This window comes from Ursus arctos, unplaced genomic scaffold (genome assembly GCF_023065955.2).
Source record: "Ursus arctos isolate Adak ecotype North America unplaced genomic scaffold, UrsArc2.0 scaffold_7, whole genome shotgun sequence".
Classification (NCBI taxonomy): Eukaryota; Metazoa; Chordata; class Mammalia; order Carnivora; family Ursidae; genus Ursus; species Ursus arctos.
In genome coordinates this window covers 53,950,664-54,187,655 of record NW_026623089.1, presented here as the reverse complement: position 1 = coordinate 54,187,655, position 236,992 = coordinate 53,950,664, and the positions used below count along the sequence as shown (strand labels likewise).

Sequence of the window (236,992 nt, the reverse complement as noted above, 5' to 3'; positions counted from 1 at the left end):
ACAAAGCTATTTGGACTGATAACTCCAAATATAATGTAAATGACATAAGAATCCAATTTGTTGATTTAGGGAAGTAAAAAAAGTAACTATATCATTTCAAAAGGTGAGCAAGGTTTTGCTTTCTGCTAGTATGTCAGAAGTTTAAAAGCTTTTGCTTTACAATGGGATGCTAGGAATTAGTAACAATATAGTATCGAGACTACTTACTGCAAACCTAAGGGATTTCGTTCTCAGGTTCCTAAAAATAAAGTCAGTTTCAGTCTAATAGTTATGAAACTGAATTATAAGATCATTGAGAGAAACAAACACCAACTGGCACCCATGCCTGCTTGGCAATGTCAGGCTTCAGAGTAAAGTAAAAATATTATAAACGAAGTTTCAGCAAAATAATTTTATTTTCTAACACATGGTAAACATATACATCCAACATGCACTATTCTCACACTTTTATTCACAAATGACTTCCGAATTACAACCACTTTTTTACTGAAACATGTACTAACAGTTATCTTAGTTGAGATATGAAAAATGCTCTTAGATGCGTAACATTCTGAGTATATTGGTGGCAGCAGAATTTGCTTTAGTTAGATTAGATCTAGGAATTTAAAGCTTTGGAAAGCTACTACTTTTGCATCTAATACTCCAGATGAACAGGATGCAGCAATATATCAGCTTGTACTCCACAAAAGATTCATTAGTTTTTCTGGTGATGGAACCACTTATCCACTGCATTCAGAGAAAAGAAAACCAAATTAGAATTTCTATTAAGAATCAAAATTTAAAATAAAAAAAGAATCAAAACACACCCAAAATATAATGAAGAATACCACCCTTGCTTTAGTATATCCTACCATAGATTACCTTCAAACAAACTTGCACCTCAAGTTTCACTACAGCAAAAACAGGTAATTTATCACAGTGTGTGCTTTCGGGCTTTCTCACTCTCGATCCTCATCAATAAACATGTGATTCTCACCAGAAGAACCTTACAGAGAATTCTAAACGTAAAGGGGGAGAAAGCTGTTTTCTGGGTGAGGCAGCTGGTGGCTCTGATCCAGAGCCCCACTTGCTCCAACATCCACGAGGCATCTACCCGGAACCCGGAGGAGAGCAGTGGGTCACGGTCTGGAAACTGCTGTGATGGGGGCTGGCATGAAGGGTGGCATTACAGCCATCTTTCTTCCCCCATACATTCCGGAACTCTAAAAATGTTTCTTCTTCCCTTCCTTCTCTTTCTCTGTGGATGTACTGTGTAAGATATATCTAGATAGATATAATTTTCCCACACATGCACACAATGTTTAGTGTAATTTTACTAGAATACAGATCTTACCATCTGTTGGTACTGTGCAGGCAGATTCGCATGGTGGTGGTAACTAAAATAAAATAATAATATGTATTAGTCTGATTGCAGAAAAAAAATAAGCTAAAAAAGTATACCAACACAAAAATGAAAAAGAATCTGAACAGAAGATAACTGCCCCAATTTTTAGGTTCTAAAAATAATTTATAATATATAGGAACGAGGCAAGGTTCACTCTACTGCCGAAAAACAAACTCAGGCCCCTTAGCTTTGATTGCACACAGGAGAATAAATAAAAAGAAATGTTGCTTGAAATAACTGATGGGTGCATATACAATGAATTTATATATACACAAATATACATAGAAAGTAGGCAGAGTGTTCTCATCGAAAAGTTAACGACTGTAAACCAATAGTTTTTCCCTTCCAATTTTTCTTATTCACCTCAACTTTGTCAGTATTCACACATAAAGATAAATCTAAATGTACTGGCTTCATTGTTCAATTATTCTTTTTCCTTGTACTACACCCTACGTACAAGGCAGTAAAAAGTCAAACTTCATTTTCTTCTCCTTATTTAATATAGCAAATGAGAATAATTTAAGATTATTCAGTCTTTTGGTTAATCCAAATCAAGTAATTAAAAATAATACAAAGCCAAAATTATTTCTTTCACGAAGAGTTTACTACCTCTCAAGAATGTCTTTTCCAGGGTTATGAACCACGCCTGCACGGTGCCTGAACCTTGACTACTTTCTTAGTCCTTGCTTATAACCAAGTCAAGTAAGATCCTATGAATTCTTTTGGAAAAAGGGCTTATGACGGGTACACAGGATTTGGGTCAGTCGGTACCTTCTGGAATCATTTTGATGGTTATAACTGTACTATTTTCCCATTTAGAGTTGACTAGGACCCTTCTCAGCTTCTCCCTTCAGTCAAATGTCCACTTGTGTGCAATACTGGTTTGTAAGTTCAGGACCTCACACAATAATGTGCATACAGGAGGAACGCCAATATTTGTTGAAAGAAGTACTTTCCCTCCCCGTTAGCAACAGATTTTTTTAGCTACCACGTATGTTCTTTTCCAAGGAAAACGTTTACGTACAGCATCCACAATAGCTTTGGCAGCATCAGGATCACACTTGAAGGGGCTCTCAGACACTGTAGTATTCATGCTATTAAACAAAAGTACTCATGAGTTGCAGTAACAAAACTTGTCTCTTAAGAGTTAAAAAACAACAGACAGAGATGGCAGATGGTAGAGATGGTAGGCCAGATGAGATTCAAGTTTGGTTTACTTGACTCTTAAGTTTATTCAAGTTATAGGATACAAAATCAATACATACGAAAATTTGTTGCATTTTCCATACACTAGTAATAAACTATCAGAAAGAGAAATTAAAGAAAACGATAACATTTCAGTTACATCAAAAAGAATAAAATACCTAGGACTGCATTTTTTTAAAGTAATCTCCATGTCTAATGTGGGATTCAAATTCAGGACCCCCGAGCCGCTTGCTCTACCGACTGAGCCAGCCAGGCACCCCGATTTAGCCAAGGAGGTGGGAAAGCTGAGTACACTGAAACCTGGAAGACGCTAATAAATGGCAACACAGGCCATGCTCATGGGCTGGAAGAATTAACACGGTCAAAATATGCATACTACCCAAAGCAATCCACAGATTCAATGCAATTCCTATCAAAATTCAGTGGCATTTTTCACAGAAACAGGACAAATGATCCTAAAATTTGGGTGGAGCCACAAAAGACCCCAAAGAGCCAAAAGGATTTTGCGAAATAAGAGCAAAGGTGGAGGCATCACACTCCCTGATTTCACACCACAGTAATCAGAATAGTATGGTACTGGCATAAAAACAGATACACAGATCAAAGGAACAGAACAGAGAGCCCAGACATAAAACCCATTCATATAAGGTCAATTAATTTACGATAAAGGAGCCAAGAATATACAATGAGAAAAGGACAGTCTCTTCAATAAACGGTGTTGGAAAAACTGGACAGCCACATGCAAAAGAATGAAACTGGACCACTAGCTTACATCACACACAAATATTAAATCAAAATAGGTGAGACTTGAATGTAAGACCTGAAACCATAAAACTCCTAGAAGAAAACATAGGCAGTAAGCTCCTTGCTATCAGTTTGGGGATAAATTTTTGAATTTATCCAAAAGGCAAAGGCAAAAGCAAAAATAAACAAGTAGGACATCAAATTAAAAAGCTTCCCAACAAAGGGAACCATCAACAAAATGAAAAGGCAACCTACTAAATGGGAGAAAATATTTGCAAAGCATGTATCTGATAAGCGGTTAAGATCTAAAATATATAAAGAACTCACACAACTCAACAGCAAACAATTGATTAAAAAATGGGTAAGAGGATTAGATAGGAAATTTTCTTTTTTTTTTTTTTAAAGATTTTATTTATTCATTTGACACAGAGAGAGAGAGAGACAGCCAGCGAGAGAGGGAACACAAGCAGGGGGAGTGGGAGAGGAAGAAGCAGGCTCCCAGCAGAGGAGCCTGATGTGGGGCTCGATCCCATAACGCCGGGATCACGCCCTGAGCCGAAGGCAGACGCTTAACGACTGAGCCACCCAGGCGCCCCTAGATAGGAAATTCTCCAAAGAAGACATACAGATGACCAACAGATACACAAAAAGGTGCTCAACATCACTCATCATCAGGCAAATGAAAATCAAAACCACAATGAGATGTCACCTCACACCTGTTAGAATGCCTATTATCAACAAGGTAAGAAATAACAAATGCTGGTGAAGCATCTGAGATCAATAGTCCTGGAGGGAACAACACTTGGTTCTTGAAGAAGGATTTCTGGAAAATACTCATAAACTGTGTCCAAACCTTTTAGAAAGTCCATGTGCTTTGATAGAGAAGTTCTACCTCTCAGAATTCAAACATACTTAAACAATGATCCATAAATGTTCAACATATACCATCTCACCATTGATAAGAATGAAAAGCTGGAAGTAACCAAAATGTCCAGCAATGGGGATGATTAAACATGGTGTATCTAGGAGGTAGGATATTACACGGAGATAGAATGTTACATAATATTATAAAAATACTTTTAATGATATGGGAAATATTTATAGTGTTAAATGTTTAAAAAATCATAAAACATGGGGTGCCTGGGTGGCTCAGTCAGTTGAGCATCTGCCTTCAGCTTAGGTCATGATCTCAGGGTCCTGGGATCGAGTCCCTCATCCAGCTCTGTGCTCAGCGAGGAGCCTGCTTCTCCCCCTCCCTCTGCCTGCCACTCCCCCTGCTTGTGCGCTCGCGCGCGCTCTATCAAATAAATAAAAATCTTTTTAAAAAGTTAATTAAAAAAATTAAAATCATAAAACAAAGTATGCATGCAATATAATCCCAATTATGTTTTGAAGTATTACACACACACAAGGACTATTAAAAAAAAACCACTCTAGGGGCGCCTGGGTGGCACAGCAGTTAAGCGTCTGCCTTCGGCTCAGGACGTGATCCCGGCGTTCTGGGATCGAGCCCCACATCAGGCTCCTCCGCTATGAGCCTGCTTCTTCCTCTCCCACTCCCCCTGCTTGTGTTCCCTCTCTCGCTGGCTGTCTCTATCTCTGTCAAATAAATAAATAAATCTTTAAAAAAAAAAAAAAACCACTCTAAATGTTAATAGGAACATCTATGGAAAAACTGATAAGGGAGGCTTTTTTAAAATACAGGTTTTCTTTTTGTTTATCCATAGTTCAAATTTTCCTATATATTAATTATTATAGTACTAGTATAACATGGGCATGATCAGTAATCGTCTACTAAAATGAAAAAGGAAATACCGGCAGTTCTCTGTTACTTAACACGCATTAAGGTCATTGCTATAGATATAAGATACCACTAAAATTGAGACCTTAAAAGCAATGTCTTATGATTGTATATTTTCACACAAATGTGTAACAGCTCACTTTTCCCTCCGTTTGTGAACGACAGTGTTTTCACTTTACAGGACATTGTCCTGACTCACAGAACAGAAGATCCCTGAGATTTATTTTTATACATTAGGATTTTCTCATACTCAGAAAAAAAACCTCGCTGCCCAGATAACTTTTGACATTTAAAAAAAATGAATATAATACATATATATATAGTGAGAAAATTCAAAAAGTCCTAAAATGAAAGCCTTCCTCTCCTCTCCAGATGGTTGTCTTCAAAGGCAATTATAATTTATAGTTCTTGTTTCCCCCCAGAAAAAAAATTTAGATATAAATACATAGATGCTGGTATAGGTGTGGGTGGGTGTGGGGGGGGAGGTGTTTATCCTACATAAATAGGACCATATTAAATATAATACTAGGAACTTTGCTTTTCTCCCTTAATATATTTTGGAGATCATTCCATATCAATCTATCAATCTATCAATCTATCTATCTATCTATCTATCTATCTATCTATTCTTTTAATGTGCCATATACTGTTCTAGTATATAGATGTACTTAACCATTACATTGGTTTTCTAACATTTTGCTATTATAAACGACATTACAATGAACATCCTTATACGTGGATCCTGCTGAACTATGGATATATCCCTAGCAGTGGTAGTGTGAAGAAATACACGCAGTTTCAACGTCTGGACTGGATCCTGTCACACTGCGCGCCACAAAGGGGTAGCCACTTATATGCTCAGCAGTTACGTATGTATGTTCCTGGCATCCCTAGCTATCATCTGATTTTTTTTTTAATTTTTGCAAATGTAATGGACGACATCCTCTTGCTGAATTGCATTTTAAATTATGAGTGAGACTGTGCACCTTCTTCTGTGCAAACTTCCTTCTCCTAGCTTTTTTCTCCATCTATTGAGTGGTTAGTCTTTTTCTTACCGACCTGAATAACCTATTTATATATTAAAGAATTTAGCGCTTCGTTGCATTTTGTTTAAAAAAAAAATGGGAAAAATTGTCTCCTGATTCATAAAAATATCAAAAGGAGACCTTTCTTGTATGGATTTTGAGTTTGTGCTCTGTTTAGAAAGGCCTTCCCTGCTATAATCTAATAAAGAAATTCACTTAGAGGCGCCTGGGTGGCTCAGTCAGTTAAGCGGCCACTTTCGGCTCAGGTTATGGTCTCAGGGTCTTGGGATAGAGCGCCGTGTCGGTCTTTCCTGCTCAACAGAGAGTCTGCTTCTCCCACTGCCCCTCCCCCTGCCCATGCTCTCTTTCAAATAAATAAAATCTTAAAAAAAGAAAAAGAAAAAAAGAAAGAAGTTCACTTATACTTTTTCTAGAATTTTCACATCAAAATTTATGTGTCTGGCATTAAATATTGATGGAAGACAGGGCTGTAAACTCAAACACCAACAGACTGTACCCAATTAACATAAGGGTGTAGAGAAGCTAAATGTAAGAAAATGGGCTGAGCTGCTTCTGAGGGGCGCTCCAGGAGCACCTGCCTGGTCACAGCACCTCTCAAAAACAAAACGAAACAGCCAGAACATGGTGGTGGTTGCCAGTGCACATCTCTGGGATAAGGAGTATATGGAGCAAGGTGGGGATCTAGCCTGCTTTCTTCCGAAACAGCCAGTGGGTCCAAAACCATTCATCTGTAATACTTTGTTATAAACTAATACATCGTCGGGTCTACACAACTCTAAAAGGACTTGAGTGATTTGACTTTCTTCTTCACTATCAAACTTTCAGGAAAACATGACAAAATAATTAACACTCCACCCCGCTACCACTACGCTCATTTTTTTTTCCAGAATTTTCCTGGCTATTTTCACATGCAATTTTTTTCCGATGAAACTGAATGCTATTTATGAACACAGTTTACTTTTCTTTTTAACATATTTTATATTCCTCAACAGTCTTAAAGTTTTCTTCTTCTGGGTCCTGCAGATGTCTTGTTTATACCTTGGTGTTTGGGGTTTTTGTTTTGTTTTGTTTTTAAGATTTATTATTTATTTATTTGACAGAGAGACAGCCAGCAAGAGAGGCAACACAAGCAGGGGGAGTGGGAGAGGAAGAAGCAGGCTTCCCAGTGGCATAGGGAGCCCGAATTGGGGCTCGATCCCAGAACCCTGGGATCACTCCCTGAGCCAAAGGCAGACGCTTAACGACTGAGCCACCCAGGCGCCCCTGGTTTTTTTTTTTCTTTTTAAATACTATATTCTATATGGGCCCTTTTCCTCCATTATTGCTTCTGTTATCAGATGTATAGAAAGGTATCAATATACACATATATTCATTTTGTAGTTGGTCACCTTGCTAAATTCTTTATTTTTCCTCGGGTTTTCTGGGTACAAAATCATATCATCTGTGACAATTTGCTCTTCCTTTTCCAACATTTCTGCACCAAAATACATCTTTTCCCTTATATACTTCATTGACTACTATTTCAAAAACAACGTTAGTTAAGTGGTGATAGAGGGCATTCTCTTGTAAATCTTTAAATATTCAAGAGGAAGTAAATGATCCTGAGCATGGTCAGGCAAGACAGACTTGGAGGTGAGTCCTAACTCTGAGACACTTACCGTGGGGTGACTTCGTTAAGTTTAACTTCCCTGCATCTCTCTCTCTTTTTTAAAAAAGATTTATTTATTTATTTTAGAAAGAGAGAGTGTGTACACAAGCAGGGGGAGGGGCAGAAGGAGAGGGAGAGAATCTCAAGCCGGCTCCGACTCCCTGCTGAGTGCAGAGCCTGGTGCGGGGCTTGATCTCACCACCCCCAGATCGTGACCTGGGCAGAAATCCAGAGTTGGTCGTTTAACCGACTGAGCCACCCAGGCAACCCTCCTGCATCTCTGTTACATGCCTGGCAAATATTTAACTGCTCAATAAATATTAACTATTATTTTTAGCAGTAATAAATTTTGTGTGCATGGTAGATACGGGTTTAGCTGCAATGCATCTTCTGTATTTATATGAGAGAAAAACTTGCACTCAAAATTATTTTACTCACTATATTCTGAGCACCCCGATGTTAGGAAGTCTTTCCAGTGACCCTCACAAAGTTCTGGTCTCACTGTCTCCTTTATAGTTTTAGTTTGTACTTGTTCAGAGAGTATCTTATGAGTACTTTTCAGTTGCTTATATAACTACCTTCCCACTCCCTTTAGCACTGACTGACAAAACCACTTCTCTCTTTTCTAAGGGAATGTAATGATACAGTGTGCTTACGTCATTAAAACCTTTGGAGCAAGCTGGTTTGCTTTTGTGTTAAACATGCAGAGAAGAGTTACTGCTTACCAACTGATTCCCTTCCCATCAGTTTTCTTCGTCACTAATGCTCTCCAATGGTCATGAGTGCTTTTAATAATATCAATTGCAAAATCCTAGAATTTGAAGAGATATGCATTACAATGACAGATAAGTGGTCTTTCCTTAGTATCAACATTTTCCCAAAGACTGATAACTTTCTTTTCTGAATTCACTTCCTTGGGTCAAAAACAGAAGAGAACATTGAAATGAATAAATCAGTATCAAGGCTGTCTCACTTATGTCTTTAAACATTTGTTTTATGACTGTATAGTCTTTAAGTGATAACAATAGAGTTAAATCAAAAAACAAACAAAAACAATATAGTTAAATTAGTCTTTGTAACAAACAGGCTTAAAGCTACACTCCTAAATGACGCATTACCTTATCTTTAAATTCTGCATTGAAAGCAAACTGGTTCTCTGGTTTTCCATCAGGAACCTTGTACCTTCTAAACCAGTCCACAGTAGCTTCCAGGTAGCCAGGTTTCAGCCGCTTGACATCATTAATATCTAAGAAAAGAATAAGCAGATTGTAAGATGCGTATGTAATTCATGCAAAAAATCTCAAGTAGTACTTTCAGAGAGCTATGGGATAGACATCAAAAAAGTAAAAGATAACAGAGCTAACCACCTTGCTGAAAAGAGAGCAAATACACATGAAACGGAAATCATATATAACTTTAAGTATTAAGGCAACAATCAATACAATAATAATTTCTATTAGAGGAGAGGAGGGAGAAATGACTGGGGGCTACATAATTAAAGAACTAGTTTGGCAAGGTTAGGTAACTTCTGTGAGAAGGGCAGGAGATACTAAAAAAGACAGCCTGAGGCTATATTCAGAAGTACACACCCCAACTCCCAGACGGATTAAATCCATCCATGGGTGACATATTAAATGAGACTAGACTTCTGGCTCTGCAGGACAGGCATTCTATATGACAGTGCTCTAGTTCGGACAACAGCAAAGTGTCCTGTTTAAAAAACTTTTCAGGACACCTGGGTGGTTCAGTCAGCTAAGTGTCTGGCCCCTCCCTTTTTTTAAAGATTTTTTTATTTAATAGAGGGAGAGAGCACAAGCAGGGGGAGTGGCAGGTAGAGAGAGAGGGAGAAGCAGGCTCCCTGTTAAGCAGAGAGCCCAATGTGGGGCTCAAACCCCGGACCCTGGGATCATGACCTGAGCTGAGGGCAGACACCCAACCGACTGAGCCACCCAGGTGCCCCGAGTGTCTGACTCTTGATTTCAGCTCAGATCAGGTTCTCAGGGTAATGCGACCCAGCGCCCCCCCCCCCAGGGCTCTGCGTTCTGCATGGAGTCTGCTTAAGATTCTCTCTCTCCCTCTACCCCTCCCCTCACTTGCACTGGCTGTCATGTGCCCTCTCTCAAAATAAATACATACATAAAGTCTTTCTTTAAAATTTGTTTAAAAAATAAAAATTTTAAAAACTTTTCAAGGTGTCTGTATAGCCATCAACAATGCCTAGCCTCAATGTCCTCAAGGTCAACTTTAAATGACCAAACTGCTGTTCAATGCAAGCAAACAGAAGAAACAAGTGCTAAAAAAAAAAAAAAATCAAGAAAAGTATTATTGGAAGGAGAAGTACATTCAACAACATAAGCACATTTAAATTTTATAAAATAACTTTCCTCAAGTCCAATCTATATACTGTGTAGTATAATCTGTATTTCATAAAATAATGTTGCTTGAGTTCAATGTATAATCTGTGTAGATAATGAATATCATGCATTGTTATCGTACCACCAAAGTATAGAAAGTTTACAAAGTGAACCGGGAAATGTATAAACACTGATAAATTTCAAGGAACTTACAAATAACACAAAACGTGTCACCTGATGCTGAAATGTGAAAATCCAGAAATCTGAAATGCAAGCGTGGGCATTTTCCAACACCAATAACCTACTCTCCAGGTCTCCAGGTACAACAGCAACTGGGTGTCCAATTCAATCCAACTCTGACAACATGTACGTGGAGCCAGCATCAGTTCCCACAAGTGAAAGGGCTCAGTCCCACAAGACTGACCCCACTTCAGACACCAATGGCCTCAAGAACTCACACAACTCCCTCCTCAGGTTTAATTTGCTAGAACGACTCCCAGAACTCAGGAAAACCTTTTTTTATGTTTAGTGGCTTATTATAAAGGATACAACTCAGAACAGCCAAACGGAAGACGCACAGGGCAGGTGTGGGGGGAGGGAGGGTGCGGAGCTTCCCGGCACTCTCAGGGTGGGTGCGGCATCTTCTCAGCACCCCCCACATGTTCACCAACCCAGAAGTGCTCCAATGTCATCATTCCAGAGTTTGAGAGATCTCAATCTCCAGTCTCCCCTCTGGGTCCCAGAGGCCAGTGGGTGGGGCTGAAAATTCCTACCCTCTAATCACTTTGTCTTTGGTGACCAGCCCCAGTCTGAGGCCAGCTAGCAGCCCTACCCAAGTCACCCCATTAGCATAAACTCAGGTTTGAAGAAAAGGGCTCATGATGAATAACAAAAAAATACACTGGAAACACTCAGGAAATTCCAGGAAGTTTTTCGCCAGGAACCAGAGATAAAGATCGAATATATTTTTGCATTATACCACAGCCTGGAAAACTACAGCAGCTCATCCCCGCTCTGACTGTGAACCCGACCTTGAAAGGTATGCTGGATCCAGACTGGGGACCCTCAACACCAGACCCAGAACCCAGTCAGCTTTCGTTGCTCATCTTGCACGCTGTGTGCACAAAGACAAAGCCAGGGGTCTGCGAGACTGCAGAGTGGTCTGCCTCCTAACACACATCGAGATCCTACCAAAGACAGCACACATTCTGTGCTGTTCCCTCTTGGGTTTGACTTTCCTCATCAGCCAGCCAGTACTGGTGTTGTAGCGTACATGGAACCCCAAGGCTCACGTTCACCGCTTCCCATAAAGTGACAAGGCAATCTGGCTATCGCGGGCCCCACAATGAAAAAGAGGATCAATGCGTCCAACCTGGTTGCTTTAGTGGGTAAGCAGTCCTCTTCCATGGCTCTGTGTGGATCTCTCCAAAAGTTGTGGCTAGTCTAGAGTTCTCTCCATCTAGAAACCTCAGTAACGAATGGCAGATAGACACTGTCTTGGGCTGTCATTGTGGGGAAGCTGCATACTACTTGCACCATGGGGCCAGCCACCCAGAGAAAGTTTTCAGGGTTCTAATACCCTCTACTGCAGGGAAATGATACCCTAGCAAAATGCCGCTGACATAATGACAGGTGTGTCTCCCCTAGCTGCGGCCAGAGCATGCCACTTAGTGCCTGTGCTCCTGTGTACGGAGCACATGTGAAAATGGACACACTGATTACGAGAATCACTGTCAAAGAGTAAATAAATGGAATGAATGCATTCTCACTGTACAAAATTTTAACAATACAGAACTATCTGAAACAAAAGTCAGTCTCTCTTTATCATTCTCTCTTTCTGACTCTGACTCTTCTTCTGCTATCACATCTCCTTCTGACTACAGCTGAGAAAAGTTCTCTGCTTTCAAGGACTCATGGGATTAAATGGGGCCCATCTGGATAATCCAGGATACTCACCCCATCTCAAGGACCTAACCTTAATCACATCCGAAAGTCCATCTGCCACGTAAAGTAACCTATTCAGAGTTTCTGGGGATTAGGAGGTAGACAACTTTGGAAGGGCTGCGGCATTATTCTGCTACTATAAAATTCTACAGGTTTTGACAAATGCATAGTATCATATATCCACCATTACAGTGTCACCATTTGTGGTGAGAAGACTGTCCCCAGAGATGTCCACATCCTAATTCTCAGAACCTATGAATATGTCATGTTAACATGGGAAGAAGGAACGAAGATTGCAGGTGGAATAAGGTTGCTAATCAGCTGATCTTGAAACTGGAAGATAATCCTGGTTATCTGGCTGGGCCTACTCTTAACGGTCTTTATGTGGAAGAGGAAAGCGGAGAGTCAGGGACGAAGACGTGATAAAGACTTGCCTTGCAACTGCTGGCTTTTAAGAGGGGACATGAATCAAGGAATGTGGGCAGCCTTTAGAAGCTAGAAAATGCAAGGAAAAATATTTTTCCTTAGAGCCTCCAGAAGGAACACAATTCTGCTGACACCTTGATTTTAGTCCAGTAAGACCCATTTCAGACAGGCAAGAGACGACCAATTCAATAACTAAAATGGATTCGATCATTTACTAGAGTCAAGATTAATATAAAAACAGTCATGATAACAAGAAAGACAGTTACAAGGCATAAACATTTTTCAAAAAGGACTCAGACAATCAAATTATAGCACTAACCCACACATTTATGGCCAATTGATTCTCAGTAAGAATGCTAACACAATTCAATGGGGGAAGGAAGAGTCTTTTCAACAAATGGTGCTGGGACAACAGATGTCCATATCCAAAAGAATGATGCTGGTCTTCCACTTCATACCGTATACAAAAATTAACATAAAACCGATCAAGGGCCTAAATGTGAGAGCTAAATTTATAAAACTCTTAAAAAGAAACATAAGTGTAAACATTTGTGACCTTGGACCACAGGTAATGGTTTCTTAGATATGACACCAAAAGTATAAGAAACATTCATAAGAAAAATTCATAAATTAGACTACACAAAAATGGAAAGCTTGAGTGCTTTCATTAAGAAAATTAAAGGACAATCTACAAAATGGAAGGAAATACAGGTAAATCATATATCTCATGAAGGTCTAGTACCCAAAATACAGAAAGAACTCTTACAACCCAACAATAAAACCTACGACTGGAATGGCTACAATGAAAAAAAAGGTAACAAGTGGGCAAGTAAGTAGAGAAATTGGAACACTAATGGCTGGTGGCAGGACTGTAAAATGGTGCAGCTGCTTTGGAAAATAGTTTGGCCATTCCTGAAAAGGTTAAACATGAAAGTCCCCACATGACTCAGCAACGCCACTCCTCGGTATCTGTATCCGAGAGGATTAAAAACATATGCCCACATAAAAACTTGCTCAGGAATGTTCGTAGCAGCAGCATTATTTCTAATAGCCCAAAACAACCCAAATGTCTATCAACTGATGAATGAATAAACAAAATGTGGCCCAGATCCATGCAATGGACAGAATTCAGCCATGGAAGGACGGGGTGCTGATACATGCTGCAACATGGATGCACCTAGCAGGCATGAGGCTAAGTGAAAGAAGCCAGACCCAAAAAGCCGCATGTATATGACATTCCACGTGTATGAAACACCAGGATAGGGATATCCACGGAGACAGACAGTACATTAGTGGTTGCCAGGGCCTGAGAAGAGCAGGGAGTAGGGAGGGACCGCTTAGAGGCAGAGTTTTCCTTTGGAGTGATGAAATGTCCTGAAATTAGACGGTGGTGATGGTCACGCAACCTTGTGAATGTACTAAATGCCACCAAACTATACACTTTAAAACTGTTAAAACGGTGAATTTTGTGTTAAGTGAATTATACCACCAAGAAAAGGGGGAGGGGGGAGAAGTACTGATACGTGTTATGATGTAAATGAGCCTTGAAAACATGACGTTACGTGAAAGAAGCCAGACAGACACATTATCATACGATCTCACTTGTGCGAAATGTTCGGAACAGGCAAGTCCATAAAGACACACAATAGATTCGTGGTTGCCAGGGACAGCGGGAAATGGGAACGGGGAGTGACTGCTAATGGATATGGGGCTTCCTCTCAGGGTGGGGAACCTGGTCTAGAATTAGATAGCGGAGCCAGCTGCACAACGGAGTGAATATACGAGGAATCATAGAATTGTACGCTTTAAAACAGCAAATTTTATGGTATGCAGATTATATCTCAATAAAAAATATTTTTAAATAAATAAATAGAGCAAGTAAATGCTAATATGTATGGAAGGAAAAGAGAAAATAGTAAACACAAGCTACCAGTTTTTTCTTTCCTGGATTGAAGGAGAAAGTTTAGTTAATTACTAAGTGAATTACTGAGAAGTTCCCTATGTGAAGTAACAATGCTTTGTCAAATGTTTTGCTTCTACATTCTTTAACAGTTTGAGGGCATGGGCTTATTCCTTACTGCTTACTGAAGGCAATTCTGTCATTATAGGTTAAGTTTGGTGGTGCATAAGATTTACACAGACTTCAGATCTTCAGATTTCCTTACCATTGTAATTGGCTGCATCGGGATCATCCACATTAATGGCAATGACTTTCCAGTCGGTTTCCCCTTCATCGATCATAGCCAGTATGCCCAGAACTTTCACCCTAATTATTTCACCTCTGGCACATACCTGAGAGTCAATAACCACAGTTAGGACAAAACTACAGAATGAACCTTTGGAGAAGTTTTACTTGGTGGATAAGAGGAAATACGGAAGACGTCAAGTTTCTGCAAACTTACCTTAAGATTGTTCCTTTAACCAATTTTTAAAAAGCTAAACAAGCAAATCCCTGTCAGTCCTATCAAAATTGAAAATAGGCACCCTTATTACTTATAGGCCCTAAGAAAAGCAGTAGCATGGTCAGGATAATTCATATTTTTTGAACTGTCACTGATTGTGCCAAAGAATAAATCCTCCATAATGTTTCAAATTCATACTTAAATGTGTTTTCTTGAAATAAGTCGGTCAGAGAAGACAAATACCATATGATCTCACTCATGTGGAATTCAAAAAGAAAACAGATGAACATATGGGAAGGGGGGAAAGAAAAAAAGGAGAGAGGGAAACAAACCATAAGAGACTTTTAGCGATAGAGAACAAACTGAAGGTTGCTGGAGGGAGGTGGGTGGGAGGGATGGGTGAGATGGGTGATGGGTATTAAGGAGGGCACTTGTTATGATGACCACCAGGTGTTGTATATAAGTGATGAATCACTGACTTCTACTCCCAAAACCAATATTGCACTATATGTTAACTAACTAGAATTTAAATAATAAATAAATAAATGTGCTTTCTTTGCTTTTTATTTTATAGAAATGACTGAAATAGGCAAATCATACAATATGACTTAACTTTATGAGTTAAAAACATGAATGACAGCTTTGTTTTCAGTTAACTATTTCCCTGACCTGAGAAAGATCATAAAGAAATATAACTATAGTCATAATCTTAGAGCAGCCCTACTTGATAAAGAAATTCTGACCATGATAAAGAAATTCCAGCTCATGAGGTTATCTTGCATGGGCCAGCTCACTGACCAGTCCCGAATCATTAGGCAGGGTTTGCCCTTCACTGAGATGAAATTTGCCTCTGGGTACACTTCACCTCCTGACTCGTCACCTGCCTTCCGAAGACTTCTCCCGCATGTACGTACAGTCACGCACTTTTCTAGACTAGGTTGCAATGCACAAATTATAACATACAAATGCTCAGATGAACTAGACACTTTTAATTTATCAAAGAGACATCATTATTTCACTAATATAGTTTATTCACAACATTTTTTAAAGGATGAACTTTGTGTACCTCATGACTATCATCTTGACACTACAGAAAAATATTTCAGATTCCATTACCTTACTTCCAATTTCACATACATCAATGGGGTCATTGTCACCACAACAGCCAGTGTGTTTGTCATTGTGTCCTGGGTCTTCCCAAGTCTAAAAGATAATAAATAATAAGGCTGCGAGTATATCACTCCTACACATGCTACTGACAAAGTGGATCGCGTTTGACATTAAAAAGTCACATCCCGGGGCGCCTGGGTGGCTCAGGCGTTAAGCGTCTGCCTTCGGCTCAGGGCGTGATCCCGGAGTCCTGGGATCGAGCCCCACATCAGGCTCCTCCGCTGAGAGCCTGCTTCTTCCTCTCCACTCCCCCTGCTTATGTTCCCTCTCTAGCTGGCTGTCTGTCTCTCTGTCAAATAAATAAATAAAGTCTTGAAAAAAAAAAAAGTCACATCCCATGAGTCTTTCTGCAAAAATATGAATCTTCAGCTATTTTCTTCTCATTTTTAAGAAATTCTTTATTCACATCTAAGAATCTTCACTAGACACAATAATTGTAATTAAATGCTAGGGCTCTATTATGCTAAATACGCTATGCTACATACGCTAAACTGACTTTAAGCTTTAAAACAGAGAACGATCTTTTTTCTTTTTTAAGTTTATTTATTTATTTATTTTTAGTAATCTCTACACCCAACATGGGGGCTCAAACTTCCGACCCTGAGATCAAGAGTCATATGTGCTACTAACTGAGCCAGCCCGGCGCCCAGTATGATCCTGTATAAGACAAGAACGAACCACCTAACAGCAGAGACAACATGCAGACACAAACACAAAACCAAATATTCACCTAAAAAAATACATTAGAAGTAAAGTGTGCTTGATGGACTCTTCATGCTCACTATTTTCTACTAACCAGATTTTCCTTAGAATAAATTTCCAGAACAGAAGTTAGTAGACAACAGTACTAAAGCGGAAATGAGATGTTCTGGTGGCAAGAGTGTCATCACTGACCAGGAGCCAAGACCGAAAAGTTCAATCAGGATTTTCTGGAGCTTCCTTCCAATTGCTGCCTTTCTTTCCTGAGCCTTGTAGGGCATCCCACAAAGGGACGGCGGGCCTGTGCTCGATGGCAGCTTGAAAAGGTTGCTATTGTTCTAGTTCTTTGCTCCCGCAACTGAGAACTTACCTCTCAGATTTGTTTGCCTGCTCCGCTGGAGTAAAGGCAAAAACAGAAAAGTGAAGAGGCCTAAAGGAAGACCGGATCCAACAAAGCCAAATCCAACCTCCAGAACAAGACTCTCAGCAGTGTTCTCCCAAACGGATACTATTTTGAGGCTAACTACTAACTCAACTGACTGGGAAGTGGAGTGCCGTAACTAAGGCGGACAACGACTCTGGATTAGCTAGCAAGCTAGGAGTGTGAGCTACGTGCTGGTACCGCACGGACTGTTTCACAGTAGGGTCCACTTAACAGACGTAACGGTTCAGAAAAACAAACCATTTATCAACAGGAAAAAAGCAAGACTGAATATTTCATGTAAAAATCAGAAGTACCACAGGCATTAGCCTGCTAAACCCGAATTAAATAGCCACATTTACTCATGACAGACACGATTCCAGTGACTCCTCATTTGAATATTAAGTAAGAACCTGCTATACACACTGGCATGGAGTGGGGATAAACTGGTCAACAGTGCGGATATCCTCCCTCCTCAAAGTGTTGGCTCGTTAGGAAAACAGAACCCCATTTACTACTTTACCACAAAAAGATTGGCACTAAGAAGAAATGAGGACTCTCGACATAAAATCTTACATGTGTTAGGTTCAACAGCCGTAAGGGCGAAGTGCTAGTAATATCTTGGGGAGACAGGTCCCGGGAAGGCAGAAAGGCAAGTTAGGTGAGCTAGCGAATGGCAGACTTGGGATGTGGTGCCAAAAATCAGTGCTTTCAACCGCTAGGCTAGGCAGGCTCTCGTAAGAGGTGTGCCACTCATTCTGCAAAAAAACTATGTGAACGGTTTATAACCAGTCCATACAGAAAAATAAAGATGTCAGAAAAGAACCAACTTTCAGATGTGAATTTAAACATTGTAAATATTCATCTTTCAGTTTATCTTGAAAATAAGTTGTTCAAGGAAGTATTAAAATAATTACTCTTATGTTGTTAAAATCTACTAGAGCAAAAACTTTCTGCACGTTTAAATCTTTTTCACTAACGGCAGTAGGTTAATTGTTTATAAGCTAAAAAGTACATTTTGAGAAATCACACAGAGACATACCTGGGGGATGGCCCCATAGTTCCAGATGTACCCTTTATAAGGGAACAAATTTGCAACGTAACGGAGTTTTCCTTTTTTCACATCTTGTTTAATTGGGTTTAAAGGGTCCTTTGTAGCTATCTGAAATAAAAAATTTCAAATCATTGCATATTTGGATATAAAATACTATTCAAATAAGAATCTGAGGAAATGAATTATGGAATGCACATCCCCTAATTCCACCTTAATGACTTACTTTACCTCTATCATTTTTATGATTTGATATAAAAGTTTTTCCATAATCAGCCTTTATTTTTTTATTAATATTTTTTTTCATAATCAGCCTTTAAATAGAAAACTTATTTGAGATATATAGAAGGGAAAAAACACAAACCAAAAAAAACATTTACTTAAGTGAAAACTAAAATTACCTGGAATAAATCCTAATATTTGATAAATGTCTTAAGGTTTTTAGTAAAAGGGCACAATAAATACTATCCAACTTAATCTTTCCTTTAAAACATTCAAAATTATTCAAATATTTGAGTATATAATATATGCAAAATGTGGGTACTCTCAAAAAGCTTAATTGAGTGGTATAAAATGTGTAATATATCCTCAACAAAAAGCCAAGCCTATCAGGTATCATCAGAAAGAAATTAATAAAATGCCAACAGAAATTTCAATAAAATCACAGGTGTCTGGGCTAACTAAAGAAAGCCTGCTGACTCTGTGGAAGAGTCAATGATGGACTTGAGAAGACAGGAGGAAAAGGTAGTCCTAGGCTTCCAGAATGCCAGAATCAAAGGTGTGGGGAAGGAAAGTCTGCTGCATATTTGCAAACAGTAAATGGTTGAGTTGGAGTCCAAGTGGGAGATTGGCAGGCCACAGGAGATCCAACTGGAAAATGGACTGGGACTAGCAAGAAGAAAACCTTCGACTTCAGTCGTTGAATCCTTGAGCAAATCAGTGTGGCTAGGTCACAATTAATATCCTAAGTCTGATTATCAACGCAAGGGGAAACGTACCTCCATTTTTGCATTAGACCAGCGCGGCACTTCAACTACCATGTGGAACACATTCTGAAAAAAAAAAAAAAAACACCACAGAATGTAGATGGTCACAGGAGCTAATTCGTTCTCTTACCTCGGCAAGCGTGCCCTAGTTCTTCCAAAGTTAAATTGTTCATTACATTGGACCTTTGAAGTCAATGGACTTTCAATAAAATTCATCAAAAAATCAGATCGACTAATGAATGAAGAGATAAAGCAAATATGCAAATTAACTGTAGACTCAAGGTGGTGCGTGTGTGCTCGTCCGTGGTGTAATTCTTTCAACTTTTTTGTATGTTTCAGTAAAAGTAATTGGTTTTTCATAATAAAATGTTGGGAGGTGGGTAACAATGTCCCTATAAAGAAAGGAAACCGTTTTTAAACATAGCAGAACTTCTCCTATCTCTGAGGAAGGCCATCTTCAAAGCCATCACCTCCAAAGGCTACTCACTTCCTTCGGTGACACTGCAATTGCTCACGATGTTTCTGGAAACTCTGACTTCAGAGGCAATTTGTAAGACAAACCCCAAGTCCATTTAATTACTTTGTCAGACTTTAGTTTTAGCCTCATATAAAATCAAACAGCTTGATTACCCACATCATTCTTCCAATTTGGCTGTTTTTAAAAAATCAAGTACTCAGGAAGACCAGAAGTTTGATACTGAAGAGCACGTAAGTTCCAAAAATATTTTAACCCATGGCAGTTCTACTGTAATTAGTTTACAGCCTTAAACCAAGCTCGAAATGGTCAGAAAATTATTTTCACCAAGGAATAAAACTTTAAATGCAGTTTTTCAGTTTATAGCCTCTGCAAAAGGCATACATGAAGCCAAATCTGCAATTATTCTTTCATAAAATGTATATTTTTAAAAGTGGATTTCAAATGAAAATAACTTAGGGGCGCCTGGGTGGCACAGCGGTTAAGCGTCTGCCTTAGGCTCAGGGCGTGATCCCGGCGTTCTGGGATCGAGCCCCACATCAGGCTCCTCCGCTATGAGCCTGCTTCTTCCTCTCCCACTCCCCCTGCTTGTGTTCCCTCTCTCGCTGGCTGTCTCTATCTCTGTCAAATAAATAAATAAAATCTTTTAAAAAAAAATCACTTAGTTACACACTTCTTAGGACTACTTCTCTGCTACGTTGCATCACAAAACAGGGACTGAGGGGCGCCTGGGTGGCTCAGTTGATTAAGCGTCTGCCTTTGGCTCAGGTCATGATCTCAGGGTCTTGGCGAGCCCTGCTGAGCAGGGAGCCCACTTCTTCCTCTTCCTCTCCCTCTGCCTCTCCCCTTGCTCATGCTCACTCGCGTGTGCGTGCGCGCGTGCTCTCTCAAATCAATCAATAAAATCTCTTTAAATAAAAATAGGGACTGATATGTTCCAAGGGAGTAAGTCAAAGGTTTCAAGCCAAAAATTACCCTGCTGTTCCTTTTAACCAAACATAAAGGCTACAGGGTTCACAGTCTAAAACTTCTGTCGCTTATTTAAGCTCATGGTCAAACCCAGGGACACTAAAGCGTTTCACAAGTTTCTGCTCCAAACCTCTTAACACCTACTTGATATATAACATAAAACCCACAAAAAAATGGGTTTTAAGCCAGTAAGTGCTTAATTCCTATAAAGTAATAACTGTGTGGTTTAGAAAAACCACCATGAACATTGTTCATGGGTAGACCCAATCTTTGATTAAATTTCATTCTACCCACTATATGTTTGCAAGAACTACGTCTATCTTGTACCACTCCTCAGGCATTGAAATGGAAGATCTCTGTGTTTACAAACAAGTCAGACCTCTCAGCAGCAATATCTGAAAGGCTCACTAGATGGAGCTGTTACCACGTGAAAGAGGAACTGAGAAGCAAAAACCAAGGAGATTGGTTAATGTTTTTAAAGAACACATTACCGAATGAATAAATTACCTCAAGGGAAAAAAGTGGCAAATAGAGCTAAAATATACGAATTTGAAATCTGGTAACTATATTGAACATTTTAATAGAGTTAAATGATAAACACGTATAGATCCTCAAAAATCACATTACCTGATATTACAAACCTACATAACTATAATGGGAAGCAAGCAAGCAAAGAAAGAAAAGAAAGAATGAACCAACACTACAGGAAAGAAAACATCTTTCTGAAAATGGTAAGATAACTCTACTGCAAACAGAAGAACTCCAAAAGCCTGAAGATTTGGTGCTTTTTAGAAATTACCTAGAAAAAAGGAGTATCCTGTAAAGAGCCTCAGAGCCGATTCATTTTCTTTCAACAAATAATGACTCATTGAGCGCCACTGTTCTGTTACTTTTCCAGGCACTGAAGATTAGTGGTGAACAGAATAAAAGCTCTTTTAACTCCCTAAAAGTTGGATCTCCAAATCAGGTTGTTTCTGTGTGGAGTCCTCAGGCTGGGGACAGCTGGGGGGCGGTCCACAAACCTGAGTGAGGGATCTTGTCTGTAAAATGAATGTTTAGCACATTTTAAAGTGTTTTAAGTGTTTGGAGATGCCGTAGTAATTCCTGTGTCTTTTTTAAAGCATTGCTTTAAGCAAAGAGCTTAGCTTTTAATCATTTGTCTCTCCAATTATTATCACAACAGGTGTTATTTAAGTATTTTGATATAAAACGGGGGCTCCATTCTTTAGCAGGAACTACTACTACGAAAGAACAGTTTATGTCTCCTAGACAGCATGGCTACAATTCAGCGAGGTGTTCAGGTGAACACTGATCCTTAGGATTTTCTGGGCAATAAAAGAAATCCAACCAATTATTCCATTGCCGGAAACACTTTCACTGTGAAATTATGCATTCTAATCGGAACTCCTGCGCACTGCTGGTAGAAATGTAAAATGGTACAGCCACTGTGGAAAACAGCAGTTCCCCCCAAAATTAGGATTACCAGACGATCCAGCAATTCCACTTCTGGATATGTACCCAAAAGAACTGAAAGCAGGGTCTTAAAGAGGTACACCCATGTCATAGCAGCATTATTCACAATACCTAAAATGTAGAAGCAACCCAAAATGGGAAGAACATTCTGACACACGCCATAACGTGGATGAACACTTAAAAATGTGCTAAATGCTCATTTTATAGACAAGATCCCTCACCCAGGTTTGTGGACACCTGCGCCCCCCCCCCCCCCCCCCCCCCGTCCCCAGCCTGAGGCCACCACACAGAAACAACCCGACTTTGGAGATCCAACTTTTAGGGAGTTAAAAGAGCTTTTAATCCGTTCACCGCTAGTCTTGAGGATGATAAGTGAAATAAGTTAGTCACAAAAGGACAAATACCATACGATCCCCCTTACATGAGGTATCTAAAGAAGTCAAATTCAGAGAGACAGGAAGTAGAAGGGTTAAAAAAAAAAAAAAAAAGTAGAAGGGTAGCTCCCAGGGGGTGGGGAGGGTCGGGGAGTTAGTGTTCAATGGGCGTAGAGTTTCAGTGTTGCCAGCCAAAGAGAGTTCTGGAGATGAAGGGTGGCGATGGTTGCACAATGTGAGTGTACTCAGCACACTGCATCATACACTGAACGATGCTTACGATGGTCAATCTCACGTTTATGTTTATGGGGCTTTTACAATTAACAATTGGAAAAAATTATGTATTCTTACACTTCCAATGTTTATGCATTTAAAATACTGAGACAAGATTTTAGTAAATTTAGTACCACCTGGTTACAAATTCATGCCTTTTTTTCTCTAATCCCAACTGGTTTCAACTACTCAATCCTGGATCTGTGGTCTTATTATCCCCATTGTTAGGGCTTCTCAGAACTCCACTTCTACTATGCTCTGATTCTAAATCCCTGCTCTGGCACCAAGCGCTCAGCTCCTTATTTATAGTTTCAGAGAAAGGAAGGAAGAGGTTAGTACCCCCAGTATGATGATTTTGACAAGCCTGTAGGAGGCAAAGGAAAGGCAAACTGTAGCTTTAGCTCTGACTTCCCAAAGTCAGAGACATAACCGTCAATCTTACTTCCCAGGTTTATAATCATTTCATCAATAAGAATGTGAATGTTATACGTGTCCAGACTCTAAGGAGATTAGAAACTTAAGGCTAAAATTAATTGCATCACTCCATTAAATCAAAAATATTTTTTTAAGATTTTATTTATGTATTAGAACGAGAGAGTGTACAAGTTGGAGGGGCAGAGAGAGAAGGAGAAGCAGACTCCCTCCTTAGCAGGGAGCCTGATGTGGGGCTTGATCCCAGGACCCTGAGATCATGACCTGAGCTGACGGCAGACACTTAACCGACTGAGCCACCCAGGCGCCCCTAAATCAAAAGGATTTTAAATAAAAGTATTTTAGGAATAGAAGAAATGTAACCTATATCTTGATTAGTCTTTTCATTTCATTGATTAAACAGGAATATTACAGTAGTATGGTGATAATAAGTTTTATCTCCAAACTGGTTAGTTTTCTTGTGGGTCAAATTAGTAGTCTAATAAGTTGTTTACTAATGAACAGGCTATAGCGATTTGGTAGGCTATTATTACTAATGCAGTTAAGTATGTATATATAGGGAACATGCCCTTCATTTAATTATATCCCATCGCTGCATCTGGGAGACCTTTGAACACCTCATGACTTATGATCTGTTTCCAGCACTGGATCTGAAGCCTACCGAACACGACACGCTATACTGCAAAATTATGTAAGTGGCTTAAATTAGCATTTTCAAGTTGACCCATCATTTGTTTCTCTGCATAACTTCAGAAATCAAATAAATGCCAGACACAGGAGGAAATACAAAATCACTCTCTGATTCCATCATCCTTCCTTTTATTTTTCTGTTTTGTAATAAAATTTGCAGAAAAACACTGGTGGTAGAGAGGATTTTTTTCTAAATATATCTAGAGATTAGACATCAAGCAAGACGCTAATAAAAAAGGGCAGCTTGCCTTTTTTTTTCTTTTAAACCTCTAGAATAGTTTTAGAGTATAAAATCCCTATCAAAAAGCTCACATAATTAATAAGGAAATGTTCCAACCCCCATAAAGGTGCTTTTGAAGAAGTGTACCAGATTTCATCATTTCTAAGGATATTATACCTGATTAAGTGCTCACCAAGTAACAATGGGTCTTAACCCTTAGTTTTAGGTTTTGGCTTCAAAGTCGATTTTTTGATTACAGGATATACTCTAAGCTATTAAACGTAAATGGATTCCTCCTTGTGCACTGTTGGTGGGAATATACATTAGTGCAGCCATTATGGAAAACTGTATGGTGGTTCCTCAAAACCCTAAAAATACAACTACCATGTGATCCAGCAATCCCATTTCTGGGTGTATATCCAAAAGAAATTCAATCATAATCTTGAAGAGCACTCCCATGTTCACTGCATTATTCACAACAGCCAAGACACAGAAACAAATTAAGTGTCCATCAACGGATATGGCATATATACATAAATGTATGTACACACACGCACACACGTGCGTGCACAAGCACAAATATTATTCAGCCTTAAAAAAGAAGGAAATCCTGCCACTTGTGACTACATGGATGAACGCGGAGGACATCATGCTGAGGGAAATAGATCAGTCAGAGAAGGACAGATTCTGTCTGATCTCACTTATAAGGGGAATCTAAAAAAGTCAAACTCATAAAAACAGAGTAGAATGGTGGTTGCCAGGGGCTACAGGAAAAGGGATTTGAAATGCTGACTGAAGGGTGCAAACTTTCCATTATAAGATGATTAAGTTCGGGAGATCTAACGTACAGCATGGTTTAATGAAATTTGCTGAAAGATTAGATCTTAAGGATTCTTGACATACATACACACAAAAAGTAAATATGTCAAGTGATGAAGAGGTCAATTTGCTTGATTGGGGGGAATCATTTCACAATGTACACATATATCAAAACCTCACATTGTAGACATTAAATACACGATTATTTGTCAATCCCACCTCAGTGAAGTTGAAAAAAATTTTTTAAATATTTTAAAAAGAAAAAGTAAATGGATTCCTAATTATTTCATTGACAAATGATAAAAGTCTATTTGAGGGGCACCTGGGTGGCTCAGCTGGTTCAGCATCTGCCCTAAGCTCAGGTCATGATCTCAGGGTCCTGGGATCGAGTCCTAAGTCGGGCTTCCTGCTCAACAGGGAATCTGCTTCTCTCTCTCACTCTGCCCCTCCTCCCTGCTCATTCTCTCTCTCTCACTCTCACATACTCTCTCTCTCAAATAAATAAAATCTTTTTTAAAAAGTCGATTTGAGAAGGTGACAGAAAGAAATATGATAAAGTTCACACTGTATATGCCTCCTATTCATTTAGAATTGTAACTTAACAAAAGAAGATATGGTTTATATCAACCAAAAAAATTTGCTCAGTAATTGTGTTAAGAGTCCAGGGGAGATGGTTAACCTATTAGAATTTGAAACCCAACAAACACCTTTCAGGAATACTCATTTAGGTTTCCAATTACACAGATTTCCTACTCATATCAGTTCCAACAAACTCTGCCATATGTACCTATAGAAAGTAATAAAACTTAATTGATGTGTCTGGGGCGCCTGGGAGGCTCAGTCCATTAAGCATCTGCCTTCGGCTCAGGTCATGGTTCTAGGGTCCTGGGATCAAGCCCCACATCAGGCTCAGGCTCCTTGCTTAGCAGGGAGCCTGCTTCTCTCTCTCTCTCTCTCTCTGCCTGCCACTCAACCTCTTAAAAATAAAATCTTAAAAAAAAAAAAACCTTAATTGATGTGTCATAACTAAGAATAAGCTCTTTATCCACCTCCACTCAGAAGAGCTTTAAGAGAACTAAATTTTAAAAACAGATATTATAACCATAATCTGTTTACTTTCTTCTCTTTATAAAATCAAGCAAAAGACTGCATTTCCAGCTGTCAAACTTTTCTATGATTTTCAATAACAATTTTGACCACAGAAACTTTCCCAAGAAAAATGCACATTTACACCAAATCGTAGTATTATAGAGTTCACAGAACCTCAGAAACCCATCCAGGCCGCTTCAGGGCCTGGGGGTCACCAAGAATCCCTGGAGTAGAAGACTTTAGAGCCCTTCCAAAGAAAGAAAGTTCTTATGCATTTCAATTCTAAGCTTAAATAAATAAATAAAGCCTTTTCTTCTGCATTATCAAAGAGATACTCAATGGTAGAAAATTTGGAAAATATAAAAGCCTAAAGTAAAATCTACCCCACATACATAATCATTCAAGGAAGTATAGCACAATGGTTAAGACCACAGGTTTCTGGGGCGCCTGGGTGGCACAGTCGTTGAGCGTCTGCCTTTGGCTCAGGGCATGATCCCCGGCATTCTGGGATCGAGCCCCACATCAGGCTCCTCCACTGGGAGCCTGCTTCTTCCTCTCCCACTCTCCCTGCTTGTGTTCCCTCTCTCGCTGGCTGTCTCTGTCAAATAAATAAATAAAATCTTTAAAAAAAAAAAAAAAAAGACCACAGGTTTCTGAGGGGTGCCTGGGTGGCTCAGTCGGTCAAACTGTCTGCCTTGGGGTCAGGTCAGGATCCAGGGCTCCCTGCTCAGCAGGGAACCTGCTTCTCTCTTGCCCTCTGCCCCCCTTCCCCCACCGCATGCTTTCTCTCTCTCAAATAAATAAATAAATACATAACGCCACAGTTTCTGAGCCAGAATGCCTTGGTTTCAAGCCTGCCACTGCCACTCGTGAATTCTAGTTGCTGATCCTGGAAAATGGGGCTAATGAAAGAACCCAGCTCAGAGAAGGCCATGATGGCTAAATGATGTAATCCGCACAAGGGCTTTAGCATAGCACCTAAGGTACAGGAAGCATTCAACAAACAGTCACAATACATAATATTTTTAAAGATTTATTCATTTATTTGAGAGAAAGAGAGAACGTGCTGGTGTGCTCATGAGGGGGTAGAGGGAACAGGAGACAAGCCGACTGGGCGAGGCTCAATCCCAAGACCCTGAGATCATGACTGGAGCCGAAATCGAGTTAGATGCTCAGCCAACCAAGCCACCCAGGCGCCCCAGGAACAACATTTTTTGAACTTTTTTTTCAAATCTTTTTTTTTTTTAAGATTTTATTTATTTATTTGAGAAAGAGCGAGAGAGAGAGCACAAGCAGAGTGAGGGGCAGAGGGCCCGATGCGGGGGCTCGATCCCAGGACTCCGGGATCATGACCTGAGCTGAAGGCAGACGCTTAACCAGCTGAGCCACCCAGACGCCTCGACAATGATCTCAAATGAGGCTTCATTAATAGGCTATGTCCACAGAATCATGGGACATCAGTGCAGAATGTAATCTAAAAACACCCATCAAGATTAACACTGTTCAGGGGTGAAGGAACCACTCAATATCGTAAAGCCAGTTAGTGGTAAAAGCAGGAGTAAAATCGAGATACCTTACTCCTGATTCAGTGATTTTTACTCTATAAAATAGAGCTCTGAAAGACTAAAGAAATAACCAGTCATTGTGCTCAATATCATCATCCTATTTGTCTGGTTATTGTTTATGGAGACTATCCTATAAAGCCAGACATTGTGGCTGTATGTTATATGCATATTTAATCATCCATCCCAACTGCTTTTTTTTGACAAAGTTGACAGACCATAGAGTTATGGTTAAAATATCTGTTTTCAAAATTTAGTCACCTGCAAGCTCATCTGGGGGCGCCTGCAAGCTCATCTGGGGGCGCGGGGACAGGAGTTTATTGTCAGTTATGACATGCCGGTTAAGTTTAATTGTCATCAGTTTTCATCTGTTCCCAGATCCAGCTTTGGTTTAGAAAACATGAAACCAAAAGATAAACAAAACAAAACAAAAATCCAGAAAACCCATTCCATATACATACAAAGTTGGGGAAGAAAACTGTTTAAATTATTAATTCAGCAACATTTTTAAAAATTCCATTTAAGGAACTGTCTATAAAAAGAAAATTCAAACCAAAACAAACCCTGTAAGGAAGTGAGTAATCGAAAAAGCATCCACTTGAGTATATCCCCTCTAAAGATTTCAGGTACCCTGAGATAGTATCTCTAAAAAGTTAAAAATGATACATGACTGCAGGTGTCCGGCTGGCTCAGTCAGTAGAGCACTCGACTCTTGATCTCGGGGTTGTGAGTTCAAGCCCCATGTTGGGTGTAGAGATTGCTTAAAAATAAAATCTTTTTTTTTTTTTTAAGATTATATTTGACAGAGAGACAGCGTGAAAGGGAAAAAAACCAGGGGAAAGTGCCCCAAAAATAAATCTTTAAAAAAGAAAAAAAAAAAAAAAAAGAGGGCTCCTGGGTGGCTCAGTCATTCAGCGTCTGGCTTCAGCGGCTCAGGTCATGATCCCGGGGTCCTGGAATCGAGCCGCATGTTGGGCTCCCTGCTCAGCGGAGAGCCTGCTGCTCCCTCTCCCTCTCCCTCTGACACACCCCCTTGCTTGTGTTCCCTCTCACGCTGTCTCTCTGTCAAATAAATAAATTAAATCTTAAAAAAAAGAAAAAGAAAAAACAAGAATGATACACAACTGCAAAACATATTCTGTTAAATTTCTGAAGCATCAACCTATTTGATTATAAGCTTGACTTTTTTTTTTTTAGAAGAGGAAAAAAGAAACATAGTTCCATATTTATATATCCTCCCAACAGTCACCTGGAAAACAAACAGAGCCTATATTGTGAGACCAAGTATTTAACAAAGTTTAAGATATAGAACAGAAAAATACCAAACTCCTAAATGTAAATATCAGGTCATGATATTTAAGCACTTTAAGATTTAGATAAAGCTTAATCTAGTCAGTGTTTCACACTGCTTATACTATGTTCTGGATTTTACAAATTTCTCTTATCTCAGAAGTTTTATGTCAGAAGATACTCTGAGCTACAGGTATTTTTTTATGTGACCCAAAATAGACCTAGAGCAAATGACAAAACCCATCGAGTCCTTGCCTTTGTCTTCTCCTTTCACTCAATGGACTTGGAAATAAGCCAAGCAGAGTGTTTCAGTCACAAGGATTCCCCGAACTGGCTGATCACCTGGGAGCATATATACCAAATCGAAAGCTGACCCACACTGAGAAGTCCTGACATGGAGCAGAATATAAACCTTGGGGCATTTTTCCTTAGTAAAACTGACAGAGTTGTGTGAAAGGTCCATTCCCTCATCATCACCCCTCAAATCACTGACCATATTAGAGATAAAGTCTACAGCCACACACATAAAGATGTATTTACATAAACTTAATCACTCTGGAACTTTTCAAAAAAGAAAATCATATTCTTCTCTAACCAATGGAATTAATCAGATCTTTTATTTAGGCTATAATCCAAATAATTTCTGTGTACCACACCCTTTTTTGTGTTTTGTATAAACTTCCTTAAAAACAAAACAAAACAACTCTTTCCTGCTTCTCGGACAGGAATCTGAAGTGCTGAGGTTCACTGAGGTCTGGACCACTGGCGAAACCCAGAGTTGTTGCAACAGCCTATGTTTTTGCGACAGCCCGGGGTAGTACAAAGCCTGAGTCTTCACTTGAGTAATCCCAGATTATCGCCGCGACCAGTCCCACCAAGACTTCAAGGAGTCGAAGAATAATCTGAGTGAAGATGTTTTACGCAGCACCAAAATGTAGTCTCCGTTTCCTATTTTGGAAAACTAGGCACCACAACTGCTAGAAGCATCTGATCGTTGGCTAGAATATTGTCCAGTTACTTATAGCTATGGTTTGAATGTTCGTGTTCCCCCAAAATTCATTTGTTGAAAGCCTAACCCTCCATGGTGACTGTATAGTAGGTGGGGCCTTTGGGAAGTGTTTAAGACGTGAGGTTGGAACCCTCATGAATGGGGTTAGTGCTTTATAAAAGAGGCTCCAGAGAGATCCCTAGCCCCTTCTGCCACATAAGTACATACTACAAGTCCATGACCAGAAGAGGGCCCTCGCCCAACCATTTTCACACCCTGACCTGAGACATCCAGGCTCCAGAACTGTGAGCAATAAATTTCTGCTGTTGATAAGCTATCCAGTCTTTAGTATTTTGTTACAGCAGCCCAAACGGACTAAGACACAAACACACAAAAACACCCAGCTGATGTCAAAAAAATATTTTTCTTTCTTAGCACATTTGTATGTCAAGTGACCATCAATAAACTTTCAGTCATCATTTTATATCACTTAACTACTCAAAATAGTGAGAGGTCACTATAAAGTACTTCAAGACATATATATATATATATATTAATTATACACCAAACAGATAATCAAGCCAACCAAATGATGCCAATTCAAGAGGCAGAAAGAATCCTGCAGTTCATATCAACTCCCAGGGAATCAGATGTAACAAATTAGTTTCTGAATAAATACAACTTTGAGAATCCCACAGGAAAACACATGCCAATTAGAGGTCCCTCCTGTCACTGTGGCACATAATTGGCCTCTGGCTATTTGCTGCACTGTCTCCAGTCGAAGCCCAGCTCAGGCAGGCTGCTCCGAAGAAACATGTGAGTTTGGTCTGACCTAGACCCAAACGGAAACCCTGAAGTCTTGGAGGGGCTGGGACACCTCCCCACCAGACACACCTGACAGGAGCACAAGCCAGGGCAGCTTAGGATGGAGTCCATCAAAATAAGTAGGAAAAGAAAAGGAAACATTTAATAAAATAACACCACCACAACAAAAAACCACAACAGCCCGCCCCTCCAACTTCCCACTCAGGCTCTGGATGCTGCTGCCAGTTCTCTCCTCTCTCCTCTACTGGAGGTGTGCGGCTTCTGGGATCCCAGGCTCTCTGCGGGGGTCTGGGTTGCAGTTGGTTCTGCTACGTGTGGGAGGGCCGGGGTCTCCGGGAGGACCAGCAGCAGAGGCCTTCCGCTACAGTGAGGGCCGGACAGTCAGTGGCCCACCCTCTAGGGTGTGGGGGCCGTGCTCCGCAGGGACCCCCAGGTCTGCACGGTTTACTCTAAACTCCATCATCATGAGGTGATTTAAAAAAATCTCTACACCTAATGTGGGGCTCTAACTTAAACCTGAGATTAAGAGTCACATGCTCCACAGACTGAGCCAGCTGGGTGCCCCAAAAAGAATTTTTAAAGGTATAAAAAAGTCCTTGTGTTGGTTCCTAAATACAAAACTTCTATTGGGAAGGTGGCTAAAACAAGCTATGAGTTGAAAAAATAATAACTATTAAAATCTGTACAAATAATGCATGTTCTTTGTAAAAAGGTTAGGAAGTATAAAAAGGCAAAAATGAAAATAAAAACAGAGTCACTAGGGGCGCCTGGGTGGCACAGAGGTTAAGCGTCTGCCTTCGGCTCAGGGCGTGATCCCGGCGTTACGGGATCGAGCCCCACATCAGGCTCCTCCGCTAGGAGCCTGCTTCTTCCTCTCCCACTACCCCTGCTTGTGTTCCCTCTCTCGCTGGCTGTCTCTATCTCTGTCAAATAAATAAATAAATAATCTTAAAAAAAAAAAAAAAAAAAAAACAAACAAAAAACAGAGTCACTAACAATTCTACTTCCAAAGGATCACAAAGACTTTGGAATATATAGTTGTAGACATTTTTTTCCTAGCAGAGTAAGATTCTTACCAATTTGTGGTAAATTTGTGAGGTTTCTTCAGCTCCTGGTGTGCATAGGAACAGACCTCTCTTTTTAAAAGTCTGTAGACCTGGGGTGTCTGGTGGCTCAGTTGGTTAAGTGTCCAACTCTTGATTTTGGCCCAGGTCATGATCTCAGGGTGGTGAGATGGAGCCCCTCATTGGGCTCTGCGCTGGGCGTGGAGCCTCCTTAAGATTCTTTCTCCTCCTCTGCCTCCTCCCACCCTCTCCTGCCTGTGCACCCACTCTCTCTCTCTCTCTCTCAAGGAAAAAAAAAGTCTGTAGACTTAACCTTTATTAACACTACGTGCACCTTAACTGTACCGATACATTAAAAGTACTGAATTTCCCTGTAGTCAGTGAATACTCTAGTTTATTTTTGCTGTTTAATAAATAACCCACAACCCAAATTTTGTGCTGGCTACCTGGTTAATTTTAAAACCACTTATGAAGTACTAAGATTTTAGTTCCAAGTACACAGACAGAAGAGACCAATATGATTCCTTTCTTTAAACCAAGGCAGCTTTATTATTAATTTTTAAAGACTCATTTATTTAGTGAGAGAGAGAGAAAGAGAATCCGGAAGCAGGGTCTCTGCTAAATGCAGAGCCTGAGGCAGGGCTCGATCCCAAGACTCTGAGATCATGACCTGAGCAGAAACCAAGAGCCGGCCGCCTAACCAACTGCGCCACCCAGGCGCCCCTAAACCAAGACAGCTTTAAAACATCTGCATCTGTTCCTCTACTCCTTCCCCAATTTATAGTTACCTCTTTAGTCGAAGAATCTGGATTTAAGACTGACTTCTTATTTAGTCAATGTACCTTTAACTTACAGCACAATGAAGCATTTTAAGCACTTATTAAGATATACAAGAAAATCCATGTGGAACTAAGTGATCTGAGTAAAGAGACTACATTTAAATGAGGACATCTTACCTTATCAGCATAAATTGGAACATCATGAAATGGAGATATATATTGTCCTTTTTCATTTTCTGCAAAACGAATTAGAAAAAGTTATTACTAATTTTTTTGTTAACTGTACTTCCAGACGCATTAAGTACACATTTTTAAAAACATTTAATTTTGGGGGGTGATTTTAGCTTTACAATAACATTGGAAAGAAAGGTAGAAATTTCCCACATCCACCCCCCTGCTCCCACACTTGCAGAGCTTCCCCCCATTATCAACATCATTCACCAGAATAGTGACAAAGAAATTTTTTATTCCCACACCAGAAAAACTGGTTGTATACTTTACCTTGCTGACCCCTCCAAGATTGGGTTAAGTTTTCATCCTCTGCTTTCCTTCGGTGTCTAACAGATACTAACCTCTACAATGAGGGCAGGGGCTGTCTTACATCATTTTGTACCCCCAGAGTCTAGCAGTGCCTGGTATATAAAAGGGGGTCAAGCTGGTTTGGACCGATCTTACATCAGTTAACAGTTTACAGAACTAATGAAATAGTTGGGCTCAGGGAGAGGGGAGGGGCCAACTTGCTGAATTATAAAACCCTGTTGTCTTAAGTAACGTTCCCGGAAGACAGAGCCATCTTAGGTTATATTTCTTAAGGATAATCAAGTTGCAACAACACTTTCACAGGTAATTTCTATATTCTAGAGACCTAATTACCATATCCAAAAAGTAATTTCAAAACTTCCTTACTATTCTTTAAGAAACGTAAGGGTCAATTGATACTACATCCCTTCGCATTTAAAAACCAAGGTGGGGAGGGCCAGGGTGGCGCAGTCGTTAAGCATCTGCCTTCGGCTCAGGGCGTGATCCCAGCGTTCTGGGATCGGCCCCACATCAGGCTCCTCTGCTAGGAGCCTGCTTCTTCCTCTCCCACTCCCCCTGCTTGTGTTCCCTCTCTCGCTGGCTGTCTCTCTCTGTCAAATAAATAAATAAAATCCTTAAAACAAACAAACAAAAAAAAAAACCAAGGTGGAATAGCAAAGACTGAGCAGTGACCATCCCCTGTCCCACTATGATCCCTTCAGAGTCACCTGTGACTTTGTAATCCTATCTACTATCAGATTTGTTTTTTAAGATTTTATCTATCCATTTGAGAGAGAGCAGGGGAAGCTGCAGGCAGAGGGAGAGGGAGAAGCAGGCTCCCCACAGAGCAGGGAACCCAATGTGGCTTGATCCCAGGACCCCCGGGATCACGACAGGAGCAGAAGGCAGACACTTAACCAACTGAGCTACCCAGGCGCCCCTCCACTATCAGTTTTAAAGAGACTGGCAAATGTTAACATTACAGGGGCAAAAAATCCTCTACTAAGGACGGGTGCTAAGAAATCTATGATTTAAAAAAAAAACCTTAAAATTATGTAATTACATAGTTGTTTCTAATTATTGGTATTTCTCAAGTTCCAGACAGTTTTATCTAATAAAAAGTTACTTTAGCCAGTGCCAAAGTCAAAAAGAGTGGCTATGGTCTTCCATAGTGGCCATCAAACACCACCATTACATAACCTAAGTAAAAACTGCTGTTTGAATACTGCTTGAAGACAATTCCCCAATCATCCCTCCACCTTCGAACTCTAGGGTCACCTCTCTAAATCCCTCCTTCAGAGAAATTCTGGAGCCAACACCAAATCCAGGAAAAATAGTTTAGTGAATTATTCGTCAAACGTTCCCACAATGCCCTTATTTAACTCCTTATTTAAATTAAATAAAATGGGGAGTCCCATCCTTCCTCGATTTTACCTTCCTGGTAATCTTCATCTACACGGGTAAACTTGAGTTCACTTTCTTTCTCCTCCCACAGCAGGTTACTTATTGCTGGGATCCGTGTTCATTCTCTTCGTATTCCCTTTCGTCCCCTCTATCCCGCTCTTTCCTGCCCTTCACACACCACACGCAAAGCCTTTGCTCCACCTGCCCGTTTCCTTCCGAGTAAACTGTTCTTTACAGTTAAAATAAGAAACGACTTCGGTGACACATTTTCAAACGCCTCCGTGGTCTCCAATAATCTATTCCTAGTGGCTTTGGGGAGGGGGTGGGTAGAGATAAAGATAAACCCGAGGTTTTCCTCCACCTGCAAGACAAAAAAGGTCGTGCGCCAGGGAAAGCGGAGCTCAGCCAGCCATCGGCGTGCTGGGCTCTAAGCGCAGCTCCAGGCGCGGACCTAGGGTGCGTCCCCCTCAGAAGCCGATTCCCTGCCCAAGGGCAAAAACTTGGCGCTTTCTCACTCGTGCTTCCCAGACTGACGTCACCTGTTTGACTTGAAGGGAACAGCTTTCCGTTTCACTAGGCGCCTTCCCAGCATCTGTGCTACCGGGGACACCGCGGCGGGAAGGGCAGGAGCGCTACCCTGGGGATGGGTTAGGTCCTCCACTGACGGCTCCTGATCCCGGCCTCAGTTTCCCCGTCTGCAGAACGCGGGGTTGGATTTGACCCTCAGCTTGGTGCCCACAAGCTGAGCTACACTTCAGGAATTAAGGTCCTTAGGGAGTCATCCACCCCGCCCCAGTTCCTCCAAATCAAGCAATCCTCTTACGAGGATTAGTTTACCCCCGGCCACCCTTCTAGGGTGACTCGGTGGTTTCCTTTTCCATCAGAAGGTGCCCGCCCGAGCAGGACACCTGCAGAACTAGCCCGGCCCGGCGTCGGGTCCCATCGCGCGTGTGAAAGAGAAACGCCGAGCCCCGCCGTCCGGCCTGCGAGCGCGACGTGTGAAACGGGAGGGCCCCGGGGAGCCCGAGGAACCCGGCCCGCGCCCGGGACGATGGGCGGAGCGCGGGCCGCAGGCGGCCGGGCAGAAGGCGAAGCGAGGCCGGGGAATGAATGGGCTGGAGGACGGGGAGGGGCCATGGGCCGCCGACACTCACTGAGGAAGACTCGGTACTCGAGGGTGAAGGGCGCGGCGCGCTCCTCGCTGCTGAAGCCGCTCATGGTGCCGATGACTAGCCGGGGCCGCCGCCGCCACAGAGCCACTAGCCCGCACGCGGCTCCGACTGACAAGGAGAAACCTCCGCGCCTGCGCACCGCGGAGACTGGCGCGGCAAGCGGGGCGGGGAACGGCTTTAAGTGGCCACCCCGCCCCCGCCCGGCCCACCGCGCGCAGGCGCACTCCGCCCGGCCCGCGCGTCCTCTCGCCCCAGCCCCTCCTTCCCGGCCCCGCCTCGCGGGACAGCCGCCTGGCTCCCAGGCTGGGCCACGTGGCTGGCGGAGAGCTGTGGCGCGCCGTGTGTTCTGCTACCGCCCCGAGTGCTGTGGGACGCTGACAGAGGACAGTGAAGGCGCAAGTTCTCAGCTTGCACCAGCCAGGAATTGACCGGCGAGCTGTCCTCCACCGTGCACACAGGGAACTCTCACACCCACTTCCACCCCCCCACCCCCGCCCCGAGTAATTCCTTGTCTCAAAAGGAGTTCCGAAGTCACCTGCTTCACCAGGCGGACCCTACCTTTGATCTTAAAGGTGTGCATTTTTAAGCGAATTTGAGGCAAATTACTGAACCCCCCCCAACAATGGCTACCAGGTAAGTAAGCAGCTCTACCACTTTCTAGTGTAGGACAGCGGGCAAATCGCTGCTAACCTTTCTGACTCAGTTTCTCATCTTGCGAAATGGCGATAGTAATAGTAACTGTTATGGGTTGCTGGGACGATTAACTGAGTTGATACATGTCAAGAGTCGGAGGAAGAGCCTGGCTCGTTGTAAACACTATGGAAGTATGACTTGTTATTTCTACCCTCCCCAGTGAAGGAGGATTCAATGTGCCCCCCTCCTTGCTCAACCCACCCCGGGTCCCCAGGGACTTTTCAGTTGTAAGCATTGGGAAGGTACAGGCATGCATTCAGAGTCCCCTGAGCACATTCTCTCAGGCATAAGTTCCTTGGAGCTTGTTTTTCAACTGCTGTTTTATTGAGTCAGGACAGACCCCAAAAGCTAAAGTCTGATTGAGGCTGTGGTCAGTTAATTGCATCAGTTACTTCCCCAATCCTGTATGTATGTATGTATGTATGTGTGTGTGTGTATGTGTGTGTGCGTGTGTGTATATATATATATATATATATATATATATATTTTTTTTTTTTTTTTTTAAGCGTATTTCAGGGGCCTTGGAGTGACTCAGTCAGTTAAGTGTCTGCCTTCAGCTCACATCATGATACACCAGGGTCCTGGAATCCAGCTCAGCGGGGATTCTGCTTCTCCCTCTCTGCCCTTACCCCTGGCTCTTGCTCTCTCTCTCTTGCTCTCTCTCATAAATAAATAAAACCTTAAAAAAAATTAAGTGTATTTCAAAATCCAAATTATAAATTAGGAACTGATTATTCACTAATTTGATTACATAATAATGAATATTTCAAAGAATGCCTACTTTGATGGGCTGCATTCCCTTAAAAGGTCTTGTTTTTCTCAGGCATTAAAGATAATGTGAATTTTTTTCAAGATTTATTTATTTTTGAGAGAGTGAGAAAGAGAGGGGTGGGGGGCAGAGGGAGAGAGAAAATCCTCAAGCAGAATTCCCACTAAGTGCAGACCCCAACACAGGGCTGGATCCCAGGACCATGAGATCATGACCTGAGCTAAAATCAAAAGTTAGACGCTTAACTAACTGAGCCACCCAGGCGCCCCAAAGATAATATGCTTTAAAGATATTTTAATTTAAACTTTTTTATTTCAAAGTCTACTATGGAAAATGAGATGATCCCTGTATTAAAGGAAAACTTAGTAAGATAATTACCTAATGAGTTAGATAGAAAGAATATTCCTGTCTTGTCTCCATCCAGACTCCCATTAATTTTCAGAAGGCCATGACCCATTGACCTTCTGAACAGTACACCACACGATTTTACTGCGTTGGAACACAGGGCAGGCAAAAAAAGAGTCAAGCAGGAATTTAGTCAGAAATACAATGTATTACTGGACGTTAAGGGAATCTCTGCAGAGTGAACACTAAGTAGGATTAAGTTCAGGGAGTTTCTTAAGGGGATGCTCTTTGGATTGAGTTGCTCTATCAGTTTTCTGCCTTTGAGCACAGGAACTAGCCTTTTGGAAAAACCCAGAATCTTGTCTGTGGCTGACTTACGAACAGATGGAAATGATGCAATTGTGTACTACGGACACTTTCCCTTTTGCCTCCTGCCAGCTCAGAGCAAGATAACAAAGTTTTGTCGACCTCTGGACTTGCACGCCAACTTTTATTTCATCGAGTTTGTTAGGAAAGCCAGTTAGTATCCACTCCAATAAAATGCCACGCCCTGGCTTTGCCGGGCTATAAGTCAGTGCTTTGGAACTTACCCTTGCAGGCAGTGGTGGTGAGATCCGTAGGCTCAAGTGGGTGTTGTTCTGTTTCTCATGTCTCCCTGGGGCCTAGCGCAGTACTGTGCTAGATGTTTAATGAGTTTCTGCTGGGCTAATGGATAGAGGAATTAATGAAAAGGAGGTGGACAATACCTTCTTAAGTATAGTAGTTTGACAAAGGATAAACCCAGCTACTGCCAAACATTATCTTTCTTGCTCTGTAACAACTCCGGTGGCACTTCTTTTCAGTCCATATCCTGTCCTCTTTGCTGTGGTTGGCCCTGGTGGGTGCCTCCAGTTTTCTGATGGTCTCTCTCCTTTGGCTTCTGACCGCATTCTCTTCTGACATTTCTGCTACTTCTCTGGCCGCTCATTTCTCATTCTCCCCCTTAGCTTTGTCTTCATCTCTTCATCTTAATCAGCATTGTCTTTCTTACTTCTTCTGTTCTCTGTCTCTAGAGGTACCCTCTCCCTAGATTATCTCATGTATACATTTGGTGTCAACTACCACCTACAGCTCCTGTAACAAGAAAACTTTCATATCTACAACACTTATTGTGGTCATTATCTCTGCTAGATGGTAGGGATGTAGCATTTAGAAAGACATGGTCTTGGGGCGCCTGGGTGGCTCAGTCGGTTAAGCATCTGCCTTCGGCTCAGGTCATGATCCCCGAGTCCCAGGATCAAGGGCTCCCTGCTCAGCAGGGAGTCAGCTTCTCCTTTTGCCCCTCACTCCGCTTATGTTCTCTCTCTCTCACTCTCTCTGTCTCTCTCTCATATAAATAAATAAAATCTTAAAAAAGAAGAAGAAGAAAAAAGAAAGACATGGTTTTGGCCCTCAAAGAAGTTATAGTCCAAAAGGAAGGCAGACTTCAGCAAATAATTACAATAAATTCGGATCAGTAGAGTGATAGAGTAAGTACAGGGCATTGCATTATGGGACCAGAGAGCTCCTTCAAGGAAGTGAGCCTTAACCTATGACCGGAAGGCAGAGAAGAGGTTAATAAGATGAAGAGGAGAAGGCAGAAGCCAGAAAGGGATTATTAAGAGAAGAGACCAGAGAAGTAGGTCAGGGTTAATTGGTGGAGGGCCTTGGAAGGCATAATGTGGGATCTGAACTTTTCCCTAAAAGCAATGGGCAACTTAAGAGTTTTTAGCAGGAAAGGGACACAGTCAGAATTGCTTTAGAAAGTGGCTCTGTTAGCAGCTTAGAGCCTGGATTAAAGTTTGTTTTTTGTTTTTGTTTTTAAGATTTTTATTTATTTATTTGACAGAGTTAGAGACAGCCGGCGAGAGAGGGAACACAAGCAGGGGGAGTGAGAGAGGAAGAAGCAGGCTCCCAGCAAAGGAGCCTGATGTGGGGCTCGATCCCAGACCACCGGGATCACGCCCTGAGCCGAAGGCAGCGCCCAACGACTGAGCCACCCAGGCGTCCCTGGATTAAAGTTTTAACGAGACTAGAGGCAGGAGACCCAGGAGGAGGCTGCTATAGTGGCCGAGGTTAAAGATGCTGATCGGGCCCTGGATGTGGGTGGCAAAAGAGAAGAGCAATGATGGAGCCATGTTTATGGTAGAATCAATGGAACTGGTCATCAGTCGGATGGAGTGGAAGACGAGGGACTGATTGCTTGAAAAAGGAAGGAAATTCTGACACATGCTACAGCATGGATGAACCTTGAAGACAGTATGCTCAGTGAAATAAGTCAGTCACAAAAGGACAAATACCGTGTAATTCCACTTGCATAAAATACCTAGAGTAGTCAAATTCACAGACACGGAAAGTAGAATGGTGGTTGCCAGGGCCTGGGGGAAAGAGGGAAGGGCGAGATATTGTTTAATGGTTATGGAGTTTCAGTTTGGGAAGAGAAAAAGGTCTTGAGGTGAATGCTAGTGATGGTTGCACAACAGTGTGAATGTACTTATTGCCACTGACTGTACACTTAACCATGGTGACAGTGGGCATGGGGTAGCTGGGTGATGGGCATCAAGGAGGGCACACGATGGGATGAGCACTACTGCTGAATTACTGAACGCTACATCTGAAATTAATGATGTACTATATGTTGGCTAATTGAATTTAAATTTTAAAAATTTTTAAACGGTGACAATGGTTAAAAAAATATACAATCAAATGTATCTTTCTTTTTTTAAAAAGCACACAAAGTTTGAGACATCGGTGATCAGTAGTTACTCCAAAATTTATACATAGGATGATATATCAGCTAGAGTCCGACTGGACCAAAACTACTCAAAACGTTTAAACCAGAGGGACTTTAACACAGAGAGTCGGTCAATAAGTAATAGAAGAGCTGAGGAGCCAAATACAGATTAGCAACAGCAGGAATTCTAGAGGGACAGAAGGGAGGGTGGGGCAGCGTCACCCAAAGGGAGGAGCTCAGGGCCCACGGTCAGGAACTGGAAGCCCAGTGGGCCTGCCTGTCTGGGGCTAGAGTTGCTGCTGGAGATGCTGCCTGGGGAAGGGAGGGGAGCCGTATTCTTTCCCTTCCTTACACCCTCCAGTCTCCTGCCGGTGTTCCCCATTGGTTGGGCCCTGATGGAAGCCAACTGTGACAGTCAGTTTTGACTAGTTACGCTGCTGTAATAAACAATATAAAAAATCTCGGTTGCTTGCAAGAATGAACATTTATTTCTCGTTCACGGTTCACGGTGGTGCTATGAGTCACCTGTGGCTCTGCCCCATATGCCTTCTCAGTTGCAGACTGAGGCTGAAGTCGCATCCCTCAGCCTCCCCTAACAAGACCAAGCAGAGGGGGGGACATTGGCCAAACCACACAGTGGCTCTTAAGCTTTTGCTTAGAAATGGCGTATGTCCCTTCCACTCACAGTCAATTAACTAAAGCAGGTCATATGACCTTGCCTGATGCCAACGGGTTATGGCAATATATTCCTCCTGTAGCAGACAATGCAAACGGGTAACCATGTTGAGGGCTGTATAATTCTCCTACAGGAAGAGAAGCAAATAAATAGTAAAAATAATATTCTCTTATCACAGTCTACCTTCTGGTCATAAACACTCGTTTCTCTCCTTTTTGCATGAAAAATATACTCTTCCTACAAAGAGTGACACCCAAAAGTTTCAACCAATCGTGACTCGAGAGCCAAAGTTTAATATGATAGTCTCTGCATTATGTCCAGATATGGCTCCTCTTGATCCAGAGACTAATGAACTTAAAGACAAACACATGTTTTCTACTGCCCCCCACATCTATACCTAATATGAGATGGTTGAACAAAGACAGAATAAACATTGAATAAACACTTCTATTCATCGAAAGGAAGAATGAGAGACTCACAACCATCACTGGTTCTTAGAATTCCCAAATCCTGCTGGGTATAGGAAACATTCTTTGATTAAGCTCCAGGTCGGGTCCCTGGGAGTAGCCCATGTTCTTCCTAACTTGTGGCTGATTGGGGGCTGAGCAACTTTCTCACCTTCCCTCCTGTGCACAGAAATTTGGGAGCCCAAATGTTGGTCTCCAGCAATCACACCTTTAACCCAAGCTGATGTGTCTTGGCTGGGCACCTCTTTTTACATGTTGAGTAGCATTTGACCCACTTCTAGTCAGCTCTGTGTGCCCATTACCACACCTATAATTCTTTTCCAGACATACCTCTCTCTCTAGGTATCACTGCCAAGGGAACTTGAACTTACCAAGCCTCCATTGGAGAGCCAAGCTCTTAAGTCGATTTTCCCTGGGTCACTTTATCCAGCAAAAGACTCACAGCATTCTGCAACTTGCACCGATTATTCTATTAGTCAGCTTTTTCTAGTTAATGTTGTATTAGCAGACAGTCCTCCCTCCCTCGAAATCTCACTACATTCATTTCTTTCTCAGATTACATGTCCGGGCTACAGATTGGCTTTGACTCTGCCCCACATTCTGTTATTCTAGGATCCTGATGGAGGGAACAGCTCTTATCTTGGTCTGATGGTAGAGGAAGAAGAGAAACAGCTGAACCACACTGTGGTTCCTAAACCTTCTGGTGGGAGTTGATATTGAACTTCTGTTCATTTTCCATTGGCCAAAGTACGTCATGTAGCCAGGCCCGATGTTAAGGGGACAGAGAAGTATATTTATCTGCAAGGAGGCATTATAATGCACTTGGTAATAAAGGGTTCTATACTCCTATTCCAGGGAAGAGAGTGAATAATTGGGAACAATAATATAATCTTGTATCCCTCTGACACACGAGTTTGGGAAACCTAATCTACAGGGATTTACTGTCCTCCCCCCCCCACACAACAAATACAGCAGAGCAGGGGAAGAGAGCAAAGAATGGATGGATATGACAGCAGGGCCTTAGGACAGCAAGAGAGCTGGATGAAGAGGCAGCTTGAAGTTACAGTGGCATAGTCCATTCATTATATAAGACAGAGGGGGGGAAAAATCCAGAATTGTCAGTAGCACATAATGGAGAAAATCTTACAGAGATTCTGGGCGGTGAGGAGAGACAAAAGTCCAGGTTGAGAAGTCCAGTGAGTGGTTAGATAGGAGGCCTGGAACTGAGAAGAGAAAGGAAGGTTGGCTGAAGTCATTGATTTGGGTAATTGAAGCCAGAGGAGAAGAGGATGAGACCATGAGGAATCTTAATATTCCAGGAATGGGTGGCAGAGGAAGTGCCAAGAAAGGGCCAAAGAAGGCATGGCAGAGAGGTAGGAGGTAAACAAGGAAGTATGGTGTTTTGGAAGAGAGAAAAAGGGGAGGGGTTTAAGAAGAAGGGGATGATCAAGCCTTACAGATAGCCGCCTTCTAGACTGTTCAGTGGCTGGCGCATGAGCATGTCACATTCACCAAGTCCAAAAATGTTTTCTCTTGAGATAGACTAAGTTGACAGCGCCTTGACTGCCCAGCCGCCCTTCCCAGAACATCCTCGTGGGCCTCTCCTGGTTCATCTCTGCAGCGGTCGCTGGTAGTTGCCCAGCTGACACCTCCTCACCCTCCTTTCTCCTTCCCAGCAGGACTGTGTTGTTCAGACACGCATCTACCCACCCCTGTGTGGCCATGTGTTTCGGGAAATGCGGTGCCATCCAGCCCCAGGGGAGAGTCTAATTAAGTTTATCACAGTGGTTCTGTTCCCCTTGCCAATGACTAGTTTGGTTGTATATATGTGACACAGTGCTGTCAATGCTGTCTAAGAGGAGGTGTATTGGAGTCTTCTGGCAAAGGTTCTCTTGCTTCTATGGGAGATACTCTTCTTGCTTTTTTTTTTTAATATTTTATTTATTCATTTGAGTCAGAGAGATACAGAGAGAGAAAGCATGAGCAGGGGGAGAGGCAGAGGGAGAGGGAGAAGCAGGCTCCCAGCTGAGCCAGGAGCCCGATGTGGGGCTCGATCCCAGCACTCTGGGATCGTGACCTGAGCCGAAGGCAGACGCTTAACCATCTGAGCCACTCAGGCGCCCCTACTCTTCTTCCTGTACACGTTGTCATGGAATTTGCCAAGCACAGCTGTCTTACAGTCTGGAGGGGACAGAGGCTGCAGGTAATACCGATATACCCAAAATCAAGATGCCAAGGGAAAAAATCTTGAGTCTTGATGTCACCGAGCTGCTGACTTAATTAAAACTGGGCCTTTTCTGTCTCAGGTCTCTTTATAAAAAGATAATGAATTGACCTTACTAATAGTCAATGCACTATGTAAGATAATAAATTGACTTTGTCGTTGTATAAAAACCAGTTGGATTCACAGTATTATGTTTCTTGCAGCTGAAAGATATTCTAATGGATACAACTTCCCATTAATCTGTCACTCCCTCCCCCAGATGAATTAGATTGGAGATTAACTCTAGTTCCAGGGATGGGCCTTGATCTGTCTAAATCAATCATTGTAATCTTATCCCCTTTACCTGTTCTGGAACCCCATCAAAGAACACGGAATTCAGAACACGGCGTTCTCCTAGCCACAGGGATTGGTTCAGGAATGGGCACCTGACATAATATGAGCCAATATAAGTTTCCTGCTTCCTTCTGAGAATTTGTTCTCTTAGGAGAAAGTCATGGGAAGAGATATTCCTTCTCTCTCTCTCTCTCAATGTAAATAAGAAAGCGGGAACTGATCGCTGATAGCTGCATTCCGCACCATGAGAGAAGCCAGCCTGAGGACCGAGTTCACACTGTGGAGGGCAAAGCAGAGGAACAGAGACCGTGTGGTCCTTGGTGACATCGCTGAGCTTCTGGATCAACCGATTGTCTGCACTTAACTATTTTGCAAACCTTCCATTTAAGCCAGTTACTGGCAACTAAAAGTATCCTAGAATGATGGCCCATCCTCTCACATCCTAGCAGTTACCCAATAATACTGCGCTGCTCTCTCAAACATCCCGTGAACTTGCTGTCTCTTCTCCGTTCCTACTGCCTTAGCCAATCCCGGGATATCCACCTGGGTTCCCCCAAATACCTCCTCCCTCTCTGGGCTCCAGCTCCAGCTCCCTCCAAGTCGCTCTCTAGCCACTGCCAGTATGAGCTTTAACAGATGAAGATCTGAGGGTATCACTTCGTGCTTCGAGCCCTCCTCTCTACCTGGCTGTCTCTAATTCAGTCTTAAGACTTATTTCAAGCCTCTTATGGGAATTCTTTTCTGACACTCCTCAGGCTGTTCCATTGCTTCTTTGGCCAACCATGATATTCACTTGTAAAAAGTCATACACCGCAGGACAGCTGTCTTTTCTAGCTCTGCCTACCGGACTGTGAAAGGCCCACGTTCCCAAATCAGCAGACACTAGGTTTGTCGAGCATACACATGACCAGAGTTAAGTTTTCTCTAAACTTGTCACATATGCCTAAAAGTAGGGAGCTAACCGAGTAAGAAACTTGCTGACGTGTCAAGAACACTGGATTGCAACCCACAGAGCCTGAAGCTTTGCGTTCATTTCCCCCCACTTGCAAGATGGGGGGGGGGGGCTCAAGGAAATTCCTGGGCCTCTATGCAACTTCGTTTCCCATCCGTAAAATGGGAATACTGCAGTTCTGTCGGTGGTAACACAGCCTACCGTCTCCCTTTTTTGGGGGGATGGCTATTTGCCCAGAAACTTTTTTTTTTTTTTAAAGATTTTATTTATTTATTCGACAGAGATAGAGACAGCCAGCTAGAGACAGCCAGCGAGAGAGGGAACACAAGCAGGAGCAGGAGAGAGAGAAGCAGGCTCATAGCAGAAGAGCCTGATGTGGGGCTCGATCCCGTAACGCCAGGACCACGCCCTGAGCCGAAGGCAGACGCTTTAACGGCTGTGCCACCCAGGCGCCCCCTGCCCAGAAACTTTTCATTCACAGGAAAGATGCAAAAGAGGGAAAGCTACTGATGCGATGGAAAGCAGAAAGTAAACACTCAACACTTTCATAATGCGTGTCCTGTCCATAATTGATAGCATAGGAGACTGAATCATTTTCCCAGGACGTGGACTAGAGGAGAATGAAGGGGTGATTTTGATCATCAGAGGTGGCTTCCAAGGACCTCCAGACAGCACTGTGAATGAAAAAATGTGTTATGTAAAATACTCTTCCTCGGGAGTGGTCAAAACACGGAAATATAGGTTGCCCTGTCGCTAAAACAGCTTGGCTTTGGCTGTTCTCACCTCCCCGCGGAGAGGAAGACAGAGCGGGGCAGGGAGTGATTACTCCTCAAACAGAGAGTGATTTAACACCACCCCTGGCTATGTGACAGATAAACCAATTTGCCCAAATCACTAAGCTTGGGTTTTTCCACCCACATGAATTTGGTTGCTTGCACATGACAACAGCAGCATTTGTCGGTGACGGGGATCCACAGGCCTGGGCATCGCAGCTCGCAAGGGAACACAAACAACTCAAGGCAAGACTCTATAGCCAGTTGGGCAGCTTTGGCCCCATCACGGACTGCAAGGCACGGGAGGCAAAGGATGATTGCTTTCAGCCCGTGGAGACTTGATGTGGGACTGGATCAAACCAAGTTTTCCCCGTTTAATTAAACTGCTGGTTCGCCTTCCATCTCAAAGTTTTGGAAGCCACTGAATGTGATGGAAATGTGGTCTTCCAGCCAAAACAGCAGTTCCTGGAGCCTGTGGCTGGCTGGTTTTATTTTTGGATTAAAGGGCACCTCTGTCAAGCCTCTTTGTTTTATTCCAAACCTCGATTTCCCAAATATAGGAAGGAGAATCCACGGCAGCTTGGGAGAGTTGCAAAACCTGTGCTTTCTGGCCAGAGGGAGCACGATGCGAGTCCCAGCTTCACCACCATCTAGTTATGTGACCTTCAGCAAGTTCCTTACCTTCTCCGAGACTTGGGTTTTCCATCTGTAATATGGGAATAGTAATAAATACTTGCTGATTTCATCACGTCACCCGTTCAACAGACATTTACTGAGTGCCTCCTGTGTACCAGGCAATGTCCTGGATCTGAGTCTACAAAGGTGAGTGAAACAGACATACCTCCTGTCCTCATGGAACTTACGGTCTGTTGGGAGAAATAAATCACAGGCAAAAGCACTTAGTACCGTGCCTGGCTTGTAACAGTTTTCAGTTGACCAGAAATGTAGTTCTTGCAATTTAGTACCATTCGATATGCATTAATTCCTTTTTCATTGATCCGTTTCCTGTCTCAGGGGCTTTGCAAATGATATTCTCTCTATCTGCCTTCTTCTTTCCTCAGCCATCCACATGGCTTTCTCTCTCCTTTTATTCACAGCTGTACACAAGCGTCACCTCCCCAGAGGGGCCATTCCTAATCCCCTATTCAAATAGCGCTCCTCCTCTCACATGTTCGATCTACTTATCTTGCTTTAAACCCATTCTTGATGGGTTTCAAAATCATCTGTTATGGGGAGGCCTGGGCGGCCTAGTTGGGTAGGCACCCAACTCTTGATTTCAGCTCAGGTCATGATTTCAAGGTTGTGAGATCAAACCCCCACATTGGGCTCCACAGTGGGCTCCACAGTGGGCTCCACAGTGGGCGTGGAGCTGCTTAAGTTTCTCTCTCTCTCTCTCTCTCTCCCTCTCCCCCTGCCGCTCCCCCCTCTCAAAAATGATAATCTATCAGTGATAAATTCCTCTTAGATTTGGGGCAAATTTTTGTACTGAAGTCTCTACGATATAATTCCATTTTTAAAAGATAGGCGGATCTGGAAACATTTTACAATGAATGGCCAATAAGCCTATGAAAAGATGCCCAGCATCACTAGTCATCAGGGATGTTTTTTCAAGACAAGTACTACTAAGCTTTGGCAAGAACATCTGAACACTCGTCCACCGCTGATGGGAGTGCAAAATGGCGCAGCAAGTTTGGACAATACTTTGGCGGTTTTTTACATGGTTAAACTGCACACTCACCATACAACCCGGCAAACCCTCACCGAGGCATTTCCCCAAGAGAACTGAAAACATATACACTATAAGGACTCGTCGATGAATTCCTTTATAGCGGCATTATTCATAATTCGTAAGTTCATACTTGAATAACAACCCAAATGTCTATCAACTGATGAACAGAGAAATAAAATGTGATTTAGCTACACAAGGAAGCCTACTCAGCAATAAAAAGGAACAAAGGACCCATACATACTACGACACAGATGCATCTCAAGGACATCACGCTAAGCGGAAGAAACCAGACTAAAAAAGCTACACGCTGGATGGTTCCATGTACATGACATTTTGAAATCGGATAACTGGTTATCTGGGGCCAGGAGTGAGGGAGAGGGTTGACTGCAGTACGGCACAAGGGAATTTTGGGGATATGCTGGAAATAGCTTCGGTGTGGTGGTGCTTACACAACTGTACACACAGCTAAAACTCATCAAAGCGTATAACTCAGATAGGTGAGCTCTGTTGTATGGGAATTATGCCTTAATAAAGCTGTTGTAAAGTTTTAAAACATATGGATAGCAAATGACTTTATGCCTATCTCTTGTGATGGGATTTGGGTGCTTTTTATTTTCTTCTCATTGCTTATCTAAATGTTGTAAAATTTCCACAATGACTGTGGAGTGTTTGTGTCAAGAGAGAAAAAACCAACAATAAAATGCCATAAACATAAATAATCGGGTTATTCCACAAGGAACCTATTGTCGATTCAACATTGTTTGCTTGTAATGAAGCCCATTTGGGTGACCTCCTTCTCATCTGTCTCTTCAGTGGCACTTCCCAGGGGTGAGCTGAGGAAACGGATGCAAAAAGGTACAGAGCTTAATAGCAATGCTTTGTCCGCCCAGCTCTCGGTTTGGCTCTCCCCTGGATTTCTGGATGAATACACAGTAGACTAATGATAGGGGGCTCTCGTCCTCCTTTGCCAGCTCCGCCCTCCATTCCAACCCAAATCAACTCATACGTCTTCTAGGCCCCAAGAGAAGGTCCTCAGCATAGAGCTGGGCAGATTGTGGTTTGTGGGGTCCAGGCCGGGTGCCCACCTCCAGCTCACGTTGGTCTGTTGAATGCTACATGGCCTTGGTGAAGTCGAGAGGCCATTCATCAGTGGAGACCCGCGCTGGGAATGACCGCTCGTGCTGCACATGGCAGGATGGGACAGAGTCCTTCCAAGAGTCCGCGGGGGTGGGGGTGCTCAGTGTCAACAGGTCTCTGGCCCTTTTCGCCCATCACACATCCAATTCGTCTTCAGACTTCCGCCTGTGAAAGGGCAGTCACCTTAGGAGACCCGACCAGCCCGTAAGCGACGACGGCTTATCAGGTGAAGGGTGCGTTGCTTGCTGTGTGCCTTGGGATAGCTGGACCTGGCTCCCGACACGGTCCAGGTATTGGGACAGAGGACTCCAGTGAGGATAATAAAGCTATAGTTATAAAAATACCTTCATAACATATCATCCCATGGAGGGAACACGTAATTTCCTACCCACTCTGGTGAAGAAGTGAAGCCCGGCGGAAGCTCAGAACAGTGGGGTGGGCACAGGGAAGTGAGACGAATCACAGCTTTCCTTGACCTCTGCTTTGTCACCCACCAGTGCTGAGCTGGGAGAGATCCTGAGTTTCTAACCTGGGGTCTCTGTCCTTAGGGTCACACAGGCATTATTTTCAGGAACTACTTCCCGTGTCTTAGAAGTCCACACCTTATTCGCACTTATCAACATGAGGTGCGACCCAGATGTCCACCGATGGATGAAGGGCTAAACCACACGTGGCGTTTACGTACAATGTGATACTACTCAGCCTTAAATAAAAGGAAATTCTGCCTATGCTATAATACAGATGAACGGTGAAGACGTTCTGCTCAGTGAAATAAGTCAGACACCAAAAGACAAACACTGTGTGATTCCACTTGCCTGAGGGACCTAGAGTAGTCAAGTTCATTGACACAGAAAGTACAATGGTGGTTACCAGAAGCCTGGAGGAAAGGGGAGTTAGTGTTCAATGGGTACACGGTTGCAGTGTGGGATGTTAACAAAAAATTCTGGAAATCTACAGGGGTGATAGTTACACACCAGTGTGAATGCATTTAGGGCCACTGAACTGTATGCTTGGAAATGCTAACAACGCTAAGTTTTATGTTGTGTAGATTTTAAAACATGCACAAAAAAACAAACATCCTACACATACCCGCAAGGCCTCCCCACTTCGTGAAAGCATAAAGTCATGCTTGTTACCATTCAGATCGAATCTCTAAATGGGCAGGCATAGCCTTTGATTGATTTTTAAAAAGAAAAATAACAGCAAAATATATGAATTATGGCCTAGTACAGTTTTTTTGGCAGGCCCACTCTTTCAAAGCATGGCATCTTTCGGGGGAAATAAAACAAAGGGGCCTTGGTGGAAAGGTTGGCTGGGGTGAGCACTCTGGTCTCCCCCTGCTATAAAGGCTGTGATTTTGTGGTTGGGGAGGCCATGCAAAAGGAGAAACACAGGCCAGAGGAGAGACCAGGCAGTGTCTCCAGACAGATCCCACCCGGCCACAGGGACGAGCATTGGGGTTTGAGATGGCCCTTTCTCTGGCCAATTTTTAGAGCCTGGAGACAGAGTTCTTCACAATAAGCAGCCCGGAACTCTCTGGCCTATGTTACACTTAACACAGAACACCAGAAATGGGCCCCATAGGTGCACTAGCTAATGACGGACAGGATGGCCTACCCTCTCCAGAGACCCATCACCCCCAGACACCAGGACGGGGTGCGGTCATGGTGGCTCTCAGGGGCCGGCTCAGCACATGGGTTATGCATATTGTGCACGGAACAGCTCAGTCTGGATATTACAAGAGTAGACACAAGAGACTCCCATTTCCCAGACTGACAGCCTGAAGGGATCCTAGCTCCATGAGTGTCCTGGTTCACTGTCAGGCAGAAAACCTTTGTAGGAACTTCGGTTTTCCTCCCCATTATGCCCAATCCACTTCTCTGAGGGGCAGGATGCCGTGGGGGAAGAAGCCATCAGAAGACAAATTCTAATCCAAATCCTGCCACTCTGTGGCCTGTGACCTTGGCCCCTCGCAACCTCGGTTACTCTGTTTGTAGAATGGCAACAACAACCTCGTTCGCATGGATCCAAAGAGACACTGTCTGGGGACATGCTCGGAGAACATACTGTACAACCGCTCTGGAAGTTTCGTCTGCTTCTACGTCCAGTACTTAGAGTGGAGCAAAACAGGATTAAGTCATTGTGTGTTCATTAGAGAAACCATCAAGCCTCAGAGCTGTTTGTCTGGCCTGAGCAAATATTCGTTTGCTATGCACGAATATTCTAGCAACATTATATTTTCTATAGGGGCTGGGGGAGGGGGGAAATGTGAGTGAACTTCAGGTATCGGAACCATGCAGGGATCACTGAGGCACTCCCATGTCCTCCCAACTCGCCAAGAGAAGCCGCATTTCTTCAAGGTGATGCAGGCGAACTGGGTGATAGGGCCTCCTGGTCACCACCCCTTTTCAGAGGACAGGAGCAATCTGTACCTCTGTAGGACCTCCAGAAGGCCCCAAGGGCACCTGAGCTCTGATTGACATACCGCCCTTCCAAGCCCTGGGGGAGCAGCGGAGCTGGGCCTTGGGAAGGCTTTGTGCGGGCAGCTCCAGTGAGCTGATGGATTTCCAGAGGCGGAAAGCAGTACTGTGCTTTCCCTCCCTCCTGTCCGTGAGTACATAAGCGGAGGCCTCCACGTGTCCTGACAGCTGCCTCTGGCCTTATAAGTTCTCACGGGGGGGGGGGGGGGGGGGTGATGATGGCAGTGGGCCCTATGAGGAGAGGAGGGAGGACCGCGCCCCCTCCTTCTTCCTCAGGGCTCCCACCCAAAGGGCAAAACTCAGAGTGTCTGCAGCGGACACTCCATGTGTGGCTGCTGAGATGTGATGTCCCGTTGTAGGACTCTGGAAAGGAGAGAATGGCCCAGAACATGTCTTGGAGCAAACCTACAGGGAGTTGGGAGGAGGGGCACACGGTGTTCTCCCAGGAGAGGGTGACACCGAGGTGCCTGGGTAACACAGAAGGGACCCCAGGACACGAACACAAAGCACCCAATGGACAGGACAACTTTGCCTGTTGCTCCTCCCCAGCGGCGTCATTAGGATTTGCCCATTTTGGTGTGCTCCACCGCAACGGGCCCTTCTGGAGATGGCTGGTGAGGTCCCTCCAGGCACTGACGTCAGGCTCCCCCCGAGCGATTTCCAGCTGAGAGTGCAGGCTAGCCACACCTCCTCTCCGGGCCTCAGTTTCCCATCTGTACAAGGGGGAACAAGAAGACCTACTCCCAAAGCGTTGTGAGGATTCAGCCAGAGGGTGTGTGCACTCTTGGCCACACAAGGAAGGGTTTGGCGGAAAGTGGGCTCCTTCCGCCCCTGGGAGAGGGAAGGCCGCAGAGCGGGTACCTCACGCAGCTGCCACCGCCCTGCAGGGCAGAGGGAGGCACGTGACACCGCCCTCTCCCACCACACCTGGCTGCTAGCCTGTCCAGGCGTCCCACGGCCGTCCCATCGGGGCCCCCCGGGTCGAGGGCCGGCCCTCCCCCTACCACTCAGATATCCCACGCGGGTATGGTGAGGGGCAGCTGGCCACAGCCAGGACCCTCCCCGGCCAAGCCGTGGTGGGCCACGCGGGCACCGCGCAGCGGGAGGCGACCGGCCCGGGGCGCCCCGATGCTCTGGCCGGACTCGGAGGGCAGGCCCGAGTCGCTGGGCTGCACCTCCACGGAGACCGGGGCGCGCAGGAGCCGGCCGGGCGGCTCGGAGTAGGCCTCCCTGGGGCCGGCCCACGGCGGCGGGCAGAGCTGCGCGCGGAAGGCGGCCTGGAAGCCGCGGCGGAAGTTCTCGTTGAAGTAGCCGTAGATGATGGGGTTGGCGCTGCTGTTGAAGAAGGCCAGCCAGTGCGCGAAGGGGAAGGCGTACACGGTGACCAGCCGCAGCTGCGGCTCGCTGAGCTGGCCGTAGTCGGTGAGCAGCAGCAGCGCCCAGAGCGGCAGCCAGGACAGCGTGAAGACCAGCGCCACCATGACCAGCATGTGCACCACCCGGGCCCTGCGCCGGGCCCCCGGGCGGCCTTCTGGCGCCGCCGCCTCCCCGCCGGCGCGCGCGGGCCCCGAGGCCTTGCAGAGCTTGCGGGCGATGCGCGCGTACATGAGCACGATGAGCGCCAGGGGCGCCAGGTAGATGTGCGAGAAGAGCACGGTGGTGTAGACCCTGCGCATGCCCTTCTCGGGCCAGGCCTCCCAGCACGAGTAGAGCGGGTAGGAGCGGTTGCGGGCGTCCACCATGAAGTGGTGCTCGTCGCGCGTGACGGTCAGCGTGACGGCCGAGGGGCACATGATGAGCAGGGCCAGCGCCCAGATGACCGCGATGGTGACCAGCGCCTTGCGCGGCGTCAGCTTCTCGCGGAAAGGGTGCACGATGCAGCGGAACCTGCGGCCGGGGAGGAAAGGCCAGCGGGCTCGGGACCGGCGCCAGGGGTCCCTGTCCCCGGGGAGGGGCGCTACCGCGGGCGGGAGCTGCCGGGCTGTGGCCACGGTGGGCAGCCTCCAAGAGCCGCCCAGGCGGTTTCGGGGCTTTCGCAAGCAAATTGGTTCTCGCCTGCGAGGGAGTCAGTAGGGGAGGAACAAAGGCAAACCCAGGAGGGGGAAGGCAGCGCGGGCAGCGTGGGAATCAGTCCTGTCTGCACACTTCGGGGGCGTAGGCCGATTGGCGGGCAGCTAGCGAAAGGGTCAGTCTGCACATCCTGCCCTTGAGAAGGCTGATCGGGTAGGTGTATCAAAGAACATTTTTAGCCGTTTAGGGATTCTCCAGAAAACCCTGGGAGTTCAGGTGTGGACTCTACAGGACCGGCCGTCCCTGTGTCATCTTGGCCAGCATCCTTGCCTGCCTCCCACGCTCTGGGGAAGAGTGCCCAGATGAACCCTTAGTGGGAGAGCTCACTGAGGTGGACGAGGGGAGGAGGACCTATCACAAGCATTCCGGTCACTTTTAGTGTTTGCAAAGCTTCCTTGGCCCCTGGCTCCCTTCCCTTAGCAGACTCATGCTTATCAGAGAATCTGATGGAATCTGAGGCTGAAAGAGACCAGAATTAGCTTGAGGTAGGGTGGAGATGGGGAGCTAGTAAGGCCTGGGCTGCCAGGGAACAGCAAGGAGGTGGGGGGAGGGTAGGAAGGGGGCAATGATGGAGCAGGGCCACGCTCTGTCCCCACCCCCCACTCCCACCCTGAAACTGACTTTCTTTGCTCAGACTCATGGATGGCAGGATTCGTACTGCTCAGGAAACAAGGCCCTCAAGCTCTCACAGGATCTAGGAATCCCTAGTAAACCTTCACAGGACCTGCCTCCAGGCCTCTAGACAAAGGTGGTGGTGTTCTCTGCAGGTCCCCCAAGTGTAGAGGGCAGCCAGCCCCACAGCCCTCCCCTTGATGGCTCACGATGCAGCCCCAGCCTTCTGGTCAGCACAACAGTGGGGACGGCGGCTCTTCCTAGTGCCAGGCCCCTGTCCGCCAAGGATAACCCAGCCAGGAACCCTCTTACCTTTCCACAGCAATGGCCACCAGTGTGAACACGGAAGCCGACACGGACATGCCCTGCACCAAGCCGCTCATCTTGCACGTGGCGTTGTCAAAGGGCCACCCTGCAATGACCATCACAGAATGAGTGCCTCATGCATAAAGAGCCGGAGACCTTGGGCCATTTCAGCCAGTCCCCTCTGTGCTCAGATCTTTCCTCCATGTCCTGCTAGGTGGTCATCCTCTGCTTACACACTTCCAGAAATGACGAACTGACCAGTCTATACCACTGTGGTCAGTTCTCACCATTAGAGAGACAGTCTTTATATTGACCAAGGATTTCTCTCCAGGAGCTTTGTATCCAGCCAGACCTGCCTGGCTTTCTGCTCCCATAGCCCTGCCTCAAGTTCTAGGCCAGCAGTTCTCAACCCTGGCCACTCACTAGAATCACTGGAGGCCTTTGAAAAGACCCAGTGCCCAGACCCATGCCAGACGAATTACAATCAGCATCTCTGGGGGTGGGGCAGACATCAGTACTTTTCAGATCTACCCAGGGGATCTGAGTGGCAGCCAGAGTTGAGAACCACTGGGACAGAGCGAGCCTGACTCCCAGGTGGGGGAGACACAAGCAAGTCTAGCCCCTCAGGTGTCTCGCTCTGATTCCCAGGCTTCTGCTCTGTCCAGAGACCGGGGCCCCACTTGGCCTCAGGACTGGTAGCGGGATCTACATCTTGGTTCTTTGAGGCCATGTGTTGGTCTCTGCCTGGTATCACTGCCCCTCTAGGTCTGGGGGTCCTACCTGTTCTCGTCTGTTGTGCCTGGCTACAGGAGGCTGGGGCCCCCTTCCCCAGCAGCCACCCCCAGTTACCTTTCTGCCTGCACACTTACTGAGTGCCAGGCACTGTCTCATCCCATCCTCCCAACAACCCCAGTGTGATCTCCTTTTCACAGATGAGAAAGCTGAGGGGAGATGAATTGGTCTCCAGTCTCTTGGCCCCTAAATCACTATGGGTAAGTGTAAGAGTTTGGTGTGGGTGCTGGGGAGTTTAAACATCACAGAAAGCCAACAGCACCATGGAAAGCAGCCTGATTCTGTTTTGGAAAGCTGGGTATGTGCAAATTCCCTGATTCGGCAAGTCCTCTCCCAAGTTCATATCCCAGAGACATTCCCCCATAGTCCAATTGTTTCTAGCGCTGGAGAGCGGGAGGCAGTGGTGGGCTGGTAAATCAGCTCTTACACAAAAACAAAAACTAAACTAAACTAAAACAAGCTCTAACTTATAGCATTTGCCAAGTCCAGTATCTCCCCGCATGGCCAAGTTCCTGCTACCACCATGACGTCACCGACACCGGCAGCCTGGCTCTAGCACGCCACTGAGTAGAGGCCACCTGGGTGTCCATCCCCGGGAGACCAGAGGGTAAAATGTGGCCGATGCACCCCGTGGAGCACAGCAGGCAGCACCTACCCCAGGGGCAGGGGAGATGGGCGCAGGGCAACGTAAATAGAAGCCTTAGTGACAAAGGTCGGGAAAAGAATGAGTTCTGTAACACAAAACCATCCAAACAAATTAACAATAGATCCACAGGAATAACCAGGAAAATCCCGACCCAGAGAACTGACAAGGGAGTGGTTGGGGGGGTGACGGTGTTCTTTATCTTGATTGTGGTGGGAGCCCCGGGACCATGTATGTTCCTCAACACCCGTGGAACTGTACGCTAAAAAAGGAGGATTTTTGTGCATGTTACCTTGTACCTGGACAAAAATGTTTAAATATAAAACGTGCACACATATGCAATGCACATTTTGTAAGCAGGCATACAAGTAAAAAAGACACATGTTCTGTTTGGTAGAATGTTTGCCTATAGGGCAGGGAGGGGAAGCTGTAAAGAGGTAGGGCCACAGGAGGGAAGGAATAAAAAATAAATGAGGGTCTTCGCAACAGAGTGAAGTCACATAGCACCAGGAGCAGTAGATGTAAATAATTCAACCCTCTGCACCTTCATTCCAAAAAAAAAAAAAGAAGAAGAAGAAGAAAAAGAAGAAGAGAAAAGAAAAGAAAAAAGGAAAGAATAGCTGTACGAAGGTTTATTCTGTTGCAGAAGATTCTGTTAAAAACAACCTAGATACCATCAGAAAGAGACTGGCTAAATAAATTCTAGTACATCCATACAACGGAAGTCTGAGCAGTTGCAAAAAGAACGAAAAACTCTTCTATTTGTTAATATGGAATAATTCCATGTAAATTAATTTTAAGGAATCCTGCTTACAATATACATGCTATATTTTTAAGCCGAAAAAAAAGTAAAGATACAGAACCGACTGCTTGGGAAGTCACTATGTCCGTAATTTGCTTGTTCTTGCCTAAAAATACATTTGGAAAGAGACACAAGAAATTGGCAATACTGATTTCCTCCCAGGGGAGAAGCTGGGAGGCCAGACGACTGGGATGGAAGGGACATTTTTCTCTGGAAACCTTTTGGTAGTTTTTGACTGCTGAACCATGTAAACGTGTTATTCCAACAATTTTTTAAATTTAGGCACGTGGAAAGAGCTGGCAGACACCACCTTAACCAACCAGGGACTTCGCCATATCATCGTTAACTGGTGCATGTGTATGTGCGTGCCTACAGGTGTGTGCACTTCTGCGTGTGTGCGCGTGCATGCATAGGTGTGGGTCTAGGTGTGCTGGGAAGGGGAAGGATGAGCAGTTCATGCTCAGCAATCCTGGTGGAACCTGAGATCCAGCTGTGACTGAAGGTCTCACCAGGCAGAGCCAGTGCCGCCGAGGGAAAGCTGATGCCCTGGCCCTACTTCCTGGGTCCTGAAACCTATAGAAACACAGGCTGTGACTCCCCTGCCCCAAAGTCAGGTAAGTCACTCCCACTGGAGCTGTCCAGGCTCTGCAGCCAAGCACCTGGTGCTTGGAGCTCGGAGCCTGCAAGCTCAGACCTCCAGGCATCTCCACAGCTCTGGAAACCAGTCCTTCCCCAACTACAGTCTCAGGGGCTGTGCAAGCTTATTCTGGAAACAAGAAAGACAAAGCACATGGGAAAGAGTAGTGTGATCCTTCCAACAGTTACAGTACGAACAGGCAGGAATTTGGAGGTCAAGTGGTCTAGTTCTGCTTGAATCCCTTCTACCAAGTCAGTGCTAAATGGCCAGCCAGTCCCTACTTAGACACTCTCAGTGACAGGGAGCTCACTACCTGTAGGACAGACCTCTCTTTGGTTGGAGAACAACTCAAATAAGGGGATTATTAGGTCCATGTTCAGAGGAGACATGTGAGTTCTAGCTCTGCCCAGGGGAGCTACCCAGGAGAGTAAGACTGAATGGTGTGTTTAGAAATACGGGTGTGAGGACACGGGACTTGACACTCAGCTGTGTAACTGCAGACCCGTCCCTCATCACTCTGAGCATCAGTTTCCCCACCCCCCAAAACCAGGGTAATAATAACAACGCATAATTCATTGGATTGTTGTGAGGATTAGTTAACGCAGGAAGAATAAGTCATCCGATGCCTGGAGCGAAGAGAATAATTAATTCATTGTATCTATTATTTCTGACTCCCTCTGCCTCCATTGCCTCCACTCACCAGTGATGAGGTTGTCCACGAGAGTCGTGGGCATGCAGAAGATGCCCACCAGCAGGTCGCTGACGGCCAGGTTGAGGATGAACATGTTGGTGACGGTGCGCATGTGCCGGTTCCTGAGCACAATGAAGCAGACCAGCGCGTTGCCCACCATGCAGAGGAGGAAGATGAGCACGTAGGCCACGATGAACATGGCTGCCACTGCTGAGGAGTGCTGGTAGTAGGAGGAGAAGGTGAGGTTTACCGCTGGGGTGGCCTTGGCATGACTCGCATTCAGGCTTGGGGGCCAGCTGCTGTTAGGAGGCTGGGAGGGCTCCCCTAGAAGCAAAGGAGCATACAGGTCAGGATCCCAGACAAAGAAGAGATGACTGACTTCTTGCCACTGGTGAGACCCTACTGTGCTCCAAATCCTAGCACCCCGATCATATGCTCAACCTCAGTGGCAACTGGATGCACTTTCAACCCCCCGCACCCAAACCCCGATCTCATACCTTCACCTCGTCTCATCCAGAACTCATTTACAATGTTGGCTCACTTTCAACCCCCCGCACCCAAACCCCGATCTCATACCTTCTTCACCTCGTCTCATCCAGAACTCACTTCCCAATGTTGGCTCTTCTCCATGTCCATATGGCCCACCCCCCCCCCCCCGCCCCATCTGGGCTCCATCCTTCTTAGCCCTGCTGTGTGCCCCAGAGGCTGACCTCTAAGGACTACATCGGCCAGGTTCCCTTGCCCTCTAGTTTCTGACCAGGTTCAGCCAATGGAAAGCACTGAAGGAGATTGAAGGACTGGAAAAGACAGATGTCACAGTATTCATCTCCCGACTCCCTCCCTGCCTGGCCCAGTTCTGCCTGTGGGGCTGTCTTTATGGATACAGCTCCTGTTAGGTGACATTATTCCACGAGTCTAGCTCTTTGGGGGCCGGAGTGACACTGTGTTCTTTCTCCCCTTGCACTAACAGCTTCCTGGGATTGCCAGTCCCGGTGCTTGTGCAGCCCTTGCTGGTTCTCACCCTCCCCTCTCCTCTGTAAAGTCCCTCTGTTCAACTCTTCAGATAAATTCTTTCTGAGTGCACCACCTGTTTTCTCCTGGGACCCTGACTATTACACCCTCAAAATCTTTGTTGTCCCTCCTCATCTCCACAGAACTTTAGCTGGGAAAGACAAGAAGGCAATAGAGGAAGGGACAATGGGAGAGGATTCTGAACCACGGTAAAGGGCAAAGGCACACATTAAATTCACCAGAAGACCATCCAAAGCCAAGGCTACCAGGCGTCCATCACTGTCTCCCACCATGTTAACAGCTGCTTCATTTGCACAGCATTTAACAAAGCACTCGCTTATGCATTATTTTATCTAACCCTCCAATTACCCCCTGGGGTAAACATGTTAGGTATGAGCCCCATTTGAAATGGGAGAACTGGGATCAGATGACATTCTCCAGGTGGCTCGGGAGTGTGCAGCAGAGGTGGTCCTGCGCTGGCGTCTCTGAGTCAGATCCAGGCTTCAGGGTGCGCTTCCCCCCGCCACCTGTGGGAAGGAGCAGTTCCCTGTCCAACCACAGCTCCTCTGGGAAGCCATTAGTTGTGGTGACTCATGATGTTGTCTCATAAATTCTCCCCTTGCCTTCCTCTGGGACTGAATGTGGCCTGTTCCGGGGGATGAAGAATCTTTGGGGAGTCTTCTGTCACATCCAGAGCTCAGCCACTAGCCTGGAGACCCACCGGAGGCTTGGGATCTGGAGGCTAGGGACGCTCTGGGGCCAGGGAGCTGGCATGACCGGGGCTGGGGGCCCAGCAGGAGCAGCGGCGGCACCCGGGGCAGGCGGAGGGCGTGGCGTGCTGGCAGAGGTGGAGACGCAGCCAGCCTCTGAGGCACAGTGAGAGGAGGAGGTGACAGCCCCCTGCTTAGGCGCTCCCGGGTGTCCAGTTGCCCCCAGACATCTTTATGTCACTATGGAAGGTGTCAGACATGCACGAGAGAACAGTATCGTGAACATACACAAGAGTATACGGCTTCATGAACTACCGCGAGAAAAGTATAAAGACCTCCTGTGCACGATCAGCCTAAGGCTAATCGGGTTTCACCCATACCCCGCCTCTCTTTGGAATAGCACGTCACTTCCGTTCATCCATAAACATTTCGGTTCGTAACGCTAGAAGATAGGACTATAAAACCCGCCTACAACCACGGTATCAGTATTACACCTAACAACATTGACAGTTATGTCTAATATTATCAATTACCCAGCTTCCTGCATTCGAATTCCCTGATCACTAGATACTTTTTTTAAAGGTTCTTTGTTGATTTCTTTATAGTAATCTCTGTACCCAAAGTGGGGCTCGAACTCATGAGCCTGAAATCAAGAGTCCCATGCTCTTCCGATGGAGCTGATCCTATTAGCTGTTCACCAACGTTTTGGGCAGCAGCCACTAAGACATTGCCTAGACCCCTAGTTGTCTTCCAAATACCATCCAAACTCTGCCCTCAGCTGCCCAAACTCTCTGTGCTCTGATTCCTGCTGCCATCTCTGACCTCACCACCTGCCACATGCCCGTGTGCCCGTTCCACTCTGAACACCTTGCGCTGGCTCCTACACGCTCCTGCTTTCTCCAACCCCAAGGATTTTACCCCTTTCTATTGCTCCTGTCTCCTCCTCCCCTTTAGCCCTCAGCTTAGACGAGGCTGTCTTCTCAGAGAAGCCTGACCTGGTCGCTCTATTTCAAGGAGCTGCACTCCTATTTATTCTCTCTCATGCATCTTCTTTCTTTCTCTCCATCTGTCAATATTTTCTTTGTTTTCAGGTTGGTTGGGTTTTCTTCCCCAACCTTGAAAGGCAGGCCCTGGAGACCAGTTGGCACCCGAATCCCCAGTGTCTCATCAGTGCCTGCCCATAGTCAATGGTCCAGTAAATGGTTGGTGGATGGATAAATAGTTGCGTGAAGGGAAGAAGGAAGGAAAGGTGGATTCTGACCCCAGGTGACAGGGTATTGCTGGTGTCGGAAGGCCTTCACGGGCTTCTCTGGAAGGAATCCTACCCCAGGGTCTGTTGGGAGCCTCCCTGGGGAGCTCACCCCTCCTGAGCCCCAGATCAGCTCGGAATCAGTCCCCATGACTCAAAGAAATCTGTGGGTCTGCGTGGGTAGAAGAAATTGCCACAACCTGCCGGGCCAGACTCCAGTCTGTCTGTCCTTGCCCTTCACTCAGCCTCGGAGAACTGCTTAGTGAGCTCATATTCTGCAGTCTGTCCTGAGAAGTGCCCATGAGGGACCCTGCCCATCTCTAGACCCTCCGCTGGGCTGGGCGTCTGTCCCCACCCTCAGGGCCAGTTCCAGAATTGCAGAATGATTGTGTCTGGGGAGGATTCCTGGCAACTCCCCTGGGTTGGGGTGAGATGAGTTGGGAGCAGGCAGGCTCCCACCCCAGCTGAGCCATACCAGCAGCCACAGACCTCATTAACACCCCGGACTTGTCCTTTCTGGACAAGTGCCCTTGTGGATACATTAAAGCCTGTGAAAATCTTATCCACTGAACCCAATTAAGTCATTCCCCTACTCCAAGAGCTTCCTGGAGGTCTCAGATATAACCATGGTTGCCTCCAAGGCATCCTGATGATCTGAGAGAGCAAGCAAGCCCTGGACCACGGAAAGCCCAGGGTCAGAGAGAAGACGGGGATCCACTGGTTCTCAGTGTGTGGTCCTGGCCAGCAGCATCAGCATTACGAACTTGTTAGAAATGCACATTCTCAGGCCTCACCTCTGATCTAGGGAACCTGAAACCCAGCTGTTTTAACATATCCTGCAGGTGATTCTGATGGCACACTCCAGTTTGAGAACCACAGGTTTAAAGGGCTTGGGCCAAAGGCTCTGGAAATAGCAGACACACACAGACTGGGAAGTCCCAGCCCTCCTTCCTGCCTCCTTCTTGGTGACTTCAGGCAACAGACTGAATGAACATCTCTGTCCCCTCAAAGTTCACAAATTGAAACCTAATTCCCAATGGGATGGTAGTTGGAGATGGGGCCTTGGGGGCGAGATTAGATCCCACTGGTGAGCTGTCATGAATGGAATTAGTGCCTTTATGAAAGAGACCCCAGTGAGCTCCCTTGTCCCTTCCATGTGTGGGGACACAGCGGAAAGAGGGCTGCGTGTGAACCAGGAAGGGGGGCCTCACCAGACATCAAAGCTGCGCCTTGATCTTAGACCTCCCAGCCTCCAGAACTGTGAGAAATGGGTTTCTGTTGTTTCTAAGCCCCCACTCCATGATGTTTTGTTACAGCTGCCCCAAGGGACTGAAACACCGCCTCCCCTCTGTGGGAACTCAGCGTTCTCATTTTGCAAGTGGAAACACGCAGTTCCTGGCTAGGACCTAGCATAAGGCACATCTCCTCTCTGGAGACCAGACTTGTCACTGGTAAGATGGGGAGAAGCTCACACGGACCCAAAGGAGGTGGGGGAGAGCCAAGGAGATAATGGGTGAGAGGACCTGGGTGCACCATGCGCATTAGCTCCTAACCAACGGTACTGACAGTGTTAACTACACAACGGGGTGAGGAGGAGATCTTCATGTTGCTCTTGGTCCGGGCCTCCCCCAAAGCCTGAAAGATGTGTGAGAGAGAAAACAACACCAAAAGGAGCGCCCTGAGCACAGAATCAGGCTGGGTGTTTGTTTCCCTGAGTTCACAGCAATTCCTACTAATAAGGTCGTCGTTATCGCCACCTGCTGGTCCGTCCTCGTACCACAGGGAGCTTCGCCCCCGACTAGAGCCGTGGGGCTCCCCATTCAACAGCCACCTCCTGAGAGCCTCCTGGGGCAACGTGACCGAGGCAGAGAGGCGCTAGGGCCCTGCTGAAGGACACAACACAAAACAGCACAAATGGCTGATAAACACAGAAGACAAAAAGTTTAAGTTCGTAATTCATTTGTGATCAAAGAAATGCAATTTTAAAGAACAACCTTTTCATCCATTAGATTGGCAGAGAAGAAAAGTGCTCAGCGATGGCCAGGGTGTGGCTGTGCACTGGGGGGATGGGGGGAGGCACAAAGCAGCTCAACCTTCACAACTGGGGCGCATCCATCCAGCACCCTGGCAAGGGACCTACTCCAGGATTCCGCCATTCCACTTCCAGGGACTTATCCTAGGGGACAAAAGATCTAATGTGTGGGGGGAAATACAGACCATGGGTTGTAATAGTTACAAAACACAAAATAGTATATATTATACAAAATATATATAATATATTTATGTATAATATAAAATATTATATAATATATACAAAATAGTATATATTATAAATCTGCATTTTATATAAAAGGGTATGTATGTGTGTGTGAACAAATGAAAAAAAAATAGTACTTATCCACAGGGATGTTTCAAGTGATTTTTGTTTTTCTGTTCACTAACTTGCATTTTGACTTTTCTAATCAAAAGGAAGCTCTGGTAAATGTGATTTTAAACTGACTACATCAGGGGTTCTGAACTCAGCCTCAAATCAAAATCACCTGGCTTTTAACAATACAGAACTCCCTCCAAATGAATCAGAATCTCTGGGGGTCCAGGCACTGGTATTTTTCTTAAAAGCTCCCCTGGGGATTTCCAAGTGTAGCAGATTGGAGAACCACTGAATTTCCAAGTCCCCGCCTTCAAGGCGTTGACAGTGCCTCACGTTGTGGGAGTCTCCAAACTCTTTGAGACTCTGATGCATTTGAACTCATTTCACAGATGCTTTCCTGGAGCTTTGTCCCGATATACCAAGAAATGATCCCTGTCCAGGTAGAATTCTGTCTTTGAAAGCTCCAGATCCTCTTTCAAAAAGTGCACTTGGTTATTGACACACTTTCAAGGGAATGGCGGGCATGTGGGGTTGTGGCTCCCCTTGCACCCGTTACCCCTTGTGGCCTTGGGCGTAAGCCCTCTCTGTGGGCCCTTTACGGTCAGTCAGGAGTCTGCCCTGGCCCCTGCCCCAAAGACAGCCAATCAGACCTCTTCCGCTTTGGATTTGATCCTGGGTTTCGATAACACAACTTTTCCTTCCGTTGGACAACCTGCCCGTACTCTTCCAATAAATTCCCATTGTTGGTGAAGTTAGCCAGAAACAGTTTCTGTTGCTTGTAGCCTGTTGTCTTGCTAATACAAGGGGATCAAAGTTGGTCATCCTTGGGCCTCCTTGGAATCTGTGGGGTCCAGGTTCAAAACCCCAGGGACAGTTGGAAGGGGTACAGATGGTTAGGGATAGAGCCCCAAGATTCCTGCTCCCCAGATTAGATACCAGCCCTCCTTGTGCTTCCTCTAACAGGCCACGTGACCTTCCAGGGAGTCTTTGCTGGTGCTCACAGGAAAGGACACTGAGCTAGGAGTCAGAAAACATGGCCTTGAGAGTTGGCCCAGTGGTGGTCACTCCAAAACTTGCATAGAAGAGGGGCTGGTGGGGGGTAACTTGGTTTGAAGGAAAAGTTTAGCTTAGGAACTTGTTTTAAAGTTGCTTTTGCAGTTTTTACAGGGAGGTATATTTAGTTTGGGGTTGTTTGGGGACTGCTGAAGGGGAGCTCAGTCCTGCATGCCACCCCTCGGGATTCCTCTGTGAACTGGGGGGGGGGGTTCCCCTTCACCTCCCTGTGTTCTCCTTGGCTTTCAAAGGATGGCCTGGGCTTCCTGCATCTCCCCACCTCATGGGGTTGTTACCAGCTCAATAAGATATCAGAGTAGATTATAAAGGGTTTCATAGACCTAAGGGCTGTGTCTTGACTATATTAGCTCTCTGCCAGGCAGCTGCAGGGGACCGAGGGGTGACAGTGAGATTCTAGTTCATCTGGGTTTGTCCCCAGGGAAACCAGCCTGGGCAAGCCCTGTGTTGGGGCCACACAGGTGAGTGAAAGGTGGGCGTGCAGGGAGGTCACTGCTGAGGAGGGAGTCTTCCTGAGACCTGCGACCTCGCTTCTCTCCTTCCTGGCAGCGGAGCTAAACCCCACCACGTCCCAGGCACCCACCACAGTAACACAGATCTTGCAAGCCGGCCTGTCGTTGGTGAGCAGGAGTAGGTGGGCCTCCCGAGAGCCCTTCGGGTTGGCAAAGGCCAAGGCCTGCTCGTGCAGCAGCCAATGGAGCCAAACTTGCCTCTTCCTGCACTTTCCCTTCTACTCCGAGCCTCGTTCATTTCTCCTCACTTCCTCCTGGAGCTCTCCAGTTTTCTCTGTTTGACTCATCAAAACCTGGATTCAGGAAAGAAGGTTCTGATGCAAAATTGTTTACCTCTCAGTAAAAAATGAAGTTACTGAGCTTCTCTTTACTTGCATCGTAAGCCTATACTCTCAGCACATTTAGGGGAATTCCAGACCTTAGAAAAATAAGGGTAGGGGCACCTGGGTGGCTCTGTCGTTAAGCGTCTGCCTTTGTTTCCGGTCATGATCCTAGCCTTCTGGGATCGAGCGGCATTGGGCTCCCTGCTCCACTGGGAGCCTGCTTCTCCCTCTCCCACTCCTCCTGCTTGTGTTCCCTCTCTCGCTGCCCCTCTCTCTGTCAAATAAACAAATAAATAAATAAATAAATAAATAAATAAATAAATAAATAAAATCTTTAAAAAAAAAGAAAGAAAAAAGAAAGAAAGAAAGAAAAAGAAGGGTAGAAGAGGGCGCCTGGGTGGCTCAGTTGGTTAAGTGTCTGCCTTCAGCTCAGGTCTTGGTCCCGGGTCCTGGGATCAAGCCCCACATGCTTCTCCCTCTCCTTCTGCCTCTCCCCCTGCTTGTGCTCACCTGCTCTCTCTCTCTCTCTGTCAAATAAATAAATAAATAAATAAATAAATAAATAAATAAATAAAATCTTTTAAAAATTAAAAAAAAAAAAGAAGAAGCGTAGAAGAGATTTAAGGGGAGAGCAGAACGGGAAGGACTTCCCCTCTCCTCCTCTAGGTAAGGCCAAGCCCATGCACAGGCGCATCCTTTCTGGGTTTGGTGACGGCTTCCTCAGTGTCTGCCTGTAGCACTGGTCACATTCAGTTTCCCGATTCAGCTATGTATAAAAATGTTTGTTCTTCCACTAAGCTGGAAATGCCTTAGGGGCAGAAACTATGACTCTTTCATCTCAGAACAATCCTCACTATCTGTCACAGGGCATAGAACATGCAGACAATTAAAAATGGTGGCAATTAATATAGGTCCTGAGGCTATGAATTTTCCTCTAGGCACTGCTTTAGCTGTATTCCATAAGTTCTGATATATACTGTTTTCATTATTGTTGAAATACTTTTTACACAGGGGCACCTGAGTGGCTTAGTCAATTGAGCATCTGACTTTGGCTCAGGTCATGATCTTAAGGTCCTAGGACGAGTCCTGCATTGGGCTCCCTGCTCATCGGAAAGTCTGCTTGTCCCTCTCCCCCTACTTGTGCTCTCTCTCAAGCAAATAAATAAAATCTTAAAAAAATAAAAGGAAATACTTTTTATTCAACACCAGGCTATCTCTGACAAGGAAAGGAGAATTCTGTATTTCACAGATAGGAAATCAAAGCTCAAGAGCAGAGATATGCTCTTAGAACACAGGAGATCCTTGGCTCCAGGATTCAGAGTTCATCAAGTAAGCCAGGTGACATAGTCTGAGTTTGAGCCCCTGCTCTTGTTCTGCCACCTCCAATCATTTTCTCATCCTCTCTTGGTACCATCAGACCATCTATTAAGATATCCAGTGTCCCTTTGCAGCAACTGGGGATCTTTGATTTGAGGGGTCCCTGCCTTCCTGAGGCTCCAGCTGCAAAGCTGACACCATGAATACCTCATGGGTCATCTGAAACCTTTCCCGAAGAAGCAGGCACACAGTGGCCAGAGGCAGAGCCAAGCTCTTGGGCTCAACAGAGAAGTAATGGAAGTGAATGCCTAACTTCTTTGGGACCCATTCTTCCCCCACCTAATACTTCCCAACCAGGCATCACCTCCTAGAGCCTCAGCATCCCCATCCCAAGCTCCTTATGGACTCTCTCCCCCCATTCCTAGCACGATCTTCTTTCAGGAAAGATTCTGATGAATTTGTTCACACAAATGAGGAAATGACTCATAACAGCTTAAAGTGCAGTGTCTCTTTTTTGTGTTTGCATTTCAAAGGGAGTCAAACCTTAAATCAGAAAGAAAAACAAAGCTCCAATGGTGTAATTTCAGTTATTAAAGGGAGAGTAGCAAAAGGTTTTGAGAAGGAGAGACTGAATTGAATTCTTTTCTATTTGTATCTTCAGTAAATCTGGTAGACATGAGCTGTGTTGTCAGTTCCACCCTCTGGGCCTTAGTTTCCTCGTTTCTAAAACTAGGGTTGAGCACCTGCTTATCCAGACCTCTTCTGGCTCTAATAACCCGGGTTTTTGCAGTGGAGCGGAAATACTTACTCACGCAATGATTGGAACAGAAATACTTACTGTAACTATTGCCTCCACTCACTGATAGAAGCAGGACAGACTGCCCTCAGACAGATAGATCATGGGTCCAGTGAGAACCAGACATGCACCTACCTGGCCTCTGCTTCCCCAGCAGCAGCTGAGACCCCTCCCACTCCCCACTCCTCATAAGATGGGAAGGCGCAGACGGTCCTCAGGACATAGCTGGATAGCTGGACTGCATGTCGGCTGCAGCCGTAAGTGTCCCAGAATCTGGGTTGTTTGTACAGAAGGCAGCAGACCTGCTTTAGTTCAAGCCAGGGCGAGCTGCATCTCCTAAGCCCAATCTTATCATCTGTTAAATGGGGGTGATGCTATCTCCCTGCCCACTGCCCCCTCTGGATGAGCAGCTCCAAGGCGGTGAAGTGCTTTGCAAAAAATGACAGGGCACAATGTCTCTGGCAGCATTTCCAGGGGCACGGAAAAGCAGGACCCACCCGGACCTCCAAGATGCTTCTGTGTCCTGCACTGGAGGGAAGGCAGCTGGCTTGCTCCTCTCCTTCTCCTCTCTCCGGCGACCTTCCTCCCCTGCCTGGGCCGCTGCCCCCTGGCACACCCTCCTCCAGGCAGTGCGAGCCTACATCTTCCCAGCCTCTGGGCCTCCCTCAGCCACAGAGCTCCCGGGCCAGGCAGCAGCTAGGGGGGCTGCCAGGGGCTCCAAGGGAGCCACTAGACTGGGGTGGGGCTGGAAGTGGGGGTGGTATTCAGATGTACTAGATCTGATTTGCTGTGCTCTGCTGACTTACAGCCCGGCGCACCGCGGCCCAGGCCAGTGGGAAGTCTGATGGGGTTTCTGCCTGGCTGGCCCCAGCAAGTCTGCAGGAGGCTCAGCAGAATGCAGCGTCCGTCTGCACGTACTCGGAGAAGGCTTTTGGCCCCCAGAGATCCCTCCAGGCCATATTTTTGGTCCAGCCACCCAAGAATTCCCCATAGAAGCCAGGCCATATTTTTGGTCCAGCCACCCAAGAATTCCCCCTAGAGGCCCCTGCCAGCCCCCCTTGTCCAAGCTGGATAATGAGATCTGGTGAGGAGATAGCTTCCAGGCCAACTCTGAGTGCTAGAAAGTTCTTCCTGACGACTGAGTTGCATCGTCTTAGTGTAACTTGCCCCCACCTGTCCTAGTTCTGCTCCCTGGAGCCACAGAGAACAACAGTGAGCCCCTGGCCCCAGGATCGTCCCCTTCTCCCCAACTTTGTACCCCCGGAACAACCAGGGGCTCTTCAGCGAAAGGGGTTCCAGGTTCACCTCACCGTCAGTCTGCTTTCACCCACCCACAAATTTATCTCAGGAATACGAGCCAGAGCTCCCTCGTTGTAAATGTAGGCAATTGACTGGACCGAAATTAAGGACTTCACGTTCCACTTACATTTACATTTCATTTTCTTGGTTTGGATCTGAACGTTGAGATAGCGTCAAATCTTGAATCTGTGGCCATGTGGGTGTTGTGGCTCTTATCCAGACACTTAATAAGTGTCCCTTTGATTTTCCCTCTACATTACTCAGCATCAGGTCAAGGCCCGAGCCCGAGGGACCTTTACGTTGCACTGTAGCCTCTAAGGAAAGCCCTGTTGTCAGTCCTCCAGCCCCTTCCCACATCTTTCCATCACTTTCCAGGGCTTTCACAAAAGAGCTTTGCTGTGCCCTGCTGAAATCCTGCAATTCGTCTCTGTTCCTGTCAGAAACCCAGTCTGAAAGAGGAAATCTGGTGAGTTTGGTCCAGTTTGCTTTTAGTGAACACTGTTACTGGGTCCTCACAAGCCCCAGTTCATTCCTGCGCTGTTTTTCTTCCTCTCCCACCCCACTCTCTTGACCTCCACTTTCAGGCATCAAACTCCCTGGACCCGAGCCCTTGTCTTAGGGTGCGCTTTCAGAACTGGGAATCCACACGAAGATGTCTCTTTGCATGTATTTTACAAATATATCCAATAATAAGTCTATGTAATTTTACATAAAGGGGATCATACTACACATGTGTTCTAAAACCGGCTTTTAAAAAATGACTCACAGTAGGCAGGGAACATAGTTTCATGCCCGTGAATAAAATCCTAAACGCAGTTCTCGCTGTCTACACAGTATGCCACTGCAGATGTGTTTCATCGTTTAATTCACTTCATTAGGGACATCTCGATGGTTTCCAGCTTTGCACTGACCGGAAAATGCTCATGCACATCTCTTTGCAAGTGTGCAGGATGGCATCGTTTGAAAAAATTCCGAGGTGTTCGATGGCTTTATTGTCTCCTAGGTGTTCACTACGTGTTTGATAATTTATTCTGGAATCTTAATAGAGGCCAATATGAATCTTACCAGCTTAGAGATTTTTTGCTTTTTTAAATCTATCTTTACTTCCTTTTTGAAAATCAGGACATTTGCCCATCTTTAGTTTTCTGGTTTCCCTTCATTCTTTGTCATTTCCTTCAAGGCAGTGATTACATCTGCTGGGCCTCCCCATCCTTGGGATGTCATTTGTCTGGGCTTCGATGCCTTCTCCCCATCACCTATCTTGGGTTTCAATTTCCTCCTTAAGCTCTTAATTCCATCATTTGGAGTAAAACTGCCCGTGCCCTGCTCTGCCTGCCCTCCCTTGTGTGTTAAGATTATACCTCTTACTTAGACTTTGAAAGCGCTTTGCCCTGTCTTTGTTAATTTCCCCTGGCTTCTGTGCACTCGGGCTTTGGTGTTTTGCGAACACTATTCCTACAGATCCTGCCAGTCTTCCAGATTCATCTTGGGTTATGCCTTCCTCATCACATCTCTGCATGCGTGCACTTTTCAAACCCGGCAAGTGCAGCCACTCAGGGGTTCTGTGAAACTCTCTTTTCGTTCTTGCCAGCAGTGTTTGCAATTACTTCCTTGGAATTTCAGGGTTTTATTATCTCCTGAAGCAGCCTCTCTTACCGGCATGGATTTGCTCAAACATCTTGTCTTCTTTTACCCTCACAGCTACCCTGTGAAGCCAGCTAAATGTAAATTTCTCCATACAACAGATGGGTAACCAGTGGCATAGAGAGGTTTTGACATCACCCCCAAAGACACCCAACAAGCTAGTGGACCAGCCCTCAGTCTTCCAGTTTCTTAGCCTAAATATGGTTTCCCTTGCCCACCTCAGCTGAGTTGGGGGTCTGGACTGCCCACCCCCTTGGTAACACTGGAGCAAGCAGTCTTATGCCTGGGACTTACACCTTAGAGTCCCAAAGGTCCATAAATCCACCTTTCCCCCAGGGAGAAAAATTCTCTGTGCGTGGAAGAAATCTTGTCTGGAATTCCATCTACCCCAGTACTCCCACTCCCAGCAGGCCAAGTCGGTGGGTGACAATTCCACTGAAGCCAGTAGCTTAGCTCACCTGGTTTCAAATTCTCCTCTGTCCAGGCAGGAGGCGGGCTGCGATTCACACAGGGCCATAGAGGCACCTGTCTCTCCATCTCTCTGTCTCTGTCTCTGACGCACACGCATACACCACACACAGCACGGAGCACTCTAAGTCTTTCTCCCTCTCTCAGGGTCTCTCTCTGTCTCTGTCACACACACACACACATTGTCACAGTGTCTGGCTCTGGACAGCCCTCAGTGATCAGGTACCCCAGCCCCTTTGCTCTCCCTTGGCTCACTGCTCCTGAGTCAGGACCTGACCCACTCCAACGCCCAGCCCACCCTCAGCCCCAGCTCCGGGCTCACTCACCCTCCATGCTGCCCACTCCCGCCGGCTCTGAGGAGGGCACAGCGGGCCCCTCCGCCCTGGCAGGAGGTGGGGGTCTCCGGGTTTTGGGTTGGTCTCCCGCGCCCCTACCTCTGCGCTGTAGGGATCGAGTCCCGGGCCCGGCGGAAGCGGGCGGGGGGCGTGGGCCCCCAGGGCCCGGCCCTTCGCGGGGTCTCGCTCCCCCTCGGGGCCCAGAGCCAGCCCCGCGGCGGCAGGGCTCCCGCGCAGTGCCGCCGCCTGCCCGGCTCTGCGGCGGGCCGCCCGCTGCCCCGCGCCTCCCCGGGCCGGAGCGAGGGAGGGGGCTCGCGCGGCGCCGTCGCCATGGCAACCGGCACGCCTGTGCCCTCCGCAGCGCCCCCTGCCCGCCGCGCCCCGGGCCCTCCTCCCTGATGCGCCTCTTTCCGCAGGGGCCGAGCGCCCCTCCAAAGTAGGGGACACACCCCACTGCCCATTGCAGCCCTGGCAGCGATGTCCACTAACTCTGCACCTCTCTCCTCGTGCCCCACGTCCCAGCCCCTGTCCCCGCTCCTCCTCCACGCCCCACCCCAGCCTGACCCCCCAGCCACCCACCCCGGTGTCCAGGACCCCGGGACCCTCCTGAGAAGGGAATAAGAGGCAGCTGTGAATACACAGGAGCGCCAAAGGGGGCAAGAGGCGGCCCCCCATCAGCTCTGAGCTCCGCGAGGGGAGTGGGGACACTGTCCCCTCAAAGACCACTGACTTTGGAAGCAGTGGAGCCAGGCGTTCAGCGCTTTTCCCCTTGGACAAGTTTCTCAGACTGCACCTAAGTCTCAATTTTCGCGTTTGTAAAATGGTTTCCAGGCGAGTCAATGGGATGCCGAAGCTTCTGCCCGCGCACAGTGGATGCTCTCCAAACGGCCCCTTGAGCTGGACGGGAGGCCGCCCCCTCCCGCTATTCTAGCCCCAGTCAAGCCCCCAACAACCACCACCGTAGTCTTTTGTCACATGAATGAAGATCCTAGTTTCCAGGCAGATGAAAGAGAGTGATTGGCCCGTTCCTTCCTTTATTGGGGGGTGCGGTTTACATCCAGAGTCCTGAGGAAAAGATTGGGCTCCAGCTTCTTCCTGGTCTCCCTCCAGCTCCTCCTCTGCCCTGAGTGGAATGGCCGGCAGTCTCCGAGCTGGGAGACCTTCGAGGCCGCAGAGTCTAACCCCGCCCTGCGCAGGGCTCTGGATCCTGATGCCCAGCGGTGGGTACTTCTGCCTCACATCACCGTCTCTTTGCCCAGGAGAGCCCAGGGAGAGCAGAGGGAGGGAGCGCTCCCTGTCCAGTCCGCCCTTCTGCAGGCCAAACATCTGATTTTGTTTGGGCTTTTTTCTTCCTGTGGCTTGCCTCAGAGTTATCTATAAAACCGGACTGATAACAGTATATCTCGAAAGGAGGGACTGTGTACCGCCCTGGGAACAGCGCCTCGCCCGTAGTAAGCACTCCGTAAATCTTGGTTATGCCTATCATTACTATCTTGAGTCCACCTTCCTATGGAAGGACTCACAGTTCTTAGGGTCCCTCTGTCAGGACTGTGACAGGTGACATCAAGCGCCCTCACCAAGGCAGAGTTCAGGACACTGCTGTAAAATCCGAATAGCCCAGCACTGCCCTTTATTGCAGGTGTGACTTTCGGAAAGTTATATAACCTCTATGTGCCTCAGCTTCCCCGATCTACAAAATCGGGACAATAGTACCCACCGTAAAGTCACGCACTACAACAGTGCCTGGCACACAGTAGGTGCTCAATACACATGAGCTGTGTGTATTCGGGCACTAGGCACTGAATAATTCAATCTCGATTTTTCACTTTTCCCCCCACTTTCTTCCCCTTTTCCCTGACTTTCACCTCTCCTTAGGAGCCTCATCATTCTCAGCCATGAACTCAGGCTTGTGGCCAAGTCCCCCCACCCCTCCTCTTTGTTATTTGAGTAGTTCTGGGTCACAAAGTCTCTTTTTCTTCCCTCTGCTTCCTGCTCTGCAGACTTCTTCCTTCCATCTCTACACAGTGCCCAAGATACGAACACGCCCAGGCACCCCACAGAACACACTCTGTGGGTCTAGCCTCTGCAATGCACAGAGGGCAGTGCCATGGATAGAAAGACCTGCCTGTGAATTCTCCCTCCACCATTTATCACTGTGGGACCCAGGTGATAAGCCCTCTGACCTCATTTTCCCCATCTGTACAATGGGTTTCACAATCCTCCTCTCAAGGCTGCTGTGAAGATTAAACGTCAAGTGCCCATAATACAGTGCCCTTCCTTATCCCCAAAACTAGGGGTAGAGGCCAGATAGACTGGGTAAGATCTTTCTAAGCAGATAAAAAAAAAATGCCTCCCTTCACTCCCCTCCTTGCCCCAAAGGGGCTCCCAGGAAACCAGAGGCACCTCAATGCTCTATTTTAGATGGTGCCTTCCTCCCAGGCTCACCTGACCGCAGGGCTGGGGTATTCCCAACCCTGAAATACGGATCCAGAGCCCTTCAGATAAGCAACACACCTTTCCTCCTCTTTTTCAGGTGAAGCCACTGCATTACCCAGTGCCTGACCCAACACTGCACAGCTGGACAGTGGCAAAAAGAGGAGGAACACTCTTCTAGACTTCTTGGGCATTGGCCCTGCTGCCCCCAGCCCAGCCTGCCCTCAAGGTTCTTGGCCCTCCCCTCTGGGAGCATCTGAGAAACTATGGGTATAGTCATCCGGTCGTGAGGAGGCCCACCCCCTCCTTGACCTTCAGGGCTTCCGACTCTGCCCATCCTGGCCGAGCTCTTGGCCTAGCCCCTCACCCTCAGGGGAGCTGCTCTCCATCCCAACTGGCCTCCATCGGCTGTGGCCTAGGGAGTCTTTTCACAGAAAGCCCTGCTATCGTGGAAACTGATTCCATCTGAAAATTGCAGCTGGGAACCAGGAGGCGGCTTAAGGGCAGTGGGATTGCGAAGATCCTTGACAGGAGAGCCTTCTGTGCTGAAGCATCGATGTGGACACCTGCCGGGAGCAGGGTCCAAAGGGAGCAGGGGAGGAGGTAGACCGGGATCTTCTTAGAACTGAGCTTTCTGGAGGGCAGTGAGGGAAGTCAAAAGGGACAACCGCATGACTGAAGGACTGCCTTTCTCCTGGAGGTTTAACGTCCTGGTCACAGGCCTTCGGTGGGTGTGGCAGGAATGCACTTGAACTCCTTCTCTTCTCAGCCAGGTCAGAGGTGTGTTTGGAGATGCCTGAGAGAGTTGGTAAGAGCCTGAGAGAGTTGGTAGGAGCCTGAGGGAGGGTTGGCATGAAGCCACGGAGTGCCCTGTGGGGAACCTCCCCCATGGTGGGAAAGCCAAGCACCTCTGATGGGAGACCCAGTCCCTCTCTTGGCAGCTGGAAATGGAAATGCACTTGGGCCTGTGAAGCAAGGAAGTCCACTGGCAATTCATCACTTTGAAAAGGCTCAAATCCACAGGGACGGGGACGGGGAAGGGGCCTCAGCCTGGTGGCATTATGCGGTCCCCGGGAAGCAGAGCCGGCACACTGCTGGCGTTTTCAGCATCTATTCGGTGGCAGTGGAGGGAGTTGGGGGAGGAGGGACTGTCCCCCGGAAGGGTGAGGCCAGGGGAGCTGCAGAGAGGCTGGGGTCTGGACTGAGGTGGGGGCCCTTTCGGGGAACCAGGAGGTGCCCCTCCCTCTCCCCAGTCAGCCTCCGAGGAGCACTTCCTTCAGAATGCTTTCAAATGCTTATTAGTGAGCTCTCCCCAAGGAAGGAGGCCAGAGCTGTTATCTGCATTCATAAATGACACGGGCTCAAAGGACTGACTCACTTCCTGGGCACAGCCCGGGCAACAAAGCCATGGAGGAGAGGCCAGCCGGGAGCACTAAGCGGAAGAGCTCCCAAATGCCGGGACCCTGCGAGGGCCCCAGAAAGAACCCAGGGCAGGAGCCAGGAAACCCGCCCATTTGTCTGGGCTCTGCTATCTGCTCCCTGCCCGTTCTTGGGCAAGTCACTCCATGTGCCCTTTGGAACACTCTTTCTGGAACTCAAGTGTTTCCACCTATAACATAGGAGAGGTTTGGGCTGGAAGAACTTTCTTACTCCGACAGTGTATCTTGTCCTTGGAGAAGCCAGGGTAAGAAGTGCCTTCTGGAGGAGGGGCTGGGCAGCACCCCGGGAACCCCCGCTCCCTGGCCAGGGTCCTGCACCCTGGGCAGTGGTGCTGTAGACTTCTGGATCAAAGTGGGGTTCGGGTGAGGCTCCCCAGTGTTAGGAATGCGTGTTTGGGGAAGGTGGGCCTCCTCCAGGTTAGGGGGGGCTCTGTGAACCATTTCCCGCGGCCCTGGACCCCAATTCTAAGAAACATGGACTCTGCTCAAAGGGCCTGGGTTTGGAGGCCAGTTGTGCCCTGTGACCTCGGCCAGGTTCCCGGTCTACTCCAGTCCTCGGTTCCTCATCTAGAAAATGTAGATAGGAGCAGTAGTTAGCTCAGACGCTGCCCTGGGGATTAAGTGAGAGAAGAAATGGGAAGCACTTGGCATAGTCACAGACACGTGGTAAGCTGCTAGTGTACATTTTTATTTCACTTTCACCTCCTTTGTTCCTTTTTCGTCCCCTCCTTTCCTTTTAGCAGCAGAATTTCTTTCCTTTTCCTCAAGCTTTCCTTTAACAGAAACGCAGAGCTGGTAATCTGCTTGGTCCCGGGAAGATTCATGTCTCCCAGGGGAATCTGTTATTGGGAAATCTTATCCAAACCTAGCGATGAGGCCAAGACGGTTAAGTGCACGCTTGAAGCGCTGGTTAACAGGCTGGCCCCTGAGAATGTACCGCTGTGGTTTTGTCGTTGCCACCAATCACGGCATAGACTCTGAGAAGTTACGAGTGAGCGTGTGGATTGTGTCCAGCGGGAAGGAGCGTCAGCCCCAAAGTGACTATTCATTGAAGTGTAGGACGTTGACTGTGTGTCCTATGCAGCAGCAAGCAGATCCCCGCGTCTCTTTTTAAAGAGCCACATAAACCCCAGTTCCTCGAACGCTCTGGGACCCAGCTTTACCATCCCCCTGATTCCCTCATGAATTAGTAAAATCGAATAAAATCTTCGATACGTGTTCATCCCATAGTAAAATGCATGTTTTTAGCTTCTGAAAATTACACTTTGGCACCGCCTACCACTGGGACTTGGAGAAAGCGAGATGGGGTCTCAGTCGTCGAAAGCCCTGCTCCCAAACTTCAACGTGCCCGCAGATCACGTGGAGGGCTTGTTAAAATGTGATTCTGACTCGGCAGTTCCGGGGAGGGACCGAGCCTCTGCAGTTCCAACACATCGCCTGGTGCTGGTGATGCTGCCTGCCCGAGGACCACACTAGTGGCCAGGGCCCGGGCAAGCTCTCAGCTTTGTCTCGAGGGGACCCCCTTCGCCATCCTGGCAGGGCTTGGCATAAGATCATGGGGAGAGCCTAACCGAAAGCAGTGGTCTCATACTGGTGGGATTTCAGGCACAGGGGCAGGCTGGTGAGGGTACCTGGTCTCTTGGCTTGTGCGTACTAGCTACCGGCCACTCCACTTAGGAAAAACCCCAGCCATGGTCCCCATGACTTGTGAGGGATGGGAAGACCAGAGTAGGGAAGATGTCCTACTGCTTGGCAGTCCTTGGGAAGCAGACTTCCTTGGTGAGATGCAAAGGCCCTGAGGCACAAGCAACCTGGAGTATTAGAGGAACAGCAGAAGCCAGTGTGCCTGGAGTGCAGTGAAGGAGCCAGACGCAAAACGAGCAGTGATGAAGGGAAGAAAACACCAGGCTCGAAGACCATTGTAAGGACTTGGCTGTTATGTTGAAGTGCCATGGAGAACCCCTGCAGAACTTGGGCAGATGAGTGACTTAGGATTTGAAAGAAACTTCTGGGGGCGCCCGGATGGCACCGTCAGTTAAGTGTCCAACTCTTGGTCTCAGCTCAGGTGGTGATCTCAGGGTTCTGAGATCGAGCCCCATGTGTGGGTCCAGGCTCAGCACGGAGTCTGCTTGGGATTCTCTCTCCCTCTCCGTCTGCCCCTCCCACTCATGCTTTCTCTAAGATAAATAAAGAAATCTTTTAAAACATTAAAATTAAAAAAATAAAATAGAAGACCCCTGTGGGTGCAGTGCAGGAGAGAAACAGAGACTCTTCGAGGGGCAGAGGTGTGAGGCTTGGGAACCTCTAGTCTCTCTGTGTGGTCCAGAGACCCAGCACCAAGCCTCGCACAACCCCAGGGGCCCATTCACATTGCTCTCTAGGTGCCTGGTGCCACTAGCTAGAGTCCGTGGCGGGCGACACCCACGGGGCAGGGCCCTGCGGCAGCCCTGCAATGTCCAGCCTTGAAGACACCCTACTTGAAGCGCTTCCAGTCTCCCGGAGAGAGGGTGCCAGGCCCCTTGGCTGCAAGAACTCGGATGTACGCACAGTGCATCACGAGCCCCGGCTGGCCCCGAGCCAGAACTTCGAGATCCCCGAACCGTGAAGGCGGGTTAGTGGGGGTCTTCCCATGCTGTGGGAGTCAGTCTTCCACCAGCGGCCAGATGGGCCCCAGAGCTGCGTGACGAGCAGCGCAGCCCTGCCCGGGTCCACGTGAGGTTCTCGGCCGTGAGGGCCGGGCTCGCACGAGGCGGCTGTGCCCGGATGCAAGAGGAAGCTCCCGCGTGTGCGAGGTGCGTGTGATGCTGCTCCCTGAGGGCTACTCACCTGCACCGACTGTCCCGAACCCCGCTGACGTTGGGAAGGAAGGCAGGGGTGGCGCCCATTTCACAGATGAGGAGAGTAAGGCGCAGAGAGAACTCTTCCCAGGATGATGATGGGAGGAGAAGCGTGTGAGCTGTAGAAAGCCATCGTTTCTCCCGTCCGAGCTAGCCTCCCAGTTCATTTTTTTTTAAAGATTTTATTTATTTATTTTGACAGAGAGAGACAGCCAGCGAGAGAGGGAACACAGCAGGGGGAGTGGGAAAGGAAGAAGCAGTCTCCTAGCAGAGAAGCCTGATGTGGGACTCGATCCCAGAACACTGGGATCACACCCTGAGCCGAAGGCAGATGCTTAATGACTGAGCCACCCAGGTGCCCCTGGCCTCCCAGTTCAAACCCCAGCTCTGCTCCTTCCCAGGCCCTTGCTAACCCCCTAACTAAGCCGTTTCCTCCTTGGCACAGCGGGCACCAAGATGGGCACTGTTAAGCGTAACTGAGAAACACGCACATGCCCGCCCAGTGCTCACAACAGCAGGGGCTCAATGAATGTTCTTGCCCAGACCTGAGGCAGCCGGGCTCGTGGCCCTTTTCTGAGGGAGGGGTCCGGCCCACCTGGGGCTGAGATGCAGGTCCCTAGTATGGTCTGGCTGCTCCTGGGCCCTGCCCTTCCCGGCCTTGGCATCTCCCCTGGGGCTTCGGTCAGACGTTCTGGGGCAGACCCTTCCAGGAACCGCTCTCCACACCAGGGCTGGCTTTCTGAGAAGCAATAGGCATGTTTCATGTAAAAGGTGCCTCCAGCGCAGGGCTCTAGGGTCCGACATGGTATTTTGGAGAGACTGAGAATCAGTACCCTCCATGTGTGGTGATGGATGTTACCAGACTTCTGGTGGTGCTCCTTCCACAACATCCACGTAGACTGAATCGGTATCTTGTACACTAGGAAGACTTGAGGCTAATATAAAGTCATATGTCAGTTATATCTCAGTCATACTTAGAAAATCTCTTGAGTCCCACACAGCTTACTGTCCCCATTCTAAGACTTGGTCATATCCCCCCTTCTTCAACATAATGGTGCGTTTCCAGGAAACTCCTGCCCAAGAAGGGGAAGTGGTAAATAACTGTATTGTTCAGTCTGGGGCTTCCTGAATCATTTAAAGGAACAACCCACTCAATTCTTTAGTAAATAGCATCAAAAGAGAGTTTACATCTTAAGACTCGGTGATTTCCTTGCCTCAAAATGCCCCCTTGCTGAGTCTGCCCATCCTAAACCAGACCATACCCCTCACCCAGTCTCAGCCGAGACTCCGTCCTCCGCCGCATTGAAAGCCCACCTGAAACTCCGAAATCTTTTTTTTTTTTTTTAAAGATTTTATTTATTTATTTGACAGAGACAGAGACAGCCAGCGAGAGAGGGAACACAAGCAGGTGGAGTGGGAGAGGAAGAAGCAGGCTCATAGCTGAGGAGCCTGATGTGGGGCTCGATCCCATAACGCCGGGATCACGCCCTGAGCCGAAGGCAGACGCTTAACCGCTGTGCCACCCAGGCGCCCCTGAAACTCCGAAATCTTAACTACCATGGCTTCTGTCTTCCCACGGGGACACACTAGTCAGACTCTCTCAAGGCACAGCTTCCTTTGCAGTGAGGAGTCATGAGCTTTGTCTAATCAATGGGCCAATCAGGTGCTAGTTTTGGTGAGCCAGGGTTTGACCAGGAGAAACGGAGTCCGGGGCGCCGGGGTGGCTCAGTCGGTTGAGCGTCTGCCTTCGGCTCAGGTCATGATCCCGGGGTCCTGGGATCGAGTCCGGCATCAGGCTCCCTGCTCAGTGCTTTTCCCTCTGCCTCCCCCGCCCCTGCCACCCCCCTGGCACTCTCTCTCAAATGGGGGAGTCCTCTGTCTGAGCTTTGGGGTGAGGGTGGGCAGCCTGTGTCCAGGCTCATCCACAAGGGACAGTTACAGCAGGGTCCCAGAATACAGAAATAGGGATCAAGTGTTCCAGAAAGGCCCTCAGGGATCTTCTGGTGCGGCCTCCTTATCGACAGGAAAGGGCCTAGAGAGGGAACGGGATCTGGAACGGGATCTGTCCAACTCCGCACCAGCTGGGGTTGTCACAGGACTAAATGAGTTACGATCGGCCGCGTGGCATGCTTGGACACTGCCTGGTACCCACCTCCCTCGCTGTTTGTTACACAAGAATAATGGGGTGCGTGGCCTGAACCTCAAGGCAAACTCAGCTGGCCTTTCAGATTTAGAAAACAAAACCTGACTTGAGCTCTGAGCTCTAAGTTGAGCAGGCAGCAGCACCCCCGCCCGGGAAGCTTCCTGGAACAGAGTGCCGGCCCCACCCCGCGTCGGATTCTGGAGATCGGGGCTGGGGCCGAGAATCTGCACGTCTAGCCAGCTCCCTAGGTGGGCTGGTCCAGCGACCTCTCTCTGAGAAGCACAGACCCTGAGGAACCAACTGCTGAGGGTGTAATTTCTCGCATCGGTAAGGGAGAAACGGGGATGGCAGGTGCCTTCATCCTTTCCCAGGTCTGTGATCCCCCCAGGCTGGGGTCTGGCTGCCCAGCAACAGCAGGGTTCTAGGCCATGCATCACCTCTACCTGGCCGCCTCGGCACCCACTTGTGAATATTCTGAATATCACCGTGGGCTGGTATCTTTTGAAGAGCAAGCTTTCAAAAAGAGGGGCAGCCCCTTGGGTCTGACATGCAGGCTATGGGAGGTCCGAGCAGATAGAACGAGCCAGCACCAAGCAGGCGGATGAAACCAAGGCGTTCTTTATTGCAAACCGAAGCTGAGGGCTCGTTTACACTGTGGGCTCTGATCTGGGGTCTTCTCTCACAGCTCAAGCTTTCCCACACAGGCAAGGGCAAACTCTCCAACCAGAGTAGAAAACAACTTCCAGAAGCAACCCCTTCGAAGGGCCCGATGTGAGGACCTGGGAAGCAGGGGCTGGGTATGCAGAGGGTAACCAGGAAGGCAGCGTCCAGAGGGCCAGGCAGACCCAACCCTCATCTCCTGTGACTTCAGGTCACTCCCTTCGCTGCAAGAGTCACGCAAATTCTGAAAAGATCTAAGAGGCCCGGGGTGTCCCAGGGCTGGCTTAGGGCTGAGGGTGAGCACAGGCTCAGAGACCTGGAGTAGCAGGGGGAGGGCTGAGAACCACCATCCTCCACTCCAAGGATAACCTCAGGGTCACCCCTCAACCCTGGCTTCTCAAACAGTAAAGTGCTTCTAGGAATCACCTGGGGATCTTGTTGAAATGCGGGGTCTGATTCTGGGGGTCTGGGGTGGGGCCTGGGATTCTGCATTTCGAACAAGTTCCCACGGATGCCAGTGCTGCCGGTCCACAGACCACACTTTGAGTTGCACGGCTCTGGCCATACAGTGCCTTTGTGCCTATCAGAAAAGTGCACTTCTTCTTTGACTCTGGGACATAGGGTGGGTGGGGCCAGGCCAGCCTGCACTGGGCCACAGTTCCCACTTGTCCACAGCTGAGCCCTGTAGCCCCGAAGATCCATCCGGACCTCCTTGCCCTGTAAACCCCTTTCCCAGAGCTTGGTGAATCAGGCCTTATGACACGAGCAGAGTAAACAGAGCATCTCTCGGGACACTGAGCACTCAGAGATGGGCCAATAATGGTCCAACCTGTCAGTCCTTGCCAGGAGACAGGGGGCCGGGGTGGGGGGCGCCCAGGGCTGGGGAGGGGAGAAGGAACACAGCATTCTGAGAATGAGGGTCTGGGCTGGGAGAAGCTTAACCCTGGGAGTGGAGGAGTGGCTACTGGTACATGGTTGTAGGGTTGGGTGGCCTGGCCTGTCCCACGTCCTGGGGTCTCAGGTATCTCCCACAGACCAAGACAAAGGTCCAGGTCAGGTGGGCTCTGGGCTCTGAGTCTGCTTGCTCCACAGATGAGAAGGTAGGAGGCGGATACCTGGGGGATCAAGAGGTCAGGGGTTCTCCACACCACAGATATTATCAGAAAGCAAGAGCCCCAGGCCCTTTCCTGGTAGGAAACCAGTTGTCCCTGTTTGCCAGGTACTGTCCCAGTGGGAGCACAGCAGTCCCATGTCCCGGGAAACCCCTCAGTCCCAGCCCTATGGCCCGGCCACATCCTGGACTCCAGGTGGAGGGCCCAGAAATGACTAGGCCATCAGGGCTTTGGGTGGAGGCTTGGGAGCTGGCCAGCCACAAATCCAAGGTCCAAAGTGCCTTCTGCCCACAGGTGGACCAATGATGAGGCAGCCAGGCTGCTGCCAGCGGGAGACCATGGTGGTAGCCAGTTACCTCGTACCAGAGCCACAGGCCGGGCTGGCTTTGCTTCTCTTGGGCCACCTCTCCTGCAGCTCAGCGGGCGATGCCAGGCACGCCTGGTCTGTCCTGAGGAAGGACCACTCGGAACTTCCTTCCCTGCTGGTGTCTTCATCAAGAGAAGGACCGAGCCAGCCTGATTTGCTCCTGTGGTTTCCTGGCCTGATGGTCCTTGGGCTCCTATATAGACGTTCTCAGCCCCGGCGAGAGCACAGGGCCACACTCTCTCCACAGCTTTCCCACGATGCCTGGTTCAGGCTCCCGCCGATCCAGAGAGACCCACAGGGCTGAGGAGGCGGTCCCCATAGAGGGCCTCACGCGGGTCAGTCCTCAGGAAGCACTAAACAGATGGAGGTTGTCTTCTCTTCCTCTCAGGGCAGCGGCTGGCTCTCAGTACCAGAAACAAGGCCTGTAACCCACAGCGGCCCAGAAAGTGCTCAGCGACGGCCATCTGTGGGCTCAGAAGGTGCCTGATGTTTTGAAGGTAACTTGAAGTCATGTGTTGCCCAAAAAGCCTCCAAGGAGCTCAAAGGAGGCAGAGGCCCCCCACCACTGCCTCTCCTCCCAGATAACAAGGCTCGGAGAGGGAGGGGGTCTGCCCGAAGGGGCGCAGAAGCTGAATGCCCAGCGTCCAGGCCCCAGCCCCGCCTCCCCTCCCCGTCGGGGCATCCCAGGGCCCACTAGTGCTCTAAGCTATCTATCCTGGACCGGCTGCGCCCCCTCCCACCACATGCTCTTTGGCCCACCCGCCCCCAGCCCCCCAGGCTTGGCCTCCCGTGGCCTGTGGGACTCCCTCCCCTCACGGTGCCGGCCCAGGTGGCCTCTGTCCCTTGCTGGGCGGGCGCGAGGAGGGAGGCCTAAGGTGGGGGGGCCCGTGCGCCCTCAGGAGACGTGAGCATGTCAAACTTGATGAGCGGCGGGGCAATGACGCGCACCTCAGCACTCAGGGGGTTGAAGCGGAGGTTGACGCTGCGTAAGGCGGGCATGGCGGCCAGCTTCTCCACGGGCACGTCTGTTGAGGAGAGAGGACAGGCTGGGGGCGGGGCAAGCGGGCAGAGGACAGGGAACAGGAGGATGCTGATACCGCTCTCCATCCCCCACTGCAGGGGGCCCACCACACCATTACAACCCCATTCAGGGAAGCACCCCTAAATACGGTTAGCTTTGTCATGTATCCCAGCACAGTCACTCCTGGGTAGAACTGGGACAAGGGAAAACAGATGCCCAAACGAGGACTGGGGCACAAATGTCCCCAGCAGCCCAGTATCCCGCCACGGGTAAGCGGTTACATCCAAACAGCAGAAGAGTATTCAGCAGGGAAAAGGAACGAAGCATGGGTACATGCCCTGAATCTCGAACACACGATGCTGCCCAAAAGCAGCGGACAACAGAAGTTAACAGAGCATACGATTCCATTTATAGGAAAGGTCCAGAATGTGCAGCTCCATGCACACAGAGAGTAGACGAGTGGTTGCCAGGGGCTGGGGGAACGGGTGCAGGGTCTCCTTTAGGGTGACGAAAGTACTCTGGGGCTCGGTGAAGCCACGGCAGCAGAACACTGTGAGTGCACTGACTGCCACTCAGCTGTAGGCTTTCACACTCTGCAGCGCCTCACCCCAAACTTTGGATCACTAGGTCGTCGGATCAAGTCCCCGCAGGCCACGTGACCAGCTGTGAGCCTAAAGCAAGTCACTCGCCTTCATCGTACATCAGGCTATGCCTCGCAGGACGGCTTGAGGATAACGGGAGAGGACATGCGCTCCCCAGACTACTCAGCAGACATCAGATATGACCACCAAAGGGAACAGAGCCCCAGGGAAGTGAAGTCCCTTGCTTAAGGCCCCAAACTCATAAGTAGTTGAGCCCAGGTTGGAATCCAAGTTGTCTAAAAAGACAGCAGGGGTGCACGGAGGAAGGGGCCGGGCTGGACGCAGAGGTGGGGGCTGAGCTAGGAACTGAAGGGTAGACGGGATTTGAATGAGGGGAGGGGGCATTTGTGGCTGGAGGGAAGTGGGGGCAAAAGAGTGGGGCTAGGATGCTGGAGTGAGAGCTGGGAGCAGCGGGGGGACTGGAAGTTTCCATAGATGGCATCTAGAATGCGTTGTCCTGGCCTGGATCCCGAGGGCACAGCCCTGCAGGCCATTTGGAACACCAAAGCCTATAGGACCTCTCAGCCCAGGGAGCCAGGCCCTCCCATCGGGGCCCAGGGAGACCTGTGGGGACAGTGCTTCTGTTCCCCACTTTGGACCACCCTGTGCGGGAGTCTCTTCTCAGGAGGGTGCATGTTGTGGTGTAGAGAATGTTCCAGGCCAGCTGGGTTCACACCCTGGTTCTCCCATTTTCTAGCTGTGTATCCTTGGGCAAACTGATCCAACTTTCTGGGACTCAGTTTCGTCATCTGTGAAATGGGGGAAATCACACCACCTATCCAATAGGGTTGTTGTAAGGCTCAGAGAGTTAATACAAGGCCCTAAGAACAGTGGCTGGACACACAGCAGGCAGCCAACAACCAGGAGCCAAGGCCCCGACACACAAGCCCAGGGCTGAGCTGCCCTCAATGCAAACACCCCCTCCGCCTCGCTCTAACTCTGCGAGCAGCCCACACACCATGGGACCTCCCACCCCAGCCGAGGACAGGGCCAGGGCCTCCCCCCTGAGTCCTGCACAGCCTTGGGCCATCAGTAATGGCAAGAACCAGAGTCCATGTATTTGGGTGCCTTGCAGTGGGCTGATGGAAGGTTTTCTGTTTTTGTGGTTGTTTTGTTTTTCATTTTAGACCACTTCGGCATGTTATACGCATCTTCTTTTACGCATATTTTTAACTTAGGTAAATGGTACTGTGTTATAGATTTCATTCTGTTTCTGCGGTTTTTTAAATTAAGCATCATTTTTCGGAGATATGCAAAATGCCTCAAGTGCAGGTAAATGTACAAATAGGTACACACTCCCGTGACCTCCGCGCAGAGCAGGCTAGGACCTGTTTCAAGCATTCCCACAGGGCTCTCTTGGGCCTCTTTCCAGCTCACCCCCCTCTGAGCTTTCTCACCACTGATTCACTTGTCTGTCCCTGACCTCAATCCAAGCGGAAGCTGGCAGTATCTGTCGCTTTAGCCCTTCAGTGTAACAATTTTTTACTTGGGGGACATTTTAAATATGATTTTCTCATGTTACTCTTTTACTTGGAAATAATTTCTTACGTATAAAAAGTTGCAAAGGTAGAAACAGCAGAGAGAACACCACAGAACCTCTCACCAGGATTCACCGGTTGTTAACCTTTTACCCTATTTGTTTTAGCATTTGTGCCTGGGTCTTCTCTGCACCCCCACCCCCGCCCCGGGGCACACGCACAATTTCTTTCTGAACTATCTGAGGGTAATGTACATAGAGCATGGCCCTTTATCCCTACCTCATTTGTATTTCCTAGGAATAAAGACCTTCTCTGCCGTAACCACAGCTACTGACTTCCTGAAGTTTACATTGATAGAAGCCCTGTCTGACATATGGCCTGTATTTCAGTTATCTCGGGTGGCCTAATCATGCCCTTTCGAGCACACCCCCCTCTCCCCCAAGTACAGGGTCCAGGGTGGGGGCAGGTCTTGTCCTGTCTCTTTGTGCTCCTTTCATTTGTCTTTTGTGACATGACATTTTGGGAGAATATCAGGACCCCCATCTCTGTCTTTTTAATAAAGAGGCCCATGTTTTAGAGCACCTGGCTGGCTCAGTTGGTACAGCAGGTGACCCATGATCTCAGGGTTGTGAGTTCAAGCCCCAAGCTGGGTGTTGGAGCCTACTTAAAAAAAAAATTGTAAAAAAAGAAAAAGAATCCCACGTTTTGTGGTCGTCTGGTGCTTCCTCATGGTGAGACTGGGATTACGGGTCCTCAGCTGAAAGAGGTGGTGGGGTCTTGGGCTATCACACTGGAGGCACACGGTACCCGTCCACCTGTCCCTCATCCTTGACGTTAACTGTCATCACCGAGTCTGGGCGTGACTTGATTTCTCCACTGTGTAATTACTGCTTTGTTTATTTCCTCCCTTGCAGTCTGTGGGGACACACTTTAAGAGTGCGCAAATCTCCTGCTCCTTGTCAAAATTAAAATCCATCGCCCCTAGATATAACACCTGCTGATTCTTGCTTGATCTGATCTTTACAATGGCTGCAACTGACTTTCCAACTCCAGCAGCCCCTCGGCATTTTGGCAAGAGCCTTCCCTTCTCTCCCATGGATCTGTTTAGCATCAACATGGACTCCTGTATTTCTAGCGGTCTACAGTTCCTTGCTGAATTTCATCATTTTGGTGCTCAAACTGCCCCAGATTTGGCCAGTGGGAGGCCCTCTGATCTGGCTCCAGAGTCCTGTGACAAGCTGCCCCCCCTTAGAGGCACTTCCTGACTTTGCAGTAAGGCTCATCTTGAGGCTTTGCTGCTCCAGCCCTGGCATCAGCCATCAGGAAGTCCTCTTCCTCTCCATGGGAAGGGAATCTGTGCCCAATACTCACGGTGCTGGTGACCAAACCGTGTTTTACAAGCCACCCATGAGACCCTGTGTACATCTGATCTGTCTGTTCTTGACTGCTGCCCAGAACACCATCCTGCGTCCTCACCACACTCTAGCTCTCTACTCTGCCAGCGATGGACAGTGAGGTGGCCTCTTCAGGGTTGGTGTGGGAACGTCTTTGGATGGATGCCTGGCAGCAGGACTGATTGCTTTGTCAAAGGATATGTCTGTATACACATGTGTATACCTCATTGCTCTCTAGAAACCGTGCTCAGTCTCTGAGGGGCTCCAGCCACCCTGCCGTCGTCCCAAGACGTTCAAATGAGGTTGCCCGGGCCTGCCCGCCCCAACCTCCAGGCTGAGGGGCCCCTGACCTCCAGCAAGCATTCTGTGAGTTCTTCCCTTCCCATCCCCAGGGGCTGCAGGCTCTGCCCACCCCGAGCTCCGCTGTCCACCCTTTGGAAAGCCCCACAACGGAATCCTCTGAAGACATCTATTCTCCTCCCTTCTGAACTTGGTAACTGGGACACAGCTACGCCCTAGCTCTTCCGGGAGAAGGGAAGGGGAGGCCACAGGCTGAGGAAAGTTCCTCACAGGTGCCTGTCCCTCAAGTGTATAAAGCGCTTCCATATCTGTTCCCTTCCAGAGACATGGGGCAGAGCACCACAGGTGCTCCTCAACCCACTTTACAGATGAGGACACTGATGCTCAGGGGCTGTCTGCTCATTCATAGCGACCTCCCTCGCTGGCCGTGGGAGGGGAGAAAGCAACCCAAAGGCCTTCAACTTGCATCAGTAAGCGACTCAGTTCCCCCCCAGGCTGTCAAGTGCAAGATGCCCCCAGCAAAGTGGGAGTTTGCAGCCATTCAGGATCTCTACTGGTGGGTTGGTGGTTTTTTGTTTAACTAATGAGTGTTGAGTGCTTGGTGACTTAAGCTCTTTAGGTTAAGTTTCTCGATCCTCCCAACAGCCCTATAGCTGAGTACCATCTTCTCCCCATTTTACAGATGAGGACAATTGTGGAGAGGTTAGGTAACTTGGCCATGGTCACACAGGTGGAAAGTGCTGGAGCCAGGATATGAAGCCGGGCCAGCTGGATTGAGTCTGTGCTCTTCATGCCACCTCCCACCTGGCCCTCCAGCCTGGCATCCCATGCCCCCAGCCCTCCGCCAGCTAGGAAAACCCCCCACAGATTCCCTTAGTTCACAGGAAACAGAAAAACAGTCTTCCTGCAGGGCTTCCTGGGACCCAGCCGGAGTGTGTGGCTTTCTGACCCGGGGAACTCAGGTCTCTGGACCACCCAGCCAGGAACAGCTCCTGGCCACAGTCCAGGGATGCCCCCTCTGAGGGGAAGCCAGCAGCACAGAACCTCAGAGCTCTCTAAAGCTCCCATGGCAGGCACAGCATCTTTGCTGACCTGCCCTGAGAGAAAGGGTTTCCTGGAGATTTCTCAGATTCATTCTAGAATCTTCCATGCCTCTTTGTTCGGCTCTGTGTCACAATGCAGAATAAACCTGTCCCTTCTTCCAGGATAAAATTTCTGAAACTTGTAGCCCAAAACATTCTTTGAGTGAACGCCCTCCCCCCACCCAGATCCTTTACTTCCTGTGATATGTTGGGCGGGTGGGGTAGAGGTAGGTGGTGGTTAAGATGCTGAGCAGAGTTTTGCGATCAGAAAGGTAAGACTAGCTTTTCCACTGCCTGAGCGTTGCCCCAGGCGGGATCTCTGACTCTCCGCTTTCCCGCTGGGGAAATGCAGGGAGACCGCGGATGCGAGGGGATGGCCTTACGCAGTACGCCCGCGCAGTGCTCCGGGGCTGCTGGGCAGCCGGCGTCGGGCCCCTGGCGCCTTCTCACCTGGCTGGAACCTGCACTAAGTACCACAGCTGAGCACCATCCCCATCCCCAAGAACATGCCCCACGGCTTTGGAGCACGCAGGAGCCAGCCCCGGAGCTCGGCCCGCTGGGCCAGCAGTGGGTCGGCGCACCCCAGGGGATGGCCTGGTTGGAAGACCCTGCACCGGGCGAGGTGTGAGCCCCAGACTTCCCGGGTAAGTGCCACAGCTCCCTGAGCCCCCCACTGATGTAGAGAACAAAGGCAGAAGGAAATGTAGATAAAACTAAATGTCCATATAACCGGCAGCCCATTGACAAGTACTTGAGGCGGGCGGAGTATGAGTTCCTCCAGGAACTCCCAATGGTCTTAATGTTAATGCCTTGCTAGAGGGTATGACAAAAGCAAGGCCTCAGGTTTCCTGAGTCTTCTTTAGCATATGAAAATCCTTTTGAAACTTCCCTTATCTTTACCCCAACCCCCCCCCCAAGTATATCATCTGTGGCTTCTCAGAATCCCGGGGCAGTAGCTCCTTCTGCCCACAGGGTTTGTGCCCGTCCTTCAATAAAACCACCTTTTTGCACCAAAGACCTCTCAAGAATTCTTTCCTGGCCGGCAGCTCTGGACCTCCCCAACCTCACCAACATTCCAAAATGACATCACTCACCACCACTCAGAAAAGGTCAGAAGCCCTGGAATCTGGCCTCCACTGAGAGGACCAACCTGAACCTCCCTCGAGGTACTCCTGTTCATGGGCTGCTGCAGATTATGGCAGAGGGACCATCAGAGCTGGGAGGAAGTTGGAAACTGAGGCACAGTGCGAGGAAGCAACTTTTACCCAGATCGCCAGCCCCTAGGTGGTGGCCAGGCTGAGGCTGACACGGAGGCCTGCTCAGAACGCAGGGGAAGCACACGCAGGAGTCCCGGGGCTGGACCAGGCGGCCAAATCCCCTCCCAGGAGCTCGCCCTCCCTTGGCACTTTGGGGGAGCAGGCTCAGAGCTCACTGAGCCCCCAGCTCTGTGTTAGCAAGGGGCCTAGTCCCTGGCCTTGCGCCCCCCCCCGCCACCCCGTGGCAGAGGAAACTGAGGAGCTCCTGAAGGCCAGGGCTCTTCCGTGTGCCTGAATCCCTGGGACGGCGGCTGGGGCTGCTCATTACCCGGCCGCCGACAGGCAGGAGCCTACGTGTGAAGGCGGCAGTGGGAGGGACCCAGAGCCCCAGGCAGACAGGGAGGGCATGGAGGCTGAAGTAGAGAAGGAAGCAAAGACAAGGATTTCCCGGAACATGGGGCTTGGCTTGGACTTACTCCTGGGAGGGGAGGAACAGCAAGATGAAAGACCCCAGTTGCCACCCACCCAGTGCTTTCCCCTGAGCTCATTTGTATGCCGCTGTCCTGTCCACCCCGCCACTCAGTGGGAGGGGTGTGGCGGGAGGGGGGGCTGAAGGGGCTGCCCACCTGGTGAGCTGGGCCCCCATTTCCCCTACCCCATGGCCAGGAAGAAAAGGGCTACTTACTTGGAAGCCTTACCTTCTTTGCTAATTGGCAGCGGCTTGGTAATGGTCGTGACCACCAACACAGCCAGCAATGGGGGCGGGGGGGGGGAGGTCCGACACCATACTCCCTGCCCCTGATCACCCAGATAAGAAAACCCCTTTGCGCTGGGCTTTTAAGAGCTAAAGACATTTCATGAGGTCCTGTAACCCGCACGTGACGCAGAAGGACATCGAGGCCCGGGGAGGCTGTGCACCCTGCGCAAACGGGCCCAGCAAAGGAGGCTGCTGGGTTCTCACAATAACCCATTTTGCGGGTAAGGAAACTGAGGCTGCCGTTCCTGGTGCTGACAAAGATTCTCTAACTCTACTCCGGCTCCCCTGAATTTTTCAATTAAAATGAAAAGCCTGATGTTCCTGCTTCTGTGTTCGACGCTCACGGTCTAGTTTAGAATCCTGCTAAATTGGTTTAGCCAGAACCCTCCACCCTTGATACCTGATCAGATTCTTGATCCTCCTCCATCGCCCCAGGCGATGTCTGCTCATCGGGCCTCCTGCTGCAAGAAGCCTGTGAAGTAGGTTCAGCCTCACTCACCCCTGATACCTCCTTTGTCATTTCCACCCGCTGCCCCCACCCTGCTCCTGGGCGGTAAGTTGCCGTGTGCCCATGCTGTATTTGGGATTGAGTCGGCTTCTGCACAGAGGTCCCTTCTCCCTGATCACATGGAGGTCCCTTCTTCCTGATCGCAACAGTCCTAAATAAAATCTGCCTTTCTGCTTTTCACCACCGTCCAGCTCTGGTTTTTCTTTGACATGGCCCAGGGTTACCAAGATAGTTAAGTGGTGAAGGCAGGAGCATTCCCGATCCCAAAGTCCAGGTGCTTTGCCCCCCAACATTGAGGGGCAAAGTCAAGGCCAGAACTGGTCTCCATCCACCTGTCTCTCAGCCGCGGGAAGGAAATCACGACAGGCAGGTTTCACTGAGCAACTCACCAAGGGCTGGACCCCAGACTGAGGGTGACATAACCTCAACTGTCAATACCGCTTCAACTCAGGGTGGGGGCTGAGGCTCGGAGCTGCTAAGTCGCCCCATCTCCTCACCTGACACTGAGGACCACTGGTTCTGCCTCAGTTTCTCCAGAGGGAGACAGATTAGGACGTTTCTCTCTCTGGACTCCTGACTCCCCCGCATCCCTGACCCAGGGAGGCCAGGGGCCTACAGAGTGGCTGGTGCTCATGAGAGCAGGAGGCGGGGGGGTCTTCCTGTGACACCCCTGCCCTAGGTCAGCTGGATGTGACACGAAGACCAGGTATGGCCCCATGGAGCAACTCCCCACAACTCCAGACCTAGAGACAGCAGTGCTGCCCTGGTTCCCAGCTGTCGTTTCCAAATCGACCACCGGGCCGGCCTCTCCAGGGTCTGCAGAGCTCTCCGTACCACTGTGCCACAGACAGGCTTCTCGGGTGCAGAGCTGGGAGTGGGTGCAGCTCCTTGCCCTGACGGAACTGCTCAAGTCACGGAAGCAGCTCCAAGGAAGGAGCAATGGGACCAGACTGTCAAAACCAGCAGAGTCAACGAACTGGAGCAGCCAAGCCAGCAAGAGACAAGCCCAAGAGGCCAACGACAAGCTTCTGGATAAGGCTTAAAGAAGAAAACTTACACTCACGGCGTCCTAATGAGAGAAAGAGAGAGAGAGAGATGGCTAGAGGGTGTAGGAGGATATGAAATGCTCCGCACTTTGTGGATGGGGAAACTGAGGCTGCACAGGTTACATAAGCTTCCCAAGGCCACAAGACACATCAGCAACATGGAGGTAACAGAAGCCAGTCTCGGGACTTCGGCACACGTGGAGCAGAAGAAGGCCTCAATTCTCCCTTCTCCTGTGGGCCATGCCCCAGTTAGCACTGGGCAACGTTCTGTTCCCCCTCCTATTCCGGCTCCAAGGCCACCTCCTCTGTCGCTCCCTGTGGTCCCCAACAAACTCCCATAACACTGTATACCACACACGCATCATGCATCGTGTTCTGTGACCAGTGAATGTGCTCGCTCACCCTGTAAATGCAATGCCTGGCACAGTGCCCACGGGGTGCTCAATAACTGTATCGGATGGATGGATGGATGGACAGATGAATATTTTGCCTCCTAAACTAGGCCATAAACTCCTTCAGGCTTGGGACCACGTTGGGCTCCGCCATCATCACCACTTGCTTCAGTGACTCTAACCACAGCACATTCCAGAGCTGGGGCCCTTCCGCTGGCCTGACCTACTGTGTGCACACCTGCCAGTCAGGACCAGGCGTCTGTGGACCCAGGCTGTGATGGCTCGGAGGCCCGTTAGCAGCAGTCATCCCAATTCAGAAAATGAGCAAAACCCCAGTCACCTAGGTCCCACCATCTAGAACCAGTCACGGGTAGTGTGTTGGTACACGGCCTTCCCGACTTACTACTACACGTGTGTAGGCACATCCAGATTTCAAAAAAGGCCTCCTAGACCCCATGCCATGCTTTTCTTGATGATGGAAACCTTTTCAGGTTGCAAGTCAGCGACACTTTTATGACTGCACGGAGCCCATGGTGTGCAGAGGGACACTTAGGTTGTTTCCAGTTATCACTATTACAGATAATGAGAGGCGGAGTCCACAAGGCTTTCTGGGGTTCCTTCATCTCTCAGCCTGTGACTGCAGAATGTAGGATGGGAAGTTCTAGAATCCTTTTAAGAAGCCAGAGTCCTGTTCCTCTGACTTTCCCAGGGCCCCAAGCGCCTGGTGGTGATGGCAAGAAACTTCCACAGTGAGGCCTAAAGCCACACAGACGCCCACGGTAGAGAAGAAGGCCCCCGACCTGGCCTGAACACCACAAACGCAACAGGGGTGGGGCTCGGTGCACTGCCTCTTCCTGCCGCCGGAGACCCCATGCCCTGCCTGACCCTCCTTCCACGGCAGACAGCCATCCCGACTCTTGCCTCTGTCTCTGGAAGCTTAAAGTAATCAATAACAGCAGAATCCGAGCGGGCAGTATTTAGAGGAAATTACTTCCCCGAGGTCGGCTTGACCTTACCTCACCAATCATTAGCATTACTGCCTGGCAAACTTGTTTCGTGCCGGTGGGACCTGCTAGAAACAGGACGATAAAAATGACCACCCCAGAGGGAGCCGCCCAGCCCAGAACACAGCCGAGACCAGCCCTCTGATTTCCGCTTTGGGTGCGGCTGAGCCCCGTGACTTCTGAGGTCCCTTTTGGAATTAGGGTCCGAGGCTCCCCAGCCTGGTGGCCCAGGGCGTAAGTTGTCCGCCTTCTCAGGCAGCTTAGAGACCAACCATGGCGCCCACACCTGCCGCGCGCTGGGGTGCACTAGAGAGCCTACACATGGCTGCCTGTCTCACCTCTGACCGGGACTGACAGCTCTGGCCAGAATTCCTGGTTTTGCAGGACTCTGGGGAGTGAGGAGTCTGGCCCTTTGGGACACGTCCTCCCAACGGCACCTGAGGTGCTGGGTTAAGATGTTGGGGCGGCGCCCCAGCCTAGGGCCTGAGGCCAGAGCCTGGAGGCCATCTTGGCCTCTCCAGGTCACTGTGGGCACATTCATGCTGAAGAATCCAGGCTGGCCTGGCAGCCGGGCCTGTCCCCATTCCTCAGCCTGGATTACCACACTTGGTGGCTGGAAACCTAACCAACCGAGATCAAGGATGCAGTGCTAAGGGGAGCCTGGGTGGCACAGCGGTTAAGCGTCTGCCTTCGGCTCAGGGCGTGATCCCGGCGTTATGGGATCGAGCCCCACGTCAGGCTCCTCTGCTATGAGCCTGCTTCTTCCTCTCCCACTCCCCCTGCCTGTGTTCCCTCTCTTGCTGGCTGTCTCTATCTCTGTCGAATAAATAAATAAAATCTTTAAAAAAAAAAAAAAAGGATGCAGTGCTAAGCTGAGCCGAGCTTCATGTCCCCACTCAAAATGCCACAAGAGACAAGCAGCGAACTATGGTAACGTAGCAGAACAGAGAATTACGCCTGTAACCAGAAAGCTCCTGGGGCTCGCTCGCATTCACATCCCTCACTCATGGCTGGCTCTGTCCCCTCTGAAGGCTTGGAAGGAGCCAGGCGGGGGCAGTGACTGAGCTCACCTGAGAGCCCTGGCCTGAGCATCCTGGGGGGGGGTCGGGAGGGGGGGAGGGTGGTGCAGGAAGGACAGGGAAGTAGCCCCCGCCCTCAGGAGGCACAGAGGACACCGCATGCCCCGGGTAATCCTGCAAGCCGAGTCCCACAGCCCTCAGGGACGATGGTGTGGGTCAGGAGTTGGAAGCCCCCTGCTGAAAGAGACGCCATCTGGGGGGAGTGCACAGGGCAGAGAACCCCATCATTAACCTCAGATCTGCCATTTAGAGTTGTGTGACCTCAGGCAGGCCCCTCAACCTCCCTGAACCCCCACCTCTCATCTTTCAATGGTCCTCTGCCTCCTGGAGTCAAGGGGCCCTCAGGGAGGGGATCATCACGTACATCCCAAGGAGGACGGGGTTACCAAGCTGTGGGGAGTAGGACATGCTCCCCAGTGAGAGGACAGGGAGCAGAGAGTGCTTTAAGCACCCATGAGTGTAGCAGCACTGCCTGGGAGCCAGCAGTGGCCACTCTGGTGTGAACACAGCATAAGGTGTAGACTTGTAGATTCACTCTTGTACAGCTGAAACTCACGCAGCATCGTGTGTCAACCATACTCAGAACAAAAACAGAATCCATTAATGAACCTAGAGACACTTTCTTTTTCCCCCTTCACTACAGGCTTTGAGGAAAGAAGGAAGGAGGAGAAAAGTCCCTGCTGTGAGCCCCTCCTCCGCATCCATCATCCCTCCCCAGGTTGCCAGCAAAGGTGGGCTGAGGGGCGTCAGCTCCCCGCACACTCCCCAGGCCAGGCTCCGGGAGGCGGTCAAAGACGGATCCTGACAATTTTCTTCATAAATGACACAGTCTTACTGGCTGCTCTGTGGACAGCTGAATTAGGAAATCAAATTGCCTGGCCCTTATCTTCCTGGTCCGATTTCCGGTCTTTGCTCTCCCCCTACATTCCCCTCACTTGGGCCACTGGAAGGCGCCTCCAGAGGCCCCACCCCCACCCGCCCCCACCCCCAGGCTGTTCTGGGCCTCTTTTAGTGCCTCCAAATGCTGAGAATGACAGTTCTGTTGGCAGCTCTCATTAAGTGTCTGCCATTCCCTCCCTCCTGCAGGCGCTGTGCACATGGAGGACCATAATCATCTAATCCGTGAGGCGAATGGCAAGTGTCTAGGGAGGGTGGTGGTGACAGGATATGCAGATAAAGAGTAATCACCTCCCTTAAAGGTTCTTCTCCCTGGGGGGGGGGGGTGGAAGAAGTGAAAATGGCTCCTTTGAAAATTCTTTTCCCTGTTTGCAAATTAAGGCTGCTCATACTAACTTCACAAAACTTTCTGCTCAGACCGTTGTCAGAGAACTAAGACTTCCCTGACTATGGGAAAAATAAGAAGAAAAGCTCCTAAGATAACCTTTAGGTAGGAATGAGCTATGTAGGTAGGCCCCCGCCCCCACCCCCAGGGAAACCAGGTTCTGGGAAACAACACTTAGGTTGCAGGTGGGAGTGGGGGAGAGTGGTCAGGACGCCCACGACAGCAAGGAGGTGGCGAGATCTGAGCCAGTGGTGAGCTGGCTAATAGTTCACGATCCACTCCGAGGAGGAAAATATCTCATGTGTGGCATCTGCCGATGTTTTGCGGTCCAAATCCTCCCACGAGGGCCAGTCTCAAGCTACTAACCTGATTGAGCACCCCCAGGATACCACGGGAGAGCCACTATGTGTGGCTCACCCCAGCAGGACTGCAGACTCCTGCATGAAAGGTGCTGGTGCTCAGGCCAAGCCCACACTCAAACTAGGATTCTCTGGCATAAGCTTGTACTCTGGGAACTGGCCCACTGTTTTATTACTGGTATGTTGTCGGTTGCCTTTGGCTTGTAGATAAAATTCCTTCAGAAAATGCTAGGTGAGTGTGCTGTGGTACAGAGAGGAGAGAGGATTTTGTGGGTAGTGGGGCAGCAAAGCACCATGCTCAGGGTGGGGGACATGTAGGAGACAGTAGGGTTGGTGTAAAAGGGGAACCCCAAGGGAAACTGCAAGTCTACAGAGCTCACCCCTGCCACCCTTCCAGCCAAGTGCCAGGTGTCATGGCCAGGCTGTGGCTTTCCTCGTCCTGACGTAGCTACAGACAACACACAGCAGACTGATACTGGGAGGAGGAGAAAGGTTACAGCTTCTTCAGGATGGAATGTGGGTGTTGATGGAAGGTCTGGTCCAGCCCAATGGTTTTATCATGCCTGCACTTTGGAACCAGTTGGGGAGTTTTAAAGAGATCTTCAAGCCCAAAACCCACCACCAAAGATTCTGATTTAATTGGCATGGAGTGTGGTCTGGACATGAGGGTTTTTCAAAGCTCTCCAGATGATTCGAACGTATGGCTTAGTTTGAGCACCGCTGGTCTTACCCATGAGGCTTAAAGGGAGAATCTGGTGAAAATCCCCACACAGCACTTCCATCCTGGATGCTGCCCACCTTTCTGCTCTGTGAGAGAGAGAGCTGTTAGGAGCGAGGCTGACGGCCTACGTGGCCTAGGGAATCCTGCCTCAGTACCTTACACCCTTCTCTCCACCCCAAGGGAACTTCCTTCCAACCAAAGTTCTGTGTTTCAGCTGTGACTTCATTGTGGCTTCCTATCTCCCTACAGCTACGTGCAAAAATTCTCCCTGTACAAAGCACTGACCTGAAGAGCTGGAGTTCTGGAGCGAGACTCTTTGGGCTGGAACCCTGGCTCTGCGTAGGCAGCATGGCCTTGGCCAAGTTACTCAACTTCCCTACGCCTCGGTTTCCTTGCCAGGGGAGGAGGACAGTACCTGCCTTACAAGGCTGTCACGAGGATTCAACGAGAGCATAGCTGAAAAAATGCTTAGAGAAGGTCAGTGAAGTAAATGGTCACTGAGTACCAGCTAGTGTCACTGACCGTGCCACAAGCCCTGGGAGACTGTGGAACGTGCTTTGCCCATCTCTGTCTCCAGCACAGCACCTGGCACACAGCAAGCTGTTCAAGCGAAGAATGACCACTAGCAAATGAACGGACATTTCCAAGGCTTCGATTTGCATCTGTGCCCCCGCAAGCCTCATTCCCTGAATCAGGCACATGGCAGGCTGAGCTCTGTGGTTCAGAGCATCGGGGCTGCTCTCCAGCACTCTGGACAGGGTCTCGAGGCCGGCCAGAGACCGGCTGGCTGGCTAATGGAGCATGCAAGTGTTTTGTTGTTTTAAACAAATATCTAACAACTCCCTTCTTGCTGTTTCCCTGCATGCTACTGACAGAATGCCGAGAGCATCCTGGATAATTGGAGGTTCCGAGTAATCAAGGCTTTACCACACAGTGGTTGGCACAGATAATGCCATTCCATTTGGGCAGAGACCCAGTGTGTGAGAGGTCTTTTGCCCAGAGACCCACTTGCTCGGTCCCTGTGGGCAGACACACATGAGCAGGAGCTGCAAACAGGAGCTCCCCTCCCCCCACGTCGGAGGGAGGCATGTCTAACTTGCACTAATTGTTGTTAAAGCCTGTTGTTTACTCCCAGCCTCTCCCTCATCCTGGCTCCCCGGGCGGCCAGTGCTCCCTGCCCAGTGTGTCTAATGATTACCTCCCCAAGGCTCCTGACAGCTTGAGGGATGCCTGCACCAACTGCTCGCCGCCCGCAGGCACAGTGTGGTCCTCTGTTGTGCTGGACAAGGGCATGCTGGGAGACAGCAGGAGTCGCAGCTGCCACGGTGAGGGCAAGTCCTTGTCCTCTGGGCCCTGTGACTGTGCTTGGGGGGAGGGGGCAGGGTAAGGCTCAGACCGCTATCAGCTGGCTGTGCTCCAGAGACCGCTAAACCCAGTGCCCAGGGAGGGGACTGGCTCCATTCTCCCCCAGACGGGTTTGGAGCCCCAGGTCCAGACTCAGGAAAAAAGTGCCAGGGGTGTGACTTTGTCCTCCCAGACCACCCAGCCTAGTCGAATCTTTGCCCAGATTAAAGGCTGCACACAGTGATCACTCCCTCTTCTCGGCTATTGAGTGCCCATCTCAAATCCCTTCCTCAGGGGAAGCAAGAGTGGTACCAGGAATGACACAGCAGCCTCCTTCAGGGTGTATCTGGTGGGGGTAGGTGAGGTGGGTTTCAGGGGACCTGGGTGGGTGCCAGGATTCTGCCAGGGGCTGGCCACTCAGAATCCTCTGGAAGGACAACTTTGGCAAACCTTTCTTGGCCAGCTGAGCCCTGCCCTGGATGCTGTGGCTCACTAATTAGGCTCTATCCAACCCTTTAGCCATGGCCCCTGCCTCCTCTGCCTGGTCCCGGGTAAATGCAAGAAGAGGCCCGGCAGGCTGGAGGGCAAGGAGTGAGGAAAGAGGTTGAGCAGGCAGCGTGTGGTCAGGACTCCAGGCTGGCTGAGTGGCAGGACCAGCCGTTGGTGGGAAGTGACCATGGTGAACCCAGGCACCAGTTCCAAAGGGGGGAACCGTCCCCCCGACTCTGCAGCAGGGACGAAACAGAGGTGTGCAGAGGGGAGGTGACGTGCTCGCGCTAATGATATAAGTGGGGCTTCGGGGGCGCCTAGGTGGCTCAGTCGTTAAGCGTCTGCCTTCGGCTCAGGGCATGATCCCAGCATTCTGGGATCGAGCCCCACATCGGGATCCTCCACTGGGAGCCTGCTTCTTCCTCTCCCACTCCCCCTGCTTGTGTTCCCTCTCTCGCTGGCTGTCTCTCTCTCTGTCAAATAAATAAATAAAATCTTAAAAAAAAAAATAAGTGGGGCTTCGGCCCTGTGCCTTTTTGGCTACAAAACTCTGCTTTTGTGATCACCATGGGGGGCTCCCCTTCTGTCCGGAGTGAAGACAAGGCAGGCAGGCCTGGGGAGACTCTCAGAAGCCTTCCCTGCTTGTGGTTCAAGCTGCCTCCTGAGCCCCAGGAAAGCTCAGAGGGCACCTGCCCTGGAAAGCTGAGGAGACCGAAGCGCCCCCACTATGGCACTGCCTGGTCTGCCAGGAGGCAGGGCCTTGGGTCCAGAAGCATTTGTTTCGGCCAAGATTCCCCACTCGCTGTTCCCTTTTCCTATGGAGTGTTGGTGGGTGTGCAGGGTGGGTAGCAAGCCTGACCTCTCAAACCCTTGAGGCCTGCACACAGCCTCTCCCTGGCCTGGCAATTCGGATGGACCAGGACCAGGGCCTGACTAAACCCCAAGTGGGACAAAGAGGAAACTGGAGGAGCTCAAAAGATACAACCAGCTGATTGCACGCGTTACTGTTACGCTCTGGGCCCAGGCTGCTGACGGAGCAGTGTGTTGGCACTGGAGGGCACACAGCATACCACTGACTCATCCATGTGCACACTAGACCAGCCCCTCCCCCAGCGGAGCCCGGCAGCCTGGCGGGGAAGGCAAAGGAGGGCAAGAGGCCAGCTTCTCGGCTCTGACCTGTCCTAGGGGCTGACAGGCCTTTCACAGCAGCCAGCCGCCTACAGGAAGTCTCTCTGCTAAACAGCCTCTTGTAAACCACTAGCTAATGAGGCCTTGCAGCGAATCCTTTCCTGGGGGAGCTTTCTCTGCAATTACAGGCTCTTTCCAGGGCTGAGGGAGGCCAGGGGGCAAAAGCCATCCCTTTGTAACCTGCCAACTTGTTTATGGGTGCCTACCTGACACGTGGCATCCTGCACCTGTCCCTTCACGCAGCTACCCACACCCACCTCTCCCATCAAATGAAGACACATGGGCCTGGATGACCAAAGACCTGGGTGGGAATCCTGCCTTCACCAAGTCCTTGTGCAGGCTGCTTGACCTCCATGAGCCTCTCCTCTCAGCTGTCAAGTGGTGATCACGCGTCCTACCCAGACGAGAGGCTTGACTGGCCTAAGCAAGATCACAGCAGGAGACCTGTGCTAGGCACCCAGAGCCATTAGGTTTTGAAAAGTCTGTGCATTTCTGGTTTTTTTAGATCAAATAGAGTATTATTTCCACTTCTGCTCGTCCAGGGTTTTCTGTTTAAAAAAACATTTTCTGCGCTCCAGTGAAAGAACTAGGGAGACTCCCCTCCCATCCCACCAGAGGGACAAAGGGCTGTGCTGTGGAGAAGGACCTGTCCCACTCACTCCGTCTCCTCCAGGAAGTCCTCCTAGGCCCACCTCCCGGTGTACCACTCCCTCAGCACGTGGAACGCAGCACGTCTGCCTCAGCGCTACACAGGTGAGCTCCGAGAGCAACCAGAGCCTGCAGAAACGCTCACTCTGGGGCGGGCTGGTAGAGTGCCCAACGTGACACTGATCAGCTTATCCTGTGGCACAGGATGAGGCTGGAACAGCCACGGGACCCCAGCGGAGGGCGATCCTGAGGTCCCGGCGGGCATCTGTGCCCCCAGGCTAGGAGGAGGAGCTCTTCTCTTGCTGGAGGCCAGGGTGAGGCTGTGGCTCTCCAGAAGGATCTGCCCTCCTCTGCCTGCCAGGAGAGGCTGCTGTGATCCAGGGCCCAAGCCCCTTGAGATACATCGGGTCAGCACAGGGGTGCAGGTAACCCCGCGGCCAGCCATGCTCCCTCCAAGTCCCCACAGTGTCCCCACTCTCATCCTTATATTGCAGGGACAAGCGTCCTGTCCTTGGGGAAACCTGACGTGTGAGGGCAGGTGCCATGGCCCAGATAAACTACAACAAAAGACTGAAGCTGGTGGGAGGGCTGGGGGGGGGGGCACAGATTCTCAGTCCGCACACTGCTGCCTCCGCCTCGGTCAGTCACTTGTTAGAAATGTAGGCTCCTGGGCTCAGACGCAGAGATTCTGAGAGAGGACCTGGGAGCCTTCCTCTCCAGCCAGCACTCCGGGGGGATTGGGGTGTGGGATCTGTGAGGCTTATAGAGCAGTTGTGCTGGAGGGCATGCGGGGTGGGGGGGGGCGGGCAGACAACAGCACAGCCCGTGGCCAGTGGCCAGAGATGGCACCTGGTGCTTTAGGGAAGCCCCTCCCCCCGCCCCCGAGCACTTCCCAGGCTGCGGTGTGTGTGCACAGAAATCACCTACAGATTCTGACCCTGGAGCACGGAGGTAGAGTGTGGGGCTCTGCATTTCTAACAAGTTCCCAGGTGATGCCCACGCTGCTGGCCGGTGGATGACACTTCGAGAAGCCTCAGCCAGACATACCACGGGTAGTGGGGAGGGGTTTGTTAAAACAAATTGCCTCCTCCCTCCCAATTTCTGACTGGGGACAGCTGGGGAAGGGCCTGAGAATGTGCATTTCTTTTTTTTCCTTTTTTTTTTGGTAGGCTCCACACCCAGGGCGGAGCCCTGAACTCAGGGCCCTGAGATCAAGACCTGAGATCAAGTCAGCCACTGAACCCACAGAGCCATCCCGGCGCCCTGTGAGAATGTGCGTTTCTAACAAGTTCTCGGGTGCTGCTGCTGAGCCCCCACCTGAAGGAACGTGAGCTTCCGTGGTAAGAAGCGAGACGGCGCAGGATGAAGTGGATCTGGCCCAAAGCGTCCCTGTAGGACACAGACACTTTGCTTTTTCAGAGTGCTATTGTATTAAATTCTTCACAAGAGCTTGTTTTCCTATGATCTCTGGCTCTCTCTGGAACGCTGGAAAAACCCCAGTGAGTAGAGGGTCATGGAAAATTAATTTCAGATTAACTGAAAGAGTCCCCTGCTTAGCAAAATGAAGTCTCCTAAGTACTTGATTTTCTGCTCACCCCCACATGCTCCAGGAGTCTGGTGAAATGCTACGCAGGATCGAGCTCTAATGCGAACTTCACGCGGCTCCTGCCTCCACCTTCCGGTCACGTGCGGCAGCTGCCAGGGCGAGCCACTGGGCTTTCGGGTTTTTCCACAACACAGGAAATCCAGCGTGACCTCATGTCAGACTAAATGTCACATCCTCTGAAGCCCCTCCCGGGCTCTCCTGGGAGCCCCACCTCCCAAGGACATATGGCCCACCACTACTGTGTCCCAGTGGCTTGTCCCCAGGACCCAGGGAGCCTCCCAGCCAGATGGGGGCATCGGCTGCAGCGAGGGGGTCAGGGGGCCAGCTGGCGGAGGGGAGAGGCCCCCTGATCTGCACTGTTTCATGTTCACCTAAACCTGGCCCAGACCTGCAGACTTGGGGTGGGGGTGGGGGGTTGGCCACAGACAGAAAAAATGGTAAGACACGAGGAAGGACCTTCAGACTGAGCGTGCAGGCCAGCAGGGTGGGTGAGGTGGGATGGGCAGGGATAAACAATCAGGGGGCACTGACCAGGTCATCTACCTGACCCCACAGCCCTCCCTGCCCATCCATGCCCACCAGTCACCAGAAGGACGCAGAAGGTGGTGACCATGATGGACAGAGACACGGATGGAGAAGAGAGGAGGAAGAATGTACTGTGTGGCTGGCAGTGTGAGCTGCGGGGGACATGTAGCTAGTGGCCGAGAACAGACCCCCGCATCTCTGCAGGGCATCTCAAGGGAGTGGCTTTTGATGTTTTTTCATCGTGACCCACAGTAAGAACTACGCTTTTACATCACGACCCAGTACATAGATCTGTCATATAGGTAAAACTGAAATAAAAGTCACAAAGTGATATTACCATGCTAGAGGGGAGGCACTCCATCACCAGCTGGCCTCAACCTTTGCATCTGACTTCATGGTTCACTAGTGGGTCACCACCGGCAACCCGACACAATCCGTCCTCCTGTGTGTCAGTCATCTCAGAGGGCCTCTGGGCCTTAGGAATTCCTGCTTTGCTCAGGGCTCTAAGCAGCCAAGCACCTGCGGTAGGGCCGACACCATGCTTGGGGCTGGGTGGAGGTGGGGAGCAGGGTGGCTCCCAAGATGAGGATAGGGAGACGTCGTGCACACAGACCAGAGGACTGTCTGTACCAGCTGCAGCTGTGAGGCCACCAGGGCTACCCAGACGCACGGCCTGCGAGAGGGTAGTCAGCTCCTGGTGAGCTCCAAGGACTGGCACCAGCACCGGCTGGCACCAGAGAGCAGACGCAACCGTCCCAGTCTCTCCCAGCCTACGTACCCTAGTGAGGCCCCCTCCCTTCTCCCCTCCATGAACTGGAGCCCCCATTCTGGTGCAGAGTGGAGGAAGATCAGGTAACAGCACTATCGAGAAAGCAGAAGAGGATGGAGCTGCCCTTGGCCTCTCTCAGGATGCTGTAAGCCTCCTGTCTCCCTGGGGCCGGGCTGGAGGCAACCCTCGGGACAGTCCCTTCAGCCCGGGTCTCCTTCTGATGCACTTGGGGGCTTGCTTCAGAGCTGCCTGTTTTCTTCTTGCTGAACTAAAGCTTTAAGGCAACTCATGCATCTCAGATTTATTTCTCAGGGAAAAAAAATGTTTCCAACACCTTCTGTGGGCTCTGAAGGGGAAAAAGCAGCCGCTCTTAAGGCATCCTAAGCTCCTACTACAATTTTCCCGATGAGATCCTGCAGGAGATGAGTTACAGCTGCGACAGGGGCAAAGCTATTTCCATAATCAAGGAGGGTGCAGCCCTCACCTTCCTTGCTGTGATCACGGCTCCCTCCGTGCGGCTGGGCTGGGAAGAAGGGGACCTGGCCTGCCAAGGCTTGGGGAGGTGGAAGCAATCTGAGTAACCAGGATGGGTCAGGGAGAGGCAGGGAATGGAAGCGGGGAGATGCCAGCAAGGGAACAGAGCTGCGTCCATGTGCGCCTTCTCTCCATGGACAGCATGTGGGAGGATAGCCAAGGCCTCCTGCAGCGGCGTGGGCCTGGGACCAGTCAAGTGCCTCGGGGAGCCTCTGCTGCGCAGGGCAGTCCCCAGCATCCCCAGGTCCCCTGCGCCTGGCCAGGCTGGCTGCAGGAGGCTCTCCTACAGGTGGACCCGGCTGGGAAACAGACAGGGCTTGACACGTCTCTTTCACCTGGCCAGGCATGCAACAGGCACCTGGCCATGGAGGTGAGGGGAAATCTCTTGGAGCCTAGGTTTCTACATCTATCAAATGGGCCTTGGGCCTGTGCCTGAGCATTCTTGGTAAACTGTAAGAGGCTCCCACATGTAGTCATTACTGTCACTCTACAGAAAGGATGAGATACCTACACCAGAGAATGAGTCAAAACAGCCCATCTTTGCTGTGGGAACTGTTGCTGTTAAGGGGTGTCATTGGCCTTGTGGAGTGGGGGATCTGTACCATGCTGTACATCCCGCTTCCCACAGAAGTCAGCACAGAGGCCCACGCGCCCTGCTCCCCTGCTTGGGGCACAGCTCCCTTCTGGGGTGCTAGTGGGGGGGAAATCTCAGTTTAAAAGCTGAGAAGCAGCTGGGGCTCAAAGAGGTGATATGAGTCTTCTAAGGCTGCTGTTGGGAAGTGGGGAAGCCAATGGCCAGTACTTGTCCTCACCCACCTGCCTGCAGCTACACGCCCCTCGCGGCGCTCGGCATCAGCTCGCACTAGCCCCTGCTTGGGAACTGCCCCATTCAGAGAAGCAGCAGAGGGACGTGGAGGCATCAACAATGGCCTCAATGAACAGAAGGCAGGGGAGGAAAGGCCCAGCAAGGAGGGCCTGGCCGAGAATGAAGGGCTCAGGGCCAGACCCCAGGGAGTGGCGGCAGTGCAGGAGGGAGGGCCTCATGGTGAAGAGGCACTTCTGCACATTTCCTTCCAGCTAAAGACAGCGCAAGGGCTCAAGGGATGGGGGGCCAACTCAGGGGCAAGGCGCTCAGGGACCCAGGTCTCGGGAGGGAAAAGACCAAACCAGAGCCTATCAGGAATCCCATCCTAGGCACAGGGCTGAGTTTGAGTCACATACACTCGTCCTGGCACCTCTGCTGTCTCCCTGTGTGACCTGATGCGCTCTCATGACTCCTCTGTGCCTTAGTTTACTCATCTGTAAAAGAAATGGATCCCAACCAAACCTCAGAGGTTAACTGGTCCCACGCCCCCCCCCCCCCACCAGGGCCAGCGTCTTGCTGGCAGCATGGCAGACAGATGGGACACTCAGCACCCCATGCAGGAGACAGGCGCTCTCCATCCAGCTCGGAGCCGCTGGAGAGCTCTTGCTTTTAGTCAAATGGCATAATGGCTATGAAAGCAATTACAGAAATAAAAGCAGCACTGAAGGGGGTTATTATTGACACTGCCAACATCAGAGGTGATGTGGGAGGGCACCAAACAGGACTGAAGACAGGCTTCTGAGGGAGCCAAGGCAGCCGGAGGAGGGAGCCGAGGAAGGGGGGCACAGGGGGCCCTGGGGAGTGCTGCCCCTCTCTGGGGAGATCAGTCAGCAGTGGGAGAGGATGCTCAGGTGGAAATGTCTCAGGAGGAGGACAGGGCCACTAGCTGGGCCTGCTGTTTGCAGAAGGCACTCTGAGCCTGGGGCGGGAGACCGTCAGGTTCCCCGGGGGGAGCGTGTATACGCACTGGAAAGCTCAGAGAGGCTGCTCTGAACACAGCTGCCTAGCGGCCCCTGACTACTAACAGTGAAGGGCTCACTGTGAAGGCCGGGGAGGGACACGGGGGGCCTCAGGAGGGAGCAGAGGGGTACAGGGTCTCAGCTGGGGAGTCTGGGAGGCGGCCTGGGCCGGCAGACAGAGATGTGAGGCAGAGCCTGCAGGCCAAGGCGGCGCGCTGGCTCAGGGCAGGCCGCGAGGAAGCCTAGCCTTCTACCCGCCAGGTGGAAGCCGCTGTCCAACCCAGCCCCAGCAGGTGGCAGGGCCTAAGAATGGCTCCCTTTCCAGGCTCAGTGCCCTGTGCCCAGATGTCTCAGACCAGAAAGCTCACCCTTGCCCTCCGGTCTGTGAAGGTCTGACCCTGGAGCCCCGCGTCTGTGCCCTGTGAGCCCCTCAGGGAAGGGAGGGCAGAGGGAGGAACTGCAGGGGCCACATGGCCAGGGCCGCTCACCCACGATGTCGTTCTCCTCCAGGTTGATGGTCTCTAGGGCTGGCAGGGTGGTGAGCTGCTCGGGGAAGTCACGGAACTGGTTCCGGGAGAGGTTGATGGCCTTGAGGTGCTGCAGGGTGCTGACCTCGTTGGGGAGGCGGTGCAGAAAGTTCCCTTCCAGGCGGAGCTCTGCCATGTGTGGGAAGAAGAGAAAGAGGGGTGAAAGGGGGCAACCTACAGATTACAGGGACAGCGGCACCTGGGCCAGGAAGGCAGCGAGGGTACCCCAGCCACAGGCAGTCCCCCAAGGGGCTCACTCCATGTGTATGGAGGAGGAGGGCCTGCCCCACCATGTCAGCTGGGCTCTGGAATGGAAGGCTCTCCTGACAGAAGCGAGGCCTAGACAAAGGGTCAGGACGGGCCAGCTCCTCCCTCAGACAAGGCGTCGACTCTGGGCCTCAATAGGACAGGTCAGGGCGGGCAGTCCCTGGACTCCTCACGGCCAGAGCCCCGCTGAGGGACACCACTCTCTAGCACCCTCCCTGCTCGAGGAGCCACCAGGGACAGCCAAGGTCCTTCTGTGTCACGCGACCCCACTCCCCTGCTCAGCCACAGCTGGCCGGGTGAGCCTGGGAAAGTTGAGCAGCGACAGAGCCCAGGTGAGAAGGTGAGCTGGGCCCGTGGAAGTCCCTCTGCGCTGAAGCTGAAATGCTCTGTTCTACAGAGAGAAGCCGGGGAGCCCCGGGGGGCCCCGGGCAGGGAGAGGGAAGAGGGGCAGAAACCAAGAGTCCGTGGGGAAGTAGTGTAATGCAGGGCTGAAGAGTGGGGGATCTGGGACCCCCACTGCCTGGTTCAAACCCCAGCTGTGCCGCCTGAAAGTTGTTCCCTCGGTCATTGAACCACGTGCCATCTCAGTGTCATCTGCAGACAGGGACTAATTAATCCTACGACCAGCCACCTCGTGGTGTTTGTCCTTGGAGCGGTCCCTCCGTCAGCGTGGCTAAAGCGCGGGGCACGGGGCCCGGCACACAGCACTCATACCCACTGCTGTTCCTATCACAGCACGGGGCTCTGTGAAGATCAGCGGCGTGCCAAGCGCTCAGCACTTGGCCGGCACACAGTAGGTGCTCAATAAACATGGGGGAAGGCCTAAAGAAGCCTGCTGGCAGCAGGAGAATGAGGGAGACAGAAAAGCAGGACCTGCCACGAGCCCGAGATAAAGAGGCTGGGCCGGTGGAGGCCTTGGTGGCTGCCACTCTCCCAGTGCCCGTCCACACAGGACATTGCCGTCAGCTCCTTTGCCACCTGACTCAGGAGCACCTTGTCACCTTGTCTGGCCTAAAGGAAACTGAGGCCCAGAAATGTCAAGGGACCTGAACAATGACCTCCCCTCTTCTCCCCGGGGCCAGCTTTGTGGGCCTGTGACCGGGGCAGTCAGATGGATCCTAGGCTCAGAAGGGTCCCACACCTGAGAGCGAATGTTCTATGCTGCCTTCTTAAAGTCTTAATTTTATCCTGGAATCTGTTTGATAAATAGAGCTGGAGTCATAGAGTGTCAGGTCTCCCCCTGCCTCCCCAGGACACGTTCTCAGCAGCCAGTCCTCTTGCCCCTGACACTCCAGGACAGCCTGGCCTCCCCTTCTTTGCCCCTGCTCTGCAACTGTGGCAGCTCTCCACCCCTGCAGGGGCCTGGGCATGAGCATCAGTTGGGCACATGTGCCCATGGCGTCCCGGGTGGAGCATGGGGCCAGCAGCCCCGGGCTGGGTTCTGTGCTCAGCGTGGAGTCTGCTTGACATTCTCTCCCTCTCCCTCTGCCTTTCCCTCCCCACTCACACACGCTCGCTCTCTCTCTCAAATAAACAAATACATCTTAAAAAAAACCAAAACAAAACATCCTTGAGATGCTGGCCGCACTTCCCTAGATCCCATCCCTGGCCAGGGCAGAGTGTGGGCGTCCTGCACGCTGGGGAGCCGTCAGGCCGGAAGGGTCATGTGCGTGTGCCCTGCACCATGGGGCTAGGAAAGCCCGAGGCACTTAGGAGACGCTGCCCTTCCTCCCTCCCTCCGTCCAACCTACTTGAGTCTGGCTTGAATTTGTCCTGGCCCACTCAAGGCACCCTCTAGAAACGGGCCACAAAATACAAATTGTGTAATTTCTTAATACATACAAGTCAATGATCTGATACCTCCATCTTAAACTGGCATTGTAAAGATGAAAAGTAAAATTCACGCTAATAATTTAAAGTGTTAATTTCTCCTTACTCAGAAGGACCTTCAATAGCAAGGGAAAAGTACCGTGACACCCTGAGAGCGACCTCGGGGAAAAAGGAAACGGCTTCTGTACCTTCAATGGCACCGTCCTCCTGTTTTTTGAATGAGGACCCTGCATTTTCATTTTGCGCTGGGGGCACCGATTATGTGGCGGGTCCTGCTCCTCCCTCTGTGCTCCACCCTCCTCCCTTGGACCCTCCAGGATGCAGCCCCGAGCTGTGGGAGATGAGCTGCTCTCAGGTGCCAGCAGCCCCTCCCAGGGTTCGGCAGTAAAGGCAGAGCCCCCCACCCCGCCCCCGCACACTCTCTGTACCCACACCTGAGTACCAGCCACACCCGGGCCCCTGTTCTGCCCTGCTGGGGCTCAGGCGGACAGGAACTTTACCTGATTGATCTTTGTTCCCTCCATCCAGCCCTCTGAGGGGCACCTTGTGGTCACTCAGCCAATACTGGTTGAATAATGACTCTTCCCACTCCACATCCCGGGGACGAACAGATAATGCAGGGGGCCTAGCTGGTCTGCCTCTCCTTTTCCCACCTTCAGGGACATCCTGAACCCAAAGCTCCATCAGCAGAACCACAGTTTGTCCCCCACAAGCCCAGGACACCCCCAGCAGCCAGGTTCTTAGATGGCCATGCCTTAAATCAGAAAACACCCCTATCCAGATCACACTTACAAGGTCACCGTGTTGGAAGGGATGCTGGAGAGCGTCCGGGCCAATGCCTCCCACGCATGCCTCTGCCAGACACTCCAAGCACACGGCTGCCTCAGGGTCTTTGCACCTGTAGTTCTCTCTTTCTAGAATGCTCTTGACCAGTATATTTGCAGTGCGCGTCCTTGCTCAAATGTCCTTGCAGTGGACGTAGGGTCCTCTCCTGTGGGTTTCTGCCTCCTCCCCTGCAGTATTTCCCTCCACTGTCTATTGTCACCTAACATGCTGACCTGTTTGTGCTCTGGCTATCTCCCCCGTGACAGCGGGAGCTGCACGATGCTGGGGCTTCACTCTGCTGTGGAAAGATGCCCAGAGCACGGTGCCCGGTTCACGTGGAGGACTCTGTGTTGGACGAGTGTGCAAATGAACAAATGAAGGAATCAGAGTATCACCCTCACAATTTCTGCCAAACTTCTATTCCACATATTTCTTCTTAATTGAATCATTCCTTTTTATTACATAAAAATGGAAAAGTTGTTATTACTTCCCATAAGAATAATGTGATTCAATTCTCGCTGGATGCTGTTGCCGGATGCGGAATCTGGGCCCCAGGTGCATTTACACCAGCGGAGGGCGGGTGTGGAGGGCAGGGGTGACTGCCTCCCAGAGGCTTTCAGAAGCCACTTGCCTGGCACGGACATTTGTTCTCAGATGAGAATTGGCCCAATTTTCCTGGCTGTTCGGTTTCTGTTTGGTGCATTTCCCTGAGCCCTCGTTTTCTGAGAATGTGCCTGCCACGCTCTGTGTGGTCTGGCTGTGGCCGCACCCCCAAATCCCCAGTTCACAAGCCATCTGCCAGTGGGGCCTGTCATGGGCCCCTTAGGGAGCCTGTCTGGCCTCCACGAGGCAGCTGCTGGTGATGAAGAGGGCAGTTTTGAGGGCACAGCTCCATTTGCTGAGCTCGGTGGCAGGTGCCAGTCAGTGTTATAGACGGGGCAGTTGTCAACTGTCCCCAGGTTTGTTTTCATTCCCATAGTCAGGAATGCCAACTCTGGGAAGGCTTCCTCACGCCTGGGTGCTGGATCCTCCCCTCCTGGAACCTGCCACAGATGAGATTGGGGTACAGCCCCACGTAGGCAGGGGGGGGCCATATGGTATGGTTGTGACCAAGCCAGGCTCTGGGGCCTGGTGTTTGTGGGTTCACAGTCAGAATCTGCCACTTCCTGACTACGTGACCTTGGGCAAATTGTATATCTTTGCCTCAGTTTCTTCATCTGTAAGATGAGGACAGTACTAGACTCTTCTATAAGACTGTTGTGAATTTAAGTGAATTAACACACAAAAAAAGGCTCTGAACAATGCCAGGCACACAGTAAGTACTGTGTAAGTATGTGAGATGGACGGACAGACAGACAGATTTGAAAAATGATGCCGGGCACCCAGTGAATGCAGGAACCCAGTTAGTAAGGCGTTACATGCTAGGCTTGTATTTCTAACTGGCCGAACTTGGACTTATTAAGAGAACACTCTTTGCCTGAAGCTAGAGTGAACACGAGACCGTCCTCTGCTGCTTTGGATAGGCTCGCAGAGTCCGGAGGCCTTTGGGGAACAGGTGTCTGAGGCACCAAGCAGTGGGGAGCTGAGAAGCACGGCCCCAGCGTCACAGGTGCATAGCACATGACCTTGCAGGGGTCCCATGCCCTGTTGGCCCTGTCCCTTGACACCCCAGGGCCAGACCCCACAGCTGGGGGGAGACGGGGGTAACTGCTGTGGGGGTGGGGAAGAGAATCTCCCTTTTCTTGGTTTTGTTATCCTCGATTTTTGACATGTTCCGAATTGCTATTAAGAAAAAAAAAAAAAAAAAGAGCCCTTTATGAAACCATTTCGGGCCTGAGTCTAATGACAGCCCCAGAGTGGCCTGGAACTGTGAGAAGCATCCAGCGCTGCAGACGGCTTCTGGGAGCCTTTTAGGAGCCTGCCTCCGTGAGCAGCTTGAAGAGTCAGGGCCCATGGGGCCAAGAAAGCTGATCGGAGGGTGCTCCCCGGGGGTCTCAGAGGCCTGACCTAGCACCCTGCCCCAGCAGTCCGCTCCCACTGTAGGGGTCCCGAGGAAGCATCCCTGACTGCCGGGAGCCTCCCCTGCCTGCCATCTCTGCTGCTCAGCATGGTGGAGACAGACCATGTAGTCTGGGAAAGCGGGCTGCTGGAAGGCTCTGCCCAGTGCCCCAGACACAAACCCCGAGGGTCAGGGCCAAGCTAGCAAGTCCTCAGCATCTTTCACCCTCGCTCAGGGTAGCAAGTTTGACATCATTCCTGAGGCTGGCTTAGGGGCCACAACATCCTGGAACAGAGACACCCAGAGTGACCAGAGGGGCTTTCTTGCCTGCAACTCCAACAGGCTTGCCTCCCAGGGTGATAGGCACTCGCTGCTTGCATCCAGGTTTGGGGGAATCGTGCTCAGGATGGAGAGCAGATGCGTGTGTGGTCCGGCTCCAAAGTCTCATAGATAGAGCCCAGGCCGAAGAGGCACTGCTCCTCCACTGTGGGTAACCAGGTACCACTGGGCCAGGGAGAGAGGGCAGGAGCCGAAGGAACAGCAAATGGGAAACCAGGCCGAGCTGGCCGTGTGAGGTGTGAGAACCCCAGGCTACAGGTGGGCGGTATTGGCAGAGCCCAGCGAAGAGGACAGTGATGCTCTGGGAAAGGTCCAGGAAAGATGTTACAACAAGTCGGAGTTGGGCCCCGAAGAAAGAGGCTGAAGCCACGTTACCAAGGCTAAGACCAGAAGCTAAGACCCAAGGCTAGACCAGAAGCCCCCTGAAGGCCAGGACCAGTGAGGTTCATCCTTGTATTCTGGGTGCCCAGCACAAGGCCTGACACAGAGAGGGTGCTCAGGAAAGACTTGACAAATAAGGAACAAACATTGCCACAGGCTGACTTGACCACAAATGCCCCAAATTCTTCCCGCCGCTCCCACTCTCCCATGATGTGGGTTAGCCCTGTGCCAGGCTGGGAGCAGCTGGAAGAATTTGGGGCATTTGTGGTCAAGTCAGCCTGTGGCAATCTGTTTGTTCCTTATCAGGGCTAACCCACATCATGGTGTGTGTGAATGGGAGTAATAGGTCTGTAATTTGATAGGAATGAGTGTTGCCCTTTCCCAGAATGGGGTCCAACCAAACGGAGCCAAAACGGAAAGTCACGAGGGTCAAAAGAGCTTCAGAAGAAGAGCCTACTGTTCAGAGTGGTTCTTGAGCAAACGTTTCAGGAGGCAGGAATGCCTTGTTGGGTTTGTACTTTTTAATTAACCATGCTGGGTGACAGAGCAGTCTTGGCCTTCTGATAACCTCAACACGTAGGGACTGGACATTTTGTAAAGCTTGGAAGAGTTAAGTCTTTCATGGGTCTGTTAGGCTCTGAGCCTCTCCAGTCACGGAACCATCATTCCCTGCATTCAACTCTACTTATAAAGCCCTTCACTCCCCCCCCTTTTGGAGGCAGCCCATGGTGTTTTGGGAGCTAGACAGATCCAGGATCCGATGTTAGCTGCCGTGATGTGTGATGCTGTGTGGTGTTGAGCAGATCACCAAACCTCTCTGAGTTATTTCTTTCATCGCTAGAAGAGACAATAAAGCTCACCTGTGAGGTGTTAGGAAAATTGGAGGAGATGATAATGTGTACAGCGCCTGGCATGTAGTAGGTGCTCAATACACATTTAACCCTGTCCTTGCCTAAGGTGCAGGGAAGAGAAAGAACACAAATCATGGTACAGTCCAGAAACCCAGACCATAGCAGCGTGGTGGCCTCCTGCCCAGGGTGCCCGGGGACTGGAGAGAACTGGGTTTTGAGCAGGGGCAGGTCTTTGCATCTCCTGAACCCATAAGCACTGGCTCCGGAAACGTGTACTGAGCACTCCGAACAGACAGGGCTGCTGTCCTTCTGCTCCTCCCCCAGCCCGAAGAGGAGGGGCTGTGATGCTGCAAAAGCCTCGGGGTGATGCCCATTCTAAGAGCCTGCGAGGGAAGGAGATATGCAGAGCCTGGAGTCATAGCTGGGGCGAGAGAGAGACGTAGAGAAAAGCTACTGAACAGCAGGAAAGAGACTTGGCAAGACATGCTGAGCATTTATTAAAACGACATCAGTTAGATGAAAAGCTTTCCGGCTCCCTGGCTCTGGAGAATCCCCCCGGCTGATCCCGCCCCGTCTTGGTGTCTGGATGCGTCCCCCTGCCCTGAGGAAAGGGGCGGTCATTCCATTTCCCCCTTCCCTTCTCTGTGAATCTTGTGTTCACCGTCTGTGCTATCGTGGGAGCTCGATGCTCAAGCCACGTCCGGTCCAGCCCTCACTCGTCACCGAGCGCGGCAGGTGGCCTAGCACTGGGCGGCGCTCGGAACTGTCACAGAAACCAAACGCTGTCCCAACCGTAACTATGTTTTGTTGTTTTAGCCACTGAGATTTGGGATTATTTGTTCCTCATGTGAAACTGGCCCATCCTGACTGATTATGGTTTGTTGAACTTCAAATGCAGTTCCTGCTCACAAAAGCGGTGCGTGGGGCGCCTGGGTGGCACAGCGGTTAAGCATCTGCCTTCGGCTCAGGGCGTGATCCCGGCGTTATGGGATCGAGCCCCACATCAGGCTCCTCTGCTGTGAGCCTGCTTCTTCCTCTCCCACTCCCCCTGCTTGTGTTCCCTCTCTCACTGGCTGTCTCTATCTCTGTTGAATAAATAAATAAAATCTTAAAAAAAAAAAAAAAGCGGTGCGTACTCATCGCAAAAATATAGACATCACAAAAACATGGAGCAGAGAAAAACGAAAATCCCATGTATTTCCACCCCTAGAGAGTACCGGAGTTGTTTGCTATTCATTCTTCCATATTTTTTACGTACATACTAACAGATGGATGGATGGGCAGACAGATGAAGAGACAGGTATTAGTTTAAAAAAAAAACAAAATTGCAGGGCCTGGGGGACTCTTGCTTTTTCTTTTTTTTTTTTAAGATTTTATTTATTTATTTGACAGAGAGAGAGAGAGAGAGCCAGCCAGTAAGAGAGGGAACACAAGCAGGGGGAGTGGGAGAGGAAGAAGCAGGCTTCCAGCAGAGTAGGGAGCCCGATGCGGGGCTCGATCACAGGACCTTGGGATCACACCTTGGGTCTGAGGCAGACGCTTAACGACTGAGCCACCCAGGCGCCCCAGACTCTTGCTTTTGACTCAGACTCAGGTCATGATCTCCCAGAAGATGGGAGCTGGAGCCCCATGTCAGCAGGGAGTCTGCCTCCCCTCTTCCCCTGCCCTTCCCCCACCCCAAAACAAACAAACAAACAAATAAATAAATCTTCAAAAAAAAAAAAAGCATTCATAGACTATACACTTGTTTGAGACCAGCCTTTTTCACTCAGCAGAGCTTAGGCAGCTTTCCAAGTCATTGCTTAGTGCATCCTCTGGGGATCACGGCTCTAAAGATTAAGAGACTTGTGGATACACTATCAGCCAGGCCCCAGCTTTCCGCTCTGCAGGAAAGGCTGCTCTCTGAAGTCTGGCCTTCCTTTAGCGGCAGGCTCTGAGGGAAGGCTCAGCTGTGAGGAGGAGGGGCTGGGTCTGCCTGAAAGGTGGCCTCTCTCACAGCCCAGAGTCGAAGCTGGGCAGGCAGGGCTTGCACCCTTCGCAGACCGGTCCTTAAAGGCATCCCGCTCATCAAAGGGGCTGCGCTGAAGCTAGAATAGCAGGGGGACTTTCCATTGCTGAGCTTCGAAGGGGGCCGAGGCGAGACAGTGTCAGCCCCTCTGGTGAATCGGGCTCCCACTGTTTTGGCCAAGTGCTGGGGTGCTAGGCTGGAGTGGGGGAGGGGTTCCAGGAAAGAGCCCTTCGGCTGGACCCCCGAAGTTCAGCTCGCGGGGCCTGGGGCTGATGAAGTAGTAAGGACAGCTAACAGCTCTTGACCGCTGTTATGTTCCAGATGCTTGTTCTCCGGGTTTCCCCGCCATCAGCATGTTCATTTTCTAGTAACCTATGAGCCCCCAGTTTGCAGAGAGATAAAATAACGTGTCCCAGGTCAAACCCCAACCTCTCCCCCAGATGTCTGACTTTCCTCCCCCAACTCCCAAACTGGGGTTTGAACACCAGCCAGGCTCCCTGGGAGAAGTGGGCCACTTGGACACCCCGCTTTTTCCAACACCGCTTCCCTAACCCTGCAGTACCTGTTCTCAGAGTAGAGACTCGGCAAATCCCTGCTTCTGATTGGTTCTAGTCCCTCTCCTCCTGTCTGTGGGCCCCCGCTCTGTCTGGCCGGCCCCCCGGGAAGGTCTCCATGCTGTGACCAGCGGACATGCTGCCTGATACCGAGGATTTGTTAAGCACCTCCTAGACACTCAGCCCTGCACTTGAACATGAAATGGATACTCTTTGAAAAGTGAAAGCACTCCATCAGTAGGCATTCTTTCTGTTAGGGAGGTACAAGACCCATGAGACTTAATTCTTGGGTTTTGGAGCCTTTGCTGGAAACAAAATTGAAAGTGAACATTAAAGCAGGAATTGAAAGGGAAAATAAAAGAGAAGGTGGGTGCAGGCAGGATGTGTGACTTATGGGAAAGTCACTGAGACACAGTTGACACCAGGACAGCCTGCACTCCGTCATTCAACCCCCACTCACCAGGCGCCTGCCATAGGTTGAGCTGCTGCGTGACCGCGGGGAGGGCGCGGGGAACGCTAGTGTCTCCCTTTAACAAGCTTACACATGTGGGGGGTGGTGTGTGGGGGAAGACAGATAAATAAGTAAGATTATTTCAGATGGCTAGGAAGGCACTTCAGATCGGAGTGAAGAATGAGAAGGAAACAGCCCAGGGGAAAGCTATCACAAAATCACAAGTACAAGGCCCCAAAGTAGAGACCATTTGTCACATCTGAGGAACAGAGAAGGGGGCGATGTGCCAGGAGGGGGGGGCGAAAGAAGAACAGAGGTGGAGGCGGGGCTGGGACCAGGCTAGGCAGGGCCTCAGAGACCTCTGAAGATAATGGGTTTACTCTCTGTGAGACAGGAAGCCAGAGGAAGCTTTCGAGAATAGGTGTGCATATTTTGTGTTGATTTTGTATCCCTGGGAACTTGCTAAACTCGTTGATGGGTTCTAGAAGGGTTTGGTTTTTAGTTTTTTTATAGATTCCTTGGAGTTTTCTATGCAGACAATCATATCATGTGCAAATAGTTCTTTATAAAGCAGTTTTTTATAAAAAGGTGTTATTTATTTGAGAGAGAGAGCGCAAAAGCAGGGGGAAAGGGCAGAGGGAGAGGGAGAAGCAGGCTTCCCGCTGAGCAGAGAGCCGGAAGCCGGGCTCAATCCCAGGACCGAGATCAGGACCTGGGCTGACACTTAACTGACTGAGCCACCCAGGCACCCCAAACAGGGGCAGTTTTACTTCTTCATTTCCAATCTCCATGCCTTTCTTTCTTTTTCTTGTCTTGCTGCAGTAGTTAAAACTTTCAGGATGAGGGCAGACATCCTTGCCTTGTTCTCAAATTTACAGGGAAAACATTTCATCATTAAGTCTGATGCTAGCTATAGGATTTTTATAGATGTTCTTTACCAATTTAAGGCACTTCCTCTGTATTCCTAGCTGGTCAAAGGCTTTATCTGTGTCAACAGATAGGATCATGTGACTCTTCTTTAGCCTTTGATACAACAGAAAGCACTGATTTGTCAAATGCATTTCAAGTGACATATATCTGGAAAAATTAATAAATCCCACTTGGTCACGGCATATAATTCTTTTTATACTTTGCTGTATTTGATCACTAATGTTTTGCTGAAAATTTTTGTGTCTTAGTTCATGAGAGACACTGGCCTATAGTTTTTGTACCATCTTTATATAAATTTGAAATCAAAGCACTACTGGCTTCATGGTATGGGTTGGAAAAAACGCCCTTCCCTTCTCTTTTCTGGAAGAGACTATGTAAAATTGATGCTACTTCTTATTTAAACATTTGATAGAATTCTCCAGCGAAATCATTTGGGCCTAGAGAATGTATTTATTTTCCCTTTTTTAATTTAAATTCAATGAGCCAACATACAGTACAGCATTAGTTTCAGATGCAGCGTTCAGAAATTCAGCAGTCGCGTATCACACCCAGTGGGGCCTAGAGAATTGACGTTGAGTTTATGAATGCCACGTCGTTCACAATGGACTTGCTAAGTTTTGAGCGGGAACCGAACCATGAAGCAGCAGCTCCCAGGCCTCCGTCACAAGGGGAGGGCAAAGAACACAGGTTTCTTGGGATGGAATCCACCACACCTGTCAAAGTCCTAGCCCCATCTAACTCCGGGACGTTATGTCACCCTCCCCTGAATGCCTGAGGTCTTCTCTGACGTGTCTACATCAGAGGAAGAACAGAAGTGTTGGCGAGAACCCAGCCACCTGTTGGGCTGGTGTGCTAAGCTTCCAGAAACTCACAGCAGCAGCCACAGCTGGCCCTGCTTCTCACCCCGGGGGCCACGACATACTTCTCCATGGTGGCGTCACAACAATGCCCCGGCCTGGCCAGCCTCTCTCGTGGACACAGAGGGCCTCAGTCCTCTGGTCCCAGGGGGCTGCGTTAGTGGGGGCTCTGCGGGTTTCTTTCTGCTGTCTCTTACACCAGCGTTCAAAGTCGAACAAGCTGGGCTCCCAGGATGGACGGGGCCTCTGGGAGGAGACCCTATTCCATCTGGCTCCCAAGACTGTCCGTGGCCTGAGAAGAGCCCGTCGTGACTCTCCCTTATTTGTCATCCCTACTGAAGTGTGGTTTCCGGTGTCTGTTTAATGGACCTCTCCTTGCCAAGTTCTTCTTATTACTTCCACATCATCCCCATCTTGGACAACCGCCAGGTCTGACTCAGAGGCCCCGGATTGACCCCAGGGGACAGAGGAAGCCTGCTGATTCCACGAAAGGGCAGATGAGGCCGGCCTGTGGTAATTACCTAGCCGGGTGGTGAGGGAATGTGCCAGCTCCAAGAATACCTGCCCGCCGCGGATCAATCAGCACCATGGCCGTGACCCTGCATCAATGAGCAATCATGTTGCTGTCTGCAAGGGCCCCCCTGCAGGGCGACCGGCTGTTGGGGTGAGGCAGGTGTCCTTCCATTGGTCCGTGCTCAGCACAAAGACAGCTGCTGTCCACAGCAGACAGAGGGGCCAAGAGACAAGAGTCAAGTTTCCAAAAGCCACATCTGCACGGACGGACACAAGGAAGGGGCGAGAAAACTCTTCTAACCAGGGCTGGAACTCACTAAAGCCAAGTGCTAACCATCTGCCTCCTGAAAAGAATAAGGTGACTGCCCCTGTACGGACATTGGCCACTTGCTAAAATATACCGCTAAGCGAGAAAGACAAGTTGCAAAGTAGTGGACGCATTCTACAAAGGAGCTCCACGAAGAGGCCCTGGCTGTGGGCCCACAGTCCCGACCCCCCCTTCCTCGCTGTGTGGCCTTGGGCAAGTTACTGATCCCTTCCCCGCCTCAGGTTCCTCATCGGAAACAAAGCCATGATAACACTGACCTTGCAGGCCTGTCAAGACTGAAGTGACTTCTTACTTGCAAGGTGCTTCTCCCAGTGACTGCCTGTGGCAATACACTGTAAATGCGACCAACATTAAATACATTCACGTCCACACTGGCATGGAGTATCTCTAGAATTGGTAAGTAGTTGCCTGTGGGTGGAGGAAATGGATATCTGGAGACGGGAGTCAGAGGGAGATTTACTCTCCCCTATTTCCCTCTCTGACCCTTGGAATATTGTACTGTGTGCATCGGTTGCCCATTCAAAACATATAACCGGAACCTCAAGTGAAGCCTTAGAGTCATATAACAACTAGAGAAATGAATGGGAAGTGGGGAAGAAGGGCAGGGGGATGGGCACTTCTAAATCTCAGAGCCAGGAGCAAAAGAGAGCTTGGAACAGGGAAATGAAGGGGAACTGCGAAGCCCCACGTCACACGGGGGGCGAGAAATGTTCCCTTGAGCCCTGCAGGTTTGAGATGATGCCCAGTTGCAAACAACATCCCAGGGCCCCGGGTGTGCACACGAGTCCTGGGCCTGCTGGTTTCCAGGGGCTGGCGACATGCAGGAGAGACATGTTCTCCTGCTCATGTGGCAGGAGTACCTCTCCGGGCTGCCTCTGAGTCCCCTCTATAGGGAACTGATTTATTCCTGTCACTTTGCAGAAAAAAGGACACGGTTTGGCTTATAAGGATTTATAAATGAAGTTAACAAATTAACAGCATATGAGATTTATATACTTCCTGTGGAGTATTATTATTATTATGCCCATTTTAGGATGAGAAAGTGAACGCTCAGAGTGGTTCAATCACTTGCCCAAGGTCGCACAGCTGGGAAATGCCAGGGCCAGGTTTTCAGACCCCAGTGGTAAACCAGTTCCTCCCAGTTCCTAGCACAGTGGCTGGCAAAGAACGGCCATAAACAGCTGGCAAATAAAGAATGACAGAAGTGCCATTTGTTGGAGATACGGGTAAGAAATTCAGAAAGGCAACCACAGGGGCACCTGGGTGGCTCAGTCGTTAAGCATCTGCTTTCGGCCCAGGGCGTGATCCCAGGGTTCTGGGATCGAGTCCCGCATCAGGCTCCCTGCTCAGTGGGAAGCCTGCTTCTCCCTCTCCCACTCCCCCTGCTTTTGTTCCCTCTCTCGCTGCCTCTCTCTCTGTCAAATAAATAAATAAAATCTTAAAAAAAAAAAAAAAACAACCAGAAAGCCATCCATAGATGGCCCAGCAAGATCTCTGGTCCTTCAGGCCTTTTGGACTGAGACTTTGCAGCAACTCCCATCAAGAGGTGGAGCCGAGTTCCCACCTCTTGAACCTGGGCTGGCCCCGACACCACTCCGACCAATGGAACGCAGCAGAAGTGACCTTCTGGAACATCAAGCTGGGCACTACCTACTTCCTTCCTCTGGGAGTCCACCCACTGTGCCGTGAGGCAGTCGAAGCAGATCTGAGCCCACAGGGAGTGAGGCCCTGGAGGCTGAGGGACGTCCCTCCCAGACAGGTGACCACAGTCTACACGACATCAAGCAGAACTGCCCAGCAGAGACCAGGCAACCCACAGAGCTGGAGAGAACAGCTCATTGTTGTTTAAAACCAATTAATCTTAGGGTGCTTTGACATGCAGTAATAGGGCAAAGACACAGCTCTTCTGTTGCCAAGGATCCTCCCGGAGCAACGCATGCTTGCCTAGATGTTCTAAGAACAGCTCCAGGCTGCACTGGAGAGGAAAGCAGGTCTCCCAGCTCTGGGCTGCACTGGAGAGGAAAGCGGGTCTCCAGCTCGGCCCCACTGGGGGTCTGAACAAGACACGCAGAGAGGAGTTCTGAGCTCCACCTACGTTTAGCCTGTGTGCCACACGAGGGATCAAACGCTGGGAGGCTCCGAGGGAAATAACGCAGCAGAGAGGAGGGCATGGTGGTTCTTTGGAGAAGGTTTCAGCTTTGGGGCACAGTGCTGGCTCCACAGTGAGGTCGAGTGGGAGAACAGGAAAAGCAAAGCAAGCAGAGTGGGGATACGGAGGCAGGAGCCCCCCGCCCGCCACTCTGCCGTAACAAAGGACTATAAACTGGTTAGCTTAAAACAGCACACACTTATCATCTCACAGTTCTGGAGCTCAGGAGGCCACGATCGGTCTCAGAGGACGAAAACCATGCTGCAGAGCTATGTACGGTCTCAGCTTCTAGGGGAGAATCTGTGCCTTGAGCTTACTGGCTTCTAGAGGCTTGTGTCTGTACCCCTCCAGTCTCTGCTTCTACCATCACATCTCCTTCTCTGGCATGCCTGCCTCCTTGCGAAGGCCCCTAGGAGAACTTCCGCGCCCTCCCACCTAACCCAGATCTCTCTCCACGCCCAGGTCCTCGGCTTACTCACATCTGCAAAGCCTCTTTGGCCACGTAAGGTAACATAGTCACAGGCTGCAAGTAGGACGTGGACATCTGTGGGGGGTCATTATTCCGCCGACCGGGTGGTGGGAAGTCGCTCATTCACCCACTCAGCGCGTGGTTTTGAACACCTACCGCTACGGGCCAGGTCCTGCTTGGCGAGTGCTGGGGTTGCAGTGACCCCCAGGGCTGTGCAGGGATGAGCTCAGTCAATCTTCCCAGGGGCCCTATGAGGGAGAGCCTTTGCCGTGAGTATTCCACAACACCAACGGGGAAACCGAGGCCGTTCAACAGCCTGCCCAAGCTGACAGAGCTAATAAGTGGCAAAGGGCATCAGTCGGGGCCCAACCAGAAACAGACGGCGCCCTCAAGTTTGGATCCCCACAGAGGCTTTATCTGCAACGAGCTGGTTACAGAGGTACAGGCAGCAGTAGGGGAACTTCGAGGGATTGTGCAGGAACGCTGGGTTCGGAGCAGGGTGCTGTCGCAGGGGTGAGAGAGTCGTGCGGAGGCTGCCTCGAGGGATGTGACTTCTGGATGAGGTGGACCTCACAGGGAGGTGGCCCAGGCAGTATATTCGCTGAGCTTCTGCTCTCTCTCCCCCCGGTCTGCTGGGGCCCCCCCCCAGTGGCCGCATCCAACCACAGCCAGAGGGCGAGAGTAGGATCAGAGGAAACAGAAGACAGCATGCCCAGAACGGGGCGCCTGGGCTTTGAGCATCACAGCCCAGCCTCTCATCTTGTGGGTCCTGGTTCAGCCTGACCACACGGTGAGCTGCTCCTCACCGTGGTGGGTCCCGGGCCCACGGTGACATCAGGGCTTCCGACCTCACAGGAAAGACTGACAGACTTAAAATGCCGGCCTTGGTGACCCTACCTCTAGGATCACCTTTCAGTACCCTCAGGATACTAAAGCCCATAGTACTTGGGATTCCTTTAATTCTCTACTATGGAGGGCTGGCCCACTGCCCATAAGTGTGCACACAGGGGTGACAAACAGCTTGGTCTTCGCCCCCCTGAGCTCGGCCATGTAACCCCAGGGGACAGACATCCTTGAGGACTGAAGGCAAAAGCTGATGCAAAAGGCCACAATCTCATCACCACGTCTGGATCAGGCAGGAGCTCTCAATTGTCAGCAACTGTGAATGACTCAGGTGAGACACACTCTCCCAGACCCTGCAGTTCCGGGGGTGAGCTGTGCGGAGGGAACAGAAGCTGTGCGCCCAGCACAGCCTGATCCCAGACTGAAACCGAGACATCAGCGTCCAACAGACCACTGCAAGGCTGCAGTGTCTGCCCTGCATTCCGGCACAGTTCTGGGCTCCCTCTTCTCTCCCCCTGCAGCCACTCAGTGCCCTCAGCTAGAGAGAAGTAAGCCAGCGGGCCGGGGCAAAGCAGGAAGGGGAGGGAGACACCCCCCACCCCTAATCCCACTGCCTCCAGGTCACTTGCCCCAGCTCCTTCCTGACGGACTCCCTGAGGCCCGCTCACTCTCTCAGGACAGTTGCTGACGCCACACCGTATCCCTCTGCTCCGTTATGTTCAGTCTTGTACCATTTTTATTTTAGTCCATTTCCCAAACACACCTCCCATCTTCCTGAACGATGCCGTGGGAATTCCCCCTTTCCTTCTGTCCAGTGACCCCTCCGAACCATTTCCTCTGGAGGTTTCTGACTCCTCCATATTTTGGGATGAATGGGTCCCCCCCTCAATTCCTATGTTGAAGTCTTACCCCCCCACCCCCCCATGCCTCATAGTGTGGCTCTGTTTGGAGGTGAGGTCTTTCAAGGGGTGTTCGAGTTCAAATGAGGCTGTTAGGGGGGCCCTAATCCCATCTGACTGGTGTGCTGAGAAGAAAAGAGAGGACATGCAGAGACCCCAGGAACAGACGTGCGTGGGACGGCCACACGAAGACACAGCGAGAAAGCAGCCGCCTATAAGAGAAGAGAGGCACCTGAAGAAACCAAACCTGCCGACCCCTCGACGTCTGACGCCCGCCTCCAGGGCCGTGGGCAGTAAAGGTCTGTTGGTGAAGCCCCCATGGCTGCAGTACTTCATTCTGGCAGCCCTAGCGAACTAGCACACGTGTGCAAAGCAGACCTGACTTCTGCCTCCCCAGGCCGCCCACCAGACTTCCCGTAAATGTCTGCTGTGTCACCCCTCAGGTGTTAAGGTGGCTGTCTGCTTCTACCCCCGTCTCTCCCGGGGACTCCTCAAGGACCGCGTCTAGTCTTTGTTGTCCTATCCATCCCAAACGGCTGGTGCTAAGAGGGTTAACTGAGATGACACGTGTCAAACCCTCCATGAGAAGCTTCGAGGGCTAAGTGCCCTGTGAGTTCGGACCCCCGGGTTATAACTCACCTGTCCGTGCCCACAGCCAGGCCCCAACAGGTGCTCCTGAGGAACTGCCGCACTGAGCTGAAAGGCAGGCTGTGAGCAGCTGAACAGACGCGCAGACGATGGCCAGGCCGCAAACAAAACCAGCAATGACCCACAACCCACAGCACCCTGCCGGGGGAACCAACCCATCCGCTCTGGGAGCTGGCCCAGGACGCCAGTGTGCTCTCGGTCACACTTGCAGGGACTCAGATGGCAGTCTCTCCTGATGGTCCAGGAAGCCAAATATGACTCCCGTAACAATCGGCCCCAGGTGGCCAGGACTTGATTACCAACGGACAGTCTCCCTAATTTTTGTTTCAACTTCCAACTTTGGGTCAACTGGAGAAAGCCAAAATGCAACCTCAGCAATCACGCAGGATGCCTGCTGCGAGCTGGCCTGCCTCCAGCTTCCCACCCCCCAGCGGGGCACGGCCTTCCCTTTATCCCCTCCTCTGCCTGCCTTTGAGTCTCTGCCAGATGCCGGTGACAGCTGCTGGCTCCCCTCCGCTAGAGCCGGTTCTCAATAAACAGCCTCTGCTTCTCATCTGGGTGGCTTTTGTGGATTTCCACAGGTGTGCAGGCCCTGGACACAGTCCATAAGAAGAGCTGAATGACTTGTATCAGGAGGAAGTGGGGAGATGGGGACCCAGGAGAAGAAGGGAACAGAAGAGCCGGAGTCAGACAATGAGATGTGCTCCACAGGGCGCGCTGGCCCTATGCACGGATTCCATTGGTGCCGTGGGCTTTCTCGGGTCTTGCTTTCTTCTTCTATAACATGGGTGAAGGGCATCAAGGGCAATGGAATCATTTAAAGATGACCCAGCTCCGAGGGGGCCATAAGCCCCACAGAAGCCAGGCCCCAGGGCGCCCACCGGAGACAATGTGGCAGGTGGGAGGAGGCAGATGGCCTTTTCCCCAGCACGAGGCCGTCTGTCTCCTCTGTCAAGAACCAAGCAGAGGAAGCCGGCAAGCCAGCGAAACCTTATTCAAGCCTCCCCTTCACACATAAAAGGAGAGGGTTTTTCGATTTGAAAGAGAAACCACAAATCCAGGCTGGGGCGCAGAGCCACGGCTCCGGGAGCCAAGGGCGGCTCTCAGCTCCAGCCCCTCCCTGTCCCTGGTCATCAGCCCTCCATCGGCTGCCGGCCGCTGCGACGCCATCTCTGTGAGGTCCAATGACTGCACACACACAGCTTTCCTTTTGTGATGGGGGAGCGTGGGGGAGTCAGGAGCTGCCAGCAGCACACTGGGAGTGCAAACTACATCCTTCAATGGACTTCTGACCGGAAGGGTATTATGATAAACACATTTCTGCAGCAAAGGCACAATTGCATGGGGCTCTAGGTGTGTTTCTCTGGCATGTGTCACCGTGCCCCCTGGAGAAGGCCTACTTATTCGTCCCCCAAAGCCCTGCCAAATGTCAAGTCCTTTGAAAGCCCTTGCTTTCCATGCCCACCCGATACCCACGCCACTCGCAGGGAGCATGAAGTGCTCTTCCCAACGATCTCAGCATGCCGTCCACGCCAGCATCCCAGGACTTGGTGCTGTGGACAAGTCTGTTCAGTGACCCTGGGCTCCTTGAGGGACAGACCTGGTCTACAGGTCTCCGTTCTCCAGCCTCCAGACACGTCTGGAATATGGCAGGTGCTGATGGGGAAGCTGAATGAAGGAGAGCACAAAGGAACTGTCTCGGCTTACCCAAAGGCAGTGTGCTGACCGCTCTTCCTGGAGGGCCCTGCCAACCCCGCCATGCATTTTCGGTCTTTCCACCCTCTTCTGGGAAGCAAACATCTCTAGGGGACCCGTGGGCTACTGCAGGTGGCCTGGAAAGGCAGCCCTGGCCTGCGTGGTGGACGATGTGGGTGTGCTGCTCTGGGACGTCTGACAAGCCTCCTCTCCCTGACCTTCCTTCTCCATCCACGAGAGGACATGGCAGAGACAGCTCTAATAGATGATGGGGGAGTCTTCCAACTGATGGCCCAGGGGCTAAATCTACCATGCAAAAGTTTTATCGCCTTCCAGATTATACAAAAATTGATACAATCCACATTAAACCCCTCTCTCTAGCTTCTGTCGAATAAAAAAGAACATCCTCGTGACATATCTGGCTGGAGCTGAGCAGGGCACGTTTTAGTTTGCCACTATCCCCACCAGTCTCAGCACGCTCACCACTCACACGCTAGTCTCTTAGGTAATAGCGTGCATAACACCTGAGCCATGGCCTCAACCTCAGAATGACTGGGAATAGGTTTTAAAAAATGTTCACAGGGGGGCGCCTGGGTGGCGCAGTCATTAAGTGTCTGCCTTCAGCTCAGGGCGTGATCCCGGCGTTCCGGGATGGAGCCCCACATCAGGCTCCTCCGCTGGAAGCCTGCTTCTTCCTCTCCCACTCTGCTTGTGTTCCCTGCTTGTGTTCCCTCTCTCGCTGGCTGTCTCTGTCAAATAAATCAATAAAATCTTAAAAAAAAAAATGTTCACAGGGCCCAGGCCCATACTCAGACATTCTGACTCAACTGGTCTTGCGATAGAGGCAACTACGTTTGTAGAAAAGTGCCCCAGATGATTCTAATTTCCGCCAGAGCTGAGTGCTGCGGTCCATGGGGCCTGCTGGCTGTGAGGGCACATCTCATCCGTGCAGAGAAGCAGCCACCAGAAAAGGACGGACAGGAAAAGTTAGCCTGGTTAGAAGTGCCCACGGTGCCTCTGGGGAGCCAAGTGTTGCCCTAGGATCCCCCACCCCCCAGTGGTTTAGGCACCAATGCAGTGAGCCCCGTGAGTGTCACTCAGAAACCACTACACAGACCGATCCCTCCTTGGCCTGCATGCTTGTGGCTAGCTGGCGGCCTTTCCAGGCCCTAGCTTGCTCCTGAACGTTACAAAGCTGCTTCTGGTCCCTGGGCTGCGTTTGCCAATTCATGCCACCCTTTCCCCTCAGAGCTCTGCCCGATGCCCTCGCCTAAAATCGGCCATGTGAGGTATGCTTGCGCACGTCCCTCCTGCACATCAGCATTTGACTTACTGGTTTCTCTAAACAGGCCCTAAGATCCATTTCATGCCTCTACCAGAACGAATTCCAGAAGGCAGGAATCGCCTCTCCTACGGCCCCTGTGTCCTCCCCAATTCTCCCATCCATGGCTCACTGAGCGGCAGGGGACTCTCGCAGAAGGGCAGAGGGGCTGCTCTATGGAGAGGGGAGCGGGCGCTGCAGTGGCCACCCCCTCCTGCTTGCCCAGCCGGAGGAGCCGTTTCAAGAGAATCCACAGTGTCCACCTGCTGGCCGCCTGCCCATCGCCCTGCCAAACACCCTGGTCCACTTCCTGTGTGCCCAGCACAGGAAACTCCAACCTCCCTAGCGTCTGTCACTCCCGACCCGAGCTAGCAGAGTGGGAAACCAGGGCTAGGGGGGCAGGGTAGGCAGGGGGCTTGTTCAAGCCTACTGAGAAATAACTACTTGTGGGCCTCGGGACCCCGCACATTCCGCCGGTCTGTTCTGAACAAGACAATGACTCCTGGACCCACACCCCTGACCATCAGTTGATCTGATTCACAACCAGGTAGAGGGAGGAGTGACACGTAGAGACCTCCAGGCTGCAGGGAGGACACAGGTCCAGCCTTGTGGCCTCCCCTGGGAATGATTTCCTGAGTCTAGCTGACCGGACTCTGGCCCCTGTGGACACTGTCCACACAGGGCTGGCGCCTGAAGGCCAAGGGCTGTCCATGCCCTCCCGGCCTGGGCTGAGCGGGTCGTACCTCGGAGCTGACAGAACGTGGTCATAAACTTGCTGGTGAGGGACTTGAGCTCGTTGTTGGCCAGCGTGATGACATGGATCTGGTCGGTGACATTCCGCAGGACCTTGTAGATGCCAATGGGGAAGGAAACCAGCTTGCACTCGGCCAGGTCTGCAGCCAGAGAACAGACACAGAGCAGAGTTAGCCACAGCTGCTCGGGGACTGCCCCCACGCCGCATGCTCCCTGACCCGCCTCTGCTCCCCACCACCTTTCTCTCTCACCCGTCTTCCCTGTGCCAGGCTCGAAAGCCTGCCCTCCCTCTTCCGAGAGCCTTCATCATCATGGGTCACACCCGTCCCTCTCTCGCACCCTGAACCCGTGGGTTTGGCGCAGCACCTTGTCTGGGAGCACGGCCTAGGAGCTCAAGGGCAGCAGGAGCACTGTGCCCGCTCAGGACGCCGGGCATTCACGGCAGCGTCCTCGAGCCCCTGCCAAGTCCGCCCTCTGCAATCAACGACTCCACGGGGAGCGCCGTCTGAACACGGCTTTGTAACAGTCGCCTTTGAAAATAGGCGGTTCACACAGACTTTGTGGTCTGCCCTGCTTCCCAGCCCTGTCACTCTGAAGGCCAGCCTGCACCAGAAGCAGCCCGGAGGCCGCCGTGGAGCACAGTCTGGCCGTTTCCCAAATGCGTAAGCCCGGCGTTACCCCATGACCCAGCAATTCCACTGGTGGGGGTACACTGGAGAGAACTGAAAACACATCACACGGGGCCTTCACTGCTGCATTACTCACAACAGCCCCAACGTGCAAACAACCCACCCGTCCACCCGCAGACTGAGTGGATAAGCAAAATGTGGTATTATCCATCAAAAAGAACATCGGCCATAAAGAGAAGGAAAGTACCAACACAAGTGCGGATAAACTTTGAAAACAGGATGCTCAGTGGCAGCAGCCGGTCACAAACAATCACGTACTTTATGAGGCCATTTACGTGAAACGTCCAGAGCAGGCAAACGCCTAAACACAGAAGGTAGGGTAGTGGTTGCCTAGGGCCGGGGGGACCTGGGGGCTGGCAGCTCGGGGGTGGAGGCTCCAAAACTGGATTGTGATGATGGTTGCACAACTCGGCAAGCTACGAAAATCGCTGAACTGTCCACTTGAAGCGGGTGAATTGTAGGATATGTGAACTCTTTCTCGAGAAAGCAATTGCTTCTGTACGAACGACAGCAGGGATGCGCTGAAGGCATGGCAGCTCAGAAATCAGGCTCCCCAGCTGCGCTAAGTCACCGAAAGTCCCCGAGCCTCAGTTTCCTCATCTGCAGAACAGGGGAACTACTGCTATCTACTAAGCAGAGCTGTCAGGAAAATTAAATACGAGAAGTACTACATGTGCTAACAAAGTGCCTGGCCGGTGCACAGTGGGGGTGCTCTTTCTCTCCGCCTTCTCCACTTTACCCTCCCCTTCTCACTCTACCCAAATCCTCTCTATGGTTCAAGACCAGCTCCCATCCCACCTCTTCGGAAATCTTCCTGGATCATCCCCATTACTGAGGGTCACCCTCCTCCAACCCCTGAACCCCATGAGCACTAACCAACTCAGACAGCACTGTCCCATCTCTCTGCAAACTCTTGTCTTTCCCCCAAAGAGGCCAGACTCTCCTGGGCCCCTAAGCCATTGAAGACTGCTCCAAAATAAATATGCAAAATTCAATGACTATTCCTACAGGCCAATGATGATACATAGTTTTTACAGATCCCATTCTGAACAGCAACAGTGATGCAAAGTCTATTGAAATAATCATAATTGAAGCCCTTCTCCCTCATCTGCCTCATAGAATTTTTACTCTTGCTCTAAGACCAGCTCAAATGTCACCTCCTCTAAAAGCCTTCTCTGACTGCTCTAGGCAGTTAGCTGCTCTAATCTCGGAGTCTCCTAGAGTACGAATGAGACCTCCTCATCCTATACTATGTTAACCTCGTTTTGTGTCTGCTTTCCCACCGGACTGGGAAGACCTCCAGAGCCTAGGGCCAGCAGTGCTCCAGGAGGCTGGGAGGGCAAAGCAGGGGTGCTGGCGACCTCACGGAGCTGGTCTGAGAAAAGAAAGGGGACAGACGGGGCAAGGGCAGAAGTCCAGACAACGGAGGATCCACAGATGTCTTCTATAGGGCATCCTATTAAAAAGTGTCTTGGGGTGCCTGGGTACTCGGTCAGTTAAGCATCTGGCTCTTGATTTTGGCTCAGGTCATGGTTTCAGGGTTGTGGGGTGGGGCCCTGAATGGGGCTCTGAGTTCAGTGGGGAGTCAGCTTGAGATTCTCTCTCTCCCTCTGCCTTTGCCCCTCCCCCCGCTCATGCACACATGCACTTTCTCTCTCTCTCTCTCAAATAAATAAATAAATCTTAGAAGGGAAAAAAAAGAAGTGTCTTTACAGCTTCCCCTGGTCCAGGGCTGTGCTAGGTGACTCCAGCCCTGCCACTGTCCAATGGCAGCCAGTAGGGTTGGCAGAAGAGGGTGCAAGGTCCTGCCAGTGAGGAACGAATCCCCAGAAGTCAGGCTTTTGGTAGAGGGACAAGAAGGGCTGGAAATGGACCAGCTCTGTAGGCTCAAAGTTTGGGGCAGGCTGGGGATTCTAGAAAGAGCAAACATTTCCAAACAATTAAGTCTCCTAGTGCTTTGTGCCAGATGTGCAATGGATTCGGGCTAGAAAGGAATCTTTGTTGTGGTTGTAAATCATAACGGCCCCTTTGGGTAAAAGCGACAGATCTCATTCAAGCTAGAAGCAACATCAAGGAAAATGTCAGAAGCTGTCCCTTGAAAGCAAAGCGCAAAATAAGGATGCCTTCCATCACCAGTATCGTTGAATATGATCTTGGAAGTTCTGGCCAAAGACACAGGAAACACAAACACTGGAAACAGACAGAATGATAATCATGTGCATATGAAATGACTGCGTAACCTTGAAAAACCAAAGTAGTCACCTGACAAACTACACAAATTAAAAAGGTCTCAGCCAAGTGGCTAATTAAAATACCTATGTAAACTTCAGTAATATTCCCATATGGCAGCAATAAAACATAATCTTTAAAGATCCTACTTCAAACAGCAATAATAATATGAAATATACAGAGATGATCAGCATGGAAGATGTATCTGACCAATATTAAGGAGAAAAGCCCACAAAGAAGGCTTTTGAACTAGAGGGGATGATGCTAAGCCGAATCAGTCAGGAAAGACAAGTACCATGTGATTTCACTCCTAGGAGGAATTTAAGAAACAAAACAGAGGAACATAGGGGAAGGGAAGGAAAAATGAAATAAGATGAAAACAGAGAGGGAGACAAACTATGAGACTCTTAATCATAAGGAACCAACAGGGTTGCTGGAAGGGAGGTGCGGTTGGGGAGATGGGGTAACCGGGTGACGGACATTAAGGAGGGCACCTGATGGAATGAGCACCGGGTGTTATATGCAACTGATGAATCACTGAATTCTACCGCTAAAACTAATAATACACTCTATGTTAACTAAATAGAATTTAAATAAATTTTAAAAATTAAGAAATGCTAAAAAAATAAATTGTATGTGAAGATACAGAACATGCTCGTTAATGACAAGTCAAAATACCGAAATGATAGTGACTTTTTTCAGAGATCAGTTCATAGATTGTTTAATGTAATTCCTACTGAAAATCCAGAAAATTCTTTTTTTCACTTTAAACTTCAAAACCATTTTTTGAAACGGTTTTAAATTTCAGGTAGGGGAATAAGCAAGGCTCCCTAAAAGAGGAGAAGGCAGGGGGGTAACCAATATTCTAAGCCTACGATAATTAAAACAGAGGGCAACAGGAAAAATAGATTATAGAAACAAAACGGTCTGAAAAATGTAGTCCATAAATAACATGTCATAATGTAATAAATGCTAAAGGAGGCCTCACACATAAATCGGGGAAAGGAAGAATTAATAACTAATATCAGAATAGCCAATTAACAGTTCTGGGAAAACAAAAGAGACTCTCAATTAACCTAAGAATCGAAGTAAACTTGGGGCACCTGGGTGGCTCAGTCGGTTAAGTGTCAGACTCTTGATTTCAGCTCAGGTCATGCTCTCAGGGTTGTGAGATCAAGCCCCACATCGGGCTCCATGCTGGGCTTGGAGCCTGCTTAAGATTCTCTCTCCTCTCCCTCTGCCCTCTCCCACATCCCTCTCTAAAAAAAAAAAAAAAAATCAAAGTAAATTCTAGAGAGAATTACACTTGAGATATTTTTGAAATCAAACCAAAAAAAATCAGAAGTCAACAGAATTTAATATTTGTACAAACTCTTCAGTGAAGACGACTTTCTAAACCCAGGAGCAGTAACAGAATCACAAAGGACAGATCAATAAACCTACTGTATAAACCATGCGGAACATCTGGATGTTAAAAAAAAAATAAGGCAACAGACTGTGAAAGGATCTACAAACAGGATAAAGAGTTATCCTTAGGGGTGCCCGGCTGGCTCAGTCGCTGGAGCACGCTACTCTTGATTGTGGGGTCGTGAGTTCGAGCCTGCGTTGGGTGTAGAGATTACTTAAATAAATAAACTTTATTTTTTTTCCTTTTTTTTTTTTAATAATGATTTTTTATTATATTATGTTAGTCACCATACAGTACATCCCCGGTTTTCGATGCAAGGCTCGATGATTCATTAGTTGTGTATAACACCCAGTGCACCATGCAATATGTGCCCTCCTTACTACCCATCACCGGTCTATCCCATTCCCCCCCCCCCTCCCCTCTGTAGCCCTCAGTTTGTTTCTCATAGTCCATAGTCTCTCATGTTTCATTCCCCCTTCTGATTACCCCCCCTTTCTTTATCCCTTTCTTCCCCTACTGATGATTCTAGTTCTTATGTTCCATAGATGAGAGAAATCATATGATAGTTGTCTTTCTCTGCTTGACTTATTTCACTAAGCATTATCTCCTCCAGTGCCGTCCATGTTGTAGCAAATGTTGAGAACTCGTTCTTTCTGATTGCTGAGTAATATTCCATTGTATATATGGACCACAACTTCTTAATCCAGTCATCTGTTGAAGGGCATCTCGGCTCCTTCCACGATTTAGCTATTGTGGACATTGCTGCTATGAACATTGGGGTGCATATGGCCCTTCTCTTCACTACGTCTGTATCTTTGGGGTAAATACCCAGTAGTGCAATGGCTGGATAATAGGGTAGCTCAATTTTTAACTTTTTAAGGGACCTCCACACTGTTTTCCAGAGTGGCTGTACCAACTTGCATTCCCACCAACAATGTAGGAGGGATCCCCTTTCTCCACATCCTCTCCAACAATTGTTGTTTCTTGCCTTGTCTATTTTTGCCATTCTAACTGGCGTAAGGTGGTATCTCAGTGTGGTTTTGATTTGAATTTCCTTGATGGCTAATGATTTTGAACATTTTTTCATGTGTCTGTTAGCCATTTGTATGTCTTCATTGGAAAAGTGTCTGTTCATATCTTCTGCCCATTTTTTGATTTGTTTATTTGTTTCTCGTGTATTGAGTTTGAGAAGTTCTTTGTAGATCTTGGATACCAGTCCTTTATCTGTAGTGTCATTTGCAAATATCTTCTCCCATTCCGTGGGCTGCCTCTTGGTTTTTCTGACTGTTTCCTTGGCTGTGCAGAAACTTTTAATCTTGATGAAGTCCCATAAATTCATTTTATCTTTTGTTTCTCTTGCCTCTGGGGATGTATCATGAAAAAGGTTGCTTTGGCCGATGTCGTAGAGGTTGCTGCCTATGTTCTCCTCTAGAATTCTGATGGATTCCTGTCTCACATCGAGGTCTTTCATCCATTTGGAGTTTATTTTTGTGTATGGTGTGAGATAGTGGTCAAGTTTCATTCTTTTGCATGTAGCTGTCCAATTTTCCCAGCACCATTTATTGAAGAGACTGTCTTTTTCCCACTGGATGTTTTTTCCTGCTTTATCAAATATTAGTTGCCCAAAGAGCTGAGGGTCCATTTCTGGGCTCTCTATTCTGTTCCATTGGTCTATGTGTCTGTTTTTGTGCCAGTACCATGCTGTCTTTGTGATCACAGCTTTGTAGTACAGCTCGAAATCCGGCATTGTGATGCCCCCAGCTTTGTTTTTCCTTTTCAACAGTTCCTTGGAGATTCGGGGTCTTTTCTGGTTCCATACAAATTTAAGGACTATTTGTTCCAGTTCTTTGAAAAACGTTCTCGGTATTTTGATCGGGATAGCATTGAAAGTGTAGATTGCTCTGGGTAGCATGGACATTTTAACTATGTTAATTCTTCCGATCCATGAGCATGGAATATCTTTCCATCTTTTTATGTCTTCCTCAATGTCTTTTAAGAGTGATTTATCTTTGGGGCGCCTGGGTGGCTCGGTTGGATGAGCGTCCAACTCCTGGTTTTGGCTCAGGTTGTGATCTCAGGGTCGTGAGATCAAGCCCCACGCCAAGCTCCACACTCAGCGTGGAGTCTGCTTGAGAGACTCTCTCCCTCTCCCTCTGCCCTTCCTGCTCATGCTGTCCCTTGTAAAAAAATAAATAAATAAAATCTTTTTTAAAAAGTTACTTTTATTATTTAAAATTCTCAATATAATTCAGTTAAAAAAATTAAGACCACCAGAGAGAGATGAGAAAAGAACATAAGATGTTCGCAAGCAGAAAAATATAATTAGTCAACAAAGAAACATATGGCTCTTGAAGTATTGCCAAACTGCCTTCCAGAGTATTTATGCCAATTAGCATATATTCTGTCCAATAAGTAAGAGAATCATTAAAAAAAAAAATCTTTGCTAATATGATCAGGGGAAATGGCATCCCTTGCTTTTAATCAGCAAGTCTTTCAGTAATGAGACGGACTATCATTCATGGGTAATTAACCATTTTTATTTCCCTTGTGGCAAAACCTGTTCACATCTCTTGACGTTGTTCTATTTGGCGTTCTGGCATTTCTGCACACCCCCTCCAATGCAGGTAGACCTTCTTAAACAGTATCGTCGACCTATGTTTGTCCATTGTTTTTCTTGTTTAATGATTCAAGTTATAGCATTTTTAAAAGCAGAATAAAAAAATTATACGCACTCTGTAATACATGTAAAACGAGGTAAAAAGTACATACGCCTGGGAAAGCAGAAAATAACCACAGTGTTGAATAGTTACTACAAAGGATTGGAGCAATTTATTACTACTTACAGTCCCAATGTTTATTTTATAGAAAATAGGCAAAGTACCATTACATATTTAAATAAAAATATTTCTCGAGCATATATAGTGACACTTTACTTTTGAAATAGAAAAGTTGAATTATCATAAAAACCGCTTTTATTGGAAAAAATAACCTGGCAAATTCAAGTACAAATGGAGAGCAGCCAGTTCCTCATCAAAAGAGAAACAAGAAAGACCCATAAAAGAAAGAAACTCTCTGTAGGAGAGTGGAGCCAAAGCTAGGAGATGGAACTTTCAGGACTCAGGCACCAAGAATCAATTGTGCCACGCACCCCCACTCCCCACAGTGGGGAGAGAAAGTGCTCACAATGGAGACAGAAGAGACATAAAGCCATAAGGCCATTCAAGTTATTTCCAAGGGTCCCAAAACAGCTGTCTTCCCAGAGTACATCAGCCCAGAAACGCCCAGCCCACAACCTCCTTCCCGCCACCGGCCCACCCACGCACCATCCCAACCATACACTCTCCCTTTTTGTCAGTCTCCAACTCAAGCAACACAGGCCTCTGCAGCCTTATCTGGCCAACCGACCTACGTCGCAGAAGCACATGGCCCCCATCTGAAGGTGCTGAGGGCCTGGAATGTATTCACCCCTGCTGCCCTTGTTTATTCTCCATAATAGCCCTACTGTGTGCCAGGCACTGTTCCCCACTGTGCCCAGTGACTACCCTAGGATTTTTTTTTCGTACTTAGGAATGCCATCTGTTCCAGCCACTCTTTGACCCCAGAACCACCTCCCAGAGGCTGGCATGCATGTGGCAGGGGTAGAGCACAAAGCTCCCGCCCAGAACAGTCTGGATGGCACCGACGGCAAAGGGCTCTTGCTGGGACGTGATGCAAATGCGCCCCGTGCAGGCCACATCGCCAGCCACTAACACTGCATGGGGACTCCAATCCCTGCTGTGAGGACAGGTCCATGATCTCAGGAACAGTTCTCCATGGTCCCCGGGACAAGAATATGGAGATCCAGGTACCCAGATATGCGGGAACAGATCTCAACCCTGCCCAGTCTTCTCTCCACCTGTGCACAAGGAGCATAGATCTCATGTTCGTTCCTTGGGGGATGGGGATAATAATAACCATAAATAGTACCACTTACTATTTCACATGTGCTAGGTTGTAAGAACTATCCTCTCTGTACGCATGCGGGAACTGCAATGGAGTGACTTGCTCAAGGTCATACAGCTAAAAGTAGGGAAGTAAGATTGAGATGGTTAAGCTGTTCGGGAAGCCATGGGTTGTAACCATTCCACTATTCTGCCCCCTTGAGTTAAGAAGTACCTATGTACCTGTCTCTGGGCTGAGCCAGAGAAAGGGGAGTCTATGCAGAGCATCTCAAAGGGAAACCAGGGCCTTGGCTAAAAAATCCTTTCTAGTATAAACCTTTCTAGTGATTCTGGGGACGAGGCCCCAGGAAATTCTTCTCAGATCTAATTCAGAGGACGGGCACCGTTTACACCCACTACACCTGTATGCAGTAGAGAAACACCTCCTAAGCGGAGCCAAGTTCAATGCTGGGTCCCGGGGCTTAAGGGAGCAGGCAGTCCTCCTTCCAGAGGACACAGCTAGGATATGGCTAGGGACCAGGTCTCACTAACGGAGGGGGTACCCCGCCCAGGGAAGAGAAGACCCAGACTGGAGACAGGTGAGTCATCCTCAAGCAGCCATGGGATGTCATCAAGAAGAGGGTCCCATTCTTTATGGAACAGTTGACAGTACATGGAATAGTTCACCAGCCATAAAGGAAAGGCTCCCATGTGAGGAAGTGAGTACCCCATCAGGGGGTGTGACCAAGGAGTCACCACCCACAGGATTCATGAGCCACATGGAGGCCAGGGGATCTCGAAGATCTCACTCAACTCAACAAAACAAACATAGCTAACATCACTGAGTATTCACTATGTGCCAGGCACAGTAATAGGCACTTTTCATATATTAACTCATTAAATTCCCATAACAATGATGAGTTATCCTCAGAGGTGGAAAGTGAGGCCCATGTTGATAGGCAAATTGTCCAAGGGCATTTTGGAAAGATGATGAAGGACAAAGAATCTGAATGCAAAGATTCCAGTAGGGCGACCAACTTGTCCTAGTTTGCTCAGAACGTTCCCAATTTTGGCACTGGAAGTCCTGCATCCTGGGGGACCGCTCCTCAGTCCCGGGCAATTCCAGAGACTTGGTCACCCTTGATTCAGGCTAGATGCTGATGGATGAGAGATTATAAGAGTCAGAGGAGAGGGAAGGCAACCTAGATGTGGGCCAAGGCACAAGCAAAGGCCCAGAGGACTTTCATTGCTCCGGGATACCACCTTTGAGCCTTACCATGTCCTATAATTTCCTCGAGCCCCACTCTCACTCATCGAGTCCTCAGAGAGGAAGACTCTGGCACGGGAACATTGCATGCGACCGGGTGGTGCATGCAGGCCCACAGACCCCAAGTGGGACTCAGGGGCACTAACAACAGGAGACAGCACCAGCATCTGGACAGCAGCTGGATTCAAGCATGACTCTCCAGTGCCCTCCCCCCACCGCTGATATCTGAGCTGTAGCAGAGAACAGAGAAGCTTGCGGGAAGGCACTGTAGTAAACACAAAGCAAGATTATTCTCATAATTATAATTATTATTGCGAGAAGGCCAAACTGCATCTCCCTAAACCTCTAATTATGATAGTGCTTTGTGTTAATGAAGCGGCTTTTATTCACAATGCACAGGTCTTTCATTAAAGGTTATCTTGTTAATCCTAATGAATGCCTAATGAAAAGTCACCAGTGGGCAGAACCAGGGCAAAACAAGCAAAATGTGAGAAGTAAACAAAACAGACTGCAGGGAGTCAGGAGGACTGGGTCAAACTCGTGTCATTTCTCAGAAACACGGAATTGTGCCCCTGGCTCCCTCCCTGCTGAGAGCTGGGCCTGGTGACAGGGCCCTGTAGGGGGAAGCCGAGAGGGTGGCAGAGCCCCTGACGACCCAGTTACAGGCCCAAAGGAGAAAGTGTCGGGGACTCAAGCTGGCGTGCACATGGGCTCCGAGGCTCGGCCAAGAAGCAAGCTTCCCAAGACTGCGGAAGTGTGACCTGAGCCCGCCCACAATGTCTTTTTTTCTACATAATCTTTTTTTCACAGAATCTCAGAGTTAGGAGACTCATTTAACCCATGTTTTCCAAACTTCCCAGTAAGAATCATGCGGAGAGGTGAATCCTAGGCCCCCACCCTTGAAATTCTGCTTCAGTGTGTCTGCAATGACCACCCGGAAATCTGTGTTTTTCATAAATATTCCCAGGTGATTCTTAGCAATAAGCAAACTTGGGGAACACAAAGTAATGTAGCCTCCAATCTCAGACCTGGAATTCTCTTAATGTCTCCACCAGAGGGCATAAAGTTCTTGAATACCTCCAGTGACAGGGAGCTCACCCTCCTTTCTATAGAATGATTTTAACTATTAGAGAGTTCTTTCATGAACTACATTATAACTGCTACTCTGGCCTCTTGGAGCACACATAGTGTATCTGCCCTGGCATGGCAACCTTTTACATCGGTGAGGATGAGGGATCTTCTAAGCTTTTCTCCAGACAAAAATACTCCAGAAACCTTCAATCCCCATGGTTTTAGATGCTCACTCTGGAGAGTCAGGACCGGCCCAACTCAGAGCCCGCCCCAGCCAGAACTTAACTCTAGTTCAGGCTTTCAGTCCATGACACACGGCCACAGCCACCATTCGTGGATGCAGGCTGTGTGCCGGAAACTGTGCTTGGGGCTTCGGACTCATGATTTCACCTCCTCCTCACAACCACCCTGTGAGGTCAGTCCTCTGCAAAGGAGGAAACGGAGTCCCAGAGAAGTGAAAGGACCTGGACTGTTCAAGGTCACATGACCTATCCAAGGTCACCCAGTGACTGAAATAATAAACATTTATAAAGTACTCCCCGTGTGCCGGTCATTGATCTCAGCATTGTCACACTAACCCTTAATCCTCGCCACAGCTCCATGGATGGGCACTGTTATCACCGTCCCCGTTGCTGGGGAAAGGATCTGAGGCACGGGGCCACGGGCCTTGGTTAGTACGTGGCAGAGCTGGCCTTCGCGCGTGCCCCTAACCACATGCACACTGCCTGCCTAGAACGCACCACGCTCACGCAGCATGGAAGGCTGCTCTGGAATGCAACAGGAGGCTGTTTCCAACGAGCAGACCCATCTTCCAAGGTGCGACGGACTCCCGGGGACCCTGGTAGATGAACAGCAGCTACCACGGAGCTATACTGAGGGGACTCGGAATTGGAAGAGCTGGTGAAAGAATTATCTGGCCTCAGGAGCCTGGATGTGTCACCCCCCGGCCGCGGGACCTCAGGCAGGTCGCTGTGGCTCCGACCCCTTTGGTCTGCATCTCAGTCAAATGCCAGGGTTGGACGTTGTGGTCCCTGAGGCCCCTCCCGGCTGCCGCTGTGGCTTCTAGCTGGTGCTTCTCGGACTTGGCCACGCTGGAATCACAGCCTCTGGATGTCCCAGTCTCACTCTCAGAAACTGACTTAATTCGTGGGAGCTGGGGCTTGGCAATCAGGGGGTTCCAAAGGTCTCCTGGTGCTTCTACTCTGCAGCCACAGTGGGGAACTCTGCACTATACTGTTGCTTCTCGAACCACAATATGCACACCGACGACATGGGATCCTGCTAAGGCGAGGCTTCTGATGCCGCACGTCTGGGGTGGGGCGTGAGATGCTGCTTTTCTACCAGGCAGGTCCCAGAACCACGCTCAGTGGCAAGGGCCAGGCCAACATAGTGGTTCTCAGAGTGGGAACCCTGGACCTACAGCATCAGCATCACCCCAGGACTTGTTAGAAATGCACATTCTCAGGCCCCGGCCCAGCCCTGCAGAATCAGAAGCTCTGGGAGCGGGTCCCAGCCATCCGTGCTTTAACAAGCCCTCCACCTCTGAGGCACACTCGTGTTCAAGAGTCACTGGCACAGGGGGACCAGGCCTCCCACCAGCTGTGGCTACTTGGCCCTGACTAACGACAGTACTGATGGCAGTAATGGCGGTAACTCCCGTTTACTGAGGGCTGGCTGGTCCGGGCCCGTGGACGGCATTTAGGTTTGCCCTGCACACCTCCTGCTTCCCCTCAGACCAGGTTATTCCAAAACAGAGCCACTGTCTTCCAATCTCTCTGGCCTGGTTCGTGGTTCTGGCTCTGAAAGAGGCAAAGGTGACCCTTGGTGTGGACGCCGTGGTGGGCTAGGCTCAGCAGGCCCCCGCTCTCATCGGGCCACTCTGCTACCAGCCATGGGGTCTCAGGGAAACCCTTCCCCAAGGGCCTTGTCTCTTCTTCTGTAAAATGAGGTTTGGAACCATGGGATTTGGGGTGTCTCAACCACGCTGGACATTCTGTGACGCCATGATTTTACTAAACAAAGGCTCCTTGGCCCATGCTCCCATCAAAGAGGAGAGGCTACAAGCTGCAGTCAAATGTTTCTGAGCTGTCCACCTTAGAAAATGCTAGAATGTGTACTGTCGTGGGGAGATCAGAGGCTTGCTAAAGTCGGTGACCCATGCCCATGAGTATAGAGCTGGGATTAGAACCCAGAGTAACCCAACTCCGAAGCCCAAGGTCTTTCCATCACACTGCATTAGTCTACCCTAACTATGCTCACTCTTCTTACGGTGGTCAGAAGGCAGTCCTAGAAACAAAAAGTAATACAATAATAGCTTACGCTTATATGTACTTCCTATGTACCATATGTACCTATGTACCCGTGCCCGAGACTTTTCTTTTCTTTTTTTTTTTTTTTTAAAGATTTTATTTATTTATTTGACAGAGATAGAGACAGCCAGCGAGAGAGGGAACACAAGCAGGGGGAATGGGAGAGGAAGAAGCAGGCTCATAGTGGAGGAGCCTGATGTGGGGCTCGATCCCGGAACGCCGGGATCACGTCCTGAGCCGAAGGCAGACGCTTAACCGCTGTGCCACCCAGGTGCCCCTTTGCCCGAGACTTTTCTAAGCACCTGACACACTTTGTCTAATTTAACTACCCATGAGATAGGTATTATTACGTTCGTCCCCATTTTATCATTGTGGAAACTGAGGCACAGTGCGTAAACAGAAGAGCTGCGACTCAAACTCAGCTCCCCAACCCTGACAGAGCTCAGTTTAACAGAATAAGACGTGAGATTGTGTGAGGGCTTCAGAACAGAGGCCTTGTGCAGCATGGGGCTCCCATTCAGGACGCTGATGGGGAGAAAAGAGATTTTTCTGGAACGTGAAGATGAAAACTTAGACTGGTGCCTGCACCCCTTCCAGAAGACCAAATTCCAGCACCTCCAGATTTGCTCAGGAGCTAGGGGTGGGGGCTGGCACCCTGGAACAAGGCGCAAGCCCATAGAGAGCTGGGTGTCCGGGACTCGGCTGCCAATCTCTGAAATGCCACCTGGTTTCCAAAGCTGGGAGGTGCGGGACGCCAAGAGCAAGCAAACGCACCAGTCTTCGAGGACTGGCCCCAACGCACCGCCGCGCACAATGCGCCAGGATTTTAACAGAGTTACTTGTGCACAGTGTTTACTGAGCTAACTGGCTCTAGAAGGTTTAAGACAAAAAGGAGGCCTGGCACTACTCTCTCTTCACAAGTCCCCCTCCAAACAAACAACTAGTTCCAGGTCTTTTCAGGGATTTTGCTGGTGTTTACCTCCAGCTCTCTAGAGCAGCATTTCCTAGTCTTTCCCTGTGTCATGCAGCCTGGAGAGAAAAGGTCACAGGAGGAGCTCACTGCTGGCCACAGAAGTCCAGAAAGTTCCACCACAAGAGCATTTATAATGGGTCCTGGCTGGTAGTCAGCGAAGAGTAAAAAGGCACCTCAGGAGAAGGGAGAAATCGGCATGGTGTCTTCTGGGAATGCGGGGAGACCATTTAACTTGAGGGTGGCTGTGGGTTTGGGAGAGTTGTTTCTTTCACTTCCTGCTTTATAGATCTCTGTATTTTGTGACATTTTTATAACAAGCACTCACTACTTCTTACTGATATCCTCAATTTAAAGAAAGTGACATCCTTAACATCCAGCTACCCAAGGGAACGTTTTCCCTCAAGTGCTAAGAACGCTGGGGTCAATGGAGATTGTCTTGACGGGAACGAGGGGACCAGGGCTAAAATCCCATCAGAGCCTGGCTGACAGCCCGTGACAGAGGCCGTACACATGGGAGTCTGGATCTCAGAGGTGCTTCCTCCCTGACTACTGCAGCAGTCCTAGCCTCTCTGGGGAAACGACATGACTGTAGGGTTTCTGCCTCAGAGAACACAGCTGAACTTCTCTGGTCCCCCGGCCGGTGGCCATCACACCCAATGGTCAGAACACGTCCTAGCCACACGAGAGCCAGAGACCTAAAAAGGAAGAGGTGGCGGTGGCGGGGCCTGAGAGTTCATTCTTCTTCAGGATCCAAACCGAGGCTTTCCTTGTGCCAGGGCTTTTCTGAGACACGATCTGAGGCAAGTGACTTAACCCCAGCCTCAGTTTCCCCTTCAATAATATGAGAACAAGAATTCATGCAAACACCTGTAGGCACACATTCATAGCAGCGCTATTTGCAATAGCCAGAAAATAGAAATCGCTCAAATGTCTGTCTGTGGAGGAACGGACACACAAGATGTGCACTCTTCATACAGTGATGCACCACGGGGCCACGGAAAGGCAGGGAGCACTGATACCACGTGGAGGAACCTCGGAAACAGTCTGCCGAGGGAAAGCAGCCAGTCACAAAAGGCCACATACTATACAAAATGTCTAGAATGTGCAGATCCTAGAAAGGAGACTGCGGGGGCTGGGGGAGATGGGAAAAATAGGCAACGACCGCTTAACGGGACAGGCTTTCTTTTGCAGGTGGTGAAAATGTCCTTAACTGGATCGTGATGATGGCTACTCAGCCCTGTGGATATGGTACAAACCACGGGATGCTGCACTTGAAAATGGAGAATTTTACGGATATGAGTTAGTCCTCAATTAAAAAAAAATGAGAACAAGATGATCCAACTAACTAATGGGGTTGTTCTGAGCGTGAAATAAAATGTCCTCGAGGAGCTCGGTGCAGAGGGTTGCACACAGCGGCACTCGGGGTGGCAGGGGCAGCCGTGGGAATGCGAAGACGGTGTTTCCGGTGAGAATTCATCACAAGCCTGAGCTGCAGCTCCGTGGCTGGCTGAGGGAGGAAGAGGACCCCTGGCATCTCCCCCTTCCCGGCCTCCCTTACCGAAACAGTCCCGGTGTCTTCCTGGCAAGCAGGCCAATCCACAAACACTTATTTCATTAAAATCAAAAGTAAATAAATCCCACGCAGAATACCACCAAATGACACACAGTCGACATCTGAGATATTACATTATTTTAATTTAATAAATGACTCATGGCTAACGTAATGGGACAAAGGGGAATAGACACAGCAGCCAGAATGATGCCGGCACTGTGGCCACCAACACCCCTGGAGCAACCAGCGTGGGTCCAGGCAGAGGCCACACGCAGAGCCAGACCCTGGAGAAGGCTGGGACTGGCCCTGAAGTCTTCTCCGAAGACAAGAGCAGCCAACACCGATGGAGCATGTTCTCTAGCTAATCCTGAGAACCACCTCTGAGGGAGGGCATTATTATCAGTCTCCTCTTGCAGATCAGAAAATGAAGGCTCAGAGAGGTTAAGAATTTGTTCGAGGTCACACAATAAGTGAAGATGGGGTGGAGCCTGACTTCCCCTGAGGATGTCGCCCCGCAGACTGTGTCTGGAGACCTGGACTCTGATATGCTGCTGTTCTGAACTCAAGTGACCCTGGGTGGGTCACTCTTGAACCTTAAGCTCCTCGTGTGTCAAATACAAAGAACGAATTTGGCCCGTCTCCCTCCAAGTGTGGGACACACACGCCGGTGACAGACCAGACTTCTCGAAACAGAATGTACCCATCAGTCACCTGGAGACCTTGTTAGAATGTAGGTTCTGATTCAGCAGGTCTGGGATGGAACCTAGGAATCTGCATTTCTAATGAACTTCCTGGGAATGCTGATGTTGACCCCACTTTGAGAAGCAGGACTTGGATGGTCATTACTATGCAAATGGCAGTGAGCCACAGGGTGAAAAATACCTATTTCAAACTCTCTGTGGAGCTGGCCATCACCTCTCTCATCTTTGCTTTACCCCCTTTCCATTGGGGGAGCAGATTTAAGCCCAACCTATATACCTAATGTCCTAACCACGTTTTGTTTTCATATTTATTTTTATGGTTACCAGCTATTGATTTTCCATTTATAGTCATGACATAAAGTCTTTGTAAACTTTATTTAAGCTAATTTCATTTACTGAAAAATGTTAAGTAACAATAATCACAGCTAATACCTTTACAGCACTGAGTATATGCTGGCCGCCCTTCTAAACATAACATGATTTTCATCCTTACGACTCTAGAAAGTGAGGACCTGTTAGAGATGAGCAAATTGGAACTAACTCCAGGGCGCCTGGGTGGCTCAGTCAGTTAAGCGTCTGCCTTCGGCTCAGGTCATGATCCCAGGGTCCTGAGATCGAGTCCCACATCAGGCTCCCTGCTCAGCAGGGGAGCCTGCTTCTCCCTCTGCCTGTTGTTCCCCCTGCTTGTGTTCTCTCTCTCTCTGACAAATTAATAAATAAAATCTTTAAAGAAACCTAACTCTGATCAGACTTAACTTGATCAGAGAGATCAAGTCACTTGCCCAAGGTCACCCAGCCAACAGGTGGCAGAGTCAGGCTTCAAATCAGGGCAGCCCGACTTCAGGGTCAACCATGTTATTCCACTTGTGAATGAGCAGAGCTGGCCTTCTGACGTGGCAAAAACTCTGAACGTCACCTGCACACTGTCAAAGGGAGGCAAACACTAGTTTCTTGCTGCAAGAATGGTGTCCAGATGACCCTCAGCCTCCCCGACACCTGCAGTGCCTGGCATAATGCCTCATCCACAGTAGGGGCCAATGCATGTCCCAGAATAAATTTCTCTGGCCTGACGTGTTGGGCACCGGAGAAGCCTGGGGTCTGACCTCGTGGTACCCCTGCCCCGGCTAAGGCGCTGGCCATGGGACAGGAGCCCACATGTATGTGCACGTGGACATCTCTGGGGGTGATGAGATTTCAGACAACTCCTCTCATTTGGAGCCCACTTCTGAGCAGGGCAGACGGTGGGGGGCTGCGGCTGACAGTGGGGAGACCGCACTTACCAACAAAGGCAGGGCCCGGCCACAATAGAGCAGCACGCTTAATGACCGACTAAATTTTCACCTTTTCTCCTCAATTGTTCAGGGTTTGAAACAATGAAGAATCCAGGCCTGTAAGGAATGGGTTCTCTGAGCAGTAATTGGGCTTCCTGAGGTCACAGCTGGAAGAAGGGACCAGGGAACAGCAGCAAACACCTCCAAAGAGCATCTGTGCTCAGCCTCTGACTCCGTCCAACACCATTTCCTGGCCGCCAGCCTATATGCCCTGTCTCGCCCGCCTGCCAGTCCTCGAGCTCGCTCACCGCCTGGACTTTGTCCATGCCATTCCCCCAGTCTGGAACACCCTTCCCTCTCCCCTCTGCCCCCACAAATCCTCCAGCTGGCCAGCCCTTCCTCCCCCAGGAAGGGTGCCTTAACCACCTCGCCTCCAACTTCAGGACACCTGCCTGGGTGCTCGTCCTGGGTCATCTTCTCCCACTGGTAAATATCGGTAAACTTGCATCTGGGACCCACGAGCAGTGAACTTGACAGGAGAAGTGTGCATCCTCCTGCTGACAACCCCTCAGGCCTGGCACTGAGCTGGGCAAACACTTCCAGACTTAACTATACCCTTCACCACCGAGAAGCTTTGTCTTGGGATTCTCCCTTTGTAAAATCGGGGCACAGAGGCCCTTTTGGGGAATGAGGAAAACAGTGAGCTAATATCTGTCTCAAGTCTGCGTTCACAGCAAGAACCAAGCCCTCTGACGCCAAGATGTGAAGATTCCAACTAATATCGTCTTCTTGTTACCTGAAACCAGCTTTATAACCCTGGAACCCACCTTAACAATGACCACGGCTGTTCCTTTATTAAGGAATCCCTTTCCCTGGCTTGGCACCCTGCCCCACCCTTCTATCCCCAACCCCTGAATACTCCCGCCCATTCGAGAACTTTCAGGACGCCCCATGCCACATGAGTGGAACCCGCCCTCTGCAGTCCTGCATTCCCGCCGGGGGGTCTGGGTCCGACCTCCCTTTCCAGAAGTCCCTCACACAATTCAGGGGAGTTCCCACCCCCAGGCCCAGCCAGACCGCTCACTGTTCCTGCAAACTCCCTTTACTTTCCCACCTCTGTATTTTTGCTGGTGCTATTCTCTTAGCCTCGAAAACCTTCTCTCTCATCAACACCATATTACAATGCCTTGGAAAGGCTGCCTTTCCATGAAGCCTTTGCTCATGGCTTCTAGTGATGTCATTGCTCCCGCCCTCAAGCCCCCTTTGTGCATCTGCCCCCTCTGTCAGGGTGCCCATGCTTCCTGGAGGGGCGGAGAGCTCCCCGAGGGCAGGGATCAGGTCCCACGGAGGTGGGGGGCATGTTACAGGGGGTGTGGGAGGCCCACAACGTCCAGCACAAGATTTGCTGGCTGTGAAAATCCAGGCAAACCAGCGGTGCTCCCAGAGCCTCAGTTTCCCCTTCTATGAATGATGTGAAAACACCACCTGTCCAGAGCTGCTGAGAAAATCAGATGCAGTCATTCACTTGACAGAGGTCTCCCGAGTACGAGCTGCACGCTAGCACTGTCCAGGCAGACGGTGGTGAGCAAGACAGAGTCCCTGATCTCCAGGAGCAAACAGTCTAGAGCGGGAAGAAGAGTAGTAAATGCGAATACTGAGGGAATGTCAAGCAGCAATACTGCTCTTAAGAAAAGAAAACGGTGTGCTGGCAGACCAGGTGACGGAGGCAGAGGCAGGGGCAACCCTTACTAGGGTGTTTAGGGAGGGCTTCTCGGAGGAAGTGGCACTTAGCTGAGACAAGAGTAGGAAGGAGCAGGACATGCAAAGATTTAGACAAAGGACAGCCCAGGCAGAAACACAAGTGCGCACACACGCGCGTGCGCACACACACACACACACACACACACAGACACACGGTGTAATGAGACGCCTCCAGAGCTCAGTAATTAGCTCCCTCCTCCTTCCCTCACCTTCCGTCCTCCGCAGAGCATTCCAGAGCCCACACAGCACACAGTGAATAAAGGCCTGCTGAAATGAACTTGACAGAATAAGGAGGCCTGGGGATAAACTGGTGCCTTAGCAAAACAGTCAACCAAGATGAGGCAGGTGCCAATGACGAGTCTATTGAATCCAACCTCGTCTTCAGAGATGATGACCTTCTGCCGCACTCGTCTTCCTGGCCCGCGGAGGAAAGCGAGAGCACTGGTTTCAGGCAGTCACACATTCACAGCGCGGGGTGTGCCGGAGCCCTCTGCTGTCCTGTCCCCAGCCGCCTCGGCAGCCGGAGCCACGGAGGCGTTTCTGGAAATACCTGATTTGAGTAAATTCCTCCGTCTCGCTAAATCCCCTTCCCAAGGCTAACGCTTTCCTACTCGCGCAGCGCCGGCGTGTGATGCCACAACACCCTCCACTTGGTTATGTCTCTGAGGCAGAACGTTCTCAGGCTTCTGCCAACATGGATCTTGTGAGGCTGCATAATTATCCAAGTGATTTATTCCTCCTCGCCTTCAAAAATCGCTGCTTCGAGTGCCAGTGACACTCGGGCAGCCAGGTGTCCGGGACCCACGCTGGAGGGACAGATGAAGGATGCCCTGGGGGCTGTCGGGGCCCCATCCATGGGGGTGGGGGGCTGAGAAAGACAGCGCTGCTCCCGGGCAGCAACCCTTCCACAGAAATCTCCATTTCCACATGGCTGTGCTAATATCCAGTCCCCTTGCCGTGCGCTTCCTCAGGGACGTGTCCCTTGGGGACCCCAACTCCTCAGAATCCCTTTATCCACCCCAGACGTCCCTGTTCCTGCTATGGCACGACCAGCTTCCAGCTGCCCACCCCCACCCACCGCCTTCCCGGCCGGTGGCCCCCACCCCAGGCCCCACTCAGGACAAAGCCACGCCGGCTCAGGCCTGGCCCACGGAAGGGGCGTCTTCCCCGCTTTCGCTCCTGCTGCTCTCACAACCATCCTCCGCCCGGCGGCGATCCTCCTTCAGCTCACCCGGGTCATGCCACCCCCCGCTCAGAAGCGGCCAGAGCAAGCACAGCAGAGGCACTCGGGCCCCACGGCCCGTCCTGACCTCAGAGGCTGAGCGTGACTCCAGTGTCCGAAGGCACGTCTTCCCCCACAACACGGGTCTGCTGTCCACAGCCAGCGACTTCCCGATTCCCCGCCGTCAACGCCGTCTATCCCGTGCTGCTGGTTAAGCCAGGGGCAAGAACGTGGACTCTGCAGCCGGAGTGCCTGGGTTCGAATCCCTCCCCTCCCTTGGAGAAGTGGCTTAGCCTTTCTGTTCCAAGTTTCCTCCCTCTGGGAGTCTCCTCCTTCTGGAAGTCGGGGGTAACATCAGCTCCCTCACAGGCCGAGTGATGAACAGACCATACGGTCCCAGGGAGGACTGAATGAGACAGATACAGAACTGGGACAGTTTAGCACATCGGGGGTATTAAATAAGTGTGAGCTCATTATTACTCATGGGTCGTTTCGACTCTAGGTGATTTTCATTCTTAGGCTGTCTTTAGAACACAACCCATGTGTACAGAGTGATGACAGAAAAACTCTTTAAAGACCTGACATACAAGGGAAGCCATTTTAGATTTCTTTCTTTCTTTTCTTTTTTTTTTTTTAAGATTTTATTTGAAGGGGCACCTGGGTGGCTCAGTCGGTTAAGTGTCTGTCTTCGGCTCAGGTCGTGATCCCAGGGTCCTGGGAATCGAGCCTGGCATCAGCTCTCCCTCTCTCTCTGCTCCTCCCCCAACTTGTGCACTCTCTCTCTCCCTGTCTCAAAATCTTTTTTTTTTTAAGATTTTATTTATTTATTTGAGAGAGCACACAAGCAGGGGGAGCAACAGGCAGGGAGACAGGGAGAAGCAGACTCCCCGCTGAACAGGGAGCCCGACGTGGGGCCCGATCCCAGGACCCCGTGATCGCAACCTGAGCCGAAGGCAGACACTTAACCAACTGAGCCACCCAGGTGCCCCTTTAGATTTCTTTCCAGATCAACATGATTATACATAAACTTTGCTCAAAAGCCTGATTTACGGCCCATCATGCATGCACAGGCCATCTGCTTTGTGAGCTAGTAGCCTAAAGGAAAACCATACCGTCCTTGAGACAGCGATCAATGCTCCTACTCCCTGCATTCCTTTAAAACTGGTGACTCCCACCTACATGCAAATCTACAATCTTTTGAGCTTTTCCAAGATATAAAAAGTATATAACCCTGTAAAAACTGTTCATTCTCCGGGGCCCTTTCTTCCCTGTGAAGAGTGTGTTTCCTGGGGCGGCTGTCCTAACTTGGCTAGAATGAAAGTCTTTCTTGCTTTGAGAGATACTGAAGGTTTGTTCATTCTGCATCTCCATTTCTGGGTGTAGACGGCAGGATATCAGAGCAGGCGCCTGGGGACACCTAGGGGCCATCTGGAACTCTGCGCTCAGCACCAGCACGGGCCCCCTGTGCCCCTCTGACTTCTCCACACCTCAAAGGGGTATCAGTGACTTCTCCTTACATCCGGACCTCCTTAATTTGAGTTAATGGTCCTGCCTTTTATATATATTATATTTGAGCTGTTGAAGGTTACTGGTCATGTTCTCGAGGTGGGAATGACCTGGAGTGGGGCTGGAGTGGATGGGGTGGTTGTTTTAACTTGGCATTGTTCTGACTTATGTTATTAATATAAGGCCTGAGTTCATTTTCTGGCTGGAAATATGAGGGACTGAATCAGCTCCGAAGAGAAGGGGCACGGTCCTTCCAGCCAAATGGCGCTTTCCAGTGACTGAAAGCCTAGTGCAAGTGTCTAAGGATAGGCCTCGAGATGTGTAGCAGTCCCGTAGGAACATCCCATCGCATAAGGTGATTAACAGTTGGCTTGTCCAAGGACACACACATAAGGACTGATCATCCGGCACTCCGAGCCCTCTCGGTGGTCTTAGACCTTGCTGGGAGAGACCGAGACACAAAATAGAGCGCACCACGGCCCTTTGGAAGTGACATTCACCAGCACCACCCTCTGGATGCACCACACTTCATATCCTTAGATTTTGCTCGAGCCCTATTCCAACACCAAAACTAACAGGAATGGAGAATCTCTCTTCAAAAGTGGAAAAGCTCCCAAGGAAACCAACAACCACTCGTGGGAACCCCGGCAGGCTGTGTGAGGATCCACAGGGTGCCTCCCCGTGCAAGTGCTTACTGAAATAGGTTAAGTGGAGCTACGGATAACCCGAGTCTCAGATGGCCCAAATGGGGTTCTTCTGACACGTCTAAATTCGTTTTCTCGCACTACAATTAAGGAAAGCCGGCTGTGAAGACTGAGCAACCAGAAACTAGGAAGCTGTCTGGTCACTCAACGAAGCTCCTGGCTTTTGGGGAGGGACCAACGTGCATGGAGGAACCCTGGCCTTCTTCTGGTCTGTTTGTGGGTGCAGCTCTTGGCATCTCTGGACAAAACTGGCCATGTTCTAACTGGAAAATGGGAAATAACTAATGAATGGATCCATAAATTATAATGCTATCTTGCAATGAGAACTGTTTTCATAAAAGGGAGCTATTTGGGAATTGGGCCTTTAATGTCCTCTCTGCAAGTATTAATGAAACAAAGGCAAGATTTTGTTTGCCTCTTGTTGGCTCAGTCAGAAGAGCATGCAATTCTTGAGCTCAGGGTCATGAGTTCAAGCCCCATGTTGGGGGTAGAGATGACTTAAAAATAAATAATTAAAATATAGGTTGAATAAATAAAAAGGTGTATAGCTTTCAAAATCTTTGGTAATCTGAAACTTTGAAGTTTTGCCAAACTAAATGATAAACTGGGTTGAATTCACTGGAGAGCTAAGTCTTTTCCAAATAAGACAGAATATGAAAGCACTCATTACTGAACACAGGTTTGCTTGCTTTTGGCTTCTTACTGTAGAGAAACAGAGATACTTGGGTCTGTTGTTAAATGTGCTTTGTGCTTTACTGAAAGTTGTACTATGAGAAAAACAACAACATATGTTTCTAGAAATTATGAAATGTATTCATAAATTTTCAGTCTGAAGAATTCTGGGGTAATAGACAGTTCACCATTGCTCACTACTTAGTTTTCACTGGAGACAGGTTTCTAAAAGTAAAAGTTCTGATAAATGTAATTAAGACCACTGGAAAACAATAAGGCAAGCAATTATGAATGCCAAGGAACCCAAGATGTGTTGTTGGTGAGAAAAGTGTGAGGAATGGGAATACATTTTCATTGAGGAAAGAAAAAAGTAAATTTGTCCTAAAATGAGACTGGTGAGAGAGAAAAGAAGGCTTAGGACAGAATATGAATGAAAAAGAAAGTTGTAGAAGGTCTGTAAGGGGAATCTTTGGAAAATAATTTTAGGTGCATCAGGACTGACTAAGATTGGAATGAATGATTTTTAAAAGTACATTGGTATAAGATTGAGATTCGGCGTTTCTCTGTGTTAAAAAGACAGTTTTCTTGGGTTGTTGGTCGGCTCTTGGTAAGAAATTCTAAACAAAGTTGTTGTTGTTTTTTCCTTTATCCACCCAGAAAACCAAAGTTTCTATGCTTTGTCTATCAGGTGTTTGGTTACTTAAGAGAACTGAAACTTCTCAATATTAGAGGAGCTACGTTTTGCTAACAACTAGGGCAACCTCTGTGTTTGCCTTTGGAATCTGTAACTGCCACCCGGGTTAAACAGATAATGAAATATTAAGTTCTACTTAGGTATGTGCTTTAAAACCTTCAGGGGTTTTAAACAAAAGTTCCCAAGTATTCAAACTCTAAATGAAGTTTTTTTGACTAATCAGGGGTGCCTGGTGGGCTCGGTCAGTAGAGTGTGTGCCTCTTGATCTTGGGGTCGTAAGCTCAGGGCCCCACTTTGGGCACTGAACTTACTTAAAAAAAAAAGAAAGAACAGTTTTTGACTAATTAGGCTTGTTTATTCGGCATGTGAGGTTACATGGGAAGCACTGTCAAACAAATGGTGATAACCTTCTTAGGTTATATTGTATGAGTAAATACTGTACCTGTTCTAGAAATTATATGAAACCCCTAAAGTTTTAACATGTACTGGTATAAGGTCATCACTTGACATGCTAGCTATTGAAATGTTGTGTGTCACAGAAATAACTGCGTTCCCATACACTATAATGAACTATCATCCAGTCTTTAACCATGTCCATCTTTTAGTCTTTTGTTATTTACAGTTATTGTTCTGATGTTTGGGAAAGTGCGTTTCATCTTTGAGGAGATTTGTGAAAAGGACTTTTTGACAAGTACAGGTTTCTTTTTTTTTTTTTTTTTAAGATTTTATTTATTTATTTGACAGAGAAAGAGGCAGCCAGCGAGAGAGGGAACACAAGCAGGGGGAGTGGGAGAGGAAGAAACAGGCTCATAGCAGAGGAGCTTGATGTGGGGCTCGATCCCAGAATGCCGGGATCACGTCCTGAGCCGAAGGCAGACGCTTAATTGCTGTGCCACCCAGGCGCCCTGACAAGTACAAGTTTCTAATATGTTTAAGATCATAAAACTAAACTGGGTAAGAATTCCTGGAACTAAAGGAAAAGCTGCATTCAATCCAAACAAGAATTAGTAATGTGGGACTCGATGAACTGAGAAAGATGATTATAGTTTTTAATGACTCTTCTTTGAAATATTGCTGTCCCAATGTTTGCTTTTCCAGATTTAAGAAAACTTTTTCTCTTAAGATATGACTTACAGGGGTGCCTGGGTAGTTCAGTCGGTTAAGCATCCAACTCTTGATTTTGGCTCAGGTCACGATCATAGGATGGTGAGATCGAGCCCAGCATTGGGCTCCATGCTGAGTGTGGAGCCTGCTTAAGATTCTCTTCCTCTGCTCCTCCCTCAGCTCTCTCTAAAATAAATAAATAAATCTTAAAAAAAGAGAAAAAAAGAATCTGTTCTCATAACAGGACACCTTTGGCTGTATTACCAAGGCCTTGACGAGAAAGTCGTATTTAGAGAGAGACATGCACAGACTCAGATATGATCAGGCAGCTTTAAGGACCTAAGGTTGACCTTATGGAGCCAAGACAGCCCTTGGAAATGCTGGGCTGACATCTTGCTAACAGAGTTCCTAGCAATCTTACCGGGGGAGTAAAGAAGGTCACTTCCTGGCAGATGCAGGAACCTCAGGATATTTGGGGGACCCTGAGAAGAGGAATTCACTCAAATCTACAAGTATTGTGGGCAAACTGATGGCAAATATTTGGCTTGGCTTCTGGCCTTGAGAAGCTATTAAAAGTTCAATCTAAAATTCCTTATAAAAAGTTTCAGCACAACAGATTTAAAAGAACTTATATGGTCAATCACTATTCTTTCTGTGCTTATATAAATAAATCAGGCCAAGCTTGTTAAAACTGAACTTATTTTACAAACAAATTTTTCTTATTTTGGCTATTTTTGGTAAAAATGAGGGTGATCATAAAAAGAAAATGTTTCAATAACACATCTTTGTAGATACTAGATTTTATTTTATTTTATTTATTTATTTTTAAAATATTTTATTTTATTTTATTTTATTTTATTTTATTTTATTTTATTTTATTTTATTTTAATTTATTTGACAGACAGACAGCCAGCGAGAGAGGGAACACAAGCAGGGGGAGTGGGAGAGGAATAAGCAGGCTCCCAGCAGAGCAGGGAGCCCGATGAGGGGCTCAATCCCAGAACGCTGGGATCACGCCCTGAGCCGAAAGCAGATGCTTAACGACTGCGCCACCCAGGCGCCCTGATACTAGATTTTAATAGCATTCGTTACAAACTAGACCAGATCCCAATTTCTTCTAGTGTCCTCCAATGCCTGGCTACAACTCTCCAAACTAACATGTTGATTTTTCTCCCACCCTTTTGACCTGAAATCATTTGAGAGCTAAAACTGCCCTTTTTCTTGAAGCCCTACAAACTAAATTTGATGTAAAGAAATCGGCCACAACAGCTCACGCGTACACAATCTCTGGGCCCATTGCTCAGTGGGCCACTCAAAGATCATCAGAGCCTGAACTACAAACCAGGATGAGAAGTGGACGACATCAGGACAGACTACTTCCCCAAAATTCGGGACCAGGCCTGTAGTTCTACTCTTCTTTCTTTTTAAATTGTAATATTAGAAGACAATAAAAACCTACTTGTTTGCTTTCATCTCCCCCCCTTTATTACATCCTGGTAAAATATCATGGTTACTCATTAATTTAACTAATATAACTTCAAATACTCCCCTAGTATCTTATTATAATGAGAACTTAGGAAAAATGTTTATGACCTCTTGGACATACTCTCATGTTCCGTTAGCTTTTGGTGCTTACACATTATGAAGGTCCTCCATTAGGAAAAACCTCTCCAGAAGTACTAACTCACATTTAAGCTGCGTTATATAACATTCAACAGACTGATCCTTGTGTCTATATAAACTTAGGTGATAATTTATTAAGAAAGGCTCCCCGGGGGCGCCTGGGTGGCACAGCGGTTAGGCGTCTGCCTTCGGCTCAGGGCGTGATCCCAGCGCTATGGGATCGAGCCCCACATCAGGCTCTTCTGCTATGAGCCTGCTTCTTCCTCTCCCACTCCCCCTGCTTGTGTTCCCTCTCTCGCTGGCTGTCTCTATCTCTGTTGAATAGATAAATAAAATCTTAAAAAAAAAAAAAAAAAAAGAAAGGCTCCCCGGCATAACGGGAGAAACTTAGCGGTAGCTTGTCCAACATGTCAAAATATCCAACATAATGGTTAACCATGATTTTGTGAATGGAAAGGCCTAAGACGAAATAAGAAAAACCAATGGGTATCTTTCAGACGCTGCTTTAGGAGTGACCTGGTGGATTCAGCCACCTCCCGAATCTAGCTTTGCCATACAACCCAGAAGACCCTGAGGTAACTATTGGTCAATGGCCTTCTTTACTAACTGCAGAAACCCAAAACGTACAGCTCTCCTAATCTGTGGAAAATCACTAAAGACTGTATCTTATATAAATGTTCAATTATTGTCCTCCGTACCCAAATGTATGGCCAACCAGATTTATGACATTTTTCAATGTCTTAATAGGAATAGGAACTATTGTAAATACCACCAGAGTTCTTCCCATTGGAGGAAGACGGGCCTCATCAGCCAATGATTCTTTCTGGATTCCAATATCTACTGACATCTGCAAATTCAGGCAAGATACATGGTTGTGCCCAAAACAGCAGTGGAACCCTGAATTTACTCTCACTCGGCCTATAACAGCTATGCCCATACAAACGGCTATGCCCATAACATATGGTATATAGGAAAAGGAAGATTTTGTTGGGAAGGTTTATAAAACACCTCTGTAATACTCCTTGATTTATTTTATAACCAGAGCTCTTTTCATCACAATGCTACTGCTATATGGTGTAATACCAGCTCTGCAGCTCAAATAGACTTGCCTGATACTGACAAAAATTACGCGGGGGCGCCTGGGTGGCTCAGTCAGTTAAGTGTCCAACTCTTGGTTTCAGCTCAGGTCACGATCTCAGGGTCATGAGTTCGAGCCCCATGTCCGGCTCCACACTCAGCGGGGAGTCTGAGATTCTCTCTCTCCTTCTGCCCCTCCCCCTGCTCACATCTGTCTCTCAGATAAATAAATAAAATCTTTAAAAACATTGTGCTAATATTAATACTGTTGATCAAATGTTTTTGGGAGACAGAACTACAACTACCACAAGATGTAATATTTACGGAAACTAACCGGCCAGGGAAATTGTCACCTATAATAACAGAAAATTTAATTACCATTTAAACCAATCAACTCAATGATATCACAAAGCACACATAACCGTAGACAAGGAAGGTAAACAGGTACTCTAATTTAAGATGATCAAAATACTTATGATGGATTTTTTTCCTTCTCTTGTCTTTCTAATTCTGTACCTATTCCCTGTTGTTATCAATTGGGCTTTTATTACTATTTCTGTATTTAGGCTATAAATATCACCCCAAAAATGTAAAGGTAAAACTCACCACAAAGCACACATACATGTGTGTATAACAATTTGATCCCATTGAAAAAATATGTATCACTTGTAATATTCCCTATTAGAGGCCATACCATTGACCCCCTGGCATAGACTCCTAGGTGACCTAAATTGGGCCGAGCATCGAGGGACCCGGGGCAGATAGCAATTACCCTGGCATCGCGGGACAGAATAATCACCATCAGGGCTTTCTGTCAAAAGATTATAGGTCAAAAGGGGGAAATGATGAGAGAAAAAACTCTCTAAAGGCCTGCTATACAAAGGAAGCCACTTCAGATTTCTTTCTAAGTCAACGTGACTATATATCAACTTGATTCAAACCAAAAGCCTGATTTACGGCCCGCCACGCATGCGCTGTACATCATTGTGAATGAGCGAGTGGCCTACGGAAAAGCCATCTTGTCCTTGAGATACTGATCAATGCTCCTACTCCCTGCAGTCCTTTATCACATCACCCGTGACTTCTGCCTCTATGCTAATCTACAGTCTTTCGAGCTTTTCCAAGACGTAAGAAGTAGACACCCTGTCATATACAACCCTGTAAAACCGTTCATTCTGTGGGGCACTTTCTTCCCTGTGAAAAGCGTGCTTCCTGGGCAGGTGTCCTAAGTTGGGGTCTAATAAAACTCTGTCTTGCTTTTAGAGATTCGAAAAGGTTTGTTCACTTTGCATCGAAAATAGGACTTCGCTGCAGAAACTACCGAAGGTGACACACTCGAAGGGAGGGCTCCCCTTACTCTCCCGGGTCACAGCCTTGTCATCCCCCTCGCAAGCGCCTGCCTGTGGCCACGCCTTTGCCCGCAGATACACCCTCCCCGCACGCCTGACCCACACCCACACCCCCAAATCTGCTCCATCCTCGGGTGCTCAGCCGCAACGCCCCCTCTTCCATGCCACGCCTCAGCACGGGAGCTCAGCCAACGCCTGGGGTGTATACGACTACAGACAGTGGAGGCAGGACTCATCCACTTGGTTCGTGTTCCGTCCTGCCAGTGTTTCACACCTGGCTAATGGCCTCCTTGCTGTGCAGGGCTCTCGGCCTCCCACAGGGCCTTCCTGGAGCCCACTCAGGACTGGACCAGTTCTCACAGCGAGGCAGTTTCCTTTCTATAGATGGAAGAATGAGTGGGGAGGGTTAAGTTACTCAGGGAGCCCTGAGTGGTCTACACGCACACCAGAGGGGCCAAGGGCACCCGTCCATGCACCCAGCAGATGCGTGCTGAACACCCAGTGCGGGGCAGCACTGCGGTGACCAGGAACCCAAGACACATGTTGGCCGGGCTGGAGGGTGTCCACCACTGAGCCCCACTCTTAGTCTCCGTCCCCCCCAGAAGTCTAAAGTCCACAGTGGGGCTGGAGGGGGGCAGGTGGGACTTGTGACCACTGGAGCTCCCAAAGCTCTGGCAGGGGATTCAGGGAACCCCAGCAGAGACCTGGGAAACACCTGTCGGGCTTTGGGGTCCTCTTCCGCTACGGCTGGCAACAGTCCAGAAAAAGCCTCAGGACCCCAGCTAACCATCCTTATCCCTAGCAATTCCAGAGCTTGCTAGTCTAACCCCAACAGGGCCTTGTAACTAGCCCTCTGATTCCACAAGACATGATGCCAAGGAGGAAGGGGCCAGGGCACGGAGAACAGGGCAGAAGGAATCCTGGCTTCTCACTACTTATCCTTTGGGTCTCATGCTTTGTACACTAGGCACATGTAATACTTATTGGGTTTTTGTTTTGTTTTTGTGTTTTTTAAAGATTTTATTTATTTATTTGACAGAGAGAGAGAGACAGCCAGTGAGAGAGGGAACACAAGCAGGGGGAGTGGGAGAGGAAGAAGCAGGCTCCCAGTGGAGCAGGGAGCCCAACACGGGGCTCGATCCCAGGACCCTGGGATCACGCCCTGAGCTGAAGGCAGACACCCAACGACTGAGCCACCCAGGCACCCCTTTTGTTTTGTTTTTAATCAAATGTTTATATAGTGATAGCAGCCTGCCTTCCCAGTTGAGAGGCAGGAAGCAGAAGATAGTAAATCAGAGGCTTCCAGCCCTTGTGGTGAACACACAAGTGGCCCGGGCCAGACAGAGGGCTGCCCCGTGAGGGCCTACTCCCTCTGCCACCCATTCAGAGCTGCCCTGTGTCTGGCTGACCCTCAGGACTCCCCGGGCCAGGACACGTCCAAGCAACACGCACACCCACCATCCTTGCCAGCACCAGCCTCCCGGGCTCAGGGCCAGGAACTGCTTGTAGGCCCCTGCCTAAGGTCCAGAAAAACTGCTTCCCCCACAGCCCCTGGCTGCTCCCCTCCCTGACATTGTGCCTGAGGGAGTACGTGTGTGTGTGTGTGTGTGTGTGTGTGTGTGTGTGTGCATCTGCCTCCCCCTCCAGGCTGGGCACTCCTGGGCCACTTGGTTCCTCTAAGTGGGGTACACACAGTAGGTGCTCAGTGTGGTGTTTCCTGAAAAGGGGCAGTGTCTGACCCAAGGGAAGATATTATCCTGATTTAGAAAGTGTATATATTAAGTGCTTCCTGAATACCCTTGCTCAAGAAAGGGGCTGCAAAATCAGATCCCTGTGGGAGTCAGCTAGGAATGTAAATACAGGTCATGAACTGGGCTGGGAGTGGAAGCCCCGGTCAGGACGTTAGGACGTGGGCATTCACGCCTGCCCAGAGCAATCTGGTCAAGTCCAGGTCTCAGCGGCCTGTCACCTTGTCGGCTGGTGACAGGACGCCATCTGCTGGTGAGAGCAAGAGCAGCAAAGTGGTGATGAGCCTGGGAGGGGGGGAAGCTGGAAATGGGACGGATATGTCCCTTGTCTCACTAGCTTTGGTCTGCCCACCTGACTATCTCACAGTTCCCGGTCTAGCTGCTCAGTCCCGAGGACGAATCACACCCATGTTCACATTCATTCTCTCTCTCTCTCTCACACACACACACATCCAGGCCTGCCCAGACAACACCCCTCCCTGCCCAGCCCCCCAGAACCCACCACAAGGAGGAAGTTCCAGATTGTAAATCATAAGCCAGTAGCTTATTCAAGGCAGGGAAGACTCATACAGGGTTCAAGTTCAAATGCAGACCACCATGCCCACCCCGAGATTTCACCTTTAAAGCTCTCGAGTGGGTTCCATGGATCTGTCCGTAAACAGAAGCAGCCCACAGCAGCTGTGCCCATCACCACCTGAAACATCTTCAATGACCAGGCAGATACGAAGCTTCTGAGAATTTCCCTCCTTCTCAAGGAACAGGGTAGGCCCGACTGTGGTTACAACAGGGTGTGAGTGGAGAGGCAAGCATGCAGGGGAGCAGGGGCTCCACGTTCTCATCTCCTCCCCGGCCCTTAGCAGGAAAGGCCACCCAGAGCTGGGCCAGGTCTGGCTGCTCCTCTCAACACCTGTGTCACATCCTCAGCCTTAGCTCCAGCTTCTGGAAAACTGGGAAACTCCTACTTCAGAAGCAGTAGGGGAGATGAGCTGAACACCCTTGTGCCACCAATCACTTAAGAAACCCTGGATTTAAAACGCTCTGCCTTGGTTTCTTCATCTGTAAAATGGGAATATTAAGATCACCCCTGTCACAAAGTCATTGTGGGGATTCGGTGAGGCAACACCAGCCAAGTGCTGACAACACTGCCTGGTGTTTAGGAAGAGCAAATAGAGAGGCACGTCCATGAGACAGCACAGGCAGCTGCTGTGAAGCCGGGTTGCCCTGGGCTGGGGCTGAAAGGCCTAGAAGGGGGCAGGAATGCAGCCCTGGGCCTGCCTGAGGGATGCTTAAGCCAAGACCCCGTGGAAGGCTGAGGTTCTGAAGGACTGCCTTCAGAGAAAGAGTGGACTAGGGTAAGATGTACTTTTTCATAATTAGAATGCTGCTTTGTCTTTGCCTGGGCACTGAACCAACAAAGAAAACAAATCCCCTCTACGATTCTGAAATCACAGGCCTGCCCTCACAGTGCACGTGGGGTTTGAATATTCCTTTCCCTTAAGGCCTAGAAACCCCTCTGGCTGAGTAAGATTGTTTCTAACAAAAGAGGTGTTTCTAACCTGGTCACAGGCAGGAGTCTGTGGGAAGAAACCTCAAGGCCTCTGGAGAACACCCCCTCAGCCCAGACAAGGCTCCACCAGACAAGAGTCTAGGGTCTAAAATTACATCAAATTCACCAGGAACCCCCACTGTGAGCTAGCGTCAACAGGGCCGCTGAGAACCCCCAGTGACAGAGGGAGTACGAAAGATAAAAAAGACAGGCATAGTCAAATGATTAAAGGAATAAAAAATAGATTTAAACACATAAGAAAGGAACAAAATATTATTCCCTTAAATAGGATTTTCTTTTTAGTAAAAGGTAAAAAAAATTTGCCACGTCCGAAGAGAAAACAGAGTATATAAAATCAGATTTTTAAAAGAACCAAATAGAACTTTTTTTTTTTTTTTTTAAAGTAGGCTCCACACCCAGAGTGGAGCCCAGTGCAGGGTGTGAACTCACAACCCTCAGATCAAGACCTGAGCTGAAATCAAGAGGTGGATGCTTCACCGGCTGAGCCACCCAGGCTGCCCCGGAACTTTGGAAAATAAAATATGTAGCCTTAAAACTCACTGATGGGTTCAAGAGCAGACTGAACACAAATGGAGAAGCAAACCGTGGAATGGCAGACGGATCTCGGAATGGACCAGAGAGATGGAGAGAAAGGAAATATGCTAGAGCCAAGGACGCCCAGAACGGAGGCTTCAAGAGGAATTCCAGGCAAAAGAGACCCAAGGGATGGGGGGAAGCAACAGACTCAGAACTAATGACTTGGAATTTTCTCGAAATGAACACAGACAGGAATCTTCTGGCAGAAGTACAAAAACCACAGAAAGGATGAAAAGAGGTGTCAAACATCTGTGCTCAGCACACAGCAGGCCCTGGGAAATGCCGGCTCCTTCCTTTGCAGCTCGCGCTGGGCTTTGCCAGCGTCTCTGTCCCAGCCAGGCACACTCTCCCAGACCTTTCCCAGTCCCGCTCTACGGCAAGAATGATCAGTTTTTAAGTCATCCCCAGAGGCCTGGGAGCTTCTCCCCTGGAGGAGTGGGGTGCAGGGCGGCCCGGCCTGCTGATCCACTGGCCAGAGGGAATAGTGAGGTCAGACAGAGGCCTCTCGGGGTCCAAGGAACCAGGAAGCCCAGTCAGGCGTGAGGCCTTGACAAAGGCAAAGAACTTGGGGACACAAGGAGAGGAAGGAGATGAAAGCCTGAGGACGGTAGAGGGTTCCAACTCTGTGCAAGCTCATTCAAAAATGCTGAAGAGGGGTAAGGGGCTGGGGAAAAGTGGTTTCAGCTCAAGCTATGGGGCAGACCAGGGGGGCCTGGGAGGACAAAGAAGCCTGGGGTGGGGAGACAAGGGCCGGGAGCCATGGCTCAGGTTGCAGGAGGAGCGAGCCTGGCTCCAGAGGGCACCCACGAGTGCCTGCGGGAGCGCGCGAGATGCTTACCTGAGTAAGGTGAGAGCCTGTAACTGAGCTCTCCCAGTCCGGTCTCCGCCTCCGCAGGGGCCTTCCGCCCTGCAGAGACACCTGCAGCTTCGAGCCAGCATCCCAGGGCTGCACCCCAGGCCTGCGCACAGGGAGGCAGGGAGGGGAAGCCAGCAGAAGGGGGGAAGCTGGAGAAGCCCGGCCCACACCCAAGGGCTGAGAGAAGGAACAATCCCCACGACTCTCGTCTGCTGTTGGGAAGTCAGTTACTTCTGCCTCCTACAGTGGCAGGTGGTCCTTTCCCTAAAATCTGTACTTCTCTGCTTAAAAGAGTAATGTGTTTATCATACAACATTCAGGAAAGGCACAGGAGTATTTTATAACACCAATTTGTGTCTTGTTTTATTTCCTTTCAATTCTTCCCCCTGTCCTACACATGTTTAACTAACTGCCATCTCACCATCTATACAGATTGGGATCCTCGCTTTTTTCCAATTCATGTTCCATGGAACAATCTGCCGGTCTTCATTCAAGCATGTAATGAAATTTTATGCACCACTTTTAGTAGCTCCATAAATTGCATTGTACAGCTCTAACAAAATTTATTTAAGCCATTTTCTGGGGCTGGTTTTTTAGGCTGTGTCAGATTGCTTGCTGTTTTATATGAGAACCATAGTGGGTTACTTCACGCATCTTTCAAGACCCACTTCAATTCCCACCTCCTCCAGAAAGCCTTTCCGGACGCCTTCAACACCCAGCATATCCCCCACCTCTGAACTCCGACCACCCGTGGTTGTGTCTGACCTGCCTCAGCATGGAAACCTCGTGTCCCTCACCGCTCTCTGTCCCACAGTGGTGGGCTGGTCTCGCGTCCAGAACTCTACTGCACATAGCTCGAGGGGGCCCCCCAGCACTTTGCACACAGCAGATGCTCAATACATGCAGACAGCTTAGACCCCAGACCCCTCAGACTCCATGAACCCAGTGAACTCCACCTGCTGAAGGGTCAGGATTGCAAGCCCGATCTGGCATTTTGTTTCTTCGCTGGGCACTGAAGAGATAAACGGGCCTCCATCGGTCTGCCCTAACTTTAAAGACCCAGTTACAGGGCGCCTGGGTGGCTCAGTCGTTAAGCGTCTGCCTTCGGCTCAGGGCGTGACCCCAGGGTCCTGGGATCGAGCCCTGCATCAGGCTCCCTGCTCCGTGGGGAGTCTGCTTCTCCCTCTCCCACTCCCCCTGCTTGTGTTCCCTCTCTCGCTGGCTGTCTCTCTCTGTCAAATAAATAAATAAAATCTTAATAAATAAAAAAAAAGACCCAGTCACCTCCCTGTGAAAGTTTCGGGCTCCAGTCAAGACAGCCAAGGCTAAATAAAATGTTCAACTCCTCTCTGATGGTGACTAAAGCTTTGCACGCTCACAACCCCAGGGCTCAGCAACCATCCACATCCCCTCCCCAGGACGGCATGATAGAGAAAGAGCCAGGGCTCTGGTGCGGGACAGTCAGGGTTCCAATCCCAGTACGGCAGTGGCCACGCAGGGCAACAGAGGCCTGCCTTGGGTTTTTCAGGGGGCACAGCCCCGGGCAGTGCAGAGATGCTGGTCACTGCACGCCCCCACCCCCGACGCCCTGCACACTGTACCCCACGCAGCGCGGCCACGCTTCAGCTCATCTGGCCTGCAGAGGGAACTAAGTTTGCAACCTCTGGTCCCCAGACATTTCAGTCTAGACTCCATGCAGCACTTTCAGGCTCCCCACCTGCTGGGTGCCACCCCCTATCCTCCCATCACCTCCTCCATACAACCTCCAACTCCGAGCTACCTGGGGCCCCAGCCTCCTCACTGCTGCCTCCCCGAGCACTTTCTCCAGCAACACCTTGCCTGGGAGGTCAAAATGGTGCTCTCCCTCCTCTGCCGGCCCTCCACCCTTGCCCCTGGGACACATGTGGGTGAGGCTGAGCTCACATGCACCCCTCAGCCCAGCAACACTGCAAGGCTGGGGGAGGTTATTCCCTGCAGAGACGTGTTGATTGGCACTCAACTCGCCACTTGAAGAAGTGAAGAGACCCAGCTTGGTGGCTGGCCGACAGCGGGAGGAGGAGGCCTGTTTGTGGCAGAGTGGGACTTAGGTGCCACCCCCAGCCCTTGGAGATGGAACAGAAACAGTGTCATTCACTGAACTCCCTAAAGGCCAGCACCTTATAGACATCCCCATTCCCCGAACCACCTCGATGAGGGAGGCACAATTCCCATCCCCACTACAGACATGAAGAGACCAGGTTCGGGTAGCGGTTAAGCAACCTGCTAAGGGAGCGGGCTAGTTGGTGGCAGAGTGGGGATTTGAATCCAGGCCATATGCGTGGTGGGGAGCCTTGAGCCCTGGGCTGAGTATGACCACATCGGTAACTAGCACGGGACTCCAGAATTCTTTTCCTGCGGGCCCATGGCCATCAGCTCACTAGCTGAAGGCACCGCCACCCCCACTCCCGCTGCACCCCAGAAACTTCCCTCCAAAACCAACCACGACCTTCAAGTTTGCTGGCAGAGGAGATCTTCTCTCGCTTTAGGTCAGTTCAGCAAACACTACATGCTGACAAAGTACCTGACACAGCTCTGGCTCTTGGGGGATGGGGGCAAAAGTCCCTGCCCTCTAGGGACACCGATTGAGTGTTACAGAGGAGGAAAGGAGCAAGGGGTGAATGTCGGTGTAGGGATGACGGCTTCCTGAAAGAGGCGGTGACCAAGCTCATCTTTTTTTTTTTAACATTTTATTTATTTGTTTGAGACAGCGAGAGACAGAGATGGTGACAGACAGTGAGAGAGAGCATGAGCGGGGAGGAGAGGGAGAAGCAGACTGAGCAGGGAGCCCGACACGGAGCTCTATCCCAGGACCCTGGGATCATGACCTGAGCTGAAGGCAGACACTTAACCGACTGAGTCACCCAGGCGCCCCCAAGCTCATCTTGAAGGCTGAGTGACCCTCCACTTTCTAGGCTACAATGCCTTGCCCAGGAGCCTGACATACCCGACCAATGGCTGTTCACAGAAATGCTCTACGTTCCCAGTCTCTGGATCTTTGGTCAGGCGACAACCTCCATGGAAATGTTCCTTAACAGACAGACACAAGCACACATGGGCACACACATCCCTACCTGCCTGTGGAATACCTCTCTCTGTGCCAAAGACCCCATTCAAATCCTACCCTACGTGCACGATCACCCCCGAGGCAGGAACATGCTCTCCTCCTCAGGGCTCCCACAATATGCCAATGGCCCTAAGGGTACACATATTCCAGCGGTGAGACACACACACACACACACACACACACACGCAATCCTTGCACATGTGAACAGTCAATAAATATCTGTCGAATTCAGTTAAATAGGATGATTTGCTTCGATGCTTAAAGACTTGGCATAACTGTATGGGCTAAAATGCTATGACCAAGTCAAAGCAAAAAATATATAAGACACAATTCAAGTAAAACAATGGCATGAAAGGGGGCCTCCAGGCTGAGTGACCTGGGAAAAGCCCCCTTTGCCTTCAACCCTTCATCGCCTCTTCATCTGAAGACCAAGGCTAGTCATGCTTGGCGGGTATCCTCCATCACAAGGCCTCGGTGAAGATTCAATATGGCGACACGAGGCACCTGAATGGGCCTGGGACCTGGGGCTCCTCGGCGGGGCAGCAGCTATTGTCACCTGGGCCAAGGGCACACACTCATTCAGAGTCGGCAGCAGTGTAGACAGGCTCCCTGGTACGCACACACCAAGCACAAGTGCAATAAAACTCCATGGAACACTTCTCCTCGGGACGAGGGTGCCCACTGACACTCTCTGTGCTTTTCTCTTTTAATTCCACCTCTAAACTGATTTCGCACGCCGCCTGTCTACGGGGCGCCCTGCCCTCACTCACCCAGGGTATCAGAGCCGCTCTCCACAGTCTCGTTGACCTTCCTTGCAACTCTGGCCACGGCCTCACCCATCTTCTTCAGCATGCAGGCAAGGGGGTCCTGCTGCCAGCCACCAGGCCGGTCTGCTGCTCACAAGGGGGCCCGTGCCTGGGGAAGACACAGGACCATGAAGTGCCCGCCCTCCAGCCGGGGACATGCCCCCGAAGCCATCCTCCTGTGGGACCCAGGCTGCAGGAAGCCAGCAGGGAGGGCGCCAGGCTACTCACTTCCTCCCAACGGGCCTAGAGACCAGGCCACGTGCAGCTAACCCTAACCAGTTTCCGGGGTGGATCAACACGTGCGACCTCACCAGACTCAGGGCAAGGGCTTGAAACAGTGCCAGGCAGGTGTAAGGACTCCGGTGTGTGCGGCCTGTGACTCACTTAACAGGCGGAGCACGGGGAGGAGCCGGAGCTCAGCCAACTGCAGGGGAGAGATGCTTGTCCCTCCGTCCTGCAGGCTCCAGGCTGGTGCTCTGTCCGCAACCACCACTGGGACAAGTCCCCCAGCTCCCTGCTCACCTCACTCACCTCTGCTGGGCATGTCCTGTGCGCTGGGAAGTAGGGGCACAGAGGCAAATGTAGCCAGCCTGCCAGGTCAGAGCTCACATCTGGGGGGGGGGGTGTCTCTAAGCATTCCCTTCCCACCTGTCAACATGGAGGGAAGGCTAGGGTTGATTACAGTTTTAGCCCACAGACCTGAGATCGGCCTGGAGTTTATCCGTCAGACCCGGAGGGAGAAGGGGGGCGGGGCGAGGAAAGGAGAGAAGGGAAATCGGATCACTAGGGGAGAAAAGGCTTCAAGAACGGTGAGGAACACAAAGTTATTTGGTGTTAAAGACACAAGGGACTCTAGAAAGGTCTCTGACTCCCCGTTTATTACAGAGAAGGACACTGAGGCACAGAGACGGACTAGATGACCTGGCCAAGGTCAAAGTGAGTCAACGGCAACAATGTTAACAGCCCAGCTCCACATCCAGAGCTCACCTCTTTACAAAAGTCGCCCACAACACTGGCAGCAGCACCCAGGGGACAGAATGAACTTGGGGCCAAGATCAGGGCCCTTTTTTGCCTCTGGATCCCAATCCCAGGTTCAAAGACAGCTCAAGGAGCTCTAATGGGCTCGCTCTGAGGGTCAGAGGCCAAAGGTGAGGAAGAGAGAAGGGGGTGAAGGGTGGGCTCCGAGTTGCTATCAGACACCACGTAAAAATCCAGATGTGCTCAACTACACAGGCAGGGCAGGCAAGGCTGAGCCGGGGCAGGCCAGGCCCCCCCATCTGCTGACGGAGTTAGTGGTGACTCCAGTATGTGGGTGCATCTCATCACGGAGGCTGACGCTGAAGGTCTGAGACCCACAGTGCAGTGGAAACAGACTGGTTTTTTTGAAGACAGGCCTGGTGCCCAACTCTGCCATTTATTAGCTCAGTTGCCTTGGGAAAGATTTTTTAGCTACTCTTCATCTGAGTAGGAGATCTAGTAATACCCACCTCACTGGATTCCTATGAGGACTGAACAAAAATATTTACATCTTTCCCGGCCAGGGCCCAAGACATGTAGGTCTCAACAAATTCTAGTCAAGAGAAAAAAACTTGGCAGGACACCGGCCGCTAATTCCAGTTTCATACCCATGTGATTTCGAACAAATAACTCAGGGGAACTCATCTTTAAGGAATGACTAGAATTTCCTTCTCCACCTCCAGGAAGTCTTCCCTGATTGCCTCAGCCCTCAGTGTTTTCTCCTCCCTGAGTTTCAGTACCACTTAAGGACTTAGCGCAAGCCACTTGGGTTGTTTATGAACTTTTAAAAATATACATACTTGCCTCCCCAGTCGGCCTGTGGGCAGCTTGGCACAGGGAGCAGCTCTATACTACGCTTTCCCCCCACACTTTACACCACAAACTCCATACAGAGGCCTAATTAGGGTACCCCAATGGGGATGATGATGATCAACAGCCATCATTTGGGTTTCAAATCTAAATACAAGTCAACGGACTCTTACAATAAATCTAAGACACTGTCTAAATGAGAAGGGTCATAGAGTCAAATGCCCAGTGGTGCTAGGTAGACAACTTGCATCAGGCGGGCAAGGTAGGGCAGCAGGGAATAGTGAGGACTATGGCAAACTAAACCCAGCACCTCCACCACACTGTCCTTAGGACCATCCCCTAAGTCTGAGTCACAGCAATGTTGCTGGGATCTTGGTGACCCCAATGAATGGGAACATTGAGGGTTCAAGAGGGGAGGTAAATGAGCTAGATGGGAAACAAAAGAGCTAGGTCTAACTCCCAGCCTAGGCTTCTTCCTACTATACCATGCTCCTTCCTTGCCCTACCTCCAACACTTACCCATAATCACAAACACATATGGAGCAGCTACTAGGTATAGGGCATAAGAATGAAGAGGACAGAAACACAGGAAAAAGCTCTGACTTGTGATTCTGATGGACAGCTTTCTAGGAAACACCACTGAGGCAAACCTGGCCTCCCAGCACAAGGGAAAGGGAAGGTAGATCTCCAAGCTGCTCAGGATCCCTGCTACCCTGCAGGGGACTGTCTGGGCTGATTACTTTCAACCAGGCACTATGCTGAGAATTCTCTTAGCTGCCACTAGGTGGGGGGGGGGGGGGGGAGGGAACAGGGCAGGGGATGCCTTAGGCCATAGAACCCACTGATGAAAACTAATCAAATTAAAAATTTCACCCCCGGTGGCCAGCAAACACACGTGTGGGTCAGAGAATGGACATCAAAGCAGGAACAGCTGCAAGATCTGGCTGTCAGAGCAAATCACTAGTAGGAAGGGCCCCTTACATCCCAGAGGATGCTCTGGGTATGGCACAGACGTGCCCTAGACCCCCGAGAGGGTCTGCCCAAAATCGCCACCTTCACGAACTGACCAGGAAACTACCTTCCCTTTACCTCACACGACCCCTACCCTCTCAAGGGAGAATTCCTTCTTATAGTCCAGCTGACTGTCCCTCTCTCAGGTCAGATGACAAAGGCCTGTCATTCTGGCATAACCAGGGCTGTGAGAGAGGAGTGTGGCAGGGCCACATGCGTTATAAGGCCCGACATGGGGTAAGGGGGCCCCAGACCGAGGGAAGAACAAACGCGATCACAGGAGTCTGGAGTGGGTCCCCCAAAGGGCACCTACAAGTTTGTCCAACTTCACTGACTGCTCCTTTCAGATCTAACCCAACACTGGGCCTCTTTAACAAACAAACGAACAAATAAAAAAAAGCAAGATTTATTTAGCATATAACAGAAACCCCGAGAGAGAGGAGGTTGCAGGGGGTGGGGGGGTGCAGAAATAAAAATAAAGCTATTCTTTTCTTTTGTTTTACACTGTTTTTCAGAAAGCAAGAAAACTGTCTGGGTCACATATAAGTGGCGGAGAGAGCTATGGACCTACTTCTGACGGAGTGCAAAAGCCCCTAGGCAGGGCGGCCACTAGGGTGTGAGGGCCCCTGTCTCTATAAACGATGTGAATCAACCAAAATCAGCCTGTCAGCACCACTCTGGCCACCCATTTCTTGCAATCCCACAAGAGAAATATCACGCTGGCCAATGGGAGCCATCAGCACGCAAGGGAGCCTTCCTGGAACCGGAACCCAACTACAGGTCCCCAGGAGAACACCAGAGGCTCAAGCTGTGGGTTCCTTGAGGCATCTGGCCAAACCCGCAGGCAGAGTCGATAGCAAAAGAAAGTCAGAGAGTGTCCCCAAGGGACTATAGGGAAGCCTTAGCTGATTTCTAGGCAAGTGCTCCAAATCCTGGAGAACCTTCAGCAGACTCCAAAGCCATACTCGCACAGCTGCTGTCCCCAGCTATACATCCCTCTCCCTACATCCCCAACTCCCCTTTCCTAAGTGGACGTCATAGCCTCAGGAAATGTTTAAAACCAACAAATATCTCCTGGGTAACTTCCAAAGGGGCCACAGAAGGGAATAAAGTTATAGAGATGGGGCATGGGCCAGAATGAACTTCCCCCAGCTAGGAGAAACCAAGTGCCAAGAGGAAGAATGAGCTAGAAGCTAGTGGGGCTGTGACGCCAGGCCAAAGGAGCATGTGTGCCCTCTGCACGAAGGGAAGAGAGACACGGTCTGAGCAGAGGGACCTAAAGAGATGAGAGAAAGAGGGAGACAGGTAGTCAATCTGTCCCCAGATTACTGAGGTAGGAGGTTGTAGGCCGTCTGGTAACTCTGTCCTGTTTCTCTGCAGGGAGCTAGGGAAGGTTTTCTGAGGGCAGCGGCCTAAGACATGAGTTTGGAAACTTATCAGTGTTTGTGAGCAGCTGGAAATACCACCTTCCTCACCAGGTTTTTTGAAACGTAAATGATATATAACTTTTGAGAAAGGTCTTTGCAACCGTTAAGCACTTCCCACGTTAATCACCCATAGGTCATTTAACAGGTACAGACAGTAAGTTAGGATACAATAAACCGAATGCCAGAAAAGTTGTCTTCCTTTGTGGGAGCTGGCAACAGACCCTTCTGGAGCCATCACCTAGTTTCACCCGGATACAAGGCTGGAGTTGGGGTGATTTTTGCTTAAACCTTGACTGCAGCCCCCTGCTGGCGCTCCTGTCCTCCCCAGTGAGAACTCTACCTTATCTGGAGCCTGGAGATCTGTGCAAAGGAGCTGCGGCGACACCCCGCCCGCACCAGCTGCTCCTATATTTAGTTACTGGTGTGGTCACTTGGGAACTTTAGAGCCTGGCAGCCGCTCGGAAGGGCAACTCGAGCCTCCTGAGCCATGTGTGCAAGCTCCCCCAGCGCTAGCTCCTGTGGGTCCTTCCGGCCACGCTGGGCAGGGGAGCAGGTGGGAAGGTGAGAGGCGGAGGGCTGGATCGGATCCAAGTAGCCCCGAAAGCCCTCGAGACCTGGACAGAGTTGACCCACTTTTCCACCCCAGGGAAAGCAGCCCGCTGGGGCGTGAGTGGGACCGGCTGGCGCCTGGTTTTGAGCCTCGGGGTTCGCAGCCCCGCGCGCGCGCTCTGCTCCAGGTACCTAGGTATCCTCCGGCCGCGCCTCCTTAGGAATGCACGCCGGGCCGGGCCAGGCTAGGGTCTCCGCACCTCGCGCAAGGGGCCCGCCTCACCCGTCTACCCCACCCCCCGGAACCCGCAGCCAATGGCTCCTCGTCGCCAGCCCTCCGCACGCGCGGCAGGCGGGGACTGGGGAGAATAAAGCAGGGAGAGGGGCGAAAGCTAGCGATCGCAGAGCGCTGGGGACTCCCGCGCTGCCCGGAGGCTGGGAGGCATGCCCTGGGACCGAAGCGAGTCCCGAGATTGCTGCTTCAGGAACGAAATACACAACAGCTTCTCCCGGCCCGGGCGCCTCCCGCGGGGACGGAGGCCTGGCGCCGCTTCCCGGGCTCCCTACTCCCTGCCACCGCGGCGCCCACTCCCGCGGGCCAGCCGGGGTCCAACCGCAGTTTGCAAGCGGAAGCCGGCGCGGCGCCGGGCCCCTGGGCACTGCAGAAGCCGCAGCTGATACACCGCTGTCCTTTCCACCCGGTGACCTGGGGGAGGGGCGGGGACGCTGCAGAACCGGGGGGGCACTTCTTTCCCTCTCGCCCCCAGCCCTCCAGCGCTCAGCCTCAGACTGCATTTACTTTGCGGGGCACGAAGCGTGGGGACCGGTTCTGGGCTGCTTTCTGCTCCACTTACAGCGACAATGCCTCCTAGCGCCCTGCGCAGCGCAGTCACGCTCCCTCGGCCGCCGGCGGCGCCCCATGCAACAGTGGCGCGCTGGAGCGGGCGGGGCGGGGCGCGCGGGACCGCGGTTTCTGAGCGCACGGCCGCTCGGCCAATCGCCGCGCCAGGATAGGTGCCGGGGCGGGAGCAGGCCGCGCGCCCGGGCCGCGCGCAGCCAATCAGCGCGCCGGTCCTCACGCCGCGCCCCGGAGCGGCGCGCGCGGAAAAGCGGCCCGCGCGCTCTCGTGCGCAGGGTGGATCCGCTTTGTGTGCGGCTTCTGGAGGGAAAAAGCTAGGGAGCGCGGGCGTGTAGACCCGAACGTGCTACACGGATCCCGGGATCGATAGGACTGAGGCTCCGGGTTCTTCTCAAGGGAATGGAGTTGAATTGGCCAGATCAGGGGTACTTTGAGAAATGTGAAGATGGGGAATAGAAAACTTTTCATGGGATGGCTTCAGGTGCCCATTCGGGTTTTTAGAGACAATAATTCTGGCTACCCTAAGTTATCTCACCTCTCTAAATCCCAACATTCTCCACTATAAAATAGGAGTTAAAGTACATAAAACAGGGGTCATTGCGAGGACCAATACATGACATGTTTCATGCAGTGCTGAGCATGACGGCTCAGAGAAAGATGGCCGCTGCACAGGCCTTCGCTGATGGAGGACTCACCATATACCCTTTACAAGACACTATGGAAACCACGAAAAAGGCGAGGCCCCTGACTCAGCCCGTGACAATGATCAACATGTCAAATGCTCTAGTAAACAGAAGCATGTACTAAATATGTAGGAGTTCTGAAGAAAGACCATTTAATTCGGTCTCCAGTTTGGGGCAAATAAGGAACACACATTCCCCTGGGTCTTGATGAATGTTATGAGTTGAATTGTCTCCCCAAAAAGAGGTATCTTAAAGTCTTAACCCCCAGTACCTCAGAATGTGACCTTATTTGGAAATAGGGTCATTGCAGAGATTAGTTAAGGTAAGGTCATACTGGAGTAGGGCATGTGTGGTGTTCTGATGAGAAGAGACACACAGGGAGAAGGGCGTGTGAAGACAGAGGCAGACGGCAGTGATGTGCCCATAAGTCAAGGAATCCCAAGGACTGTGTGGGCAAGGACCCAAAGCTAGGAAGGGGCAAGAAAGGACACAACTCTGAAAACACCTCGGTTTTGGACTTCCAGCCTTCAGAACTATGAGAAAATACATTTCTTTTGTTTTAAGTCACACAGTTTGTGGCAATTTGTTACAACAGCCCTTAGAAACTAATACAATGGGCGAGTAGGAATACAGGGAAGAGGATGAGAAATGTCTCCAAAGAAAGTCTTTAAACCCGAATGCCTAGTGTATGCAAGGTCCTCTGTCTCTGGGTATGACAAGATCAAGGAGACACAGAGCCTGCCCTCAAGGGGTTACCACTCAGGGGAAAGGCTGAGCAGCCACGTTTTCTGACTCCTTCCCCGGAAGACTGTCTATGGAAGCCTTTCCCCAATCTCATCATCACTCTATCCCTGCCACATATATACCAGATACCAGATATTAATAACAAGTGGATCGAGTCCTGTTCTGCCCAAGCCAAGATCCTTACTGCTCTGGACAAAGAGGACCCTGCCACTTGTTTCACTTAAAACCACCCTTGCAGGGCACCTAGCTGGCTCAGTCAGTAGAGCATGTGACTCTTAATCTCTGGGCTGTGAGTTCCAGCCCCATGCGGGGTGTAGAGCTTACTTAAAAAAAAAAAAAAAAAGGAATAAGAAAACAGCTTTACATCTCTGGCCAATTTCCATACATGGATATCTTCTCTTCTCCTACAGGCCACAGGCCTGAGAGCGCCAGGCTAGTATTTCTGTGCATATAGTAAGGGCTCAGGAAATCCACTGACTTATCATGGCCCCCGCCTGAGTCATCCCACATTTGTGCCTTATCATATTCAGTCCTCTCTCCCAGGTATTTCACCTGAACCCTCCAACTCCACATGGAGAAGACTCCTGCCCAGCTCAGAGGCTGCGTCTTCTGTGGCTGGTGTGTTTGCTTCTCCAGAGTACTTACTGCAGTATGCCCATTATTATGACATCTCTGTACATGTCTTTTCTCCCAAGACTCTGCCTGATTTCAGATCAACCAGAGCTTGGCACATAGTAAGTATTTGTATCAGTCAGCACTTTCTATTTCTGCATCATAAAACACCCTAAAGTGCCGAAGTGTCTTTATTTATTTTTTTTTTTTTGAGGGAGGGGAGTGGCAGAGAGAGAGAATGAATCTTAAGCAGTCTCCACGCCCAGCGCAGAGCCCAACATGGGGCTCCATCTCACAACCTTGAGATCATGACCTGAGCTGAAATCAAGGGTCAGACGCTTAACAGACTGAGCTACCCAGGCGCCCCAGAAGTATCTTAAAATAATAAATATTTATTTCGTTTATGATTTTATGGGTCAGCATTTTAAGTTGGGCTCAGCTGGGCAGTTCTTCTGGTCTCAGCTGGACTCCCTCATGCATCTGGGGTCAGTAGCTCAGTAGCAGAGGCTTCTGCTTCCGGGGAGATGGATGGCTGTCAACTGAGGTAACTGGGCCACATGTCTGTCACCCACCAGCAGACTAGCCCAGGCTGGTTCACGCAGAGCTGTGTGGTTCCAAGAGCAAGAATGGACACATGCAACGTCTCTAACGGTCTAGGCTCAAAACTGGCACTACATTACTCCCACAGTTGTATTGACTAAACCAAGTCACGAGTCCAACCCAGGTTCAAGTGTGGAGAAATAGATTCCATCTTCTGATGGCAGGACCGGCAAAGTCACGTTGCAAGGAACATGGATATAGGGATGGGGAGAGAGAGAATCAAGGCTAGTTTTGCAATCTACCGCAGTGCTCGATAAATATTCCTGTGACACCCAGCACATAGTAGGTGCTCAGTCAATATTTATCACGGTGCTAAGATTTTCAACTGTGATGTTTACTGATCTCATTCAACACAGTCAGTTGGCAGAATGTTCCCTCTCACTCACAGGTTATCCATTGCCACCTTCAGTTCTAGAATAACTAATGAGAGGATCAGGAGGACAGGGCTGTGCAAGAGAAGGTTCCTGCTCCCAAACAGAGCATCTTTGGAGGCCTGGTCACGTGAGATGGAAGCCATACACCTTCACCTATCAACAGAGAGAGGCTTGTTTGCCAGAGCTTGAACATGGCCCCTGCTGATTTCCTGAAAGTCCTGTGGCTCCCTGCTGGATAGGAAGCCCATTGTGCTGTGACCAATTGTTATCTGGCTAGTTCCTGAGGGTCTGCCCCTCGCCGAGCAGGATAAATCCTCAGGGTAGCTGTGGAAGGGACACTGTCCTGTGGCCAAAGCCGACAGCTCAACTCCAAAGACTAGGAGCTCTAGTGAGAACCACTTCCCATCAAAAAATTACTAGAATCAATCTCAAGGCCTATTGTGGGCCTACTTATATCCCCCCAAAAAAGATATGTTAGAGTCCTAACCCCCAGGACCCCAGACTGTGACTTTATTTCAAGATACGGTCTTTACACTGGTAATCAAATTAAAATGACATCAGTAGGGGGGGCTCCTAATCCAATATGACTACTGTCCTTGTAAAAAGGGCAAATTTAGACACAAATAGGAATATGGAGAAGACAATGTGAAGAGACACACAGAGGAGAGGGACATCCACAGGCCAAGGACTGAGGCCTGAAACAGGTCTCCCCTCAGCCTCAGAAGGAACCAGTCTTGCCAACACCTTGATTTCAGACTTCCAGCCTCCAAAACTGTGGGACGTTTATGGCACTCTGTTACAAGCAGCCCTAGAAAATGAATACCAGGCCTTAAATCTCTCCCTTTCCATTCTGTTCTTCTCATATTTGTTCTCATCGTATACCCCTTGAGGGAAAAGTATGTTCCGGTGGAAACAAAATATGAAGTCCCATTGGCATGTGTAGCCAGATCCTATGCACTACCTGTGCCTCCCTGAGCCTTAAACCTGGAGCCATGCGTCTGCCCGGAGCTGGGTGAGCCCCAGGCAGGAACTCCCAGTCGCTCCAAGTCACTCTCATCCTAAGCGGAAGAGCAACTCACTCAGTCCCGCTTCCAGAAGTTTCAGCCTGGTCCCAGGTACTGCCCCCCCCCCCCCAGGGTCCCCTCCAGTACTGCAAGGTTTGCAAAGACGAGCAGGAAGCAGTCAATACCCTCGAGACACAAGCACTCTGCTATGACAAAGAAGATTCCTACGAAAAGTGACTTTAATGAAGTATTTCTCAAGCTGCAGCCATTGCTGACATTTGCTCTACCCCAGCCCACCCGCTGGCGAGCTTGAGCCATCGGTAGACTCAGAGAGCTCATGCTGCACACTCCCTCCCCGCTCTGCATTCAGTGGTGCTACCCTGGTTATTGGGAATAGCATGGTTAGAAGGTTTATACCATGGAAATCAGCACACACTCTAAATCAGGACTTTATTTCTTGGTTTACCAGCACATGATACTATCATTTACTTTTGTTTCCTTTAAATTGACTCATGGTTTAACTTAAAAATGTTTATTTTAAAAGAAAACTTTGGGGGTGCCTGGGTGGCTCAGTCAGTTAAGCATCCAACTCTTGATTTTGGCACAGGTCATGATCTCAGGGTCATGAAATCAAACCCCCACTGGGTGTGGAGCCTGCTTGGGATTCGCTCTGCCCCTCCCCACCCTCCCTCTCTTAAAAAAAAAAAAAAAGAAAAAGAAAAAGAAAAGAAAACCTTATATCCTTACTACAAATGGAAATAGAATCATTTGCCATAGATAGAAAGTAACCTGAAAAATAAACACTGTAAGTCAATTATATCCCAATAGAACTGGAAAAACTTGTTAAATATAATTAAGTGAATAAAATGAAACAACATTACTGTTGCCTGCTGAAGGCCTGCTCCTGAGGCTGTTCTCTCTGTTCTAAAAGGAGGCTAGCAAGTGCTGGGGAGATAGCAAAGACACGGCAGGGCCTTAGTTAATTCAAAATGCTTGGAAGAAATTTAAAAAGGTTATCACTCTCTCAAAGCAGTGCTCCTGGACCTCCAAGAATACAGGTCCCACCTTGGGAAAGACTGTCCCACTACAACAGACAACTAGGAGTTCAGCAATACTAAGTTAAGAGTTTCAAGGACGGGCTGCTCCCAGTTGACCTGCCCACCGCAGGAAAACAGACCCCTTGAAGAAGTCTTCAAGGATTGGTTGAACTGCAGTAGACACAGAAGACCAAGAAGAATGTGAAAGAGGGAAAGGAGTAGGGAAGGGAAGAGCACTCCCAGAGTGGGGCTCAGCCTGAGCACAGGTTTAGAAGCCAGAAAGCATAAAGCATTCCTGGGAACACCCAAGTGCCCACCTCTGGCTGAGGCCGGGGAGATAAGGAGCCCTGGGAACAGGACGCCAAGGTACCCTGAGCCCTTGTGAGGGCCTTTGCTGCCAGGATGACAAGGTGGTCCTTGATTTCCTGGGTGTTTCAGTTAGCTTTTGCTTTGCAACAAACCACCCTGAAGTTGAGCAGCTTACAGCAACAAACATGTGTCATTTCTCACAATTCTGTGGGTCAGCTGGGCAGTTCTGGGCTGAACTGGCTGGGCTGACCTCTGCAGTCAGCTGGCAGCCGGCTGGGGCCGGATGGTCTAGAACAGCCTCACTCCCGCATCTGGCAGTCAGCAGGCTGTTGGTGGAGGGGCCTCAGTGCAGACAGACTGGGGCCTCTGCTCCACATGGTCACTTATCAAGGACCAGCCCGGTCTAAAAGGCAAGCCCGTAGTGAAAGCATTTTTGAAGCCTCAGCTAGTGGCACAGACTTTCTGTTAGCTCATTAGCCAAAACATGGTCGAGCCCAGAGACAATAGGGAAGGGCCACTGAGGGGGTAGATATAGGGAGGAGTAAACATATTGGGCAAGGGAGTGCCAGGTCACTTCCTTCCAGAAGCACTCTGGAAGGAAGGAACAGAGCACAAGATGATTTGAAATAATAATGCCAATAACAGCAGCAATAATAGTTCATACTTAAAATGTCACCTTTTCTACCACATACTTTGTGTTATCTATACCATCTTTACACACACACACACACACACACACACACACACACACACCTGCCAGTAGTTCCATTTTAAAGATAAGGAAACAAAGGCACACAGAAGTTAAAGAGTTTGTCAAAAGTCACATGGCTACAAGTGGTAGAATTAGAATTCAACTTCAGGTAGCCCAGTTCCACAGCCTGCGTGTATAGTGGCCAGACTCTAGAAGGGCCCATGCAAGGGGGTGGTCCATGCGAGGAAGACAAGGACCTGACTTAAGGTAGCTGTAGAGAGAACAGAAAAGGGACAGATGCAAGAGATACTTCCAAGATAGGTGGGGCAGCGCTTGGAAATGATGTGGGGATGAAAGAGAAAAATGTGTGAAAGAGGGGTCAGGTGCGGGGGACTGGGCTGTGCCCTGTACAGATCAAAGGACATGTGGGTCTAGGGCTGACTAAAGAGCAGGAGGATTTAAGGGGTGTTCAGAAGACCGTCAAGGGCACATCCACTGGGAGCTGTCCAAGAAGGTCTTGGGAGTAGAGTCAGGAGGTCTGGAGATAGACCAGGGCTGGAGCTCAGGGGGCAATGTCACTGGTCTCAGGCCCGGGGCAAAAGCACATGACAGGAGAAGACCCCTCAGGGACAAAGAGGGTGGCCACAACGAAGCTATGGCTTCTGGCAGTCCTAGACTAGGGAGTGGTCCCAGAGGCTCCCAGGGTATAACACTGAAGGAGCCACTCTCTCTCAGCTGCCAATCCCACGCTCGCACAGCCTCAAAGTGTCTCTTTAGGGTTTGCCTCACCCCAGCCCTGCCCCTAGCTCAGGGGTCCTAGTGAGAAACTGAATGCCAGAGACAGGCCTGCCTTGGGACTGGGAAACAAAGCACATGGAAGCGATGTCACTGTGGAGAGTATTCCCTGCTCCACCCCCCATAGTGTCAGAGGTCACTATGTCTGCAAGTACACATCGGACACCCCATTCTATTCTCAGGGACTATCTCAACTAGCAGACAGCCAGGCTGCTGTAAAAAGACCTGAAAATACTTCAACTTAAATAATTTGTTTCCCTCTCTCCTGAGACAGGTGATCTAGGGAAGGTTGAGAGCTCTGTTCCAAGCAAGTCATCTAAAAACCAGGATGGCCGGCTACTATGTCATCTTCAATATGCTTCTTTCACCTCTGGGTCCCAGGCTGCTACTGCAGTTATACCCTTTCAGAGTTGGCAGGAAGGAAAAAAGAAAAGGTCCAGAGAAAGCCAGTTTGCCTTTAAGGAGATGACCCAAATATTGCCGGCATCACTCGCCTTCACTCCCCATGGCCTGGATTGGTCATGTGACCACACCTGACTTGGAGGGAGGCTGGCAATATAGTCTATGGCTGAGTGATCATGTGCTCAGTTAAAACTTGTGTATTTTATATGAAAAAGAGGAAGGGGGAAATGGATACTAGGGAACAATTAGTCTCTCTGCCAGAGGGAGGGATTTGGGGTAGAGGGTCCTACAATTCAGTAGGTGGGAACTAAGCCAAAGAAATAAATCTTGTTTTTCATGCTCAGACTACTGGGGCCCAGGGAAACATGGCTCATAAATATAGATCCTGTGTCCGAGTCTACTTACGAGCTGCTCGAGGGAAGGGCAGAGATTGACAGTGGAAATAGCCTTTACCTGGCACGGGGCTGGAGACCCTACATACTTAGGGAATGCTTTTAGGCCAACTGTTTATCAACGGGCCGGGAAATTATTAAAGCATCCATTCTCTTTCTTCACCCTTTCTTGTAGACCAGCTTCTCTCATCCCTGACTCCGCAGGATATTGGCAGATGCTATTGGTGGCCGTTCCAACATCGCCTGCCTTCTATTTCCTCGTCAACAGAACCCCATTTTGTTCCGGGCAGCACTATGTCAATGGAGTCCCTGCCTTCCCTGCCACTCTTGAAACCAGAGGAAGCCATGTGTCACAGTCAGCTCGATTGTACCCGTTTCCTAGGCTGCCACGACAAGGTACCACAGACTGGGCAGCTTGAACAATGGGCATTCATTGTCACACAGTCCTGCCGTGTCCCACAACTGGTTTCTTCTCAGGGCTTGTGAGGAGAGGCTCTGCTCTAGGCCTCTCTCCTTGGCCTGTAGATGGCCACCTTCTTCCATTGTTCTTTCACATGGCCTTCCCTCCGCGTCTGTCTGTCTCTGTCCACATTTCCCTGTTTTACATGGACACCGGTCATGTGGGGTTAGAACCCACCCTAAGGACCTCTTTTTACCTTGACTGCCTCTTGAAAGATGCAATCTCCAAATAAGGTCACATGCTGAGGTCCTGGTGCTCAGGACTCCAACCAATCTTTTTGGAAGGCCACCCATCACAGCAGTGAAATAAAAACAGAAATCAGCTGGAGGTATTTGGACAAGTGTTTGCTTTCCTGATAAAATGAGACCACTTTCTTCCCGCCTCAAGTGTGACTTTGATAGTTGCAGCCTCAGCAGCCATCCCTGACTGTGACAGGGGTCCTGAACCCCCTCCAGCAACCTCAGAACTCTGGACATCTTGTCACATAGCTTTTATTCAGGATTTTGAGGAGCTATGTCCCTTATCTGCAGCTGAAAGCATTCCTAACCAGTCCAGCATCTCCCTGCACGGTCGTTCGTTCCCCTGCATCCGTTAGCAGACTTTCAGAACCTTGTATGAGAGCATCCCCACTCGTCTATCTTCCAATGCCTCATTCGGTGAGTCATGTAACTTCCAGAGCAATGGCGAGACATGGGCACACATCGTCTACCAAAATGCCTGAGAAGGCTGGGCTTTGAAGAGACGCAATATTGGAGCTGAGTGGGCCACAGAGGACTGAAGACCTCAGCCAGAAGAGTATCTGGAACAGGAAGACGAGTGGGGTGGACAGGAAAGGGAAGTAGGGGGTAGAGGCAAAGAGTGGACAGGTCCAGTTACACTTCTTACTGCAGAGACGAGGGAAGGGGGATTTTCCAGGATTAGTGACATGGCAGAGCCTCGAGGAAATCCCAGGGGAACTTCCTCCATTGCTGAAATACGACAGTGTAAAATCAGGCTGGATCGAAACTGGGGAATATCTAGTTCAGGTTTAGCAAACTCAGATGCTTCCAGGGTCCAGACAGGAGCATGAGCTAGCGAAGCCGCAAGTGGACACTGTGGAGAACAGTCCACTGGAGGCAGCAGCTCTAAGTCAGCTCCCAGTCTTGATCCTGGGCTCTGGGCCCAGAATTGCTATTTCTGATTTTTTCAGAAAAGCTAGAAATCCATTTTCTTATGTTGAAGGCTCCAGGTTTTTAAAAAAATTTTTTTTAAAGTAAATTGTTTTATTTATTTTTTAAAGATTTTATTTATTTGAGAGAGAGAGAAAGAGAACGAGAGAATGAGTGGGGGGAGGGGCAGAAGTAGAAGCAGACTCCCTGATGGGACTTGATCCCAGAGCCCTCAGATCATGACCTGAGCCAAAGGCAGACACTTAACTGACTGAGCCACTCAGGTGTCCTGAAGTCTCCAGGCTTTTAATGTTGGAAACTCTTTAAACAATTTTGAACCATATATGAGCCAAATAGAATGCATCTGTGAGCTGGATGTGGTCACCAGAGTGCCATCTCGTGTCCAGCCCCATGTCACACTCAAAGCAGTAGACCACACTATAGTATCCTCTCCTCGAGGGCCTCCAATGACACAGAGTTCACTAAAAATCCACTAAACGCTGCATCTCCAAACATCAATCCACTTCTCTGCTATAGCTTTAGAAAGAGCCGAAGATCACTTCCTCGGGGCGTCCGTTGTACCTTCCCTTTGCCTGCTACAATCATGCCATACAGAGGCAACAGCTACACCGGCGTCTTTCAGGCTCTCCGTATGGGACTAAGAGGCAGCAGCGATAGGAATGGATGGGTGCACGTCAATATTTAGGAGGCTGAGAAGGTAGGTCACGGTGACTGACAAGAGCTGAGGAGTGAGGAAGAGAGGAATGGAGGTTGACCTGTAGTCTCCGACAGGAGCGATCAGAGGATGATGATGCCATGTGCCAGGAAAGGGCGTGTGAGAGGGGAGAAGACTTGGAGCCGGGGGTGGGGGAGGGGGGAGCGGTAGGCTGGACTGACAGGATATGCACAGTTATATGTGCATGAGGGACATCCAGGCAGCTGCAAGGAATATGGGCTGAAGCTATAGGTCGGTGAGCCCTCAGCGGATGCTGGTGCAAAAGGAGTGGGACGGCTTATGGGACAGAGGTGTGGGATGAGAAAGGTGGGGACCAAGGGCAAAACCCGGAGAACATCAACATTTCCATGAGGCGCAGTAGGGTAGCAGAGGGCAGATGAAGACCACAAAGGAGATGCCAGGAAGGCAGAAAGGGAAGCAGAAGAGACCAGTGTCCAGAAACTCAAAGGAGGAAGAAGGGCTGAGAAAAAGAGCACAGTCAGATGAGGACCAAAAAAAGTCTGCTGCATGTGACATCAAAGCAGCTTCCGAGCTATTGCAGGGGAGAGGCCCAGCGGAAGGGACTGAAGAGTGAATAAATGGAAATGAGAGCGTGATAAACCAGCAAGTGTAGACAACGCCAGAAGCTTGGCTGGAAGGTAGGGAAGAAAACATGGCGATCGCTAGGAAGGGCGTTGGGACCCAGAGAGGGAATTTAAAGCTATAGAGACTTGGGCATGTTTAAACTCTGATGCCAAAAAAAAAAAAAAAAAAAAAAAAAAAAAAAAAAAATCAGAGGAGACAGGAAAAGTCAAGTTGAAGATACAGGAGAACACAAACCTAAACTCTGAGGCTCCTCAACCTTATTTTTAAACTGAGTTCTGGATAACCCCGTGTCTTAATCTGTTCGGGCTTCCATAACAAAAATACCATAGATTGGGTGAGTTAAACAACAGAAATGTATTGTCTTATAGTCCTGGAGGTTGGAAAGTTCAAGAGCAAGGTGCCAGTTGATTTGGTTTCTGGTGAGGTCTCTCTTCCTGGCAGTAGATGGCTGTCTTCTCACTGCATCCTCACGTGGCAGAGAGAGAGAGCTCTGGTATCTCTTCCTCTTCTTATAAAGGCACCAGCCCTATGGTTTAAAGCCTTACCCTTAGGACCTCTTTTAACCTTAATTACCTCCTTATAGATCCCATCTCCAAATACAATACTGTGTCTGAGGTTAGAACTTCAACACATGGATTGGGGGAGAGTGGACACAATCCAGTCCCAGCACCATGGACTCACCTATCTATTATGGGGACAAGCTATTTGGCATTTTGTGGACCTTGCTGGAACTGCCACGCTGAAGTTCCCTTCACCTTGCCTACCCCTCCTTTCTCCCCCTGCATTTCCCCAAAGTAGAAACTCAAGGGGGGGGGGACGTTGTTAAGAGAGTTGCCTGGTGATCAAAATACAAGATGTTCCTCTGAAAGGAGGAAGAAGTCTAGAGCTTCCAAGAGAAACACACTCATGCCAAGCCCTGGGGCTGGCTCAGTGTGACTGCTGTAGGGACACACTGTTCCCACCAAGGATGCCCCCAAATACACTCTTAGCTTCAGTTGCCCAGATATGTCATGATAAAAGTAAGGTTTGGGGACTCTATTATCCACTTTCTCCCAAGTCTAACCACCGAACAATCCCTGTCTCTCACTACACTTGTCCCAACTCCTCCTGATAAATTATCTATTTATTCACCAGAGAGTTACTGGACATGGTCATGTGGCAGGCACTGTGCTAGTCCCTGGGGAAAAGCAGAGACCATGATAAGCTGCTTTCATGGACCTTACAGTCTAGTGAAGGGGCAGATAGCAATTAATCACACAGCTATAACTGGACAGGTCGTACAGGGGAGGCACGCAGTGACCTGAGAGCCTCTAACAGGAGAGTGGGCCCTGGCAGACAGGGACGGGAAGGCTGCCCTGAGAAAATGCATCCGAGTGGGATGGGGATGATAAGGGATGAGAAGTCAATGAAGTGAATGTTAGAGAACGTATTGGTTTTCTACGCTCATATAAAAAATCGTAACACATTTATACAGTTTTCTTTTTGAAACTAAAATTTAGTGACATAAAACAATACATTTATTGTCTCACGGTTTCTGCGGGTCAGGAGTCCTGGCACGGCTTAGCTGGATCCTTGGCAAAGCTGCAGTCAAGGTGTGATGCGGGGCTGCGTTCTCACATGGAGGCTTGACTGGAAGGATCCATGTCTTAGCTCCTTCAGGCTCTGGCAGAACTCGTTTTCTTATGGCAGCAGGACTCATGGCAGCTTGCTTCTTCAAAGCCAGTGAGAGCAAGAGTGAGAAAGGTGGGGGTAGGGGAGGACTCTAAAGTGAGTCCACCAGCAAGGTGGAGTCTTACATAATTAACATAATCACAGCAGTGACATTCCATTGCCTGTGCCGTATTCTGTTGGTTAGAAACAAGTCACAGGTCCAGGGGCGCCTGGGTGGCTCAGTCGTTGGGCGTCTGCCTTCGGCTCAGGGCGTTATCCCAGCAGTCTGGGATCAAGCCTCACATCAGGCTCCTCCACTGGGAGCCTGCTTCTTCCTCTCTCACTCCCCCTGCCTGTGTTCCCTCTCACGCTGGCTGTCTCTCTCTGTCAAATAAATAAATTAAATCTTTAAAAAAAAAAAAAGAAAGAAAGAAACAAGTCACAGATCCCTCCACACTCAAGGGTGTGAATGCCAGGAAGTGAGCATGATGGTGGTCACCTTAACATCTGTTCACCACAGAGAACCACCAGGCAAAGGGAATGGCACATGCAAAGGCCCTGTGATGGGAGGGAGTGTGGACCACTCGAGGAACAGGAGCACAGAAAATGAGAGTGAGAAACGGAGGGGCTGAGGCCAGACCATGCAGGGCCTTCCTCAAGATTCCAAGAATAATGGGAAGCCATGGAAGAGAGGGTGGTGACGTAATCCAATGTGCGCTTCTAGTCGGTGCTACCCCAGGGCTTCTGAGCTGAATTCAGAGTGGATGAATAACCCCACCCGAATCCAGCCAGAAGACCTGGATACAAGTGTTTGTCACCAAGGCAGCTAAGTCCCATAGCTGGATGGAAGCTCCATGAGGTGTGCCCTTGTTCACCCCTGAACCCGAAGTTGGGGCCATACCAGCATCTGAGCAGATATTTCCAAATGAGTTCATTGATGGAGAGATGGAAGCCAGGTGTCTTGTTCAGAGCCTGCATGGAGATCAGATCCCTGGAGTCAGTCTTTCACTGTGAATTTGACGGTGCCTACTTAGTCATCATAAAAGGATGCCCACTGAGGGGAAAAAAAAAAAAAGGACTCCCATTGAAAACCCTGGACTCAGGGCGCCTGGGTGGCTCAGTCAGTTGAGGGTCCGACTCTTGGTTTCCAGTCAGGTCATGATCTCGCAGTGGTGGAGTCAAGCCCCGCATAGGAATCTGTGCTCAGTGGGAAGTCTGCTTCGGATTCTCTCTGTCACTCACTCACTCTCTCAAATAAGTAAATATATAAAATCTTAAAAAAAAAAAGGAAAGGAAAGGAAAGGAAAGGAAAGGAAAGGAAAGGAAAGAAAAGAAAAGAAAAGAAAAGAAAAGAAAAGAAAAGAAAGCCCTGGGAGAGCAGAAAAGAGAACAGAAGCTCCCTGGGGCCAAGTACCTCTTGCTCCAACATGGCAAGCACCCACTCTCAGCTCCGGGCTCTCAGGCTCTGTACACTGTGTGCTTTGCCTTCGGGCCGTGGCTGGCACGGGGCATGGCACCTCACTCACTGTCTGGATGACAGTACCTTTCTGTGTACTGCCATGACGGTACTGTCAGAGTGCTCTCTCTGGTTGGAGCTCAAGGTCTCAGAACTGGAACATACCACTGGACACGGTATGGCATTAAGCATACTGCCTGCTTTCTTCCTGCAGGCCTGGGGTAATACAGGGAGGACTGTACCATGAAGAATCTTCTATTTAATATTGGGATGGAGAGGGAGAAAGACAGGCAAGACAGGTGTTGAATTGTAGTAAACAGGCAGATAATAAACTGACTTCGAGGGAGGACTTTATTATGCCAAAGTGACCTTGAACAAACCGAACCTCATTTTCTGAAGTCCACAGCTACAGACTTCTGTTGGCAAACCTCCCAAAGAGGAAATGCTGAGACTGAAGCACAGGCCCTCTGGCATACCCAACGGTCATGCTGCTACGCCACCTGCCCCTCTTCTCCCAGCCTCACGGCCCCTGGCAATTTCTTGGAACTGGATTGGTGCCTAATCACCATGCTCGTTGGCCAAACCTTGGCTGGTCCGGACATGTAATCCTTAGAAGAGCACTCTGGGTATGAAGGGTTCGCCCTCCCATTTTTCAGAGGACAGAATAGCTTCAAAGCTCACGGTCATACAACAAGCAGGTGGGAAAGCCAGCACTGGAACCAAGGCATGTCAAAGCCTGTGCAATGGTAGACTGTTCCCAACCACAGCAAGAAGCTAGAGAATTTCTATAGACATAACAGGTGACCTTGGGCAAGCTAGCTTCTCTAAGGCTGCTCCCTCGTCTGTAAAACACGCATAATAATACCTACCTTGTATGGCAGTGGGAATATAGAGATAAGATCTCTAGAAGGCCTAGTATAGCACCTGACTCAGCCTGGACACCTATAAAAGTTACCTATGATTGTTATCACCTTCTGAACACATTCTGTCTCTTCTGTTTCAGGAGTTCAGGAAATGGATGCTGTTCATTGCCCAGTGCATTCAGAAATGCGATCATAAAGAATGGGTACCCAAGAGGCACCTTCACCCAAGGTGAAGGAGGAAATGCACAGGATGGCCAGCCAGAAGCAGGAACACTAGTCCCAGCTCCATGGGTCCTGGCTGCATGGCTTCAGAGAAATCAGAACCTCTTTAAGCCTTAGTTTCTTTATCTGTAAAATGTAGGTGAGAATAATAAGCAGTCTGCCTCCATCACAGGGCTGTGGCTCAGCTTACGTGAGATGATGGTCCGAAAGTGCTTTGTAAAGTGGAAAAGTGTTATCCAAAGGTAAGGGGTGATTATCCTTACGATGATACAGATCTTGCGTGGATGGCCTCATGACAGAGCGTGGGGCCGGCCTCCCTCTGCCCCTGGAGAAGACAGAACCAGAGGGAACACAGGCACCAGATAAATGCAGGGAGAAGGAATAAGTTTTAGAAAGCCCGGGTGGCCAAACACTGAAATAATAGACTCTAGAAAGGACATCCCTGGGTTGGGGATACTTCCATTTTTTGCAACTCCAATTATATTAATAGATGTTAAACATTCCAAGAAATGGCTGCTCATATGTGGTGTATTTTGTATGTTCGATCAATAATTTGCATATTCAAAGGCAGGACATCAGGTATGGACCTTGGGATACCATGACTGTGGGGTCACAATTGCCCTGGCAGCTTCCCAATCGCCAGCTATCTAAATAACCTCATTCTGAGATAATACCCAACCTGTATATTTGAGGCCACACGAGACCCCACTAGTCCCCCGTGGTAGGCTCTGGGGGAGGAGGCAGAGATACCTTTAAATTCTCATCTGACAAATAGACCATGGATATCCGTAAGAGGACTACTGCTCGGTCCTAAAAAGGAATGGACTATTCATTTGTTTCCAAGCAAAACGTTATGCTGCATGAAAAACTGACATCTTACGTAATTCACATGGTATGATTCGATTTATGCAAAGATTTAGAACAAAGTGAATCAGTTGTGATAGGAAGCAAATCAGTGATTCTTGCCTGGGGTTTGGGCTTTGATGTGGGGGTTCACTGCAAAAAGTTGAGGGAGATTTCTGGGTGTGATGAAATATTCTATATCTTGACTGTGGTGGTGTTTGCAAGAATGGAAACATTCCTCAAAACTCAGAGGCAAGCACACTTGAGAGGGCTCCATGTCAAATACACCATCACCCAATTGAGAAACAAAAATTCTCATCTGAATAGGAAGGGCCACACCAGACCAATCTGCCCTCAACTGAGTCTCCTATTTATATCTCGGCTTCCACGAAAGCTTTTTGAAGTCAGCTCAGCACGTACAGGCCACAGGCTGGTTCTGAGCCAGGACCCGAGGGATGTGAGGCAAGAAGTCCTTGTCCTTGTAGAGTTAGCAGTCTTGCAGGGGCCAGGTGCAGAAGGCAAGAGCACTCCTGCACAAGGTGGGTACAAGTGATCACAGTGTGCACAGGGCACTGTGGGAGCTCACAGGAGAGAAGCGACCCTGGCTGGGGAAAGGAAAGTCAAGGAAGGTCAACCTAAATGGACTACTGAGTAAGAGTGTGGGCAAGGCGGGGAAGGGGTGGGTGAGGAGACCATCACTCCAGGCAGGATGTTCATTCACTCCATGGGACCTGCAGCACCTCTGTCTTGTTTACTGCCCTATCCCCTCCCCCAGAAAGTACCTGACACATAGTAGGTGCTCATTAAAGATTTGTTAAAGGACAGTATGAACAAATACGGGAGTCTGCAAACTATGGCCTGTGGGCCAGATCCCGCTGGCTGTCTGCTTCTGTTAAGAAAGTCTTACTGGACCTACACTCATTTGTTCACACGTGGTCTCTGGCTTCTCTCTTGCTACAACAATAAAGTTGAATACTTGTGACAGAGACCATCTAGCCTGCAAAATCTTAAGATAGTTACTCTCCGGCCTCTTATGATAAAGTTTGCTAACCTCTGACCAAAGGCAAGAGGGGATGCCTCTGGAGTTTAACCCCTAATTAAAGGCTAAGAGGAAGGAAATTGAGATGAGAACAGTCGAATGAATCTTAGTGTCCAGTTACAAAGTGTTTATACACATTTCCTTACCTTTCGTGAACGATAGGCAGATTGGTACACTCGATGCCTGCTGTGCCTTCTCATAATGCAGAGGCTGGACAGCTAAAAAAAAAAAAAAAAAAAAGGCATTTTCACATTCCCTTGAAGCAAGACCCCCAGATGTGTGTTTCAGGGATTGGGGCTATACCAGCAGATGCCTTCACACAAGACTTGAATTCGGAACTGAGTTAAGTGGGGGGAGCAGCATTATTGCCCCAGGCATTCATTATCTGGATGGATCTAGAGGGCTCGTGTGGCCCTTTGAAGCCACTAGTGCGACAGCAGCAGCTCCATGATCCCTGATCCTGGCTATGGTGGGGCTGGCGGCTGGACCGGTAGCTGCTTACTCTCCAGCTTCCTGACTCTGGTCCAAGTAGCGGCTCTCCTGGGGGGTCAGTTCTGCAGGGTTCTGAGGGTCATTCCTGGAGGCCCAGCCTGGAGCCCATTCCTCGAGCGCACCCAGTTTGTTTTAAGTGCCCACTTCTCAGAATAAACCTCTTCTGTTATTGCAACTGACTCCTAACTGATAGGCTATTTAAAAACACGTGTTGTGTTCTTTAAATGAAACCAGGTAAACATACGCGTTTAGCTATTTACGTGTTTTTCCCATTAGACACCCCCTAAAGTGAGAGCTTTTTTTTTTTTTTTTTTTTTTTAAAGCATAAACCCATAAGGACTAAGAAGTCAGTACAGGATATGGCAGAAGACCAGTGAGAGCAACAACATTCTGGAAGCTGGAAAGCAGAGAGATGTGGGGTGACTGAGTCCACAGAGTGGGAAAGCGGGGGCGGAGCAGTGAACAGGAGAAAAGCCAGCTTTTATCAGCGCTCCAGGAAGGCTCACGGATCCGAGGCTCCAGGTACCTCTGTGGTCAGGGGTGCGAGGTGTGGCTGGACAGAAAAAGACTGGCTTAAAGTCTTTAAAAAGAACACCTGGAGCCCCCAGATCTCTTCCACTATCCTGCCCAGCTAAGCACCTTTCCCTCCGGGATAGCCACAGGTGATGGGAGGTTTATCTTTGAGAGAAGTAGAACAAGAGATACAGCAGGTGCTGGGGACACCTGGGGCTTCAGAGATGCCCTCCAGGTGTGACCTCGGGAAGGCGCTGTACTGAAGGAAAATGAAAGTCTGCATTCTGAAGGGACAGAGTCCCTACTCCCTCCCTGGCCCCAGCTTGCCTTTCAGAACCCGGGCCCAGTCTTCCACTCCCCAGGCAGGAAAATGAAGGCTGCTTTTTAGGGAACACTGACCAGCAGAAGATAAAACACCTATCTATATATAATGACATTTGGGGGACTCCCAGTGAAGTAGTTGGTCTGGATCTCATGACCGCACAGAGATTCTCACCCTGAGAACAAGCCTCCCCTCCACCTTGGAGCATCTTTTAAGTATTTCACCTCCTTGTGAATGGACGGCCCGAGATCATCAGGCATGTGAGGAAAGCTTCTAACCTGAAAAAAGGGGCTTAAAAACAGGCAGAGAAAGTAAACCCAAGGAACAGAGACAATGCAAGTCGGAAAAGACAACTCCAAAAAGACACCAACATTTCGGGGAGATAAAAGATAGTGCATTGTGCTAGACTGTTACATTGGCGGCCCCCCGTGAACTCTAATTCCCGGTCAGTGGGCTCTGATCCTCTTCTCCACTGCTTCTGGGCTTGGCCATGTGACTTCCTTTAGCCAAAGGGATATTAACAAGTGTGGTGCAAGTGGGGATTTATCAGTACTTGCACACTGGGCTTCTCTCGTTAAAACACTTATAATCAGGGCGACTGGGTGGTTCAGATGGTTAACTGTCTGCCTTTGGCTCAGGTCGTGATCTCAGGGTCTCGGGATCGAGTGCTGCGTCTGGCTCCCTGCTCAGTGGGGAGTCTTCTACTTCCTCCCCCTCTGCCTCTCCCCTCTGCTCATGCTTTCTCTCTTTCTCTCAAATGAACAAATAAAATCTTTTTTAAAAAACCCTGAAAATAAATTAAAAAAAAAAACTACTTATAATCTTTGGCCCATGGGCATGTGTGGTGGTTTTAAAATATGTCTACAAACCCTTGGATATGTCTCCCTGCAGAAGGTGGAGCCTAATTCCTCCCCAGAGAATGTTGGCCTTACTTAGTGACTCGATTCTAGTGAACAGAATGTGGTAGAAGTAATGACATGACAGGCGATTTCCAAGGTCAGGTCGTGAGATTCACTGTAGCTCATTCCTTGTTCCCTCTTGCAGTGTAATCACTCAGGAAGAAGCCAGATGCCATGTCACAATGACACTCAAGCGGCTCTGGAGAGGTCCACACGGTGAAGAACTGAGGCCTCCAATCCCCCGCCATGTGAATGAGTTTGCAAGCAAATCCTCTGACCCTGGTCAAGCCTTCAGATAAGTACAGACCTGGCAAACATCCTCACTGCAACTCCATGAGAGAGGGGCTTTCACATTCCTGACCCTCAAAGACTGAGAAATAGCAAATATGTATTCTTTTTTTTTTTTAAGATTTTATTTATTTATTTGACAGAGATAGAGACAGCCACCGAGAGAGAGGGAACACAAGCAGGGGGAGTAGAAGAGGAAGAAGCAGGCTCCTAGCAGAGGAGCCTGATGTGGGGCTCGATCCCATAACGCCGGGATCACGCCCTGAGCCGAAGGCAGGCGCTTAACCGCTGTGCCACCCAGGCGCCCCGCAAATATGTATTCTTTTAAGCCACAAGTTTCGGAGTAATTTGTTACACAAGTCATTCAACTTCTTTGAGCCTCAGTTCCCCATCTATAAAATGGTTATGATGATGGAGGTTACTGTACAGGGTTGTTTCAGGAATATATGAAGCAGTGGTATACACAAATTACTTAAAAGAGTGAGACATTGGAACTCCGTTGTGTCGCAGTTATTGCTCAGTTGCTTCTAAAAGTACTCTGCCAACCTACAATGGTCCCATTTCCTTGAGTTCCTCATCTGGGAGGACATTTCCCCAGAGAATGTCAGTTTAAGAAGCAAGTTTTTGCCAAGACAATTCAATGGGGGAAAGAATAGCCTTTTCAACAAATAGTGCCACATGGTCTGGTTATCCACATGCAAAAGAATGACGCTGAACCCCTACCTCACTCCGTACACAAAAATTAACTTAAAATGGAGCAAAGACCTAAGAGTAAGAACCAAAATTATAAACCTCTTAGAAAGAAACACAGGCATACATTTTTGTGATTTTGGATTAAATAATGGTTTCTTAGATATGACACCAAATGCACAAGCAACCAAAGGGGGAAAAATAAATAGGACATTATTGAAATTAAAAACTTTTGTACTTCAAAGGTTACCATCAAAAAACTGAAAAGAGAGAATGAGAGAAATTATTTGCAAGTCATATATCTGATGAGGTTCCAGTTTTTGGAGTATTTATAAAGAACACTTAAAACCCAACGAAAGACAAATAACCCAATTTAAAAATGGGCAAATTATTTGAATAGACATTTCTCCCAAGAAGATACATTCTGGAACACCGATAGGTACATGAAAAGATGCTCGATACCATTAGTTATCAGGGAAATGCAAATCAAAACCACAACGAGATGCCTCTTCACACCCACTAGGATGGCTATAATCACATAGACAGATAATAACAAGTATTGGCAGAGATATGGAGAAATTAGAACCTGTGTACACTGTTGGTGGGACCATGAAATGGTGCAGCCACTCTGGAAAACAGGCTGGGAGTCCCCCAAATGGTTACGTCTACAGCTACAGTTTCATCCCTAGGTGTACACCCAAGGGAACTGACAACATATACTCACACAACACTTGTACACAAATGTTCATAGCAGTGCAATTCATACTAACCATTAAAAGGAAGAAACCAGTAGCAAAATAGGGAGACCTATATAAACAAAGTAGATTAGTGGTTGCCTAGGGCTGAGGAGCTTGGAGGTAAATGTAAGAGACTGCTAATGCTTACTGGGTATCTTTTTGGGGTGAAAAAAATGTTCTGAAAGTAGATAGTAGGGATGATAGTTGAATGACTTGTGAATATACTAAAAACTACTGAATTGTCTATTTTAAAAGGCTGAAGTTTGGGGCGCCTGGGTGGCTCAGTCGTTAAGCCTCTGCCTTCGGCTCAGGGCATGATCCCAGAGTCCTGGGATCGAGCCCCACATCAGGCTCCTCCGCTGGGAGCCTGCTTCTTCCTCTCCCACTCCTCCTGCCTGTGTTCTGTCTCTTGCTGGCTGTGTCTCTCTCTGTCAAATAAATAAATAAAATCTTTAAAAAAAATAAAAAATAAATAAAAGGCTGAAGTTTGTGGTAAATTATATCTCAATAAAGCCGTTACACAAGAAAAGAGCAAGTTTTTAGAAAGGGTGTGAAAAAATTAGTTGAGTGTTGTTTTTTTTAGGGTATTCTAGAGGTGATGAAATCCATTCATACATGTACATACATAACCATGTGCATGCGCACATGCCCCCCCCACCACACACTTAATTTCAAACCAGAAACCAGAAAAGGTGAGGCTGATACCTTCTATTTGGGGAAAGAAGACACCAGAGCTCCTCAGAAGAAAATTCTAGACGTCTACTAATTTCAGTATGACCTTCCTAGGAGACAATTGTTTGTTAAACACTTTATATGCTTAACTCACAGGAGTACTCAGTGAGGTAACAGTGTTATTTGTCTCCATAATATGGATGAGGCTCAGAGAGTGTAAGTACCTTGCCTGGGGTCACACAGCTGTTAATGGGAGAGCTTCTTTCTGTACTCCAGGCTGCCTGTCAAATGAATTAAAAAACAGATGATACTTCCCTGTCTCTGCAATTTCAAAATTGTACCCTGGTGTCAACCTTATTTACTTCATTTCAATCCATATTCCAACCCAATCTCTGGCCAGAAAGATCTCCCTGTTCTTCCCAGAACGCCCCAATATCTATAATCAAAGAGAGATCAAGGAGGGGTTCCTGTTGTAATCACACACTTTGTAAGCTTTACACAGATGTAAATTAGTATCTCACCTTTTCCTTCCTCTAGAAAGGGCCTCCTCTCTCTCTCTCTTTTTTTTAAAGATTTATTTATTTACGTAATTTCTATACCCAACATAAGGCTGGAACTTACAAGTCTGAGATCAAGAGTCGCAAGCTCCACCACCTGCTGAGCCAGCCAGGCGCCCTGTCCTTCTCTTGACATGTGCAAAATCATACAACCATAGAACCTTTCAAGGTTGAGCTCAGTCCCCTCCAATGCTGGGGACCTCCCTGCTGCAGGGCAGGCAGGAGTTCTTCTTCCAGAGTTCTTGGACACTCACCACAAAATCAGCTCCATGCTCTGGCCCAACGTGACCATCAATCACAATATTTGCGTCACTGTTTAAGTTCCTTTCGTTTGTGTTTTTTCTAAGTAATTGTTCGGTGCTCTCAGTAGTGAGGCAGTAGCTGTTATACTTGGGCTAAACACTCAATATCTCTTAGCTTCAATTTTCTCATTTGCAAAATGGGAACGACTGTAGCCATGTTGGTGGTACCCGTGATTCTCTTTCCAATCCCATTTCGGGTGTCTTGTGGGCAGAAGACAACGCTGCCTAGAGCAGCAGTTCTCAAAATGTGGTCTGGAAATTCCTGGGGGTCGGTGAGGCCCTTTCCAAGATTCTGTGAGGTTTCCTCTTTTCAACTACTTATCTGTGTGAATCTGGGTTTCCTTCGTATATGTGAATCAAAATAACACATTACAACAGATGGAGTGCAGAATCCAACTGCCTTCTATGAAGCACACGTTAAAATGTTTGCCAAAATGGAAAACAATGCCACTGTTCTCAGTAATTTCTTTTTGTTTTGGAAAATAGAATTTGTAAAATAAAAATATGTTAACATGTAATGACATTACTTTATAAATTAATGAACAGTTTTAAAATCCTCAGTTTTAATTTCTAACACACTAATTACTAATACATATAATCCACACAAAGAAAAGCTCTTTGGGATCCTCACTAATTCTTAGGAATGTGAACTTTGAGACTGACAAGTCTGAGAACCCCTAGAGGAAAGAATAGCGTTCCAAATCGAGATTTTTCAGGTACCTCGTGTTCTTAACCTTACCCTGCGTTTCAGTTCCTTTCTAACACAGTACTCATCCTTGCGACACGGGTAGCTATTAATCTCTTTGTTTTCTTAATGTTTATATGTTGCATTATCTGTGTATAGATGGACTGTCTCTGGAGGGATACACGAATATATAGCTGGTACCAGTGGTCTCCCCGGGAAAGGGGAATTGGGAAACTGGGAGACAGTGGTTTAACCCTTCAGCTCTGATTTTTTTCCTAATACATCGCGCATGCATCGCCTATACTTAATATGGAGCAATTAAAAGTAAAATTACACTTTTGTTTAGATGGCTAGAAAACAGAAGTTGGCTCAAGTCAAGTGGTGGTGACCGGCAATTGGAAAAAAAGCCCGCCTAAGTTTTCCGCACTTACCTACTCTCGACTCACAAACATTTCGCATTGATTGCACCGCGCGTCGCGTCCGGCCCGCCGGGCTTCAGTCCCTCCCCTCCCTCGGCCCCGCCCCCTACCGCTTCGCCCCGCCCCGCCCCTTTACGTCACCTCCGCCGACCTGCTTCCCCGAACTCCCTCTGGCTCCCGCCTTCCCCCGCTTCCGGTCGTCGTCGTCGCCGCTGCTGCCGCTGCTGCTGCTGCTGGGGCTGCTGGCGGAGGCCGGAGGATCGGGCGGCGGCGGCGGCGGCGGCTGAGAGGGCGGCGGCGGGAGCGGAGCGGGACGAGGGAGCGAGAGGAAGCGAGCGAGGAGCAAGCGGAGCGTGCCCAGCCCCGCCCGCCCTTCCGCTCGCCGGAGCAGCCGGAGCAGCCCGGGCCCCCAGCCGCCGCTACCGCCGCCGCCGCCGCCCGCCTGCCCGTCCGCCGGACAAAGCCCGAGAGCCCGCGCCCACAGCCATGTCCTCGTCCTCCGGCAGCGGCCACCAGCCCAGCCAGAGCCGCGCCATCCCCACCCGCACCGTGCCCATCAGCGACGCCGCGCAGCTACCTCATGACTATTGCACCACGCCCGGGGGGACGCTCTTCTCCACCACGCCGGGAGGTGAGCGCCGGCCGCCCCGCCGCGGCCCCGAGCCTGCAGCCCGTTTCTTCTGCCGCGTCCCCGCCGGCCTCTTGCCGCGGGCCTTTAATTCAGGGCGTGTCCAAGCGGGGCCGCCTCGGCCAGCGCAGCTCCGCCGAAGCCCCCCCCCTCCCTAGTTCCGCCAAAGCCCCTGGGAGACTGCTTTCGGGAACCTTAACTTCGCATTCTCTCTTGGCTGCAACTCGATTCAGCGCGCGCCCACTCTGGGAACGTGGCTCTCCCGTCGCTGGGGGCGGGGGGAGCCCTAGTTCCCGCTTCGTGGCAGCTTTCCGCGCTCGACCCAGTTTTCTCCCCCCCCTCTGCCTCTTCCTGGGCAAATTCGTCTACACTTGGCCTTGTTCTGAGTCTGCATTGCTTTTGCCTCTTGCATGTCGTGCATTTGTGCACATTAATGCTTGATTTTGGAGCTCTCTCCCGGGCTTTTTTAGAAAGGAAGCTGGGCAGAGTAATTTGCTCCTGGGACTCTGCGATGACTTGTTTTGCTGCTTTTAGAAGGGCAGGAGGAGGCTGGAATGCAGAGTTTGGACGCCTCGCCCAGCGTTATCCTGCTTTGACAGCATTGTTTACTTGCTGGACGAGGCCCCAAGAGGGGCGGGGGTAGTCCCCAGGCCCAGGCTAGGGGAGAGAATGAGAGAATGATAAAATAATACTCCAGTAATAGCCAACGGAAAAGACGTGGGGGTAGTAGAGCGCTGGCAGCCCTAACGATCGGTTTTTGGCGGTGACGCTTTTGGGGATAGATGAGGAGGGCTTTGTCAAGAAGGGCACCCGGATCGGTGGGATCGCTTGATTCTCGAGAAGGGGCAGCGCAGGGAGAGTTTCGCGAGCATTGCTTTTCGAAGTATTACCAGGAACTGTTTACAAAGAACAACACTGGGGTGGAGGTGAACCACGTTGAATTGGTCATGGGAAAAGGGAGCTCAAAGGTTGTCTGTCCCCTGACTGGGCTGTTCTCCAGAGGGAGGAGACTGAAGAGCGATCTTGTGGGACCTTATTGAAGGGGATGGCGCTTCATTTTAACTTTGGAACTTTGCCTTCTTTTGGTGTTGGGGTGGCCTCTCTCTAGAGGGTTGAACTTTGCTGGCAGCCCCTGCGGGAGGAGATGGCTAGCTTCGTTCCTGTGGGCTGGGCTCACCAGTTGTACTACAACCAATCCGGTGCGGTTAGGCCCCAGAGATCCTTGAATTGGTTGCACAATAGCAAGGCCCAGAGTAGGAAGACCTTCTTGCCAACAACAAGGGATAAAAATCTAGGAGAGAGCTCTCCAGAGCCATCTGTCCGGGCCACTGGAGGGGATGGGTGGCAGCCTTGGAAGACTTTAAAATGACCCAAGCAGGAGGAGTTCATCAATATTTTTGGAGAGCTGGGTTTAAAGAGGCTTTGACTTTGCAGGACAGTGGGATGACTTGGTGAGGCGGCTTGCTGTACTGGAGAACCCTCCCTCCTGACCTGATCCGTTCAAGGCCCGCCCCTGAGCATGCTGCGTTCTTGCTTTTTGATCGTGAAAGATTTTGGCAGACCAGTATCTGCTCCAGATAGAGTTGTCCTGAACTTGAACTGACAGCTTTAAAGAAATGGATATTGTTTTCCAAGGTGATAGGAAGGAATTTATAACTTCTTGGGGAATTCTTTGTGGTACTGGTCAGTAAATGCCCACACTTCCAGCTGTTGAGAACACATCGTGGTTAACAACCGCACTCAGCTATTATTTATGCAGGGAAGGAACTAAACTTTTAGCTGTATGTTAATCATTATTCCTCTGATGAAAGAGCCACAGAGGGGGTACCTTTCGGGCATATTTCAAACAGCCGAGCTACCATGCTTTTAAAATAAGGGCAGTCTTTAAGCGTTGCTTTAAAGATAGAAGCCTGTCTCATAGTCTGGATTAGTTCCTAAAATGCTTGGAAAGAATCTGCCAGAATTACTGATTCATTTACCCTTCCTTCCAACTTACAGTCACTACTGCTTTCTCAAATATCACTTAACCTGTCTCCAGATAGTTTCTGTACACAGTTTTTTGTTTCAGATTTAAATACTTGTCTTAGCTCATCCCTTATATTGAACTTGTATTTATTGGTAGAGCAGGTTGTGATCTTTGGATTTGTAGCACGAAGACTCACATAATGTGTTTATAGGATATAGCACTGTTGGGATTGGATTTAATCACTATTAACTCAGTGCTGTTTAGATGCACAGTACTTACTGATTTAATGTGTCCCCCTTTGGAAATTTTCCCCTCCTCTGATGGTTTGTTTAACTCTCTTGTTGCATTCCTCTCTCTCCCACCATGTAATTGAGCCAGGGGTAGATAGTTTGTTGGTCTCCTCCAGGCACCTGAATTAATGTGGTTAGGTATTTTTAATGAGTTTTGTGGGCCTAGTGCAGTGCTTTGCCCAAAAGAGAACCACAGACAAAAGTAGGAAATGCAGTCCTTGCTCTCAGTGATCTTAAAATCTTGAAGGGGGTTGGGGACTGATAAGATTTTTCGTTCTAGAACCAAAAAACGTATAGAATCCAGTGCTAACATATATTTCAGGTGTGAAAACATTTAGAAAAGTGATAGTAAGCTTGCATTGGAAATCTCTATTTAGTGGGAAGGAAGGGGATTAGCATGTCCTGTCTTAAACTTCTGGAAACCTTCTGGAGTGTCATACACATGTTGCAGCATTCCGGGATAACAGTTGATGTGCTGAATGCCCTAAATGACCAGACTGGGCAAGGACATTCACAACATAGTGAACTTGTGATTTTTTTTCTCTTTTGAGAGCCCTTTATTTTTTGGGCATCAGAGGTTACAGCCTACCTTGGAAAGGTTTCTCAAAACTGCCTTCTCATGGTTTAGGAAATGAGAGGTGTGTGGAAACACACTTGCTCTGACCTTTGGATTTCTCAGATTGCTAGAAGAGTACCTGTTTTCATTGTTAAGGAGGAGGAAAATTTTTGTTGAGTAAATTCAAGGCAAAAAAAAAAAATGCCCTTGGATTTTATTTTACTTTGTTTTATCTGCCTGTGGAGAAGTGAGGAGGATATTTGGTTCTTCCTCTGAGAAGCTCCATCTAGCCTCAATGGAAGGGAAAGGTACTGCAGTTGTCTTCGCTTTTATAACAGTCTGGTTAGCTGGAAGGGACCTAATGCTTTTGTAAGTTCTGAACTTTCTCCTTCTGGGAGTGTTGTGCTCTGGGAAATGAGCACAAATGTAGAAGAACTCTTTTAGCCTTTCTTTCTGCCTTTCTTTTCCTGCATAACATCCTCATCAGCTGTAGAAAAGTGCTGTTGCCATAACAAGAGCACCAGAGGGGAACTAACTGTGATGGCCTAAAATCTTGTTCCTGCTACTGTGTTTCCTCTCTGCCAGCTGGGGAGTTGCAGTGATTGGTTCATTGGGTCAGAATTACCTGAAGGCCATTGGAAGGGTCTGGAAATAAAGGAGAAAAGTAGGAAGAAGGGGAAATAATCCACTTGGAGTGAGCTATAATAAAAGTATTTTCAAGGAGTCCTCTAAGTTTTAATCTGGTTCCTTTCTTAGGAGACCAATAGAGCTCTATGTCGATATGGAGAAGGAAGGTCAGTTTCTGACTGTTGTGAAATTTCGAACTCCATGACCTTGGGTTGAGTTTATTCTAGGCCAAAACCTTCCGAACCAACAAATGTACTTATTTGGCTACCTAGCTTCAGTTATTAACCAAAGCACTTCCTTACGCCATGTGAGAAGTACGTGAAAACATAATGAGAGGTGTTCAGTCCCTCCGCCTTGTGTTTGAGGAAGACGGCATTTACTTACCTCAGAGTAACCCACATTATTAACACGTTTGTCATTCTGTGGGAGATTCAGCTGTGGTCTCATATTCATCAGCTGCCAAAGTATATATTAAAGAAGCTGTACTTCAGTTTTTATGTGGGGTGCATGTTTTGCTCACAAATCTTTGAATTCGGAGCCTGGGGGAGGCAGCAGTTCGAGTCCTCAGAGCCTATAGCAGTGCGTTATGTGGAAGCCCCTGCCTGTCCTAAGTCAGGTGCAGAGGGACCAGGATAGACGGCTCTTACAAGTTGATAGTGTAGCATGTATGAACGCCCTGTGCACAGCTCCTTCAGCTTGCTGAGGCCTGTTGTGGGCAACAGGAAGAGGGAAAAGTGATGAGTCTGTAAACTGGCACTCGCAGGGTTACTCAGGAAAGACTTATGACTGGAGTGTCTTTTTTTTTTTTTTTTTTTTTAAGATTTTATTTATTTATTTGAGAGAGAGACAGCGAGAGAACACGAGTGGGAAGGAGAAGGAGAAGCAGGCTTGCAGGGAGCCCAACGCGGGGCTCAATCCCAGGACCCTGGGATCATGACCTGAGCCGAAGGCAGATGCCCAACAGACTGAGCCACCCAGGTACCCCATGACTGGAGTCTTAACAACAGTTTTATAAGATGGGTCTTGCAAAGGGGTACCTGGATGGCTCAGTAGGTAGACCACGTGACTCTTAACATCCGGGTTGTTAGTTCAAGCCCCATGTTGGGTGTGGAGCCTACTTAACTTAAAAAAAAAAAAAAAAGAGGGGTCTTGCATGGTTTGACTGCACTGCAGGCTTGATTGTGTGTGCGCGTAAAAATGTGCAGATCAGATAGGGTACAGTTAATGTGAAGTAAGCTAGTTCATCTGGTTGGAGAAGAAGACAGTTTGAGCAGGAGAATAGTTCATTGGTGCACGGCAGAACTTTTTCTTGGCTTCCAAGTCTTTTGATGAACAATAATATTTAAAAGATGTTTGCTACTCCATTTATAATAGAAAAAAAGTTAGTTGAGAATTGCATTTGTTCAACCTAACTGAATAGGCAAGGCCTAGGCTCCCATTTTCAAATTTGTTCATCGTGGAATTTCCTTTTGTGACGGCCCCTTCGAACCTGTGTTTTAACAGGCAGCAACTGTCCATCCCATGGGTGGCTAGTTTTTAAAGGCCCCCTGCACCTGTTCTTAGGCCATTGCTTGAAGCCAAAAGCTCAGAAATCCCTTAGCGTTTACATCTAAGTAAATAATCTTTTAGATCTTCAGGATGAATGCCCTGACAAACTGAAGCTGTTCAATTCATTGAGTGTTTTTAAGAAAGTAAAAACTTAAGCAAGGACAAATGAACTGGAGAATGCAATTCAGTTTGTGTGGATTCCATGGCATTTTCAGTAGACAAGAGCATGTCATCTGTAAATAGTGATAGCTTTATGTCTGCCTGGTCTATCTGGGTGCCTTTTATTTTTTCGTGCCTAATTGCTCTGGCTAGAACTTTCAGTACAGTGTTGAATGGAGGTGGCAAGATAGTGTGAACAGATGCCCTTGACTTGTTCTCAGTGTTAGAAAACATCTAGTCTTTCACCATTAGGTAAGATGTTAGCTGTGGGTTTTTCATAGATACCCTTTATCAGATTGGGGAAGTTCCCTTTTGTTCCTAGTCTTTTGAGTGTTTTATCGTGAAAGGCGGTGGATTTTGTCAAATGCATTTTTTTTTTTCCACTTCAGAGTCGATCGTGTAATTTTTTTGTTTTTTATCCTGTTGACTTGACATACTGTGTCAATTGGTTTTTGGATGTTGAACCAGCCTTGTATTCTTGGGATAAGTCCCACTGGGTCATGGTATATAATCCTTTTTATGTGTTTCTAAATTTGTTGTGCTAATACTTTGTTGAGGATTTTTGTGTCTCTATTCATAAGGGGTATTAGTGTGTATTTTTCTCATGATGTCTTTGGTTTTAGAATCAAGGTAATAACTGGCCTTATTCAGTTCTAATTATTTTAGAAGTGGCTTGTTTATAGCAGAAATGCTCACTATTTACTGGTGAAGGTAGACAGACCATTGCTCTCTAGGTGTTAAGAGACACTTTTCAGAAAGTGTGAGAGCCTTGTGATTCTTCATTTCAAGATTCAATAATTAATCATTTGGGCCTCAGAGGAGCCCCTGTCACCACCAGAGACTGTTCATATCAGAGTCAGGCTGCTTTTAGGTTGAAATGAAACTATTCTCTGGTCAGTAAGTTCCTAGAATCACGAATAGGCAGCACATAAAAACAGTGACTTAGACCAGGGCTTTCCAGTAGACTCCTGCTTCTCACAAACTTTGTCGATAGACTTCAGTCTCCTTACTTGAAAGTGAAAAGTGGAAGATGTTAGTTTAGTAGATAGGCATTATTTTTATTTTTTAAAATAAGTGCCCAAGAGCAGGGAACCTTGGAAGAAAACAGACAGTTGGAATAAAAAGCCAGGTTTGAATCTGAATGTTTTCCCCAGACCAATAGCAGTGATCCTTCATTAATTGTTAGTATTACAGACAGAGGCTGAACCACATCTGGGAAATCTAACCCAAAGAATTGATCCAGGACACAGTCAGCAACCTGGCAGACCCAATCAGCATTTTCTGGAATCAGAGCAAGGCATTTTTGTAGAGATGATTTATTTTGGGATGAATGTTCAAGCCCAAACAGAAGTGGATGTATTTGAGGGGCACCTGGGTGGCTCAGTCGGTTAAGAGTCTGCCTTTGGCTTCGGTCATGATCTCAGGGTCCTGGATTGAGCCCTGTGTCTGGCTCCCTGCTCAGTGGGGAGTCTGCTTGTCCCTCCCTTTCCCCCTCCCTCTCAAATAAATAAATAAAATCTAAAAAAGAAGAAGAAGAAGAAGAAGTGGACGTATTCGATGTACTTTATTTTCACCCCGATTTTTTGACGGTCAAGGCTAAAAATCATTTGACATTTATTTAAGATTAGTTTGTGGTTCGTATACCATTTTGGCCCTGGTACTAGCTAAAAAGATCATCTTTTCAACTCATGTTGCAGCTGAGACTCAAGAGAACCAGATTTGTTTAGTGTACCTAGTTTATTTGTGTTGGTGTCCTGACTCCTGGGTCACTCTGTGTCCTTTCACAAATACTTATGACTTCTCTGGATATTAGTTTCTTCATGTCTAAAATGACGGGCTTTTGCCAGATGTTCTCTATGCCTCTTGTAACACTAGACCTTCAGAATAGGAACACAGTCATTAACTTCCCTTTCAGCCTAAGTGTGTGTTCTGTGACGTCGTGTCCTGAGTGACTGGGCCAGGAGCCATCCTTTGACAGTATCTTGGAAATCGCTGCTCCCAGTTACTGAAACTTGGAGTTCTACAGAGGACAGTAGGATTGGCTTTTCACAACCCTTAGACATCTCCCATTCGCCATAGTACTTTAGACTAAGTTGTAAGATCCTGAGGCTCCCCTTGTACCTTCTGTTCATGTAAAAAATTGTCCCTCTCTTGATTTTATTAGCACTTCAGGGGTTTGATGGTGGCACACACTGAATGTGGTTTGGCCACCAGCAGCCTCCCTGGAGGGGGCTGGCTTGGGCCGCTGTTAGTTTCCTCTGGGTTATCTGGCCTAGAGCTTTTTAGGAGTCTTGTCTTTTCATTCAGAGTCGCCGTGAAGAATAGATGTTTAAGCATTTTTTTTCCGTGGCAGTGTGCCAAGCCCCAGGATATGCACCATGGCTGCCAGTCACGGCTTCCCCCAGTGTCTGGTCTGGTGTGCGTCTGACCCAGTTCTGGCCAAATGAGGTGTAGGGGCAAGTCTGCTAAGGGTTTGCTGAGAAGGATTTTCTCTTGGCTGGAGAGTCCCCCGAGGGAAGCCCTGTTTAATTCCACACTCCCCCTTCCTCCTTGAACACTGTCGTATGGGGGTGTAGGTCCATCTCAGCCTTTGGAGGATTTTTGTCACCAGCTTACTCAAGTTATGCAATTTGGGCAAGTTACTTGATGTTACTTGGTCCGAGCTGTCATTTTGCATGAGTGGATGCTTAATTCTAATACAAGAAGCAGCCATTGTTAAACAGAACATCATGCTCGGGACCCTGTGAAATATAGTAATGACTGCCCTGTTCAGGTAACCGCATTACAGTGGGCTTTCTCTCGGTGATTTAATTTGAAGGTAATACAGTTTCCTGAATGTATATAGCATAATCCCTGGATTAATTATTTAAACTAAGCTTCTTGGTCTTGAAAGAGACCCTTAGGCTTGAATGACCTTGTTTACATACCTCACTGTCTTGGCAAGCGTAATTTTGGACCTCTTTCATTGGTTTTCTTGTTCCTTGCCATTTTGAAAATTACTAGTTTTTAGATCAAAGGGTAGTAGCTTTTTCCCCCCTCCTTTCTGTTCTCCACCAAAGGAACTCTGTTTTACTCTCATGTTTTCCTGGTAATATCAGCATCTAGAAAGCAATGGGGTCAAGGTGTTAGATTTATCTTAGTATCTGGTCATTAGGGATAAAGAAAATTTTATAAATATCTAATGTTAAAAGATTTAAAAGTTCTTATTTGTTCTGAAATCCAAACATGTAGACTGAAGTAATATAGGCACATTTAAAAAATAAGATGGAAAACGTTGCCCGGGTGGCTCGGTGGTTTAAGTGGCTGCCTTCGGCTCAGGTCATGATCCCAGAGTCCTGGGATTTAGCCCCGCATTGGGCTCTCTGCTCAGCGGGGAGTCAGCTTCTCCCTCTCCTTCTGCCCCTGCTCTCTCTCTAACAAATAAATAATGTCCTTTTAAAAAAAAGTAAGATGGAAAAAGAAAAACAGAAGCACCTAAAATGCAAAGTAAAATGCCAGTAGACAACTACTTTTTAACGGTTTCTGTTTCTCATGCTTTTGTGGGTTATTGCTGTTGCTGTAACCCACCAATTGGCACACAATTTCTTGGCTTGTTAACATTAGCTAATACCATTGATTCCCTGTCATGGAAGATGAGTAATCTGGAACACTTTCATTACTTTCTCCCTCTCATTTCTGCTCCCCTCTCCATTTACTAGTTTTTGTAGATAGTATTATTGGTTCTGGTTCTTCTTCTTTTTTTTTTTTTTAATTTTATTTTATTTTGAAGATTTTATTTATTTATTTATTTGACAGAGAGAGACCGCCAGCGAGAGAGGGAACACAAGCAGGGGGAGTGGGAGAGGAAGAAGCAGGCTTCCCAGCGGAGCAGGGAGCCCGATGTGGGGCTCGATCCCAGAAACCTGGGATCACACCCTGGGCCGAAGGCAGACGCTTAACGACTGAGCCACCCAGGCACCCCATCTCTGGTTCTTCTGATAGCTGCCTTTAAAATATAAAATAATAGAGTCAAAACCTCCGTGTTGCAATCTGTCAGTTAAGCTCTCTGCTGTGTACCATCCATTCCGTCTCTACTTCTCTGGTAGGTAACTTCATTATTTTGACAGTGTCGGGCCTATAACATTGACATACTCTCCTGTAAGTAATCTTCTTCACTTTTATTATAGTTTGATCACAAACAGTGAAAACCAGTATATAGCATATATGATACCTTGGTTCTTAATTTTTCAATGTAAAACCAAGTGGCATGATTATTTTCATAGAAAAGGAAGTGGAAAACTCACTGGAAGGAAAAGCATGCATTGTCAAGGTGAAATAGAGAATTTTTTTTTTTTATACTCCATCAATTGATCTAAAACATGGCCCTTTTCTTTTTTTTTTAAAGATTTTACTTATTTCTAGAGAGAGCACGTGCATGGGGAAGGGGCAGAGGGAGAGAGAGAATCTCAAGCAGATGCCCTGCTGAGCACAGAGTCCCACTTGGGGCTCCATCTCACGACCCTGAGATCATGACCTTGGCTAAAATCAAAACAGTCCAACGCTTAACCAAATGAGCCATCTAGGCACCCACGGCCCATTTTAATATGTTATTATTCAAGGTATGGGTTTCTTGTATGGTCTTTTGTTTTCCTTCTTCAGGAATTTAGGATTAACTCTATTTTAGTTACTCGTGGCTGCATTGGTTGACATGAAATTGGCCTGACATAAGTGTGGTGGGCAGTTTGGATGAAATGTGGATTACCAGCAAGTTTTCTTGCTTTAGAAAATAGATGTCTGAGCATGCACATATATAAGAGATCTTGAGTATTGTAGGTTTTTTAGTTTTTGTCTTGGAATAAATATAATCTCATGGTAAACACAATATATAACAAAGGAAACAAAGGGTTTTTTCTTGCCATTTTATTCATAGTTGAGTCTTAATGTTTTTCTTTGAATAGTTTTGATTTTTTGAATGGTCAGGTGCCTTTGAATCACACCATAGATCCTTAGTCACTACCAGGCTGATTCCTCATTTTTGCTCTATATCTGCTACAGTGAAACTTTTTTAGCTTGCAGCGATCTAGAATTCAGACACCTAAGATGCTACCCTTCTGTCCTCCTATGTCCCCTGGCCATATTTGAGAGCGTTAGTGGCATCAGTTAAGACTCCAGTTCTTCAGGGTGTCTTCTGAATTAATTTGCTTTGCGTTCAAAACCAAATATATTTTAGGAATCCACTAAAAAACTATCAGAACTAACTGAGTTTAGCAAGGTTGCAGGATACAAGATTGGTATACAAAAACCAGTTGTATTTTTATACACTTTCCACGGACAATGCAAAAATGAAAACAGTTCCATTTCTAATAACATAAAAATAATAAAATATATAGGAATAAATTTAATGAAAGGAACACAAAACTTATACTGTGGAAACTACAAAACATTTTTGAAAGAAATGGAAGAGGACCTAAGTAGATGGAAGGGCATTCCACATTCATGGATTGGAAGACAACATTGTTAAGATGACTGTACTTCCCAAATTGATCTCCATGTTCAACACCTAAGCTGGCTTAGGTCAAAATCCTAGCTGGCTTCCTTGTGTAGATTGACAAGCTGACCCTAAAATTAATGTGGAATTTTAAGAGAACTAAAATAGCCCAATTTCAATAATTATTACAAATCAAGACAGTATGGTACTGCCATAAGGATAAACATAGATCAATGGAATAGAATTGAGAGTCCAGAAATAAACCCATACAGTGATGGCCACTTGATCTTTGGCAAGGGTGCCAAGACAATTAAATGGGAGAAAAATAGTCTTTTCCACAAATGATACTGGTACAACTGGATATCCACACAAAAAAACTGAAGTTGGACCCCATGGCTCAAAGACCTAAATGTGAAAACTGAAAACTATAAAACCTTTAGAAAAAAGCATAGGCACAAATCTTTATGACCTCGGTTAGCAAATAGTTTGAGTATGGCACCAAAAGCACAAGCAACAAAAAGACATAACTTGGACTGTGTCAAAATTAAAAACTTTTGTGCTGGGGCACCTGGGTGGCACAGCAGTTAAGCGTCTGCCTTTGGCTCAGGGCGTGATCCCGGCGTTATGGGATCGAGCCCCACATCAGGCTCCTCTGCTATAAGCCTGCTTCTTCCTCTCCCACTCCCCCTGCTTGTGTTCCCTCTCTCACTGGCTGTCTCTCTCTCTGTCAAATAAATAAATAAAATCTTTAAAAAAAATAAATAAATAAAAACTTTTGTGCTTCAAAGAATACCAATAAGGGAAAAAGCAACCCACAGAATAGGGGAAAATATTTGCAAGTCATATATGAATAAGGGACTTGTATTCATAAATATAAAGAACTCTTAAAACTCAGTAGTAAACAGACAACCCACTAAAAAGGCAAAGGATCTGAATAGACATTTTTCCAAAGATGTCCACTGGAATGGCCAATAGGCATATGAAAAGATGTTCAACACCATTATCCATCAGCGAAATGCAAATTAAATCTAACCACAGTGAAATTTAAGAAACAAAAAACAAATAAGCAAAGGGGAAAAAAGGAGAGAGAGGCAAACCAAGAAACACGCTTAACTGTAGAGAACAAACTGATGGTTACCAGAGGGGAGGTGGGTGGGGGGAGGGGTGAGATAGGTGATGGGGATTAAGAAGTACACCTGTTGTGATAAACACCAGGTGTTGTATAGAAGTTGAATCACTGTATTGTACATCTGAAACTAATACTACACTTTGTTTTAACGAACTGGAATTTAAATAAAAACTTAAAAAAAAATCAAACGACAACGAGATAGCACTTCACAGCCATCAGATAGCTATAATAAAAAACAGCAAGTGGCTGCAGTGTGTATACACAGGAACCTCACATACTGCTGGTGGGAGTGTAAAATGGTGCAGCCACCTTGGAAAACAAGCCTGGTGGTTGCTGAAAAGATTAAACACGGAGTTAACCATATGATCTAGCAATTCTCCTCTTACCCAAGAGAAATGAAAACATATGTCCACACAAAGACAGGTACGTGAATGTTTATAGCAGCATTACTCAGAGTGGAAACAACCCAGATGTCCATCAGCTGATTACTTGATAAAATGTGATAAACGCACGTAATGGAATATTTGACAATAAAAAGAAATGAAGTAACTGAGAAATGCTAAACATGGATGAACCTTGAAAACATACGCAGGTATAAGAAACAGTCACAAAAGGTCACATATTGTATGATTCCATTTATATGAAATGTCCGGGATAGGCAAATCTGTAGAGACAGAAGACAGTGGTTTCCTAGGGCTGCAGGGGTCAGAGGACAATGGAGAGGGACTGTTCAATGTGTACGGGTTAGCTTTTGGGGGTGGTTGCAGTGTTCTAAAATTGATGGCGGTGATGGTTACACAGTTCTGTGACTCTGCTGAAAACTGTTGAATTATACACGTGGTATGAATTATGTGTGAATTGTATCTCAATAAAGTTGTAAAAAAAAGGTATCTTACCGCCTCTGCAGAGTTGCAGACGTTCTTCCAAGTTTCCCTTATACCTCACACATTTAGGTAGACTCTGCTATTTGTTTCCTAGTTGGTCCAATCACAGTTCTTTAATGCATATGTTATTGCTAATCTATAATTTAGAAATAGAAAGCTTGCTTTTATCCTGTGCTTTCCCCCCCCCCCCCCACCGTCTCATTCCCAGAGTTCCAAGCTTGGCATACTGCAGAAGTACGAACAATCTTGTTCTGACTTGCAAGTTGAATGTTAGTCTAAGAACGTCTGACGGTGAAACCTCACTCTTGAAACCTAGCCATGAGCAAAAGTGGAGGTGACACAGCAAATATGCAAAGTCCATTCACTAAAGCTCCTTCCCTTTATTCCCTGGAAAGCCATCGGGCCCCCTCTCAGCCCTTTTGCTCTTTATTTTACATAGTGTTCTAATAAGCGTATCACTGGTTGCAAAGTCCCTACAAGGATAGAAGCATTGGGTTAGGATAGGTGAATTGTGTGCCTCCCAATGTGATGACCTTTACAGCCAGGGCCTCGGGACGTAATTAGGTTTAGATGAGGTCGTGAGGCCCTCATGATGGATCAGTGCCCCTATAAGAAGGGGCACTAGGGAGGGAGCTTGCTCCCCCACCCTGCCCCCTCTAAGGACACATTGAAAATGTGGCTGTCGACACACACACAAAGAGAGCTCTCACCAGAGACAGAGCACGCTGGCACCTCGGTCTTGGGCTTCTCAAGAACTGAGAAACTAAATTTCTGTTAAAGCCACACAGTCCATGGTGTTTTGGTGTGGCAGTCCGAGCTGACTGAAACTTGGGGGGAAAACGGGGGTTCTTAAACCTAGCAGTGAGGGAGGAAACGGAATGAGGAAAGGGGCACATGCAGGCTTCTTGAATTCCGTACAGTGGAGGGGAAATCAAGAGCGTAGGCTCCTAGACTTCGTAGGCCACAGCCTCGTTTATGAAGTGATCTTCAGAAGTGACCCCAGTTCATCAAGCAAGGGGCGGGTTGTTTTCTGTTTAAGGTGGTAAAAAGTTTTAAATCCGTACAAGAAAAATGTCCATCCAGAATAATTCGCATTATTCACTTTTTAAAAGTCGAACTGTTTTCTGCTATCCAGAATGACTCATTCCTCATAATTTCCAGATGCCTTTTTAGTTGTTACTCTAGTCCTTATTTTTCAAAGCAAAGAGGTGAAGGTCAAGGTTTTACTTTCCTTGTCCTAAAATTGTATTTGAGACAGGACAGAAGACTTGAGTGTTCTTCAGCGGGGGACGGATGATTTCCAACTTTTGCAGGTGTTCTCCAGGGGTTGGAGCGAGGCATGCAGAACTGCTCTGTTAAGGTTGGGTTTACGGTGTGAGTCCTGTCATAAATGGGCTGTGGGCCTTTGCCTCTCAGTCGTTCTAAAAGTAAACATAGGCAGCTAATTGTAGCCCACTCTAGGACCCCGAGACTTCCTCTGTGAAGTTGTCAGCCTTTGCCTACCTCGTTTAGCCTTAAAAATGAAAGAGCCGGCGCTTACCAGTAGTTAGAGCTGTTGACCTGGTTTGTGCCCTGCTGTCCTTCAGAGACAATGCTCTCCGGCATCCCCTTTTACTACCAGCGAGGCCCCCTTTGCTATTCTGAAATGAGCTTGGATGATAGGACCTGCCTGCTCGTGTAATTTTTAGAACCGCGTATTTCTGTTCTGTAAGCAAAAATAAACGGATTACCTAATTTCTAAAAGACCCAAGTACTCAGGCCTTGGCAAACTTAGAAAAACCAAAAAACAGAAACCACCTCTGCGGGTGTCTGTCGCCCTCCCGAGGGGGCAGCACCGGCACCGCCAGCCTGCCGCGTCCCTCTGGAGAAGCAGTGCAGCAGTGCTCTGGGGCTGGTGGGGCGGCCTCTGTCGTGCAAACGGCGGGCGCCCCGTCTGCTGCTCACCCCGGTGTTCGTGCCGAAGTGGCGGTTACCGTCCGCCTCCGTTCACTTCCAACACCGTGCTCCCACTCTGGATGTCCCAGGTGCCGAGGCAGAGTGCAGAGTGGGCTGTGCTGGGAGTCTACACCCCGGGGGCTCGGTTCCAATGTCACCTCTGGTTTGCTCTTTAAAATAGGGCTGTCCAGGTTCTAATCCCGAGGGATTCTGATTCAGGGAGAATATTTTTAAACAAGCTTCCCAGAGGATTCTGATGCAGATACCTGCAAAAATACTGTCCTAATAATATGGCAAGGCATTTTTCTTAGTCCTTGATCATGGAGAGGCTGAGAGCCAGATACCTGATACTCACCTCTTGCAGATGGTAAGTGTGATTGTGTGTACAGGGTAGTTGTAACAGGACTAGCGAGTAAGAAAGAATTGATCTCCTCTGGAGTTGGTTGGAAAGCCTTAAAGGTTTTGTTTTGAGATGCCTGCATGTGCTAACGGACGCCCACCTGAGAACATTGCTGCCATTCTGAGACACTGAGTCATGCTTTCTTGTGACAGGTTTATAGTACCAAGAGGAGAATATGTTTAGCACTTGGTTCTGGTTGTAAGAGCAAGGATGCGGGGGGCAAATTGGAGGGTAGAATCTCTCTCTCGGCCATTTTCTCACCTAGAAACCACTAGTTTGACTCTTATTTTCCATCTAGTTGAAGAGAGAGGACTTACTAGCATCTGCATGAAACTGTCATGGTACCACTGCCGTGTGGATCCTGAGGAAACCGCTGAGTTTGTAGTTCTTTTTCCAGCTATTTAGCGTAATGTCAGTATCCTCTCTTTAGATGAAATGTCCATCTCCTTCTTCTTTGGGAAGACTCCAGAATTCCATTCCTCTTGCAGTAGATGCCTTGCTTTCTTCCACCCGCTTCCTCACTTTTCAGGTAGATTGGTTAGCTGTTCTGTTTTTCTGTTTCCCGGGATGTAGCTGTCCCATGTTACTGGAGGCTCTGCAAGCAGGGCCAGCAGACGGTTGGAGTTAGATTCCGCCTCTTTAGATGGGTAACCGCGCACAGTCTAGCTTTCATATACTGCTGCTTTTCACTTACGCGCCTGAACCGTTTCCTTTTTTGGATTTATGCTTAGTGTGAGCAGAATGCCTCCATCTGACCACGTCCCTTTGTTGGGGTGGCGGGGGTGCTGGGCGGCCATTCCCCCTTCTCCCCTCCTTCAGCAGACATCACTGAATGGTGGCCACGTCCTTGATCACTGAGCCAGCTGTGCTCCTAGGGTCGGGAGCCGGGCCCCAGGCGGCCACTACGCTAAGCCGACGTCAAGCATCTCTAAATTGTCGCTTAGTTGTAGATCTTATTTATAGCCATTCGTCCATTGGACCGACCACGACAGAAGAAATAGCAGCAGCAGGTTTTCTTAACTATTCATCAGGTCAGGTGCGCTCTTCAGAAGGATTGTCGTAGAGCACTGTGGTAGTGCTTGTTGGGGTGCAAGTTGTTTCGTAAAATAGAGAAGGGTCCAGCTTCTACCACAGCTCTGTCTGGGAAGAATGTTGGTCTCCGTGCCTTTGGAAAGCCTTTAACTTCAAGGCTGCTCTCTATCTATTGGTGATTCGTTCACTTATTACTTCATTTAAAACTTTCTAAATGGTAGAACCAAGGTCAGACATAGTCCTGGTGTAGGGAAGTCACAGCCTTTAGAGAGGCAAAGCGATAAACAGGTGACCTGTAATAGGTGATGTGTATGGAGTAATATGGGGGAAAGAAATTTTTTTTTTAAGGTTTTCTGTAAAGGAAGTGATGTTGGGGCTGAGCCTTAAAGATGAGCAGAAGAGGGGGGCAAGGCGCTCTTCCAGCAGAGGGTAGAGCTTATCCTTTTTGCTTGAACTGTGAACCCTCAAGGGTTAGATTTAGATGGAATTTAAAATAAATTCCCAGGTAATATTATATGTTGATAGCCCCTTAATTTGTTTCAGACTCTTGAACCCTGTTTTCCAGGAACCCGAATCATTTATGATCGAAAGTTTCTGTTGGATCGTCGCAATTCTCCCATGGCTCAGACCCCGCCCTGCCACCTGCCCAATATCCCAGGGGTCACCAGCCCTGGCACCTTAATCGAAGACTCCAAAGTAGAAGTAAACAATTTGAACAACTTGAACAATCATGACAGGAAGCATGCAGTTGGTAAGAGAACGCCGGTTTGGGGGACCGAGTGGGTAGCTTTGGGAATTCAAATGTCAGTCGGCTACAGGTTGAAAAATGGATGCCTTGGTTATAACCGACATGGATTTATATGTCTCTAAGGTTCCCACCTCCCCCAGCTCCCATCACCAGAGTTTACTGAAATGTTCTGGAAATCCTGGGTTCTAAATCATAAGCGAATCTGATCCGGGGGCAGGGGCGTGGGGAGGAATCCAAACTCAGGGCATAGGAAATCCTTAGACGAGTCCTTGAACCAGGTCTCAAGTCCTGCCTAGCCTGGGCTATACCGGACTAGGAGTAACACGCAGAACACAGAACAGACCCGAACAGGCCCCATTTCCACTGCCCTTCAGAGACAGACCTGTTTCTTACAAGAAGAATGTCCTTTTTGTGGTGCAGTGGGAAATAGGGTTTGTTTCCCCCATTTTCCAGGACTGCCTGTGATACACACACACACACACACACACACACACACTGAATAAGGAGTCCACTCTGTCTCTGTGGAAGCAGAAGAGGGAGGTGGACATGGCCAGCTCCCGAGATTCACCTCGGGTTGTACCCCCCGACCTCTGTGCGGGAGCCAGCATTCTGCCTCCTCAAATTCCAAATGAGCTTTTCGTGGACAAAGTGTTGATTGAGAGCACGGCCAGAGTTCAGAGCCTCCAGAAGAGTTTGCCGTCATGTTAGATGGCAAGGAGCTCCCGCTGGGGCCGCCTGCAGCCAGAGGGACGCTGGGCAGGTTCTCCCTCGGATCTTCTTCCCCAGATCCTACTCCTCATGGGTTGTCTGATTGCCATTCTTTTTTGCCCCAGATTGAAAAGCCCGGCCAGAGCAAACAAATAATTGTTTTAAAATAGCAGAGAGTGGGAGAGTTTGGATTATTTTTTGGCCCTCATGCAGAGGAGTGACAGAACTGCCTGGCTCTTCCTTTTGTGCTGAACTTTGCCCGGAATCTTCCTAGGGGATGACGCCCAGTTTGAGATGGACATCTGACCGCCTGCAGGAGCAGCAGGAAAGCAGCGGCGCTGAGGCTGCGCGCCGGATGGGGCCCGTCGGATCAACAATGAGCGGACAGGGGGGCGGCCAGCAGTCCCATCGCAGCCCCCGAGGCCTCCCCTTCCTTCCTCTGGGTGCCAAATGATGCGAAGATGGGCTTCATCTGACCATTTCCTCTCCCTGTTTCCTGTCCCCCTTCCCAGTTACACAGATTCGATCCAAGGTCCTTGGCATATTTCCGTAGACCTAAGTGGCCCACAGAGGAAAACAGTTAAACTCTGGCTTCCGTAGTCATTTTACAGTTGAGAAAACCTGTCCTCCCCGCCCCCCTCCTTTTTTAAATCCCAAATCAAATATCAACCTGCCAATTGCCTGGCTGGGAAGTCTGGGAAAGTGACACAGAGGTGTGGCGGGTTTAGTACTGTCTGCGTTCTGACCCTCTGTCTGCCCTCCCTGTCTCCCACCTGTGGCTCAGAGCTGCAACAGTCTGGGTGTCGGGTCTTCACAGCCATCAGAGGGCAGTGGTAACGGAGACGAGAGCCACTGCCTCGTACCGTGAGCTGTTTGTCCTTGGGGCCAGAGTGCAGTTGTACAGTTGTGCTAGCATCACCCTGCGTCGCTTTCTGAGGTCCACTTCCCCTCCTTCCTCCGGCAGGAGTGTCTTCTGTCTTTGGTATTCGAGTGCCGCTTCCCGGTCCTTCACTCAGCACATCTGTGCAGAAAGGCGTGAGCCCCACCTGAGGGGGGGTCCTTGGGAAGCAGCGCGGCTCTCCTCTTCTTCCTCCCTGCTAGCCTCCCGTTGCCCGCCGTCCCCTTATATCTGAGCCACCGGGGTGATTCTGCCACTCCTGCAACAGGCCTGTCCAAGTGACAGGCGCTTTGGGGGAGGCCTGGTCATAGTGTTCTGCCGGGTGACCCCGAAGAGTGACCTTGGGAGCGTGCTGAACCAGGTGGGTACTCAGTCTCAGTAGTCTTGCTTTCTAGTCCACCAGGCTTTTGGGATACTCGCTGTCTGATTGCAGTGTCTTCTGTTTTGAGTTTAAAAGGTGACTTTCAGAATGCTCTTAGAAAAGAACCAAACTTTTTTCCTTTATGGACCTGCTGAGGCTGCTGGGATAGGTAAGCACGGGCTTGAAAGTGGGTTCTCCCAGGTCTTGCCTTCCCCGTCGTACTCAGAGTTGTCCCTCTCCTTCCCTCCGTCCCTCCCTCCCTCCTCTCTGCCAGGCCATTTTTCAAATACACATCAAAGATACCTCGAGTGTTGGTATCTGATAATATCGCACTCCTCTTATCTGAGGAGTGATCTTTTATTTTTAAGATGACTACAGACCTATTTTTAGATATGTTTTCAATACGATTTTGAACAGCAACTTTTTAATTACACATCTTCCGGTGTTAGGAAGGTGAGAAATGTCCACAGGCAAGTCTGCTGTTCCGTGTCACCATCCTTTGTCTCCCCAAGTCCCTGACGAGCTCTTGGCTTCTCCCTCTAGTTTCGGGTGTGCATGTTTGCAGTTTGTGGTGGGTGGTTTGTGAAACTGGACCATTCTGCCTTGCCGTGGGTTGTTCACGAGAGCCTCGTTCTTTTCCCTCCTCCTTTGCTTTTTCATGCGGACCCACCGCACCCTCCCGACTATTGACTGGCACAGTAATCCCGGGAGAGTGACCCCCTTGTAGAAAGACTAACACCTCTGTGTCCTCATAGAATGACAAGTAAAGTAGCTGCTGGTGTCCTGGGAATTTCTGGTTCCATTTGGTGCCCTGAACCCTCTCATTAAGAGATCACATCCCAGGGTGAGAATAACAGGCCAACTGGCTAAGAAAGAAAGCTGTTTGTTTTTCTTTTGAACTATGAAAAGACCCTGTTTACGAACACATTTTAGACAGAAGAGAGGAAGGCTGTCCGAGGAACTTTGTTCTGTTTTCTACAAAATGTGAATAGTTCAAAGAGTGAACCTTTTGTGATGGTTGATGTTTCTCAGGAATAAGCTGGATCTCCAAAATTTGGGGGATGCTTTCGGTCTCAAAAATTGATGATCAAAAAAAGTATTTTCTTGTTTGTTTGTTTAATGTATCGCTGTTCTGATTTTCATTAAACTCCGAATTTCGCTTTCCATACTCTTGGAAAAACTTCACTTGCACCGTCATTTGCATGAGAAGCTTGCTCAGGACCCCTTTGTCCCCTGGGAGCTCAATTCTTTGGGAATGAAGCTTCTCGTTCTTCATAGCTGGCTTTGGCATCCGTGGAACCTGGCTGCAATCCAGCTAGTCGGGCAGTGAGCAGAAGAGCACCCCTTGATCTTTATTGCTGCCCATGAAAATCTGGCCTCCTCGCTGAGCAGCGGGGAGTGGATTTAAAACCTGCCAGCTTGGGTAACGTCAAGGTGCCATTTTCCCTTTTCTGCCATCTCGGGGCATCTCCGCACACGGCTCCCTAATCGGAGGCCATTTTTCTCATTTTTGCGGGGAGTGTCAGCTGTCTGTTACGGCAGTGGCCCGATCCTCCAGCCTTTTCTGCAGGGACCTCCTTACTGGTTGGTGGCCTTCTTTCCTGGAGGCCGCTAGTGTGAGACATACTTTGACCTCCACGAGTCTGCATTTTAAAGATAGTTTCACAAAGCAACAGATTAACTTGTAACAGATCACACCTGTGTGCCATGCCTCACAGAATGATTTTTTCAGGGCGAGCCAGATCCAGAAGAATGAGTAATCTCTCCTGGCTTTCTCTTGGGGAGGAAGAACCCTTAGGGGACCATCTGAGTGAGATGGTTCTTCAAATCTTCGTGATCATTTGTTCTTTTCATGAGGAAACCACGTTTCTCTACCTCTGAGGACAATCCACCTTAGTGAGAAAGGACCCTCCAGATTCCAGCAGGAGACACGTGTTGTCTTGGTCTGTCTTACAGTATGGTTTGCCGAGATCACGCGTCTTCATATTCTGTTTAAATAGCTAACGCCCTCAAGAGCACACTGTCAGGCGGCTGGCTCCTTGGTCTTGGGCTGTCACCCCAGAGTTTTATCGTCCCACCTGTATTAGTTCTCTATTGCTGTGTAACAGATTACCCCCAGACTTTCAATCTTGAAAGAGCAGACGTTTTCTGTCAGCTTCTGGAGGTTAGGAATCGGGAAGCAGCTTAGCATGATGGTTCTGGCACAGGGTCTCCGGAAGGTGCCGTCAAGATGTTGGCAGGGTCTGCAGTCCCCTAGGGCTGGAGAATCCGCTTCTGCACGCTCTCTTTGTGGCTATTGGCAGGATGCCTGCGTTCTCTCCCTGAGGGTCTCTCTGTAGAGCAGTGCAGGTGTCCTCCCACCATAGCATCTGGCTCCCCCTGAGCAGGTGACCCCAGGGAGAGGGCAAGCAAGGAGTCTGCAGTGCCTTTCATGACGGTCTCCGAAAGCACACACCATCACCTCTCCCTACTGTGTTCCTTAGAAGCAAGCTACAAGCCCGGCCGACACCCAAGGGGAGGGCAGTTACACCCCACCTATGAATGGAGCCGTATCAAAGAATGTGAGGATCTGTCTTAAAATCACCTCACCCCCAACAGAGGATAAAGTCAGTCCGACCCCAGGGTAGGTTAAACCAGATAACACAAAGAGATATATTGTTACTGCCATCTCCAAACTGAACAGAAGACACACACTCTCTCTTTCCCCAAAGCCACCTGCTGGTTTGGAGAGTGGTGGCAAGCAATGACCATTCCCGAGAGAATAAAAAGAGCTCGACGTGTGCCTGGCTACCAGCAGTGCAAGGACGCTACGGTGCGAGGCTCAGGCTTCCTGTCTCTGAGACTCAGCACGACGTCTTCGCATCTCCCTGAGCCAGGAACTGACAAAGGGAATCGGCTCCTCCTAACTGAGCCATGAAAGGGGACTTAATTGGAGTCAGGGTCCTTAAGCCGAAGGAGGAAATGTGAACGAGATGTCGGGTTACGGGGCTGAGTAAAAGCTGCATGGTTCAGATTCAGGGTGAAGGAGATGATGTCATCTGCAAGCCCCGCCCCTGGCAGAGTCGGTGTTGGCACCTGGTCTCTGCAGCCATTCCAGCTGCAACAGATTGGGGTTAGGGCTCTCACCCAAGAAGCCACTTCTCCAGTTCAGTAGGGAACATCGGAATTCGAAATGTCTGTCGGTGCTTGATTGCTCCTCTACATCCGGTGTGTGTCTTCACTGGGTGCCCACCTCGTCCCGGGCTTCCTGATGGAGAGGAGTTCTTAAAGAGAACCAGCCCTGGCTTCCCCTTTGAGAGAAGCTTAAGATGAGCCTGGTCAGTTGAACACGTTCTCGGAACGTCTGCTGGGTGTCTGGCACCTGTTCTCAACCGCGGTTTAGAGACTTGAGACATCTTCAAGACGCACATTCCTGTCTGGCTTTATGCTCTTCCCGGCGTTTTCTTCTCTGTGTCCCTGCTTGGTTGAGCATGCACTTGACCCAAAAGCATGGCTGCTGAGGCAGCTGTAAGAACAAGGGCACTTGCTCCACAAGTAAGGACCCCTCTTCACAGCACTTCCCCACGAATTGTCTTTTTCCTTCAGATTTCGAGGTGGAGTCAAAATATATGGTCTTTCGTTTTCTGTTGTTTGGGCTCCCAGCTCTTTGGGACCGTCTGCCCTCCTTGGTTCAGACATGTGCAGTAGCATGCTGCCCGTTGCGGGTTGTCCCCCAGAGCCCGTTGTTCAGCCAGCACACTGTGTGCCCGCGTGCAGTCAAGGCAGCTGGTACGAGCGGCTCGTCGTGCTGGCAGCAGTAACCCAGAAACGGACTCTTTACCCATTCTCCCCTTCTTGGATATTCGATGGCGTGTCAAGCATCTTGGCTGCTTGAAGCCGGGGCCCTGGGCCCTTTGCGTTCTCCTGCAGAGAGGCGGTCTGCTGCCTTCCATCTGGGCCAGAACTTGCCCGTCCTGGCGTGTTTCCGGACTATAGGCATAGCAGCTGTGTATTAATCTGCGAAACCCAATCACTTACCCACCCATGATACCTGGGACCGGGTAATCGTTTGAAAGAAGCATGGTTTCTTTGGGAGGGCGGTTTCTGTCTGGACTTAAAAGGGGTGTGGTTAACCACACCCACCCATGCCCGTGTCCTTACCTCTCAGCTTTTAATAAAGGATGAGATCACATCTTGAGGTCACAATTGTTTTGAATGCCTGTACCCCAGGGGCATTTCCTGTTCTAGTAAGGATTTTCCAGCTCAGCACTTGGGGTTTCCTTGAGGCCAGCTCAGGAATTTCTTAGGAAGGACTCGAAGGAGACGATACAAACTTGTTTTCTCAAGCAGTCATTCATGTCACCTTTCCCACCCTCTGGAATTTAAATTTCTTTTTCTGGGCTGGTCCTAGAAGTGAATACCTTGTGGCAAAACTAGATGGAAGAGGTCTCTTGAGTCCCTGTTCAGGGGGTCTGTGGTTTCTCTTTGCTTAGCCTCTGCCTGCAGCTCCGGCCAACCGTGCAGTGTGGATGGCCAGCGGGACATGTTGCCGAGGTGAAACGCAGTTCCTGGGGTATTTAAATTCTTACTCTGCCACCTTTCTAAGAGTGGGGGGGCTGACAGATGCTGCAATGCTTGATAATCATGTGGCCACGCTGAAATTTCCAAAGGGAGCTCTTGCCGGTGCTTATACCCCAAATTCCTGGATTCTTCTGACTTAGAGAGTTCCATGAATCTAGCACAGGCTAGCCATTCTTGCCCCTGGTGTATCCCCTTCCTCTCCATCTTAATCTTTAAAAACAAACAAAAAACTAAGCCCAGGCCAAGGGTAATTTTTACTTGAAACCAGGAGGGTGGGGGAGGAACACGAGCTAAGGGACAAGTTGTCCGTGTAAGCCATCCTGCTCCTGGTGGCCGTGTCCAAATCACTGAGTACCGTGAGCCAGTGCCTTTCCCTCCCCTGAAGACGGAGCCCGCCTCTTCCCACCTGAGTACCCCAGGGGCGAGCCTCAAAGGAGGCATCTTGGAGAGCTCAGAGGACACTCACATATCCAGGGGTCCATTTTAAGCATCTTTAAAGATATTTTTCTGTATAAAACAAATGCCCTTCCCCGTCTTAGTGCCACCAGTGGCCCAGTTCCATCCACTGAACGGAAAAGTGGAGACTGCCGTTACTTCCTTGGTCTTCCCTTAGTCCCCTTCAACGTGATTGTCCCCCCACCCCTCCCGTCCATTCCGCCGTCATGGATGGAGAGCAAGGACACCATGCAGTCTTGAGGCAGTCCTGTGTGAGTCCGTGATCACTTTTGTTGTTGGTTGTTTTTTTGGTTTTTGTTTTTTTTGTAACTGTCCTAAACCAGCAGGTGTTTGGAAATTAGGGAAAAAATTAAATTCTCACCAATGGTTGCTGTTACCGTTAAATCAATAAAGATCTTGAGTATCAAGTTGTGTTTTGAGTTTTTTAAATTTCGGGTGAAACCTTGTGGATTTCACACGTGGAGGGTCGGTGAGGTAGATGGGCGAAGATGGTCCGCCACCTCGTTCTCGACACTGGCGGAGCACTGGCTTTGTCTGTCTGGCCCGTAGGTGGGGCGAGGTGCTCCGTCCCTTCCCTTGGAAGCTTGGTGGTGATCGGGTGCGTGTGGGGGCTGACACACCAGGAAGGCCCCTCTCCGCGGACCAGCCTCACGGAAGCCCGGACCACGGCTTTCCCTTTTTCCAAGACGGCTGCCTGCGCCCCCAGGGCACCTGTCCGAAATGCATCCCCTCTGAGGTCCGGAACTAGGCTGTGTCTGCAGTAACATCCCGAGTCCTTGCTGTTAGTCCAGTGAGTCTCACATACTAAGACGGCGAACAAGAGTTCTGTCCTGCCTGAGACGTGAACGGAGGTCCGCAGAGTAAAAGCGGACTCGAGGAAACGTTTTCCCATCCGGGCAGGGTCGAGGTTTAGTCCTGAGGCTTTAGAGTGAGCTGGCCGTGAAGCCCAGCCGAGCTGCTTAGAGGCCCCCGTCCTCCTGCCAGGCTTCTCTCAGGGAGGCTGGGGTTAAGAACTACTGGTTCCTGGGGGGCTGTGAGGCTCACAGAAGGCGCTTAGCCTCGGGCCTGGCACGTGAAGAGTTCGGGAAAGGGCTGGAGCACAGCCCGGTTGGCGTGGCGACCTGAGGTCAGCCCGTTGGGCCTCCTTTCCCTCAGGAGTGAGCGAGTTCGGGCGTGGAGGCTTGGGGGCTGCAGCCACGACCCAGCCCTGGGACCTCTGGAAGGACTGAAGAATCTTTAAGGGAAGACAGGGCCAAACCCTTCTGCTAGCACTTCATACACCCTTTCCTCTGCGCCGAGGCAGGTGGGATGCTAACTTCCAAGGCAACCTCGGATGGGGGGGCAGGGTGGAGACAAATGCCCCACAGTGGGGCTATTGGAGTCACAACCACCCCCACGTCCCGTGTAGTGCCCGTTTCTGCACCTCCCCTTCCAGTCTCTCCTTTTCTCCACTCCTAGGTACCGCCAGGCCCACCCCCTGCCCCGCCCTAGGACCGTAAGGCATCCGATTGTCCCCACACAGTTACTGCCTGGCACGGCTCTAAGTACAGTAGACCTTGGTCTTGAGAGCACGTGAAAATCACCATTCTGTGGAGCCCCATCTGGCCCCCAGGTGAGGGCAGGACTCCATTCTTGGAGGCAGTATTTCCTCCAGCTTACAAAGCCTGACCAGCCCCCGGGGCCCAGAGCACGAAGCTGCGTTGCTAGGCTTGGCCCCAAACGCCTCTGGCCGGGCAGCAGGACAGCCCACGGCTGACACGCCCGTACGGAGCTCTGAGCAGCGCGGCAAAGCGAGGTTCCACTCCTTTGTGCTGGCCTCCTAATAGGAGGCCGTGCCTCGTCGGTGAGGTCGGTGAGGTTTGCTGAGTCAGTGGAGCCGCGGACTGTAAACTCTCCCACAAGCCGTGGCCACAAGGAGCTTGAACTTTCGCTTTCCTGGCCCTCGCCCTGGAAGAAATGTTGGGCACCTATTTACCAAGGAAGACGCTCTAAACCCCGGGATGGGATTTGCACTTCCCAGAACTTCAGGGTGGTAGTGGAATTGGGTCCACATGTTTGGTCCTAAAGGCTAGGCCTTGACCCCAAAGTAGGAGAGAAAAACCTCTAGCTGCTATTAAGGGCAGTGCCCCTGGGGCTCCAGAGACCAGAGCAGAGTTCTTGACCCAGCCCCTCCTAGCTGTGTGGTCAGGCCCCGGGGCCTCTGGATGGGATAAAAAGCTGGCCTCACACGGGCTCTCCAGCTCTGCTGTTTCCTGACTAGGGCCAGCGGCAGAGCCCTATTGTGATTCGGGACTGCAGTGCTGGGAGTCTGTTTCCACCCCAGGAAGGGAGCGGCTTGGTTGCTGAACCAGGGCATTGAGGGTTCTCAAGCCCAGGCCTGGCTCTAGCCTCTCCGACCTCGGCCGAGGCCAGGGTTACTGCCTTGACTCAGCCAACGCCGCAATCAAGTTACATCTAAAGTTGGGAGCGGGTTCCCACCCGATGGGGGTCATCTTCCTAAGCCTGGAGCGCACGCTGACCGGCTTCTCGGGGAAGCAGGGGTAGAACTACCAGAGACTCGCGTTCCCGCTAGAATGGCCCCCTCACCCAGCCAAACAGACACAGCCCCTGTTCTGGCAGTGCCTAACGAGGTCAGCTGAAAGAGAAACAGGATCACTGCCTTTGGGGGTCTTTTCATCCAAAAGGCAAAGCCGTGCTCAGGTGCTTTGGTGGTAGCGAGTCCCCCAAGAAAGCTGGGGTTCCTTCCGCTGGGCTGCTGGGTGGAACCCGACATGAAGCCAGACTTCGAACCCTGAGCAACAGACGAGCGGGGAAAGGTTCGAGAGCGGGGGTACGGCGGGCCTGGGGCTCAGCAGGCTTCGTAAGCTGTAGAGGGAGATGGGGATGAGGCCCAGAGGACAGTCCATGACCTTGGACCTGCTAACAGACATGTTACAGGAGCGTGTCAGGACCCAACCCCTTGCACTCCACAGGAGGAGGCCGAGCAAGGAATTACTCACCCGAGGCCACTCCCAGCGGCTCGGCTGTGACCATAACCCAAGTCCTAGGCGGCCCTCGCCCCTGCTGGATGGGAAGCTCAGGGGCCTTGTTCACAGCACACAATGAGAGACCGAGGTGAACTGTCACCAACTTTAATAGACTCGGATTGTGTCTGCCCAAGCAGGCTGACCGGGGGGTGCCCGAGGGCTCTGCTCCTGGAGTCCAGTGTGGCCAGCTCTCTGGAGTTCTTGCCTCTCCCCTCAAAGGCACCAGCTGGCCTGGGAGGACTTCACAATGGCTGTATTGTTTGGGCAACTCATTAGCAGAGACGCACTCCGGGGAGCCCCTGGACAAGGCCAGCAGATTGCCACTGGCCAGCCCGAAAGAGGTGGGGGCTTCCCTAAACCAGCCGGAGGCAACAAGAGCCGACTGTTTCCCAGCTAACACAGTGAACTTCATCTTGGCAGGGGCGGGGGTGCAGAAAGCCCACTTTTGAGAATACAGAAAAGTCATCAGTAACCCGTCCCACCTCAAAGATAAATGCACATGTGCCCCAACTTTTGCATACCGTTTCTGGGGGTTCGTAGGTTAAAAAGTCAAGCAAAGAACCCTTGCCCTAGTGCTTTTAGTCACCACAGTCTCTTCAGGAAAGAACGGCCAACAAGCCTGCCGCTCAGGCTGGCTCCTCTCTCTCTCCTGACAGCAGCCTCTGCGTGAGCCAGCCTCCACAGAGCCTTCCTTTACGAGCGGGGAGCCCTTCCTCCTCAGCTCTGGCAGACAGAGCAGCCTTTCCCCCTCTGTTTCTCCTCACGGCATTAGATGGTTCTCGTGTTGGGAAGGCTCTTCCAGGCCTTCCCAACTTCCCAGGGTACAGGCAAATCTGGCCCCCACCAGAATCTCCTCAAAGGCACCCGCATTCTTCCACAATCATGTCTTTATGATGGTCTAGGAGGACCCGGCCATTGTCCACATACAACATGCTCAGCGGCTTGGTCTTCACGGGGGCACAGCAGGTGGAAGGGACTCGGTGGGGCTGGTATCGTTTCAGAAGACTCTGGGGGAGAAAAGTTAGTTAAAATCAGTTTCTGGGTATAAACACAGAAGAAAGTCGTTCTCATAAAGGAATCAGCCTGCCAATACATCATCAACTCGGAACACATGAAGTATCTTTACGGGCTGTTTAAAAAACAAAACAAAACAGAGCGAAACAGAAGATTCTAAAAGCTATATCAGGGTAGAGCAGTAGCGAATGGACATGTCCTCCTATTGTTGTAGTCTAGAGTGCATACCAGTTCCAAGAAACTCCTGGTTTAGTTCCAGAAACATGAAGCAGAAGAGAGTCATGCGGTAATTCTTGTGGGATTTGCGTTGTTGCCCAGAGAAGGATAAATAAGAGTCAATAGGAGAAGAGGTAACAATCCTTTGGCACTCACTCTGGAACTGGGACCCGTCCCCGAGGTCCAGGGAGGTCTTTTCGGATCCGACTATTAGACTTGCTATTGGGACGCTCTGGGCCTCTGGGGGTCCCCTTGATCATGCAGCAGGGAGGTTCGTGGAGCCAAGTCCCAGGAGAGGCTCGGGCCTTTGCTCAAGAAAGGTCCTGCAGGGCTCTGGCCCCACGAGTGCTTCCCTTGCATGAGCTCAGCTCACACGCCCCCCAGAGCCTCTGAACCCCAATATCAGGGCCACCATGTTAGGCTCTATTCTCTGCTCCCTCCCTCTCATTCTCCCTTTGCTCTCCTCCACCACCTTCTAGACCTTAGGCTGACGAGTGGCCCGTGGTGGGAGTCTTGGGCCTTCTCTACTACAAAACGATGTCCAACTCCTGTTTTCGGGAGCGAAAGTACAGTGGCTGGAACAGGATCACCCCAACCACAGCCCCATAAATGTGGCCCCGATTCCAGCAGTGAATCACAGACTTCTCGTAATGGTACTGCAACATGCAGCGTGCCGGTCACCTGCCGGCAGATACACATGTCGGTATACGTCTCATCTCATCCTACCACGTCGCTGCGAACTATGGCACTGCCATCCCCCTCTCAGAGGCGGGACAAGTCAGGCTCGGCGAGAATGAGCCACGTGATCAGCGTCACACAGCTAATACGTAGGAATCAGAGCCGGGTTTATTCCCAGAGTCCAGACTCTGAACTTCCTTTCCTAGAAGTCAGAGCTGAGGAGAAGCGGAGGCCTTCTCGTCTACACCTTCTTAGGAAGGTGGCCTAAGGAAGCAAGGTGTTCAAGGTTACCCAAGGGGGCATGGCTGCACGTAGGCCCTCTGAGGATTGCGTCACAGGCCATCTCTCTCTCCCAGGACAGGAGCTGGCACGCTGTTGGTGCGTGAAGAACAGTGAACCAAGGAACAGCAATTTACGAGCAAAGCCGGAGTCCCGCCCCCCGATCGGGCAGTATGGCCGCTTCTCCCCACAGCCCCCCGCCTCCCCTCCCCTTGGCAGGCCTCCGCACCTGGATGTACGCGTGGTTGGTGGGACGGAACTCCTCCCCCACGGGGTTAGGACACTCGCCCTCGCAGCGGTAGGCATTGTACTGCTTGGGGTAGATGATCCAGGAGCCCCATCCAATGAGGTTGAAGTCCACCTGGAACTTGACCTTCCGACACAGCTGGCTTCTGTCCGGCAAGTGGTGTCGACGGTGCCGCCTGCCCCTCTCCTGGGACAGCCGTCCCTCCTGGGCCCGCCACGAGCTCTCGGCCTCCCACAGCAAGGTGGAGCCGCCCAGCCGCCTCTGCTCTGGGGAGAGGTTGGAGTAGAGCACGAGGAGCACGCTAGTGACAGGCGGCGTGGGAGGCCGCTGCTGACACTCTCCAGCCAAGCCGGACATCTGTGCCTCCAGCTCCCCGGGGTGCTTCAGCCACTTGGAGAGTGGCCTGGTCACCTCCAGGACCAGGCTGCCTGAGGCAAAGGTAACCTGGGACAGAGGGACGGCGAACAGGTCCATCCGAAGACGCTCCCGGCAGTCCGCTGGGTCCTGCTCCGCATCCGGCTTTAGCTGGTGGAGAATCTCGATGGACAGTGGCACGCCGGGGGGCAGGTCCACAGGGCCGGACAGCTGCAACCGGAGCTCGGCCCACACCAGCTCCTCCACTTGGCTCAGGAAGGAGAAGTCAAAGGCAAAGGTCCAGTTCTGCCCTTCCACCTCCACATCTGGGTGGGGAGACACCGGGAAGGAAGCAGGGTGAGTGGGGGCCCCCTGCAGCCTCATCGCTGTAACAACCGCCAGAGCTCACGTTGGAGCCTTAACCTGATAGGGATCCTCTCGATGCTCGCGCCAACCCTAGGAGCTGGGAATGTGGAGTCCACTTTAGTCCATTCAAATTGCAGCTCAGAGAGGTTAAATCACCCGCACAAGTTGGCGGAGCCAAGAACGAACCTGGATTTGCCCAACCGCAAAGCCCAAACTCCAAATCCGGGTTCTGCTGCTCCCTCCAAGACACCCCACAGCTGGAGATCAACTGGGAGAAACTGGATGAGTTTCTCCATGCTCTCAAGCCAAACCCTGAGCTTTCCGACCTAAACCCTGAGCCTCTACTCGCCCTGTGACCCTGGACAAGTCACCGTCCCAGACTCCGTTTTCTCATTGGAAAGGGCGTCCCATCTCCTGGGCACATGACGTTGATACGCACATCATGGAAAGGCCAGGCTTGGCGGGCTCAGGGAGGCACAGGCAGCAGAAGCCCAGGACTGGCCACTCTCTGCTCCGCCCCTTCCTAACGAAGGAGGCAGAAGCTTCAGGAGTTCTTGACAACCTGACGCATAGGCTCCTACAGGCATTCTAAGCATGAGTTTGCACTGACCTGGGACTTTTCCACCCTGTGGGCTTTCTCATCTACCTGCAGGATGCTTATCACCCCCGGCCACTGCGGGGCATTCCCACACCTGGGGCGGGCACAGCTAGCACACGCACAGCCCCTGGCCCTGTTCCACCCCCTCCCCAACACAACTCCACTCAAACTGGATGAAAAGGAATGGGGAAGCACATTCCAATCATTTTAGTCCTGGACTAATTTGGTCCGATGTCTGGGAATAGCATGTTTTTGTGGATTTTCAGGTCACCTAAAAGTGACCTTTAACTTTTTTCAGGCCCAGTTTCCTCTTCTTTGCAATGGGAAGGGTCATGCCCTACCCATCCCTGCCATCTCACCAGCCCTCGTGGAAATAAAAGGGTTTGAAGGCTTGTTGCTAAATCAAAGTCAGGGATCATCCCTTAGAATAAAAACATTAACCCTTTCGTGAATCGATCTCAAGGGTGGTGATGGTCTCCGATCTAGGTCCACTCTGGGCAGACCACGTAATGGTTTTTTTTTTTTTAAGGGTCTCATAGATCATCTTTGGTCAGATGGTAAGTGAATTTCTCTGAGAAATCCAATGTGCATTACAAGGAGGCAGTTCCTAGCTTCAGCCTCCTGGCAGCTTCTCCCAGCCCATCTGCAGAGGCTCTTTTTCACTCAATTTCCACTTGCCTCCTCATTAGCACCTGCAGGGGGCAATAACCGGCCCCTGGCTAGCAACTCTCCCCAGAGGTGTGGGGAGGAGGCCGGCATTCCCCCTCGCCCACCACAGCACCCCCTAGCCACCTGGGGATTAGGTGGGACCCGTAGCAACTCCTGGCCACCTGCGCTGGGAGTTAAAGGCTTTTATCTCAAGTATCCACAAATGGCCTTTTAGAGGAAGACAGTCCAGCTCAGCGGTTAAGAGCCTGGGCTCTGGTGCGTGCTGTGAGGCTTCAAATTCTGCCACTCGCTGTTGGACGTTGGGCAGATTACTCCCCTTCTCTGGGCTTCAGCTTCCCTCTTGGTAAAAGGAAGATAGTGACAGTATCCACCTCGTGGGAGTGTTAGGATTACTGAGATAACGTGCCTACCGCGTTTTGCCCAGTGCAACAAAAGCACAGCGAGTGTTGGCTGTCGTCAACCACTTCCTTATGACTGCCGACGGCCAAGGTTAGAAATGAAGGTGTCCAGACAGGTAGTGAGGGACCCAGACAGAGGAGCAAAGTCATCTGTTCCCAGGCTGGGCAATGTGTATGGAGTGCTCCTTCAGGGTGAAGAAGAGTCTTTGACTCTGTGACCCCACCCCCAGCCAAGGGCTCCTTGGCAAACAGTGCTGATGGGTTTTCTTAAATCTGGCTCTGGTTCTTGAGGATAGGGGTGCCTAATCTTTTGAGGGTCACTGATGCCTGATACAAGCTAAGAATGCTCCCACCTGTACAACAGATGTGATTTGGGGGTAGGTATCAGGGACACCCTGAAACCTATCCAGGCACTGGACAGAGTTGGCCACACAGGCCCCGGTGAAATCTCGACCCACGTCCAGTTCTAAAGAAGAAAGTGGCTGGGCCCATGCCCTTGGGTTCCTTGGGTTCTCTCCCCTCAGACAGCGTGCTGGGGCTGAGTTAGGACTTGGGGCTCTGGGGGAAAGGAGGGTGTGGGTATGACACTCAGCGTCTGCTCCGCATTGTTACAAACTCTGAGGATAACTGCCACTAACTGCTTCCTGAGCCGAGCCTGGTCTCCTTCGATCCTCACCACCATCGTTACCATTTTGCCATGAGAAAGCTGAAGGCCCAAGCCGAGGGTGTTTCAGCAGGGACAGAAGCAGATGCAAACCCACTTGGGTTAGTCTCCAACACCCACTCCCCCCTTTCCTGGGGCGGCCTACAGATACACCCGAGGGGAAGAGCGCGTAGAACGTTCCTTCCCCATCAGTGTCTCTCCAGGCAGCTCTTCTGGCTGCTTTTAAAAAAAAGAAGCCAGTTCACAACACTGAGTGTATTTAACGTCAGCGTACACTTAAAAAGAGGTAGCGTCGTAGATTTTGTCCGATATATTTTATCACATGTACACACCAATGAGGCAGAAAGCCAGTCCCCTGTTTTACAGAAGGGGAAACTAGAGAACCCAGTGGATATGCAAGGGACCCTCCTGGGATTGGGAAGCAGGCTTTGAGGGACCAGGACTCAGTTTTCCAATCTCCCAGGCTGTCAAACCCCCACAAACCTTCTGGAACTCTCCAGAAGGACGAGTGAACTGAAAAAGGGCACCCCCTACCCCTCTGCCCAGCCTCCTCTGCGCACCCAGCTTTCTGGTAGAAGGACTGAGCAAAACACTCCAGTCATTTCCAAGCCGGCCGCCCCTCCATTTCCCTAGGCTGTCTGGTCCCCAGATGACCCTTCGGGAGAGGGTCACCAGCTGTCTGACCCCAGAGGCGGCGGCCAGGGAACTAGGAGCCCCCACCCCCGGACCACAAGGGGCTGGCGGGTGGCCAATTAGATTAGATTATCGGATGTGGATTGCGCCCCAGCGTGGGGGAGGGCCGTCTGGCCCCAGCTGGCGGAGGGAGGGCCAGGTCGGAGCAAGGCGGCAGGGGTCTGCCCCCCCCCCCCCCCGACCCCAGGCGTCAGGATGTGTATTGCAAGGGGCAAGGGGACCCCGCGGGAGTGCTCCGTCTGCTCAGCACCCACCTGCCCGTCGCCCGACGCCCGGAACGCCCTGCCTTGTTTCTGAGGGAGATCCTCCCGAGTCACCATGGTCTCTGACCCACATCTAGGCTCCGAACCCGAATCACTCGGGACTCTGACCCTTCCCGGCCTGGACTCGAGTTCCCAAGCCTGCCTCAGTTCCCGACTTCGGGGCACCCCATCTCTAGTACCGGATCTCTGAACTCTAATCCCTGAGGTTACGTGCACCGTGCTGGGTTTCGAAGCTCGCAGTCAGCCTGAGACACTCCCGGCGCCTGGCTCCGGCACCCCTTCACCCCCACGCGCGAAAAGAAAAGAAATCCACAAAATGTATGTAGCAATAATAACGACCATTTATTACTGTGCCTGGTTTCGTGCGGAGCGTTGAATGTGCTCTGTCACCTAGCGCTTGCCACAGTCTTCTAAGGGAGGTACTGTTGTCCCCATTGCAGGGGAGCGCACACCAAGGCGCCGGGAGCTTACGTAATTTAACAAGCCCGCGGGGTCCAGTGGCGCAGTCGGCCTCCTACCCTCCCGGGCACCGCACGCTGCCCACTCTAAAGCAAGGCGCGGAGCGCAAAGGTCTCCGCCCGCGCCCCTCTCGATGCCACAATCCCCTCCATCCGCCCAGCCGGAGCCGACGCCGAGGCACCCTAGACCCGAACCCCGGACGCGCGCTCCCAGCCCGGTGCGCCCTCTGCGGCGGCGTCCCCGGCCCGGGGCCCCCAGCCCGCAGCCCGCCCTGTGCCCTTCCGGAGTCCCGAGGCGCCCCGGCTGCTCGGCGGGGCGGCGCTGCCTACCTTGCGCCTGCAGGCTGCGGATGATGTCCGCCCGGGGCAGCGGGTCCCGGTAGAGGCTCAGCATGTACGCCAGAGGGGACGGCGACGAGGGCTGCACCCGCGTGCGGAGCGCCACCGGGGCCACCGTGGCGGCGCCCGCCTGGCTCAGGACCCACCAGGCGTGCAGGAGGAGCAGGGGCAGCCGGGGGGCGTGCATGGTGGGCTGGCTGGGACCGCGAGCTGCGCCTCCGCCCCTTATATCCTGGGCCTGCGCTGCCGCCCCGCCTCTTTCCTCCTTCCCTGGGGAAAGCCTTGAGATCCTATACCTCCCCCCACCCGGGGGGTTGGTGGTGGTGGCCCCCAGAGGGACCACCTGCTGGGGCGGGCCAGACCTGAGCCTGGCAGGGAGGAGACCCGCCAAGCTGGAGGCGCTGTGAGGTCAGGGACTGTCCTGGTTGCCCCCTCCGGGCACCCTGGCACTCGGCTACCGTAGCTACTAAGGGCCTTGTGAGGCACAGCAAACACGTCCCGGCAACTCTCAGGTCAGAACTGTGGCTTCCTTGCTCCGCCTTACCTCGGATCCCTGCCCTGACACAGGCTGCACATGGAGGTCTGGCTCAGTAGGACCAGGTAGGGACTCGTGGTGGGTGCGGGAGGCTCTCCCCTCGCTGACCTGGGAGGCTCCCACCGAGCTGGCCAGGTGCAGCCTTCCAGGACACCGCCCAAATGGCCTCCAGGCGCATCCTGGCCTTATCTGGCAAGGCCTGTCCAGAGGGCTAGCCTCTGGGAAATTTCTGGGTACTGGGAGTTGCTGGATCCGTGAAGGTCAGCTCCAGAGGAAGGCCCCCCGGGGACCCGCTCCAGACAGGGATGGAAGGGCTCTCCTGGAGAAGACAAAGGGCAGGAGTGCCCAGGATGAAGGACAGACTTTCTCAGCAGAAAAGGGAGGTGTGCGGCAGAAGCTGGAGCCCGGGGCAGAGCTAACAGGGGGATCCTGGCTGCCCGCCCTCGGAGCACCTGTGGTGGCATCAGGCTCTTCCCTTTGCAGGCACCCATCCATCCCCCCAGGGATTTCGGGAGAAAGGTGTCGCCTGTGGTGTCCGTGCCCAGCAGGAAACCTGGGTTTCAGCTCAGCACTCTCATCTCCCTTCCTCTGAGCCCTGCTTTCTTCAGCTGCACGGAACTGACCCTTGTCTGGCCTCCCTGCCCGATGCAGTCAGGCCCGAGCTGGGATTACCTTTAAAGAAATAGAAATCCCTGCCCCTTGTCCGGCCCCAGCTGTTTCCCTCAACCCAGGAGGGCTCCTCCTTCCCTTTCCCTTTCTTAGCTTTGCCGGGCACATGAGCGGCTGGCTGGCGTTTCCTGAAATGCTGTGCGCCAGGCCCACCTCAGCTCCGAACACAGGACGCTTCAGCTCCGAAGAACCACAGACTCAGCCCAGAGCAGGTGCAGACAGTGGAAGAAGGCCCAACAGGCTCAGTCAGGAGCTCCAGACTTGGGGGGTGGGTGTGAGGTGGGGGTGGGGCCGGCCCACACCCAGCAGGAAGGGGCCTCACCTAGGAGAAACCTGGGCTGCAGCCCCACCCCGGCCATGGGACCTGGACAGGGGGCTCAGGGGGCAGATTTTTAGTTCCTTCAAGTGGGGACTGCCTTGTTCGTCGTGTTTCCCCCACAGTACACGTTTGTTTGGACCCCAAAAATCTTAGCTAAGTAAATAAATCAGTGAACGGCACTGTGTCTGGACCTGCCTGGAGAGAAGTATCACTTCGGCTGTTGAACTATTGATTCCTGAGTCCCAATCCTGACCTCTAGACTCAGAATTTCGAGAAAGGGCTTGGTTATCTGCATATTTGACAAGCACCCCGTGGTCCTTACCAGACAACTTGGAGTAAACCTGGGGGGGGCTGAGGTTCTAGTCGCAGTTTGGAACCCACCCCTCTGCATCCAGGTTCCTCATCTGTAAAACATTACTGGGGATCCCTCCTTCCCTAGAATAAAGGAAGCGAATGGTAAAGTGCTTCGCCAGCTCTAAAACTTGGCGTGTATGGAAAGCTTCTGAACGTGGATATCATTATGCGCGCTCCATGGTTCTCGGTCAGCCTCCCCAGAGTGGGGCTTGCTGGTTCGGGATGCTGGTTCCCCAGAGGCAGAGATACCCTCACCCAGGTTACGAATCTATTAATAAAAAATGGACAGCTTGTGGTTAGTGCAATGGGAGCCCTGACAAGGACATAGAAGCCAAGAACGGCAACACAGGGGAGGGGCGTATAGCTAGACAGAGGTACAGGAGTCAGCCTCCCCAACCCGGATCTTCCCACGTCCCATGTGACCTAGAATCCTGGTGGTCCCCATGGAAACAGAGACGCTCAGCCCAGAGCGGTCTTACCCACCGAGATGCGGAAAGGAACAATGAAGAAGGTCGATTACTTCTCCAAGCGGACCAGAAGCTTCTTGAAATTAAGAAGAAAGGCGTATTCCTCCTGTGTCGCTTGCACTATGATGTGACATCTAGAAGGTGCTTAATCCATGTTTTAGCTAAAAGGAGCGATTATGACAATCGCCAGCACTTCTTGAGTCCATCATGCTGTTGGCCCTCTGCAGTGATTTTTACCATCAGGCCCACGTCAGAGATGAGAAGCCAGAGGCTCAGAAGAAACAAGGTGATTTGCTCAAGGCCCCAGACTCAGGTGGGAAGAGCCACCACGTGAAGGGCAGGTGAGCTTGTGACCCAGAGCTGTGCCTTGAGCTCCGTTGCTTTTCCCACAGGTGAGAGGGCGGAAGTGTGCCTTGTGCTGAGACTTAGGAACTCTCCAAGTCGTGCCTCTCCTGGGGCCTGGGAGCTGCAGACAGAGCTCATTTCTGATGTGTATTGGCCCAGAACCACGCGGGGGCCTGGAAGTGCTCTCCGACCAGTACGAGCAACTGTCAAAGCCCATCCATCACTGGCCTTTCTGCAGCCCCAGAGGCCTACGAGAAATCAAACCTCAGTCAGCTCTGTAGGACAAAGGCTGATGGTCCTCCCGCTCGTTTTTGAAGGGTATTTGCTCATCCAGGATCTGTTTCCTGCAAGAAGAACCACAAGTTCCCTCCTCCTAGGTGGGGAATGACACCTTCTTGCTTCCCCTGCCCCAGACGGACTGACCAACAGATTACCTGACCTGGGAGATAACCTTTCAGGGCCATCCCAGCTGGCCGGAGGGTGGGGAGCAAAGTCCCTCGAAGTTCTTGAATGCTTTCCATCAGACCGTCGCAGACCCTCTCTTGACACGAGCAGCGGCAGGCGGCATGGTGAAATGCTGGAGCCGTGAGGTCAGGCTGCCAGGACGCAGGGTCAGGATCCTTCTCTGTCACTACCTGGGCGCCTTAGACCAGCCACTTACCATCTTGAAGCTTCTGCTTCCTCAGCTGTAAAACGGAGGTAAAGGATAGTGTCTGTGCGCGAGGAATGCTGTGAGTAGGAAATGGAGGTGTGTGTCAAGCGCATAGGACACGTAGCATCTGATCATTTGTATATTCGGTCATCGAACAGACCTGCTTTTCTACAAAGGTCAACAGCAGGTCAACGGCAAGAGCTCTATTCTCCCGGGCCAGGCAGGAAGACAGCGCAGTTCTGCACACATTTAATGCGTATCTTTTCTATGTCAGTGTGACCTAGCTGTCCTCACTTTCCCAGCACACCTCTGTGCTCCTTCTTCTATGGACGTGTTCCCATCGTATCCCCTGGTGAACTGCGACTCCACTATCGAGACACAGCTTGAAAGACCTATCACCAGCTCCCCAACAACTTGGCGAGGACTCTTCTAAGGACAGCACGATGGAGCCGTTGTCCAAACTGTCTTCAGTGCCCGCCATTGGACTGTGAGATCCCAAGAAGCAGAGATGGCCTCTGATTTATTTCTTCTGAAGCCCTAGCCCCTGGTTTATAACTGACGATTGCTTGCTGTGGTCTTAACTTAGATGAATGAATCCAGTTCTAGAAATGGTAGAGGGGCGGCTGGGTGTCTCAGTTGGTGAAGCGTCTGCCTTCAGCTCAGGTCACGATCTCAGGGTCCTGGGATCGAGCCCCACACTGCATTGCATTGGGCTCCCTGCTCAGCGGGGAGTTTGCTTCTCCCTCTGCCTCTGCCCGTCCTCCTGGCTTGTGCTCTCTCACGCTGTCTCTCAAATGAGTAAATAAAAACTTTAAAAAATAAAGAAAAAAAAAGGGAATGGTAGAGGTGTTCTAAGCACAGGCTCCCGGCTTCTGCTTTCGGTATTTGTCCACTCTTTCTGTCCGACCCTGCTGATCTTGGAGGCCAGCACCCAGAGCTGGGAGGTACCATCTCGGCACCTCCGTGGAGCACATGTGGCTCTCTGTGACCTGGAGAGAGAGAGAGCCAGCTGTCCCCGTTATGATGCCCTTGTACTCCAATGTCCTCCAGCCCCATGGAAACACCTGCCCTTCCCCCAAAGTTCTAAGCCGTTCTTCCTCTGTCCAGGGTAATTCTGCCCCCTCTACATCCCCACAAGACACTCCGATTTATTCCCTTGTCCAGCTCGAGGGTCTCCTCTCCCACAAAGCCTTCCTACGTGGTCTCTCTCCCCCTGCAGGCTCTGAGCCAAGCCGCTCTTTGCTGAGGGCCGAGGTCCTCAAGCCGTCGGGAGTCCTCCACCAGCGAGCCTGCCGCCTGCCTTGCTTCGCATTCTTCGGTGTTCATCAGACGGCTTGGCCCTCCGTAAGTGGAGGTTGTAAACCATGCCTGCAGCCAGCCTTGGCTTATAGCAGTGTTTGGTCTACCCCCAGCAATGTTTTGAAAGGTTTTCATTTAAATCATTAACACTAAAAATATTCTAGATTTTGAATAAAATAGTTTTGCTTTTTAAAAAAGTAATCTCTACCCCCAACACGGGGCTCAAACTCATGACCCTGAGGTCAGGAATTGCATGCTCTACTGACTGAGCCAGCCAGGCGCCCCTGAATAAAATGGTTTTATTTCATCATTTGAGAAACGGAAAGGTCTTGGCCCTCATTTCGACATGGCCAGTGCTCCCTAAAGCTGAGTGGTAGCTGCTTTCTTTCTGGCAGGCTCTGTCCTCTCCAGTGCGCCGGGGTCTGCACCACTCCTTAACTTATCGCACCCATTTGCCTGGCCCCCGAGGCAATGAGTGTGAGACGCGTGCTGTATGTTGGATGAGAGAAAGACACTCCGGGAGCAGTTAGGAGCAGAGACTCGGGAGTATTCCTCTCCACGGGGACTAACTCACAGATTGTGGGTACCTGGCCCAGGCTGCATGATCTGTAAATCATCTATTATTTAGTAAGTGCTTACCACGATGTGTTTGCATTATCTAATTCACCCCTCCTATCCCTAGGAAGCGGATTGGATATTTACTCCCATTTTACAGGTGAAGAAACTGTGGCTCAGAGCTTGCTCAAGGTGGAACCCCTCGCAAGTGGTCAAGCGGTGATGGACCCCACGTTATTCTGACTTTGGAAGTGAGACTGGATACGACCAGGTCCCAGCCTAGTCATTTATTCCCGCCCTCGCGCAGAAAAGCCTTTCTCCGCTTTCCCCATCTCAGTCGGCCTTCTGCGCTCTTATCACTTCACCATGCTTTTTTCTTCCATGGTCAGAAATTAACTTGTTGTGCTCAGTCCTGTTCAGTTTTTGTCTCCTCCCTCCCCCAGCACTGGGCTTTAAGCCAGATTCCCTGTCTGTTCAGTTCACCACTGAACCTCCAGTGGTTAGCACGGACCTGGACACATACAAGTGCTCAGTACGTATTTATTGAATAAATACACTTAACGCAGTCCCTGGACTGGGGAACACAGAGGTAAGAAGACAAGGGCAGGGAGATCCAGTGGCCACCAAAAGGACGTAAGCCCCACAGGTCACCAGCTTCCTCTGATTTCAAGTCCTTCTACTTCACTGTCCTGAGCACATGGGGAATGGGTACACAGTAGATGCTCAATAAATGCTTAGCACACCTGTCTTAGCATGCTGATGTCTTAACATCAGCGAGAGAGTGCCTCCTTAGTGCTCCTGGCTCCGCAGGACTGGCATTCTTGTTAGGGAGCCATCTATGCCACCCTCTTGCCTCCGTTCCCGCTCCGGGTCCTTGCAGGAGCCGTGTGACCTGAGCAGGGCTAGCCTCACCCTTGGAGAGGGGGACTAGCCTGCGATGGTGGAACCGGTAGGGGCCAGGCCTGTGTGACTGAGAACCTGACGCTCCCTCCAGCTCGGGCTCTCCTTCCCAGCCCTTCCTGGGTAGAGCCCAGGCTTCTCTTGTGCTTCCCACAGGGTCAGGAGGTGAAGCCCCAGCCCGCCCTGGGAAACAAACAGAGACCACCAAGAGAATCCCTCTCCTCCCACTGGGAAGCTTCTCAGAGGTTCCCACAGCCCCGCCAGCCACCTCCTGCTTCCCACCTCCCCATTTCCTTCCACCAAGACTCACTGGTGCTGAAGGTGAGCTGGAGTTTGGTGATGCAGCCAAGCCTGGGCTTGTGCGTGTGTGTGTGTGCATGTGTGTGTGTGTATGCGTGTGTGTGTGTGCATGTGTGTGTGTGCGTGTGTGTGCGTGCGTGTGTGTGTGCATGTGTGTGTGTGCATGCGTGTGTGTGTGTGTGCATGTGTGTGTGTGCATGCGTGCGTGGGGGGAGCAGGGGAAAGAATCAGAACTAAGGGCAAACACTCCAGGGAACATGTTCTGTGGGAATGACGTGGGCTTTAGGGAGTGCCGCCCCTGTGCCAGGTACTGGCTATGCCAAGAGATTTACATGCATTGTGACTTGGTGTCTCCTGAACGTCCGTGACCACGGTAATCCCCTGGAGGCACTTATTAAAGATAAAGGGAGCCCCCCAAGTCAGGGTGCACTTTTAGTGCCCTTCGAAATGTTATCCATGTCAAAAGTACCAAGGATAGAAACTTACAAAAAACACCCTTTGACAGTACAATTATATAAACTCCCTTTGTACTTATTTAGTTTGTGAATTTTTAATAAGACATTTTTAATTAAGGTTTTTTTTGGTTCCAGTCGACCTTTGCTGTCTTCCAAAAAACATTAAATGAAAAGTTCATTATTTGAAATTCAAAAAACTCGAGCACCCATTTGTGGGTGACTGGACCCAGAAACTGCAGTGTATCTGAACATTGGAATGCTGCTTGACAATTAACTGTTGATAGACGCAACGAGGATAAACCTCAAAATAACGATGCCGTGTTAAGGAAGCCAGACAAAAGATAGGATATACTGTCTGATTGCGTTTCTACAAATTTTAGAAAACGCAGACTAATGATTGCAGATAAGCAGTGCAGAATGTGGCTCAGTGGTTGTCTGGGAGGAGAAGGGAGACGGAGAAGTTACAAAGGGGCACAAGGAGAGTTTTGGGAGCGATAAGTACATTTATTGTCTCGATTGTAGCAACGGCTGCAGAGTATGTCAGAGCTTGCTGAAAGGCACGCTTCAGGTATTTGCAGCCGATGTGTGTCAATGACACCTTACTGAAGTTGTAACAGTGGGGGCACCGGGCTGGCTCACTTGGTAGAGTGTGGGACTCTTGATCTCAGGGTTGTAAGCTCAAGCCCCACGTTGGGTATAGCAATTACTTAAAAAAATAAGATCTTTTAAAAAAATAAGAAAATAAATTTGTCACAATGAGTGTAACTATAATAAATCTTTGAAATATAAAAATTGTTATTCAAAATCCATAAAACTAAGTAAGCATTGAAGAAATTTAAGCGGGCTCCTGGGTGGATCAGCTGGTTAAGCGTCCGACTCTTGATTTCAGCTCAGGTCATGATCTCGGGGTCGTGAGACTGAGCCCCACATTGGACTCCGAGCTCAGCAGGGAGTCTGCTTGAGATTCTGTCCCCCTCCCTCTACCCCTCCCTGCTCTCTCTCTAAAATAAATAAATAAATCTTAAAAAAAAAGAAATTTAGATAATTAAGCTTCTCTTCTTTGCATATTTGTAGCATTTATAGTTCTGAAATAGAAATCCACTCAACGGACTAGAGTGCCAAGGTTTCAACTGCACTAAAATTTGGAATACCAACGCCTTTTAGGTCTGTAGACTCGCTGGAGGAGTCCTATTAATTACGGTGGAAAAGGGCATAATTTCTTTCGTTTTCTCTCTCTCCTGTCTTTCCACAAACCCACGAGGTAGGTGCTTCTGTCAGCTTTGTTCCATAGCAGAGGTGTTCGAGGCTCAGAGGGGCTGGGTGAATTGCCCCAGGTCATGCAGGGCAGTGCTAGAATCTGGGCCCCAGGCGGTCTGACTCCAAAACCTACACTTGGGGTAACTCAGGCAGGGTGGGGGGACTTGTGTTTCCACCAAGCCCTGTGCCCTGTTAGCTGCTGACCACAGGGCTGGCAGGATCCCAGGCTGGGGCATTCCCCACTCACATCAAAGGGCCCCAGGCTTCAAAGGCAGGTTAAAGGGAGACGCACCAACCTGGCTGTGTATGCAGGAAAGCCCAGGAGAGCTAATACGATTAACCAGAGACCCAATGGGGCAGGAAGAGTCTTCACGGAGCAGATAATTCAATGCAAGGAACTTGAATACGTTCTCACCCACCCCCCACCCTCAGCATCTTTCATTCGACGGCTGCTAACAGACAGTGTAGACACCTGGGGATTAAGGTGAGGTAGGGGCTGTGCCAAATGCATGTTCATCCCATAGACAGAAAAATACATCAGAAACCAGTTGTCACCAGTTTTTTGCCAGGCACAGTGCTGAGTGCTTTGGACACAGGCCTCATGCACAACTCCCTTCACATTGCATTCTATGGGTATAATTGTTCCCATTTTACTGATGGGAAAGCTGAGGCTCGGATTGCTTAAATGCTTGCCCAAGCTCTAGGCAGCTGAGCTAGAATTGGACCCCAGGTCCATTTTGACTCTAATCCTCATTCTCCATCCGGTCGTTTCTAAGGGGACAAACAGCTAAGACCACAGGGAGCTCTCCGGTGTTTCCTTCACTCTGGTGTGAGGGTGGCAGGCACAGGAGGTCGTGGGACTATGCCTGTTGCCCACCTATCACATTTGCATCTTTGGGGCACAGGGACCGGGTAATCCAGGGCTGAGATCATGTCCCCAGGATTTGAGATGTTATATATCTAGAAGACCCCCCCATACCCCCACCTTCTCCCGCGGCTCCCATATCCATCCCCCACTCCCCAATCACTCCCTTGACAGCTGACACTCAGAGCCAGGGGACCGGGGTTATGAGGTGTGAGAAAGGCCACACCGGCTTCCCTCCAGTCCCTGGCCCAGCTCCTACTCCTGGCTCGCAGCACCCTTGCGCTCCCCTCTCCCACCTCATCCCTCAGCTCCCCTAGGGCCTCCCTGTGGGCTGTACCCCCCAAACGCTGTTTTTCCCCCACTGGTAAGAATTAAGATCACAGGGCCCTTT

The 236,992-nt window shown here is 49.6% G+C and overlaps 5 protein-coding genes across 11 annotated transcripts; 1 reads left to right on the top strand and 4 right to left on the bottom strand.

The window, feature by feature from the left end:
* Positions 1–376: 376 nt before the first annotated feature.
* PPA1 (inorganic pyrophosphatase 1) lies at positions 377–35,856 on the bottom strand. Its single transcript, XM_026504374.4, has 11 exons — positions 35,682–35,856; positions 32,782–32,840; positions 19,295–19,348; positions 18,288–18,407; positions 16,072–16,158; positions 14,719–14,845; positions 8,948–9,075; positions 8,555–8,640; positions 2,409–2,478; positions 1,334–1,376; positions 377–726 (listed from the first exon to the last, which is right to left on the bottom strand). The coding sequence occupies exons 1-11, from the start codon at positions 35,743–35,745 to the stop codon at positions 695–697; spliced, it is 870 nt and encodes a 289-aa protein (XP_026360159.1). The 5' UTR covers positions 35,746–35,856; the 3' UTR covers positions 377–694.
* Positions 35,857–51,895: 16,039 nt separating this feature from the next.
* Positions 51,896–71,020, bottom strand: NPFFR1 (neuropeptide FF receptor 1). Its single transcript, XM_048219026.2, has 4 exons — positions 70,788–71,020; positions 57,592–57,998; positions 54,024–54,123; positions 51,896–52,916 (listed from the first exon to the last, which is right to left on the bottom strand). The coding sequence occupies exons 1-4, from the start codon at positions 71,018–71,020 to the stop codon at positions 52,037–52,039; spliced, it is 1,620 nt and encodes a 539-aa protein (XP_048074983.1). The 3' UTR covers positions 51,896–52,036.
* A 9,117-nt stretch (positions 71,021–80,137) lies between these two features.
* Positions 80,138–193,110, bottom strand: LRRC20 (leucine rich repeat containing 20). 7 transcript variants are annotated; one of them, XM_057308879.1, is made up of 10 exons: positions 193,028–193,045; positions 191,277–191,333; positions 186,586–186,657; positions 184,748–184,882; positions 182,918–182,988; positions 181,896–182,400; positions 164,086–164,230; positions 126,354–126,503; positions 105,415–105,582; positions 80,138–82,704 (listed from the first exon to the last, which is right to left on the bottom strand). In XM_057308879.1, exons 7-10 carry the CDS (start codon positions 164,165–164,167, stop codon positions 82,550–82,552), a joined length of 555 nt encoding a protein of 184 aa, XP_057164862.1. In that variant the 5' UTR covers positions 164,168–164,230; positions 181,896–182,400; positions 182,918–182,988; positions 184,748–184,882; positions 186,586–186,657; positions 191,277–191,333; positions 193,028–193,045; the 3' UTR covers positions 80,138–82,549. The 7 variants fall into 7 exon arrangements, with proteins under 7 accessions (XP_057164862.1, XP_057164863.1, XP_057164864.1 ...); XM_057308880.1 differs by lacking the exon at positions 184,748–184,882; XM_057308881.1 differs by lacking the exons at positions 182,918–182,988; positions 184,748–184,882 and having other exon boundaries at positions 181,896–182,077.
* Positions 193,111–193,202: 92 nt separating this feature from the next.
* EIF4EBP2 (eukaryotic translation initiation factor 4E binding protein 2) lies at positions 193,203–217,774 on the top strand. Its single transcript, XM_026504398.4, has 3 exons — positions 193,203–193,646; positions 210,202–210,387; positions 211,367–217,774. The coding sequence occupies exons 1-3, from the start codon at positions 193,502–193,504 to the stop codon at positions 211,396–211,398; spliced, it is 363 nt and encodes a 120-aa protein (XP_026360183.1). The 5' UTR covers positions 193,203–193,501; the 3' UTR covers positions 211,399–217,774.
* A 2,710-nt stretch (positions 217,775–220,484) lies between these two features.
* On the bottom strand, positions 220,485–227,816 carry NODAL (nodal growth differentiation factor). Its single transcript, XM_026504399.4, has 3 exons — positions 227,621–227,816; positions 222,810–223,507; positions 220,485–221,400 (listed from the first exon to the last, which is right to left on the bottom strand). Exons 1-3 carry the CDS (start codon positions 227,814–227,816, stop codon positions 221,248–221,250), a joined length of 1,047 nt encoding a protein of 348 aa, XP_026360184.2. The 3' UTR covers positions 220,485–221,247.
* Between the last annotated feature and the right edge of the window lie 9,176 nt (positions 227,817–236,992).

Bases quoted from the DNA above. Each gene is read 5' to 3' on its own strand.
- PPA1 (XM_026504374.4), bottom strand. From the start codon at position 35,745: ATGAGCGGCTTCAGCAGCGAGGAGCGCGCCGCGCCCTTCACCCTCGAG. The intron at 18,408-19,294 runs GTACGTTTCCCC...TTTTTATTTCAG, and splicing joins GGTCTAATGCAAAAATGGAG to ATAGCTACAAAGGACCCTTT. The intron at 8,641-8,947 runs GTAATGCGTCAT...TTCAAATTCTAG, and splicing joins ATGCAGAATTTAAAGATAAG to GATTTTGCAATTGATATTAT.
- LRRC20 (XM_057308877.1), bottom strand. From the start codon at position 187,974: ATGCTCCAAGGTGGAGGGGAGGCTTGTTCTCAGG. The intron at 186,658-187,940 runs GTGAGAATCTCT...TTTTTTTTTTAG, and splicing joins AGGGGAGGCTTGTTCTCAGG to CTGTCCAGCCTCTGCATTAT. The intron at 126,504-186,585 runs GTAAGGAAATGT...CTCTGGCTGCAG, and splicing joins CTGCCTATCGTTCACGAAAG to ACCTGGCCGAGTGCAAGCTG.
- EIF4EBP2 (XM_026504398.4), top strand. From the start codon at position 193,502: ATGTCCTCGTCCTCCGGCAGCGGCCACCAGCCCAGCCAGAGCCGCGCC. The intron at 193,647-210,201 runs GTGAGCGCCGGC...CCTGTTTTCCAG, and splicing joins CTTCTCCACCACGCCGGGAG to GAACCCGAATCATTTATGAT. The intron at 210,388-211,366 runs GTAAGAGAACGC...GAATCTTCCTAG, and splicing joins TGACAGGAAGCATGCAGTTG to GGGATGACGCCCAGTTTGAG.
- NPFFR1 (XM_048219026.2), bottom strand. From the start codon at position 71,020: ATGGCGACGGCGCCGCGCGAGCCCCCTCCCTCGCTCCGGCCCGGGGAG. The intron at 57,999-70,787 runs GTAGGGGCGCGG...TCGGGGTGCTAG, and splicing joins TCGATCCCTACAGCGCAGAG to GATTTGGAGCACAGTAGGGT. The intron at 54,124-57,591 runs GTGAGTGGAGGC...TGGTCATTGCAG, and splicing joins CGTGGACAACCTCATCACTG to GGTGGCCCTTTGACAACGCC.
- NODAL (XM_026504399.4), bottom strand. From the start codon at position 227,816: ATGCACGCCCCCCGGCTGCCCCTGCTCCTCCTGCACGCCTGGTGGGTC. The intron at 223,508-227,620 runs GTAGGCAGCGCC...CTCCCCACCCAG, and splicing joins CCGCAGCCTGCAGGCGCAAG to ATGTGGAGGTGGAAGGGCAG. The intron at 221,401-222,809 runs GTGCGGAGGCCT...TTTCTCCCCCAG, and splicing joins CCAACCACGCGTACATCCAG to AGTCTTCTGAAACGATACCA.